Below are 219,369 nucleotides of genomic sequence, written 5' to 3'. Positions count from 1 at the left end.
CATACATAAGCTTTTTAAAATATTTTTTAGTTGTCAATGGATCTTTATTTTATTTATTGATACACAGTGTTGAGAATTGAACCCAGCGCCTCACACATGCTAGGCAAGCACTCTGCCACTGAGCCACAACCCCAGCCCAAGTTTTTTAGCTATTCTTTCACTGTTCTATCAAAGATCCTCTTGAGTGACTGTACAAACCACGTAGGAAGCTCTAAGCAGTACCAAAGCCTGAGCCCATTGCCAGAGACTCTGGATTGAAGGGTCCAGGTGGATGCAAGCACAGTTTTTCCCTGGGGGAATCTTATGGACAGCTAGGGTTAAGAACAGGCCAGAAAGAGAACCACAAAAGCAGGGAAGAAAGAGGTCTCTTGGGAACTGAGGTGCTGGGCTACACAGATACAGGCTTTGGGTGAGGAGGGTCAGGGCTTAGAAAAGGCTTCTGATATAGGTATGCCTCAAGTCCTCTCAGGGCCTGCTCAGCCCAACTCCAAAGCTCAGGCCTCCTCAGGTTCCCAAAGGGCTCAGTGTCCCATCTCCACACCAGGCTGCATGGGCTCCTACTGTGAGCAGACCTTTAGTGCATGCACCATTCCTTTGATCCTAGAGAGGATACAGGTGTGCATACACACAAACAGCTCAACAGGAGTGAGTGCCCACAGCAGCAGCATGGGAGAAACATAAAGATGGATAAAGGACACCAGCAGATGTCCAGCCCATGGGGTACAGATGCAGGTCTGCTCTTACCCATGCTATATGGGCTAGCCTACAAGGGCCCTGTTCAAGGCCCTCTGCCCTCTCCTTGCTGTTCCCAAAGAGCTGGAAGTGGACAAAATGCTCCATTCAGGCCCATCCTAAGCATGCAGACCTTATCAGAGATCATATCCTTTGCGGCCCCAATCCCTCTCTTGGGCAGGTGTGGTCAGGGTCACAGGGAGGCCTGAGAACAGAGGCCTGATCAGGCTATGTCCTGGCCCCACTGAGACAGGCTCTCTGGAGCCCCTCTTCAGCTCCTGCATTAACCACCTCCTGAAGCCCTTCCTCATCCATTTGTATCAAGGTCCCTCCTTTCTTGGGCAGCTGAGTTGAGCCACATTGGATGACCATGGAATGATCAACCATAACAGGACAGAGATGAGGGGCCTCCAGGAAATGAGCTGCTGATGCCCGCTGGATTCGTAAAGCAGAAATGGGAAGCTGGCCTTCTTTTCAACTATAGTGGGGACACGAGAAGCCAGGGGGTGGCTGGGGATGTGGCTCAAGTGGTAGCGCGCTCACCTGGCATGCGTGCGGCCCGGGTTCGATCCTCAGCACCACATACAAAGATGTTGTGTCTGCCAAAATAAATAAATAAATAAATAAATATTCTCTCTCTCTCTCTCTCTCTCTCTCTCTCTTTAAAAAAAAAAAAAGCATTGCCTTGGAAGGCAACTGCTCAGAGAATTAAGACTGCAGCCTACCCTGTTCCTGGAGCCACAGAAACATAGGTCAGGGGAGCAACCTGCAGAGAATGCCACTCCTGTCCTGTCATACTGTGTAGTCCTCTGGCCAAGCCACTGCTATAGCTCTTAGCTTAGTGGGTCCCTGTCCCTGAGCTCCCAGCTGGATGAGTGCTGCCACCCTCTGCTGATAGGAGGTTACCTTAGAGGTGGCAGAACTTGGGGAGACCCAGTGTGCTGTGAGGTGAGGGGTTCCCCTTCCTGGCCCTGATCTGCTCTATAAAGTTGTAAGGTTACAAGTCTTCCTCCTCTCTATACCAGCCCCTTTTCTGTCCAGGTGGCCCTCCCTGCTGCTGTCACTCATCATTAGCAATAACTGTCACTCTTGAAGATAGCCCCTGTCAGGCTGCAGAGCCAGGGGAGGGTACAGGAGGACGTTGAATGACTCACACAGACTCAAAGGAGAGGGATGGACACAGAAATTAAAGCCTAGGTGTGGGAAGTACTTTTTTAGATGCTCTGGCTCCCCCCTTTCTTTCTCCAGAGAAGGAAGTTCAGCTCAGCCGGCTCTACCCTCCCACTATCAGTCTTAGAGAGGGTCTGGTGCAGAGAGGCCAGGTAGGGGAGTGAGCTTGAGGCTGAGCAGGTGACAGGTACATCTGACCCAAAGTCCTCTGAGGAAGGGATTTTTTTTTTTTCTGCCAGAGAGAAGGACTTGAATGGAACCATCCACATTTCTTTGCCTTGTCCAAACAAGTGTCTTTGAGGTTTGGGGAGATTCTGCAGAATTAGCTATCTGGACCAACACTTAATGATCAGAAAAGCCCTACAGAGGGCTGATTAAGGCCTGAGCCTGGTTCCCTGATTGTCTTCCGTAGGTTCCTTTCCCAACCACCTAATGAGCACCTGCTGATTCATGCTAAGCCTTGGGATAGGGGTATGCAGAAGGAGCCAAAAACTGACTTAGGAAAATAAGCAAGATGTGGTTTGGTGAGGAACATGAGGGGGACACAAGTTTGAAAGTTCAGAAAAGGAAAAGGTTACATCCACTGGACATTCAGGTGGCCTTCACCAAGAGGATCAGGTTAAGTTAGACTCTCCAAGGCCACCTGTGGTCAGCTCTGTGGCCCTGTCTCTTCAAGTTATTGGTTAGGAAATAAGAATGAGGAGGTTTTGAGTAAATCTGTGCCTGATTTACATCTGCCTACACAGAATTATGCCATCCATTTGGAGGCAATTTTCAAGTTAAAATGTTGTCAGAGGGTTGTCACAGTTTTGATCTTTCTTTTCTGTTCTTTTTCAACCCACCCACATTTTTTACTTGGATTGGAAAGGGGAGTGAGGAGGGGAGAGCCTGGTATAGATTCAGAGATTTTTTTTTAATTGTTCAAGGTAGATGACAGCTTCAGAAATTGAGTTTTCTCTTAAGAAACTTTAATCCCAGAACCAAATGTCACAACTGTGCTGTTGCTTTCAATGTTTAAGGGACCTGGAGAGACCAGGCCAGGTGTCCTGTTGTTACCTCCCCAGGCCATCTCTTGAGATTTCATCTTGCTTCTCTCTTCTGACTTGTTCAGAAATGCCAAAGAATCCCATTGCCTGCTTCTTCCAACCACTAAGATCTGAATGGAGAATTGAAGAGGGTTCAAACCCTCATCTCACTATTGACTTTTTCTTGACTGTGGGCTAGTCCCTCTGAGCTTCCATGCTTGCTTTTTAGATGAAACAGGATAATAAGTGTGAAAGTTCACTGAAAGGCATATTGTAACAGAAATGTCCAGGATTATTATTATTTATTATAACAACTAATCCATTCTCAATTCAGGAAACACAAGAGAGCAGTGAACCAATACTGCCAGGGTTCTTGACATCAGACGGTGAAGAGGAAACTAGAAGAAAAGAAATATAGGGGAAAGGAAGGCTGCTGACCTACTTTCTATACTCTGCCCACTGAGACTGCCCAGCCACTGCCAGATGAAGGAACATGGCAAGTGTGAGTTGAAGTCAGCACCTGGAAGCCTGTGGTCTCTGGGGGCTGGGAAGTAGCTGTGGAATTGGCAGATGACTTAGGCCAGTGACAGTGATTATGGATCATTTTCCTAGGTTCGACTCTATACTTTTCCATCTGTTAATGAAAGTCTAGAAATTAGAGAAGTTTGGGTTTATGGAAGAAGTGAACAGAGAAGAGATATAGTAAATGTCTAGACTGACAATCAGGATTCTAAATGACCTCAGAACCCCAGCATGAGTCTGAAAAGGCAAATGTGGCGGGGAGGTAGGAGGAAAGAGACCTGGCTACCAGCAGTTCATGTCAAAACAACGTGGCAGACATTTCAGTTACCAAGTTCAGCAATGGCTAATTCCAGGGGACATCCTAGAAAAGAAGCAACTGCAGCTTGAGATCTGCCTTCACGTCCCAGTCCACAAAATTTCACCCAGGCAAAAGGGGCCTGTCAGGTGCCCACTAAGACAGGAGATCTGTGCTCAGTTCTCAACACCTCACGTACCCAATCCATAAACAAACTGAAACACCATATGGGAATGCTATGGTTTGGATATAGTTGAGTTTGTTCCCCAAAGGGTTCATCTGCTTGATCTCCAGTATGTTGGGACATAGTGGGCGATAACTAGGTCATGGAGGCACCACCTTTGGAAATTATTATTGCAGGTCTCAAGTGACTGTATTCGTTCTTATGAGAGTTATAAAGCAAGGCTACCCCACATGCTTGGCTCTCTTGCATGTGGTCATTTCCCCTTTTGCTTTTCTGCCATGTTGTGATACACCCAAGGGTGGTCCTAGTTAGGATGCCAGTGCCATGCTGTTTGGACCTTCCAGCTGCCAGACTTATGAGCCAAATAAACCTCTGTATTTATAAAGTATCCAGTTTCAGGTATTTTCTTATAGCAACACAAAATATACTATTGTCAGAAACATGCCTGCCACAAGATATATTATAACCTCATAATTATAACTAACAAAATTAACAAAGGAAGGTGATCAAGACAGGGAGAGTTTGGAAACTGAAAATGGTTGGAGGAAGAGAGGTTGGAGAAGACTTGGACAGAACTATGGCAGCAGGTGAACACGCCAGAAGATGGATCCACCTTGCCATGGGCCTATTGCATAAGCTTGGTAAGGGCAAATCTGTATGAGTTCTAGGACTCACGGACACTCTGGCTGAATTACTAGTTCCATCAGAGGCCACCAGAATGCAATAATTTGAGCTTCATGGCTGAATCCTTAGTGTGCTCCAAGGGCATTCAAGTGCTCCGTGGCCTAGAAGAGACTCAGCTCCCTTGTGGGCCCCTGAGGAGCCTTCTCTTTACCTTAAGGGCACAAGGTCAGTAAGGATGGCTCATCTTTTAGAGCCAAAATTGTCAGTTTTCTGTTCTTGGAAGCCCAAAGCGGGCATGCGATTATAATAAGACAGGATTAGAAGGAGGGAATGACAAAGAATATTTTTTAAAAGTCATTCCTAAAATCAAGTTTATGAGTATAGGTGGCAGGTGATAAACTGCTGTGGACAGAAAAGAATCGAAAAGGCCCAGAGTCCTATATCAATAGAATATACCCCAAGGCCTGAAACTCTACCTGTGTGTCAGCAGCTCCAGCCCCAAGTGAAGCCCCTTTCTGGCTGGTAGGAGCAGCACAGTGATCTGGCAGAGGAGCCTGCGTCTGGGACACAGGAGGGAGAAGATCTCATGAAGGTCTCATGAAGCACAGAGTTAAACAGATAATTGGATGATCCTCAAAATGCTCTCGCCCAATGAGTGGCAAAAGAAGTACAGCCTCCTCCATCCTGCCCCATGCAGCCCACCCCCATTCCTCATTTCCCGCATCCTGTTGATGGGAACTCTCCTTTCCTTATCACCCCCCAATCCAATTGATTGCATCCTGATAATTGTTCTTTTCAGTCATCTTTGGAATCTCTTCCACCCTCCCTTCTCCTTGGTAACTCCCAAACCCAAAGTCACAGTCTTAGTCAAGGCCTCATCCTCTATATCTTTATCAGCTCCAAACTGACCTCTATTTTACCACCATTTATTCAGCTCCAGCGAGTCAGATGAATTGTCCCAAAAGAACAGCTTTGACTGTGTCCCTCTTTTGCTTTAGAACGTGTAGTGGACCCTAATATGTTTCAGATCGAGTTTACTTTTTTTTTTTTTTTTGGTACAGCCATTCAAGGAGCTACAGCATTGCTTGCAAACTTGTCTTTGATCCTCCCACCTCCATGAGCCTTACTGAAGCATCCATAACCATGGAGGAGCCCTCTGAACCCTTTGCTGAAAGCCTCTTCTCTTAGCACTCATGCCTGAACCTATGCTGGAAGTTTGTTACCTGCTTCCAGAAACATCTCTTCTGCTGCTAAATTACAACTTTCACCACTGTGTGTTTTATTTCCCTACCTAGACTATAAATTCTAGTTTCAACCCCAGAGAGTGGGTTGGGGATTTTATCTTCTTCCTTCCAGGGTTAAATCTAGTGAACACTTGATAAGGCAAGCTGTTTGGGTGTGGTGAGAAAGCCTCACCATAAAGCTGAGAAACTCGGGTTTTAGTTTTTGCTGTCACAAACTTGTTATGTGATTTGGGGTATGGTGGGTGTTTCCTTCTCTGCAAAATAATAAAGTTAATGCATAGACACATAAGTCCCTTCCAGCTCTCCTACTTTCTGAGTGTCTATGACTGAGGACGGACCCACCTCCAGCCTGGCTAGGGAAGGAGCAAGGAAGGTTATGGACAAGCCCTGGAAGGGAAGAGAGAGAGAGAGAGAGAGATCAGGGAGCTAATAGCTCTGGAGGAAGGAAGGACATGCTGGGCTAATGGGATAATTGGATAATCCTCAGAGCTAGGGGCTGCCAGGCTGGGGCCAGCTGTTAGAAGCAGACACAAATAGCACAAGCAAAACAAGAGCACTGGTGCAGGAAGCAGCTTGCTGAGAGATATGGGGGAGGTGTGGAAGAGGCACGAGAGTGGGGGAAGGGTAGAAGAAAACTGGAGCCCCTTTCTGTGGGCATGTTGAGGACAGGTCATTACAGACCTTGCATTTGGACTCTGTTAACAAAAAGATTATAGTTAGGGACCCTGGACCCATTTCTGCACCAGAGAGAGATCATGGACTTATCCTGGCCTTAAGGGTGTACCAGCCACCAGGGACTCTGACATGCCTATGGAAATATTGCTGGACTCATAAAATAACAATTTTGAATCCATGGTTCAAGGGGCTTCTATTTCAGGCTGATATGTGAATCTGTCAGTGAGGTTGGGCAGAGAACAAAATAATTTTTTGGGGGGAGGAGGTGGTCTAGAATTCAAAAACCTGCTTTCTAGTCCTAGCTCTGCTGGGTCACATAATTCAGGACATAAGCTCTCTGGGTCTTAGTTAGGGCATCCATAAAATGAAGGCAATATACAGTACCTTCCTTACTGTATAAGTAAGGTCTGTTTATTAATAGAGATAAAATAAGATCATGAATGGGAAAGTAACTTAAAGTTTCAAAGCGCTTTGCAAAGTACTTTAGCTCAAACTATGCCTAACTTTGTGTGATTTTTAGAAAGGTGAATTTCTTTTGGTGTGTTCCAATTTCTTCCAATGTAAAATGAAGAGATAGACTGGATGCTCTTTAATGTTCTTCTAATTCTAATGACTCTGATTCTTATAAAAATTTTATATTTGCATTTGCATATACTATAAGAAAAAAGGAAAAATAGAAGCCAAGTTTATCCATGAAGATATATATATAAAATACTCAGTATTAGCAAGCTATATGTAGCAAGGTAGAAAAAAAATAATAGAAATATGACCCACTAAGGTTTATTCCAGAAATGCAAGGATGGCTTAGCATTAGATAATTAATCAATGTCATTCATGTTAATAAATTAAATCACACTACAGGAACAGGTCAATGGATATAGAAAGTGCATTTGATAAAAAAATTCAATACCCAGTCAAAATAAAAACTCTTAGCAAATAGAAATGTAAAGGCATTGGGGCTGGGCTTGTGGCACCGTGGTAGAGTGCTTACCTAGCATGCATGAGGCACTGGTTTCAATCCCCAGCACCACATAAAAATAAACAAATAAAAAATAAAGGTGTTGTGTCCATCTATAACTAAAAAAATATTTAAAATAAGAAATGTAAGGATATTTTTTATAACATTTTTTAGTTGTGGGTGGACATAATACATTTATTTTATTTTTATGTGGTGTTGAGTGAGGATCGAACCCAGAGCCTCACATGTGCTAGATGAGCACTCTACCACAGATCCACAACCCTAGCTCCTATATGGGAATTTTCTTAATCCAATAAAGGATATTTTTTTAAAAAACCCATAGCAAACATCACATTCAGTGGTGAAATATTAGAAACCTTCTCTTTCTAGTCCAGATCAAATTCATAATCCTATTCAATACAGTACTAAAGGTCCTAAGATTACAATGAGATGTGAAAAACAAAATATACAAGACTGAAAGGAAATAAAGTGACATTACCTGCAGGTGAATTAAGTGCCTATATAGAAAAATCCAAAATATTGCTTTGAAGTATTAGAACTAAAGAGAGTTCATAAATGCTGTTGAACATTAGATAAACATAAAAAAATCAACAGCATTCCTGCTGATCAGCAAAAACTATTATAAGAAGTAACTTAAAATATATAATTTATAATAGCAATAAAACCAGAAGGGATCTAGAAACAGATCTAATAGACACACACACACACACACACACACCAACAACTGGGGGTGCAGCACAGTGGTAGAGCAGGTGCATGACAGATGATAGGCCCTAGTTTGATCCCCCACCCCAGTTCTACACACACACAGAAGACTCAAATAAATGAAGAGATATGCATGTTCATACATGGAAAGAGCTGATACTGTAAAACCAGCAATTATCTCCAAATCAATCTGGAAATGAAGTGAAATCTTTCATGAAATTTGATAATTTGGATTCTAAAAATCATTTGAAGAGAAAAAAAGGTCAAAAAGAACCATAATATTTTTTGTTTTTTTCCTTTTGAAGAAGGTGAAGATTTGACCTAATGGATCTCTAAAGTATAAAGTCTATTTTATTACAACAGTGCGGTATAGGAATAGGCAAATAGACTAAGTGAGTAAGATAGAAAAGTCAGAAGAAAAACTGTCTGTGTGTGGGAACTTGGTATGTAGTAAAGACCATGTGATAAACCACAGAAAAAAGATGGAGTGTTTATTAAAGGGTTCTGAGATAATGGGGTTTCTATATAGAAAAGCAAAACTGGGAACAAAGTAAAGGTGAAACCAAAAAAAATTAACACTTGAAAAAACAAGTATTAACCAGGCACACTGGTGCATGATTGCGATCCCAATATTTTGGGAGACCAAAGAAGGATTGCAAATTTGTGGCCAGCCTCAGCAATTTAATAAGACCCTCAGCACTTCAGAGACCCTGTCTTAGATGAATTCTTTAAAAAAAAAATCTATATGATCTCTGAACAAGACAGATTTTTTTTCCAACATAAAACTATATAAAGAACATGCAAAAACAAGACATAGACCTGGAGAATCTATCTTCAAGGTACGTAATAAATAAAGGATTAGCATCCATAAGTAGAATTCCCAAGAAAGGAAACAACCTATTAAATAAATAGGTGAAGAGACAATCAGACACTTTAGAAGAAAAAAACTAAAATTATCAATAAAATATGAAAATAAAAGCAATCTCACTTGTAACTAGGGAAATGCAAATTAAAATATATTTCATGGGGGCTGGGTTGTAGCTCAGTAGAGCGCTTGCTTGCCTAGCATATGTGAGGCACTGAGTTTGATTCTCAGTACCACATAAAAATAAACAAAATAAAGGTATTGTGTCCCTCTACAACTAAAAAAAAAAAAATCTAAAAAAAGTAAAATACATTTTACAGCCAGCTAGTTAGCAACAACACTACTAAAGTGAAGACTGATACCTATGACTTGACATTTTCCATTTCTAGGCCTCAAATTTCAATCAAATCATACACATATTTTAAAAACCAGGCACAAGGATTTTCATTGTGTTTACTGAAATTCTAAAAAAGCTAAAGCAACATTTTAGTATTTTAAAAAATATTTTTTAGTTGTTGATGTACACAATATCTTTGTTTTATTTTTATTTATTTATTTTTTTAAAAAAATATTTTTTAGTTTTAGATGAGCACAATATCTTTATATTTTTATGGGTGCTGAGGATTAAACTCAGTGCCTCACACGTGAGGTGTAAGCGCTCTACCACTGAGCTTTAGCCCCAGCCCCTTATTTTTATTTATTTTTATGTGATGCTGAGGATCGAACCCAGTGTCTCACATTACCAGGCAAGGACTTTATCACTGAGCCATAATTCTGGCCTCACTTTTTAATATTTTTTTAGAGTGGTTTGCTCCTTCAGTGAATGAACTTGATATGTCAATACTTGTTCTACAAGTCAAGTTAAATTTTTCTATTTTCAGACTATGCCTTGATTTTCTACCTTTTGTGCTAGTATTCATGTCCTTCCCCTCACTTTTAGCCCAACTATTCTTTTTTGCCAGTACTGGGGATTGAACCCAGAGCCTCATGCATGCTAGGCAAGCACTCTATCATTGGGCCACCTACCCAACCCTTTTTATTTTGAGACAGGGTATTATTAAGTTTCCCAGGATGGCCTTAAACTTGTGATCCTCCTGCCTCAGCCTGCAGAGAAGTGGGGATTATAGGCATGCACCCCCGTCCTCAACTAGCCCAACAATTTTTAATGATATAATTTAAATGTTACTTTCTCCTAAAACATCCCTGGGTCTTTTTTAATTCTGATGTCACAGATGAGGAAAAACAAGACCCAGAAACATTTGAGTCCTGCTAGGTTCACATAGCAAATGTGCAGCAGTAAGAACTAGAGCCCTGGTCTTCTGACTCCCTGGTACCACGCAAGGCCACAGGATGGATCCTACCTCCCGGCCTTGGGATGCTATCCCCCAAACAGACCAAACAGCTCTGGTCTTAGATTTTACAATGACTTCTAGCTTGTGAAGTGCTTATATCTGGCTTTATCACTAAATCTCCGGGTGGCTTGGAATAAGTCAAATCCTCTGTGCCTCAGTTTCCTTATCTGTAAAAATGCCAGTAATTCCTATCTGCCTGGCTACTGCCTGAGCTCATGAACCTAATAAAATAAAGGGTAATAAACTAGTAATATGTTAAATACATGAGAAATTGTTACCTTTTTAGTATTCTGAGGATGGGGAAATGTCTGACCTTTTCCCCAAAGGATCATGAGTTATTCAATTTGTAAATAAATTTGATTTTGAGAGTTTTGCTGTTGAAGATATGGAAGCATGATTGATGATTGGGGGCAGGGGTGCTGAACTCCGAAAGCTCTGATTCTCTTTCCTGCTTGGGTGTCACTGCGTTCTCTGGCATAGGAGGAGAGGACAAGCAAGCAGCCTGGGGTTCCTGGAGGTGGTGTCGACCATCCTTAACAAAATACTAAAGTTAACCAAGTTTGTCAATAAAATCTCTTCCTGATGCCCTTGCCCCTGGTTTATCCTTCACTACATCTTTCCTGCTTTCTGTTCAACCTCCTCTCCCTACTATTAGGTTTCTTGTTATTCAGGACCTACAAAGACTGTGGAGAGCTATACTATGCCAGGCCCATCTTTCCATGAGTGCTGAACTTAGCCAAATGGACTGCCTGTTCATCTTCCTTCTTACCTGGCAGCTCTGTGCCGAGCAGCTCCTCTCGCTCACAAACGTCTGATGGGTCCCTTCCTCCAAACTATTGTGACCCATTTGCCCTCCCCCTCCAGGCTCTCCATTCTCAAACAGGCCCCTGGAGAACAATAGTAAACTAGGGGATGGGTCACATGGGGTAGTGGAGGAACAATGGAAGGGAATGTGTGCATCTGGGGGCTCCTTGCTGCCCTGATTCCTAGATGCAGCCCAGAGGTTTTATACCACCATGTTCCTTGACATGGGTAAGTGGGTGGCCTGAAACCCCCATGGACAGGGCTAAGGCTGAGAAAGGCTTTGAAGTTGAGCGGGTTCTGCTACCTCTCATTTTTAAAACTGAGAAATATTTCCCATTCTCCTGTTTCAAGGTGGTGTTAAGAAGAATAAATGTGAAAATGGGTAAGAAGAGAAATAAGATAGGCCAGGCACCTCTTGAGCCTGCCTCATCTGCTGTGCTCTCCTGCCTGTGGCCCTTGGGTCACAGCCAACTTGAACTTCAGTCCAGTAGCCTGGGACTGCCTCTGAGGGCCCTCCTTTCACCTAGACCAAGGACATAAGGACTAAACACAGGAGGTCCTGCCTTCCTGAGTGAACTTTTATCTACACAGGATTGTTTTCTCTGCCAAATAGACTAAAAGGAAGGAAGGCCAGCAAGTTCTTTTCTTAGCTCTTAAATGGCTGACATTTCAGGAAATCAAAATTCTGAATGGGACCAAAGGGGATTTCAATTCATTCCGCCTGTCTGCAGACAGCGTCAGTCTAACTCTATGATTCAAATTATGCTTCTAGAGGTTCAGGGGGGCCCTTGTCCAAAAGGCTCTTCCAAACTTATCTACTCATGCTTGGAAATCTATAACTGGAACTTTATTTCTTTGACCTGAGCCAAGTGTGGGGTTTTTATCTCTGTAAAACTGCAAAAGTGACACATAAAATCATTATCAGTCACCTCAGTGCAAATACCATAAATTGATCCTTTACTGAGAGGAGGCTCAAATAGGGAGAAGACGAGAAAATTGAAGAAAGAAGATGGGAAGCTGGTGTGGTGATGAACACCTATAATCTCCGCAACTTGAGAGGCTGGGGCAAGAGGATTGCCAGGCTTGAGGCCAGATTCAGTAACTTAGTGAGACCCTGTCTCAAAATAAAAAATAAAAAGGACTAAGGTGGCACTGGGATAGCCTTTCTACTTGGACAGGCAGGTATGGCTTCCAAAGCACCCACAGAAGCTACATGTTAAAAAAAAAAAACAGAGAAAGAGATCATTCTGCCTGATTCTATTTATAGGTAGCAAATGCAAATAAAATCTATAGTGACAGAAAGCAAATTAGTGGTTGCCTGGGCTGGTTTGGTAGGAGGAAGGAAGGTAGAATTATCAAGGGGCACATGAGGGAACTTTGGGGATGATCAAAATCTTGATTAAGATGATGGTTGTAGGGCTGGGGATGTGGCTCAAGTGGTAGCGTGCTCGCCTGGCATGCGTGTGGCCCGGGTTCAATCCTCAGCACCACATACAAACAAAGATGTTGTGTCCGCCGAAAACTAACTAACTAAATAAATATTTAAAAAAAAATAGTTCCATTTAAAAAAAAAAAAGATGATGGTTGTAAAAAGAGTATATATGTGTCAAAACATATGGAGTCACACACTTTAAATATGTGCAGTTTACTATATATCACTGTGTCAGATTTCTACCACAGGGACAAATACCTAAGATAAATCAGGAGGAAAAGTTCATTTTTGCTCCTGGTTTCAGAAGTTTCAGTCCATGGTCACTTGGCCATGCTGCTTTGAGCCTGTGGCAGTACAGTATATCATGAGAGGAGCGAGTAATGGAAGAGGCTGCTCACCTCACGGCAGCTGGGAAATAGAGGAAGGGACCAGGATCCCAATATCCCCTTCAAGGGTAGGTCCCTAACTTCCTTCTACTAGCTTTCTCTCCTAAAAGTTCCACCACCTCCCAGTAGTACCACAGGCTGGTGGCCAACTCTTTAATGTATGCACCTTTGGGGGACATTTAAAATCTCAACTATAACAGTCAGTTATATCTCAATAACACTTTTTAAAAAAAAAAAAAAAAGAGTGAACACTATTACACTACAGGTCTGTCAAATAATCTCACAGGCCTAACCTTTCTGCCAGGTTTTGGCAGAAATAAGTATTTTCTGAGACGGCACTTCACCTTTATGAGAATAAGCTTATCTCTCTGTAAGATAATAGGGTTGAACAAGAAGATCCCAAGATAAATAGGCTATGAGAACCAAATAAATATGTTAACTGATAGGAAATCATTATGAAAACTTAAGGGGTTTGATTTAAAGTCAGTGTGTTAGTCAGATTTCTGTTACTGTAACAAATCATCTGAGATAACCAACCTCTAAAGAGGTCACAGTTTAAAAGGTTTCAAAAAGATGGATTGGCCTCACCGCTTTGGACCTATGGTGCACAGTACACCATGATGAATGTATATAGCAGAAGAAGCCTGTTCACCGCATGGCTCAGAAGCAAAAGAGAAAATGGAAGAAACCAGGATCCCACACTCCCCTTCAAGGGCATGACACCGATGATCACAGTAGGACCCACCTCCTAAAGGCTTGCCATCTCCCAGTAATGCCACAGGCTGGGGACCAAGCCTTTAACAAATAAGCTTCTGGGGGACATTCCAAATCCAAACTGTAGCAATCAAAATTATTAAGTAACTAGTGCATATAGAGATACTGGGTGAACATAGTAGGCTAAACATATGCTTCTAATTTCACTCTATCTAAAACTCCACTAAAAGAATTTTTTTTCCAAGAGCAAAATCTACGGTGGAAACTCTTGGGAAGAAAAAATATGATATCAGAAATAAAATACTTATTGGAAAGATTAGAAGATAAATTGAGGAAAATTTCCAGAAAGTAGAATAAGAAAGGAACGGAGGAGAAATTCATTCCAACTTCTGAATACTGGGAATTTTAGAAATACAGCAAAGGAAATGAAATAATTCAAGAGAACATTCCAGAATCAAAGGACAAGTTTTTAGAATGAAAAAGCCACTCAGTGGCCAGCACAATGCATATGTCATTGTGAAGTTTCTTAATGTTGAAGATAAAGAAATCCTGTAAAGTCCCTTATGGTTAGGAATCCAATTGGCTTTAGGTTCTTCAATAGTACCAGTGGAATCTGGACAACAGAGGACTATACTAACAAAATTCTGAGGCATATAAATGAGTTCTTACCTAGAATTCTACATTGTTTTTTCCTTTTGTAGGGCTGAGAATTGAACCCAGGACCTCACACATGCTAGGCAAGCACTTTACCCACTAAGCTACATCCATAGCCCTGGAGTTTTACTCTTAATCAAGTAGTAGGCATTTTCAGACATGCAAGACTTTTTTTTTTTTCCTGAGATGGGGTCTCACCGTGTTGCCTACGCTGGCCTCAAAATTGTAATCTTCCCACCTCAATCTCCCGAGTAGCTGGGATTACAGGTGTGTGCTACCACATGCAGTTCAGACATGCAAGATGTTGGCAAATTTATCTTCCATGTACTCCTAGGAAACTCCAGGAGGTCTTTTGCCATCAAAAAGAAGGAAGGGGATACAGCACAAAATGGGATGGAGACATGGGATCTGGGAAACAGGCAATTCAACACAGGAAAGAGGCAAGGGAGTCCCCCCTGACCAGTGTAATAGGAGGTTCCAGGACAGCAGCATGCAGCAGGCTCCCAGAGCAGGCTCTAAGGAACCATCCCAAGAACACAGTGAGAGGAGATCTAGATAGCTGGCAGAATTTAGGTGATAAGAGCAATTAGTGATAAGACCTTAGAAACATAAGTGCATGGAAAAACAAGATAATCAAAACAAAAAGATATGTTTAGAAAGGAAAAGCAATCACAGTTGACTATGCAGCCTAGCTGCCACTGGCATTTACGTTGTCATAATAACAAACACTATATTGATCGACCAAAAATTAAACTATAACTCAACTGGGAGTATTGTGACACAAGGAGGGTATATATGTGTAGAGGGGGCTAGTAGAAAAAAAAAAAGAGCTAATTCCTCATCTCCCATAGTGGGAAGTCCACAGATAAATCAGGAAGTAATGCTATAAACATGTCATTTAGAGATAAGTAAATTCCAAAAGAATTAAACAAGTTGAAAGTGGTTCCTCTAGGGAAAGGGAAATGGGGTTGGGGGGTGGGTGGTAGAGAGAGAGAGGCTGAGGACCTCTCTTTGTCTTAACAACCCTGTAGGACTAGTTCACTTTTTAAACCAGCTGCCTGTATAACTTTGGTAAAATTTAAAATTAAAAACATGGGTGTGATGAAGGGCAATGAAACGAATAAGTTAACGCCAGCACACAAACAGGTGCTCCCCATGTGGGTGCCCACCTGCTAGTGCTTGGGTTTTATGAGTGGCCGTGGGTCACGTACAAATACACGCATGAAGGCTCTTCCATTTGGGAAGCAGCACAGGGCTGATTCCACACTGCTGACTACTGTCTCAGGAAGTCACTTAGTTGTCTCAACTCAAGAAACCAGACTCAAGGAGTGAAGGCTTCACAGGCAAGTTGTCAATCAGTAGAAAATCTGAGCAGGCCTAATCTATAGCCGTCGGCTTCAGGTTCTAATCTGAAGAACAGTAAAAGGTAGACTTGTAGTGAGGGGCACAGAAAAGCACAGGGTCCGATAGGGACAACAGACTGTGGCCCCAGCAGCATGAAAAGAATGAGAAGGAGGTCCCACAGGGCAGAGCAGGGCTGCCGATGGGCTGGCTAGTGCCCCAGGTGTCCGACTTTGTACTGTGGTGTGTAAAATCTCAGTGGAGACTGGAGTTCCTGCTTCAGCAAGTTAAAGTGGTAACTCCATGAGGTGGCTTCTGAGAGTGCGTTTTTTTTTTTTTTTTCGTCAGCTAACGCCAGTAGGAGCAGCAACAGAATGCAGTGCCAGATCTCAGATCTCTGCTCTGAGACCAGTCTTATTAGAAAGCGGAGACAAACCACATGCCAGGAGAACTCATGATACAAGGTGTAGTGTGGAAGAAAAACACCTCAAACTAGCAATGAAAGGCACCCCGAAGGGAATAAAAACACCCAGAGTCCCAGATCCCTTCTCTGCCACTTCTAGCTTGTGACTCTGGGTAAGTCACTCATCCTCAAGGCTCACTTTTCACTTTGGTAAAAAGACTTGACTAGATGCTGTGGAAGGTCTTTCCTGTAGTGTGAGAAAGTAAACACCCTGAGGGCAGAGACCTTGTCTGTCTTATTCATTGCTCTGTCACCAATACCTTGCCTAACACATAGCAGGTGTTCAGTATTTCTTAAAAGAATGCATGGGAGGTAACATCAGTTTATTGGACTCTTAATTCTGGAAAATCACCTGAGCCAATGCATCTTTATTTCTTTTGTGATACCAGGGATTGAACTCAGGCACTATACCACTAAGTTACAACCTTAGCCCTTTTTATTTTGAGACAGTCTCTCTAAATTGCTTAGGGTCTGATTAAGTTGCTGAGGCTGGCCCCAAACTTTGCAAACCTCCTTCTCCAGCCTCCCAGGTTGCTGGGATTACAGGTGTGCACCACCATGTCTGGCTTGCCAGTCAATACTTTAATTTCACAGGTGAACAAACAAAAGCATAGTGAGGTAGGGGTAGGGGAATGTGTTTTTAGTCATCAGAGCTAAGCAGGAATGGAACTGAAACTCAAGTTCCAACACTGCGGGAGATCAATTGATGGTAAGTCAAAGACTGGGAAGGAAAGACCCACATCTTTGAATATGTAAAGAACTTCAGGGCATCAAAGAATTCTGAAATAACTAGTGACATTTAGCAGGGGAGCAGGACATAGTAAAAAGTGTACACAGTATCTGGGTTTAGTATCTGCTCCCTACCTGTGTGACCCTGGGCTAGCTACCGAATCTCTACTTTCTTTTCTAGAAAACAGATAGTAATGGCATCTATTTTATATAGTTTTATTAGAATTAAAGTTAGATGTAGTATGGATATCTTGCTCACTACTTAATTAACATAGCTTGTTAATAATAGTTGGTCCAACCAGGTAGTTGTCACTTTGAAAATCAAATGAAATACCTTGAAGAGTGTTAAGTTTTGATAAATTAGGACAGAAGGAAGAAGAATCTAGATGAGCACACTGCCAGGGCCAGTCCTAAGTAGTCAAGGGCAGGTAACACCAAGGCTAAGCATGACAGGGACAGCTTGAGAGCCAGAAGCCAGATTCCACTAGGTGACTGGGAGAACATGGTAACCCTCCTGGTCTGTTTCTTCATCTGTAGAGGAGAGTTAATAACATTCCGTCTGCTAATGTGGAGGCAGTTGTAATGTCATGTGAGACTGTGATATGAAGAATTTTTAAGAATCATTAATCACCATCTCCACAAGTGGGGAATTATCATTCCTTTATAACAGTATAAATGAGGGGACAAGGAGGCACACTTATAAGGTTTATTAGAATAAACCTTGCCCTTTGTTATGGAATGAATTGTGAGTTACCCCTCACCCACCCAAATTCCTATGTTGAAGCCCTAACTCCCAGTGTGACTGTATTTCAAAGATACGACCTTTAAAGAGGTAATTAAGGTTAAATAAGATTAAAAGGGGAGCTGGGGATGTGGCTCAAGTGGTAATGTGCTTGCCTGGCATGCATGGGGCGCTGGGTTCGATCCTCAGCACCACATAAAAAAAATAACGATGTTTTGTCCACAGAAAACTAAAAAATAAGTATTAAAAAATTCTCTCTCTCTCTCTCTCTAAAAAAAAAAAAAAAAAAAAAGATTAAAAGGGTGAGGCCCAGATCCAACAGGACTGTGTCCTTATAAGAAGAGGAAGAGACCCAAGGGATGTACAGAGAAAAGGATATATATTTTTTAATAGTTATTTTTTTAGTTGTAGTTGGACACAACACCTTTATTCCATTCATTTATTTTTATGTGGTGCTGAGGATAGAACCCAGGGCCCGCACATGCTAGGCAAGCGCTCTACCGCTGAGCCATAATCCCAGCCCTGAGAAAAGGATATTTGAGGACATAGTGAGAAGACAGCCACTGGCATACCAAGGAGAGAGAACTCAGAAGAAACCAAACCTGCTTGGACTTCCAGCTTCAGAACTGTGAGAAATACATTTTTGCTATTTAAGCCATCTAGTCTATGGTATTTCATTATGGTGGCCCCAGCAGACTAATACACTTGCCTTACACAGTCCAACCTTTCTAACTTCTATTGCCTACCCAGAATGCTTCCTGTACCTTATTTAAATCCTAACATCCTACACGGTGTGGTAGGCAGCTTCTAAGATGGCACTCAATGATTGCCTCTTGGTATTCACATCATTGTAGATAAACTGAACTTAGTGACTTACTTCTGATGAGAAAGATACAGATGTTCCTCAACTTACAATGAAGATACCGATAAACCTATTGTCAATGGGAAATATCATTAAGATAAAATACATTTAAAACACCTAACTTACCTAACATCGTAGCTTAGCCTAGGCTACCTTAAATGTTTTCCAAATACTTACATTAGCCCACAGTTGGGTAAAATCGTGTAACTACAATAAAATCATGTAACACAATAAAATGTTGAATATCTCCTGTAATATATAGAGTAACTACACTGAAGGTGAAAAACAGAATGGTTGTTTGGATGTGTTTTTGCACCATTGTAAAGCTGAAAAATTTTAAAAAAATTGTAAATCAGGAATGGCATATATAGTGAAACTGATAGGATGTCACTTCTGAGATTAGGTTGCAAAAGGACTGTGTTCCATCTGGGACACTCTTAACTCTTTCTTAAATTTCTCCCACCTGGGAAGGCCATCACTAAGTCTTAAAGAAGCCCGGTGGAGAGTCCTGCAGCAGGCCTGTCAAAGTCCACTTCAGTGAACTTGAAATTGGATTCCCCTCAATCCAGGATGAGCTTTTAGGCTGGCTTTGAACTCATGATCCTCCTGCCTCAGCACCCAAGCTAATGAGATATAGGCGTGCGCCACTGCGCCTGGCTAGGCTAAGAGTTTGACTGCAACCTCATGAGAGACCTTGACCCAGAGGCACCCAGCTAAGCTATACCTGGATTCTTAACCCACATAAACTGTTGGACAATACATGTTTATTCTCTAAGCCACTTAATCCAAGTAATTTATTATGCAATAGACAACCAATACCCAACATGGGGTAATATGTTACACAGCAATATATACCCAATATACAAAACCTAGTTCAAACCACTCCCCTGAATTTTCCTTGACTGAGCCTTGCCCAGAGCAACTTAGGCCTCATTTGAACTTGATAACAGACATTCTTCCCGTTGGTCATTTGGCACGTTGGCAGCATCACTTTCCTTCCATCCTCTGTGTTTCAGTAGCAGCTTAAATTTTTTTGTGTTCCTGTTCAGGGGTAGATATCTGAGCAAGCAGAAAAAGAGGCAGGCTTTGAGAGATCAGAATAGTAGAAAGGGGCTTTTTATTCATATTGGGTAGCTGATGAATGACTTGTAAGTGGGCAACTGAAGTGAGTGATACAAGATCGACAGCTTGGGAAAAGCTGATTTTCAGTCTGCATCAAAACGAGACAGCAGTGGCCAACACTAACAGCAATCCTCTTTGCAAATTCTTTCTGGCGATTTCCTCCTTATTGTGTGAAGGGTTTAGCCTTGGGTTGGCAGTGGTGATAGGCAGCAGAGAGGGCAGCTCTAGGACACGGGGGTCACTTTGGAGGAAGGGAAGCTGATTGTTTTCTCAGGGCCCTTTCTCTCAAGTTTTTTCTTTTCAGGGCCTTGGTCTCGCAGGACTGTGCTGAAGCCGGTTTCCTACACGTAGCACCCTTTATTTAAAACACATACCACATATACACAACAAACCAAATGCAAAGGAAAAAGGAGGAAAAAAAAGTCTGCTGAAGAACAGAGTCACTAAGAGTTCAGGCTAAGAATAGACAAGGAACTCTGAGAGCTGCTCGGCTATGTGACCTCCTGCAGGGGCCTGGCAAGAAGCCCAAGGCAGCTTTGTTTTTTCTTCTCTTTTACAAAGAAAGAGCACTGGCTTGGGAGTCAGAAGACCTAGGTACCAGGCTTGGCTCAGCCAGGGCCTCTTTCTGTGATCTTGGGTTAGTCCTTCTTCCCTCTGGGCCTCAGTTTCTCGTTTATAAAATTAAAGGAGTGAACTAGACTCCAAGGTCTTTCCAACTCCAACACTGAGAGGACACAGAGGCGTAGGATGCTGGCTGGCCAGGGAAGAAGGAGACCTGCCTTCTCACCCCAGCTCTGCCACTAGTGAGCATGATCTCTTTGGGTCTCTGCTTCCTCAGCTATAAAATAAGATGGTTACGGTCATTCATCCAGTCCTTTAACAAATATTTCCTGAGCACTTTGTATGTGTCAGGAATGGTGTTAGAGACTCACTCAATGGTGAGTCAAACCAGATGTGGTCCATGTTCTCATGGAATTTCCAGTTTGTTAGGGGTGGAAGGGAGAAAGAAAGATAAGTTGTGATCAAACAATCACCCAATTGAAGGTGTAATTAATGCCATGGTAAGTTCAATAAGGGAAGGATCACACTTAGTTCTCAGCAAACATGAGATAGCCATAATCTCCATCGATTCCAGTGCTCCGTGAGCCAACAGACAGCTCTACTGGGAGGCACAGAGAAACGCTCTGAAGAGCTCCCATCTATATTCGGGTTTTCTGTTGGGCGCGGTGGTACATGCTTGTAATCCCAGCATATAAGGAGGCTAAGGCAGGAGGATCACAAATTCAAAGCCAGCCTTAGCAACTTATTGAGGACCTAAGCAACTCAGTGAGATGCTATCTCTAAATAAAATTAAAAAATTTAAAAAGGGGCCTGGGGATGTAGAAGTGCCCCTAGGTTAAATTCCTGGTACCAATAAAATAAAATCAGTTTTCTTTTCTTTTCAGATTGGCACAGCTTAATCCAATCCACCCACAATCATCTACTGGGAACCTCCTGCAGAAATCAACCACTTAATTCCTGTCTTCCTGGAGTTTACACCAGTGGGTAGAAGGGACTCACAAATTGATATAGCTATAAAATGTTTCACACCATTCTCTGATTGCTAATTGTATGTTTCAAATAATAATGTTTATGAGTTAAGAATTAAGTGGAGATTTGGATGCAGTAGGGCAATTAAAAATATTTTCTAAGAAACAGAAATTGAGTTAGGTCCTGAAGGTTTGCTGCATAGTTTTAGATAAACCGAAACAATGGGGCAATGGCCCCATTCCCTATTACTAGATAGTATTGGTATTTGGGACATATAGGAGATATCCAAAATGAGAGACCCTAAGTACTCTGTTGGGGCAGTAAGATTTAAGCCCCACTTTCTGTCAAAGAGCAGAAGATCTCTTGTGTGACCTAATTTGAATACTGTCCCTTGGATTAGGAGGCGTGCTCCTAATGGGCTTTGACTTGGGGCAGCCACCTCACCTATGAATCTGTTATCTCATTGTAGAATGAACAAGTGAGATGATATCCAAGGTCTCTTAGAGTACCCAGAAGGATGGCTAAAACTTAATTATTTGAAAGACTTTTTAATATTTTTATCATAAAATTGATGGTTGCTACTATGGAATATGACTGTGGGATATTAAGTTTTCTGAACCTGATATACTTTATTTTATAAGTTAATTTTTAAAATAAAAAAGTAATACATGTGCATAGTTCTTTAAAAAATCAAACACCACAGAAAACCACACTATAATGGTTATAAAAATTTCTGTTTGAGATGGTAAATAGGTTTTAGAAAATTGTGACTGTTGGGGCTGGGGTTGTGGCTCGGCGGTAGAGCACTCGCCTCGCACGTGCGAGACCCTGGGTTCGATCCTCAGCACCACATAAAAAAGTAAACAAGGGAAATAAAGGTGTTGTGTCCAACTACAACTAAAAAGTAAATATTTAAAAAAAGAAAATTATGACTGTTAGCACAATATTATGAATATAATTAATACCATTTAAGTGCACACTTTAAAAGGGTTAAAATAGGAAACTTTATTACATACACATTTTTATCATAATCTTCAAAAGTTAATCTGACATACCAAAAACTATTGAATTGTACATTTTAAAAAGGTCAATTGCAGGGTTGGAGATATAGCTCAGTTGTTAGAGTGCTTGCCTAGCATGCACAATGCTCTGGGTTCAATCCTCAGCACCAAAAAAAAAAAAAAAAAGGTCAATTGCATAGTTTGTGAAATAAATAAATACATATATATACACATTTGTGACTGTTTGCACAATATTGTAAATATAATTAATATAATTAATGCCATTTAAGTATACATTTAAAAAGGGTTAAAATAGAAAACTTTGATTATATATATATATATATATTTGTTTGTTTTGTACCAGGAATTGAACTCAGGGGCACTTAATCACTGAGCCACATCCCCAACCCTATTTTGTATTTTATTTAGAGGCAGCGTCACACTGAGTTGCTTAGCACCTCGTGGTTGCTGAGGCTGACTTTGAACTCGAGATCTTCCTGCCTCAGTCTCCCCAGCTGCTGAGATTACAGGTGTTACACCACAATGCCTGGCTTGTGAAGTATATTTTAATAGGAGTTTATTCACTACCCATGCCTAGATTTTCTGGTCCCCTTCTTCAAGGCAAATTTTTTTTGTCTTCTGGAAATAGTCTAGGCATAAACAAGTATTTCTTAAGATCTCTCCTACCTTTTAATACAAATGGAAGGAAGTAATATACTGTTTTTTTACTCTGCCTTTTTACTTAAAATATTTCTTAGGTTGTTGTGTATCAGTGCATGCAGATTACTTCATCCTTTTCTACCTCTACACAGAATCTACTGTAGGAACTTATCCATTTATTTAATTAGGCTCCCTTATTAATGAACATATTGATTGTTTCTAGTCTTTGTAGGAAACTGTTGCGGTAAACATCCTTGCACTTATGGTCGTAGGCACATTCATGAACATATTATGTATAGAATAAAATAATTCTGGTGTTGTGGGGTCAAAAGGTTAGTGTATGTTAAATGTTATTATTGCTAAACTGACTTCCTTAGAGTCTATGCCAATTTACAATCCTATCAAGAATTCATTTGATGAGTTTTTCGTTCAACCAATATTTGAATGTCTACAGCGTTCCAGGCATAATTCTAGGCCCTGGGGACACAGAAAATGAACAATAATAACAATAACAAAAAGACAAAATCCATTTCCTAATGGAGTTTACAGTCTTATGCGGGTAAGGACAAACAGAAAAATAAACTATGTGGCATTTCAGGTGGTATTAAATGATATAGCTAAAATAAAGCAGAGAAAGAGTGTTGGCCAGGGGTAGGGATTTTTTTTAAGATGTGACCTTCCTATGTTGGCCAGGTTGATCTCAAACTCCTGGGCTCAAGCCATCTTCCTGCCTCAGCTTCCCAAGTATCTGAGAGTATAGGCACAGGCCACTATGCCTAGACACAGTTGGCAATTTAAAAAGGGTGATTAGGGTATGAAAATGCTAAGCCTCAGTTTCCTTATTTGTAAAGTAAGACAATAATAGGACAAATGTCATAGGACTGTTGAAAGAATTCAATGAGATAATGTCTGGAACATAGTGAGCATTTCATAAATGGCAGCTATTCTTATTATAAACAACCTTACAGTGGAGGAAGCTGTGGCCCACAGAGGAACAATTTGGTCCCAAGGAAACAGGGTCCCAGAGAAAATTTGTAGTTGTGTAGCAACCAGAACTCAGGCCTTCTGGCCCTCCAGGCCACGCACTTCCATATACCAAGAGACCTAAAGCAATAAGAAGCCATCTCCCAGGGCTGCTCATGGTCAACATGGTTTTCAGTTGAAGAGTGCTCTCAGAAGTGGGATTTTCAACATGTGCAAGAAGGGAGGGGAAAAGTGGGAGAACACAAGGTCCTTCTTCAAGGAGAAGCAGGCCACTTCACTCAGGCCGAAGGCTGAGCCTGCTGGGGTTTACTCACAAGATGTTCACTTCCAGGATGGTGCTCTCAGCCAAAGGCAACAAGCTTTCTGGCTGCTGCTGGCCCATCTGCTCTGATGAGACTCTCCCAAAGCCTGGACTCCCATTGGTTTCATTCCAAGGAATCTCCTGGAGGAAAGATAAGCAGCACTTAAGTCACAGCTGTAGAAATAATAAGATCCGAAGGGACACTTGTATCTGTTTGGCTGAGTGAGATTTTTCAAGTAAGCCAAGTATGTGGTGGTGGTGGTGTGGTATCTCTTGTCTTTTTCTTACCCCGTGTCACCTCCTTTTCCTGTCCAATGTGAGATACCTACTGTATCTTTGGGTCTTCTGCCTATACAGAGCCCTTTCCTTACCTGGGTTCTACCCTTCTTTTGGTCTTATCCTTCCTTCAATGAGAGTATCACAGCCTCTATTTCTCCTAACCCCTTCTTTGGAAATAGATATTTTTAAAAAGAAGACGCTTTCTGGCTTAATATGGTCAGTATGGAACACATTTGAGGCTTGACCTCTGTTAATAAGTGCCTGTATGAACTGAGGGAAATCAATGACCTTTTCTGGATCTCAATTTAGCTAAAAAAAATGCTGAATATCAAGTACCAGGGAGTAGATTTCAAGTACCATGGAGCAGATTTTTCTGCAAAAAGAAAACCCAACCTAAAGACAAAAAAAAAAAAAAATACACTAATAGCTGGGAGTAGTGGCTCACACCTATAATCCCAACTGCTCAGGATGCTGAGGCAGGAGGATCACAAGTTCAAGGACAGCCTGGGCAACTTAGGGAGACACTGTTTCAAAATAAAAAATAAAAAGGTCTGGGGATGTGGTTCAGTAGAGCACTTACCTAGCATGTGAGAGGCCCTGAGTTTAACCTCCAGTACCACAATAAACAAACAAATAAATATGAAGCCTTCCTCCTTTAAAAATTAAAAGTATTCAGCAAAGTCGTGCCACCAATGGCAGAAATTCAATGGATGCACCAAGACCTAAATGCACTAAAATGCTATTAAGGAAAGGTATTATGTGCATCTATAGCCAAATGATCTTCAACAAAAGTGCTATTCCTCATGTAGATGTTGGATATCTACATGAGGAAGAATGAAACCAGACCCTTAGCTCTCACCACATACAAAAATCAACTCAAAATGAATTAAAGACTTCAGTCTTACAAGTGCTGATGAGGATGTAGAGAAAAGGGAACCTTTACACATACCATCGATGGGAATGTAAATTTGTTCAGTGACTATGAAAACAGTACGGAAGTTCTTTGAAAAATTAAAAATAGAATTACCATATGATCCAGTAAGCCCACTACTAGGTATATAGCCAAAGGAAATAAACTCAGTATGAAGAGACATCTGAACTCCCATGTTTATTGCAGCACTATTCACAATAACCAAAAAATTTAAACAACCTAAGCATCTATCAATGATGAATACAGAAAATATGGTATATATATATGTGTGTGGGGGTAATATTATTCAGCCATAAATAAAATGAAATCCTTTCATTTGTGACAACATGAATTGAACTGGAGGTTATTATGTTAAGTTAAATAAGCCAGGCACAGAAAAGCAAAAATCAGATGCTCTTTACTCATAATTAAAATCTAAATTGATTGATCTCATAGAAGTTGAGAAGAGAATAATGGTTATCAGATATTTTGCTCAACTTTTTTGCTGCTGTGACTAAAAGATCTGACCAGAACCATTTTAAAGGAGGAAAAGTTTATTTTAGGGCTCACGGTTTCAGAGGTCTTAGTCCATAGAAGGCCGGCTTCATTCCTCAGGGCTGGAGGTGAGGCTGAACATCATGGCAGAAGAATGTGGCTCAAGGAAGCAGCTCACATCATGATCAGAAAGCGGAGAGGGAGAGAGGGACTCTACTTGCCAGATACAAAATATATATCCCAAAAGCACACCCCCAGAGACTCACTTCCTCCAGCCACATTCTACCTGTTTTCAGTCACCACCTGGTTAATCCTATCAGGAGAGTAATACACTGATTGGATTAAGGCTTTCACAGACTGATCTTCTCTGAACCTTCTTGCATTGTGAGCTTTTGGGGGACACTTCACAACCAAACTGTAACAACAGAGGGAGGGAAAAATGAGGTTAAGTGGAGTGGGGAAAGGTTATTGAATGGGTCCTAAATTATAGTTAGGAGAAATTAATTTGTCGTTCTATTATACAGTAAAGTGATTTTATATATATATATATATATATATATATATATATATATATATATATATATATAATATACTGTATATTTCAAAAAACTAAAAGAAAGGATTTAAATATTTTCACCACAAAGAAATGATAAATGTTTGATGTGTCACTTAAAAAATATACAAATGTATGTATACGACTTTTTAAAAAGAAAAAATGTGTGTTCTAATGACCAATGTCTGGTGAATGCCATCCAGTATCCAGGTTTTGTAGTGAGCAGACTTCATTGAAAGGGAAAATCCAGACCAGCTTTGGACCATGCCATCTCTACTCTTGACAGGGGAATGTAAGAAGTAGAAGAAGCTTTGGCTCTGATCACCACTTAGATACTTAAACATCAAGGTGTACAGCTAACTGCTTAATTTGTAAGAGGAAAAATTAGGAACAATGAATCAGATTGATAAAAAGGGATCTTGAATTCAAGTTTGAGAAAGTTCCCTAAGAATATCTGGAAAGATGTTATAGCACTTCTGTTTAAACTGGGGACAATTACCACTGACAGATGAAATGCCTGCTGGACTCATTTGAGAAAACTTTAAAATCTTAGTTACTGTCACACACACTATCTGGCAAGGAGCGTCTCTGTTCTTCTCCTCCCACCCCCATCCCCAGTACTAGAAATCAAACTCTAGGCCTCAAGAATGCTAGGTAAAAGCTCTACTATTGAGCCATAACCCCAGTTGGCATCATGTTTTTAACTTCACCCAGAGAGAAAGGCATGGAGCAGCCTATGGGGTTGACACTTGGGATTCTGAATTCTGAAATAACCTACGATCATTACTGCATCATCATTCCTGCCTAAAACCACTATGTCATACTATATGCAAATGCAGACACAGATTTTCCATTCAAAGGTACTTAAGATATCACAGACAATCTGGACTCCAAACTTTTCATCTTTGATGCTTTGCAAGTTTGAGTCTTGCAATATCATTGTATAGCAAAAGCCGTTGTAGACACTTAAGTATTTTGGTTGGAAAAATTTACCAAGCTTGCTTAGATCCCTGTCCCCTGCCAGGACACCAATAAGTCAGACCTCCAGAGTCAGTGGTGCATCCCGGCAGAGAAACACTGAAGGAGGACTGGCACTGTTGTCATGGAGTTTTCAGTGACTTTCCACTGAGCTGTGGGAAAATTTGACAGTTGACTGTAGCTGAATCACAACCCAGAGGTCCTGACCACTCAGATCTTTGAAGATTCCTTTCATTCCTTTCCCAAAATGGGAACCTGGCAAACTCCAATTGGTTAATTCCATTTACCTTCTGTTTCTTTCAATCACGTACAGGTATAGAGTTGCATGTTCTCGATAGTGGCAAACGGCTATCAGAATAATAGCATCTACCATCTGTAATTATAATAGTTTATATTTATCTATTATTTACTGTATCCGGCACTTTTATTTGAACCGACGCAATCACCTAGTGGAGTATTTACATTATTATCCCTAGTTTACAGATGAGGAAATCAAGGGCCAGGGAGACTAATAGAGAGACTATTAACTTGCTCATAGCTTGGGTGTGAGGTGCTGAGATTTAACCTAAGCATTCTAGCTCCAGAGCCTGTGTTCCTAAGCACTATGTCATATGATATGCAAATGTGGACACAGATTTTCCAAACTCAAAGTTACTTTGGATATCACAGGTCACCCCCTAGATTTTGCAGCTGAGAAAACAGACCTAGTGAGACAATGGGAATTACCTAGTGACAGAGCCAGGATTTGAAGAAAGACTCTCACTCCACAGTTCAGTGCTTTCTCTACTGTGTCAGAATGCCTCAGGTTTCTGCATCATCTTGAGAATATGGAGTTGGAGTATTTTTTAAAATACCATATCCCTTATTCTTTAGGGGAGGGAATTCCTATTTATATAAACATAAAATATTTTCATATAGCTTTCCTACAATATATTGATTTTCCAATTCTTCCCCATTTTCTTTTTTGGGGGGTGTGGTTGGCTACCAGGGATTGAAATTAGGGGCACCACTGAGCCACATCCCCAGCCTTATTTTGTATTTTATTTTGAGACAGGGTCTCACTGAGTTGCTTAGCGTCTTGCTTTTTACTAAGGCTGGCTTTGAACTCACGATCCTCCTGCCTCAGCCTCCCAAGCCACTGGGATTACAGACGTGTGCCACCACACCCGGGCACCCCCTCCCCTGACCCCTTTTCTTATTATAGACTTTTAGAGCATTTTAGGTTCACAGAAAAATTGAGTGGACAGCACAGAGACATTCCATATACCCCCTGCCTTCATACATGCACAACCTCCCCCACAACCAACATCCAGCAGAACAGGAATGTTATAATTAATGAACCAATATGGACACTTCATTATCATTCAAAGTGATAATGGGTTCACTCTAGGTATTCTAGGTACATTCTATAAGTTTTGACAAATGTAAAGTGACATGTATCCATCTATTATAGTATCATATGGAATAATTTTATGACCCTAAATATCCTGTCTGCTCCACCTATTTATTCCTCCCTTCTCCTAAGCCTCTGGCAACCTCTGATCTTTTTATTGTCTCCATAACTTTGCATTTTCCAAAATGTCATATAATTGGAACCATTCAACATGTAGCATTTACATTGGGCTTTAAAAAAAAAACAACAAAAAAAACAACCCAGGGCAGTTAACCTCTGAGACACATCTCCAGCCCTTTTTGAATGTTTTATTTTGAAATGGGGTCTCATTAAATTGCTTAGAGCCTCACTAAATTGCTGAGGCTGGCTTTGAACTCGTGATACTCCTGCCTCAGCCTCCTGATTATAGGCGTGCACCACCACACTTGGCTCATGTTGGATTTTTTTTACTTAGTAATAGGGATTTAAGGTTCCTCCACATCTTTTCATGGATGAACAGCTCATTTGTTTCAGCATTGAATAATATGCTATTGTATGGGTGTGCCAGTTTATTCATTTACCTATTGAAAGACATTTTGATGCTTTCAAGATTTGGCACTCGTAAATAATGCTGCCATAAACATCCATGTGCAGGTTTCTGTATAAACGTAAGTTTTCAACTGGGTAAATACCAAGTACCATGACTGTTGGATCACATGGCAAAAGCAGTTTAGTTTTATAAAAAAGTGCCAATTTTTTCCCCAAAGTATCTCCTCTTTGGCCTTCTCTCTAGCAATGAATGGGAATTTCTGTCACTCCGCATCCTTGTCTGCATTAGGTGGTGTCAGGGTGTGGATTTTGGTCATTCTACTAGGCATGTAGTCATTTCTCATTCTAATTTGCAATTCCTTAATGATGTATGATGTTGAAAGTGTTTTCATTTGCCTCTTTGCCATCTCTATATCTTCTTTGGTGAGGTTCTTCTTTGGATCCTTTGCCACTTTTTAAGTGGGTTGCTCTCTACCTCTTGTTAGGGTTTTGGTTTTTTTTTTTTTTTTAACCTGGTTCCTTCTTACCACCACTTTCATAATTTTTTTTTAATCTTTAAGAAGTTAAAGTAGTTTCAGGTAGAATTTTTAAAAACTATTCTTTAACCCAACAATTTTTAAAACTGACATTCAGCTATGATTTCTAATTGTTAATAATCTAATAAGTGTTTCCTGATTTCCTCACAATAACCTGCCCTACCCTCCCTCTTAGGAGATGACTGGCTAAGGCTCTCAGCTCCTGTGTTTCTATCTTTTGCCCTTGTTGTGTGCAGGTTTTTCATATATCCTGCTTGCTATTGTGGGCACATCATCCTTATTCTTCCCAGGTAGTGTTTCCACAGTGAACTTGGATACACTAAACTTCTGGCTCCCTTCTATCATCTGGACCAAAAAATTATCCCCCTTTTTTTTGGTGATGGATTAGGGAAGAGTATGTGCATGCAAATTACTATGTGTGGTGGAAAGAGTTTGCTCTCTGAGATAGCAGGGAGGGCCCTAATTCCCCCACCAAGATTTCCAGTCTAACCCAAGATTAAAAAAAAAAAAAAAGTTTCCACCAACGATCAGGTTCAGGAGCAGCTGACTCCTCACCTACCTACGTCTTCCTGCAACACCCCACCCCACTCCTGTACTTGCAATACGCCTGAACTTGACTAATACATGGCCTTCCTGAGGTGGTTGTAGTGAGTGCCTCCGTCATATTTTGCAAGTCAAGCTCAGACAGACCCAACACACATGAGCAGATGGCCATGTTATGTGAAAACCCTGGTGCCAAAAGCAAAGAACTGACAAGACTTGTGCAGAAATCTTGGGATCATGTACAACAACTGACTGTGTGCCTGTGTGCACCTATGCTTTTCGTCTCAGGGAACAGCATGGAGAACCTATCCCATGTACTCTCTCTCTAATGCTTGATTATAGACCCCAATAAAGCTTTGTTGGGATGGTGTTGCTTTCTTGATTCTTTGTGATTTCTATCTTGAATTGAGCAAAAGAATCCAAGGCTGAGCTGGTGACACTAATTGGTAACACTAAGAGCTGACAAACCTGGTAACATTTGTAAGTCAAACAAATGATCCTCTGGGCAAGTTAACCACACTGAGCTTCATGTCAAGTGTATAGGAGACCCTTGGGGATTGTGACAATTAAGTGTAAAATGTATAAAGAGGTTAGTATATCACGAGACACACAATAGACAATAGCTCTAACACACAAAACACTGCCCCCCTTTATAGAAACCATCAAAAGTTTTTCTGGCTTTTTAAAAAAGCCCTATCTCATGTTCAAACAATGAACTTGTCTTTCTCCTTTCTGATATTTCAATTTTACTGAAAGTTTCTCTCTCTGTTGACCCTTCTTTGTCTCCTATTCAATTAATTTTGACCATTATTTACTGTACTCCTACTAGGGGCCACCTTAGCCCATTTCAGTACTTTCCAAAATGCTGGATTCAATACATAATTACAATTGGTCTCACGGTAGCATTGACTGCTGCCTTGGGTACCTACCTGATCATTCCTGTATCTCTTCTAACTTCTCTGAACATTTCTGTTTCAGGTACTTTCTCTCTTTTCCTATCCTGTCTCTGGGGAATTGCTTCTACACCCATGGCTTAAACAGCCACTAGTTGCTAAAATTTCCAGTTTTCCCTGTATTTCTAGTCCAAATTCCTATCCTTAGACCACAGACCAGAATTTCCAGCTATACATAGCAATCTGTCTTTGGAAGTCCTGTGGCATTTCAATATCCAAATTTGCTTTTTTTTCCCCTCCTCATTGGTCTTACCATTAAGCCAATGCTCAAACAAGAAGCCCAAATCATCTTGAAGGTCTTTGTCTCTTATACTTTATATTCCATGGTTAGAATCCCTTTTATTTTTATTCCCAGTGGCTCTTTCATTCATTCCTCTGTTTCTAAGTATTGTAGTTCAAGCACTCATCACATCTTGTCTTGGCTACTGCTACACGCTAGAAACCCTTACTTTAGGTCATTTGCCCTGATCATCCTCTACTCAGAACTCATATTTATCTAATTAATAAATTTGAGGGCTGGGGTTGTGGCTCAGCAGTAGAGCGCTTGCCTCGCATGTGTGAAACCCTAGGCTAGATCCTCAGCAACACATAAAAATAAATAAGTGCCCTTACTCTTAAATAAGTGCCCTTACATTTAAATAAGTGTCCAACTACAACTAAAAAAACCAAATATTAAAAAAATAAAATAAATTTGAATATTAATCGTTTGCTGTAAAATCTTCCATAGCACTGACTACACAGAATTCTGAATACTTATAGCTTTAGTTCTCCATTAGAATGGACATACCTCAAAATTAGGTGACCTTGTCTTATTAATTATTGTATTTAATTGCCTACTATTAAGCAATAGTTAAATATGCATTAAGAAATATGTATTAGGGGCTGGGATTGTGGCTCAGTGTTAGAGCACTCACCTAGCATGTGTGAGGACCTGGATTCGATCCTCAGCACCACATTAAAATAAAGGTATTGTGTCCAACTACAACTACAAAATAAATATTGTTTTAAAAAAGAAATGCATATTAAAGAATTGAATAAAAACCCATAACTATGCCATATATAGTAGAGAATATGAAAGTAATATAATATGGAAGAAACACAGGATAGTCCGTGTCCTCTGGGAATTTACACTCTTGTTGGAGACAAGATAAACACACACAAAAATGTTACATACCTAAACAGAGACCAGATTAAATGCCAGAGTATCTCGGAAAAGAGAGAGGTAAGCATAAGATGGAACTGTTGTTGAGGACACCATGGAGAAGACCTAATCATGATCCCAAAGCATGGGTGGAATTTGTGAGTGCAGAATATAAAAGGCAGGATGCTCCAGGATGGAAATAGGTAAAAAAATACAGTGTACTTGTATTAGCCTAAGAAGAATGGAAGCCTGACCTGGTGGATATAGGATACTATGTTAGAGAACAAGGGGATTTACCCAGAAGGGTCGAGGTGAGGTCAGATAACAGAGACTCTCAAAAGTCAGAAAAAAAAATAGTTTCCTAAAATAAGAAAGCAGTAACTTTTAGAAATAACTTTTTAAAAAATTTCTTACATACATGATCATCATTATATAAAATACACTTATGAAGATGTGAATTTGGTGTCAACATACCTTATATAGAAATAACTTTTAAACAGTAACTTTTTTAAAGCTAAAATATACAAAATATAATACAAAAACTGTAATATGTAAAACTATAATTATACAAAAACTAACTTAAGATACGCACATGTACTCTCTTAACTCAGTGGTCCTTTGAAATAAACACAGATTGAGTATCCCTTTTCCAACATGCTTGGGACTAGAAGTATTTCAGAGTTTAGATTTCTTTTTTGAATATTTGTAGCCAAAAATATGAAATCCAAAATGCTACAAAATACAAAACTTTTTGAGCATCATTACTATATCATTTTGAATTTCAAAATTCTAGATAAAGAGTATTCAACCTGGATCTGAGGTAGCTCAGTGGTAGATGGCTTGCCTACCATGTTTGAAGCCCTGGGTTCAATTTTCAGTACTGCAAAACAAAACAAAACAAAAAAACAGATGTTCAATCTGTACTATTAACCCCATCCATTCTTACAGATATGAAAATTGTGGCATAGAGTCATTAAATAACTTACTAGAGTCACACAGCTATGTGTAATGCCTTTCACTAAGCACTACCAGCACAGAAAAAAATAACCACTGCTTTTAAATAATTCAAAAGCTGACCAGAGAGACAGGTACACAAATGAATACACAGGTACACAAATTTACTGGTAAGTTTTTATGACAATAAATAAATAAATCAGTACATCGGGAACTGTAACATATATGAGAGTCTTATAGGAGGAAAAGTAATTTGAAAAGTCTCTATTGGAAGACAAAAACACTGAGATAGGATAAATTAGCTTCATAGCAAATACAACAATACAGGCAAGATGCAGTGAGGAAGGTAAGGATGGTGGATGCAGTGAGAAGGGGCAGAATAGAGGCTCACAAGAAGAAGGATAGTGACAAGCTTAAAGTAAGAACTTAGTAGGAGGAAAATAAGTTCATTTTAAGGTATACTGAGTTGAAGATGAACTACTCTATTTCTGGAAAAATAATCCTTAATATAGTAAGATTCAGAAATTAGACTTTTTAAATTTCTAACATCCAAGACTTGAGTTGTATATAAAGAATTTTAAAATACTTTAATTAGGCTCTATGCCATTTTCTATAGTTTTATTCTCTCCTCATTCCCTGCTAGTATCTATTATCAATTCTTATTTGCATCAGACTTTTCATGGAAATGAGATGTGATTATAAAGAAATGAAGCTGAAGTTTAAACATATAAGAATGTATGTATCCACAACTGATTCAAAAAAATGCCTTGTTGCTTTACATTTTTCTGGAACTTATGTTGAGTTGCTTTCAGAGTTGATCTACAGTCCAAATAAGAAAGCCAATCTCAGATGCTCCTTGATCTATAGTGGGGCTGTGCCCTGATAAACCCACTGCAGGCCAGATATATCTTGAATTCATTAAATCAAAACATCATAGCTTAGCAATACAGTAGCACTTTATAGTCAAAATTTGTAAACATCTTCAACCCCATCACACATTAACTTAGCTCTGATTTAACTTTTTGTTTTTTTCAAAAACAAAGTTTTTTCAAAAGTACATCTGTGCTCAAAAAAGAGAAAGGGAGGGCTGGGGATATAGCTCAGCTGATAGAGTGCTTTCCTCATATGCACAAGGCCCTGGGTTCAATGCCCTGCACAAGAGAGAGAGAGAGAGAGAGAGAGAGAGAGAGAGAGAGAGAGAGAGAGAGAGAGAAGAGGAGAGGAGAGGAGAGGAGAGGAGAGGAGGAGGAGGAGGAGGAGGAGGAGGAGGAGGAGAGAAAGGGGCTATAGATGCAGCTTAGTGATAAAGTGCCTGCTCAGCATGCACTAGGCCCTAGGTTCTATCTTCAGTAACACACATGTATGCACACATGCATGCAAATTAAAAAAAAAATAGAATAAAAGGAAGGTCCAGCAGTTAAGTAACTTGATCAGAGTTATAAAGTCAACACATTACAGAATTGAACTTTAAAAACTTACAATTTTCCTACTGTACCATGCTACTTCTGATAAAATAAAAATGCTATTTCCCAATGAATGGAAAAGTTATTAAATAGTAACATTACTATGAAATCCCATACTATATGCCTATAACTTTAATATTCTTTTAATTTTGTTTCCCTGCCATTTTTTGTACTGATTAACTCAGGAAAATATTGAGGGAAATGTGAACAACCTATCATGAAAATCTATCATTTTAAGTTAAACCTACCTTAGAAAAATGGAATATCAGAAAGAGAAATGTCTTTGGATCATCAGGCTTGCCTTCCTTTGATTACAATACCATAATGTGGCTTCAGTATGTTATAATACAGGATAACCAGCAAACAGTATTTCTTTTCCCTTATACAATACCTTTGAATGATGGCTATTGTGATTTGCCACTGGAGACTTTATTCATGCACTATTAGTTGAACACAGTAAGTTTTACTTATTCCTCCTTTTCACTTATTCTACTCATTCACCCCTGAAGCATTTATATATATCAGACTCTTATACTATCTTAAACTGGGTTTGAAGTCTAATGGTTTGAATTATTTAAAAGAAAAACATTTCCACTTGTCCTGCCAAGTACGTTGATCAATGTTCACTTAAGTGATGTGATCATCTCCTCTCATTTTGTAAGCTCTACACTCTCTCTGCAGGTGACTAAGCAGTCTGCAATCTTCCTTCCTTTAATTGAATAACTTTCAGTCTTGTGTCTTATCCTTCCGGTTTTTACAAAATCATGCAATCATTTTCTCCTGTGAATATGATTTCATGGCTAGAGTCTTCCTTTAGCATAGCCCTCTCTAAAACTCTCTAGATCTGCTTCCCATACATTGTTCCATTGTGAGCCTTTACCTACTCTTGTGTTCTAAAAGGCTGGCTACTCCAGAATGGTTGTCTTTTTTTCCTGCTTGCAGTCTTGCTTTTTCCTCTTCCTGGATTGACCTTCTGGTACTGTCCACACATCCCTCTGTTTGTTCTCCCACCTCTAGACCTGCATGGCACTTTTGGTAATGTTACTGCCCAACACAGTAAGCACAGCTAATGTTTATTAAGCACCAGCTATGTGTTGTATCTATAACTTTCCATCCTCAATCCTGCCTGTCACCTATAGGCCTAGGTGACATACCTCTCATTCCCTATAAAGTCTGTCCCCTATAGGCATCACACAGTACCTAACACAGTGCCTGGCATGTGGCAGGTGTTTAAGAATTATAAGCCATTATTATTATGATATGAAAAAAAAGCACCTTATAATTTACTCACCTTTGACCCCATACCTGGCACAAAGGTTGGTTCATTCAGTGTGTGCTTATAAATCTAACCAGTAAGGGCTGGGGTAGTGGCTCAGAGGTAGAGCATTCATCTAGCATGTAGGCCATGGGTTCTATCCTCAGCACCACATAAAACAATAAATAAATGATAAAATAAAGGTATTGTGTCCACTACAACTAAAAAATAAATTTAAAAAAATAACTAACCAGTAAAGAGAACCATTGTTGAAAGGCTATAAGACTCTTAGGAAACTAATTGTGCAGCTTGCTATGAGCTGGTAAAACTAATTCCACAGAATCTGGACAAGAAAAGTTCATAGTTAACAGATATGGAGCTATGTTGCCCAAGAACATGGCCTCCAAATCTAGAAGATTACACAGTACCAGACTGAGGAAGCTCTTTTTGGTTAGTGACTATAGAGGCTGAGTTTAGATTGGATCACTCTGGACACAGGCCAAAATCAGTTTGCTCCTTAGATAAAAGAGCATTCTGGTGATGGAGGGGTGCCCGATTCTCAGAGAATTGAAGCCTACAACTTCAGCACTCATAGAGACCCAAAAGTGAGGCTCTGGGGCTCTGGGATTTAGCAGTGGCAATCTAGGAAGCAGTCTGTGTTACAAAGTCTAGTAAGAGATAGCAGGGTTCAGTATCCAGGGTGAGGCTTTAACAATGCTAAATTTAAAAGGGGCTGGGATATCAGAAAGAGATTTGGATTTAAAGAAACAAAATAGAGTTTCAGTTATTGAACTGTTTTGTTGTTTCAAACATGGTAGACTAGTTATTAGATCTGGAATATTAATTTAGACAGGGTCAGTAACAAGGTTGAGATCTGAAGCAGGACTTAGATTCTGGGACTACGGGCAGGACTAACTGGTTAGTGCTCAAGGTAGGGTTGAACTTGCTGGCATAAGGTCTTTGGTAGGGCATAGAATCTGGCAAGTTATTACGATATGTAAACCATCTATGTGATCATAAGCACATAGTATGGCCTCTCAGAATACAGTGTAAAGGATTTCAGGGTGCCAATTATCCAATGTAAAGTACCAAGTGTAAGTATATTTGGTCTAGTTTTAAAAATATCTCATTCTATCTATATACTTGATTCACCCCTAGGCTATGTACCTTCTTGGCCTCCTGACCTCCGTGCAATGTTTTGGTCTTATAACTGAGCCCCAATATAAGTACTTCTAAGTTGAAATTGTTTTTTTGCAACCATGAAATAGTTGTTTTATACCAATTCTGGAACTGGAACTCTCACCAGCTGGTCCCAGAATCTAGGGTTCACACACTCTTGTAATAAAGTGATCCTTTTCCATTAAACCCAACCAAACCAGACATACTTAAAATAATAATATAAATAAAATTATTAATAATAATCATCTTCCTATTATTTAGTTCTTCAGTAAGATCACCCTTTTGATGTTTCCTCTTCTTCAGATACCAACTGTCTTTTTATTGTTCTATGGTCTGTTTATGACCCTTTGGAATTGATATTCTGTACTTTTCTTGGTTCATGATATAGCAATACACACAAACCACGGCCTCTCTAGTTCAAGTACCCATCTTATAATTAACTTTCTTCTACAATACTCCCACCAAGTGGTCATCTGGACCAGACTTGAATACCCTGAAAAACTAAGAACTCATTGCCTGCAGACTGGCTAATTCATTTTTTTAAAAAAAATATATACTTATTTTAGTTGTAAATGGACCTTTATTTTATTTATATATGGTGTTGAGACTCAAACCCAGGGCCTCACACATGCTAGGCAGGTGATCTATCACTGAGCCACAATCCTAGCCCCTAGTTCATCTTTTGACATCATCTATTAGAAATAACTATATTGAACTGAAATGTGCCTCCTTTAGTTTTTACCATTGACTGGCTCCTCTCCTTCAGGTCATATGGAATAAATAATCTTATATGACCTTCTTCATAAGTGACAATATCCTCCTTAGGATATTCATTTGCTTTGTTTTGCTAGATAAATGGTCTTGATACCTTCAAGTCTTCTTGTTTTGGTAGATGTTCTCTCCAACATCATCTCTCCTTATTTTCATATGCAAGATAATACAGATACATGCATGCTCTGTATCTAATCCAGAGCTAGATAAACTTCAGGTGTGCACTGGTCAAAATAGAGCAGAGTAAAGGCAGTCATCTCCCTAATGTTTTGGATGTTATACTTCTCATAATGCCACTTAAGACAGTATGAGCTTTTTTAGACAGCCACAACACCTGTTGACTTGCATTGAGCTTATGGGCAACAAAATACTTCTAAATGCCACACACATTGCTATTAAGCCCATTGCACACAGATGCAATTGTTTTAGGGGGCAAAGGAGTTAGAAAGAAAGGTCTATTTATCACATTGATACTTTATGAAATTTGGGGCCCAAAAATTTAACCTGGGATTTTGCATGTCTGATGATACATAAGCCTATGTGCAGTTTTGCTAGCCCAAGTAACTACAGACAAATTATTGATAAGTTGTGAACTACATTTCAGCTTAGTTAGCTTTGCTTTATTTCATGGTCTCAAATACATGTTTCAAATACATGCTATTTATCACTTGAAGAACTGGTGGAAAGACTATAAATGATTCAATGCAAAGCCATTATCGCTATGGGAAAAGTAACTCAAAGACAAGCATCCAGTACATTAAGGATGGCATATGTATAATTTTCCATGGAAGAATTATATCCAAATGCCTTTTTCTCAACTAAAAATAATACCGAGAGACTATAAAGATTTTCAGATTTTTCAACTTGTTTGATTCTTTCCAATCAAAAAAAGAGGGGTAGGTATTATTATCCTCATTTTTAGATAAAGAAATTGAGACCCAGAAAAACTGTAATTTGTCTATGGTTATGCAGCTTAAAATGGGTGTAATGAAGGCTAATCCCTAGCCCTTGGATATCCAGCCCAGTCCAGTTCTTACTGTTCCTGTGGCATTCTAATACAAGTCAGTCTTGGCCAGTCCTTGGCCTTTAAATACTAATAGAAAGGTTCTTCTCTAGGTGTTAGGCAACATGGGCTATTCTTGCCCTTACTATCCAGATTTTTTAAAAAGGCCTCACATTCTACCATTCATAAAATCATAGATTTATGAGAAAATTTAATACCTTTAATTTAATGATTAAAAGAGATATCAAATAACTTACTTGAAGATGCAGTTATCTAATAGTAAAACTAGGGTTAGAACCTATATTTATATATCTAGTCCAATGTTCTTTCTCTTAGACTACTATTTCTTAAAATACAAGCAGGTAGTTGTTTCTATAGCAAGAGCATTTCTGAAAACCAAAAATCTCTGTAACTCAGGAATGTCATGGTTAAAGATCCCACCAAACTCCTCATCCAAGACAAGGAAGCTAATCAAAAAGGGTTAAACTATGAGATACTGAATCAGCAACTTCCCGGTAAACACTGTTGTACTACATGAAGCAGCCCAAGCATGTGGACCCCACTCCACAATATCTCTTATTGTTAAAACCACTCATGGACTTAAGATTACTTGTGTTATAGATATCCAGGGTGCAAAGACAGCTGAGAGTCTTGTTGAAAGGAAAGGATTATAAATCTGCCACATCTAAGAGTAGTCTTTTTAAAAGCAGGCTAAATAAACTTCTGAGTTAATATATGTAAAAAGGATCTGGCAAATGACTACATAAACATTTACATATACTGATATGGTATTCAATTGATTCAACTGCCACATATTGAGCACCAGTGAGATGCAAAGCACTGTAGATTCAAAGACGTGCTGTACTTCTATTCTTAAGAAACTCGACAGATTGAATATTAACTGCACAGAGTGCTTTGGCAACACAGAGGTGGAAACCTGAGCATTTCTTACAGAACCAGGAAGGCTTTACTGAAGAAAAGACACTGGAATCTTAAGGTTTGATTAGGAAATATCTAGGTAAAGAAGGAGCTGAGTAAAGATAGAGGTTTGGAGTGTTCATCAACCGGAAGTAATTTGACAATTCTGGAGCCCAAAGTATGGGGTGAGGAAGAGGCACAGCATAAGATGAGCCAAACAAGAGGGCCTTATGCCATGTCATGTTCAACTTTTGCCTAAACTATCAGATCATCATGGGAACTAAGGTCAAGGGTGAATTCGAAGTTGAAAGGCTGGAAGACTGAGTTCATTGAAGTACTCTATGAAATGATGAGAGCCTGTACAAGGACAGTAGCAGCTGGAATGCATAAGATGCATCAGACATACAAAATTCCAGGGAAAAATAGGCTTTGAATGATGTTATCTGTGGGATGAGAGGGTCTCCTGACTTAAATATTTCTCTCAGGGCCGTTTCTCATGCCTGACATTTCAGCATCAGTGGTTCTTCCTGTAAGATCTTTAAGAGTCTCCTACTAAATAAAATGGAGTTGGTCCATGCATTTTAGTGTAGATCATCTAACACTAGGAAAGATTATGGATGTTTATTGATATAGTTAACAATAGTGCATTTCAAAATTCAGAATAACCAAAAGAGAGGATTTTCAATATTCACACCACAAAGAAATGGTAAATATTTGAGATGATGGATATATTCGATCACTACAGAATACATATTATTGAAGCATCTCATTGTACCTCATGAATATATGCTTATTCTTTGTCAATTAAAAATAAAACCTTGGGGCTGGGGTTGTGGCTCAGCGGTAGAGCATTTGCCTAGTGCGTCAGGGTCCTGGGTTCGATCCTTAGCACCACATAAAAATAAATAAATAAATAAGGGTATTGTGTCCAATTACAAAAAACTAAAAAATTTAAAAAATAAAATAAAACCTTAAGAATATTTTTTTAAAGAAAAAGTAAGTTTACTGAGAGTAAAGAAGGTTTTGTGGGGCTTATCATGAGAAAAGAAACAAGAGACCCAACGCAAAAACAGTGAACAAATAGTTCATACTGCTAAAAGGGAGACAAAGAAACTCACATGTCACAGTTATCCCTGGTCTAGCCTGCTCTGCTACAAATGCATTCTCAGTAAGCTTGGGTGCTCTATTCCAAAACATTTTCATGTGAGACACTTAAGTCTACATAAAGACAATAATAACAACAATGAAATAGACCATGGCAGTGAAAGAACAGTGGTTTCTGACCTCAGAAACACCACACAGGAACAAATTAGCCCAGAAATTGGGCCTTAGTTGCTTAGAAATTGGATCACCTCAGATCTTCTTCCCCGTGACTCTAAGTGAAATATTGGCTCTTACATTTTCATTTCCAGTAACTGTCATGTTTAACTAGGAAATCTGACAAATACTAAGAACTCCTGACCCTTCCCTCACAGTATTATTGAGAGGATCAAATAGGACAAGAAGATGCAAAATCTTTGTAAGCTGGCTCACAGGAGAAAAGAGGATAGGTGACATCTCTGTCATGGTGGATTGCTCATCAATAATCATCACAAAATTTTAGTCCTTCAAATGCTAATGAGCAAAACCCACAGAACCTTAAATATCTTTCCCAAGGATTAAAATTAACACATTGTAAATTTAAAAGTAACACCTAAAAGCCAGACAATAATACACTTTTTAACAAATTAGCTTTTTCCATAGAATCAGCCTCTATATTGAAACTCTTTTTGTCACAAATAAACATATAAGTAGAGGAATTTATATATGACTAGATTGTCAGAATTACTTTTTTCTAAGAATTAGGCAAAGCCTTAGATAATCTGTATCTACTGTCTTCCCAGTCCTCTCCCCACCCATGCCTTTCTTACCTGAGGAAAATTGAGGTTACAGTAAAATACAGACTGAACTGCAGGTTTCTGGACTCCTAATACAAAGCTTTTTTTTAATCTATAAAACAATGTTTTAAAATACTTCAAACATAAACAAAAGCATAGGAAAAAGCAAACATGCAGATTTTTAATTTTAATATTGTCATGATTTAGATCTCTTTAAAAATAATTAAAACATTGTATATCAGTTGGGCATAATGGTGTGTGTGTATATATATATATATATATATATAGTCCTTGCTGCTTGGGAGACTGAGGCAGAAAGATCATTTGAGCCTATGAGTTTGAGATCAACCTTGACAACATAACAAGACTCCATCTCAAAAACAAAACAAAACAAAAACACACACAGTATAACATCAGATGATCCTCATACTGCTATCCCATTCCTTTTCCTCCCTCTCCAGATATAACCAGCATGTTGAGATTGGATATGGTCTATCTTTCCTGCACATATTTTTATATTTTTACCAAATTATGGACTACACATATGTATATATATGTATAATTTTACCAAATTATGGACTACACCAATGTTGTCACAAAGTTGTTCTTCAAAGCAAGGAAGAATCCCTCACTGTAGTATAATTGCATACAGTTATAACTTTAGGGTTTTGGCTGAATATATGAGAAAGCAAGTAGGCAGAATCTGAAGTCCTTTTAAATGATTATCATACAGGGATCTAGTGAGGTATTCTGTTATCATTCAGAGTGAAAAACAAAATAGGCAAATAAAATATTTTTAATATAACTTTTTTTATTCTCATGTTTTATATTTGTGAAACACTGGTTTATAATGACCTAATGTGAATGAAATGTCACTGAACAATCTTTGATGGATTAAGCAATTTAGCTGGTAATAATAGTTTCTGTTCCTGCTTGAATATCCTGCTCAAATGTCACCACCTTAATAAATTTGTCCTTTTACAAAATATTAATTTGTACTTTATATGAATTTGTCCTTGATCCCATCAAAATTAATTCCTTCAACAATCAATTATTTAGTGCCAAAGTGCTATAGATACAGAAGTATATCAGACCCAGTTCCAGATAATTACCATACAATAGTGTTTGATTAAATATAATTAATGAAATACAATAGTGTTTTACAAATGTATTAAGAGAGGTTATCTATAAAGGGCCAATTTTTCTGGGTCAGGTAGGGAAGACTTTACACAGGAGGTGATGTTTCACCTGTATCTTGGAAAATGAGTAACAGCTACAAAAATGGAGGATGGAGGTGATTCCAGGTAGGGAGATGCTGAATGAGAGGGTACAAAGGCTGACAAGACATTAGCTTTAGACAATTAAGCACGGAGGTGGAGAGACAAGTTAGAAGACTGGCAATGATCAAAGCAAAAGATGACATAATTGCAGGTATGAGGTAGGAGGAGGAAGGATTTGAACAAAATCCAGGAGATAAATTTAACACAATTTGATTGTATGGGGAAAGAAAGAACATAGAGGAGATTCAGGTGACTCCCAAAGGCTTGGAACTTGAATGGATGAGGAAGCCATTTCTGAAAGAAGGAATACAGTACAAAAGATAAAAGAAGTCTGGAGAAGGGGTTTCAAGTTCAGCTTGAGGCATTTTGATTTGGCAGTGAAGCCTCTTCCATGAGACCTTTCTAGGCTGGAAATGACCCTTCCTTTATGTTCCCATAGTATATTGTATATTTTCTTATATCACATTGTTTAAATCTGCTTTGTTTACAAATACAGTAGGTATCCTCAGAAGACTGATCCTGGAATCAGTATCCGAGGATACCAAAATCTGGGCTGCTCAAGTTCCTTATATAAAATGGTGTAGTATTGGGCTGGGGTTGTGGCTCAATGGTAGGGTGCTTGCCTAGCATGCATGTATGAGGTACTAGGTTCAATCCCCAGTACCACATTAAAAAAAAAAAAAAACTAAATAAACAAAATAAAGTATTGTGTCCATCTACAACTAAAAAAACAGCTAAAACAGCTCCCATATGCTTTAATTTTCAAAAATTTCATGGTGTATTTTATTTAGCTGAATGTACCCCAAATATTATCATTCCAATATGTTGTCAATATAAAAGTCATTATCAAGATTGTTTACATTTTTTCTTTTGTAAGTTCTTTTTACATTCTTTCTTAAGTCTTTGATATGCAGTGTGTATCTTATGGTTACAGCATATGTCAATTTGGACTAGTCCTTAAAATGGACTTAATAGCAATATGTGGTTAGTGGTTACTATATTGGACAAAATAGCTTAAAGCATGCAGCATAAGGGAGTCAACATCTACTTTGCAATATATTTTAAAATATTCTACTTAGGACCACTGGCAAAAATTGAAGTACAATGGGTATGTGCTGGTTTCTCCAGGAAATCCACTGATACAAACAAAAGAACAACAATAACAATAAAAAGGTTAGACAAATTCATGTACAAACAAGGAAATAATTACAACCTCCAAAACTTAGCTTGAAAAGAAGTATGGCTCTCCAGATCTGGAACAAGGTTAGTGAATAGAAAGCATGTTGGCAGTTCCTCAGAGGTTCATTTACTTAGAACAATATCTCCAATACACTTTAAATCATTTCAAGATAACTTGTAATACCTAATCCAATAGAAATGATATATAAATAATTATTATACTCTATTGTTTAGGGAATAACAACAAGAAAAAAATGTACATATTCAGTACAGTTTCTTTTCTTTGTGTGTGTGTGTGTGTGTGTGTGTGTGTGTGTGGTATTGGGGATTGAACCCAGGATTACTTACCCACTGAGCCACATCCCCAACCCTTTTTGTAGTTTATTTTGAGACAGGCTCTTGCTAAGTTGCTTAGGGTCTCGCTAAATTGCTGAAACTGGGTTTGAATTCATGATCCTCTTACCTCCACCTCCTGAGCCACTGGAATTACAGGTATGTGCCATTGCATCCAGGAAGATAGACATAATTAAAAAAAATTTTTTTTGATCCAAGATTGGTTAAATCTGCAGTTGCAGAACCTGCAAATATGGAGGGAAAACTGTATTTACAAGTTTGTCTCTACTTTAAATCTTGAAGAAAAGGTACCTCTTGAATAAGAAGTACTATCTTTATATTACTCTGATGACAATGCCTTACTTGCAGAAAAATCCTCCAAGTTTGCTTTTTTTAAAAAAAAAAATTTTTTAAGTACTGGGGATTTAACCCGGGGGTACCTAACCATTGAGCAACATCCCCAGTCCTATTTATTTATTTAGAGATAGGGTTTCAGTAAATTGTTTAGGGTCTCACTAAGTTGCTGAGACTAGCTTTGAACTTGCGAGCCTCCTGCCTCAGTCCCCCAAGTTGCTGGGATGCCCAGCCTGAGTTTGCATTCTTGAAAAGGCAGCTCCCTTCATCAGACACTGGAAACTGTCAGCTAACATCAAAACAATGATCAAAATTAAACATCTCATTTTTTTACAAGGGTAGAACCAAGGCACGTTGTTTAGGAATTACAACTGTTCCCAAACATTTTTTTGTATCTCAATAGCTCATGGGTATTTCCTTTAAAACTCAGTATATTTCTGTTGATCCTAAATCTCTATCTTATCTCCCCCCATACTTTGCTTCCTTAATCTTAAGACTTGCTGAGTGGCGAAGATCCATCTTCTATGGCTGCTTCAGGCTAACAAGGGGCAATGACCCTGCCTAGTCATCAAGTCTCATCTTGCCTGATGTGGGGGCCTATAATCTCAGCAGCTCAGGAGGCTGAGGCAGGAGGCTTTCAAGTTCAAGGCCAGCCTCACCAGTTTAGTGAGGCTCTAAGCGACTTAGAAAATCCCTGTTGCAAAATAAAAAATAAAAAGGGCTGGGGATGTATCTTGGTGATAAATTGGTAAATTGCCCCTGGGTTATATTCCCCAGGACAATCAAACAAACAAAAAACTTAAGTCTCAAGTTGTGGAGTTGTTTCTTGTGTGTGTGTGTGTGTGTGTTGTGTGTGTGTGTGAGTGTGTGTGTGTGTGTGTGTGTATGTATGGTGTTGAGGATCAAACTCAGAAGAGCTCTAACACTGGGGTACACCCTAACCCTTTTTTCATTAGTTCATTATAGATATATATAATTTTGGGGTTCATTTTAACATAATTATACAAGCATAGAATATAATTTACTCTAGTTCAATCCCCAGTACTTCTTTCCCTCCCCTTCTCCCTCCCTGTTCCCTTTCCTCTACTGATATTTCTTCTATTTATTTATAGTTTCTTTTTTAGCATTAGTACATTATCAATATACATAAAAGTGAAATTCACTGTGATATATTCATATAAGTACATAGGAAAATTTAGTTAGATTCATTCCACAGTTCTTCTCTTTTCCCATCTCTCATCCCTCCCCCTCAATCCATTTTCTCTATTCCACTGACCTCTCTTCTATTTTCATGAGATTCTCCTATTCTCCCCCTTATTTTGGTCTAGCTTCTACATATGAGAGAAAACATTCAATGCCTGACTTTTTGAGTCTGGCTTACTTCACTTGTATAATGTTCTCTAGTTCCATCCATTTACAAGCAAATGACATAATTTCATTCTTCTTTATGGTTGAGTAAAATGCCATTATGTATACTACATTTTTTTCATTTTTAAAAAATATTTTAAATCTACATTTTTTTACCTTACTTATTATTTATTTTTATGTGGTTCTGAGAATCAAACCCAGTGCCTCACACATGAGAGGCAAGTGCTCTACCACTGAGCCACAACACCAGCTCCACATTTTCTTTATTAATTCATCTGTTGTTGAGCACCTAGCCTGGTTCCATAGCTTGGCTACTGGTGAATTATACTGCTATAAACATTGATGTGGCTATATCTCTATAGTATGCAGATTTTAGATCTCTTAGATATATACCAAGGAGTGGGATAGCTGGGTCATGTGGTAGTTTTATTCCAGTTTTTTAAAAATATTTTTTTAGTTGTAGATAGACACAATATCTTTATTTTTATGTATTTATTTAATGTGGTGCTGAGGATTAAACCCAGGGCCTCATGAGTTTGAGGCAAGTGCTCTACTACTGAGCTACAACCCCAGCCCTTATTCCCAGTTTTTTTTTTTTTTTTTTAAGGAATCTCCATACTGCTTTCCAGAGTGGCTGCACTAATTTGCACTCCCACCAACATGTATGAGTGTACCTTTTCCCCTACATCCTCACAAATAATAAATAGTTATTATTTGTATTCTTTCTTAATTTTTTTTTAGTTGTAGTTGGACTCAATACCTTTATTTTTTTATTTTTATGTGGTGCTAAGGATAGAACCCAACACATTGCCTGTGCTAGGCGAGTGCTCTACTGCTGAGCCACAACCCCAGGCCCTTATTTGTATTTTTGATAATCACCATTCTGACTGGAGTGAGATGAAATTTTAATGTAGTTTTGATTTGCATTCCCTGATTGCTAGAAACCCCCAACCCTTATCTTAAACAATTCTGCAAGGTAGTCATTGCTTTCCTATTTTCAGACAAACCAGCAGAAGCCCCAAGTGACTGAAAAACTTTCCTGAGGTCACATGGTTTCCAAGTGGTTAAACCAGGGTTTAAGCAGACTGGTTTCATCACCATGGTGCCTGCCAGAGGGAAGCTGGCTTTGATGTCCTAATTAAAAGAGCTGAGAAGAGGACTATTTCCTGGCTCACGCTTACCATCTTAGCTGAAGTCTAAAGCACCTCACCGGTGCAAAGTACCCACACTTGCACACTACTGCAGAAAGTGGAGCTGAAGGGGAATCCAGCGTCCAGAGAGGGTGTCCTGCCCAGGGACCCCTCATTTTACAGTACTGACTCCACTAAGGTATGTGTGATCGCAGGTTTCTATTGCCCATCACTTGACCTTTGGCGCAAACGAAGTCGCAATGCCCAGTTAGTTACGGCCAGGACTCCCAAGACTCTGGGCCTAGGGAGTTAGAAATCCTCAGACACGAAGGGCTTCATAAGACAGAGTTGCTACCTCCTAACCCTGGGGCACTAAAATTAATCCTGTACCTTTCTCGGCAGTCCGGTGCGGTGGGACCGCCCAGCTTGCTACACCATTCTGCGGAACGAAAACCAAAGTAGAGGCAGGAACAAGCCCCAGCGAAGATCTGAGAGTCGACCTGACCGTTTACTTCAGACCCGCGCCTTAGCCCCCAGGAGACCGCGTCTAGGTCTCGCTCACTGCTTCTCCAGAGCCACTCCCCAACACCGTGGGGCAGGTGAGAGAGGTACCTGAGGGCGAGGAAGGGTAAGAAAGCGAGAGAACCCCCTCCTCTGACCCCGGCACCTGCGAGGGAAGCAGGAAGAAGCAGCCTGTTGCCACTTTGTGCACCCGAGGCGCGAGGGCTCCGGGTGGTGGTCCAGCTGCGGAGGGGTAGTCTAGGCGCGAGTCAAAGAGGCGCGAAGGGCAAGGGGCAACCCCAGTCGCACAGCCGGCCGAGGTAGGCGGAGTGGGCGTGTCCGCATGTAAGCCCGCCCAGTGGGGAGAGGGAGGGCGCCCGAATAGAAGGGAAGGCAAGTGCGCGGATCTGGCGGCTGCTGCCTGCTCCTCCTACTTTTCTTGGGGCCAAAGGGTAGGCCGTTCCTCTCGGAAGTAAACGCTGGAGGACTCTAGCCATGGCGGGAGCTGAGTGGGAGTCGCTGGAGCAGTGCTTGGAGAAGCATCTGCCATCCCAAGACTTGCGGGAGGTGAAGCGAGTTCTTTATGGCAAGGAGACCAGGTCAGGGGCCCAGAGGCAGAGTTGCGAGGTGTGGGGTCTCGGGAACCGAGAGGGCTTCAGGGTCTCAAGCGCTCTGAGGTGACGGTAATGAGGTCCTACATAGGCCGGCAAAACTCATAGAAATCACAGATACGACAGCCCCGGGCCGTGAGGGGTTGCAAGATTCCAGGGAGACCCTCACACATTATGCCTGGAACTAGAAGGGAAAGGAAGGGTTTGAGAGTTTCTTTCCTGGGCTTTCTCTGTGGCCACACCAGCACTCCTCTGCCCTTTGAGCAGTTTCTTTTCCAGAACCCGGCCTGCCCTCCGCGGGGTTTGGCTGAGTAAATGCTTCCAAACAGAGCCTCCTAGTAAGTGCAGTTGATTATCTGGCTCCAGTCTCTCCTGCCTGGAGTGACTGCCTTCTGGACCCTTATTGGTAGAGTTCAGCTGAATCTAATTGGCAAAGGAAACTTTTCCACTGGCAAGCAAAGGTTTAGTTACCATGTTCAGTAAAAAAAAAGTTTTTCCACCCCTAGCTAATCATGTGTGTCACCAGAACTCTCTGAGGGCAATGCACTATTGGATGGACACTAGATATAAAGAGCTGGAAAAGACACTTCGCTTCCATTGTTGTTTCTTTAGTCTAGGCTTCTCTGGAACTACCAGAAAGACCTTTTAAAAATGCAGATCACATCCTGTTGCCTTTTACTTAAAAATATAAGGGATTTTCCTGGTCTCTTAGAATGAACTTCAAACTCTGACCCCAAGAAGCCCTGGCTAAATCTCCTTCCACTTCCTTGTTCATTTGTGGGCTTCTTGCCTCCCCGCAGTCCAGCAGACTACCTGCTCTATGACCTTGTGCAAGTGGCCTTCCAACAAGAACCTAATCTGCTCATCTGCAACTAGAGGGCATTGACTGAATCAATGGTTCTCAATCACTATTGGAGTTCTGGCAGGGAGACCAGACCAAAGATGTTTTCACAGCTAGAGGATATCTAAAGGTAGAATAAAGCTATCTTTGGGGTTTTGTTAAAAAAAAAAAGAGGCTCTTCATACCTTTAGATAAAGGAATTAGATAACCTTTAAGGTCCCTCTCAGTGTGTCCAATGCTGTATTGTACTTCCCAGTGCACCTATAAGGTGTTATCTGAGAAGTATCTTAGCACTAAGGCTCCCAAAGAAGGTGTCTTAAATAAAGCGAGGGTATATCTCAGGCTACAGTTAGTAGGAATGGGAATTAATTTATTTTAAGGGTGAGATGAGCATGTTCACATGTTCTGCTGAAAAAAAAAAAAAAACTAGTGAGCTTATGGGTGTCAAGAGAGGTAAAACTGCAGCATACTAGGAAAAAAGAAATACTTCCCCACATAAGTGGCTGACTGGGACATATTCTGAAATTAGGGCTGAGGTCAGGCCAGAGACAACCATGCTAGAGTTTTTTGTTTTGTTTTGTTTTGTTTTTTAAATCAGTATTTGGAGAACTCCAGAATAGAGAGGGATTATAATGGGTGGGAAAAGTGCTAACCAACATCTATTGACCAGTGTCTGTCAGGCCTTGTGTTGGGACTTGACTTATAATAACTGAGCAAATGGCTCCCCTTTTTCTGCTTTTTCTTCTTGGTTGTGTTCTGTTCAGTCTCTTTTAGCACTTGGGTATAAATCCTCGTACTTGCTCAGTCCTTGTGATTGGGTAGAATTCAGCTATGAGCAGGATTTCCAACTGAAGATAGAAAATTAATTACCTCCTGCTTCATCTATGCACTGCTTAGAGCCTAGCTTGGACATGGTCACCTCTGTGAAGGCCTTGTGGTTCTGGAGTCCTCAGTCCCTACGCTGGACTCCCACTCTGCTCCCTACAAGACCACCTTCTCTCTGATTACTTGTTGTGCCTAATGCAGACAATGCTTAGCTGGGCACAGTGATACTGGGGGAAAAAAAGAAAGAGAGCTAATGCTTGGTAAATGTTTGCTAAGTGAATGAGCTAAATGGCCTTTTGCCTACACCAGACAGATGAAATCCCCAGAGGACATCAACTCTCATTTTAAGATAGTCAGTACTAAGAAGCATTCATTCATTCAACAAACATTTATTTATCATTTGTTTTTGTCTTGGGCACCTGGGATACTAGGATAAGAAACCATTGAGGTTTTTTGTTGTTTGTTTTGTAGTGCTAGGGCTCCAGTTCAGAGTTTTGTGCATGCTAGGTATGTGCTCTGTCACTGAGCTGTACCCACAGCCCCCACTTTCCATCTTTTGATGATTGTTTTACATTGTGAAAGAAGGATAAAGGAGAGCCTAACAGAATTTACCTGTTTGTAGTTCAAGGATGGCAGGAAGGTTTCCCCAGGGCTGTCATACTTACGCTGTATCCTGAAGGAGACAAAGGGGTTCATTTGGAGATAGGAAGGGCTTGTGTCTCCAGACACTGGGGGACATGCCTAGTCATGGACTGCATGTTTGAAAGAGGAGGTCATAGAGTAGATTGAAGAAACCCAACAGGAGAAGGCAGGAGTGGCCAGTGTAGATCCATGCGGGCTCTGTATGCCATGCTATAGCAGTGGACATTCATCCTTATAGTAGTGGAAACACTGGGGCATTTTCCACAGTAGCCATGTCAAGAATGGACTGGAAAAGGACAGGTGAAGGATGAGAGGCCTAGAGGCAAACAGAGTACCTGGAGATGGAGAAGTGTCAGGGGCCCAGTGGACAGTGGATGGGAGGTGTGGCAGAGGTGGTGAGGATCATTCCTGGCTTTTGGCTTCTACCCCACAGGTGACTGGTGGTTTCCTATGATGAGGAGCAGCCTTTGAGAATAATGATGAGTTCAACTTTGGATGAATTGAGTTCGTTGTGTTATGTAGTTCCTAGGGCTGCCAAAATTGTAATAGTGAGCTTAAAACAGCAGTAATCTACATTTTCACAGTGGTAAAGACCAAAAGTACAAGAGCAAGGTGTCTACAGTGCCACACTCCTTCCAGATGCTCTGGGGGAGAATTCTTCTTTGCCTTTTTGTAGTCTCTGGTAGCTTCTGGGGTTCCTTGGCTTGTGGCAACCAATCTCTGCCTTCATCTTCACATGGCCTTCTCCTGTTGTCCCTGTGACTCTCTTCTTGGTGTCTCTTATAAGAATATTTGTCGTTGAGCTGGGGATGTAGCTCAGCAGTAGAGTGCTTGCCTAGCTCTAGCATGCTTGAGGCCCTGAGTTCCATCCCCAGCACTGCCAAAAGCAACAATCAAACAAACAAAAAAAATCTTTTCATTGGATTTAGGGCTTATCTGAATAATCTAGGATGATCTTATCTTGAGATTCTTAACTTAATTACATCTGTGAAGACCCTTTTTTCCAAATAAGGTCACATTCATAGGTTCTAAATATTAAGATGTGGATATAGTTCAACCCCTGATAGGTACTCTTGGGGTCTCCATTTAGAGATGTCCAGTGGCCCTTTGTTGTGTGGAGGAAGGCCTGATGGGGAGAAGCTGTTTTAGAACTGTGCTGGAGATGATCCTCCCAGGTGGAGTGGGAGAGGCCCAGAGGGAATGCTGGAGATTCCAAATATTAGAATAGTCAGAGAAGCAGAGACTCTGAAGGTGAGGATGTATAGATGGGAGGACTCTAGAATGGGAGAGGAAAGAAGCATTAGATAGTATAGGGATGTTTGTTAGTCAAAGACAGTTTGGGCTTAAATGATGAAAATGCACGGGGTGGTTCCTACAGTAGGTAGTAGGGACCTGAGAACAGGGGGCTGAGAAGGGTGTAGGAGGTGAGGGCTGAGCTGAAAGGAAGTGTATGTGGAAGCTTCCTGTGGAGGTGGGAGAGCAAGAAGGATGTGTGGAGTGCTCTCTCTCTCTCTCTCTCTCTCTCTCTCTCTTTTATGGTGGTGCTAGCCTTGTGCATGCTAGGCAAGCACTCAACCAACTGAGCTATATCCCCAGCACCGCTCTGTTTTTTTTTTTTTTTTAAATGGGAGAGAGTCAAACAGCTTTAATTGCTTTAATAGTGAATGTGGTGGGTCTATATGTAGTAACAGGGAGGGATGTCCAAGTTATGTAGTCAGTCATATGTCACCTAATGATGGGGATATGTTCTGAGAAACACATCCTTAGGTGATTTTGTGGTTGAGTGAATATCATAGAGTTCACTTACAGAAACCCAGATGGCATAGGTCAATCAATGTGGCCTTTCAATGTAGCAATGTGACAACTCAGTGTGGTCTCATTTTTTTTTCTCCCAGTGGTGCTGGGGATTGAACCCAGGCCTCACACAGCCTAGGCATATTCTATACTACTGAGCTATACCTCAGCCCTTTGATGTGGTCTCTTGTTATAATCAGCAGGTATAGAAAACATGATCTATATGAGGCTGCTGATGGTATTCTCACATTGTATAAATAGAAAGTACACTCTAAAATAATGATAAAAAGTATAGTAAATGCAAAAGCCAGTAATACTATTGTTGATTATCATTATCAAGTGTTATGTAACCATATATAATTTATGTGCAATATATATGATTGGTAGCACAATCGGTTTGTCTACACCAGTATCACCACAAACATGTGAAATGATACATTATACTACGGTGTTATGATAGCTATAATGATAGGAATTTTTCAGCTCCATTATAATCTTATGGGACCACAGTCGCTTATACATTCCATCTGTGATAGAAATGTTACATAGTACATGACTATGTACTGTCAAGTGAAAAAGGCAAGTTGAAGAATAGAAAATGCAGCCTGATGATTGTATTTGTAATACCTGTACCTACATAGAAAAACTGTGGAAGGAGGCACAAAACATTACTAAGAGGGACCATCTGCAAGGTATGGGCCTAGGGCTTGGGGAGGAACTTATTTTTCTTTTTATATCTTTTCTAAATTTCCCCCCTCCATGGGCATTTTCTCTTGTAACAAATCTCTAGTTTAATAATTTAAAATACTGATGGTAAATAGTCAATAGAGGCAGAAAGATAAAGTGCCTGAAGTGAGAGGCTGCTGAGGAAGCTTGGGGCCCTTAGGCCAGGTCTGCCTTGACCCAGGAAGGAGAGGTGGGGGCCCAAGAGGGTGTGTCGCAGCCAGGACAGGAAGTGACAGCCTCTCTCCTTCTTGAAGATGGAGCTGAGGCCAGGAGAGGGGGTGGTTTCAGTTGCAGGGTGATGGATAGAGGGATTGAAAGTCAACTACAGGGGCCAGGGTTGGGCTGCAGGTAGCCACAGATCCCCCTGGTGAGGCTGTATCTCATTTTCTGGTCCCTGTGCCTTCCTGGACTATGGGTGAACAGGACCTGTCTTAGTCACCATAGACTAGGTGAATTTTCAACCACTGAAATGTATTTTGAAGGCTCAAAAGTTCATTAACAAGGCATTGGCAGATTCAGTGTCTGGTGAGGATCAGTTTCCTGTTCATGATTTATGCCTACTCCTACTTGCTATGTGTACGAATGGTGCAAGGGGCAAGTAACGTCTTTTAGGCCTTTTTGGTTTTATATTCATTTTTTTTTTTTAGTGTATGTGTGTGTGTGTGTGTGTGTGTGTGTGTGGTACAGGGGATTGAACCAGGGGCACACTACCACTTATTTCTTTATCTTGAGACGAGCTGTCACTGAGTTTCCCAGGCTGGCTTCAAATTTGTGATCCTCCTGCCTCAGCCTCTCCAGTCACTGAGATTACAAGTGTGTGCCACCATATCTGGCTAGGCCAATTATTTATATATATATATATATATATGCACTAATTCCATTCTTAGGGTTACATCCCTGTGACCTAATCATCCCAGGGCCCTATTATTTTGGAGGTTGGATTTTGACATGTGATTTTGGGGGGACACAAACATTCAGTCCATTGCAGTACCCCACTGCATCCTCCATCAGATAACCCAAGTTCACCTTGTGAGGTTGTAGTTCATTTCCGGTCCAAACCTTTGAAGGACCTAGCACAGGGTATACCTTGAGTGTAGGTTTTGATCTCTTAGACACTGTGGGGTAAGAGATTTTATAGGTAGTGACCAGAAAATAGAGATGCTAAAGAGAGTGTATCCTCAGAGGTGGCTGAACTGGAGGGTGGAGCAGCCCTGCCCTGCATCGCCTCACCTTGGGCGTAGAAAAATATCCACAGGGATTGTGGAATGAGGGAGTACACAGGCTCAGGGCCAGCAGGCAGCACTTGACATAGCCAATGGGTGGGGAGATGAGGGGATAATAAGACTGATGGTGGCAGAAAGAGAAAACAGCTGTGAGCCATGAACAGAGAGGGATGTCTGCCAGGTTACAGCCAGGCTTCCTCACCAGACAGGAGCCAGGCTCCTCCACCTGACATCTTCCCAGACTAAAACCATAGGATATTTGCACAGGGCAATTTGTCCCCGGGACCCACCAGCCTTTGGAGGGAAATAAAACCTTTCTCCTATTTTCTTCCTGTGGCTGCTCATGCATCCTCAGATAGTAGCTCCTGGAAAGCTGTGTGACTGTGTCCATGGAGGATGACTTGCCCTGAGGCTGAGGCCTGCGAGAGGGGGACGAGAGGGGACTCTTCCGTCCGGGGGTGGGAGGTACAGCGAGGGGAGGCGAGGTGTGGGCACTGCTGCTATTTCTAACCTGCCAGCAGGAAGGGAACCTTGACTATTTGAAAAGCAGGCTGATTGTCAGGGGCGGAACCGAACTCAGAGCTGTCAGGGCCATCACTTGGAAAGCGCCTGGCAGGGGGCGGCAACAGGGGGCTTGGGCTGACAGGGCTGTGATTTTGAAAGAAATGTCTTTAAGAAAGTGATTTAAAGTAGGAGAGAAATATTATTATTAGATAATGGCTGTCAGGTTATTTTTTGATGTGCTCTCTGGGTATTTCATAATCATCTCACCCTTAGATGGTAAGTCCTTCCTGGCCCAGGGCCATGAACTATTCCTCTGGGGTTTTACCCCAGCTCCTGGCATGCAACAGGTTATGAGAAGTTACTTGCTGTTTGAACAGTGGCCACTTTGGTGGATAGTTTTATAAATAATTTTCTAGCCTTTGTTAATAAACCACAAACTTGGATCCAGACCTTCAATCTGGATCCTTGGGCCTTCACCTGGGTCCATCAAACCCCACTCCCAACACCAGGCATGGAACTGGATCCCTAATGGGAACAGCAGAGGACAGGACCTGGAGATGACCCACCCAAGACTCAGCTTTCTTAAGGGCCAATGGCCGCAAGGCCCTCCTCATAGTATCAGTTCTTGGCCTCCATCCAGCCTGTCTCCTGAGCCCTATCCTCTGCAACCCTTTTCTGTTATCACAGCCTGTGCCATTCCCTAAGATCAGCATGGCCCTCTGATTCTAGATCAGAAGCATGTTTTGGAACTACTCCCTCCTTTCTGTGCTGACTGTTGGAACTTTGATCCCTGCCCTGATTTCCATAACTGCAAAACACTAACCTCTTGTCTGGTTGTTCTTTCCCCACTCTGCCAGGCCTAACCATGCCACCTCTGTGCTAAAGTCTATTGACTATTAGGTAGAGTCTGGACTCAGCATAGTGTCTATTCATGGCCTAGCCCTCCTGCTTCCTAGCCCCCTTGGGCCCTGGCACTGGATACCCTTGACCAAGGACACTCCCAAACTCTACTTGATAAACAACTGCAGAGAGTCTGGGTTTTTCCCCTTGCAGCCCTGTGCATGGAACCCAGGCCCTCAAGTGTGCCGAGTCCACCCTGTCCCACTGAACTACACACCTATCCCTGGGAGAGGAACTTTAGATGCAGGAAATGTCATCAAAATCCTCTTCCTTCTTCTGCTCATTTAGGAAGCTTGATCTGCCCAGCAGAGCTTTCGAAGTTGCCTCGGAAGGAAACTTTGAACTACAGGGATATGCCTTTGAGGCAGCCAAAGAGCAGCTGAGACGCCCCCAGATCGTGCGTGTGGGGCTAGTTCAGAACAGAACCCCCCTCCCTGCGGATGCCCCTGTGGCAGAACAGGTACAGCCCCCTCCCCTCTCTCTCTCTAAGAATTCTTTTTTTTTAACCTTTATTTATTTATTTTTAGTTGTAGATAGACACAATATCTTTTTATTTTATTTATTTATGTGGTGCTGAGGATTGAACCCAGTGCATTACACTTGCTAGGCAAGCGCTCTACCACTGAGCCAAAACCCCAGCCCCCAGGTGCAGCCTCTCTTGATCATAAACACAAACAAGGCTCTGGCTCACCCTTTGCTTTGAACACATCACAGTCCTTGGCTGGCCACTCATCTAAATCCACAAGCCCATGTGTCTCAAAGGATAGCTAAAACACTTCTGCCGGACCTCCTCGTTTTCCTCCAGCCTGAATCTTGAACTTTTCTTTCTCTTCTGGTTTTTACCCTTTCTCTTCCTTACTGTTCTTTCCACCTTCCCTTTCACTTCCTGTCCAGCTGTTGATCCTGATTAAGTCCCATTTTCCAATTAGGAGGGTGCCCATTTGGCTAACTAGAGCTCTCTTCATGGGACACTGCCTCTCAGTCACCTGCCAGAAGGCCACTTGTCAGCATACACTGGCAGGACTGTCCCATGCTTTAATCCTAAAGGCAGAGACTCCCTATACCCAGAACTATTGCAGTCGATGGTGCCCACAAGCGGATAGGAATATGATAGATGTTCGTTTATGAGCTTATGGTTAGCAAATAAATGTGGGAGCATTGTGCATTTCCCTAAAGAAACATCACCACAGACAGACACAGGTGGTTAGTTTATATACTTCTTCACAGAATTCCTCCAGCTGCTCAAACTTCGATGGCTTTCTTTGCAGAATTTTCCTCATGATGTAGTACTCTTGGGAATTCTTAGGGATTCTTGAGAAACTTAAGGTCACTTGGATTCCTGGTCAGGTTCTGAATCATCTTTCATGTTGATCCTTCCTTTGCTTTTGAGGGATTGAAAGATATCAGTGGTAGAGTGCTGGCCTGGTGTGCCCAAGTTTGATCCCCAGCATTCCACCACCATCATCGAAAAAAAGATATGTGGTTCTCAGTTTACTTTTTTCTCTGGATTTGTTACTTGTGAATATATCCTCCCTATCATCCCAGATGGTCAATTTGTAGGGCCAGCAATGTTCTTGCGCCCATGGCACCTAGAAGTATTTTTTTGCATGTTGGTAACATGGAGCAAATTTGTGCTGACACTATGTGTGTGTGGAGGCCTGGAGCTAATAGCCTCTTGGGGAAGAGACTGAGAGCATTGGAAAGAGTTTGTGCTCTCTGGGTTTTCAGCCTGGTTCCTTTGGTCTTTCTTTGAGTGAACACTATGGAATGTTTCTTGGAGCCAGGGATTGGGGAGCGTGTGAGATCCCAGGAATGAGACAGTAGAGAAACAGTGGCAGCAAAATGGGAATAGTGCTGCCAAAGGAGCACCCAGAGAAAGCTGGGAGAATCTGCAGAAGGCTCACAGAAGGACAACATGTGACACAGATGTCACATATCTGGGAAAACTGAGAGGTTGGGGGAAGCTCATTCCTGACCAAGGGCACACACCAGTGCATGAAGAGTTAGAAGAATCAGAAAGGTGAGTTGGCAGCTATGATTCACACAGGACAGTGGAAATGGCAGGACAAGCAAGCCCGGCACCTTGAATGCAGGATGGTGCAGAGTAGACTGTCTGGAGCCAAGGGAGCAGCTGGTCCAGGGGGAGATTTTGTGTGTGTGTGTGTGTGTGTGTGTGTACACATGCATGTGCACCTTGTACACAGTACACAGAATCAGATTTATTCATACTTCTCAGCAACCGCATGAATCTGGTGGTTGTTTCCCCATTGCCAGGTGAGGAAATTGAGACAGTGTCCATGGGAACCAGAGCTTCTGTACCTCCGCTTTATATTGCAGATTTTAGTCTGATGATATAACCAGCTATTAGAACCTCCCTAGCCCACTCATCTCCTCACACCTGGTCAGGTGGGAGTTTGTTGTTCTATGTGCATTGGGATAAATTCTTTCAAATTGTCTTCTCAGAAGAACCGAATGGATTCTAATCCTTGCTTTTTAAATCATCAGGTCTCTGCCCTTCATAGACGCATAGAGGCCATTGCCGAGGTGGCTGCAATGTGTGGAGTCAATATCATCTGTTTCCAGGAAGCATGGAGTAAGTCTTTTGTGATGCTTTCTCAGCTACCTTCAAACAATTGTGTCTTCTCTCCATGTTGTCAAGAGTGTCTGCTACCCTATTTAAAAAACAACAACAAAAATAAACAAACAACAACAACAAAACCAAAACTTCTTTCTATAGAAAGACCATTTGTCAACAACACCAGAATCCCAGGAAACCTGGCCTCCCTCTCTCACACAGGCTCTACTTGGTCATTTGATCCTTTCACTTCTGTCTTTCACATCTTTTTGAATCCCTTTAACTCCTCCCTCCCTCTGTACCACTGCCCTGTTCCAAGCTACCAAATCTCTCTCAGTTTTTTTTTTTAAATGATAGGCATTAAACCCAGGACCTTGAGCATGTAGTCAACCACTGAGCTACACCCCCTAGTCTTCTCCTCAGCTTTTATAATCACCTCTCCGGCTGATCTCCTTAAACCCTCTTCCTCTGGCCTCTCTTAACCTTGCTTCACCTTCAGATCTTAAATCCAATTAGCCTGCCTGTCTAAAATCAAGTCCTGTTATATGCATTCCTGGTACCATGTGCTTTTCCTTTATGTTATTTATTTGTTTATTTTTTTTGAAATTATATGTGCTTGTGGTTTAGACTCAAAATAGGTCTGTAAGGTCTGTTACCAAAAAAAAAAAAAAAAAAAAAAAAACAGCTGTTCTCCTACCCCAAGACATCTTCTTTCTACACTTAGCTTGTTATTTGGAATTTACCTTTGTTTCTATAGTTACTTCCTAATTTTTCAGTTTTACGTCATTCGTGGACTTCCCACTATAGAAGTGCTTTGCCTCCTCATGCCCGCCTCTACATACATGTGTCCTTCCTCGTCTATTCCCCGTTCAGTTTCCACTGAGCCATTTTGATTTCTTTTCCTGAATAATTTTTTGTTTTCCCTGCAGCGTGATTTGTTTTCTACATACGTAAACCATAAGTTCAACTTCATACTTTCTCCTAAATTCCTTAACCTGTTTAGACACATCAAGCAGTCTACCAATTTCCTCTCCTTAAAGGAATCTGTCCCAGAACCTTCTAACTGCTCCAGTCTGAATTACTTGCCCCACCTGCTGGTCACACAACTGATCCATTCATCATCCTGAGGAGTCTGTTTTCAGGATCATCATCCTGAGGCGTCTTCTTTCCTTCCTCTTTCTGATTACTCCTTTGGGTGGAATGGCCCCCTGAGAAATCAGAAAGAACACATGGGAGAAAAACGTTTTGGGACCTTGCACATCTTAAAATATGTGTCTTCTACAATTTGCTTGATTGTTTGGATAGGTATCAAATGTGAGGTTAGAAATAATTTTCTTTCAGAAGTTTAAACATATGGCTTCATGACTTCCTAGCTTTGAATGTTGTTGACCAGCCCAAAGCCATTTTAATTTATGACCTATTGTCTGTGACTTATTTTTCTCTGGATGATTATAGGATCTTCTCTTTTTGGCTAATGCTCTGCAATTTCATAATAATGTCCCATTGTGTGTACCTCTCTCCATCATTATTCTAGGCACTCAATGGATTCTTTCAGTCTAGAAACTTGGGTCTTGCAAATCTACATTTTCTTGTATTGTTTTATTAGATCTTTTCTCCTGTCAAAAGACAAAATTACAATAAGCATAGTTTGAAGTTCTTAATTGACTTGGTGAGTCTAGAATCAGGCAACACTGCATTCCAATGAGCTGAGAAGAAAGAGGTTGGCTTTATAAAGGAGAAGGGCTGAATCAAGTAGAAACAAAGAACAAAGAGAGGATTGGTTGCTTCAAAGTTACTTTCCTTGAAAGGCAGGAGATAGGAAGATGAACAATAGAAAAATAACTGAAAATAGTTAACATCACATTACTTCAGATTAGTTTTGTGGTAAAGATTAAAGTAGAGGGAATGACAGTATCATACTGACTGAAACTGGTCTGTTTTGGAGATTTGGCTATCATTTCTCTTTCTTAAGGTTGGATAACAACTTAGGTTTCTGTTTGGTCATGTGGAACTTTAGTATCAGTAATGCCATTTTGATTTTTAGACTGGTTCCTTATTCAACTTCTTCCTTTTATTGGATTGGAACTGCCACTCATGCATTGAGGCCTACCATGGACACCCCCTCCTTGGTGGGGCCCTGGAGATTCTCTCTGGCAGAACCGAGCACTTTGTCCTGCCAGGTTGTGCAGCCATCCCAGGTCACAATCTGTCTCTTCCTCTTTAGGCTGGCAATTTCCAAGGACAGAACCACGTCAGAGTCAGGAGCCTGGCTCATTGAGTGGTCCATCATGTCTTACCCTTTAATTAGAAAACTAGAGTTGGGGCATTATAGCCCCTGACCTCACCCAGCCTCCATTCCTTATCTCCATTCCTCTTGAAGGTTTGTTTATGTTGGAGTATTTGTAAACAGGAAATAAAAGCCATTAAAAGTGGAAATGGAGAGATTTGGAGGCCTTAGTGACTTGAAATGAAATCAGCATGGGAGATTGTATTCTCTAGGGGCACTTGAGTCATTACTAATGCTCTGAAAGCTGAGAATTAATGGTCATTAAAGAGCATTTTTGTTATCAACAGCTTTTTTGTCATCTTCCTTAAAATAGTTCATTTGTCTTCACCTCACCAAAGGGACACAGGGGAGCCGTAAGTCTGGTACCAAGGGTCTTGGGGGTGGTTGTTGGCAGCACTTGCTGCCTGTTTGGGGCACGGAGAGGCTGCTGGTACCATTGGTGGTGTGCTCAGTCTGGTGCAGTCCTAGGACCAGGCATCCTGGGACTAGAGGAATTCGGAAGCTGAGGCTTCTCTTTCTACACAACTGTTTCTGAGGGTGTCAGAGAAGACCTGCCCCTTAGCACAACTGGTGTTGTGGGGGGGAAATATTATCTACCATTGTGGTTTTAAAATAGGCCACAAACCCCCATGCCAAGGCAGTTGAACACCATAAAGTCACATCATGAAGCATCTTACAGATGTTTTTCTAAAGTTGGTTTGTTCGGAACTGGTAGAACAATAGCAGACATTTAGAAATGCATCTAGAAAGTGGTAGAATGCTTGCCTATCGTGTGTAAGGCCCTGAGTTTGGATCTCCAGCACTACAAAACAAAACAAAAACCAGTTAGTTTAATGAAATTTTCTACTGAATTAATTCCCTGGCAGGGTCTAGCCAAAGATCATGGGATGCATTTATGCATTTATGCATTTATCTTTGAACATGCTTATCTTTGAACATGCTAATTCTCATTTCTGAAGAAGCCTCCTTGTCCCTGGGAGAAGGAGGGTCCCAATAGTGATCTCCTGTAGCTGAGCTGAGGAGCATACCCAGAGGCTGTGGGTGATAGAATTCTAACCTTTCTCCCCTTTACAGCTATGCCCTTTGCTTTCTGTACGAGAGAGAAGCTTCCTTGGACAGAATTTGCTGAGTCAGCAGAGGATGGGCCCACCACCAGATTCTGTCAGAAGGTAAGACATTAACTGCTCCTCGAACAAGAGCTACTGAACCTGCATGGGTCACAGAGCTGGCCACAACTGTCAGCTGTGGCTCTTTGCCATGGAAAATGTAACTGTTTGGTTCTTGTTTTACCAGATAAAGTAGATAAGACTGTTTGCCACCTTTTTTTTTTTTAAGTGTATGTTCACTTAAAAATCATAGACCTTCAGAGCTGGAATTGACTTTGTGGCTTTTTCAGGTGAGGAAACTGTACCTCCTATAGAGGTGGTCTATGACTTCCATATAGTAAGTCCAGGGACATTGATTCTTTGTCCAGAGTTTTGCTTACTCCGGTCGCCATTTGCTTGCGTCACGTAGGTTTTGATGCATGATCTGTCTCATTAGGTAGAAATTTGTTTTGATTTTTTTTTATTAAAACATCATAACACATGTGATATGATCCCATTTATATGAACTGCCCAGATAAATCTCTAGAGATGGAAAGCAAATTTGTGGTTGCTAGGGTCTGGTTTAAGGAAAGTAGGGGAGTAGCTACTCATAGGGATAGGGTTTCCATGAAACCCTATCATGGGGTGATGAAAATGTTCTAAAATTAGATCATGGTGATGGTTACCACAATTCTGTGAATCTACTAAAACCCACTGAATTTCATACTTTAAAAGAGTATGTGAATTATGGTATGTGAATTATGTCTTAATAAAGCTGTTATCAGAAAAACCCATAACAGCTGGGTGAGGTGGCTCATGCCTTGTAATCCCAGTGGCTCAGGAGGCTGAGGCAGGAGGATTGCAAGTTCAGATCCAGCCTCAGCAACAGCGAGGTGCTAAGCAACTCAGTGAGACCCTGTCTCTAAATAAAATACAAAATAGGGCTGAGGATGTGGCTCAGTGGTAGAGTGCCCCTGAATTCAACCCCTGGTACCCTGAAAAAAGAAAAAGTGATGGATATTAACTTATCCTTATTCTCATCCATAATGAAGGAACTCCTCTCATTTTTCTGTCTTCTCTTTTAGACTTCATATATCCTTAAAAAGTTCGGGGGCAGAGCTATAATCATAGTGATTTTTATCAATACTAAGTTGTGATTCTAAATATCAGTATTCTCGGACTATAGGGGGAAAACAATCTCTTGTTTATCAGATTGTTGATTCCTTGCTATGGAAAAGAGAAGGGGACTCCTTAGGGGGCTATTGCAGTTCATAAGTCTGAGCTAGGGCTAGAAGAAGGGCGTGAATGAGATCTGATGCCAATCAACATTAAAGGGACCAGAGGTTCAAGGTCACCCCTTAGGAATGTAGCATCTGCTATGGCTAAAATGTGATCCCCAAAGTTGCTGTGTTACAAACTAATCCCCAATGTAAGTGTTGAGAGTGGGGATGAGCCACCGTGCCTGGCCCCTCTTACCCATTTTTATATGTACAGTTCAGTAAAGTATTTTCACATTGTTGTGCAACACATCTCCAGAACTTTTGCATCTTATAGATCTGAGACTCTGAACCCATTAAACAATAGTTTCCCTTTCCCCTGCTTCCAGCCACTATCAACCACCATTCTATTTTTTCTTCATGTGATGTGATTACTCTATCTTATATAAGTAAATCAGAGAATATTTGTCCTTTTTTTGACTTACTGGTTTCTTTTTTATTTTTATTTTTAAATTTTATTTATTTATTTATTTTGTGGTGCTGGGGATCGAACTCGGGCCTTGTGCATACAAGGTGAGCACTCTACCAACTGAGTTATATCCCCAGCCCTCTTTTTATTTTTTTTAACCTCTATTTTATTGATTTATTTTTATGGGTGCTGAGGATTGAGCCCAGTGCCTCAAACATACTAGGCAGATGCTCTACAACCCCAGCCCCTTGACTGGCTGATTTCAATGAACATAATGTCCTTAATGTTTATTCATGTTGTAGCATGTAATAGGCTTTCCTTTTTTTTTGAGGGTGAATAATATTCCATTGTATGGATAGACCACATTTTGTTTACCTATTCATCTATTGATGGATACCTGAGTTGCTTCTATCTCTTGGCTATTGTGAATAATGCTGCTATGAATCTGCATGTAGAATTATCTTTTTGAGTCCTGCTTTCAGTTCCTTTGGGTATATATCCAGAAGTAGGATCATGTAATTCTATATTTAATTGAGGGGTGGGTGTGGGGAACCTCTCTATAGTTTTCCATTTAATGTTCTTACCAGCAGAGCACAAAAATAATTATTATGGGCTGGGGATGTGGCTCCTCAGTGGTAGAGTGCTCACCTAGCATGTGTGAGGCACTGGGTTTAATTCTCAGCACTGCATAAAAATAAATAAGTAAAATAAAGATATTGTGTCCATCTATAGCTAAAAAGATATTTTTCAAAAGAATAGTGATTATTCTTGTTTAGTTAACCACGGGCATCAGGATGACAATGACATTTAGTGTTCCAGACAACTGCTATGAGTGATAGCTCCAAACCAAGCCCAATTATTTAATAGGATCATTCAGTTCTTCTCCAATAAAAGAACTTTAATGGGCTGGGGTTGTGGCTCAACTGTAGAGTGCTAGCATAGCATATGCAAGGCCCTGGGTTCAATCCTAAGCACCACATATAAATAAATAAAATAAAGGTACTGTGTCCAAATACAATTAAAAAATAAATATTTATTTTAAAAAAAGAACTTTAACAATTGATTTGAAAGTAGAACTCTGAATTATTTATATTTCCAGCTAGCAAAGAAGCATAACATGGTGGTGGTGTCCCCCATCCTGGAACGAGACAGAGATCATGGGAATGTTCTGTGGAACACAGCCGTGGTGATCTCCAATTCTGGAGCAGTCTTGGGAAAGACCAGGAAAAACCATATCCCTAGAGTGGGAGATTTCAATGAGGTGAGCTGCATCACTGTGCTTGCTCTTTAGTCTACAAATCTCACTGGGCTTTCTGTGTGAAATAACGTGGTGCCATGTAATGCTGGAATAGTATGGATGTGACGCTCAGAGGGTCTCATGATGTTGCCATGCATCACACAAGCAGATGATATTCAGACATTATCTGGCAGGTGAGCCACAGACACCTGGAGCACAGTGGAATTTTTATACATTTTTAAACTATAACCTGATATGACTTCTTGAAACTATCCTTTGCAATAAGTGGTACTTAAGTTAAAACCAAAGTAGTGCACAAATATGAAATGATTCCTGAAGCCCCTTACAGGATCTGAGCACCTAGCCCACCATAGTCCAATCCTAGTTTTCGGGGTAGCATTGCTCGTCTGTGGCTCCCATGGTGTCTGAGTTGGCCCAAGTCCGTGTATTGGGTGATGGGGGTGAATATGTATATGTGTGTTACATGAGACTTCTCATTCCTGTTGTCAGGGCATAAGTCAGGGACTGTTTTGATTGGTTCATGTCAATTCATAGGTGAGTGAGATGGAGGGAGTGGATATTGGAAGAAGGGAAATGAACTCCACCTAATGCCTAAGATATTAAATCTGAATATGATTTTCAGTAAGTGCAGTTTCAGTTTTTGGTCCTCCCTCTGCAGTCACAGGGCTCTCAGCTACTCTTATGCTGGTTGAGAAGACAAGAAATCATTTACAGGGCTAGATGAGGTTCCCCAGGAGAGAGAAGAACCCAGGTTTCACAGTAACAGCTGGAGGTGGATGTGGGAAGACATGCCCCTCACCTGTTTACCCTCTGATTAATTTTTAGCTCCCACAGATAGCAGAGGGCAGGTCTCAGAACAGGATATGCTCTTGCATCGGCCACGTGTGCATATCCTGGTTGCTTCCTGATCCTCATCAATTTTGAAATGAATGAGAAGAAACAAAGGCTCCGAGGCAGACCTATTTGGAATCCACCTTTCCCCTCTATCTTTGCTTAATGTTGTCCCTGATAATGTTCCACAGCTGGGAGAGCTCCCCTCTGTCTGCCCTGCAGGTTTATCCTTAACCCCTGGCAGGAGGCCTAAGGCGCTTTCTGTGGGCTCCACTCTCAGATTTGGCCTTAATCAGTTAAGCAAGTCTCATGGCTACTCAGGTGACAGTTTTCTCTTCCAAATAGGAAGAGGATTGCTTTGAATGAGTACAAGTTTCTTCAGCTGCAGACTTCTGTATAAGGACATATGGTTGGTGTAGACATCAGTTAACTCTTGTTAGCATGGATCAAACCTCAGCCTTTACTTGAAACCTCACCATAGTTTATCCTTGAAAGTTGCTTCAGAGATTTTTGACATATCACAAAGGAGATTGTGGACAAATATTTAAACCACAGTGATTTTCCTTTGGGGTTGGTTGGTTATTGTATCTGGATTTGTGTGTTTGTATGTGTGTGTATGTATCTGTCTGTGTGTATTTTAACATTGAAATTCTGGAACTTGTAGAGTCTACACCCAAGAGTGTTACTTTTAGACTACTAGTCATATTTTTCTGTTGCGTCTAAGGAAAGTGAAATTCTTGAAGCTCTGAAGCATCAATATGTGGTCCTTTGTTTTTGTTTTTCAGTCAACCTATTACATGGAGGGAAACCTGGGCCATCCTGTGTTCCAGACCCAGTTTGGCAGGATCGCAGTAAACATTTGCTATGGGCGACACCACCCTCTCAACTGGCTCATGTACAGCATCAACGGGGCTGAGATCATCTTCAACCCCTCAGCTACCATTGGAATACTCAGGTCACTCAGCGGGCAGGATCTTGGGGGCTTCTTGGGGCCCAGACACCATCTCCTCCAAAGGCTGGGCTGTGGGACTTAGAGATACATTTGGTAAACTGCAGCAGGCAGGTGCAGCCACCAGGATGTCTAATAGACCTGAGCCCTAGGATTGTATGTTGCTCATTTGACCTGCTTTTCAGTGAAAAGACTTCTCAGGATGACCATTACAAGCGCCATCTCCCCAAAGAGTCACTTGCTCTCCTCTAAGACTTAACTTTTGCTATGATTCTGAACACTGAGATGAAAATAATAATCCCTACCCTCCTCTGCATTCATCAGGATTCAGAAAGCCTCACTTTTAACTCTTGGAGCCCAGTAGGTGCCTGACCAGTGTTAGCTCCTGGACAGGAGGTTACAGATTCCTGATCCTCAAATCTACAGTGTCCACAGGGGAGAATGGAAATCCAGATGAGAAAGGGAACAGGTGAGGGAATTAGAGCCCAGATGATACTCAAGAGATCAGTCCAGGTGGGGGCTGTGATTGTAATTCAGTGCTTGACTAGCATGTGTGAGACATTGGGTTCAATCCTCAGCAGCACATAAAAATAAATAAATAAATAAATGTACAAGAAATACAATAATATTATAAAAAGAAAGAGAGAAAGATCAGTCCAGGAAACTTGTTTTTAACCAGCAAAGTGTTTTCCTTTAATAACATCTAACAGCTAGTATCTGGGTGTCAGCCCTACTCTTTAACAAACAAAACTACTCTGGTTAAGGCAGCACTGGGAGCTGGGATTGGGGAGGCCCAGACAGCCCCTAACGTCATGGGTAGTACCCCTCAGGGCCGCATATTAAATAAGCAAGTGAGATAAAATAGCAGGATGTGGTGACATGCCTGTAATTCCAATGACTAGGGAGGCTGAAACAGGAGGATTGTAAGTGTGAGGTCAGCCTCAGCAACTTAGCAAGATTCTGTCTCAAAAAAAAAAAAAAAAAGAACTGGGGAGTAGCTCAGTGGTGAAGAAACGTTTCTGGCTTCAATCTCCTGTACTGGGGGGAAAAAAAACCCCTACACACTCGTGCCTCTGCCATTTGGCTCTTCCTCTACATCTGAGCATTTGGGTGACTTCCAGGTTTGCATCATTACAAGTAACAGAGCTCTAGGAATTTATGGGCAAATACTTCTCTCCCCAACTCACTTCCTCTAAAGCAGAGTGCCTGCAGCAGGAGATACTGGCATCTACTCTCTGAGGTCCTTGTTGCCTGGGCTTGTCCTTACATGGGGGGACAGGCAGGGGTAGGTCTGATGGGCAACTTTGAGATTTCTGTCAGTCCACACTGTCTCTCTTGCACAGCAGTTCTCTGATCAGGTCATATTGCAACCCCTAATCTCTTACCTCAGGTCTACCACCCTGTTCGTGTAACTGGAGGTCTAGCCCACATCCAGCAGGGGTGCTGTGGAGTAGAAGGAGAAAATCAGGCCTTGAATCTTCCCTTCAGTAAAGGCATATTCTTCAGAGAATATACCAGGGTCCTATGGTGGCTTGAACACCAGTATTAATTAATCACCAGAGCTTTTGAGGTGGTTATTGGTTCCAGTCCCCAGGGCAGAACCTTGAGGCCACCCTCTAGGGTATCAGACCTTCCAAGAGTTAAGTCTCTCCTTCAAGGGTCCCTAGAGGAAACAAGTCAACCCTGGGGTACCTGGTCCCGAATTGACTTCTGAGTCAAGGCAAACAAAGCTGTGGCCGCAGACCCAGACAGCCACCTCAACACGTGTATGCCTCCTGAGGTCCTCCCTGGCCTTACTATCTTGGGCTTTTATTAGCCCTAATTAAGCAAACAGAAATGTCCCAATGTAATAGGCACATAACTGCTTATGTCCTCAGCAGCTAATTAGGCTTATTTAAAATGATTGATTTTCTTTCCTCAGCCAAGAATCCTTCAACCCTTGGCTTGCAAGGGTGTGGTGGGGCCAGCCATAAAAACCCGTAGCAGGTCTTCGGGAAATCGAATGTTTCATGAGCTCCTAAACTATTCACGCCCTTTGGCCAGATAATGACACTCTTGGAACTGTAGCCTGAGGAAGTGATGTAAATTGAGGAGAACAAGGCTGTGCACATGATGTTTATGGCAGTGTTATTTATAATGGAGGGAGGGGGGTGGCAGCAGGAGAAATGTCAGGGTTAAGTAAATTTTAGCTCATCTCTTCCATGGGTTATTACCACTAAAAAGAGTCATTATGAAGATAACGAAGCATCACGACAAAAGCCCATGAGCAATAAAAAGATGTATCCAGGCTGTGGTCAGAACTCTGTAAAAATTTTTGGCCTGTGGACAAGGATAGTTGTAGAGTATGGAAAAATGACAACAGGTGGTTTATTAGGAGGGCAGGGATTCCAGGTGATTTTCTTAAACGATCAATGATTATTTGAAGAACTGGTATTCTTAGTACAATGCCAGGCAACCTCTCACGTTGGATCACAACTTCCAGAATCATCTATCCCCTGTTTGCTCTATCAGAAACAGACAGATACACATGAGTGCCTGAACTGTGGGTCAGCAAGGTGTCCTTGCTCGTTTTTGTGTCCCACGATAGCCTGGAAGTGCTTTTTAATTCACTGAGTCATGCTGGCAATCCCAGGATGTAGGGTTAGTGTTAGGGTTAGGGGTATCCGGCAGAGCCCATGTGACCAAACATTTCTGCTCTGTATGTTCATGCATCAGAAAGTCTGTTTCTCATCCCCTTGCTGCATTTGGCCTTCCCCCCTGGTATTATTTTTAGGGGTTTGTGTATGATACATTGGGAATATATCAAATGTCCTTGTCCCTACACCAGACTCTTCAAGATTCCTGCACACAGTCGACTCTTGTGACCCTCCAGCTTCCTTTCTTTGGTGGTTTTGAGAGCATACATTTCATTGCCAGCTGTGGGTTTGAGTCCTACACAGAACACCTCCCTGGAGAATTATAAGAAAGATACTTTATGGCAATCACCCCACAAGTGTCTTATTTAATTCCTGAAAATGTCATCTATGGGTGTGTTTCTGTAAAAATCTTTTCTTAAAAGTTTTGTCAGCTTGGCTTAGCAGGTGGGGGGGAAAAAGCAAAATGAGTTCCCTCAATCAAGCCAGTGATTTTTTTCGCCCTTTTCCAGATTCATGAATCCTCCTGAGCATTAGGCATATGACAAGCACCCACCCCCTCCACCTACTCCTTGGTTTAAACCAGGTGCACACTGACAGGAAGGAAGATTCTGGGGCATTTTGCTCCCAGGCCCTCAGTGTTTGTAAGTGGGCATCGCTTCTGCCCATCTAGAATTTAAATGATGCTCTTTCTCAGACAGGAGATCACCAGTGAGCAGAAGGCCCACTGAATTCCATGGCACATCTTGGTTGGAGGGCTGGAGAAGGATGGGGTCTGTGGATGGGAAGAGGTCTCTCACTGCACTCTCCCTTTGGTGGGTGCTGGACTGAGGAAGGCTCACAGCTCAGCTGTGCCTGTAGGGTATCCAGTTAGGGAACCAGGAAGTTTCTGCTTAGAGGTGCATGGTTCAGAGTAGGAAAATAGGAAGGCACTGGGAAACAAGGACCAAACTCAGAGGTTATAACTCTGCTACAAAATATGACTCCACATAACAAGACATATCCTAAATTCCTTTCTGGTTACTCTGTCTGAAATCTCCCCCCTTGGAGACTGATTTGCAAGGTAACAGCATGGTAGGAGAGTTAGGGTGGGGCAGAGAAAGCCCATGCTCCGCCCTCACAAGCCAAACACCCAAGATCCCAAGGTTCCAACTCCCTTCTGACATTTATCAGGAGAAGTTCTTCTTAGCCCAGCATAGAAAACAGATTCCCAGAAGGAAGGAAGAATATAGGAAATGAAGGCTATGGAAGAACCACCATGTGGAGCTTCATCTGCATGATCATTTAGTCTTCACAATCTCCTTTTGAGGAAGTTTTGGAGAGGGAAACTGAAGCTCAGGATAAGGATTTGATCCTTCTGATAGTCAACCACAGCCTTGTGGCTTCTGCCTATAGCTGGCCCTCCCCAAAACACTTTGTGGGCTTAAACAAGTTGCTGAGGACAAGTTTGGTTTGCTTTCAGGTTTGAGGTGACCCTTGGGCATAGTAAGTCTCCCTGGCTATCCCCACTCTAGGCCTTGGAAGGCCAGTATCAGGTGTAGCTCCAGGCTGAGCATCCACTGAGTCTGGCTAGAGAGTTGGCAAACTTGTTCCTCCTTTTCCTCTCTTACAGTGAGTCCCTATGGCCAATTGAGGCCAGAAATGCTGCCATTGCCAATCACTGCTTCACTTGTGCCATTAACCGAGTGGGCCAGGTAAGTCTCTGAGGTATAGATGATTAAAGGAGCCACTGTTGGTGGTTGTAGTGGAGACATATCACATGTTTATTTTGCATACATGTCATAAATCTGGAAAGGGACAAAGCAACTTGGTTTGTGATTTCTGTTGTTGCATTTAGCTGAAACAATTCTGAAAGAATCTTTGATCTGACCTCATTCTCTCACTTCTAAGTATCCAGTTTGTTATTTTCCCCACATCAGTGGACCCCACCCACTGAACAGTCTTGACTACCAAACATAATGCATTTATCACCTAATAATCCTTTTCCTCATTCTTATTAATCACATGTCAAACTCTGATACCTTGAATTTTTTTTTGTTCCCCCCTCCTCACTTTTTCCCCCCAGGGCCAAGGACCAAACTCAGTCAGGGCTTTGCGCATGGCAAGCACTCGGCCACTGAGCTAAATACCCAACTTCACAGGTCAAACTCTGCTCAGAACATCTGATCAGTCTGAGATAACGAATTTTTCCACACTAAGTCTCTATGAATTGTCAACATAAACCTGATGGGGCTGGGGGTAGCTCAGTGGTAAAATGCTTGCCTGGCACGAGTTAGGCCCAGTACTGCTAAAAAAAGAAAGGAAGGAAGGAATGGAGGGAGGGAAAAACCCTGATTTTTAAAAAATGTTTTAAAACTGTAGATGGACACAATACATTTTTTTTATTTATTTTTATGTGGTGCTAAGGATCGAACCCAGTGTCTCACACATACTAGGTAAGCTCTCTACCACTGGGTTACAACCCCAGCCCCAAATGCTGATGTTTTGGTTAGCCTGTGTGATTCCATCACAACTTGATGTATAAATTTCATTAAGCTTTAGAGAAAATATTAAAACAGTATATGAGGGCCCTCTCCTCCACCTTTCATGTCTTCACAGACCCCAGGCTGAGGTCTTACTGCTTCAGGAAGGCCAACTTCACATACTTTCCACAGCCCTGAGAATTGATCAGTGCCCAATGTGTTTCTTTTCTCCCAAACTATAAACTCCCCAAAGGCAAAATCCAGGTCTTTACCATGCTTGTCAAATTCTCCACTGGCTGCCTAATCCTGGGTGCTCAGAAGGACATTTAACAAGTATCTGTTGATTGCCCAGAGAGAACAGACCCTGCATCTTACTTTCACTATTTCCAAGCTAACTCCCTGTGGCCCAGCTTGCTATTCATGGTCTGGCTAAGTGTTCTGGAATGAACATTGTGGTGGTGCCACCTATAGGTTTCTCTTATACTCTAATCTTACTTCACAGGAGCACTTCCCCAATGAGTTTACCTCTGGAGATGGGAAGAAAGGTATGTTCCGTGTACTTTCATGGTGATGGGTCTCATCCCCCACTTCTCTGTTTGCTTCCTCTGGGCAAGGTCTGTCCCATAGCCTGTATCTGCATGCCTGGCGACTAGGAGGAGGTGCTGACTTCTCTGTTTTGTTGCCCTCTGTGGGGGAATCTGACTGTGGCCAGGATGACTGTGGCCAGGTCCTGGACATGTGACCACTTTGTTCCCCAGATAAGGAGCAAATGGGAATTATATTAGACTCCATTCCTTCACTGGGATTGGTGTAAAGATGGACTGAGGAGATGTAGGGGAGCTCTTTGTGAGCTCCTGAAAAAGCTGAAGGGCTCTCTTGCAGCTTTCAGACCTCCCTCTCTCCATTCCTTTGTCCACCCCTCAGCTGTACAAATGCCCCTCAAGTCAGCATGGATTGCCTGCGTTTCTAGGATCTACGGCTTGTTTTGATCTAAGGGAAGGTAACACCTCACCTCTGCTAGGACTACTACACCCTTAAGTCCCACTTTCTAGGCACTGATGTGAGGGAAAAGCTGTCCCCTCAGCAAGGAGGTGTCTGGAGGGGCCTGAGCAGATATGTTTCCCAAGAAAACACATACTGGAGGGGTCTTAAAGCCTTCCACATGAGGTCTTGGACTGTAACCCAGATCCACACTCCAGTCTCAGCTTCCTGCTGACAAAAGAGCAAAAGAGGCAGGGAAATAAGAGTTGGGGCCATGCTAGGTAGGCCCTGCCCTGCAGCCCACTACTCTTCAGTGGCTCTTAGCCCCCCCCCGTGACTCATGAGGGGACCAAGATGTGAAGTGGGGATGAAGTGACCTAGCTGTCATGACAAGTAGGGCTAGAGTCTCCAGTTTACTGAGTGGGCCACCACAGGAAACAGGCCTCACAGGAAGCCCCTAGAGCCCCCGAGGCTTGTATTGTGGGTAGCTGATGGGAGTCAATACGTCTAAAGGGTGACCTTTAGAAGTTTTCTCAGTGACTGTGGGAAGTGACACAGGAGTGACCTTTACAGCCACCTACTGGGCCTTCAGGTCTGAGAAGGGAGACAGGCCCTTTGAATTTCTGCATTTGGAAGATGCTGGGGAAAGACGTATGAACATCTTGTCTTGAGCGTCCCTTAATGCACCTGCCTCTCTACAGACCTTACATTGTGTCTGTACAAACTCATGGCCTCTTCCATTTGCTTCTTAAAGCTCACCATGACTTTGGCTACTTTTATGGCTCAAGCTATGTGGCAGCCCCTGATGGCAGCCGGACTCCTGGGCTCTCCCGTAGCCAGGACGGGCTGCTGGTGGCTGAGCTCAACCTCAATCTCTGCCAGCAGATGAGTGATGTCTGGAACTTCAAGGTGGGTCCTCAAGTTCCTTCCTGTTACCCTGCTCCTCTTTTTTGGCCCTCATCCTGCTCACAGAGCTGTGAACCGCAGTTAATGGTGTTTTCCCTCAGAGACAGCTTACAGAAGGTGCCTCCTTTAGACCAGGAGCTCCGTGTTGGGCCTGGTCTCTGCCTGCCTGCGGGCTGTGGGGAGGAACTATTGGATCAAACAGTGCACAAGCAGCAGGCCTCCATAAATTCTCTCATCTGATTTAGATTTTAGGTGCCTTCAAACAAATTAATCTCAATTTAATTTGTCCAGAGAATAGAGTGGATTGGCTTGTCTAATCCTTTTTCCTTTCCAGGCATTTGCACTTATCACAAGATAAGTGTGCATGTCTGGTTCTGCCTGCAGCCAGGCTCCACAGTCTGGCCTTGACAATAGTGGGAAATGGGTCACACAGAGAAATGGGATCTGGGCCTGGCTCTGCCTTCTGTCAGTCACCCTAAGCAAGCACCTTCTGCTCCCAGGCCTTAGGACTCCCAGATGTAAAATGAGAGGCTTAACTCAAAGGCTGCCTGCTGCCTTTGAGACTGATACTCTGTGTCATCAAGGGTTTGAGAGGAATGTAGGTACCTGTCATCCCAGGATGGAACAGTGGTAGACAAGGACAGGACCAAGGCAGGGTTTATTGTACTCATGTCCAGTAGTATTTCCACCAACTCAGTCCCCATTGATGAGCAAACCACCCAGCAAATGAACGTCACATTGTTATGACTGAATGGCATTACCTATGTGACTGGGAGGAGCCCAAGGGTTCTTGTCCAGACAGTTATGGGCTCTAGGCCTTACTCCCCTGCTTTCTTAAATATTGGTCCTTGAACACAATCCCCAGTCTCAGATCTTTGCCAGACAAACAAGGTGTTACCCATGACCATCTCTTGACATGCCACTCCTCTTGGATAGCTCAGATTAATGCAGAATTCTACCTAAATCAGAAGTCAGAGCTGAGAATTCCATCCCTCCCTCCCTCCCTTCTGTCCTTTCTTTTTCCCTCCTTCCCTCCCTCCTGTACTAGGGATTGAATCCAGGAATGTTCTACCACTGAGCTACATCCACATCCTTTTTTATTTTTTGTTATGTTGTTTTATGGGGTTGGGAATAGAACCCAGGGCCTCATGCATACTAGGCAGCCCCAGCCCCATCCCAGCCCTTTTAATTTTTTATCTTGAGATAAGGTCTCACTAAGTTGCTAGGGCTGGCCTCAAATTTACAATCCTCCTGTCCCAGCCTCCCAAACTTCTGGGATTATAGGCATGCCAGCCAGCTCTTTAACAAGTATCACCAGGAGCAGTAAACAGAATGTTTTCTCATGAGCTACTTTCTTGAAGCAGAAACATTCCCAGCTGTGCTGAGGCTTTTTGAAGGAGCTGACTTGAGATGGAAGAATGGAAGGCATGCCAGAGACTAGTCTCTGTGTCCATAATGAGATGCCACATGGAACAAACAGACCAAAAACTCAGCCAAGATATCTGGGTTCAAATCCTCAGCCTTTTCCACTCCTGGCTAGTGACCAGGAGTAGATCACTCCCCTCTCTGGACTGTAGGCTGCTCTTCTGAGTTGCTGCAGGACCACAGGACACCCCTCCTCCCTCCTCCCTGGGGGCAGACCACATCTCCTGAACAGGCAGGTCACAGAAGTCACCACAGGCTGGAATAGGCTGTATGAATCACCGGAATCAGTGCTAAGAGGTCACAGTGGGGTTGCTTCTGTACGTTGGTATGAAATTGTCCTGTCAACCAGTATTTCTATCTCACGGCTGCCCCCCAGTGGCAAGAAATGGTGGTGAGTAAGTGATAAGTGTTTATAAACAGGAACCTCGAGAAAGTATGTCTGTGTTTTGTTTTCAGATGACAGGCAGATATGAGATGTACGCGCGAGAGCTTGCGGAAGCTGTCAAACCCGACTATGTCCCCACCATCGTGAAGGAGTAGATGTCTTCTGTCCCCATTAGATGAGCAAGTGGGGCAGGCTTCACACATCCAAGTTCTCCCTAATTATGTTACTGTCCAAATGGATTTTTAAATGCCACAGCAGGAGTAAGGTGGAATTGGAATGACTGCTAAATGGGAACAAGGTTTCCTTCTGGGGTGATGGAAATGTTTGGGGACTAGATAAAGGTTATGATTGTGAATATATTAAATACAACTGGATTGCATACTTTAAATGTTTCATTTTATGTTATATTAATTCTACCTAAATTTTTTTAAATGCTTTTTTTTTCCTTTTGGTATTAGGGATTGAACCCAAGGGTGCTTAACCACTGAGATACATCCCTAGCTTTTAAAAAAATTTTTGTTTTATTTTGTATTTTTGAGACAGGGCCTCACTAAATTGCTTAGGGCCTCATTAAATTGCTGAGACTGGCTTTGAACCTGCAATCCTCCTGCCTGAGCTTTCTGAGTCCCTGGGATTATAAACATGTGTCACCATGCCTGGCACTATCAGCTTCTTAAGGGTCAGCATAAGAATCTGTGTGCTGGTGGAAAGAAGTTGAGAGCAGATACAGAGTTGTGGAGCCTACAGTGTGGATGTGGGCAGGTGGTCTTTGGGCATTCCAGGTTATTCCCCAGTCATACACTAGCCTAGGTATGTGTAAAGGATTGTTTTTTGAGAAAGCATCTCACTGTATTTCCCCAGCTGGCCTCCAGGTCCTGGACTCAGGCAAACCTTTTGACTCAGTCTCTCGAGCTGCTACAGGGATGCACTACCAAGCCAAACTTTCTGTGAAGTATTTTGTAGATTCAATTAGAGACCATAACCAATTGACTAAGTAAGTGAGATTATTCCACATCACTTAGGTGGGCCTGAATCAACCCATTAAAAGGTCTAAAGAACATGGCTCAGGCTTCTCTAAGGAAGAGGAATTCTGTATGCCAACCACAGCTCTGGGCCTTGGCAGGAATTCCAACCTGCTTCCCTGACAGCCTGCCCTGTAGCTATTGGACTTGCCTAGCCAGGCCCTACAATCATGAAGTCAAGTCCTTGCAATGAATCTCTTAATGCATATCCTACTGGTTCTGCCTCTCTGGGTCTGACTAATACAGATTTTGGTACCAGAAGTGGTTCCTAAGAAATACAATCTAAAGGATGATTAAGATTAATTTCTGCAATTGATTCTGGGTTATCTGGAATTATTCTCTCATTTGATTATATTTAAAGGCATTAGTGCTTCAGGTATAGTCCCCCTCCTTGTGCCTTGCTGTTTCATTAAATCCAGCCCTAGAGACATGATGAGCTTTTTCTGTCTGGCCCTGCCATATCCAAAGCCTTTGTGCCTATGGTTTCTAGAAGAAGCATGTAGTCAGCCTAACATAGAGGTTTAGGTGACAAGTTGGTACATTTATGAAATAGACATTAATGTACCAGACACTATTTGATTATCTACACCACTCATTGCCGGGAAGCAGAATCGTCAGGCCCATCTGAGAGCAGGAAGGCCCTACACAGATAGAGTCACTTTGGGGTTTGCCTTATGCCTGGAATGTTTTAGATGTTCAGTAAACATTTGTTGAATGGACTTTGGGTGGAGATTTTATATGGTTATTGCTGATGACATGGCAGGCTCTTAGGCAAGAACCCAGAGTAACCTTACCCCTGAGCTACATCCCCAGCCCTCCACCCTTTTTTATTTTGAGACAGGGTCTTGCTAAGTTGCTGAGGCTGGCCCCAAACTTACAGTATTCCTGCCTCAGCCTCCCAAGTTACTGGGTTTATGGGCATCTGCTAGCATACCCTGCCAGTGACTCTATTTTCAATGGCAAAGAAGAAAGTGGTAATTGGTGGTATGATGTGACCGTAGAAACTCATCTGTAGGGTAGATCTATATTTGAATTTTGCAACCTGTGTTCAGGAGTTCCAACCTGATAGCCTGCCTGCACTGTGGATTTCAGGCTTGCCTAACCAGCCCCCATCGTCATGTAAGGTAATCCCTTACACTAAATCTCTTGATATCTTTTACCTAGATCTGTCCCCTTGTGGTTCTGCTTCTGTGGTTGACCACTGACCCCTGACTTGCACATCAGATTACTCATTTCTCTGCACCTGGGTTTCAGCATTTGTAAAATAGGGCCATATGCCCTGTCCTGCTTTATGTCACAGAATGATGATGGGTGACAAACTTGATGGGTCAGGGAGCTCCTTGGCAGCTGTCAGAACAATACTTCTGTAGGCACTGTCCCTTGCACCAACCACATGGCAAGAATCCAACCTGCTGAACCTCAAATAGAAGTTGACCAGAGTGTCCAGGGTGGAGGTGATATCTTACTCTTCCCAGTCACAGAAAGCAACCTCATGCTTTCACTGGCCCAGCAGCTGAATTTTGCATGAATAACCCCATGTCAGGGCTGGGGTGCTCCTAGATAGCCCCTTTGGGTGAAAAAGCCAGATAGAGCTGTCCGGCCACAACTATGCTAATCTCCTCAGCCTCTGCCTGCTTCAGGTATAGTCCCCCTCCTTGTGCCTTGCTGTTTCATTGAATCCAGCCCTAGAGACATGATGAGCTTTTTCTGTCTGGCCCTGCCATATCCAAAGCCTTTGTGCCTATGGTTTCTAGAAGAAGCATGTAGTCAGCCTAACATAGAGGTTTAGGTGACAAGTTGGTACATTTATGAAATAGACATTAATGTACCAGACACTATTTGATTATCTACACCACTCATTGCCGGGAAGCAGAATCGTCAGGCCCATCTGAGAGCAGGAAGGCCCTACACAGATAGAGTCACTTTGGGGTTTGCCTTATGCCTGGAATGTTTTAGATGTTCAGTAAACATTTGTTGAATGGACTTTGGGTGGAGATTTTATATGGTTATTGCTGATGACATGGCAGGCTCTCAGGCAAGAACTTGAATTGGTTCAATGTCCATGACCTGCAAGCCACCAGGCCCTAGTACAATCTTAGATGAAACCTTCTGACCAAATGAAACCGAATGCCAGCAGAAAAAAGAAAATGATTTTCTCACCTGTAAGATGGCAGGTGGCTGGACTCAAAGTTCTGAAGAACCCTGCAGCTCTAGCAGGTAGCCTTTCTGTCAGGCCACAGATTTATTTTATTTTAGTGGTGCTGGGGATTAAGCCCATGCTCACACATGCTAAACACAAACTACCACTGAGCTACATCTCCTGCCCAATAGCTTTATTGCTGGCATCTGGGATGAGGTTTGGGCATATAAACCATAGTGTGCGCAAAATAAAAAAAGAACTTATGCATTCTTAAGGATAGACCATATGTTAAACCATAAAAGAAGTCAATGAATTTTTAAAAAATGAAATTATGTAAGTCATATTTTCCAATTGTAATGGAATGAATTAGTAGCAAAGGGAAAATTGAAAAATAGGTGAGAATTAAACAACATTTTTAAATTTTTTATTTTATATATTTATTTAGCCATACTGAAGATTGAATCCATGGCTTCTCATATGCTAGGCAAGTGCTCTACCACTGAGTATACCCATAACCCAACATTTTCATTAAACAACCAATGAATGAGAAACGAAATCAAGGGAAGTTAGAAAATAATCTTAAGACATGAAAACAAAAAGAAAGCATACCAAAACTTAAGGAATGCAATAAAAACAGTGCTAAGAAAGAAATTTATAGCTGTAAATGCTTACAATTAAAAAAGTTTTCAAACCAACAACAAAAATTTATACACTGAAAAACTAAAAAAAAAAAAAAAAGAAAAGAAAAGAAAAAAGACTAAATGAAACCAAATGCCAGCAGAAAAAAGAAAATGATTAGAGCAGAGATAAGAGAACAGAAAATGATAGAGGAAATCAATGAAACCAAAAGTTTGCATTTCTTTCTTTCTTTTCTTTCTTTCCTTTTGATACTTGGATTGAACCCAGAGGGTGCTTTACCACTGAGCCATATCTCCAGCCCTTTTTATGTTTTAAGACAGGGTCTCACTAAATTGCTTAGGGTCTTTAAATTGCTGAAGTTGGGTTCAAACTTGCATTCCTGGAGGATCGTGAGTTCAAAGCCAACCTCAGCAACTTATAGAGGCCCTAAGCAACTCAGTGAGACCCTGTCTCTAAATAAAATATAAAAAGGTTGGGGATGTGGCTTGAGGTTAAGCATCCCTGGGTTCAATCCCTGGTGCCCAAACAAAACAAAACAAAACCTTGCATTCCTCCTGCCTCAGCCTCCCAAGCCACTGGGATTATAGGTATGCACCACTGTACCCAGCAAAAGTTTGCATTTTTTAATAAAATTGCCAACGGTTAGCTAGATTGACTAAGAAAGACTCAAACTACTAAAAATCAGAGAAGAAAGTGGGAACATTACTACTGATTCTTTAAAAATAAAAAGAATCATGAGAGAATACTATGGATAAATTGTATGCCCACAAACTGGAGAGCCTAGACAACCCAAATGAAATGGACAAATTCCTGGAAACACAAAGTCTATCAAGATTAAATCATTAAGCAACAGAAAATCTGAATAGACTTATAACTAGTAAGGATGTTGAATTGGTTGAATTCTACCAAACATTCAAAGTGTACCAGTCCTTCTCAAACTCTTCCCAAAAATCGAAGGGTAGGGAACACTTTCTAACTCACTCCATGGAGTAAGCATTACCCTGATACCAAAGTCAGAGACACTACTAGAAAACTATAGACAAATATCCCTTATAAATATTATTTGGTTTTTTTTGGGGAGGGACAGGGTTTTGCTATGTGGCACGGCCTGGTCTCCAATTTCTGGGTTCCAATGCTCCTCCCCGTCAGCATCCTGAGGGAAGCGCTTAGCTGGTACTGCAGGCATTACATCGCCACACCTGGCTCCCTTATACATATTGATGCAAACTGTGTGTCCCTCTGGAGATAGCTCACATTCTCCCTTGAATGGCTCAACATCCTTGATAAGAAAATCAATCAGTATAATATATCTCATTAATAAAATGAAGGGGAAAAATCCCATCTGATCATCACAAATGAGGCAGAAAAGGCATTTGGAAAAATTCAAAACCCATTTGTGATTTTAAAAAAGTTCAAAAAACTAGGATTAGGATTAGAATAAAACAGCTATCTCAATATAATAAAGGTCACAAATAAAAACCCACTGCTAATACTTTGTGATGAAAAAGAATCAACTTTCACCACTTCTATTCAAAATAGTTTTTCAAGTTCTAGCTAGAGCAATTAAGCAAGAAAAAGAAATAAAAAGGAACATAAGGAAGAAGTAAATTGATGTCTTTTTGCAGGTACATAATCTTATATAATCTTATTTATATAAAACCCACAAAAAGCTATTAGAACTAATGAATTAATTCTGTGAAGTTACAAGACACAAAATTCATACACAGAAACACACACACACACACACACACAAATGGGTTTCTATACATTAACAATAAAAAATCTGAAAAGGAAATTAAGAAAACAATTCCATGACAATAGCATCACAAAGAATAAAATATTTAGGAATTAGCCCTGAAAGTTACTGAACATTGCTGATGAAAATTAAAGAAGGCCAAACTAAATAGAGTCCATTATCATGGACTGGAAAACTTAATTTGGAGAGTCGGGGTACCAGGGATTGAACTCAGACTTGACCACTGGGCCATATCCCTAGCCCTATTTTATATTTTGTTAGAGACAGGGTCTCACTGAGTTGCTTAGCACCTTGCTAAATTGTTGAGGCTGGCTTTGAACTTGCCGTCCTCCTGCCTCCTCCTCCTGAGCCGCTGGGATTACAGGCATGCGTACCGTGCCCGGCCAAACTAAATATTTATGAATGTCAGCACTACAAAAAGCAATCTATGGATTCAATGCAATCTCTATTAAAAATGTCAACAATTTTTTCAGAAATAAAAAAATCTATCTCAGAATTTATATGGAATCTCAAAGGACTCCAAGTAGCCAAAACATCTTGAAAAAGAACAAAGCTGATGAACTCAGGCTTCCTGATTTTAAAACTTCCTACAAAGCTGCAGTAGTATGGTGGGCTTGGGTTGTGGCTCAGAGGAAGAGGGCTTACCTAGCATGTGTGAGGCACTGGGTTTGATCCTCAGCACCACATTAAAATGAAATAAAGGTATTGTGTGCACCTACAACTAAAAAATGCTTAAAAAACAGTGTGGTAATGACATAAAAACAAGGCATATATATTCAGACATATATGGAATAGAATAGAGATCCTAGAAATAAACCCTGACATATATAGTCAATTATTTTTGACAAGGTGCCAAAAATCATTCAATGAGGAAAGGCAGTTTCTTTCCATTAATGGTGCTGGGAAAATAGATAATCACATGCAAAATAATGAAATTGGTCCCTTACTATATCCATATACAAAAGTTAACTCAAAATGTATCAAAGATCTAAATGTAAGCCAGGCACAGTGATGCACACCTGTAATGCCAGTGACTTGGGAGGATGAGGCAGGAGGTTTGCAAGGCAGCAGATGGCCTCAGCAACTTAGCTGGACCCTAAGTAACTTCGTGAGACCCTGTCTCAAAAATAAAATAAAATAAAAAGGGCTGGGGATATAGCTCAGTGATAAAGAGTCTCTGGTCTCTGGGTTCAATCCTCAGTGAAAGAAAGAAAGACGAAGGAAGGAAGGAAGGAAGGAAGGAAGGAAGGAAGGAAGGAAGGAAGGAAGGAAGGAGGGAGGGAGGGAGGGAAAGAAAGAAAGAAGGAGGGAAAGAAGGAGGGAAAGAAGGAAGGAAAGAAGGAAGGAAGGGAAGACAAAGATCTAAATGTAAGAACGTAAACTATAAAACTTTTTAAAATGGTGAAAGTGTTGTGATATTGGATTTGGCAATAATTTCTTGAATGTAACACCAAAACCACAAGGCAACAAAAGAAAAACTAGATAAGTTGAACTTCATCAAAATTAAAAACTTGTGTGCATCAAAGGGCGCTATCACAGTAAAAGGGCAATCTGTAGAATGGGAGAAAATATTTTCAAGTCGTATATATTTTAGTATGTAGAATATATAAAAAAACTTCTTAAACTCAACAATCAAAAATGAGCCAAAGGGCTGGGGATGAAACTCTGAGGTCGAGCACTTACCTAGGAGGCATTAGGACCTCGGTTCAATCCCTAGTACCTCCAGAAAAAAAAAAAAAAAAAGAAACAAAATCAACCAACCAACCAACAAAAACAGAACAAAATGGACAGCAACTGAAATACACATTTCTGTAAAGAAAATAGATGGTATGAAAGCATATGAAAAGATGCTCACCATCATTACCATTAGGAAAATGCAAATCAAAACCACAATGAGAGCCCAGTACAGTGGTGCACGCCTGGAATCCCAGCACCAGGCAGGAGGATCACAAGATCAAAACCAGCCTCAGCAAAGGTGAGGCACTAAGCAACTCAGTGAGACCCTGTCTCTAAATAAAATACAAAATAGGCTGGGCTGGGGATGTGGCTCAGTGGTTGAGTGCCCCTGAGTTCAATCCCTGGTACTAAAATAAAACAAACAAACAAAAACCCACAATGAGATAAGACCTTATATGCATTAGGATAGCTATTATAAACAAAATAAAACCAGAAAATAACAAGTGTTGGCAAGAATGTGAGGAAAGTAGAACCCTCAGGTATTGCTAGTAAGAATGTAAAATGGTGTACATGCTATGGAAAACAGTATGGTAATTCCTCAAAAATAATTAAACACAGAATTATAATATGACCCAGCAATTCCACTGATAAGTATATACTCCACAAAATCAAAATAGGATCTAATAGTGTTAGCTGTATACCCATGTCCATAGCATTGTTATTCACAACAGCCAAAAGATGGAACCTAAGTGGATAAGCATACATATATGCCATTCAAAGGATATTATTCAGCCTTTAAAAAAAGGAAACCATGACACATGCTCCAATAAGAATGAAACTTTAAGACATTATACTCAGTGAAATAAGCCAATGACAAAAGGACAAATGCCTTTTTTTTAAATGAGTCCAAAATCTTGGGAAAAATATTTTAAGAGAGAGTTAATGTAATAGTTTTCATCCTTATATACAAGCATGCCTTCATTTTAACTTGAAAAATATACAATCATAGAAAGACATTTAGATTAACACAGACAAATGCCTTTTTAATAGTTGATCTAAATGAATAATAGTCATTAGTAGTGGCTCAGAAGAATAGGAGGTTGGGGAAATGGAGGATAGATAATGAGTACCAAAACATGGAAGTAATAACTTCTAATGTTCTACAGCACAGAAGGGTGACCGTAGTTCATAATAACCTATATAAATGTTATGAAAAACTAGAAGAGAGGAATTCTAAAGTTCCAGACGTGAAGTAATAATAATGAGATGGGAACATTAATTACCCTGATGTGATTAGTAAATATTGTATACACATATTGTTATTTCAGTAACAATTGTTATTTCAATACATGTATACAATTATTATGCATGACCAAAAATATTATTAAGAGTCAAGGCTAGGGTTTTAACTTGGTAATAGAGTATGTACTTAACCTATGCAAGGCCCTGGGTTTAATCCCCAGATTACCAGCACCCCATACACATAAAAAGAGTTTAAGGAGATGGAAATGTTAACTGTCATGATTTGATCATTACACATGGTATATATATATATATATATATAAAATTATCACCCTATACCCCATAAGTTTGTACAATTAAAGTAATTAATAAAAAAGGACAAATACTGTATGATTCCAATTACATGAGGTATTTAGAATAGTTGAATTTATAAACACAGAAAATAGAGTGTTAGTTGCCAGGAGCTGGGGGGAGAGGAGAAAGGGGGACAATTTTTTGATGGCTCCAGAGTTTCAATTTAGAATGGAAAAAGTTCTAAAATGATAGTGGTGATGGCTGCATAACAATGTGAATGTCTTTTTTTTTTTAATGATAGATAGACCTGGTAACTTTGTTTCTTTTTTTTAATGTGGTGCTGAAGATCAAACCCAGTGCCTTATATGTACTAAGCAAGTGCTCTGCCACTGAGCCATAACCCCAGCCTGTGAATGTCTTTAATATCACTAAATTGTTCACTTAAGAATGGTACAATGTTGGGGGTGGGTTGTGGCTCAGTGGTAGAGCGCTTGCCTAGTATGCATGAGGCACTGGGTTCGATCCCGGGCACCACATAAAATAAATAAATAAATAAAATAAAGGTATTGTGTCCATCTACAACTAAAAAAAATATTAAAAGAAGAAGAAGAAGAAGAATGGTAAAATGGCTGGGCATGGTGGCACACACATACCTGTAATCCCAGTGGTTCGGGAGGCTCAGGCAGGAGAATCATAAGTTAAAAGCCATGCTCAGCAGTTTAGCAAGGCTGTAAGTAACGTAGTGTCCCAAAATAAAATGAGCTGAGGTTGTGGCTCAGTGGTAGAGCACTTGCCTTGCATGCATGAGGCATTGGGTTCGATCCTCAGCACCACATAAAAATAAAAAAATAAATATATTGTGTCTATCTACAACTAAAAACATATATTAAAAAAAAAAACATTAAAAGAGTTGGGGATGTGGCTCAGTGTTAAGCATCCCTGGGTTCAATCCCTAGTACCGCACCAAAAAAAAAAAAAAAAAAAAAAAAAGACTTATAATGGTAAATTATATGTTTTATATTGTTAAAAGAAAAAATTGTTACCAATAAGTTTAACAGAATTTACTTAAGCAAGAAAAAGAGTTCTAGAACCAGTCACCACTTCTGACTGAAATTGGTTCAGAATTCCCCACCCTACAATATATCCAGATCATTTTTATATTCAGAGAAAAGGAAATCACATACTTTCCTAAGAAACAACCTGATTGGCTGCAATCAGCATTTACTAGCTATAGTCAGTGGTGTGGTGAGGCATTTGCAGCTGAATGAGCCCAACTTATATTAACCTCATTCCTGACCCCAGAGCTCTCCTCCAACAGGCTGAGCAAATCCATAAATTATTAAAGTCTACCCTAGAAAGTTAGGTGTTTTTCTCAAATACTGACCTTTCCACTCTGGCCCAAGTCATGAAACCATATTAGATATTGCATAGTCTCCATTGTGGCCTGGCCTTATAAGAAAGTCTATTTTTTATAAATAAATTCTGGCCAGTCATTTGATGCTGATCTGAATATCTTCCAGGGCCATGGTGGTACCATTGATCAGATCAACTAAAGTCAGGGACAAAAGTTGCATTGCCTTTTTAATCAGATGAGTTACATAATAGGAATAATTGTTCCCATTGTGTATATTAACAGCAAGTCAGTTATCAGTTCAAAAAGGTTCTGTGAGTAACCAGGGATAGCCTCATTTTAGAAATATCTCCATTATTATCTGTGGGTTGCACGATCTGTGCTCCATGATGTTTACTAAAACACAAAATTCTCTTATGATCATCATGAAAATACAGTACACCCTTTTGGAGAGGTTGATCCAACTAGTTTTCACATAAGAAATATAGTCATAAGGGCACATATGGCACTCTGAGAAAGTGTTGTTTACAAGGGTCAGTGTCCCCCAAGGTCCTGGCCAGTTGGTAGACCTTTGGGTTTCCAGTTTACTTTGAATAATTAAGTCTAATCCTCATGTGTTATTTTCTTTCAATGAAAAAAATACCTGATATAATCGATTTATAAAGAGGAAAGTTTTATTTATTTTGGCTCATAAGTCCATGGTTACTTGTGCCTCATTGCCTTTAGGCCTGTGGCAAGTACACCATGGTGGGGAGCACACTGCAGAGGAAATTCTTGCCTGTGACAGCCAGGAAGCAAAGATGAGAAAAGGTAGGTTCCCAATATCCCCTTCAAGGGCACATCTCCAGTGACCTAATTCCTACCACTAAGCTTGATATTTGTGTGTGTGTGTGTGCGCTAGGTATTGAACCCAGGGCCTGTGCACACTAGGCAAAGCAAGTGCTCTACCACTTGTAGCTCTACATCCCCAGTCCCTATGCATCACCTTTTAAAGGTTCTGCTACTTCCCAATAATGCTACAGGTTGGGGACCAAGCCTTTAACACATGGACCTTTCAGGGACATTTCAGGGACAAACTATAGCACCTTATATTTGGAAGGACTGCCTGAGGGTAATTAGTCCAGTCTATCCTGGTTGTTCATGCCATCAGTTGAGTGGCATTAGTCTTTTCCACAGATTGGCTGAGGGGTCTGTGGGAATGACAGCAAGAAAAACATCTGAAACATTGGTATTGATACATTGTAGGTATTTTTTGTGGGAAGTACAGAAGCCAGGGATATCCCCTGCTGTTTATAGTAAACGTTTGGCAAAGGTAATAAGGAATAGTGACTAAACTAGTCAAAGTCATCTGAGGAGTGAAGGCAGAAGTTGGAGTCAGTTAAATTTAAAGTACTAACAAAAGTTTGGGAGGTAAGCCAGGTTATTTTTGTTCATAAAGAATGTTTCAAGAGCAATTGTGAAAGATAAAATCATTAATGTCCCTCCATTCTTACCTACTGGGTTATAAGGTATTTTCTACCTAGATGCCAGAGTTTCTGCTTTACCTTCAAGATGGGTGTGTTCCACTCCAGTCCTCAAAATGTCATCTTTTCCCAATTATCCTTTTCTTGCACCCAGACCTTTTTTTTTTTTTTTTTTTTTTTTTGAGGAAGAACTTTTTTTATAAAATGCACAGAGACCCATTATGTTTCCCAGTTTTTCTCATGTGGGCCACTGTAAGGGGTCTCAGTAAGCATAGTGCTTACCCAAGTGGTCATTATCCTTATGATCTAAGATCATGTAAGTCCCACAAGAGAATCCAAGTGACTGAATCAGAATCATATTTGAACTCTGAAGCCCCCTTTAAGCAGGGCTGCCTTCTAGAAGGTGTGTACCAACCAGGCTTGCCTAAAGTTACTGTTTAGGAAAGCAAGCAAGCAACATACCCAAAAGAGTCATTGTGCTATGGTTTGAATGTGTCTTCAAAAGTTCATGTGTTGCACCAGTCAGAATGACGGTCATTAAGAACACGAACAATAATAAACCAGGCATGATGGCACAGGCCTATAATTCCAATGATTTGGGAGGCTGAGGTGGGAGGATTGCAAGTTCTGGGACAGCCTCAGCAACTTAGGCTTTTTTTAAAAAAAATATTTATTTATTTATTTTTTAAGTTGTAGATGGACACACTACCTCCATTTTATTTATTTATTTTTATGTGGTGCTGAGGTTCGAACCAAGGGCCTCGCACGTGCGAGGCGAGCATTCTACCACTGAGCCACAACCCTAGCAGCAACTTAGGCTTTAAGCAACCCTGTCTCAAAATAAAAAGGGCTGGGGATGTGGCTCAGTGGTTAAGTGTCCCTGAGTTCAATCCCCAATACCAAATAATAATAATAATAATAATAATTGCTAGAGAGGATATGGAGAAAAAGGAACACTTTTACACTGTTGGTGGGATTGTAACAGTACAACTGTAACAGTGGTTCACTTTATGCTTTGAATATAGCTCTTACTGCTCTGCCACTGAAAGTTATTTTTAAAATAGACATGTTTCTTTCTCTTTTTCTCTCCCTGCTCTTCCCTAATCTCTCTACCTCCCTAATCTCAGGGAAACAGGATTATCTTTCATCTCCATTTTAGGCAGATTTACTTGTCCTTGAGTACATACCCAACATAAGAATGAAATAAGCCAGACTTTGGGGATGGTACCAGAAGATCTCAGAAATGACTATCTCCAAAATTAAAAAGTGAATTAAAACTCCAACAGAGAACACTGGAATGTAGCTTTTGAATCATCTCTTTAAAAGCCCCCAGTTCCTGCTAATGGGGAGAATCACACCCTGTGAGACAGGAGTCCCCTGTGTTTCTCCTTTGCTAGCAAAGCAATAAAACTGCTTTTTCCTTTTTCTCAAAACCATGTTTTCGTTACTGGTTTGGCATTGATCTCATCAGAAAACAGGCTCTTCTGGTAGGCATCTATGTATGTGACCCAGACAGGTTGTCATAGCCGAATTTATTTCCACCATTCATGGCCCCAAAGAGGAGTGTCTTTAATCTGCCCATTGAGATTTTCTAAGTGACAGATCAAACAACTAGGCTATTGACAATAGCCCAAGAGTCAGAACAAATATAATATGGCCTATCAATTGGAGTACTGGTCTGAGGCTATGAGAATGGTTCCTACTTACTGAGCAGAGTAACACACATCCATGTTTTTTTTTATCCTTCAGTCCATACCCAACATAGGAATGAAGTAAGCCAGACTTTGGGGCTGTATCTGAGAGTGGAAAACCAAAGAAAACCAGAAGACATCATCAGGCTTCAGCTTAGCTAAACCATCTGTGAACTTGGGAAACCTCTGTAATTTACAAGGTCCCCTGGGCCAATGACTTTGCTCTGCTTAATTGTGGGTATGTTTCCCCCAAAGGGTTTACTGCCAGTTTTTTTCATATAAGTCTGAGATGACACCATGGCCAGGCTAGCTGTGTTCATGAATAGACCCATTTCCATTTTATAAGCAAAGCTTTCAGAGCCCAGTTGTCCTATTTATTTATGTGGTACTGGGCCTCACACATGCCAGACAAGCATTTACCACTGAGTCATATCCCTTGCCCCAAATTGTCCCATTTTAACAAGAGCCCAGATAGTAAGGCTTTCAAAAGGGATGTACTTGGTCACTGTCAGTAATGCATTAACCCCCAAATCCCCAGAGATTCTTATGGATGCAGTCTGCTTCCCTCTGCCAGGGGTTTCATTTAGCAAAATTATCAGTCACTGAGGCTTAATAGCTTTTTTAGAAGGGTCATTAGAGTTGTGGGGCCCCAAAGTAGCAAATGGGCTGCAGCTAACCAGACAACTTCCAATGCAGCCTGTTGGTCTGGGGCCTGCTTAAAGGATGCTGATTTGTAGATTAGCTGATATAAAGAACCAAGTAGTATGTCCATCTGAGGTATGTGCTAGTCCAAATACCCAAAGAATTCAAGAAGGTGCTGGGCCTCCTTTTTTTGGCTGTGGTAGAATAGAAGAGACAGAAGATTTTTCCTTGACTGCTGGAAGGATTAGATATTGTGAATCTGCCCACCCAGTCCCAAGAAATTGAATTTTGTCAGGAATTATCAGCCATCTCTGTGGAGAGGTGTCAATGCTATAGTCAGGACCACTAAGACTGAGCCTTGACTTGCCACTCAATCGGACATCCTCTAGGTTGTGAAAGTTTTGGACATCAAGAAAGTAAAGGGACTCACCTAAATCCTGACTTGCCCACTACAGGCAAATTGCAGGGGAGTTTATTTCACACTTCTTTGTGTACAGATCTTCTATTTGGGAGACTCCTCCACTCAAGGGACAAAAGAATAACATCAATTCTTACCATACTTTCAAAAGTAGATGCAACCCAATACATGGAATTGGACCAGAGGGCCTAGGTACTTAGTCTTTTCTTTCTCCACCCTACTATGGAACTTGCCCAGCCTCCATTTGGAAACCTTTTTATCCCTTAACACCAGGTAAGGATGGTGACTTCGGCACCCATAATCAACAGAGCAGTTAAAAGTTTGAGTCCCTCCTGTCCCCAAAGTTCCCCAACATTTTCAGACAGGTACATATGGTCTTTGGTCCACCTTGAAGACGGGAGTACGTCAGCCCCGTCACTAATATTTCTCCTGAAAGTAGCTGAGGTTGGGACAGAGAGGGAATAAAGGATCAGAATTAGGGAAGGAGAAAGTAACTAAGGGCCATTAAAGATGGGAATGCTTACTTTCATTTTGAAGGGTATAGCAGCAATTCATGCCTCAACTGAATGAACTCCGAAGTTTTTTGCTTACCCAGCCCTATATCAAGTGGCAAGGTCATCACTACCAACACTGTTTCGGCCTTGACTCCACAGCTCCTTGCTTTCTGTCTGGGGCCACAGTGTATTTTTTCTTTGGCTTACTCTAGACATGAGCCATGATACTTCTTTTAAATCCAACTTAATCCAAGCCATTTGTTGCCCAGTTATCATAATAACGCTTGTTTCTGCCCTTTTGTTTTATTTTTCTTTGAAACAGGATCTTGTGGAGGCTGGCCCAAACTTGAGATTCTCCTGCCTCAGTCTCCTGAGGAGCTGGGATTACAGGTGCATGCTACTGTGCCCAGCTTAGCTTTAACAGGAGGACTAGAAACTTTCCTGGGTGATGAAGTTGACTACAAGATTCTATCTAGAATTATTTTGGTTCACTTCTCATTCTCTAATGAGCTGCCTTTATGAGCATTGCAAACCCAATCCAAGGTGGTAAGAGCCCAAATACCAGTCAATGCTACATCTGTGGTCTTTTATAGGAGTTATTCTTAGGGGAATCTCCCTGAGAGGGCTCAAGATCATTTTTAGCTTTTAGGACCCACTGTAAAAATAAAAACTCTGGGATCTTTTACCATTGTCTCCTAATGGATTTAAGGTTGTCATAAGAGGCTTGAGGTATAGCTTAGTGGTAGAGCATATATTTAGTGTGATCGAGGGCCTAGATTTAATCCCTTAAAAAAAAATGTTGGCATAATAGATTGCAGGAAGGACCAAGCCAAAAGACAGCCCAGCTAAGACATTCCTCCTTCACAAGCATTACATGCCTCACCTCCTGGGTAAATCAGTAAATTAAATCAGCCAACATTCCAATTTGCCTGCTTTCTTTCCATTGTGGTTATGAATTCCTCATATTCATGCTCAGTGTAAGTGTATATCTCAGTAACTGTTGTCTCAAAGGGGTTGGAAATATCTGCACCCAAGGCAAATTTTAGTACTGGTTGTTAACAATATGAAGACATAAGGTGCCCACCAGATTGCTGCCAGATACACCATGCCCAAAGAGAATTAGCGACAACCAGGGCACCATCCAGGCAGCTGTCTTTGAACCCTCTTCCAGGGACTGGGCCTACAACCCCACCTCATAATTTTTTCATTAACAGACAATAAAATAAGGGACCATTTATTGCCCAAGTATCATACAAGTTGGTCAACAAGTTTGTAATTGATTCCCATGGACTTCCTCTTCATCAGGCTGCAAGGCTCTCACTGTTCTCCCCCAAAGCCATGTTTCAGTCAGTATCCCATCTTTGTTGCCAATACTGTCAAGAATCATCAAAGGGGCTGGGGATAAGCTCAAGTGGTAGAGTGCTTACCTTGCATGCACAAGGTCCTGGGTTCAATCCCTAGTACCACACACACAAATCATCATCAGAGGTGTTTTTTTTGCAAATTTGCCTGCAATAGTTTCATGGATGCTGGTAGATACAACACTCCTGGGTCAAAGACAAAGGACAGTTTATTATGACAATAAAAGTATTCCAGTGATTCCAGATGTTGAGGCAGGAGGACTGCAAGTTTGACACTAATCTCGGCAACTTAATGAGGCCCTATATAAAACTAAAACATAAAAGGAATCTGGGGATGTGGAACAATGGTTAAGTGCCCCTGAGCTCAATCCCTGGTACCAAAAGAAAAAGGAAAAAAAAAAAAAAGGTAGCCCGAGGACCAGCATTTTCTTGCATTGATTCAAGTCCTATTTATAATACTTCCTACAATGTAACTGCTATGTAAATAGTTGCTATATTATATTGTTAAGGGAATAATGACAAGAAAAGTCTATTTGCTTAGGATAGACAAATTTTTAAAAATATTTTCTATCCACTGTTCATTGAATCTGTGGATGCAGAACCCACGGATATGGAAGGCTGACTGTATTAACCAAGTTATCCTGTTTTAAAAGCCATCATCAGTTTACTCTTCCACCATTCTTTGTAGGAGTGAATGTCTGCTGGATTCTACATGACAAAGAAAGCTCAAATGTATCCTCCCCTTTAATGATGATCTCTGAAAAATACAGGAAAGCTGAGAAATAGGTTTTGTTAAAGATCTAGTGCACACTATCCATTCACTTACACTTATCAAGCAATTATTAGGTGTCAGATACTAGGGCTCCAGCAATGGAGGAGTCATGTAGACATCACAACCTGGTAGAGGAAGGGCAGAAAGGTGGGAGTGTTGTTTTAGAAAGTGAGAGAGCTCTGAGGGAAGTGGTGGTGATGGGGGCACAATAGGTGCACAATAGGTGCAAAGGCCCTGAGGCATGAAAGGACTTTGGCAGGTGAAAGGTACGAAGAGGCGGCCTTGTATTGCGAAGATAAAGTAAGATGTAGACCTCAAGCCCTGGTAAACTAAGAGGCTTTAAACAGCTTGGGAAGGCTACTTCACCAGATCTCCCAGGGCTGTAAAAGGCAAAAGATTTCTTGGGGTAGAGCCTGGAATAGTAGTATATAGGCAGCCAAGGAGATGCAGAGGAAGTCAAGAGGCAGACAGGAGGGGAGGAGTAACCGCCCACCGGGAAGGGCCTTTGGTCTGGAACCGTGGGAGTTTCAACTTGCATTTCCGGGCGTTGAGGTTTTTCCATGAACACTCAATTCCATGCTGGTCCCATCACTTGGCCCCTGGGGACCAGCAGCTCAGCAGGATGACATCTCAGTATTTCCCTAGTTTCCTCAATTCTGTTCTGAAGCTGGAGGGTAGGGACAAGTCCATGATATGTGTCCTTGGATCCCAAGGCTGAGGCAGGTTGGATAGAAACATCACAAGAAACTCTGAGTCAGAGGCATCACCAGGAAGACAGCTGAAGGTTCTACCTCCTTCCAACCATCAATCCAAGTGCCATTCTTTCTACCTGGGAGAAGTCCCCAAGAGCCAATAGCCCAGCCAGTCTCTGGCTTCGAAACTCGGAGCTCATTTCCTGGCTTTTCTGGAATTGGCTCACCCCTACAGGGTCACTAGGGTTGTTGCTTCTGATCATGGCCTGGTCTGAGGATTGGGAAAACAGCAAATGACAGGTTTGGGTCTTGCTCTGTCTCTAGCTAATTGAGTCATGACCTTAGCCAGTCACTGCCCCTCTCTGGGCCCCAGTCTCCTCCTTGGACTAGACAAGTGACTTCCCAACTTTCAACATATTTCATGGAATACCAATGTTACATCAAAACACTCTGTGGCCAAATAATGATGAATGGGGTCCCCCATCAAAAAATGATGAATGTAGAGCCTCATTTTTACATCCTAAATCTCCCAGAGGGTACTGTAGCCTGCTGTGGTTGGTTGTCAAGCTGGTCTAATCGGGGCACCCTGTTTTATAACTTCTCACCATTGGCACTATGAAGAAGATACCCCAGGATGAGCTAGACAAGAGTCTTTGTAGGGGCATACTTAGTTCTCTCCTGAAATTTAATCTGTAGAAATAACCATTGACCGTGACATCCAATGACCCTTGCCTCCTGGTATTTGTGCCCTTTGTCATCTCCAGTGCATGCTAGATTCATTTCTTTTTCTTTCTTTCAACTGTATTCTCTGTTTAATACCTTGTGGATCTCAGCAGATACTCTGCTGGGTGAGTCCATGAATATAAAAGATTTCTGATAAGGTAGAGCTAATTGAATTCTGGCCTCTCCATCCAACAAGCCACTTGGGAACCCTCTGGTAGCCACTGACTCTGTGCCAGAGTCATTTCATTTCATAAAAAGACAAGGACACACAGGTGCTTAGAGTCAAGGCCAATGACCTCTGTTATGTTGGAGATAATCTAGGGACCAATGATTCATTTATAATAAGTAGAATTCTACAGAAGTGAGGATGTCGTCTCCCAAGATTAGGTTAAAGACTATGGCTTCTATCCTTCCAGCATTCTTGGGCTCACCTTCCCATGTCACCCGCTGCTATGCTATGAGGACACTCAGGAAGCCTATGGCTGGCATCCCTATGAGTGAGCTCCAGCCCCACTCTAGCCTTGAGAGCACTGTATTCCCAGCCACCAGTTTGATTGAAACATCAAAAGAAACCCTGAGCCAGAGGTGCCACCTCAGCTGTACCCAGATTCCTGACCCACGGAAATTGAGAAAAATTTTTTCCCCTTTTTGTCCCAGGGATTGAACCCAGGGGGCACTTAACCATCGAGCTATGTTCCCAGCCCTTTCTTTTTATTTTATTTAAAGACAAGGTCTAGCAGAGTTGCTTAGGGCCTTACCAAGTTGCTGAGGCTGGCTTTGAACTCCTCCTGCCTCAGCTTCCTGAGCCCCTGGGATCACAGGCCTTCTTCACCATGCCTGGCTGTTTGTTGTTTTAAACTGCTAAGTTTGGGAGATAATTTGTCATACAGCAATGGAAAGCTAATAAAATTGTACAGTACCTTCTACAACCAGTGTGTGATGGATTCTATTAAAACTGATCATTGTATGTGTAATGTTGAAACCTACTTGTTTTGTGACACGCTTCCCTCTCCCTGGCACTGAATGTCCAGTGTCCACTGGTGGCATCGTCCACTGGTCGATCCCCAATGTCCTCCTAGGGGTACTGGGTATAAGAGGGAGGTAGCCTCAAAAGACAGTGAATAGACAGGAAGTTCACATAGCAACTGGGCAAGGAGGTGCCACGCTCTACCAAAAACCAGTCTGAACAATAGAGTAGCAAGGTGGGGTGGTGTGTCCTCTCATCTCTGGGTACTGACCCCTGGTTTTACAGCTTGGGCTCAGATTCTGCCCTGGACCAGCCCATTAGTTCCCAATGGAACCTCATATTAGAATCCTTGGTTTTTGTTCTCACTGCCCACCCCCACACCCCATATGCTCTGTGCAGCCAACTACACCCAGGCTGTACCATCCTATCTTCTTTTGCCATTTCTGCCCCAATACCTCCCACATTCTGTTAACTGAATTTGGTGGCCACTCAGAGCCCATAAACCAACAAATACCCATTCAGGATGGGGCCTCTTCCTCTAGAGTGAGCTGAGGATTCATGCTCAAGTGCAGAAAAGAGCAAGCTCACTACCATTGTCTACCTGGTATGCTGCCTGGCATATTCTAGTTAGGTACCCCATAGATGATAGCTCATACTGCTTCCTTAAATGGTCAGCTCAAATGAAAGTGTGAGTACAGGGCTGCTCTGCGGTTTGAAACAAAGAGCCCAAGATCTTGGTCAGGATGTCTATTAATATATCTTTTCAATGTGAGGGGTGGGAGGGACAAATAGCAGTCAGGAAAGGCATTAGGTAGGAGACCTGGGCATATTGAAAAAGCTGGCTATGGCTCCATCAGCCCCTTCAAGGGCCTAGGACAGCTCTGAGGATGCCAGATTTACCAAACACTTCCCTTTTCAGAAGTGGAATTTTAAAATGAAATTATTAAATGAATCCTAGAAGAACCCACTATCTGGCCAATAAGTGGAGGCTGGAAATGGAGGGTACAGGGAGGGTTGGAGACAGGAATTCTGCAGATTAACACAGCTTCTCAGAAAGGCCAGCCAAGGGCTGTCACCACTGTGCAGTGAGAATAGTGTTTATTGAGAATGGCTCATTACAAACAAAATATATTTATGTATAAAAATCTCTGCAATGCAAAAGATCCCTTTCGTCCCCCTGCAGCTAGAGTGAACAAAGCTGCCTACTGTTCCATTGGCTTCAGAAGCTGCATTGGGCTGAAGCATGAGAACAGGCTGGGCAATTGTGGGTGCCACGTGCTGTGGGCAACGTCCCTGATGTCCAGGCTCTTTTCTCAGCCCCAATGTCATGACTTGTGCAAGAATGCAACACAGTGTAGCTGATGTCCTGCCTCCGTGACCTTCCTCAGAGAGACTGGTCTTGGGGACAAACAACTTGTTAATCTTACAGACAGGTGACCTCTAACATGTGACTTACCCTGAGAAGCCATTGTCTGAGCCCAGAGACTGAGCATGTCCCGGATGGATGAGGTGCTGTGATCACTTTCTGTGAAGGCTAATCCCCATAACAGCTCACCACCATGTGTGCTATTCCTCATTCATATGCAGTCATCATGAAAACTTAACTTCTTCCCATCGGTTTCCTTCATTCAGCTATTCTCACCACAATTTTACCTAAACCTCTCCTGAGGACACCCATACCCCACAGCTGCTGTGTATGGTACTCCTGAGCTTGGAGCCAGAGTTCCCTAGGACCTTGGGACACCCAGCATTAAGGCAATAGAAATGAGACCAGACTAAAGCCAACACCAGTCTCTGAAACCCAGGATGGCTGCCTTGCCAATAGTGCTACCCTCTCGGCCCAAAGCTGTCTGGTGTTAAGGAGCAAGGTGGCTGGGTGGTCTCACAGAACTGGTAAGCAGACTCTTCCTCCACCCCTCAGAACTACCATGGTGAGGGAGGGGCCAGCTAGAGTCGGTGTGGGAGAAGCAGCTGCCACCATGTCACACCTGAGAAGCAGCTGCCACCACGTCACACCTTGGGCACTGGAAGACCAAGCCCTAGGAGTGCAGGGATGGTGGGGCTGTCAGGGTATCCCTGTCTTTTTGCCAGAGGCAGCCATGAAGGGCTCTTGAGTTCAAGACCCAGCTCTACTACTGTCCTGGGCCAACTTCCTCCTCAAGTGAGGCAAGGGGCCTGGTGCTCAGACTTTAAAAAAGAAATCTGGCTGGCTTACCTGCCCTCTGAAAAAAAGAGGTGTTAGTGGTTCCAAAGTACCTGCAATCTCACTATTATTCTTACTTAAAGGTGATAATCACCCAGCAAAAGTAAAAACTTAAATTTCAATTAAAAAAACACCTCTGCTCCCAACAACAACAAAAATTTAAAAAGGGGTGAGGGGAGGAAAGAAGGAAATAATGAAGGAAGAAACCAGCTCCAGTCAATGCTACTTGCTGTGCTGTGTGATCCTGGGCAGTCATCACCATTCTCTGTCAAGACAGAAGAGATCCAACATTCTGTGCAAAAGGTCCTGGCATGAAAACCAGTGTGGGTTGGAGACTACAGACTGTCCCCTGCCCGTTGCTTCACAAGTAGAGGCTCTACCACCTAGCTCCGACAGACCTGGGGTTGCCCACACCCAGAGGACAAATGGTCCCTCCTTTTGGGATTTAGGCTGGTGTCAGGAGGCCTCATGGGTGAGGAGGGCTCTTTGGGATCCAGGTAGCTGTTTATTCCTGGGGTACACTCTCTGCTGGTGCCCAGCACACTCCCTAGGGCCTTCCTCCCTACAGAGCCAAATGGCTATGAGGTGTCTACACTGCATGATAGGGGCCAGTGGCCTCATAACCAGTCAGATACTTGGGCCCACTGGAAGGCAGGAGGTGGTAGTAATGGCATCTACCATGGGTTACAGGGGGCTCTGTAGCACTTCCAGAAGATTGGGTTTGGAGTGCTCCAGCTCTAGGGACTTGAATTCAGCTACACCTTCCAAACATGCAGATGCTGTCCTGATGAGTAGCATCAGATCAAGTGACTTCTCTCTCCAAGACTCAGTCCTAAGGTCTATGGGAAGACTGCCTCAGGCCTCTCCCCTCACCTTGGGTCTGGCTAGAAGGCAACAAGGGCATCCTTGAAGCTAGACTTCCAATGGGCATTGTTGGAGTTAGGCTTGTCATCCTGGGGAAGACTCCCCTCAGAACTCTGGAGAAGCCTTCAGGAGCCCCCAGATGCTTGGGGTAAATGACAACATATAGCACTAGCTGACAAAGCAGCTACGCCAGTTCCCAGAGTTCCCCAGAGCCTTGTCAGACAGGTTGAAGCTGCAGTGTTGCATTCCAGCCCCAGCAGCCCCCAACTTGGGCATACTGATAAGGTCTGGCTAAAGTTGGGGGTTGGGGTCCAAGGATCTGGGCACAACAGGCTCCTGCTGTCAGCTGTCCAGGTAGACAAAGAGGATGTCCTCATCTGTGCCGTAGCTGGTTCTGGCCTCCTCAAAGTTACTGACACTGGTGCTGCACATTCCTGCTGGGAGTGGGGAGAGCAGAGTGGGATCAGTAGGTGGGGAGAGAGCAACCAACCTACCAGTGCCCAGGGAAGTTGGGTGAGGTCTACATCCCATCTGCCGGGCCACACCTCTTGGCTCAAGTCCTCCACCCCCAGGAAGCCTTCCTTGCCTATACTGGCCCTCATGAACTCTTTCTCTGACCCTTCCTCAGTATAGCAAATGGAGAAAGCAAAGCCCAGAGAAAGGAAAAAACATGCTCCAGGACACATGGACAGGTCAGGAAAGTCTGTCCCTGTACCCTGAGGGTAGTAGGTAGCATGGAACAAGGGTGAGGTTGGACAGACTTTCTAATAAGTGTACTGGTTGTCCTGGAAGGATGGAGTGGAGACTGCAGCCTGCGCAACATAAGTTATTGAGGCAGGGACCTGAGCAGTGGAGTGGAAAAGTGGGGTGGCCAGAGGCCAGCACTGGTGCAAGTTTGTGGCTAGTTTGCTTACATGGTAAAAGGGGTAGCCCCGATGACAAGAGCCCAGGAGTAGTAGAGGCCTTGGGGAAAAGGCAGCAAGGGAGATTGTGGTCATACCAGGCTGGATAGGAGGAAGTTGTGGGAGCCGGGCATAGGGGACAGAGAATGCATACCGCCTTGGCCCACCCTGACCCCAGCACTCACGGTCAGCATAGGCTGGGTTGTTGTAGAAAATACAGCCGGTGGCCCTGTTGTAACCACGCAGAACAATGAAGTGGCCCTGGTATTCAGGGGTACGGCAGAAGCAGCGATGGCCACTGGGTGCAAAGCAGCAGTACTTGACGGGGCTAGAGCACAGGTCGCAGTGTAGCACCCCTGAGTTCACGAGCACGATGGCTACATGGCCCTGTGCCAGATGCGCCTGGATGTCCTGCACACTCACTGTGCTGTGGGCAGAAGGGAATCAGTTGGTGCCAATGGGCTCTATTCCCCATCTCAACTGGATAGATCCCTGCTTACATCCCCGTTACCCTATGTTACGAAACTTGGGGACCTGACTTGTCTTCCCTCTGCCCTGAATTTCTTGTACATGGAACATCCTTGCTTATCATATTGGCCCAGGTTAGGCACAGGGCCTACACAGGACCAGTGTGTGTATGTTGTTAGCAGAGTTCTGAGAGAATACAAGGACCAGCTGGCCCTTCAGGAAGGGAAGTCAGAAGGTCAATTCCAGATGGGCACAACTGAGGGCCACTAAACAGTTTATGGAACCTCACTCCTGGTATGGTAGATATTTTGCCAAGTCCCCATTTCTACTTTCCCACAAATCCTATGTGGTTTACATGGGAAATTACTAGCCCAATTTAATTCCCCAAATCCGAGCAGAGCCTGGCTTGGCCACATTCAAAACCAATTGTTTTTCTAAAAGGGCTATTTTCCCCTTTTTCCAAGGCTTCTGTGGCAGAAGGAATCACTCAGAAAGCACTTATAGGGGAATGCTATAAGTTAACTCTGTAAGCACAATGTCTGGAGCTGTGCCATAGGCAGACTCATAGAAGTGGCCCCATTCTGTGTCTTCCAGCAGACAGCAAATCTAAACAAAAACCCAGAAGGGACAGAAGGGGCTTGGGGCCCTTAAGCCAAGGGCTCCCAGAAATTTTCTGAAGGGGCTGCTCACCACTCGGGGCCCTCCTTCATTAATCAGCTCCTCAGGAGTGGCAGCATCAGCACCACGAGGTCTGGCCCAACTCTAGCCTCAGCTGAGTCACGTGGCAGTTTGGTTTGCTGCCTTGGCCGGTGAAACATGCCATTTTTCCATTTAGTCTCTGAAACAAAATAGCTGGCAGAGTTCCTACTGGTGTGTACAAGAGGAGGGGAATTTCAGCTATGGGAGAAAAGCAGGAACATGCTAGATCGAAAAGTTGCAGCTCTGTAGAATTATGAGTGTAGAAATGCTGGGTTCAGATCACAGCATAGCCAAAATGCTGGGGGAACCGTGCACTGGTAGGTCTCTCCCAGCCTCATTTTCCTCCTGAGAAATGGGGCGGCAACAGCTTCCCCGCTCAATAAAACAGTGCCTATCAAGTGCCCTAAAAAACGTTTGCTGCCTTTACTTCCATCAGGCAGTCATGTGGCCAGAGGATAAGTAGAGATTTATCTTCCCATTTTCCAAATTATCAGGTGGTTAATAATAAAAACATAATTTTATAAAGAAAGAGTAAACCTGAGAAGAATGGAAGTATAGCCTCTAAGCAAGTCTGGAGAATGCTACCCACATCTGGGCAAGTTGCCCCCAGGGTCTGCTTGAATCCAGCCCACCCCCACACATGGATGAGAAGGGAGAGGTCCATGTAAGGTCACAGCAGGGGAACAAGCTTCCTAGACAGTCTATACATGTGGCCTTCCCTGCTCCTGTCCCTGTCCACTGTCAATCGCCCTGCCACCACATTACTCAGCGGTCCTTCCTTTTTTAGGGCTTCTATGTTTTGTTTCATGCCATTATCCTATGAACAGTCCAAGAGCTGATCACAGCCTGTATCACTCACTTTTCCCTCCAGTACCTGCTCAGGATCCACTCCAGACCAGAGTCTAGGATATATAGCTCCACTGACCCCCATTTTAAGGATGGAAAAAACAAAGCACAGAGGGGAAAATTACTGCCCAGGTAGGAGATACTAGTTCTGCCTAACTCTAGAACCCCAGCCTTTCCCAAACACTATCCTGAGATCTCCCTCACTACCAACCTCACCAGAGGTAACTGGCCATGGTGGAGTGAGAAGGACTCACCATTTTTCCACAAGCACCTTGCAGGCCTTAGCTTCTGCAAACAGCTGGTTCACCCGGGTTTCCTCTGTATCAAAGTGCTTCCTGTAAAAGGACTAAAGAGAGAAGGGCAGTCCACTTGGCTACTCTCACTCCATATGGTTAAAGCAAAGAGCGTGTTATAGAAGGAGGGGATGTGGGAGGGCAGAGAAGCTCCGTTGTGGGGCAGGCTGCACATGCAGCACACCCAGTCTGTCCCAGGCCAGGGAGTACACAGGACCAGAGGCATTATCAAGATGGGTGGGCAGCTGGGCTCAGCCAGCTCCCTGGGGAAGAATGGTCACCCTATGGCAGGCATAAGCAAGAGCTCAAAGCAAAAGGGTAAGGTGGGGTCTGAGGCTGAGCCATAGCTCAGCTTATCCAGGCATGGTTCATGGAGCAGCCTTTGTTTGGTGCAAGTACCTTAAGGTAACCAGAGCCTCCATGGGGGAGGCTAAAAAGACCCTGTTCTTAAGCCTCTTTCTCTGCCTCAACCAGACTAGATTCATTAGCCTTCTTCCTTTGACCAAGAAGGTTCAAAGGAAAGTTAAGTTGATTGGCAACTGCCACCATGTCACAGCCCTTTTGCTAACTAGCCAGCACTGACTTCGCTCTGCCATGTTTTGGAGTCTGGGCCACGAACTTTTGTAAGAAAGGCTTTAACTTTGCAGGGAAACAGAATACACTGACGTGTGGGCTCAGCTGTCAATGTTGGCATTACTTTCAATAGGAAAAAAGGAAAGACAATATTCGTTTTTCTTCAAGAATACCAATTACTCAGCTTAGAACTGGCTGCCCTGGTGAGAAGGAAGAAAATGGGCAAATGAGGGTTACATGAAATCAGAGTGATGTTCTTGGAGGCCCTGGGCAGGCCTTGTGCTGGAGGACAGTAGGGAAGAATGAAGGAAGGTAAATGCTCCTCTGCACATCCTCTGAGTGTCATAGAAGGTAGGCAGGAGCCAGGACTCAGTGATTAGGTACTCCACGCAGGCTGGACCTCATGGTCACCTGCTCAATGTGGCTGGTAAATCCTTTCTATAGCCCATCTGCCACTGTCCCTGGTCTCTGCACACCTATGTCCCACCAGATATCCAGGCCTTGACAGCTCTCTCTTCTAACTACTACAACTGGGTGGCCTATGCCTCTATGTGGCCTCAAATGAGAAGGCCCATCCAGATGTGGTGGCTTACCTGGTTTTTATAACCCTTGTCGACGCCCAGGGTCTGGGTACAGAAGCGGTGCCTCACACCAAAGTGGCGCATCAAGTAGGCCAGATCAATGGTCCAGATACTTCTGGTTAGGCGCAGCTCCTGCAGGGCACTCTCAAACTCTCCATCGTCCAGCTGGCCCAGGTATCTACAAGCAGAGAGGCCAAGAAGCTCAGCTTCAAGGTGGAACTAGGTCACAGGTCATACTCCATTACTGGGTCTATAGCAACTGTTGTTTCTGCTCCCCAGAAGGCTCTGTCCTTTATCATGAAACCCTATACCTGCCCACATGCTGCCTGAACACAACCTGAAGACTATCAGGGCTAAGGCTACCTGGGGCACTGTTCTGGCTCTGGAGTCAAGGACCTAGATTTTGCTTCTTGTGTCTCTTGCAGGCTGTGTGATCTTGGGCAAGTTACTATCCTCTATGGCTATATTGATTCTAGGCCTTTGTATCACATTAGTGCTTTGTTTTGTAAAGGTTATTTTTGGTGGTACTGGCCATCAAACCAAAGGCCTCACTCATGCTAGGCAAGTGCTCTACATCTGAGCTATACCCACAGCCTGCAAATCAGTGGTTTTCAAAGTGTTAGGCACTGAACCTTTTGTTGAATCCTATCTTTCCCACAATTTCAGAATGTAAAACTGAAACAGATAAGGGAGAGGCAGATCTAGGGTTCCAGGCAGCTGACTGAAAACTCTTGTACAAGAAGATGGCTATAGATTGTCTCTTCTGGTTCTGATTGTCAAGGGTCCTATAATATTCATTCAGCCTCAGCTCAGCAGACTCCCAGAAGCCTGAGGTTAGGAGCATAGAGGGTTCCCTATACCAGTTATGGGCTGCTCTGTGGGCTAGGCGAAGGCCCCTGGAACATCTCTGGCCATCCCAAATTCCTAGGCATTACCAGAGTAGAGATCTGGGTGACCTGATCCACCCTTTGCTCACTTTTGTAAACAGGACAGGGACCAAATGGAAGATAGGCTTCTTACAACCTCAGCCAAAGGTGGTCACAGAGAAGATGAATCCCACCCAGGTGTCTTCCCATGTCTCCCTCAAACCATAGTAGTTGGTGAATAGGGAGGGCGTAGGCCCCTCCACTCACCGAAGCACCATCCTAGAGCAGGCTAGGCCGCAGTCCCAGTGGTAGAGCTGCTGGATGATGGGCACAGGCAGCTGCACAAAGTCCCCTGCATGGAACAGAGGAAGGTTTTAACTCTACTACCATTCCCTGTGGAGACACAGTCATCACCTCCTACCTAGATCCTGTGGGGGCTCAGAAGATTTCCCACAGTCCTTCATTCTTACAATACCAGTGATCTCCCCCAAACACCAGCCACAGCAGGTTAGCCCTACTCAAAATCTTCCAGTGAATTGGTTCCCATGTCTCTTAGGATAATTTCTCTGTGGCTATTATCCTAGCACCTTCAGCTTCTTCCCCATCATAAAGCTGTCCTTCAGGCAGAACCTGTAACTGTCATAATCCCTCTTACCTGGGGTCCTTGGCACACGCGGTTCTTCTGCCTAGATGCTCCTGGCTTCTGAAGAGCTAACTTCTGCCCCTGAACCTCTCTTTTCTAAGGTACTGCCCCTTTAAGACCTGGCCCCCACCATGTATACTCACATCATCCCATGTCTCTCCCTCACAGCCCTTCTTTGGGGAGGATCTCTGAGGCAGGAGTAGGGCTGTTTTACTTCCTGCTTTCAGACCAGATGGCAAATGGGAGGTACCTAGCAGATACAAATTCGTGGGACACCAGGAGGCTTACCTGATTCCAAAGGCACTAGGACAACCAACACATGAAAGTCAGTAAGAAGGGGACTGCTGAATAAGCTGTATATGTGGACTGCTTCTGAAAGCTTCTCTAACACTGTCACTGAGCAACCTCACAGTTTGTCCTTGCCAGGTTGTGAGATGAAGCAAAAAAAAGGCCTGACCTAGGCATTCTAGTCCTGACTCTACCACTGGCTGGCTGTGAGCTAGACAATGGACTTCCTCTTACTAAACTGAGTTTGGCCAACCCTAAAGTGGGGACTTTGGTCTGATTTGGTCATTCAGTTGACAAATATTTTCCAAGAACCTGATTAAGTGCTTGGCATCTGTACTATAGTAAAGTGGTGAGTGACATAGGCAAGGTCCCTGTCTTGGCAGACAGCAATAACAAATAAAAAAGACAATCAGCAGACTAATCTAGGAAAATGGTGTGCCTCAAAGATGTGACAATCAGGGAGCACAGGCAGACAGGGAACATCATGTGCTGAGGCCCTGAGGTGAGGGCAAGCTGGCACACATGGCATTTAGGACCTTCCCACTTGGCTAGCCCATGAATCTGGATGAAGTTCAGAGTCTAAAGAACTGGGGGTGGGGGGTGGGGGCTGGGGATATAGCTCAGTGATAGAACACTAGCATGCATAAGGCCCTTTGTTCAATTCCAGCACTACACTACCACCCCCCAAAAAATCCTAAAAAGAAAGTTCTCTATCCTGGTCACTGCTCAGTACTCTCTCATGATATCTATTCAGTATATGGAAATCCAGCCCATCTACTTCGCCATTTTGAAGGGGTTTCTGGAGCCTCCTGGGTCACATGACTGGTTCTGTGCAGAGCCTGCCAGACATGCCAGCCCCACTTCCTGTTCCTCTGCATGTGCCACTCAGGAAGGCCACCCACCAGCAGTGGAGTTTGTCATGACCCTTCCAAGCTCCTACACTCTTATGACTAACATTCTCTAGCTTCTAGGGCTTGGCTCAGAGGCCACTGCTTCTAGGGCCTTTTCCAATCTTAGGCTGTCTGTGTCCTATCCCTTATGTTTACTCCTGAGTTCATGCTTTAAGATGCAACTCTTGAATGATGCTTTGTCTGTGTCTGGGTCCTGGTAGACTGTTTGTATGTTCCCAGGAGAAGGAGACCTGTGATTGCTACTGGCCACGCTTTACCTTGAAGGGTGTGCAATAAGGCCAGTAAAGGCAGGATGGCATAGGTGAGGAAGACAACCTGCTTGTTGAGCCACCTGACTTCTCTGTGCCTGCTTATTCCTCTATGAAATGAATCATTGCAGATGTAGCCTACAGGGTACCACTCAAGGCAACAGTATGCATAGAACCCTGCCTCTCAGCCAGGGACTGGTACACTGAACCCAGGCATGACTGAGGCTTTGTCCTCTTCCCCAGGTGCCTCGTAAAAGAACCAAGGCCTTCATTCAAGGCCCTCACATATTTGTCTTGTACCACTGCCATGGATTCAGTCCTACCTGTCCTTTGACCCAAATTCTACTCACATTCTGTCTCTGCATACAGCAGACTAATGAATCTCATCCAACTTTCCATTGCTCTTAGAATAAAATTCTCACCTCTTAGCAGGACCCAATCTTGGCCCACTAGACTTACCTCAACCCTGACCTGTACACTGTTTGATCTGTAAACTCAGCAGATTTCATTCTACCCCAGGGCCTCTGTATGTCTGGTACCCTGTCTGGAAATCTCTTCCCCCGGTGCTGTTGTCATTTAAGTCCCAGCTCAGAATCTCCTAAGAGGTTTTTCCTGATTATACCTTTGAGGGGTAAGGGGCCCCATTAATGACATCCTGTTTCTTTGAGTGCTTAGTAACAACAAAAGAAGCTACTGTTGCCCCACTGGACTATAAGCTTCTTAAGGCAGATACTATGGTCTGAATGTGTCCCCCCCAAAAAACACTGTGATGGTATCAAGAGGCGAGGACTTTGGGTACACAATGAGTGGATTAGTGCCTTATAAAAGGGTCAGAGGGAACTAGCTTATATCTCCCTCAACCCTTCTGACCTGTTATGTGAGGACACAGCATTCGTCCCCTTTTCTTCCCTTCCTGCCATGTGAGGACACCAAGACAGAGCTATTTATGAGGAATGGGCCTATCAGACACTGAGCCTGCTAGCACCTTCATCATGGACTTCCCAGTCTCAAGAACTATAAGAAAATAAATTTCTATTGTTTATAAACTACTCAGTCTCAATATTTTGTTATAGCAACACAAATGGACTAAGATAGCAAGGAACCTGCTCTTCTTGTTTGCTGTTTTCCCAGTACCTGGTATCTGATGCTTAATAACAACTCTAAGTTAGTACTTACTGGGAAAAAAAAAAAAAAAAAACGGATTTATTAAGCATTTGCTGTGTACAAGGCTCTTGGCACAAAAATGTGACTAAAAAGACCCAAATCCTTGGGGCTGGGGATGTGGCTCAAGCCGTAGCGCGCTCGCCTGGCATGCGTGCGGCCCGGGTTCGATCCTCAGTACCACATACAAACAAAGATGTTGTGTCTGCCGAGAACTAAAAAATAAATATTAAAAAAAAAAAAAGACCCAAATCCTGATCTCCAGAGACTTATATTCTAAAACAGTTCCACACAACAGACTGGCTAGAGAGGGAGTTCTCTGCAGGATGTGGTGTTATAATGATATACCAGTATCTTCCCTTTTCAGAACCCCTGTGACTATAACAGCCTTTCTGTTTTTGTTTATTCAGGCTGATTATTCTCCAGCCTCTGCTCTGGTATAACCTTTAGTCTGAAAGTCCAAATTTCTGTTTCCTGTACCCCCCAAGGTCTGTCAATGTGGAGTCCTTGAGATGGCATCTATTTTCCCCCTGGACAGAGAATTCTGTGGTGTCAGGTAAGAACAGAGTTGAATTGCTTTCTCCCAGCCCTCAAACATGTTTGGTGAATACAAGTTTTCCAAAAAGGCCTTACTCTTTGAGACGCCCAAGCCTACTTGTTATTGTAGTGCCCCTGCCCCAGGTTTCCAGACTACAGTCCTTTGTTGAAGACTCGCTTCTTACTCTGTGGCCTGAGCTCTGGCATTGACTAGCTGGGCCATCTTGTGCCCAGCTATAAAATGTGGTACAGGATACTTGCTTTCTTGGACCCTGGGAGACTCAGTTGCTCTTCCTCTTCTTGCCCTGAGCCCTGGAACCCCTTGATCCTGGAGCCCCATGGAGCAAAACATCTCCAAATGGCCATCCTAGTCTTGGCACAGGCAGGTCAGCCCATATGAAGATGTTCCTGTAGGGGGTGATAAGGGTAAGGCAAGGCCTTGACATTTGTCCTGATAACAGCTTTAGCTTTCAGAAACCAAAGCAGCTGCCAGATATTGATGCCTGGAGTCAAGAGACAACCCCACCTGAGACCTAGAGTCTGCCTGGAAGGCCCTGGTCTGGCTTTAAGTTGTTGGCTGTCACTAAGAAATAAAGGCTGTCTACTGTCCTTGGTCACTTAACCCCTCTGGACCTCAGTCTGTGCCTTTACAAAAGGGCAAACAACAGTGGTGGCCTATTTTACCCAGTTGCTATGAGGAGTAATGAGGCACCACATATAAACAATTTAGCAAAATGCCTGCGGCAAGAAAGCTCCCTATGAATGTGAGCCATTACCCCACTAAGACTCAGGAAAGAAAGTATCTCAGTAAAGACCACAAAGTTAGATAATTGGAAGACTAGAGATGTAAACTCCAGTGTAATGTTCAGATTCTATTCCATGCTGCAATCACAAAAAAAAGACCAGTCCCTGGGTGTGATGTGCCAACGTTCCCTAACATCTTAGGCTCTGGGTCCCCCATACTCTTGACCTCTCTCCTAAGTTGGCATCTCACTTGTTTACTAACATCAGCCTTGTCTGTATCTTAAGCAAAGCAGGAATCATGGCTACCTCCTTACTCCCATTCTTGGACAATCAAAGGGATTCTAGCTTCCTCAAAGCAGAATGAACCACAGTGAAAAAGACAGGTCGTTGAGTCTGGGAGCCAGGGAAAAGGGCCTTCCCATTGCTGGACAGACACTCTCTCGGGCAGCTGCCTCCCCTTATTGGTCTCAGTTCCGACAGTTCCCCCGTGGAGAAGGGACCTCCCAAGGCAGCTCCAATAGGACCTTTCGCTTCTGACCGCTATCAGAAGTAACTGGGGTCCTAGCCCTGGGAGTATCAGTAAAACACAAATGAACACAAGTGTGGGGGAGGGAGGCGAGGCGCGAGAGTCCACCTGGCCAGGTTTCGCTCCAAGCTCCACACAGCCTGGGCTGGGACGACAGTCGGCCCAAGGTCGCGCGGCCAGACCCTGCGCTGCGCTAGGGCGGTGTCCCCCTTGGTCCCCAGGGTGAGGGCTTGGCCCTCACAGAGGCACTGACCGGGCTCGAGCTGCGACCCCGCCGCCTCCGCCTCCGTCCTCATGACCCCGGCGGCGCGGGGCGCCCATGGCCCCGGCCCGGCGCGGGCTGTAGCTTCGGCTTCTGCTGGGCCAGGAGCGCGACCGGTGCGTGTCGAGTTCCTCGGTCGCCGCCGTGGTAGGGAGAAGGGGAGGCGGCGGCCCGACCGCCTCAAACCCCGCCCTAGCTGTCTCAGGTCTGGAATCCCGAGGCCCCGCCCTTCCCTTCCCTTTCCCAGACTTGGGTTCCTAGAGGCCCCAGCCACCAGATTTAAGCCCGCCCCCGCCATTCGCAGTCCGGGTTTCCGATGGTCCCTCCCCCTTGTCCAATCCTTATGCTAACGTGACGCGTTTTCCGGAAGCTCCGCCCCTTTCCCTGAGCCCCGCCCGGAAGCCCCGGCGTACTGCGAACAGTGGCTTTTCAGAGGCTCTTCCCCTTAAGAAATTCCGCCAGCCTTCAGGGCCTGTCCTTTGCAGCTTCAGGTGTTAGCCCTAGTCCCGCCTTACACTTGGCGGAGGCTCCAGGCATCCTTTCTCCGGCTCCCTTTAGGGATTTTCCCAGGGCGGCCCCCCTACACTTCATTTCTCTGTACAGTGACATACCTCGCCTTGCTCAGACGCCCTCACCAGGCGGTGACGTGATCCAAAGGTTAAATTGTGAGGCGAGATCCTGGCCCTCGGCACCACTTCCTGTCGCCCCCGATCCGAGGGCCCAGGCCCCAGATACCCGCCTTGCTGTCCAGCTTGCCCTTTGTGTGAAGTGCTTGGAAGTGAGAGCATTCCTGTCCCCTTGCCGGCTCCAGGGTCGGTGTTTCCCTCAACCCCTGGGCCTGTCATCAACTCACTCTCTTCCGGCGCCGGAACTGTGGTACCTTAGTCCACGTTTTCCAGCCGGCGGGGTGAAGAGGAAGCGGAGACTAGACCGCGCCCATCAATAAGCAAAGGAAAGGGCGGGTCATGCGCGCGGCATTTTGGGAACCCGTGGTATTCTGGGAACGTGGTTGCCGCCATTCGCTTTCCTCACGCCTTTGCAGTCGCTTCAATTTTAGCCACATCTTAGAGAAGAAGGAGTAGGCCGCCGCCGGTGAGGAGAGACCGAGGATGGGTGAGGGGAGGCCGAGGCACTTGTGAGGGCTGGACGTCGGAGAAGGATACGCTGCCCCGGAGCTCAGCCGGAATAAGGGAGGGAGGGAGGAGAGCGGGAAGCGGGGCCCCGCTCCATCATATTATTAGCACTTGGAATAGTTAATCACTAACTCTTCCCCAAAGTAGGTGATTTTCACTTCCTATGCTTCTACAGGTCATTGTTTTCCGACATATCCAGTAAATCTTGGAATCACTTCTGCCTAATCATTTTCTTCCCCGAAGTCCTGTTTGGGTCATCCTTTTCAAAGGTCTTTGCATTTCTGCCTCTTTCTTGCAGTGCTTTCCAGACTGCTCTAGAAGGTGTAACAAGTTTTTCTGCTTTTATAAGTGCTGTTGTTTTTTCGTTATGTATTTTCTTATGTATAAACCTGTAGCTTCCTGTTGTTATAATACAAATTCCTAAAGCTGAAAGCCATGAGTTCTCACCAAGGCATTCTCTTTACCCATCTACCTTCTTTGTCTCTTGAACACATGGTATGTGTTCCACATTTGAGTCATTGAGTCATCTCACTAAAATGTTCGCCGCTTATTTCTTTTTAATTAGTGTAAATCAAACGTTTATCCTGATTATTTTTCCTTCACAGTAACATTGCTTGCTTACAGCACGTTATCACTCTGAACATTTTGATACTTTTTTTCCTTAGCCTTGGTAGTGCAATAAATGGAGAGTCGAAAGACCTGAGTTGAAAAGCACAACCTCCACTCTTAGATTTGTCTGGGTCCTTTGGTCTGTGTCTGCACTACCTAGTATTGTGGTCTCTGGCCACACATGGTTGTTGAGCACTTGCAATATGCCTAGAGTGACTGACTGAATTTTCTGTTTTATTTAAGTTTAATTAGGTGCATGTAGACAGTGACTACCATTCTAAACAACTCAGGTCTATAACATTCTCAAAATTGAGTCACTAGCAATTGTAGGTTGACAAATATATTATTCTGAACGTGCATGCCAGTCCTCTCTCCCCCAGCATGCACACTGTATTGATTATTAATTATTTTGATAAAGATTAAGGGACACATAGTAGGGTGGGAGAAGGGAGGGGTTCTTTTCATTCCTATTAGCTTTCCCTTTGTCCATCCTATGACTCCTGTCCATCTCACATCTTGCATGAGTTTGCTGTGGTTCTTCCAAGCCAAGAACTAAGCTTCCTTTCTTTTTGTTAATTTTTTTAGATGTTGATGAACATTTATTTATATGTGGTGCTGAGAATCGAACCCAGTGCCTCACACATTCCAGACAAGTGCTCTACCACTGAGCCACAACCCCAGCCCGCTCCCTTTCTTTTATTGAAATTGTAGCTTTGGCATCTTGGAGTACCAGCCCTTCTTGGACTCTGAAAATTAACTGAATGTTATTTCTCTCACTGTAGAACTCTGTTCCGGCCAAGATGTCTATTGGTGTGCCGATTAAAGTTCTGCATGAGGCCGAGGGCCACATTGTGACATGTGAGACAAACACGGGTGAGGTATACCGAGGAAAGCTCATTGAAGCAGAAGACAATATGAACTGCCAGGTACCCTGCTTTACATGAGGTTGTGAGGGAGGTGTGTTCCAGTATCTCAGAGGACAAAAGGGTGGTGGGTGATTAGAGGTTTTTATGAGGCTCTTCTCATTCATCAGTTATTTACTGAATGCCTAATGTGTGCTAGGCACTCATAGGCTCTCAGACTATATGCATGAACAGGAAACTCAGGGTTTGAGGCAGAAAAGCCATATATAAATTTGGAATTTTGGGCTGGGGATGTGGCTCAAGCGGTAGCGCGCTCGCCTGGCATGTGTGTGGCCCGGGTTCGATCCTCAGCACCACATACAAAACAAAGATGTTGTGTCCGCCGATAACTAAAAAATAAATATTAAAATTCTCTCTCTCTCTCTCTCTCCCCCCCCCCTTAAAAAAGATATAATAAATTTGGAATTTTGTCCTTTGTTTTCTCTATCCTGTAATCATTTTCTCCCATATTTTAAAGGGCTATTTTAGAGAAATGTTGCTGTTCCCTTTGGTAAACTCCTTCAGAGTCAGGGCTGTTATTCATTTTCCCCACATGCTTTGCAGTTGGCAAAATCTTCAGTACAGTGTGTTCTTACTTTTTTCTTGGAGGAAGAAACTCATTTGATTATTGTAACTACCTTGTGAGGAAGCAAGTTTGATGATAATCTTGATATCCATAAAGTAGAGAGAATGAGATTAAAGAATTAAGCTACTAGACATCATTCTGCTACTATATGACGGAAAAGCTTCCTGATGTGGAACCCTTCTCATAGCACTACTTTGTTTTTTGCATAGTCACATGAATTTTTTTTTTTTTAAATATTAGTTGTTGATGGACCTTTACTCATTTAGTTATATACAGTACAGAGAATCAACCCCAGTGCCTCATACACGCTAGGCAAGTGCTCTACCACTGAGCCACAACCCCAGACCATAGTCACGTGAATTTTTATAGCATTACTTGATATGATCTTTGTTCTTTAAATCTGTGGTTAAGAGTTTGAGCTTTGGAATAAAAAATGTGAATTTTAATTCTAACTAGCTGACCTTAGGCATATGAATTGTCTGTTTCCTTTTCTGTAAAATAGAGATGGTGTTATTTGGGGACTCTCATAGTTGGATGTATAAAAGTTTTATTCAGGAAATGTCATTAAAGGATAATAGAGCTAGGTATGGTGCCACACACCTATAATCCTTGCAATTTGGGAATCTGAGGCAAGGCAACTGCAAATTTGAGGCAATTTAGTGTTTCAAATAAAAAATAAGATGTAAAGATGTAGTTCTGTGGTAAAACAACTGAGTTCAATTCCTAAGAACACAAATAAAAACACAAAAGGATAATGGAACAAATAAGCATGAGTAGGCAAGAGAGTTTTCAGTCTGAGGTGTTAGTTTGACCAGGGAAAGGAGGATTGAGCAGAAAGAGCCTCATACTGCAGCATAGCTCTGAAGAAGTCTCAGCCAAACGGATTGCTTCTATGAGAAGTTTAGAATAGAACAGAAATGGTCTGATTCTAGTACTCCTGCCATGGTTAGTATTTGGCCAAGAGTTTGTGGAGAGAGAGACCACAGGGTGAATGCTGTAGTGAATCCCACAGGTGGCAGCTTGAGGCTGTCAGGTCCCTGTACTATTCAAAGTCTGTTGTCTCTTGAGGGAGATATGAGCAGCACACTTCCAAGACTGTTACAAGGATAATACCTAAATCTCATGGTTGTTATATATATATATCAGATGAGTTATGTGTGTGCAGCAGGTAGCTCAGTGCCTCACATGTTGTTATTGTTCAACGTAAGGTACCTATTACTGTTCTCTAGGTTGGAGAGGTAAAGAACCTTATCCTGGATTAAAATGGGGGTCAGGGGTTCAGACTGTCTATTGCTTTGCAGTATTCATTCATTTATTTGTGATTTTTTTTTCTGTACCTTTGAGTCTATAATCTTTCTGCCAGGTTGAACACCTCAGGCATTTCCTTTGAATGCAAGGAGATTGACATCAGTAACTGAGGTTAATCTCCTCAGTGTTATTGTGAGAGTTCAGGCTCCTATGCTATCTGTTCTTCAACAGGAGGGTCTGAAAATTTGCACCTTTCTTTGTGCTATAAAGGGCCTGGCCTCTGTTACTCTTTTACTTTCATAAGTGCAGTCTTTTAGCTTAAGAGATCCTCATCTGTTTCAAGGCACTTTAGTTTGGAGAGTAGAATGCAAGACTTAGGGTAGTGACTCTTAATGTGCTTATTGAAATACTTGGGTTTTTTTAGTTAATTAATTTGGGCAATGTACTGAATCTTCAGGGCCTCAGACTTACAGACCGTTGGTATTAGACCTGAAATCACCTTGCAGTCTGCCATCTAGTATGACTTGGGATAAACTTTGGACCTCTTTCACACACTATTTCATTCTCCACATCAGGGATAAGAACCATAGTACAGAGGAAAGGAGAGATGTGTGTCAAATGTTGGATGGGGGGCCAGTTACCTGCTTCCCTGCCTGTATTAGTTTTCTAGATCTACCATAATAAAGTTATACAGACTGGATGGTGTAAACAACTGAAATCTGTTTTCTCACCTTTCTAGAGGCTAAAAGTATGAGATCAGTGTATTGATGGATTGGTTTCTTGATAGGGCCATGAGGGAAGGATCTGTTCCAGGCTCTCTTCAGCTGTGGAAGGCATCTTCTCCCACGTGGTCTTTCCTCTATAGCATCTCTGTCCAAGTTCCCCTCCCCCCCTTTTAAACTATTTTTATGTGGTGCTGAGGATCGAACCCAGGGCCTCACACTTGCTAGGCAAGCTCTCTACTGCTGAGGCACAACCCCAGCCCCAAATCCCCTCTTAATAAGGACACCAGTGTATGTGTTAAGGTCCACCCTAATGACCTCATTTTTTAACTTAATTGTAAACATGATCACATTCTGAGTTACTGGGGATTAGGGCTTCAATGTGTGGATTTTTGCAGGGACACAAGTCTCTAACCCTATCCATGTCAAAATGATGAGGCTTCATTGGGTCTACCAGAACTTAAGCTCACTGAATGTAGCAATCTGTGTGGCATTCAACTTGGCAGCAAGTAAACACTGAGCACTGTACTCAGGGAATACCCGGCCATATGTTCCTTCCTAGCTGGTCAGTCTGCCCTTTGGAAATGATGTCATACTCCCAATACTCTCCCTGCTTATTCTTTGCCAGAGGGTAGTGTTAATAACATTTTCTATTATAAAAATGGGATGGGTTAGCACTTTGCAAAGATTTGGAAAACAGTTGCAAGAATCTCAGTTGATGGACTTCTTTCCCAACATGTATTTTGGGGTTTAGTGTTTGCCTTATAAAAACTTTCAAAAAGAATTAGAGCTACTATATAGCTCGGTGTTAGATCCCTTGAATGCATGCACAAGGCCCTGGGTTTGATCCACAGCACCATAAAATCATAATAAAAAAACCCACCTTCCAATTTAAGGGTTTATTGTGGGAACCTAACGTGGCTGTCAAAGCAGTGATCTTGAATTTCTGCTTCATGAGAGTATAGTTAAATGTTATAAGCTGGGCATGGGGGTGTGTGCCTAAGGCCCTAGCTGCTTGGGAGACTAAGGCAGAAGAATTGGTAGTTCAAGCAACATTTAAAAAACAAAAAAAAAGGAATAAGCCCAGCACAGTGGTGCACGCCTATAATCCCAGCAGCTCAGTGGCACTCAGGAGGCTGAGGCAGGAGAATCGTGTGTTCAAAGCCAATTTCAGCAAATAGTGAGGCCCTAAGCAACTAAGCAAGACCCTGTCTCAAGATAAAATGTAAAAAAGGGTTCAGGATATGGCTCAGTGGTTAAGCACTCCTTGGTTCAATCCTCGATACAAAAAATAAAATTAAAAATTAAAAACCCCAATGTCCTACTTTATCTTCTCTAACAACAACTTCTTCCTCCCTTCCTCAATGTGTGTGTGTGTATGCATGTACATGTGTGTACATGTTAGCAATCAAACCTAGGGCCTTATGCATGCTAGACAAACATTACCACTGAGCTACACCCTCAGCCCCTTATATGGTAGGATAAAAATTGAGGAATGTGTCTTGATTCAGGTAAGCTAGGCTAGAAAGTAAAATGAAACTATAAGCAGTCAGTTCCCAGCAATATAACCCCAAATCCCTGTACATTAAATAAAGGTATATTCAGGTACCTTTATATCATTACTAAGATATGTAGTGTTCATAAGTTGTACAGATTGTCCTGGCATGCTAGGGAAATATATTAGATGATATCCTCAATAGTATTCCTAGTATTTTTAGAAGTAAAATATGGCTTCTTTTAGGGTCCCTTGGATATTTCTAAGATAACCTATTATAATACTTTTTTTGATATTTGGAAATGTAATGAAAGCATGCATTAAACCTGTGATGAGATCCCCTGAAGTAGCATTTAGTGGGTCAGAGGCTGCTAGCGGTTCTGTGCATCTGTGGTTTAGAAGGTAGCGGCCTTTACTTTCCTCTATAACCTCACAACTGCAAGGCAAGTATTGTCTGGTGACCAATTCTGAAGATTATGACATCTGCTATGGGTGATATTGTACTACTACTTTTGCTGTGGGCATCCTCTTAAGAGTGTGGATGGGGTTGAGCAAGGGCCCTTGTGACATGCCGCATGATTCTTATTAGCCATTTTTTTGTTTGTAGCAGAGATGTGACATCCCTCATCTCTTGTCCAACGTGGGGATGTAAGACTTAGAACTAAAGGCCCCTAATGGTGCAAGTTTCTGTTCTTCGTCTCTCTGTACCCAACAAAGACTTAAACCATCCTGTCTTTATTAAACATCAAAGGAAGAACCAATCTTAAAGTAAGAATGCAAGTGTGATGTAGTGGTACACTCTTTTAATTCCATTTATTCAAGAGGCTGAGGCAAGAGAATTGAAAGTTCCAGGCCAGCCTGGACAACTTAGCAATACCCTGTTCAAAATAAATTAAACAGGGGTGGGGATGTAACTTGAGTGTAGAGCACTTGCCTAGCATGTATGGTTTAATCCCCAGTTCCACAAAAAGAAAGAGCCCGGTATTTAGTAAAATATTAAAAAACCATGAAGACTTGAAGGTGAGGGATAATGAGAAAGAATAAGCATGTAATTTTAGCACAAGACCATATGCAGATAGCCTTTTGAGGGAGATCTTTATGACTGTAGGTTTTATTAGGAGTCCAGTGTGCAAGGTTCCAGAGTGTCTTCATAGATTCTTAGGGAATGCTGGGTGTCTTCTGGCTCAGCTGGTCAGTATTCAAACACTTAGGTCATCATATAATTTTTTAATGATGAAAAGCTATTATATAAATGTTTTTTACAAGTCAAGAATGTTATTCCAATTAAAAGTGAACATAACACATAAAATGGGTGACTCACAAAAGAAAAAATATATAAATGGAATATAACATGTAAAAAAGGCCTTAAGAGTCAAATATGTAAATTAGCAAATAATAAGAATATTCAAAGTTGAAAATAAAATTAATAATGCTACCAAGGATTCCTTGATAAACTATCAGTAGAGGTGGAAATTCTACTGCATAAAATTCTACTGTGTATCCTTTCTGTTAAGTGTGTTTACCATATGTCGGTGTGGAAAGAGTTTTAAGAACCAGTTTAATATTGTAGACAAAAATATATGTGCCAATGGTATCCATTGCTGTGGTATTTTTAGTAAAGAAAACATGAAAACCAACATTTCTGTTAATAGAGCTAAATAAATTGAGGTTAAACTACAGTTACGTAGAATATTCACCCTGTAAAAATGGATGACTATTTAAATGTTTGGAAGCATGGTTGATGTAAGTTGGGGGGATGGTTCAAAACTCCAAAATGTTTCCAATTTTGCAGAAATAAAACTAAATTATAAATGATACATATAAATACATACAGAAAACAAGTGTTTGAATAGTTATTTTGACTGAAATCATGCAGTTACATTTTTCATCTGGGTTCTGTAATCCCTACTTTGGGAGGCAAAGCAAGAGGTTCACTTGAACCAATGAGTTTGAGGCCAGCCTGGGCAACATAATGAGGCCCTATCTCAAAGAAAAAGATAAAAATTTTTGTTCCCCCTTGCCCCCCAAAATAATGAGTGAAATAAGAAGAAAAACAAAATGATAAGCATGTGTTAATAAATGTGTGTTCATAAAGTCTTAAGTAGAATCTGAGAGTAAGGATCAGATCCATTTCATCATAAACAAAGTGGCAAAATTTTTACAAGTTTTGGTGAAAGAAAATGATAGAATTGTGAGTTCTGTCAAAGCTGAGGTGGTGCTTTTGGAGCTTTGACATGACCATAGAGTGGATTGCATTCATCATACTCCCTTACCCCTAAATATTTTGTATTTTGTGTTTTCTAAGAATAAAGATAGGTAAGTTCATAAGTTGATATTCCCATTACAACAGTGGCAACTAAGTGACTATATCTTTCTTGTGTATGTGTGTAATTGTCCTAAAAATGTACATTTCTAGCATGTTGATAGTCCTGAGGCACCCCCTAAAGATACAGAAAGAAAAATCAACTCAAACTCCTTGGTTTTTCCTAACGTACTCTCGCAACCTGAAACACTTCTGACACCAAATATGTAAGAATTTTTCCTAATACTTAGCAAGCAGTCACTTTTGTAGTGTTTACCAGTCAAATTAGTTTCTCCTAATTTAGTTCAGTCCTAACATTTATGTGGAGATAGCATCAGATATCATAGGTTGAGGGCTCGGTCTTCGAGACTGCCACCATCCTTAAGATGCCAATTGCAAGCCCTAGGTTGTTTTATCTGTGCTTCTGACCAACTTATTATAAATTAGGGGTCCACTACCCCCTTCAGTGGTACCCCTAATTTATACCAAGTTGGTCATGGTTTGATCAGTTTGCTCAACCAGCTCCCAGAATTCAGGAAAACACTTATGTTTATTGGTTTACTATGAAGGATATTAAAGAATATAGATAATCAGGACAAGGCATTGGAGAAGGGACATTGGAATCCTCATGCCCTTTCCAGGTGCATCACCTTCCTGAAAACCTGTGTCTCGTGGCACTCTTGTCTTTGGGGGTTTTTATGGAGATTTTATTGCATAGACATGATGGAAATATGGACAGACAAGTAGAAAGGCAATTGGGCAAAAAAGCTATGGTCTAATGCTAATAGACTAAGTGAGGAAACCCAGCAAGACCTTTCTTTATGGATTCTTCTTGGCCTTTCTGTCCCGTATTCCTTCCTCCCAGATACAGGACAGGACCCCTCATAGTCTGCTATCAGACAATGTAGGTCAGAATTTCTTTATGACCAGCTCTAAGATAGAAAGGCAGAGAAAGATAATTTTTATGGCCTGCCTTTGGGAAGGAGATGTTCTAGTTTCTATGGCCTGCCTTGGTGGTAGTCGAGGAGTTGTGAGTTAGGAACCATGGATGGACACTCCCTCAAAAAAAAAAAATGTGAATATATATATTTACACATACACACACATACAGATATAAATGTATATATATATAATTTGTTTGTTTATTTATTTTTTCATATCACCACACAACACAACCCAGCATTACTTCACAATCTTGGAGCTAGAGCTAGCTGTTTACATCTCAGTGTCGAGTGTCATTTCAGTTGTGTACCTGGCTTTCACCATTTGTGTTTCATTGTGGCTGTTTAGGTAGTTGATCAAACTCAGTGTTCCATCCTAACTTTCATGAAAACAGTCCACTCAAAAGTTGGTGTCTTTGGCCATGTTAGTGCACACCTGTAATCCCAGTTACTCGGGAAACAGGAGGATAGCAACCTGGGCAACTTGGTGAAACCCTGTCTCAAAAAAGTTTGAGGGATGTAGCTCAGTGTTAACATGCCCCCTGGGTTCAGTTCCCAGTACTGCAAAAAGAGTTTCTACTTTTCCTTTGGCTTTATGGGGGACAACTAGTAGTACTGTGAGGCTGTGCAGCCATTTCCCCTCTGGTGTTGCAAAGAAAGCATGAGGACAGTAGTGAGCCTGAATCTTAGTGTTGAAGTACATGTCTTTTGGCATTAGAATCTCTTGTTCAGCCAGGACCTGAGCTATTTGTGAAAGCACACAAGGTCTTATTGGACCTGTGTGATAGCTTCCTTTGGAGAGTTTCAAAGCAGGGTGGGATTCTGACAGGGAAAGAGGGAGATGTGTCAGTGTGTGCTAGAGATGTGGCTTAGCAGTAGCACGGCCGCTAAAATAGATATTTTTAATTATCATTCAGATTTGACTTTTTCTGAGTTTCTGTTATGTGTTAGGTAATTGAGAGCTTAGACATACTTTGTTTTGTTTAATTGGCTCTTTGACAATTTCAGGAAGGAAGTCTGTTGCCGTGGCTAAGTGTATGGGTTTAGAGTTAGATGGACCTGGGTTCAAATCCCAGCCAAACTACATAGGGGCAACGTGATCCTGGGTACAATAGAATGGTTAAGGGCACAGGGCTCCAGAGATAGATCTGCCTGACAGGCTATGCTACTTCATCTCTCCAGTGGGGCTGGGAATGGTGTCTGTCCCATCTCTCTGGTAGGGTCTTGAGGTATAAAATTAATTACTATGGCAAATCAGTCACCTGTGATAGCTCCCGGTGTCTAGTCAGTACTCAGGAAGTATTGGCTTTGTTACATTTTTTTCCCTCACTATAGAAAGGAACTGGGACTCAGAGAATTCTTCAGAGTACCCAGGGTTAAACTCCTGGGTACAGATGACAATGCTAGGTCTCATTCACTTAGAGGGCCTCAGCCATTTTTGTCTTCCAGAGAGTTATGGGTATATCTGGTATTGGGGAGCCTGGTGGAATGCAGGTTTTTGTCTTGAGTAATAAACCATAATTGTGTTCTTTTGTGGCACCAGAGGTTATGATAGTCTTCAAGGGAAGAATAGGAGTTGTGTGAAAATTAACAAACTGGGGGTATGGAACCTATAGCAGAAGGCTTGATAGGAAACCAGAACCCTGTTGCCCCTGAAGGTAAAACAGAAACAGTGAATTGAAGCTCTAGAAATCATTCTAGCTGAGTGCACAGTTAGAGTGGGGAAAGCCCAGAGCATTGTTGGTCTTTTTTTATTCTGTGTTTTCAAGCAGAGACTACCTAACCAGGTATCATTTGAAGAGCAAGTAAGCATAAGATAGCAACAAGCAAGACAGAAATCTGGAGAAAACAACACACTGTTGTTGGGCTTGGCCTATTCTGAATAAATTACAGTCCTCTTGCCCATATGAGCAGAGGCGACAACCAAAACCTGATGCCTTCTGCATATCCCCTGGGTCTCTTTCGCCGCTTCCTTTCCTCCTCCACATCTACTTACGTATGCAAAGGAAGTTGGTAGTATCATCAGAAGAGAGAATTGGTTAAGATGTTCAAGGAAAGGGTTATCCTGAGAAAATTATTACTTTAGCCATATATATATTCTTTTTAATATTTATTTTTTAGTTTTTGGCGGACACAACATCTTGGTTGTGTATATGGTGATGAGGATCGAACCCGGGCCGCACGCATGCCAGGCGAGCGTGCTACCGCTTGAGCCACATCCCCAGCCCCATACTTTAGCCATATTTGCTATAGACATTGGCATAACTGAAAGAGGACATCAGTAGCTCAGCTGTCCATAGACTCCCAGTTATCCTTGCTAGTCAGTGTGGCTCTCTCATTGGAAAAGTTGGTTGTAAGATGGCGGGGGATGTGCACCCCAATTCAAGTGAGTGGGCCATCGCTGTTGCTGGCAATTTCCCCAGAGGGTATGACCATCACTACCACCCAAGCCCAAGTTCTCCAGTCATCCTTTTTTTTTTTTTAATTAAGCTGGTGTATATATATATATATATTTAGTTTTAGATGGAACACAGTATCTTTTTCTGTTTGTTTATTTTTATGTGGTACTGAAGATTGAACCCAGAGCCTCACAGTTGCTAGGCTCTACCACTGAGCCTCAACCCAGATCTCTCCATCATCTTTGCAGATTATCAGGACAAGTATCTCACAGGCAGCAACAGTGAACTTGCCTCACACTACCCCTTTCGTGTGTCTTAACCCTGACTTAGAGGGACTACCTCTAGAGGCTTATATCATTCAAGGACAGTTTGCCATTTGACAGCCAGATTTATCCAAGCTCCACCAGTTGACAGTACATCAGTCTCGCTTTCCCATGATGACACATCGCAATGCTGGATGCAGTGCAGATTTGGATGCGTCTGCTCAGACTGCTTTTCTTTCCAGATACTTTTTTTTCTTGATTGGCTGTTACAGTTGGGCATTGAGGCACCAAATGGCTGGCATACAGATCAAAATTTTGAATCCAGTGGAAGGATCTACTGATAGGCAGATTTACTACCAGTATTAGTATAGCTCAAAATCTAATTAGTCAATGTCAGGCCTTCCCTTGGACACAGATGGCATGAGGAGAAGCTAAACAATGCAGATTCATCTATAATTCCTTTGCTGTTCACCCATGATACATCTGTGTAGTTTCTGAAAAGTGATCCCATTTTAAATAGTTTACAAAAAAGATGTACTGGAACTTTATGAATAGAAATTGGACACACACACAAAGATAATTCTCTCCTCTATTCAGAAGACTACTTTTTTAAATGTGGCATCTATTGAATTTGATACTGGCAGATCTGTATTCCTTCCCACACCCAGCATGTCTGCTGGCTGCTCTCACCTAGAGGTTCCCTCCCTCCAGCCCACAACTGCGCATGTTGGCACATTCCACTTCCTAAAGTGTTGCCTTAATCCTGTTAGCCCTTTCTCTGTCCACAAACTTGAGTGATTCATCTCTAAAGTGATGACCCTATCCTCAGTCATGATTCTGACTCAAGGACCCAGTCCTTGCATTCTAAAAGTTCCTGCCTGAGTGCCCTCCTTCTTGTTTAAGCTTTTGCCTCATGCCTCTTTAGTATTGCAAACCCTGGGAGTGGTACTGCCATCTCCACTTCTTGGGCCCTGTACTATAGGAGAGTCAGAACTAGATCTGGCCTATGCTTGTAACTTTCATGGTACCTTTGTAATCTGAGTTCCAGGAAGGTGCAGGAGAGGACATGGTTTGGATAAGCAGTTAAAAACCATTTGAGGGCTGGGGATGTGGCTCAAGCGGTAGCGTGCTCACCTGGCATGCGTGCGCCCTGGGTTCGATCCTCAGCACCACATACAAACAAAGATACTGTGTCCGCTGATAACTAAAAAGTAAATATTAAAATTCTCTCTCTTTCTCTCTTTAAAAAACAAAACAAAACGTTTGAATTAGGGTTTATCATCATCAAGAACTTTTCATATACTGGCCCAGGAGACAGTATAGTCAGCAGAGGTGGGGCTCTGGAACCAGGCCATCTGTTTCCAAACTGTTGCCCCCTGCATTCCAGCTCTTTGACCTTGTACACATTCATGGTTTTTTTGTTTTGTTTTGTTCTGGTTTTTAATCTGTGAAAGTTGAAGAGCTTATACCTACCCTGCTTAATGCAGTCCCTGGCGCATACAGTAGTACCAACTATTATTGTGATAGTTCACCAGCATTGCCTAGTTCCTTTATCGCACAATGTCAGTTTTTGCAATTCTAGACTCCCCTATCCCACCAGTCAAAACATCTGTTCTCTATTAGTGCTATTAATCGATTCTCTTTGTTTGTTTGGTTTTTTTTTTTTTTTTTTTTGGTTTGGGTGTGTATGTGCACCAGGGATTGAACCCAGAGGCACTTAACCACTCAGCTACATCTCCAACCCTTTTTATTTTTTACTTTAAGACAAGGTCCCTCTAAGCTTCTTAGGGCCTCACTAAGTTGATGAGGCTGGCCTCAATCTTGTGGTCTTCCTACCTCAGCCTCCTGAGTTGCTGGGATTACAGGTATGCACCACCACAATTGGCATGCTGTTGACCCTTATTGATAAGCTGGTAATTTTTTTTCCAGATGTCCAACATCACAGTCACATACAGAGATGGCAGAGTAGCACAACTGGAACAGGTGTACATCCGTGGCAGCAAGATCCGCTTCCTGATTTTGCCTGACATGCTGAAAAATGCACCCATGTTAAAGAGCATGAAAAATAAAAATCAAGGTTCAGGGGCTGGCAGGGGGAAAGCTGCTATTCTGAAGGCCCAAGGTAGGTGCTCCTCCTGCATGGGTTTTTAAATTAGAGTTTATCTTCTGTATTTTAGGAAAAGGTCCAGTTACTGCTTATGGGCAGGGGTGGACTTGACCTCAGCTGTCTTCACACCCAGTACCACCCTTTTTCCCTGCACCCATTTCCCCTCTGAAATGGTGGGGTCTTGCCTGATCTGATCCCAGTTATAGGGCTTATGCAAAATCCAAAGTGGCTCTTTAGAAATTAGGCAGAACTTCCTATCATTTAAGATAATAAATCTTCTATTATACCTTTATTAAAGGGCCTTCCTTTTCAGAAGTTCTATCTAAGAGGCCTAAGGATAGTTTGCTCTTACCTAGTTTGCAGAGCAGAGATATACCAGGATGTGAATGAACTGATTTTTGAAGCAGTCGGGGGCAGCATTCCTAGAAAGACTTGTTGATATGTGTTGATATCCAGCATGTACTTGGTGAGATGCTAACAGTGGGAATCCATTTCCAGACAAGGAATACGTGTTTGAGCCATCTTTACCCAATAATGGGCTAGACTTCCAGTTTCTTTGTTTTGCAGTGCTGAGGATTGAGCCTTCTGCTAAAAAAGTGCTCTACCACTGAGCTAATTCCTCAGTCCCAGGATTTGTAGCTTCAAAGCTGTTTATATTTGACAATAAATCCCTCTTTTAGCACATTCTAGAAGTGTACCAGCCTTTATCTAGTGACAGCCAGGCTGCTTTTCTTAAGGTTAGCCTAGTCAGGTTTTATACTTGGGCCCCTTTAGAGTTCTGCTACATTGTTAGGTAAGAAAGCAAGTGTTATCTCTTAGAAACTGCCTAGTGTGGAGCAAAGATTTACAGTCAAGGAAGGCCTTGGATCCTTCGTTTGTATCTTTAGCTGCATATTTTACATATTTGATAGTGATATAGCTTTGAGTTTAAAGATACAATAATGTAATCTTTTATAATGCCCTCAAAAAAACAACAGTTAAGCCAGGCAAGGTGGCGCACGCCTGTAATCCCAGCAGTTGGGGAGGCTGAGGCAGTAGGATTATGAGTTCAAAGCCAGTCTCAGCGATGGCGAGGCGCTAAGCATCTCGGTGCGATGCTGTCTCTAAATAATATACAAAATAGGGCTAGGGATATGGCTCAGTGGTTGAGTGTCTCTGAGTTCAATCTCTAGTACAAAAAAAAAAATAAATAAATCTTTTGCCCTTTGGTTGCCATGATTGACCTAGTGGAGCTGCACCATTTCTCCAGCCACAGGGGCACTGGCTGGCTATGGACTAAAAGGCACTTGGCAGTGAGTTTGCCTACACTTCTGACTTCTGCCTGAACCACCTGTGCCTCTCTCAGACCCTGGCGCTAGTCCTGTCATCAGGTGGATGGGTTCTCATGGAACTCTCCTCCCTCTTCAGGACAGCTCCAGGCTCTGGAAGAGCAGAGAAGGGTGAGACTCCAGTTCGTAGCCATCAGAATATTTTCATTTGTTTTTCAAATCCTCTGATGCCCTCCTAGACTTCTTGTGTTACAGAGGTCCAAATTATTTGTTTCAGATTTTTAAAGTGAATTAAATGCATCTGTAACGTTTTATTTGCTTGGCCTAGCCCAGCCTTGTGAATTCATCTTTTTTTCTGTGTCCTCAAGACCACCTTTTCTCTCTGTACTGCCTCTCACCTCTTGTATCACTGGACTAGAAGGCAGGAATCTAAGTGCTGGCTCCTGCTCTAATGGCAGTAATCACCCCCTCCCCCCCAGCCCTCTCTGGGTCTTCATCCCCTTATTATAAAGTGCTATGGGTCAGGGAAATGTTCAGTCAGGTAGCCTTTCAGGTCCCTTCCAGAGCTGATGTCCCAGGATTTAAGCTGCTCCATGTTGTGAACATGCACTGACTACACTGACCTGTTCTCATCATTCTATTCCTTTCAGTGGCTGCAAGAGGAAGAGGACGTGGAATGGGACGTGGAAACATCTTCCAAAAACGAAGATAATTTTCTCTGTTGAACAGAACTTTACTCTTCTTCTTTTAGATTATCTGAATTCATGGGGATAGGTGCCTGTATGTATGTCCTAGGTTTTGTTTGGGGATTTTTGTTTTGTTTATTGACATTTTTCTCTTTAGATCAGAGGAAATGTCAAACTAAATAAATTTGGTTATTTTGTTTTTTGAGAAAATACGGACTTTGTGTTCATTTTAGAGTTTGCTTTGGCAGCAGATTAAATTTTGACACCCTGGGAGGTATCTTGGAAGAATGCCAATACTTTGAAATAACACACCTATGGGTAAGAGTTTAAGCTGTTTTTCCAGGCTAGTTGGTTGAGCCCAGAAAAGCCCACCTCAAGAAGCTCCAAGAACACAGATTGTCTCTTTTGTCTTCGGATGCAGGTGCTTAATGTGGTGCCTTGTTCAGTTGCCTTTTGTGGAAATGTCATCAGCTCAGCTTTAGCAACACATGGCCAATATGACTTGTGAAAAAGTCCAGTACTGTGACCTCTGGTAGTCTGGTAATCCTTGTGGTTCAGGATTTGGGAAAAGTAATGTAAATCTACAAAGTAATTCAGAAGATATTTGTGGCTCCTATCCTGGCTACATAAGCAGTGTTGTGGTGGTTTTGCGGAACAAATCCTTAGGAATTTATCAGAGCATCTCAGCATTGATTGGCACATTAATCATTAATGTACAAAAGATAAATTAGAGAGGATAAGATATGCAAAGCAAATAATTGTGACAAAAATCCAGAGATTGAGAACAACTCAAAGAAGTCAAATACTGAAAAGAAGTCTGGCCAGGGTTTAGTACAGGATGAGCTACAACATAAATCTTCAAGAGAAAAGGGGATCAGTTTTTTATCCTTAGAATTTGCTTATTAAATAAGGTTGTTCAAGTAATGGAAAAGGAAGAAGAAAGTTGAACGTCAGTTAATCTGGCATCAAGTAGTAATTTTCCAACAAGCTTTGTCTTGTAATCATAACATTACCAAGAAGTATCAGTTTCCAGGATTCTTACAAAGTACTTCTAAAGAACAAGCATCAGCAAGTTGATCAAATAAAACAGGCACATTTAAATAAAGTTTCAAAGACTATCTCCTCCTATCAGCCCGTGTCCCTTCTGGTGCTTCAGCTGCTCCAAACAGATTTGGATAACATGTGTCTGATGTCCTCTCTAGGCAGAACTCTTCCCCAGAGGGGCTGTGGGGTTGGTGGCCATCTCAGATGAACTTGTTCACTGTGAATGGAATTGAAAGAGTTCATTTGTTTGAGATTTGACCAGGAGTTAATTTGTTACTAATATTTTTGGTGAGAAAAGGGTACTTACCCAGCCCTTTTAATTTTACTGGGTCTCCCTAATTGCCTGGGGCTTTCCTAAATTGCTGAGGCTGGCCTTGAACTTGAGATCCCCACTGAGATTATAGGCATACATTACCACACCCTGCTAGTTTTTGTTTTTTTTTTGAGATGGACTCTCCCTATGTTGTTCAGGCTGATCTCTAACTCAAGTAGTCAGTTTCAGCCTCCTAAAGAGCTGCAACTACAGGTGTGCACCACCACACCCAGCTTAGATAAGACTTTAATTAGTGGTACATTATATTTAATAGTAATGAATTACATCCTGAATGTGAAAAGCTAACTTTAGACCCTAGAATCATGCAATAATACCAGTCTTGCATCATTCTGCACACACAGAAACTACCTCCCTTCCTAGATACTAAAAAGTGAAGAGGGTTCTCATGTATGGTTGTTTCTAATTAAATATTTATACTATCAGTTTCAAAGTTGTATAAGTCATAAACAAGAGTAATCTAAAAGGGCTTTTTAACTAGTTTGGGGGGGTGTCCCCCACCCCCGTTTGTTCTTTGTTTATTTATAGACAAGGTCTTGCTAAGTGGCTCAGGGCCTCACTAAGTTGCTGAGGCTGGCTTTGAACTCTTGATCCTCCTGCCTCAGCCTTCAAATCCGCTGAGATTGTAGGCATGCGCAACTGCATCCAGCTTTTAAGCAGTTTTATATCCTACATTTCAGGGGGAAAGAGTCATTACCACATAATTGAAAACATGGTTCTGTAGGTTTAATTATATTTAACAGCTCTCCTGCCCTGTCTGCCTCGTTCTCTCATTTTTCCTGCTTTAAGACAGTCTTTTTCAAGTCTTGGTTGATTTGTCTCAACATAAACTCATTCGCGTGGCTACTTTCTGTTTCTTTTTTAGGCATTATATTTTGAATTATCTCTCTGCCTCCTACACATACCTTGTATGTACTACCCATCTCCCTGATTGTAATTCTGAGTCAGTCATATTCAGTTTAATTATGATTGGGTAAATTATTAATTCTGATCCATGTATTAGACTAAACTACAGAACTTTCTCCTAGAAGTAATAGTCCTCTTGCATTTTGTTTATTTATTTTTAATTTTTATTTTTTAAAGAGAGAGAATTTTTAATATTTATTTTTTAGTTTTCGGCGGACACAACATCTTTGTATGTGGTGTTGAGGATCGAACCCGGGGCGCACGTATGCCAGGCGAGCACGATACCACTTGAGCCACATTTTATTTGCTTAGTTTTCTATATATCACAAATAGAACTCCGGTCAACACTCTAGTCTTATCTGAAGACCTTGATGCCTCCTCTATTTATATATTATTCTTGATCCGCCCACTATCATCTTGTTTCAACTGGTATCATTAACTTGAGTCTCCTGTGACCTTTTTCCTCTGTTTATTCCCTTGGGGGGGGGGGGGGATAAAAGGGATATGTGGGAAGTAGTTTTTTTGAGAGACTATGTGTATGAAAATGTTCTTTCACATTTTTTATTAGATATGAAATTCTGAGTTGGGATGTTTAGTTTTTTAATATTTTATTTTTTATTTGTAGTTGGGCACAATACCTTTATTTTATTTATTTATTTTATGTGGTGCTGAGGATCGAACCCAGGGCCTTGCATGTGCTAGACAAGTGCTCTACTGCTGAGCCACAATCCCAGCCCGAATTAGTTTAGTTTTGCTTCAGAGTTTTGAAGGCATTGCTACTTTGTCATCTAGTAGCTAGCCTTGCTGTAGAGGAGTCTAAAGCCATTCTGAGTCAAAAGCCATTCTGATCCTTTGTATATGACCTTTTTTCCCCCTACCTTCTGTTGTAGCATCATGAAATTGCATGGTGTTCATACCTTGATGATCATCTATTTTCTTGCTTTGTGACAGGCCCATGATGAACTCTTTCAAGATGTACTCTTGTCCTTTGTTTCTGGGAAATGTTCTTAAATTATTTGCTAATGATTTTCTTCCTTTTTTTTTGTCTGTCTTTTTTTTTCTGAAATTTCTGTTATTCAGACTTACCTCTGTTCTTATCTTTACTGCCTCTACCATGCACCCCCTTGCCATTTTCTTATCTTTTGATCTTCTTTATGTAATATTAACTTCAAGTTGATTCTAGAAAGGTCCCTTTGTCCACAAATCTGTTCCTGCTAGAGAATAAGGTACCAGCTTTTTGCCCAGTTGGGGAAGAGCAGTTAAGAACAAGTTTAAATAGGAACATTTAAGCATGTTCTCTCTAAAGAAAACATTTTCTTTGAAAACATATTATTTTAAAATTTTTATTTTTGTGGTGTTGGGAATCAAACCCGGGGCCTTGTGCCCTACCACTAGGCAAGTGCTCTACCACTGAGCTATACCCCCAGCCCTATGTTACTTTAAATGAAAAATACCTAGGTGAGATTAAAGAAGATATAGAATAAAGGATGAGAGCTGGATGCATGGTGCACACCTATAATCCCTTGGCTACTTTAAAAGGCTGAGGTAGGAGGGTCACAATTTTGAGGTGAGCCTGGACAACTTAGCAAGACTCTCAAAATTAAACCAAAGCTGTCATGGTGGTGCATGCCTGTAATCCTAGCAACTCAAGACAGGAGGGTCATGAGTTCAAAGTCAGCCTCACAACTTAGCAAGGCCCTAAGCAACTTAGCATGGCCCTGTCTCAAAATAAAACATAAAAGGTCTGGGGATGTGGCTCAGTGGTTAAATGCCCCTGGGTTCAATTCCCAGGACCAAAAATAAATAAATAAACCAAAAAAGGACTGGGGGATATAATGTTGTAGAGGACTTGCCTAGCATGCATGTGCAAGGCCTTGGGTTTGATCCCTAGTACTGTAGGCAGTAGGGGGAGAATAAAAGATGATCTGATGGAAAGATAACTAGACCAAGATTTAACAGATTTTGATTCTAACTACTACTACTATCATTTCTCTCCAGACCTCTGGTTTCTTATAAGGGAAGGTTTAGAGTCACTTGATTCCCTGTTACTGACTACCCCCCTTCTAAACTCCCCTGCTGGACATTCCATAATCTTTTTAAACAAGAGAAAAAAAAGAAAAGCATACAGGATTTTCTCTTTTTCCCTGCTAGTGGCCAAGAGGAAGGTAATTGCCTAGATTTATATGTGCCTGGAAAACAGGAGCAGAGTAGTCCCTCTAAGAATTGGGAAATTTATTTATAAGGGAAATTCTACAATTGCTGCAACTTAAAGCCCTGTAAGAGTTTCCAGATTATGGCATCAGGGGAAGAGGACTGAAGTGGACCTTACAGACTGCCTAGGTCGAGGATTCAGAGAGGCCTGAGCAGCTAGTGTTCACAGGTCAAAATACCAAAGAAGAAAGCTGTTTAGAGAACCCAGGAGAGCTGCAGAAGGTCCCTCTTGAATATCTAGCAGAGTACAGATTAGCACATGACTGCGGGAACAAACTTGAGACTAGGGAAAGGATCATGAAAACGGATTAGATGAGTGCTTGGCATTACTCAGGGCTGGGAATAGTGCCTATTCATACCAGCCAGACAAAAAACTCAATTCACATGATATTGGATAGAGTTTTGTTTACAAATGTACCCAGGATTTTGATTTAATCAAATACAGTAAGGCAACAGACGTGGAGACAACTGCCTTCAAAGAATTATTGCAGTTCCTAAGAGAAGGGAACATGCCATATGCAGAGCCATATGGGGAAGCACCAGGGTGAGTCAGGAGGCAAAAAGAGCAAATGGAGAACATGGCTCAGAGGCTTTATTGTGGTTTCAGCATGGAAGAATGAGTGGGTAGGCACATTTGAATAATTTCTTTAGGCTGTGAGTAACAAGGTGGTCTTTAATTGTTAATTTTCTGGCCCTGGGGTGATTTGGAGTAAGGCAAATACTGGCTTAGTGTGTGAGTTAGATAAGGATGTGCTTGTGGGTGTGGACTTTGATTTGATTGGTTTATATGTGAAAGATGCTAGCAGATTGTTTGCAATCTCTCAGAATTAACTAATTCTAGGAGGGGCAGTTTCTTTAGGATTAAGAAGGCCCCAAAATGTCAGAACATCATAAAATACATAAAGTAAAAAACATGATTAATACAAGAATCCAGGAAGATCTTACTTCATAAATGAGGAACAATTAGCCATAGACTGGACACTGCCTTGAACCTGCCTAACAAGTCATAAAAACAAGACTTGAAAGAGAAAACTTACTTTTCCAGAACAACAGGACTCAAAAAGATTTTATAGGAATATAAAAATATGCAACATCCAGGTAAAACAAATAATGTCTGGTATCATAAAGAGGAAAGTACAATCGATAATGATAATAATCAAAAGAAATGCAAAGCTGATACAGATGTTAGATTAGCAGAGAAGAACATTTAAAAAGCTATAACTATATATGTCCAAAAGTTAAGTAGAGGAGAAACCCAAATTAAGTTTCTGTAGCTGGATGGGATTAACAATAGATTTGACATTGCAGAAGAAAAGTTTAATGAATTTGAAAGAAAATCTGGAAAAAAAAAAGTGAACTGTGGGACAATTTTAAATGGCCCAATATATGGGCAATTGAAGTCCCCAAAGTAATATAAGACAAAAATTATTTAATAATGGCCAAAACCTTTACAAACTTGATAAAAACTATAAATCTATAGATCCAAGAAGCTAAATGAACTCCAAATACAACTCAAAACTAGTGGTGAAGAGAAAAAAATCTTAAGAAGTAGCCAGAGAAAAAATAAATGGCAAAATCTAAGAAATAAAGATAAGGAAGGTAGATTTCTAATTGGGAACAATACATGCCAGAAGATGGTAGAACAGCATTTTTATACTGAAAAAAAATGTTAATTTTGAAAATTTAGGAAAAACTTATCTTTCAAAAATGATGTTAAACTAGATGGATGGCACCTGCCTGTAAGCTCAGTGGCTCAGGAACCTGACACAAGAGGATCATAGGTTCAAGGCCAGCTTTAGCAACTTGATGAGTCTCTAAGCAATTTACTGAGACCCTGCCTCAAAATAAAAATAAAAAGGGCTGGGGATATGGCTTAGTAGTTAAGTACTACTACTCGGGTTCAATCCCTGGCACCAAAAAAAAAAAAAAAAAAATGTTGAAGACCTTTTCAGAAATACAAAGTCTTAAAAAAATTATCTCCAAGATAATTACCATACAGAAAACACTGAAGGACATCCTTCAGGCAGAAGAGAATTTAAATCAGGTGGAAATCTTGATTTACACAAAAGAATTAAGATTACTATTAGAGTTTATAGCATATGTAAAAGTAAAATGTGTGAGAATATTATAGAGACCAGGAGGGGAGCAAGGAGTGTACACTACTATAAGATTCAATATCACTTGAAGATAAACTATAGTAAGCTAAAGTATATAGGTTGGGCATGTGGAAGTGCATGCCTGTGAAACAGGAGGTCACAAGTTTGAGGTCAGTCTCAGCAATTTTAGCAAGACCCTGTGCAAAATGAAAAAGATAGAGATGTAGTTCAGTGGTAAAGTGCTCCTGGGTTATTTCCTCAGAACCAAAAGAAAAATAAATAAATAAAAGTACATAATATAAACTCTAAAATGACAGGAGTTAAGCCAATGGTCATATATCCATCAACTCATGAATGGTAAATAAAAGATGTAAAATACAACATAGATGACCTTTGAAAATATGTTTAGTGGAAGCAGCCAAACACAAAAGGCAAGATGTTATATGATTCCATTTACTTAAAGTATTCAGAATAGACAAATTTTAATAAAGATAGCAGATAAATGGTTGCCGGAGAATGAAGGGAAGGGAAAATAGGGTTTGCCTGCATGATGAATATAGTAGGGTTTCCTTTTTTTTTTTTTTTTTTTAAAGATAGAGTGAGAGAGGGAGAGAGAGAGAGAGAGAGAGAGAGAGAGAGAGAATTTTAATATTTTTATTTTTTAGTTTTCGGCGGACACAACATCTTTGTTTGTATGTGGTGCTGAGGATCGAACCCGGGCCGCACGCATGCCAGGCGAGCGCGCTACCGCTTGAGCCACATCCCCAGCCCCGTAGGGTTTCCTTTGAGGTAATGAAAATATTTAGTAATAGTTCAGTGATAAGGGTTGCACACATTGTGAATACATAAAAACCACTGAACTGTACATTTCAAAATGGTTAAAATGTGGCCCGGGTTCAATCCTCAGCACCACAAACAAAGATGTTGTGTCCACCGAAAAACTAAAAAATAAATATTAAAAAAAAGAGTAATTATAAAAAAAAAGAACCATATGATCAAATGCATATGATATATGCAGAAAAAATATTTGACAAATTCTAATATCAATTCCTGATTTCAAAAATGAATAAAACACCTAGACATGATGGTACATGCCTGTAGTCCCTGCTACTTACTTGAAGGCCAAGGTGGAATAATCACATGGACTCATGAGTTCAAGATCAGCCATGGCAGCATAGCAAACCCCATCTCAAAACGACAATGACAAAGCAAATTAGGAATAAATGAGAAAATCCTCAACCTGATAAAAGGCATCTATGGAAAATCTACAGCTAATAGCATATTTAATGATGAAAGACTGAATGCTTTCCCCCGCGAAATATCAGAACAGGAAAGGGCTGTCTACCCTCAGTACTTCCATTTGACATTGTGTTAGAGACTAGTCAGTGCAACTGGGCATGGAAAAGAAAAGATATCCAAATTGGAAATGAAAAGTAATTATCTGCAGTGGCACACTCCAGTAAACCCAGTGGCTTGGGAGGCTGAAACAGGAGAATCATGAGTTCAAAGCCAGCCTCAGCAACAGTGGAGCACTAAGCAACTCAGTGAGACCTGTCTCTAAATAAAATACAAAATAGGGCTGGGGATGTGGTTCAGTGGTTGAGTGCCCCTGAGTTCAATCCCTGGTACCCCACCCCCAGAAAAAAGGAAATATCTGTCTCTTTCTCTATGACATAATCATCTAAGCTGAAAATCTGATGAGATCGACAAAAAAGTTAGAACATTTAATAAGTTGACTTAGTAAGACTGAAGGATACAATCTAATATACAAAATACACAAATATAAAAATATCAATTGTGATGGTTGTACCTTTCTATGAAAATACTAAAAACCACTGTATACTTCAAATGGGTAAACTACTTGTGAATTAGAACTCAATAAGACTATTAAAAATGAGTTGTATTTATATATGCTAGCAACAAACAATTTAAAATTCAAATAAAAATACCATTTACGATAGCACCAAATATATGAAAACTTGGAGACAAATCTGATAAAAAATTGAAGAGGTCTGTGCACTGAAAATGACAACATTCTGCTGAGAAAAGTAAATTTTAAGTAAATGGAGATGTATACCTTGTTTGTGTGCCACAAGACAGCATTGATAAAATGTCAATTCTCTCCAAACTGATATATAATTATGATGTAATCACAATCAAAATCTCCCTACACTTTTTTTGGTAGAAATTAACAAAATGAATCTAAAATTTATATGGTAATGCAAAGCATCTGTGGTAACAAAACAACTCATGAGAAGAATTATAAAGTTAGATAATACTTCATGATTTCAAGAGTTCTAAAGCTAGCCATGTGTGGTGACACGTGCCTGTAATCCCAGTGATTTGGGAAGCAGAGGCAGGAAGATCACTAGTTCAAGGCCAACCTGGGCAATTTATCAAGACCCTATCTCAAAATACTACTGAGTGGAGCTCAGTAGTAGAGGGCCTCTGGGTTCAATTCCCAGTAAAAGCTATAGTAATCAAAACAACATGATAGAAAAATAGATCAAAGGAACAATAAAGTCTGAAAGCAAACTTTTCAAAAGCACTGAGCTAATGCATTGAAGAATGAAAGCGTTTTCAACAAAATGTGCTAGAGCAGGGGCTGGGGTTGTGGCTCAGAGGCAGAGCACTCGCCTACCATACCGGGTTCGATCCTCAGCACTATATAAAAATAAAGACATTGTGTCCAGCTATAACTGAAAAGTAAATATTTTAAAAAAACAAATGTGCTAGAGCAAATACACATCCATGTGCAATAAACAAACCAAAACTTGAATCTATGCCTCATACTATATAAAAAACAATTCAGAATAGATCATAGATCTTAACATAAAACCTAAAACTGTAAAACTTGTAGAAGAAATAGGAAAAAGTCTTTGGGATCTTAGGTTAGGCAAAGAATTAGACATGACACGAAAAGTACCATCTATAGAATACCAAACTGATACACTGAACTTTACCAAAATTAAAAACTGTTTTGTTCTTTTGCTGAGCATGGTGGCACATGCTTGGAATCCCAGCTACTCGGGAAGCTGAGGCAGGAGGACTGCAAGTTTGCGCCTAATTTAGACCCTGTCTCAAAATTTAAAAAGGGCTAGAGATAGAGCTCAGTGGTGGAGAACTTGCTTAGCATGTGCATGAGGCCCTGGGTTTGATCCTCAACACTGAAGAAAAAAAAAAAATAGTACATTTCCTATCTCTACTCTTCTTCCTGCGTCCACTGGCCTCTTTGGAAGGCACTCAGTTTAGATGACTCCTGAGGTGACCATCCTTGGCAATGGCCTCTAAGCTATCTGCAGGAGAAGCAGGCTTGTGCAGGGATTAACAGACTAAAACCAGGTTACCTGGACTCATGTGTTGGCTCCTCCAGTTGCTAGTTCTGTGAACTTGCACAAGTCATTTAACTTATTCTTGCCTCAGCAAACTCACCCGCCTCCCACCCCCACCCAAACTAAACAAAACAGAAATGATAATTGAAAGGAAAGTGACCACAACACTCAGAGCGACCAAGAGATTTTTATTGCAGCAGTGCAACAGAGGAGAAAAGAGAGAAAGAGGAGAGAGAGAAAGAGAGAGAGAGAGAGAGAGAGAGAGAGAGAGAGAGAGCAAGAGATAGAGGGGCCCGGCAGGAGGGAGTTTTTATAGCCCAAATCTAATGAGGTCTCTGGGTCTGCAAGCTCCCTTGTTGGCACAAGGTGGGGTTAAGTGTTCAGCCTTGAGCAGGGGGTTGAGTGTTCAGCCTTGAGTGGGGGCTTGGGCGTTTGGGCTTGAAGCAAACAGGTGATAAAGAACCAGACAGAGGGTTTGAGTGGTTAGGTCATCCTCCAGCTAACTTTGTTTGGCATGCCCTGCAGACAACTTATTCAGCCTGTCCTGCACCTAACAGTAATAGCACCTACTTCCTTAAAGTGCAAGAAAAACTATAGGAGTGTAAAGCAATCAGAACTATTAACAGGCTCATAAAAAGGCTATGAAGATGCTTGTTAAATAAGTAAGCGGGGAGCTGGAGATGTATCTCAGTGGAGAGCACTCGCCTGGCATGCATATAAGGGCCTGGGTTCAATTCCCAGCACCAATAAATAAATAGATCCAATTCTGCTTAGTGCCAAAGGTTTGGGCTCCTGCCATTGCCACCCATAGAGCCTGGGAGGAAGCCCTGACGATGTTGCAGCATACCTTCCCACACCCCCAACTTGGTAGATGCTTTCCATACCTCATGTCACCCTGACCCCAGGAGACAAGGAAAGATTTTTATACCTAGTTCCCACAATGAGGGAACAGACTCTGAAAGTACCATACTGCTAGGGAGTGATAGGAATGGGACAAAGCCTAGGCCTGTTTGCCTCCAAAATGGCCTGAGTAAGGCACACTGTCTTCCTCTGTCTGGAGCTCAGGCTTCAGCTGTCCTGGCCAGTGCTTTGTGCTTCATCAAGCTGTGTGAGGCACACTGTGGTTTAACTGTGTCCTCCAAAGTCCACTCAATTCCCAATGTAGCAGTGTTTAGTGGTGAGAATTTTAAAAGACAATTAGGTCATAAGGACCTTCATAAATGAATTAATGTCATTATTGCCATAGTGGGTTGTTATAAAGGTGACTTTGGACCCCTTTGTGCTCGCAAGTGCTCTCTTGCCATATGATACCTTCTGTTGTGTTATGACACAGCAGGAAAGCCCTCACCAGATGCAGCTCTTCGATCTTCAACTTTTCAGGCTCCAGAACCATGAATCAAATAAACTATTGTTTATAAATTATCCAGGCTGTGGTATTCAGTTATCAGAACAAAATGGACTAAAACAAGGCACAAGCCCTTGCTTCCCAGATCTCTGTGTCCCTGCCTGTGGAGTGTCCTTGCTGGTGGTCATAAGGAGCCTGTGAAGGACTGTGAACACTTTCACAGGGGAGGCCACCCTTGTCCATGTCTCCAGAGCTGTCTCAGAATCTGGCTCAGCTTCTGCATTGAGTTTCTCCAACCAAAAGGCGAAGAGATTGAGACCATCTGCTGCCACCCAGATTCTCCAGGAGCTTGTTGAGGACACCTGGCTCTGGTCCTCTCCCACCTTGGCAGGAATCTCTCTGAGCAGTGACATCCAAAGGTTCGTGGGCTGGCTTTGGACCAGTAGTGGGCAGGGAGCGAGGACGACAGGAGGAATGTAGAAAGCCTGGCCTTTCCCCAACAAGGAATTTTCAGAGAGCTCAGATGCATGTGCATGTGATGGGTTCCTCAGCCTGCTGGGCCTAAGACTGGCCTTCCCTTCCTTCTTTCCACTGGTCTACCTTCTTCTCCACTTTGCCTGGTTCTAGGGAGCCTGAACACCCTTCTCCTGAGTGGATGCACAGAGAAACATTTCCGTGGCTCTGAGCCCTGGGCAGGCCCATGTCTAAAACAAGAAGGGCATCGGGACCTTGGGATGGAGGGTTGAGAGCTGGGAAAGGTGAGGGGCAGTAAGCCCTATTTAACAGAGGGGAAAAAGTCGAAACCAGAGGCCCAGAGAGGGGAAGGGCCTGGCCAGCAGCTACAAAAAATAAACAAAATAATGAGGAATAAATTTAATTAAGCAAACAAAAGGCCTATACACTGAAAGCTATTAAAATTAGTAACAGAGTGAGGCTGGACCTTGTGCCCTTCCCACAGCCTTCCAATAAAGGAGTTACTTGAAAGTATTGAGACCAGTGGGGCTTTAGGGGAAATTTCATTCCTTGCTCTCTCTCCCAGCCCTGGGACCTGACATGACCCTGTCCTCCCCACCAGTGTGGCCTAGAGGCAGTTATGCATCCAGATGGCTTGGGGATGTGCTGGAATCCATGTTCCACTAGGGATGGATGTGCCATTCACAGTCCCCTGGGGATGGGGGTCAGAGATGTGAGGGGAAGGTCAGAGATGATAGACAAAAATGACAGGTCCAAGGGGTTCCCTCCCTTATCATTTTTCCTGGGGCTTCTCTTTGTCCCAGGATCTCTCCTCATCCAGCAGGATCACACTGTGCATAGACCTTATATCCTGGCTCAGGACAGGGGCCTTACACCATGGACTTCTCCACTTGGGTCCTCAGTTTCCCCTGGACATCTCACCTGACTTGCCTGTCTGCTGACCTGAATTCCCACAATGATGGCGACCATGGCATTAGGCTCCTGGTTGGGAGCCTGCCCCCATGGTTCTTGAGGAAGAAGATAAATAGTCTCTTTATAGGGGCAGCCTTAGGGTTGCTCTGTCCCCAAATCCCTTGCTAGTGGCTGTGTCCACCTCCACCCACTGTATACACTCTGTGGGATGCCCCTAAAGCCTGGAGGGAACACACAACTCTTCATCTCTGGCCAGATACGTCTCCTAATTCTGGTGAGTTGACCACTCAACAAACACAGGAGGCCTGGGGGTGGGGGAGATGAGCATGAAGCCCTCCCTTCTCAAGTCTGCTGTGGCCCCTGCCTCTGGTCAGTGCATTCTTGTCCCCAGTTCAAGAGTCCCTGATGGTAGTCTGGACTCAGGAATGAGCTTGGTGTGGGGCTCCATTCAGAACTCTGTCCCTCCTGGGTTCCAACCTGCTTCTCTGATCCCTTATTTACATAGTCCAAACCTTACCCAGATGTGAGGGTCTCCTTTAACTCCCCATCCCACCCTGTTGGAATTATGACCTGCCCGCACCTTGGTATCCATGGGGCCCAGCCAGATAGATAGGAGTTACCCCAGCAGCACAGCAGCAGGGCTGGTGCCCCGTGACCCTGAGGTCCATGATGCAGAAAAGCAGAGGAGAGGAAGAGCATGACCTTTTATTGTGGAGTCTGGGTGGTGGGTGCCAGGGCCCCTCATACTGACAGAATCTTGAGACTCCAGCCTGGGATAACCATCTGGTGTCTTATAAGAATATTCTCCATCTATCCCATTAATCCCATGTTGAGCATTTTCACTGTCTCTCTGGGAATTTATGGGACCTCCTAGGCTTCCACCACTTGCTATCCCATGTGCTTGAAAGCATCCTCAGCCTGGTGGATGGTGAATCACCTAGTACAGCAGCTCTGGGGTTCAGACCCTGGTTCAGCAGCTGCAGAGCCCCAGGTAGAGGTAGTGGCAATGGTCCCAGCCACACTGTCCCCAGGATCAAGGTCCATGCCCTCATAAATTGTGGGCAGTGAGGTGCGCTGGCTCAGCCGTCGGCGCAGGCCAACTAACAGGGGCTGGGGCATGGAGGCCACATCCACGTTGTTGCCCAGGTCCACCCAGGCCAATGCAGGGAATTTGGTGGTATCCTTGATGGCTTCAGTGAGTTCCCGGGCAGCAGCCCGTGTCAGCCGGTTGCCATTAAGCAGGAGCTGGGTGAGGCAGGGCAGTGTCCACAGGCTGGGCAGCAGCAGGTGCAGAAGCTCATCACTCAGCTCCGTGAAGCTCAGGTCCAGCACTGACAACCCAGCCCCGTGGCTGCCCAGGTAGCGTGTTATGTGCTGCACATCTCGCACTGAGAGCGGGATGCCTGATAGGTCCACCGTCTCCCCTGCCAGCAGAGTCTTCTGGAGGCCACTCTTGAGGCTATGGGAGAGTTGTAGGTGAGATAGACTTAGTATGAGCCCTGGCCCAGGGCCAGGCAGAACAAAGTGTGAAAAGATTTGCTGTGAGGATTAAATACAAAGGCAATAAAGCTCCATGTGTAAACTATTATTATAAACCCTTTTCACATGCCCAGCATCACCACACCTGTTATATCTCTTATCTCGTTTATTTTTACAATCCCCAAGGGGCTAAGAATGATGACCCACTTTTTTCAAAGGTTTAAGTAACTTTCCTATGGCCATGGGGATCAGGTCTCCAAATTAAGACACTCTGATTCCTGAGCTCAATTTTTTTTTTCTGGGCTCCCTCTGAATTGGGTCCTTTGGGATAGCAAAAACTTTCTTATAAGGGGATGAGATAATCATTTCTTGGAGATTACACAGGAGACAGGCCCCAGGTAGCAAGAGGGGAGGTACTGGGGGGTTGTGGTGTGAGAACTTGCCCTAGTCTTCCCAGACTCACTGTATTTTAAGCTGAAAGGGGTATTTAGAGACTAAGGAAGGCACTTCTCTGTCCCCTTACACACTCCTTGGTCTCTCTTCTGTCATGTGTACCCACCTAGCCCACTAGGCAGATGGGCCCGACAAGGGGGCTGAGAGCAGTGAGCGCTTCTAGGGCTCCTACGTACCATGGCAGGGAATGGGTTCAGCTTGGGCCACCAGGCCTGAGGTGGGACAAGGCTGAAAAACAAATACTACACATGTGCCAGGGTCAGCTCCTAGCTATGGTTCTGGGTCCCTAGGACTGAGTGCTTGCAGCCAGTTCCAGGTTGAGTCTGTACCACAAGGCTGTGATGGAGTGACCAAGGCGGGGACCCCACAGCAGAGTAGAGGCCTCAGCTTTGGGCACCCCAGCATTGGTAAAGAATTCCCAAGAGTTACAGAGTAATGAGAGAGGGTATAGCCTAGGACAAGCTGCTTTGCCTCTACCAGCCCCAGTTTCTTTCCCTGTTAAATGGGAATTGTGACACAGAATCTGCCTACCTGTTGTGAAGATCTACCTAATGCCTGATGAGATCACCTTGGGTGGAGGGGAACCTAAAGAGCCCCAGGACCTGTACCAGGCCAGGGATTAAGGGATAAGCGAATGGCAAGAGGTGGTCGTCCTGGGGGGCATGGGAGGCATTTCCATGGAGAGTGAATCTTCAATTGGTTTTTTTTTTTTTTTTGCCACGGGCCAGATTGACTTTCAGAGTTGAGGCCTTAATACAGGAACCCACAGAATGGGATTGCAAGCACCAGGCTATCAGTGATAGAAGACTAGGTGTCAACCTGGGAAGGGACCCTGAAAGGACAAGAGGAGGGGCTGTGGCTGAGCTCCCCTTACCAGTTCTGTGTCTTCTTCCGGGGCACGCTGGGCCCTCTCTGCCTCTTGGAGTGAGGGGTGAGGTGGTAAATGAGCTGCCGGCATATCTTGTCCGAGGACTTCCAGAGCTCATAATCCTGTTGGGGGACAGCATCATCAGGGTGAGACTGAGCCCCTCCCACCCCCACCCTGACTTTGGCCTGGCACAGAGCCAGGGGAGGCTGCCCGCTGGGAGCTGGACAGGCTGGTCCGAGGCCCGTAGTGCGCGGCGGGAGGAAGCCCAGACAATGGGCCCTTGTTCCCTGTCCTCAGGCCCAGGGCCAGCAGTTCAGGCTATCAGCCGGCAGCCTGACTACCCTCAGAACCCCCAGGGGACTTGCCACAGGGGGAGGCCAGGCCAGGCCCCTCAAGAGAGCCCTGTTCCACTGACGCCAATCCCAGGGGATGGGAACAAGCCAGGTCAGCATGTTCTTCTTCCTCTCATTATCCAAGCTACACTGCGCCCGTGGGGCCTGGGTCTGGGCTAACAGGGCTGGGGGTTTAATGTTTTACAGCACCATGTCCTGGCTCTCTCTCAGTCCTAACTGGGCCCCCGCAAAGGCCTAGCTCAGGGCAGAATACACGGTGTGCTTTCCACAAAGCTGGTACTGAGCCTGCTCCACTACCTACCCGAAACGTTCTTTTATGCAATCCCTCTGTTAACAGCCTCAGGAGCATATGGCAGACTCAGTGACAGCAAGCCCTGGTAGTTACTGTGATGACTATGGGCTAGCCAATTGCATACAGATTTGGGAGTTCAGGTTGGCAGAGCCTATAGTGGACACATTTGTTTCATATGGCAGATTCACTGTGACCAGGGCCCAGGGGCTGGTGGCTGGCTGCAGCCATACAGTTTGGGGCTGTGTCCATGATCATGGCAGACCATCTGCAAGGTGTTGTCAGATTAGGGCCCAGAGTGTGAAGGTTGCAGGTGGTTGAATCCAAGTTAGAATGAAAAGGGACTTGCTGCTATGGGAGGGACACCGAACATTTATCCCCAAGAGTGTCCAAGTAGGATGGATACCAATGAATAGGCTCCAGCCGAGGGTGGCCTCTTCTGGCCCAGGAATTAAAGGTTGGGAATCCAGTTCTCTTAATGAGTTTGTCAGAACATTTTGTGTTCTGCAGGGTCTCCATTTAACTTCTGTTCAACTAGGGTTCCCAGGCCTGAATCACAGGTGCTGTCACTTGGGAAAAAGCATGATCTTCAGGTTGGGTAAAGCACATTTGCCCCTGAAGCTGGCATCAGTTCTGAGAGAGAGAGAGTGACCTACCTAAGGCCACAGAGCAAGCCACATGAGGACCCAGGCTCCTAGCCTCTGTCAGCCACACTGCCAGTCCATGGCCCATGCATGCTGACCTCACCTTCTTGGGGCACTGTAGGTCCCGGGCCAGGTTCACAAGCAGGTCATGGGAGATGGGATCCACCAGGTTGAGGAAAGCCACATTCCTATAGAGGATGTCTGTGAGAAGGGTCCCCTCAAGGCCCAGGTCCTGAGGGTGGTGAAGAGGTAGTTGAATGAGCCAGGAACCAGGGCCTCCTTTCTCCAGGTCAGACAGCCAGATGCCCCTCATGTTAATTTCCATGTCTCCCCACCTCCAGGGAGCAAAAGCCAAGTGTCTGGTGACAGGTGGACCCTTTAGATGAGGAGAGGGGTGGCACATGGGGTGCCCCAGGGAGGTAATGAGCAGATTACTCAGACCAGTTGCTGCAGGCAAAGTGTCTTGCTGTGAACACCTTGCCTTCTCTGGGGTTAGGGCCTGTCAGGGGGATTCTATTCCTCTGATGACCTGTGAATGGAAATGTCCCCCATCATTTCCTTCTGGCTCTTTGCCTTTCCTTCTGTCTCTGAGATCTCCCAAGCTGCAGCTACCTGTTGAGGTTGGCCTTTTCCCCTTCTCAGTTGTGACAGGCATCTCAGACTTGATGTGTACATTGGCCTCACATCCTGTGCCTTAGCTTAGTATGAAGGGTAACCATGCCCTCCTTTCCAGGAATCACTCATCACTCTTTCCTTGCCCTCTCTTCTCCAGCTCACCTAGTGGGTCTGCTTCTTCCCCACTGCTCCCATCAGGTTCAGGTCTACCTCTCAGAAATCTCCTCCCAGGGTTCTCAATCTTCCACATCCCTCCAGCTGGCAGGGCCAATCTATGAAACATACATCTGAGCTTGATCCATAAGCCCTTTGGAGATGATCAAACCTTTTAGAAGTCACATGACATCAGACTTACAGTTTGCAGAGTCTCAAAACTCTCAGTGCCTGGCCATCACACCTTCTCTGGCCTACCAGCTTCCTCTTCTATCTTTTGATCACATCCCATGGTCAGGGCCCTCGCCTGGCCTTCCTGCCTTCATTTCTTGGTCTTTTCCTGTCTATTCCCATAGACCTGATATGGGGCTGAACACCATTCCAGAGGGTCCGTTTACAGGATGCTGATGGGGCAGGCACAGCTAGGAAGGACCTTCAGTCTCTGCATGGGCCTTCCCCAAGCCAGAGAGTAACATACCCTGTGCATTAAGTCCCTAGCCCAGGAAGAAAGGCTAGGCAGGAGCCCCCATGTGCTGTAGTACCATGGGGGGAACAGTTCCTGCAGATTTGGGGGCAGGATAGACCCCTTGGTTGGCCTCAAATTCCAACCTCTGGGAGACAAGGGGGTGACCTAGCTGATCTCTGAGAACCAATCCTTCCCTCCTTGATGTTTTTAAGGGAAAATGCCCAGCTGATGCCTAAAGACATCCCCGACAGTGATCTCTGCCTCTGGCCAGTCTGGCTGACTAGGTGCTGCTCTGCTTTTTGTATTTTCAACATGGTTCAAACCACAGATGCCAGCTAGGGAGGATTTTGATGGAGGAAAGGGTGACTGTTAAGTCTGGGCAGACCCAGACAGGGCCCCAGACCGCAGTCTGCCTTCTGCTGGTCTGGACAGCTCTTCTTAAAGGGCCAGTTCCACTATTCCAGACTGCTGAGTCTGGAGAAAGGAAACTTTGGTGGGAGGAGGAACAGGCCTAATAGCCTGGGCTGTGGCTCTGGCTCCCCCTCTCCTTTGGGTCACCACTTATTTCCATGCATCCGTTTCCCCTTCTTTACTTATCTACCTTCTGTCAGCCAAACACCTTCATGACTGATTTCAGCTCATTTATTGGGCAGGTGGTGGTGGAAGCTGCTATAGGGGGTGGAAACAAGGTAGACTGGGAAGTAGTAAGTAGCATGCCCAGGGCTGGTGCTAGGACCAGCATCCATGTTCCTAGGACAACAGTAGGGCTCCAAATCTTGGGCTAGAGAACCAGCGCTCCCATCCCCCACCCCCACCTACCGGGATATGTTACTGTTGTATACAGATGTCAGATGTGTGTACTCAGTGGGCACAAACTGCCTGTTAGATGGACGGGTGATGCATGCCTTGTGGCTTTGTCTGCACTGCCATGGTGTCTCCTGGTGCACCCGCAGATCAGCTGGGCTGTACCTCCCAGGTCCTGCCTCCCAGGTCCAGTTCTTACCCTCATCCTGCCCTCTTCCCACTGTCCTTCAATAGAAGACCCCCATCCAGCCCTTCTCCTTTCCTGCCAAGGCATGAATGTGGGCTCTTAGTTCCAGGCTCGGGGCAATCTTCAACATATACACAACAGACTTCAAAACCCAGAGCTCCAGACACACTGGCCCCCGCCTCTGCACAGCCCTCCGGCCTCACCCAGCCCTCACTCTAGCCGGCGCGCTCTGGCTCAGAGAAGAACCTCAGCCTCAGCACTCCATCATACTCTCGAAACCATCCCGCAGCCCACAGCCCGCAGCCCCGGCCCCTTCCCGGCCCCCAGACCCGCCCTTGCCACCGGCCCCGGGTTGGCCGGCTCCTTCTCTCGCCTGGCGCAGGAGGCGCAGCAGCTGCCGGGCGCGCTCCGGACGCCGCTCGCGGAGTGTGGACTGGATCTCGCGGAGCCAGCGCACCCTGCGCTCGTAGGGCGCGGGCCCGCCGCCCGCCGCTGCCTCGGCCTCGGAGCCCGCCTCGGGCCCTGCCCGCCGGCCTAGCCGCGCCCCCATGGCCGCCGCGCGGCGGGCGCCTGGCTAGCCGGAGGCCGGGCAGTCTGCGTACCGCCCTCGCCCCGCCCTCGTCCCGCCCCGGCCGGATTGGGATGCTCTGGGTGGGGAGCTCCGATCCAAGGCTGCGTGCCCGGGCCCTGGCCTCCCGGCCTGGGGACGAGGGGTGGGACTCCTGCATTTGGCAGAGATCTAGCAGGAGGGCTCCGCCGGCGTCGGACCTGGCGCTTGGAGCTCTTCCCCCGGGCCGCCAGGGAAGACACTGAGCCTAGCCAGGACGAGGTGGCGTTTGGCATCTCTCAACCCTCTGGCCCGAGTACTGACTAGGGGAATAAAAGCGTTGACCGCGCAAAGAACGCTCCAAGCGGGGTGGGGGTGCCTTTTGCCGGCATTAGACAATGTCAGCACCTGCTTTCAGGAATCTCTTCTGCAGCATGGCAGTTGTATCTGACCTTCCACTCTGCATCCATACAAAATTTAATGCCAGTCCCTGCATGCTGGCGATGGTGGGCACGCCTGGGCATACTGGGAGGAGCCCTCCCCTGCCTGGGAGATGAATGGGCTGAGGTGTGCTGGTTAACTGGTAAGCTCAATTATGGGCAGGTTGGCAGCAGGCCGGCTGCATCTGCCCCTGGCTTCAGCATTCCTATTAGACAAGGGGGAGGGGGCAGGGCTCAAGTGTGAGGAGGGGGCACTGGCTCCTCCTAGGATTAGGTTTGAGCTACAGGGGGATTCCCACCTCCAAGGTCTCCCTCAGTAGTCCCTATTGGAGGCCTAGTGCCCCCCCCCACCACCACCAGGCATCCTCCTCGGCTCTCCCACACTCCCCACCACCAGCTCTGGGATCCTCACGTTACCTGAGGGGGAGGCATTTGTGGCCCTGGGCTCCAGCCTCCATTCTCACAGGCAAGGGATATGTGTCCAGCTTGTAAGGCTGGGGTGCCTAGCTGGGCTAGTGAGTAGGAGGCATTTGAGGACATATAGTGAGGGCCCACCATCAGGATTCTTCCTTTAGGTCAAACATTGCCTGCCTAGAGATTGGGGTGGGGGGTAGGGTACCAGGCTTTGTGGACACACCCCCAGGGGTGTGTCCCTTAGACAAGGCAGAGGACAGCAGAATGTTGTAGTCTCTTGACCACTCTCTGATTCCTCCAACCCCTGTTGGGTCAATTCTTGGGCCCCCTTCTCCCTGGGCATCTGTCAGCTGGACCCAGAGGCCTCCCTTCCCCCCCTCCTCTGCAGCCAGTATTGTCCTAGGGCTACCTTGGCACAGCAGGTTTCCTCCTTGGCAAACCTGCATGACTGCCCAGTCTGCCCTCCCTCAGGGCCAAGACACTTTTGCTGAATTGACACTGTGACGGGGCCAGAGCTTTAAGCAGCAGCCCCAGTGCCCCAGCGACTTCTCAGACCCCCTGCCAGAAGCTGGCAGCCAGGTAAGCCCTCCTTCTCCTCCCTGTCACCCTCAGGGCTGGAGCCAGAACTGGATGGCTCCCAGATCCTGATCATATGGTTCCAGAGACTGAGCCAGGCCTGGACATTGTCCCCTTGAGTGTGAGAAGACTGAGGTGGGGGTGAGGGGTGAGGACAGGGAGGGCTGAGTATGGGTGTCAGGATGGGGGCAACATAGGCAGGGGGCATAGTGAGGATGCCCAGAGCTGAGAGTCTTGGGAAAAGCACAGAACCACCCCTAGCCCCACATCTATGTTCCTGACTGAGCGATTCCTGGAAGACATTTTTCCAAGAAAGGAGGGAGGCTGGTGTCTGGGCCCAGATCCCTGGATGGGCCTCTCTTACACTGCTGTGGGGGATACCTTGGGTAAGTTGTCTCTTGGGGACTATTTCTGGCTTAGCCTGACTTGTACAAGAGCCCCCAGAGACAGGGCTGTCCCCACAGTAATGGGGACATCATCTACCTCGCCAGCCTCCATGTGTACTTAACTGAAGGATACTGGCCCCTCTCCCTGGAGTTTTCCTGTTAAGCAGGATTTGTGGAGACCTGTGAGATGGAGGGGGGACTTCAATGTTGCCCTCTCAGCCCCTAGGGCTAATGTAGAGTTGAGGGGATTAACCTGGGCTCTTTGGAGCAACCCTATCACCCCTAGGAAGCCAGTGAGATACAAGTTGGGGACCCAGAGTCAGATAGGAAGGACATAGCCAGATCCTAGTCCCTGATGGAGCATATGAAGCACCATGTGGGACCTACCAGGAGACAGGTATTGGTGATAGTCACACCTTGGGTGTCCCCAGCCCTTGACTACCCTTATGGTGACTCAGTCGAAGTGGTGGGAGACCAAGATCTGGGTGACCCGGCAGGTGGAGTGGAGGGCTGCAGCTGGGTCTGGAACTCGACGTGCCCCACCTTTTGACCCCTTCTCCACTAACCTGATGGGATAGTCCAAACCAAGAAGGAGGAAGGCCAACTGAGGCCTGATGTTACCTCAGCAAGTAGCCAGATGACATAGAACTTCCTGGAAGCTGTGACAAGGAAGATGCAAGAGTGGTTTTGGAACCTTCACTTGGAATAAGGAGGCATCTAGATACTCTATGGAGACAAAGTGTCCACTGAGCTTGCCCTGCAGGGGTGGGTTCTCAGTCTTCTGCAGGGCAAGGAATTGCCATGGGGCTGAAGGACACAGCAGAACATGGGCGGGGGATGTTCAAGGTATAGGTTCAAGACCTGAATTCAAATCCCTTGAGCCATTGTCCTTTGTTTAGTGTGTAACCACAGACATGGTAGGGAGTTGTGTTAGTTTCCTGTGGCTGCCATAACAAATTAGCACAAACTTGGTTGCTTAAAACAACAAAAATGTATCCTTTCACTGTTCTGGAGTGTAGAAGCCTAAAATCAGGCAGAACCAAGTTTCCACTAAAGGCCCTGGTGGTAAATCTTTCCTTACCTCCCCCAGCTTCTGATGGTCTCTGCCAATTTTTGTTATTCCTTGTGTAATGCATCACCCCAAATCATTCCAATCCCAGCCTCTATCATCACATGGCTGTCTTCCCTGACTTCACATGGCCTTCTTCTAAGGACACTTGTTACTGAATTTAGCAATACTACCCTAATCCAGTATTACCTCATTTTAGGTAATGACATCTGCAAAGACTGTTTTTTTTTTTTTTGTACCAGGGATTGAACCCAGGGGAGCTTAACTAGCTTAACTACTGAGCCACATCCCCCAGGCCTTTTTATGTTATTTTGAGAGAGAATCTTGCTAACTTGTCCATGCTGGCCTTCCTACCTCAGCCTCCCAAGTCTCTGGGGTAATAGTCGTGCACCACTGCGCCCGGCTGCAAAGGTTATTTTTATTTATTTATTTATTTTTAAAATTTTTTGGTTGTAGATGGACACAATACCTTTGTTTTATTTCTTTCTTTTTGTGTGGTTCGGAGGATTGAACCCAATGCTTCACACATGCTAGGCAAGCACTCTACCACTGAGCCACAACCACAGCCCCAAAGATTATTTTTAAATAAGGTCATATTTTGGGGGCTGGGGATGTGGCTCAAGCGGTAGCACGCTCATCTGGCATGCGTGCGGCCCGGGTTCGATCCTCAGCACCACATACAAACAAAGATGTTGTGTCCGCCGAAAACTAAAAAATAAATATTAAAAAATTCTCTCTATTTAAAAAAAAAAAGATCAGATTTTTGGGCCTGGGATTGTGGCTCAGTGGTAGAACGCTCGCCTAACACGGGCAGGACCTGGGTTCGATCCTTAGCACCACATAGAAAAAAAAAAATAAAGGCATTGTGTTTTATCCATCTACACCTAAAAAATAAATATTTTTTAAAAAATAAGGTCATATTTTGAGCTTCTAAGTAGACATGAACTTGGGTTGAGGGTGGTTGGAGCCACTATTCAATTCACTTACAGTAGTCTTTGAACCTTCAGTTTCCCCATAGAGGTGTCATAGGATTAGAGAAGCAATGAAGAAAGAGCTGGCACACAGCAGAGCTGCATGTGTGAGCTTTTTTACTAATAAATCTTCTACGGTGTGTATATGTGTGTGCGTGCGCATAGGGTTTGAATCCAGGACTTTTGTACATGTTAGGCAAGCTACACCTATAGTCCCTCTTCTTCAACTTTATATGGAATCCACCCAGCTTCTCCCCAGCCCAAATCCATCCATTCAGTGTGTACTGCAGATACTCTAGAGACTAAAGGCAGACAAAGTAGGTGGCAGTAACAACTAATTTAAAGAGTGGTGAAGCTGGGATGGGGCAAAGGAGGGCTTCCAGAGGGCTAAGGTCAGAGTCTAAAGGAAGAGTGCCATTTCAGTAGCCTGCAAAAAGTCCTGGCGGGAGCACTGAGTGCAGAGGAATGGGCAGGCACCAGCAAGGCAAGAATTTATCTGCAGGGCAAAGGGGGCCTTTGAAGGGTTCTCCAATGGGGGAGGGACATGCTCAGATTTGCATGCTGAGCACTGGTGCTACATTAGGGAAATAGCATCAGGGTTGTGACCTGTGAATGAGAGTCACCAGGTGATTGCGGGGAGCCTGGGAGGGTCTAGGGGGTCAGGAGTGACTGGGAGGGGATGTATAGAGAGGAGCAACTGAAAGGGACCAGTGAGGATGCAGGAGCAGCTGCAAGGCTAGACTCTGGCTCATGTGGCCAGTAGAGGTCTGGGGAAGGCAATTGTTTAGCTCAGGTTGGGGCATGTCGACTTGGGGCGTCTGAAACATCAGCCAGAGGGGCTCAGTCTTGGATCAGCATCCAAGAGGTGAGGGAGGCAGAGGAAGCTCCGTGGAAAAGGTGGGGAGCTCTGGAAGTCCTGGTGAGCCAAACAGGGTGTTTGTGGAAAGTGTTGGGCAGTTTGGGCATCAGTGAGGTCATGGGGAGTGGTTGGTGGACAGGCAGGCTTGGCCTGTGACCCAGAAGGCCATGAGACAGGAGTAGCTTGGCTTTTCTGGAGACTGGGCCATGTGAATGGGTGGGGGTTGGGTCATGGACAAGATTCTGCCTTTCCTCTCCAGCCTTCTGGAGCTCTCAGACACCGCAGATAATTACCAGGTGATGTGATAAATGCCACCTGGAGAGAGTTCAATGTCCCTGGATGGCCAGGAAGGAGGCACTTTAGGTCTCTGTTCTAAGCCGCTCATCAGCCAGGGACAGACCTGGTGTTGGAGCTGGGCCAGCCTCTGTGAGGCTTTGGAGGTAGCACATACCTCTTATAGTCTGAGCCCATCCTTCTCAGCCAATCTGCCCAGTGCTCTTCTACTTACTCCTTTCCTGAGGCCAGAAAGGGGAAGGGAGCCCAGATCATGTGCCATAGGTATCTGGGGTCAGGTTTGAACCTGGGAACTCTGGAGCCCACTCCCCTGTCATCTTGCCTCTGTGTTTTGGAAGTTGGATTTGTTCTACCAGGTGCCAGGCCGGCACTGCTGCTGGATGCTTGCAGGCATTAACTAGCTGACAATTCTGGAGGCCCATGCAGTTGACTGAGCTCATCTCTGTCCTCACATCAAAGGTGGGTACTATAATAGGGAATGCTGTAAATGGTGCCTCAGGGCACAAGAGTTCTACCATGCTACAGTTAGCGAGTGCTTACCTTCCCCCTGCCCCGCTGAGTATTGCCCTTTATTGAGCTAGAACCTTCCTTCCATCTCTTTAATGTTATCTGTCTGGCTCTGAGATGCTATGGTCAGGTAGCCATAGAGTTCATTGGCCTCTGCTTCTCTGCTTTGTGGCTTCAGATGGTAGACAGGATCTGAGGCCAGGCCCAACAGAAGCAGGCTGACTCTTGCAGTCTACAAAAGGCATTACAAAGGGACAGGCCACCGTTCACGCCTGTAATCCCAGTGGCTTGGGGGGCTGAGGCAGGAGGATCGTGAGTTCAAAGCCAGCCTCAGCAAAAGTGAGGCACTAAGCAACTCAGTCAGAATCTGTCTCTAAATAAAATACAAAATAGGGCTGGGGATATGTTTTAGTGGTCGAATGCCCGAGTTCAATCCCTGGTACCTTAAAGAGAGAGAGAGAGAGAGAGAGAGAGAGAGAGAGAGAGAGAGAGAGAGAAATTGGGGCTTGATGGTAGGAAGAATTGCTGTCTTTAGAGGTGGTGAGCTCCCCATTAGAACAGGTATGAGATTCTGTGATTCTTAAGCTATTATGATATGTGAATTTAGAATCAGTTTTATTCCACCAGTTTACTAAGTATAAACATAAAATATTCATGAGATCGTGTCCCAGCAGTTGTGGAGCATGGGCAGGGGCAGCTTGCATCTGGATCCACCTGCTTTGCTCACTTACAGTGAGGCTGTAGTTCAGTTATCATGGCCCTATCAGTTCTACCAGCCTTGGCCCCTGTGGTGGCCCACCTGGGGCTCAAGCCTTGCCCTGCACTTCCTGGCACTCAGGTGCAGTCAGCTTCCTGGACCTGACAGTGAGATGGGGCATGGTGGAGGCTTCGATGAGATACCAGTTTCAGGAAGTGGTTTGTATAACCCTCCCATGTCATGGGTCACCGTGTCCTGCTGTGGCTTTGGGCAGGTCTCTCCCCCTCTTAGTCTTTGGTTTCCTGTGCTCACAGCATACTCCTTGCCCTTCCTAATACCTTATTTTTCTAGATACAAAGGTGGGACAATCCCAAAGTTGTTGGGACAGAAAGGTCCTTGGAAGCCACTGGGAGCCCATTTCTCTGCAGGGGAACTGAGTTGGCTACTGAGCCTCCCCCTGGACTGACTCTTTGAGCCTCTGTCTAGCCAAAGCCCTGGAAGTACTATGGGCTGCTGGTGCCAGTACAGAAGGAATGATTAGGAGATGAAAGGCACTGGGACAGTGGTTGAACTCTTCCCCCTCCCTGCCCCCAGGCCAGACTGGCACAGGAAGACTCCTCCAGGAACAAGGACACAGAGAGCCTAGCTCCACCAGACCCCGCTCAGTGTCCTATCAACACTCCCTTCTTCCCAAGGCCTCTGTCTTCTGCCTGACTTCCAGAGCTGGCTGAGGAGCTAATGGGAACCTACCAGAGTCTTAATGAGTGAACCAGGGTTAATGGGTTACCCAGCATGGTGACATATTCACCAGCCTCCCAGGGCTCTCAAAGTCCAGACTGGCCTGGCCTTCAAGGTCTAAGGCTCCACCACCTCTTTTTCCAGCCTTGACGCCTCAGGGCTCAGGAAAGGACCAAAGAGGTCAAGAGGGCCTCCTGAGCACTCCCTGCTTCTCTAGAAATCTCTAGTTTTTGGCTTCAGGTTCAAGTGGGTCCTTTTGGTTCATATTTTCTCCCTTACCCACCCTCTGCTCTGAACGGGTTCCCAAGGACCCTGTTTTAGTGTCTGCCCCTCTCCCACAGCCCTCGGCTCCTCCTCCTTGTCTGATAACACTATCTTATTTCCAGTAAGGATAGGGGTCCTTAGGAGAAGAATCTGGATGGGCCAGGATTAGATGGGGGAATGAATGAATGAATGAATGAATGAATGAGTTTAAGCCAGAGCTGTGCTAATAATGGCAGTTCTGGCAGGCAACAGACCCTATGTGTGGACTTTTATCTGAGGGCCTAGAGGCTTGGGTTTGCCAGCTGTGGGGACACTCACCGCATCTCACTCAATGGGCCAGGGCAGGTAAGGGCATGAGGGGAGGATCCCATCCTGTCCCTAGCCTCCTCCTTACTACTTTACTGCCCAGCACTATCCATCAGTATGCCTGCCCATACCTCAGGAGGTTAGGGGATTAGGAGCCAGGTGATAATCCCAGGCTTTAAGGAGGCCCAGGCAGGAGGATCCCAAGTTCAAGGACAACCTCAGCAACTTAGTGAGACTCCCATTCAAAATAAAAAATAAAAAGGACTGGGGATGTAGCTCAGTGGTAAAGCATCCCTGGGTTCAATCCCCAGTACCCCTCTACCCATACACAATAAACACATACAAAAAAAGGGGGGCAATTTAAGGGATTAGGAAAGACTCCCCTGGGTCATGTGACTACCTTTAGTCCAGGTGATCAGGATCCTTGGAGTGACAGCCCCTGTACTCTTCATCTGTAACCCAGAGAGTCAAGGAGAGGGCATGGTGTTTGGTGGGTCATCCTCTACCCATGAGCTGTGGAGGGCAATTTAGTCTCCTTAGATCTTGTGGGGTCTTGGATGCTTATATCGCAACCACCACTGGCTGCATTCTAGCTCTATGTGTCCCCATTTTGATTGGGGGAAGCTCACCTCCTTCCAGGGACCCACTGGCCTGAGCTTCCTCTTACTGCTGAAACCTAGCTTCATTCAGCCTCACTCTTATTGAGGGTTTGGGACTCCACCAGGCTCTGAGAGATCTGCAGCTGTCCCAGGTTACAAGGCCCCAACAATAAGATCAGGTACCAGCCCTCTTCCCACCTGGAATAGTTTCTGTACCTTTAAAGCCTCCTCCTACCCTAGACTGACAGGGGGAGGGAGGGGAGGAGCTGGGCCACAGCTGGGACTCGGGATGTAGCTTAGTGCTAGTGTGGGACTGAGAGTCAGGTGAGCTGGGCATGTGTCTGGCTATGTCCCAGTGCTGTGTGACCCCAAAGCACGGCTCACCCTCTCTGAGCTGCTGGACATTGTAAGTGGGGGAGTTCAGGGAATGTGTGGAGGCTTGGGTTCTATCCCTCAGCTCTGCTATATGCTGGTCATGCTCTAGAGGAGATTTCATGGGAGACTCGGTTTATGCACCTGGTCAACAGGAGTGAACTGCGCTTCTGGGTGAAGGTGGCCAGGCTGCTGTGGACGGTCCCTCTGGGAAATGTACAGGTAGGCAGAGCCTTGGGTTCTTTGTTTCGCTTGGTCTGGGCTGGGGGCTTCTGTTTCTTGTCTGATAAGTATGTTCCAGACAGCCTGCTCAGGCTTTCTGGCTTGCTTTTCTGCAAATGTCTGGTAGATGTCACCTGATTCCTTGGAAGATGGCCTTAAGGAATCTGGCTCCCAGAAGGTGGACCTGGAATTTAAGAGGGAGGGCTGCAGTGTGGAGAAACAATCCCTAAGAGTTCTGACAGCTCCTGTGAGGGTGGTGAGCAGCTCTTGAGTGCAGCTGGAGCCCTGATGAAGGCTGGGAGGTGCTGTGTGCGGGGGGCCATGCTTGCCCCACTCTGGGTTTTGGTTGTGGCTGAGAGTGGGGGTTGGGCAGGGCTCATTGTGCAACCAGCATTACCCAACACCTGGGGGCTCCTACCCACCTTTAGGTCACCCTAGGCACATATAGCTCTTTGAATAGGTTTCCAGCAGGTAGTGGTTATCAAGTCTTGAGATGAGTTTTGTTTTTCCAATTTGCAACTCTATTGGGCGGCAAGGAAGAAGATTCCAACTTTCCCAATAGCATCCTGACCAGGGGTGTAGCAGGGCCAGGGAAGCCACACAGGTCTGGTCTCATACCCAGGGGAGGTGACTCCTGCAGTGGGGGAGGGGATGGGTCTTGAGCCCACCTGCTGGGCCACGTGCCTCCCAGGGCCAGCTGACCTTGGGCAAATTGCTTCTGCCTAAGCTTCAGTTTCCTGTCTGTGAATGGGGTTAGGGCTGTGTCCTGTTTCACTCTTCTGGCTTTAGGATTGCATGACACAGCCTTTGAGCTAGGGATTAGCAGAGAAACTCCAGGTTGGCCATTCTGTCTGTTTTCTGTGCTCCCCTCTCTGCTGCATCTTTGGAATCTGCTCTGTTCAGCCTGGATTCAGTGAGTGTGAGTGGTGCCCGTGTGTGTTAGAGTCAGCATCTCTGGGTAAGTGGAGCCTGCAGATTCCTGGGGACAAGAAGCTCAACACCTTATATGCACAGCTGTCTGGGGAGGGGCATAAGGAACTATAACTCAGAGATCTGCTGCTCTTGGTTGAGGGCCCAGAGAGAATGGGGTGTATTGCCCAAGGCCTCTTGGGCTGGACCCACAGCTGCTGTGGTTGAGACTTCCTTGGTGAACTGGTCACAGACATGCAGCAACTTGGGGCAGGTATGGGGTGGCAGGCTTACATTGCTGGGCTGCATGACCTTGGGTCAACTCTGGTTCTCTCTGGGCCTTGCCTTTGTAGGCTGACCTGGTGGTTCCTTGTGCCTGGGGTGTTAATGTTCCTGGATTGGTGGTGGAACCGGTCTGGACCTTGGCACCTCTAGGCCATGTTCCAGGGACGCTACTTTGGTATCCAGCAGCAGGGTGTGGTCTCTTGGTTACAGGCTCTTGTCTGGTGCCGGGAGTCAACCCCTATTTCACTGCCTCAGGAACCATCTCTGGGACACCCTGTCTGGCTCTGAGTTTGCATACAGGGAACAGGGACAGGGTAAGCCAATGGACACTACCCTCTGGAGGAAATTGAATCTAAGAGAAGGGAGCCCCTTTTCCAGGTTCAGAGCACCTCCCACCTCCTGCCCAGGGCCCTCCCAGGGCTGCATGAACTTTAGTCACCTGGTGACAAGCCGAGTCACTGTGACTTTTTGCTGCCATCCCACCATCCTTCGGGCCTGGCTGGACCTCTAGCAGAGGATTGCCTGTTCTAGACCCTATTCAGATGTCTCCAACTGCCTCCACTGGGATGCTAGTTGCCCCCAGCTGATCTCTTGCCCCCTCTGGGATGAGGTAAGGACATGGATCCTCAGTCCCTACTCCCTCTTTCCTGCCTCTGTGTCTTGGAGATGCCCACCCCCAGATCCTAATCCCCATCCAGAGGCCCCCTGAGGAGCTCTGCAGGGGTTGAAGGCGTGGCCCCACTGCTTGGGGGCAGCCATTCTGTCGCCAGAACTTTCCCAGGCAGACAAATTGGCTTTTTCCTCCCTGCGCGCGCACCCATGTCCAAAACTATCTTCTGAGGAAGAGGGGGGCTCTCTCCTGGGCCCTTGCTGCTGCCCTGGGTCTCAGGTAAACCTACCAGGGTTATAAGGAGGGGGGGTCTGGGTTTGAGGCCCAGTGCTGTATCTGACCCACTCTCTAGCCTCGGTTTCCCCTCCTGAGACTGATTTGGGTGAGAGCCAAGATTCTGGGCTTGAACGTTCTTTCAGAGAGTCTTTGAGAAAACTTGGGGGTGGAGGGGTGGGAAATGGAAGCCTGGCTCCCCAGCAGGGTGTCTTCCGCTGAGCTGGGGACATCTGCCTGTAGGGGGTTGGGCCAGCCCTCCTTGTCACACTGTCCTGGAAGAAGGAAGAGGGCTCAGTACCACCTATTCCCCTCTCCAGGCTCCCTGAGACTTGCTGAGTGCCCTAACTTGGCCACTGGGTGCCCAGACAGATGGACAGGGAAGGCTGGAACATGTATGCCAGGGGATCACAGCTGGTCTACCCCAGGACCCTGAGGGCAGTCTCAGCTCACAGCCTCAAGCCCAGAAGAAATAAAGCCCAAGATGCTCAGAGAGAACCAAGGCTGTGTGGGCTCAGGGATGGGGCTGCTGCTGACCAGGTTCAGCCCCTGCCCCGCCCCCACCACGATGGGAATGCTCTTTATCTGCCATAGGTGATAATCTATTGCTAACCCTACTCCCAAAGCCCCTTGGAACTCCCAGCATGACTTTTTCATCAGGTTCCTGACTAGGGTCTAGGGTACCTGTGTGCCTAGCAGGCCATCAGTCCTGGTGAATGGTTAGCCTGTCTCTTGGACTGTGAGGCTTTGTTGGTTGGCACTTTGGACAGACTGAACTCTCTGGATGCTTTTTGCAGGTTGAGTTGGTAGGAGGCATAGGGAGGAGGCTGGGTGGAGTTCAGGTCAGGAAGAGCTGTGCCTGGGTTCAGGCCATGCTGTGCAATGTGGAGAGAAAGGCTACTGTGACTCCTAAGGGTACAGGGGGTAGGAATCTGCATGACTGCCTACTGGGCCCCCTGCTCAGGGGCTCAGTTTCCCCCTCTGCATTGAGGACTTGTAGGCTCTTTCCCAGACCAGATGTGGGGGCACATGCTATTTATTATGCCATCATTGCCCTTCCTGCCAAGCCTGGGAAGGGAGAGCCCTTTCATGCTAATATCAGAATGCTTCCCTCAGGTGTGAGGAGGGAGCAGGAACTCCAACCTTAGGTTATCTCTGGACACTCTGTCTGGCTTTGAGTTCAGATACTCTGAATAGAGGCAGGGGGAAGCAGGATGGGGGGTCAGCCTGGGGCTCCCTGGAGGGGCTCCCTGGTAGATGCCGCCCTCTGGAGGGAAAGTCTGGAAGAGGGGAGCCCTCTGCCTCTGTTACCGCACCACTTCCTTCTTGTTGGCATCACACGCCTCGCTTGCTGCCAAAGTCACAGGGACTCTCAGGCTGTTGTTGTCCTTCCCAGTATAGCCTAGAAGGAAATCATAGGGGAAGTGTGTAGCCAGTAAGAGGCCCACCAATGTCCCCTGTGCCATGTACTCCTCTTGGGGACGTCCCTCAGTGCAACCATGATAATAATTATAGTCAGCAATTACTTAGCACTTCATACATTCTAATCCACTTAATTCACAACACCACCCCTGGCAAGTAAGGCCAGCAGTGGACAGAGAAATGACTTGCCCAACCCCTGGGCAGGTGAGTGGCCAGTCCAAACACAGAGGGGGACAGTGCCATTTGTCCCTTGGCCCCATTTGTCACGCTACATTCTCACCACCTAATACTAGGCTTGGGCCCTGTTCCCTCCTTACCCTGCAAATTCTCTGGGCTGCGCCTGGGAGAATTCATGCAGACCTCAGCTGGAGTCAGAGAACTAGCCTGAGGTGGAGCTCCGCCCTGAAAGGGCAGGGCCTGTTTCAGGTCCGCCCTAGTGATTTTCAGGAGCTGGAGGAGACTGCCTGGTTGAGGAGTCTCTAGAGAAGATTCTGTGACCATAGGCTCCTGTAGAGCCTAGATTTTGCTTTCAGTCAAAATCTCCCATCTTTGGAGGCCACCTCCCCAGGCAAGGCTTGGGGCTCCCACCCTCTGTTGGACGGTAAGTCCTGACCCTGTGGTGGTTGGTCTGCTGATTTCAGGAGGAAACTGGGATGTCCTCTTGGAAGGCACAATGGATACTGAGCCCTGTGCTCTGTGGTTAGCCATTTGGGGGACCCATGGATAGTATCAGGTCTGAGTTAGGATGGGGGACATAGAGGAAATGAAGCCAGGCCCATCTTTCTTGGAACTCCCCCTTAGGCAGTGGAGACTCAGTAGCTGTAAGGAGGTAGACAGAGCATGTGAGGTCTGAAGGCGTCCATATTGGAGATGAGGTCTTCACTTGAATGATCAGGCAGGACTTGGGAGGACAGAGATGGCATCCAGAGCTCCTGGCAGAGGGAATGGCCTGGTCAAAGGTCTGGGGGCTGGACAGCCTGCATACATTCTTGAAGGCTGGAAGGAGACACAAGGCTGTTTCTGAAGCTTGACTTTAGACTGTGCCCTGTCGGGGAGGAGTCTGGAAGTGTCCAGGGCTGGGCCTGACCCTGCTCTTCCCCCTACCTACCCTGTATGGCAGAGCCATGAAGAAGCGGTTCGTGGTGCTGGGCCTGTTTGTCGTGGTTCTGGTACTTGTCATCATTGGTGTCTGCCTCTGGCTGCCCTCCAGTTCCAGGCAGCCCGAACATGTGTACTCCAGGGCAGCTGTGGCGACGGATGCTAAGCGCTGCTCAGAGATTGGGAGGTGAGCAGGACCATGTGACCTGGAGCATGGCATGGGGTGGTGTGGGCACACACAGAAGACACCCATACAGGTGAACCTGGGAGAGACCCTTGCCCCTCCAAGACTCAGTTTCCCCATCTATAATCAGGCTGCCTGAATGAGGAGCTGCCTGTCCTTTTTTGGATCCTCTCAGTAGCCTCTGGTCAGGGGAGAAGGAGACAGTGACCACGAAAGCAGGGTGTTGATCTCCCTGGGTTCCCTCTTGGAGTGGGTCCCTTTTCCCAGTTCTAAGAGGATCTATCTTTATGGATAAACCCTGCCAAAAGACTTGAACTAAAAAAAAAATGTTATTAATAAAAAATAACGGTTTTCTTTTCTTTTCAAGTAAGTTATGCACATTTGTTTGCTTGGAAAGGAGGAAACTATAGGTCTTTAAAATTTCTATGCATGTGGTGGCATAGAATGTAATCCCAGCTACTCAGGATGCTGAGGCAGGAGGATTGCCAGCCTTGGCAATTTAGGGACACCCTATCTCAAAATAAAAAAGGATTGGGATTATAGCTCAGTGACTTGGGTTCAATCCCAGAACCAAACCAAAAAGCAAATAAAAAACTCCTATGAACTCCTCTTCCATTTTTCTTTGGGTAGGGTGACCAGGTGAAGATGGGCAGGAGGGTGGCAGAGTAAGCACAGGGGCTAGGGAACCCTGGGTATCTCACCCTCCTACATGCTGCTGGCAGGGATGTTCTACAGGAAGGAGGCTCAGCAGTGGATGCAGCCATTGCGAGTCTGCTGTGTGTGGGGCTCATGAATGCTCATAGTATGGGCATCGGGGGTGGCCTGTTCTTCACCATCTATAACAGCACTACACGTGAGTACCTGGGATTGGGGGGGAAAGTGAGTGGCAGGAGTTGTCCATCTCGGGGTGGACTTGGGATGGGAGTTGCATAGCTGAGTGGTCCCTGAGTTCCCTCTTGGAGAGGGATTGGGGTTGGTCTGGCCTGCCTACCAGCTTCTATTTTCAGGAAAAGCTGAGATCATCAATGCCCGTGAGGTGGCCCCAAGGCTGGCCTATGCCAGCATGTTCAACAACTCCAAGCAGTCTGAGGAAGGTAAGCTGTCTCGTGGGCTTAGGGTGTGGGTATAGAGCCAGGATGGGCCACTGGGAAGTTGCCTCACCTACATGAGCATGCCCTTGTTCAGGGCCTGGGGACAGCTCTGGCACCTCTCCCATCCTTTCCTGGCCCCATGACACCCTCTCATAATGACTGGTTAAACGATCATCATGACGTAGGGGAAGGACAGGTTCTTCTGTTATTTCTGCTCGGGCCCTATAGGGCCAGGTCGTGGTTATATGTGGAAAAAATCATCACAATTTGTGCTCTACTGGTGGGTTCCACATCCAGGAATTCAACCAACTGTGGATAATGGAAAATATTTGAAAAAAAGAATTGGGTCTGTACTGAACATGTTTTGACTTTTTCTCCTTGTCATTATTCCCTAAACAATACAGTATAACAACTATTTACATAGCATTTACATTTCATTAAGTACTATAATCAAGAGATTATTTAAATTATACAGGAAGATATACGTAGATTATATGCAAATACAACATCATTTTATATAAGGAACTTGAGCATTCATGGATTTTGGTATCCTTTCGGGGGGTCCTAAACTGATCCCCCATGGATACCAAGAGGTGATTTCATTATTATAACAGCTCACATATTCAGGGTTCACTTAGGCCAGTACCCTGCTCAATGATTTTCACTGATGAGCCCCTTGTCTCGTCCCTGTATAATTGGGAATGGGGTGAGGATGCTGGATCAATTATTGTTTTATAGGTAGGAATGCTGAGACCCAGAGAGGTCATATAAACTACTGAGATCACACAGCTGGGAGATTTAACCCAGGCTGTCTAATCCTATGTTTTTAATAGGCATTCCATTCATTTCATGCATTCATTTATTAATTTGTGGGGATATGGGGCAGAATCTCTCTTTTCTAACTTGGCCATAAGTGGAGAGGAAACTCCAAGACTCCACAGGTAGTTAAGGGGAAGCCCGTGCCCACCCCCAGGGGCACCATTCAAAGAAGGTAGAATGGATAGTGACATAAGAAATTGGATTTAAAAAGCCAATCCAAAAAAACCAAAGGGTAAATGTTTTCTCTGATATGTGGAAGCTAACCCACAATAAGGTGGGTGGGGAGGGGGAAAAACAGAGGTTCAGAGGATTAGACAAAGAGAAATGAAAGGAAGGGAGATGGGAGAGGAATCGGAAAGACAGTGGAAAGAATCTGACATAATTTTCTAATGTCCATATGTGAATATACCACAGTGAATCCCACAAATGTATACATCCATAAAACTGGGGCCCTAATCAGAATAAGATATATTGCATGCTTGTATAATTATATAAAATGGACTATTCTGTCATATATAACTAAAAATTATGAATTTAAAAAAAAAAGGAGTTGGAAGGGTGGAGGAGTGAGGCACCCTGACCACAGCAAGATCTGATGCCTTCGGGGAGTCCTATATGATATTCTTTGAGCAGCCTCTTTGGATTCCTCCATGACATGGGTAGTCTTTGATTTTTTTCTTAATTTTCACTATATTTTTATTTCACTATAAGAAACTCGGAATGTGTAGAAATGACATTACTCAGCATATGGGAATGCTTGAATCTTATAGATTTGGTATCTTGCAGATACTTAAAATTCACTTACTTAACAGGGATTCCTTGAGCCCCTCTTACAGTGTCAGGCAGTGTCCCAAAGCTGGGGTAAAACGCAAAGACAAAATGCACTATAGCCTGGGAAGACTGAGTGATCCAGGTGGAAGGAGAAGGCGTAGAGCCCTGTAGGGAGCCAGGGAGGCTGCCAAGAGACCCGGGAGGAGGAGGAGGACAGGGATCCAAGAGAATGGCCTAGGTTGTGTGGGACTTCACAGGTCACTGTAAAGCCCCTCTCTTTTGTCTAAGTAAGCGGGGAGGCCCTTGAGTATCTGCGTGCAGGAGAACAGATCTGGTTAATGGTTAATGGGACTGCTTGACTGCTGTATAAGGAGAAGGAGGCCAGCAGGGACCTGTCAATAATCCAGGGAGGCTGGAGGATGGTTGGTCATGGGTGGTGCCAAGTACTCCTGGAAGATGAGGGTCTGTGATTTGCTGACAGTTTGAGTGGAATGTACATGCAGGGAGTCCTGGATGACCCCAGTGTCTTTGGTCTGCACCTGGATGGACAGGGTGGCCTTCACAGAGACAAGCAGGGCTGTTGGGGAGTAGATTTGAGTAGATGCTCAGCAGCTCCGTGTGTTAAATTTGAGATACCGGTTTTGAATGGGCAGGTGGATACTTGGGACTGACCATCAGGGGAGCAGTACAAGCCAGAGGAGGGTAAATTTGGGAGTTGTCAAAACAAGTGGAACCTGAAGCCCAGAGCTGGGAGGACATCATCAAGAGAGAGAGGAGAGGTGGCAGGAGACAGGGCAACAGACGAGGGGACCAGGGGAGCCAGGAAGGTGTCTGATACAGGGGTGGCTGGGGAGGAAAGGGTGATGATCCCAAGTAAGAGTGATAGGCCGGGTCTGGCAGCATGAGGGCCACCTATGAGCTTGGCAAGCAGGGTGACATAAAAACCCTGATTGGCCTGAGGTCAAGAGAAGACTTTCTTTTTAAAGGTGGGAAGAAGTGTATGCTGGGTGTCAGATCTTCTGAGACGTGATGATGATCTTCTAGATCATAGCAACCTGGCTTTCAGAGACTTTGGGGCAAGAGAGGCAGCTCTAGAGCTGCAGCTGCCAAGCCTGGGCATAACTAAAAGGACTTCCATCACCTCAGTGGTAAAATTTGGGGGGTTCCTGGAAGCGAGCAGGAGGCCATAGCTGTGCCTTTCTGGGCAAAGCTGTCTGGATTTGGGCATAGCACGTAGGTAGGCATTGGGCTTGTGGGGAATGAAGCTCAGGAGTTTGTTTCTAATTGACTCGTGGGTTCCTTGAAGGTCATAACTGGAAGGCAAGGCCCCTTATAGTTAGTTAGATGGGGAAACTGAGGCCCAGAGAAGGGACTAGGCAGAGATTAGGACTCAGGAGAGTAGAAAAAAGGAAAGAGAGCCCTTTTCTTGGGACTAAATCAGCCTTGAGGGTTACCTGGGCTTGAGCTGAGTGCAAGTAATACCTGATTTTACTTTGGCACGTTCTAGTGGATCCCAGGAGTCTTAAGGAACAAGAAGTCTTGTGGCTGGGGGTAGTTTGGACTGAGAGATAGGAAGGGGTCTGGCTTCTCCCCAGTTTCACTGAGCAACTATAAGCTTGGCACAGGATTTTAGACATGGAGACACTGTGGAGACAGACATCTAACGTTGGGACAGCAAAACACGCCACATGTGCTACCAGCTCCCTATCCTGTGCCCTGCAGGACTCCATGGGCAGGACTCCATCCCTATTTGATCTGTACTCTTCTTTGTAGATCCCATCTATGATCCTAAATATCCCTTTCCTTGGGCTGGGGGTATAACTCAGTGCTAGAGCACTTGCCTAGCATGTGTGAGGCTCTGGGTTTGATATTTGATACCTAGCAACACACACACACACACACACACACACACACACACCACCTTTCCTTCTAAATCTCGCTAGCTCTATCTGTAAAATGGGTCGAGGAAGATACTTGGGATGCTGCCTTTCAGAGATCCCAGTGTCCTCTCCTTGGGGGTCACTAACCATGTCTCTCTCTCTCTCTTTCTTCTCAGGAGGGCTGTCAGTGGCAGTTCCTGGTGAGATCAGGGGCTATGAGCTGGCACACCAACGGCATGGTCGGCTGCCCTGGGATCGCCTCTTTCAGCCCAGCATCCAACTGGCCCGCTATGGCTTCCCTGTGGGCAAGGGCTTGGCAGCAGCCCTGGAGAAAAAACGGGATATCATTGAGCAGACTCCTGCTCTGTGGTATGTCTGCAGGTTTGGGCCTGCCTGGGGCAGAGGCAGGGCAGGCAGGGCCCAAGGATCCTGCAGACTGGGAGAGGCTGATGGAGCTGTGCTCTGCTCTAAGGACTTGTGACTAGGAGGCGGGCACGAGGGCTGAGAAGATGCAAACCCTTCCCACTGGGTGTGGGGACACATTCCAGTCTCGGTTTGAGGACCCTAGTGAAAACTATGGTTGACCATATGACCTGAATGGTGTGGGATACTAGGAGCTCTGAGCCACAGGGCCAGCTGCCCACCTGTGGACAGGTGCTGCTCATTCTTTGTTCTCCTTTCCCTGAGAACAAAGAGAACCAGGCAGGTGGAGGAGTGGGTCTAGCTGAATCTGCCACACTGGCTGCCTCACTTGAGCTCCCCCTGCTCCAGCAAGATTTTCTGCCGGGATGGGAAAGTACTTCAGGAGGGAGAGAAAGTGACCATGCCACAGTTGGCCGACACGTACCAGACGCTGGCCCGAGAAGGTGCCCAAGCTTTCTATAATGGGAGCCTCACAGCCCAAATCGTGAAGGACATCCGGGCGGCTGGTAAGTAGGCAACCTTGGAGGCCTGAGTGGAGAACCCCACAGTAGGAACCTTGACCTGAGTCCCACATCCTGAGGCTTCCTCAAGGCACCAGATTCTCAGGGAGTCCTTGGCAGGGTAGGGTCAGCAACAGTCCATGTAGGTCCACAGTTCTTTGTTTGGTCAGAGAGACCATGCAGACAGAAGAGAAAGCCCTTCATGGGCTTGATGCAGGTGTAGGCAGGAGCTGGGGATACACAAGAGGACACAGGAGGACTTCTTGTAAGAGGTGGCAGCTGACCTGCAGATGGCTTTGTCAGCCAGAAAGAGGAAGGGATTCCTGCAAAGGGCATAGTATGTGCTAAGTCCTAGAGAGAGGCAATTTTGATTCACCAGGAAAGGTCATAAAGGCTAAGGGTAGGCTTATGAGAGAAGTGTTGGAGGGATTTTGTGGGACAGGCTGTGAGTGCTCAGTTATGGCCTTTTTCATGTTACTTTTGTCTGTTTCGTGGAGGAGATTGATTAACATGTTCCTTTACTACTAATGCCAGAAATTAGGCTGTAAATTCTCTCTTTGGAGCCAGTTCCCTGTAGAATTAGGAGCCTCCATCTACCCATTCATCAAGGGAGGAGAGGTCCAACATGGGGAACGTTGGGAACAGACATTCTCCATTTGGAAAAGACCCTTTGTAGAAATGGATAAAGGTGGGCCAGGAGGCCAGTGAGTCGTGCAGATTGAGGGCAATGGGTCTAGACTGGATGTGGGTGGGTGGTGAGTACCATTATGAAGAATAGAGGACCTGGGCCCTTAAAGAATAGACAGGACTCCTAGTTTGATGGTCCTGTGGCTCCTCCCCACACCATGGTACAACTCTATCCTGCCCAATGGTGCCACCCAATACCCCCATATGCAGCCCTGCTCCCCCATCCCCGCTACGGTGCAGCCCCATCCCTGTGTCTACCCCTTTGCAGGGGGCATTATGACAGTTGAGGACTTGAACAACTACCATGCGGAACTGATTGAATACCCGCTGAACATCAACCTTGGGAACTCAATATTGTATGCGCCTAGTGCCCCGCTCAGTGGGCCTGTGCTGGTTCTCATCCTCAACATCCTCAAAGGTAAGCAGTCCCACCACAGCTTCGCTGAAGGGCTCCACAACACTGCCTCTCCTTCCCTGAACTTCATCCCTGCTGCATCCTCTGCCAAGGCCTCCCCGGCCTGCTATTAAGTGCATGGCTCACCCTCTCCTGCAGGAGGCAGTGTGGGGTGACCAGGGCTATCCATGATGGGCAAAGCTCAAGGGCTGGAGGAGAAGGGAAGAAAGGAATTTGGGGAAGGGGAGCCTCGCCCAGAGGGTTCAGCTGGTAAATCTAAGTGATCATCTGTGACTTTGTAGATCTTGAGCCTCTGGCTGGATGTGTGAGGCCCAGGCTGGGCAGTGGGGCGGGGAGCTTGCCTTATAACAGCTTTCTGAAGTGGCCACTGATGTTGACTATTTAGTGTTCCCTTCGTAGAGTTGGGAAACGTGGCTTAGGGAGACATTAATCCTTTGAACATCTCCATACCCCTGGGGCCTACCAACGTGCACCTGGTTCTGACCAACTAGGGTATAACTTCTCTCGGGCAAGTGTGGAGACCCCCGAACAGAAGAGCCTGACATACCACCGCATTGTGGAGGCCTTCCGGTTTGCCTATGCCAAGAGGACCCTGCTTGGAGACCCCAAGTTTGTTGATATGACTAAGGTAAGGGGCTGACCTATAATGGGCAGGGTCTTGCCATAGAGGAATCAGGTGATCTCCCTGGGGCACCCCAGCCTTGTGCACGTTTTCTGAATCCACTCCTCCCACAGACTTTGATTGTGGGTCTATTGTGTCCTGGAATTGGTTATTCCAAGCCCCGCAATTTCTGCTCCATGGAGTGCATAGTATGGGGAGGGCTGGGAAATAGACTTGACAAGTTGGCAGCCCCTCTCTAGCTAAACTCTAACTCAAGGGCTTTTGCACATGCTGTGCCCTTGGCTTGGAAGATTCTGGAGTGGTCAATGTTGAGGTAAGGAACATAAGGGGATGTTGTAGCCCTCAGGAATAAGAAGGATGTGCAAGAGAGGTCAGGAACTAATGTAATGTTTTTCTGATCTCCATGCCAGGCCTGACCTCACCTGGCCCCCTCATTTGCCAGATGCTTCCGTTCCACGCTGGGCCTCTCCTGGAATCCCTGTCATGACCCTTCCTGCCAAAGGCCCTCACGTTCCTCCTTACCCCTGCATTTGGGCTGGCCTTGCAGATCCCCTCACACTGACCAGGAGGGGACTCAGTTTTCTCTGGTGTCTTCTCTTTTCCAGTGAACATTCTGTACTACACGCCCTGCAATTGCCACTGCCACCACAGCCATTGACCTGGCATCTTATCTCTCTGAGAGGACAGAAGTCACCCTATTCTTCCTCCCTCTGCCTTCCCTCCTGCTGGCCCTTCTGTAGGGCCCATCTTCTCCTCCTTCATTTTAATTTATTTTTTATATGTTTACTTTATGATTCTGGGGATTCAACCCAGGGCCTTGCATGTGGTAGGCAAGCACTGTACAATAGACACACACCATGGAGCCATATCCCCAGTCTGTCTCCTCTCCCTTTAGGCCCTGTTCTTCCCCGTTCCACTCCTACACTCCTAGGTCTCCAGATTTCGCCTCATTTTCTTCTTTCGCTTTTCATGGCAGCATCTCACATAGTTCACCTCTTTCTTTCACTTTTCAAATTCACACCTATACAATGAAAAAAAAAAAAAAACGGAATTGGGAGTCAGTGGTAACATGTGTGAGGCTCTGGGTTCAATCCCCAGCACCACCACAAAAACAAAACAACAAACAAAAAAACCCCAGATGTGACTGTACACCTGTTTTCTTTCCCTTGATCCCCCGATGTAGATATTCTGCTCTCTTTCTGTCTTCTCTTGTCCCCTGCCCCCCACTCTCCATATCCATGTTTTTGAGTGATTAAACATGGGTTGCCTGTGTCATATTTTAGATTATCTCCTAAGAGTGAGGATTTGTACATACTGTGGCAGCCAGAAACCTGACATGGAAGCCACGTAACCTATTAGCAGCCCATGTCAGAACTTCCCTGAGGGTCTCAATTGCACATGAATTGATGGTCCAAATTCCATCAATTCATGTGCAATTTGGCCATGATGTCTCTCCAGTCTCTCAACCTACAAGAGACCCCCTGGATTGGTTTGTTCATAAAGCCTAGGGCAATTATCTCAAAGTATGTCCCACATCCCAAATTTGTCTGTTTCCACAGGAATAGATTTGGGCTGAACATCCTTCCCTTGCATTGGTCAATTAATGCGCAAGGGTTGCCCAAACCCTCTTGAGGCATTTTTCTTGCTCCGCTTCCAGGGGCCCTTCCTCTCTGCTTCCCCCTCAATTTCCTCTTCTCTGTCTACCTTTAATCCTGCTTTGGGGACGTTGGCCAGGCTTTCATGGCTTTGAACAGCTTCCTGGTGCCAACATTATGTTTATCTCTCAGTCTGACCTTGCCCATGAACTCTACATACCCATGCTCATGGGTCCACCCACCTGAGTCATGCTCTTCAGTGTTTTGATGGACATGTGTCCAAACTCAAGCCCTGATTGTCCCAGACCTGTCCCTTCTGCAGTGTTTATCTCCCCAGTTAATGGCCACTCTGGGCCAAAGACCTCAAGGTCATCCTCTCTTCTTTCTCATGGTGGGGTGGGGAGTGAGTCACCATATCTCTCTCCTAGTTATTTACAGCCTCTCCTTATCTCCCACATGGACAGCAGAGGGACCGTGTGAAAATGCCCCCCAGCAAGCTCACTCCTCTGCCCCAGTCCTGAGTGACTCAGACCAAAAAGCCAGTCCGTTCTTTTTGAACCTATGAGGCCCTGTGGAATGGGCCTCAGCCTGTATCTTTAACCTCTTCACCCCTCATGTCAATTACTCTCTGCCTATCACTTGCCTCAGGGACTTTGCCTCATTCTGGGCTCTGTTCAGATGTCACTCCCTTTAAGAAGCCCTCTCTGACCACTCTTTCCATACCTCACCCTTATCCATCCCTCTTATCTGGCTTCTCATTTCTAGCACTTTCCACGCCTGCTATTGTTTTTGAACTGCAGGGACCTTTGTTGTCTGTTCCTTGCTGATTCCTCAGCTCTGGGCATATAGTACAACTCCATAAATACTTGCATTAATGATTGAATGTGGCAAGAATCTGGAGTCTTGGGGGATGGACAGGCAGTCAGACATCCAGAATTGTTGTTATGCAACAAAGACAGGCTATAGAGTCAATGAGATGGGGTCACGTGGGATGCTGGGCCTATTGCCTGGGCCCTGGGAAGCCCCAGAGGTTTTAGGGTGCAGATTACTTAGGTTAGACCCGTGCTTGGGCTTCCTAAGATCTGCTAGGACAACCCTATGTCCTGCACCCTGCCCTCCCTTCCCACTCTCTCAGGTCAGCTCTGGGTCTCTGACAGGTGATCCACAACATGACCTCTGAGTTCTTCGCTAACCAGCTCCGAGCCCGTATCTCTGATGACACCACTCATCCAGCCTCCTACTATGAACCTGAATTCTACACTCCTGATGATGGAGGCACTGCTCACCTGTCTGTGGTTTCAGAGGACGGCAGTGCTGTGTCTGCCACTAGCACCATCAACCTCTAGTAGGGGCTGTGGGGCTATAAGGAGGGGCAGAGCTGGGGGTGGGGATTGAGCCAGGGGCTGCCTGTATATCCCATAACTGGGGCTCCCACTTTTATATTGGGAAATAGAGACCCCACTTGGTGGCATGCCCTAGCTGGGCCTCATAGGAAGCAAGCCTGGGCTGGGGTGGGTGGACAGGAATCTGGCAGGGCCTGGCCAGGCTGGGCATAGCTCTCTGACCTGGCCCATTGGCAGCTTTGGCTCCAAGATCCTTTCTCCAGTTAGCGGCATCCTGTTCAACAATGAGATGGATGACTTCAGTTCCCCCAACTTCATCAACCAGTTTGGGGTGCCTCCCTCACCAGCCAACTTCATCAAGCCAGGTACAGCGAGGAGATCCTGAGGCAGGGGATTTAGGTTGGGAGAGAGTTGGTATCCCGGACACCAGCTGACCACTATATCTGTCCCCTCCTGTGGGCCACAGGGAAGCAGCCACTCTCATCTATGTGTCCGTCGATCATCGTGGGTCAGGATGGCAAGGTCCAGATGGTGGTGGGAGCCTCTGGGGGCACGCAGATTACCACGTCCACTGCATTGGTATGTGCTACCTACTCACCCTCCCTAACCCTGTGCCTGGACCAAGCTCACACTTTACCAATTCCCTCACCCCCAGGCCATCATCCACAGCCTCTGGTTTGGCTATGATGTGAAGCGGGCCGTGGAGGAGCCCCGATTGCACAATCAGCTTCTGCCCAACACCACAACGCTGGAGAAAGACTTTGATCAGGTGGGCTGGGGGTTGGGGAAACTGAGTCACTGTGTGGAATCACAGGGCATTCTGGGCTGGAGGCCTGCATCTTCTGAGTGGACAGTGGTGGGTGTCCGCTGCCCAGGGCAGATGGTCCTCACACCTGCTACCTGGGTCGTCCTGAGCCCTTATGTAATGAGAGCTAAGCCACCCGTTCTAACAAGACCTCATGGGCTGAGGTATCCCCCCATAACTTGCTCTTCTTGGTCACTTGGCTGGAAATGGCACCATCTGGCCCTGTGAGGCCCATGACCACACAGGAGTGGTTCAGATTACATCTGGGACCCTGATGAGGTCTCCCTTTCCCCTCTTCTCTGCAGGCGGTGGCTGCAGGGTTGAAAACCCGGCACCACCAAACCGAAGTCGCTTCCACCTTCATCGCTGTGATCCAGGCCATTGTCCGCACAACCAGTGGCTGGGCAGCTGCTTCAGACTCCAGAAAAGGCGGGGAGCCAGCTGGCTACTGAGTGCTTGAGATGGGCAAGACTGACCAGCAACCCAGGAACAAGATATTCACCAGAGCCAAGAGTGAGACTTTGGAGGGGACGTACTCTCCCTAGGAGTGACAGAGCAATGCAATAAATGGGGGCTCTGTGCCAGGCTGTGGGCAGGCAGCCTTGCTGGCCGGGCTCCCCACTGCCTGGGTCTCGGTGTCTTTTGTGTGAAAATGGAGCCATCTAGCTGGAGGAGAATGAACAGACAGGATCTGGAGGTCTTTGCACTGCAGGTTGTGGAATGAACCTCAGCTGTTTTTTGTTTGTTTTTCTTCAGTGCTGGGAATTGGACTCAGGGCTGTTCTACTGCTGAGCTACCATCTCAGCCTTTTAAAATTAATTTTTTTGAAGTACTGGGAATTGAACACAAAGTGGCACTCTGCCATTATATGTTATATCCCCAGTCTGTTTCTAGTTTTGTTTTGAGATAGGGTATAATTTGCCCAGGCTGGCCAGGGAGCTAAGCCACCTGTTCTAACAAGACCTCATGGGCTGAGGTATCCCCGCAACTTGCTCTTCCCTGGTCACTTGGCTGGAAATGGCACCATCTGGCCCTGTGAGGCCCATGACCACACAGGAGTGGTTCAGATTACATCTGGGACCCTGATGAGGTCCTCCCTTTCCCCTCTTCTCTGCAAGGCGGTGGCTGCAGGGTTGAATACCTGGCACCGCCAAACCGAAGTCACTTCCACCTTCATCGCTGTGGATCCTCCTGCCTCAGCCTCAGCCTCTGAGTAGCTGGGATTACAGCTGTGCCACTGTGCCTAGTAGCCTTTTTTTTTTTTTTTAATGGACACAACACCTTTAATTAATTAATTAATTTGTTTTTATGTGCTGCTGAGGTTCGAACCCAGTGCCTCATACATGCTAGGCAAGCGCTCTACCACTGAGCCCCAGCCCCAGCCCTCAGCCTGTTTTTTAGTAGGAGGAGAACCTGATGGGTGGGTAAGTGGAAGAGCAAGAGGCAGTCCCTTATCAAACACGGTCTTTTCCCATCTTGAGTCCCCAGGATTAGAGGCCATTCGTCCCCTTCCTTGGGGCGGGGCAGTGGGGAGCAACACTTCCTAGTGTTGACCACAGTGGGGAGCCCTGGTTCTGACATCAACTTGGGCAAAGGGCCCCTGCAGGCGACAGGAGTGTGGGTTCTTTCTCTTCCAACTCTAACGTGTCTGGGCTCACCCTGCCCAGGACACTGGGAGGTGAAACTCTGACCTGAGGAACAGGGACTGGGCAAGAAACTGAAACAAAACATCTTGGTCAGGGCCATGCCCAGGGTCACTTTTCAAGTACAACCCAGAGTCAAACCCAAGCTTGTGATCAGCTCCAGAAAAAGACTCAGTTCTCTGGGAATGGAAAGCTGGAGGAGACCCCCAGGTCTCTGAAGGGAAGGTGGCCCAGAGAAGGTGGGTTGTGAATGGCTATTGCTGGGCACAGCTTCCCTCCCCAGGGTCCAGCCCCTCTAGCCCTCCCTCAAGGTCTTTTGATTTGTCCTTCATACAGTTGTAGGTGAGGAGCTGATGAAGGCTCCTGGAGATGGGCTGGGAAGGGAGTCACAGCCTGACAACCAGATGTAACCCCAATCTGTGAGCCCAAGTAGGGGGGGCCCTGAGGGCAGGAGCACAGGGGCTAGAAGAGGGACCAGGGTAAGTAAGCTACATCTGGGCTCTTCTTTAGGGCTGGAAAACTTAGTGCTTCCAAAGTGCCCACCTGGAAAGGGGTTTTGTGCTTGCAGGCTACATTCTAGGTCTGTGACTGAGCCTTAGAGGTTTCTATCTCTGGGGTTCCCTGGGAAAGAGATGGAGGTGGGTAATCAGGTGTGGCAGTCATTCCTCAATCCTGATTTTAGTTTGAGAGGAAAGGCCATGACCTCATTTTCAGAGGAAAAGATTGAGGCCTGAGGGGTGGGCCTTGCTCAAGGTTGCACAGCCAAGAGGGAGCAGGAGGCTGTCATGAAACTCCCTGAGCCATAACATGCTGGAGGCATATCCAGGTTCTCCAAGGCTATGGGCTTATCCCAGGGCTACTTTGGGTCTGATTCACCTCTCTTCCCTACCATCCCATCCCCTGTCATTTCCTGGATAAGGACATTCAGGGACCATCCCAGCTGAGCCTCCCCAGCTGAGTCCCTGGCCAGGCCCAGCATGACAACAGACCCTTTCCCTAGGTCTCTTCTCTGGCTGTCTCTGCACTCTGGCCTCTGCCTAACCAGGATGGCTGGGGAGAGAAGCGGGGATGCCTCGCCCCTTGACCCTGCTGTCCTTGTTGTTCCCTATGTGGCGGGTGGGTGGGCTGGCTCCCATTCAGGAATGTACTTTGGTTCCCAGTTGAGCAATGTCACTGCAGAGTGGAGGTCATCTGGGGGTCGGAAGAGGCTCCCACAGCCCACCCCTCCTTGAGGCAACTGTGGGAACAGACCTACAGGAAACAGCCACTCTGGCCCAGGCTGACCAGGGGCTCTGGACACAGTGGGGCTGATAGGCTGTGACCTGTGCTGACATTGTCCTCTGGGCCTCATTTCTTGGCTATACTGGAAGGTGGGCTCTGACTCCATGTAGTCAGATGGAAAAGGAGAAGGGAGCCATGGGGACTGTTGGGTGGAAGTCCAGCTCATGACCTTTGGGCCCTGATCTCCTATTAAGCCTGGTCAAATATGGACCTCAGTGAGGGCTCACTCCCCCCCCCCCCACACTGCTTCCCAGTTGGACACCCTGGGGTCTGGGGAGAACAGGAGCCAGGCCAACGTCCCCAAGGAAGAGGAACTGTCAGTATAGGAATAGACTTGAGCACCCATAGACTCAGGGAGGCAGACATGCGACCACAGAGGGGCTGAGCTGCAGAGGAAGTGCAGGGGTCCAGGGAGGGCAGCCTCACTCCCTGGAGGCCTAAGGCTGCATTTCTAGGACAGCTGTTCCCAGGGATAGGTGGTCTAGTGGCACTGGGTGCTATAGTTGGACACATGGCCTGTCTACATCCCCTGCCCTGTGGGTGACACCCTGGGCCAAGCTGTGGCTGAGCTATACAAAGTGACACTGTTTTGGGTCCCCTTTCCCTCTTCAGCCCCACTCCTGTGCCAAGTGGATGCTGCTGTATAGGTGGGGCCGGCAGAGGGGGCGGGATTGGGGAGTGGAGCTCCACTGTGATGGGAAGACCTGATCTCTCTGAGTCTGATTCAGGCAAGGGAGCTGGACGGTCCATACTCTGATTTCCCTGCATTGCTGAGACTTGGGAAATGACATAGGAACCTTATACCCTGGCCCCCCCAGGTGCAGCAGGCATCAAGTCCTCAAGCACATTGAGATGAGAAAACCCCGGGTACTGTCAGGGTTGGCAGGAGGGGCCATGAGACCAACTGGCAGTGAAGGAGTTAACCACAACAGCTGGCTCTTCTCTGCAAGGAAAAACTCCCCCTAGATGTCTGGCCTCCTGCCAGCACTGAGCACTGAGCTGAAAACTGGAAGTTCACCCTTGTGGCCAGATCTGCTTCTGTAGAGAGCGCTTGAAGAGGGTAGCCGTCCTGCCACTGCCGTCTGTCCAGGTCTTCATAAACCCATCTGTCTGCTTGGCTGACCACTGTTCATCTGTAAACCTGTTTGTCTGCCTATCTGTAAGTCCATCTCTTTCCAAATGTCTCTCTGACCATCCTCTCTGTCGAGCTATCTAACCTGTATGTCAATCCATCTGTCTGTATCAAGCCCCACAATTTTTCTCTCTGTCCAATCATCTGTGAGTCTACTTTTTATCCACCTGTCCTTTTTTGTCTGACCATTGGCTTATCTACCATCTGTCTCCCCTGTCTCCCTGGACCACTGAAACATGGCCCAGGGCCACAGGGCCACAGTCGGCTTGGTCCTGCTGGGACTGGGGCTGGCACTGACGATCATCGTTCTAGCTGTGGTCCTCTCTCGCCGCCATGCCCATTGTGGCCCCAAGGCCTTTGCCCATGCTGCTGTCGCTGCTGACTCTAAGGTCTGCTCAGACATTGGACGGTGAGTGAGAGGTGGGTAGGAACTGGGTGGCCTTGGGCATCTGATCCTTCCTGGAGACTTTGGTGGTAAAGTTGTGGAGAACGCACGTGTATGTACATGCTAGCTGGTGGAGTAAGAGCTGTGTGGTTTTGGGTTCTAGCACTGACCAGGCCTGGGTACAAGGAGGTAGCCCCAGGACTCTTGAACAGAATAGGTGGCAGATATGCCCCCATGGCAGATGGTGATCCACAGGGCAGTGCCAGTGGGGGCAGAGGTCATGTGTGAGTCCATTCTTGGTTCTAGGGCTCAAGAGGTCCATCTATAATAATGCACAGGTTAGAAATAGAGACTAGGGGCTGGGGTTTGTGGCTCAGTGGTAGAGCACTTGCCTAGCATGTGTGAGGCACTGGGTTCAATCCTCAGCACCACATACACACACACAAAAATAAATAAATAAAATAAAGGTATTGTGTCCATCTACAACTAAAAAAAAAATAAATAAATAAAAAAGAAAGAAATAGAGACCCTAACAAGGTTTTCCTGCGTCACCCCTGGTATGGCCCAGCCTGACTCTGATGGTCTATATTGGCTCCTTCAGCAAAGCTGTGCCAGTTGCCCAAGGGCTGGGGGATTTTACCAGGAACATAGGCGAGAGGGTACAGAGGCTCCATTGTGGGTACTGCCCAGGGCTAGTCTCCCTGGTGGCTCAGGCTTCATCTCCAAGTTCAGACTTAGAAAATGCCCCCTGCAAGTGCCACGTCCCTCATGGCATCCCTCTGCGTGTCTGAGCCTAGCTAGGTGGGCAGAGTGACTGATATTTGGCAGGCCAGGACCAGGGTGGTGGTGGAGAGGGGCCACAGCTGGCTCTTCCTGATCTTCTTCCAGGAAACCCAGCCCACGGGAAGCTTCTGCTGCCTGCCACACCACCGTCACTGGGGCGGGACATGGCAGGAAACTCCTCCCGGCCCCCTGCCTCCCACTGAGCCCCTAGAAGCCTGGGCAAGCATTCCTTTCCCTCCGGCCAAAGGCCAACGTGTCTGCTTCCCAGAATATCTGCCTCACAGGCCATTGTGAGGATTCAAAGTGCTTTGCCAACCCGTGGGCCAGTCCTGCTGTACGGGGGGCCGGTGACAGGGCCCTGGCCCAGTCCCCTGGTTCCTGGCTTCTCCTCTGCCGTGCTTTCTTCTATTATTCATTCATCCACCTTTTCATTCAGTCCATCTTCTCTTCATCTGTCCATCTATCCATCCTTCCTAGCTCTAATCGCCTTACCTTACCAGTCCCTACTGGCTCCTGACTGGGTCCTCTGGGTCTCCTTACGCTTTCTGTTTCCTCCCACATCTGCTCCTAGGACAGCAGTGGCTGAGAGTGGCAGTTCAAGGACAAGTCAGGACAGGCAGCCACTTTGTCTCCCCAGGGTGTTCCCATGAGATACAAGGGATGAGGCCACTTGCCACCTCTAACAATGCCCCTGTCACATCAGGACAAGAAGAGATGTGGTACCTGCTTAAACCCAAAGTCACAAAGATATTAATGAGACTATGGACCTCAGACCCCAGAGATGACCATGTGGGCATGTTCCTGGAGTGGGCGGTGGGCGCTGCTGTCACATATCTCAGAGTGGATTCTGGGCCCTTTGTGTTGGGAGTCGCCCCAGCTCCAAAGACTAACCTCCCCATCCCCGAGAAGAGCCGTCCAATGGTGAGTCCTGCTGACTCACATGTTCCTTACCCACCAATCAGAAAGCACCCCATGCCAGCTGCCAAAACCCTTAAACTGTTAAACTGTTTCAACCGTCAGACCATCCCCGGCTCTATAAATATGCAGAGCTGCCTCAATAAACGGGCATTTTCTCTGACGACAGCAAACCTTGATCGTTCTTTCACTTTGTATCTCCCAGTCTCTGCCTCCACACTCCACACTTTGGGGTCTCTTCTCTGAGCCTGCTTCCTTGCGGTCCCATCTCTCTCAGGCTTCCCCTTGGTGGAAAGGGCGGATGTGGTTTCTCCCCATTGTTTTGTTAACCAACTCTCTCTGCTTCCTGTTCTTGTTTTAAGAAGTTAGGAGTGGGAGGGAGCCTGGGGCTGGTTTTAGCTTGTGCTTCAGAACAGGGATCCGGTGACCCCAGCTAGGCTGGAGCCCTAGGTCTGTTTCTCAGGACCCCTGGCTGGGGCAAGTGCTTTGGTTCCTGTGAGTGTCCTCTAGTTGCTCACTTGAGTATGGTAAAGCTGGGGGCCTTGGAAAGGTAGGTACCTGCCCAAGATCTCTTCCTGTGTGGCACCTGGTCACTGTCATAGCATCTTCTAGTGACTACCCTTAGCCCATGCTACTTCCTTCTTGTTCCCATTTCTCCCCACCATCTGCAGGAACTTGAGCTCCTGAGTGAAGGTTCTTAAGGTTTAGGTGAGGAGCTGGCCTCAAGCCCAGTAAACAACAATAGGAGCATGGTGACAGATCCCTTCCCCTCTAGGCTGTAGTCTCCCAGTGTTTCATCCCAATGTGTTAAGATTGCAAACTGAGTGTTGTGATGATCAGAATGTTTGTCTTCTTTTTATTTATTTTTAAAATTTTATTTTATTTTGTTGTAGTTGGACACAACACTTTTATTTATTTTTATGTGATGCCAAGGATGGAACCCAGAGCCTCGCACATGCTAGGCGAGCTCTCTACCGATGTGCCCCAGTCCTAGTCCCAGCCCAAGTGTTTGTCTTCTAAGGAGACTTCCTGAATTTTAGGGCTAGGGATATCTTTCAGGTTTTGTGACTTCTGCCTGAGGTAGCTTCTCAGACATTCTTGCACTCCTGTGGGATCCTCAGTGGGAGGACTTGCTTTTCTATTTGACTTAGGAGAAAATTAGGCCTGCCCAGGAGAAAGAACCTGCCTGGCACCAATAGTGAGCATGCCTAGCTGGAGCTGATATTGTTTTTTCTCTGCTATTGCCACTGCTGCTCCTGCAGGGGTAGAAACTTTCCAGGGCTGTGGAAGGGGTGAGGTCTTCCTAGAGTCCCCCACTCCCCACTTCCTAGAGTCCCTTGGACTCCCCTAGACTTGACTCATTGAGGCCAGAGCTGTACCATATTCAAGTGAGCAATTAGAGGGTACTCATAGCACCCCAGGGCACTTGCCCTTAGGACACAGAAGAGCCAGCTTCTGGGAGATTGGAATCTGGGCTGGCACTGGGGTGAGGGGGTGGGGCGTGACTGAGCCCAAGGGGTGGTTTTTGTCAACTGTTACATGGTGTCTGTGTGTCACCCTTGGTACAGGGGAGAGCAGGGACATTGGAAAAGCTGCTGAACCTTGTGAGCCTCTCTTTCCTCATCTGTAAAATGGGGCTTAGATTGGCGCCTCCTCCATGGGGTGGTCTAAGCCCCCAGAGAATGAGGCCTGGGGCTCATCCACACATTGGAAGTGTCCCCTCCATGGCCACCACTCTAATAATCTTCACCATGGCTTGATCTGGACATGGGTCACCTTCTCAGAACCTGAGGGGGGATTAGGGTGTGGCCTCTACTCCCTTTCCCTCAGGACCATGGCCTTTTACCCTACCCGTTCCCCTCTTCCCAGCTCCAACCTGGGCCTGTGCCCCTCATGGTTCTCTGTACCCTGGGCCAGCTCACCAGGAAATTACTGAATTTCCTCCACTCTGGGACTCTGCAGGAAATACCCTTTGTGCCCAAGGACTATGCACATGTGTGCAAATGTGTGAGTGAGAACACACGCATCTGAATGGATGTATCATAGCAGTTATGATGACAGTGGACTCCTAGCTCTGTAGAAACATGTAATTCTTCTATTGGGCAGAACTGCCCACATTTCACAGCTGAGGAAACCTTGGCTAAGAGAATGAGTTACCTATCCAGGCTCATGCAGCTGATGAATTAGGAACAGCAGCTCCCTGGGCACCCTGAGCCTGCAAGTGTGTTTGCTGTGATGCTGTGGACACATGAAAGTGTGTGCATCCCTCTCCACCTGCAATATGTAATATCCTCTTTTTTCCTCTATCAAGTATGTGAGGAATACCTACTTTCTGCCAGTCATGGCTTAGGAATGCAGTAGTAACCACAATGTACAAAGTCCCTGGCTTCATGGTTTGGAAGACACGCAATACACCAATCCATAACCAATGTCAGGGGATTGGAAATGATCATTGGTCATCTGGAGGTCCTCTTCCTTGAAGTTTCTGTCATAATCTTTTGTCCATTTTTTTTTTACCAGTTTGTACATCAAATGTATTTTCTGCATTATCTGGTTTTCTCTCTTTTAAAAAATGCAGTGTGCCATGGCACACACCTGTAATCCCAGCAGCTCAGGAGCCTAAGACAGGAGGATCACAAGTTCAAAGCCAGCCTCAGTAATGGCGAGGTGCTAAGCAACTCAGTGAGATCCTGTCTCTAAATAAAAAATGTAAAATAGGGTTGGGGATGTATGTGGCCCAGTGGTCAAGTGCCCCTGAGTTTAAACAAGAGCTAGGGAACTGGAGTTGAAGCTTAGTGGTAGAGTGCTTGCCTGGCATGTGTGAAGCATTGGATTCAATTCTCAGCACCACACATAAATAAATAAATAAAATAAGGTCCATCAACATCTTAAAAAAAAAAGGGTGGGGGAACTGGGGATATGGCACAGTAGTTAAGTACCCCTGGGTTCAATTCACAATACAAAAAAATGCTAAGTATATTAAATCACACTTTTTTTATTAAAGCAAACTCTACTTAGTGATTTAATATCGTTTTTACGTAACACAAAGTATAAAATGTGATTTGCTAATTTTTTAGGAGTTTTGTCTCTATGTTCATGAGGGGTATTGGTCTGTAATTTTCCTTTCTTATATATATCAGTCAGCCTTTTGTTATGACACATACCTGAGAAAGACAACGTTGAGGAGGAAAGATGTATTTATGCTCATAGTTATTGAGGTTTCAGCCCATGGTTGACTATCTCATTGTTTGGGGCCTGAGGTGAAGCAGAACATCATGGTGGCGGGAGAGTGTGACCAAGGCAGCTGCTCAGTTCATGAAAGCCAAGAAGTGGAGGTGGGGGTGAGATGGGTAAAGAGAAAAGACAAACCCTTCTAAGGTGTGCTCCCAGTGACCCGCTCTCTCTAACTAACTTCCTCTTCCCAATAGTCCATGCAGCCATCAATGGCTTAATCCATTGATTAATCATCAGAGCTATCATGATCCAGACAATTTTCCAAAACACATGATGAAGGACACTTGCAAAGTCCAAGGAATACCCCACACACCAGAATCCCAGTTGAGAGAGTTATTGTCAGAGCATGGAGTAAACTGACAAGGCTGTCCCTGCAAGGAGAGCAGTATCATGTGGATACTTACAGAGCAGCTTTATAGCCTGCAAGAAAAATTTTACAAGCACGCTTAGGGGTTATGTCAGGGGATGGGGTGGGGTCAACCCTTTATCAGGCACATGTTCTTATGGGAGACTAAGCAGTGTTGCCTCGGGATCTCTGGATCAAATGGCTCCTAAATTGAAACCTAGGAGTCCCTAGATAAAATGGCTCCTGACCTAAATTGGTGTATCTAATGCCAATATTGATCTGATGCCAATATTCTTCCCTTTTTTGTTTTTATAGATACCGAGGGTGGGGACAATTGTCTTTTCTTCTGTAGCTCCTTCCTGCTAGTTAGGGGCAAAAAATCTCATTCCTGTAAAGGGATCTGGAAGGTTTTTAGGTAGGGGTAGAGTCTCTGGAGTCGGAGGAGTTGGTCAAGAGTCATAGGTCTCAGTCTTGGGCATAAAAGGGGTTGGTAGTCTTGAAGGAGAAGTAGTTAATTGACCAACTGATTGGTGAATTTGTGTATCTGATCTTGCAGGAATGTCTGTAGGCAATTTAACAGGCATGGTCCTATTAGAAGAAACATAAAGAGGACAAATAGGGGTCCTGCGAGGGGGAGGAGCCAAGGCCATATTTGATGAACATTCCTCATGGGAATTGTTGGTCTAGTTGCTGTCTCCTTTTTTCCTAGCTGCTCTTGTAGTTGTTTGATCTTGTCTTTCACTACCCCTGACTGGTTGATATAAAAACAACATTCCTCCTGTAGGTATAGGCAGAGGCGTCTTTTCTCTGATGTTAATGAGTCCAGTCCATAGCAGTTTTGTAGGACCACAGAGGCTAAGGAGTCCAGTTGTTTCTGGAAGGTTAGTATAGACTCGGCTACCTGTTGTATATCCCCTATCAGCTGATTGGAGAACTGATGAAAATAGGTAATGGGTGTGGTTATTCCTGCTGTTCCTGTGGCTAGGCCTGCTGTAACCCCAGGGCAGCCAGTAGGGAAACAAATTGCATATCCTGTTTTTTTGTGGAGGGCTCCTATGAGTAGAAACTTCCCAATGAGCTGATGAGCTGTTTAGGCCTAGAAGACCTGCTGTTAAATGAGAGAATAATCTCTCGCCAGGAGGTGTGAAGGCTGAAAAGTTGTCCCCATAACAAGGTAGGAGAGGACAAGAACTTTATTTGGGAATATAAATCTTTAACATAGCCAGAGTTATCAGGAATGTAAACACAATATTTTAACTTTTTTTTTTTTTTAAGGACAGGACTTCCTCATCCCAGGATTCTGCCTGTGGGTCCCCTTCTTCCACCTGGGGGAAGTCTGGTTTACTATCCTTTAATAAAGCTTCTTTTTTTTTTAATATTTATTTTTTAGTTTTCGGCGGACACAACATCTTTGTATGTGGTGCTGAGGATCGAACCCGGGCCGCACGCATGCCAGGCAAGCGCACTACTGCTTGAGCCACATCCCCAGCCCAACATTTTAACTTTTAATGTCACAGATGTCCATCCTCTCAAGATGTAGTTAAGTTATTTAATGTCATCTGATTTTATAAAATATCTATTTTTGTTACTTGGGGCTGGATAATCATACTAGCGGACATCAAGCCTACTTGTGTAGGTTAGGAATATCTGTAGTCCTTAAACTAACGAAAAACTTCTGGCTCTGGCAGTTTCTCTTGATTCTTATCAGGCATTCTTGTCTAAGAATCTCTCTTATGTAGCCTCCAGACTTACATATTCTTGGGGGCTAACACAAGTATATATCTTAGGTTACATTTAACTATTATTTTCTTTTTTAAAATGCCCAGGAATGACTGTATTTTGGTTTAACTGTTTTTTTGCTAGGTGTTTAAGATCAAGCTGGTCAAAATTGACTTTGTTTCTGCTGTTAAGAGTTCACTGAGTTCCCACAGGGGTCACTTGTGGGGGAACTTGAGAGCAGTTTCTTAGCTCTGCTAGTGCCATTTGTGCTAGGATGGGTCCAGGTCTTACTGACCATGTGGCTTCCCTTGGAAGCATCAGGGATGTCTCTTTTCTCCAATGACCCTCCTATTCACAGCAAGTGCACTGACTAGCTTTTCATTCTCCAGTGGTCTCATTAATCTCCCTGATCAGGGGTTATGTGGCTCAGAGTTGCAAAGCTTCTAGAGAAGTTCTCTGTTCCCTAGATTCAGACTGACTCAGAGGGCAAGAGCCAAATATTGGTTTTCTTGTCCCTTTTAATTTAATTTTTAAGTTTTGATCTTCCAGCAAGTCATTCTCACCAGTCATAAATTAACAGTATTGGGCTTTAACTTTAATGTCTATAACCTTACAGTCATTTACAAAACTGGGATTTGTAGTATCCTACCTGTCCTATAGGTGATGGCTTATTATCTTAAATTAACTCAGGTTGTGTGTTCTTCAAGCAATACCTCTGCAAAACATTACCAGGCAACATTTAGACAGTTTATAAGGAAAATACAAAGTAAAATTAACAAGAGTAAAAATATATTTAATTTGTGTATTTTGAATTTTGGCTGAGTTATGTTATATCTCCTGTTTGAGATCCTAGTAATCTTTTTTTTTTTTTTTTAAAGAGAGAGTGGGGGAGAGAGAGAGAGAGAGAATTTTTAAATATTTATTTTTTAGTTCTCGGCTGACACAACATCTTTGTTTGTACGTGGTGCTGAGGATCGAACCAGGGCCGCACTCATGCCAGGCGAGCGCGCTACCGCTTGAGCCACATCCCCAGCCCCCCTAGTAATCTTTTAAAAAATATTTATTTTTTAGTTGTAGTTGGACAGAATACCTTTATTTTATTTATTTATTTTTATGTGATGCTGAGGATCAAACCCCGGGCTTCACACGGCTCTATAGGTGAGCCACAATCCCAGCCCAATCCTAGTAACCTTTTTTTTTTTTAAATTTATTTTTTAGTTTTAGGTGGGTACAATATCTTTATTTTATTTTTATGTGGTGCTGAGACTCGAACCCAGTGCCTCACCGGTGCTAAGCAAGCACTCTACCATTTGAGCCACAACCCCAGCTCCCCAATCCTAGTAACCTTAACAACAAAAATCAATTGTTTGAAAACAACTTTGAATGAATTGAATTCTGGCCTACTTTGGAGTCACTCTGAATGTAATAAGGTGGGAGGCAGAGCCTTATCTCAGGTAAGGTGGGGTTCTTCATAAATCTTTATAAAGCTTAAGCAAAGTGTTCTAGTTCTAAAGCTGATCTTTGCTTCTTAAATATCATTTTACAAAGATTACATATATTGTTGCTCGAATTCACATGAATATTAGCTAACACAATATAATATTACATTTAAAACATGAATTAAGAAAGGCTGAGAGCTTTTAACCTTTTGTGGAAAAGTAGCAAAGTGCTTTTGTGTTTTAAGTTGTACCCCAGTGTAAAAAGTAACATAAAACTTTATATATCTTATTGATAACAGATCCAGGTGTAGAACATTAAATGATATAAATAAATCCCCAATAAAATTTATTATCCTTATGATTCTAAAATTACCATACAACTTTAGTTTGGAAAACACCAGCTTGATATAATGTCCTTTTAAATCTTCTACCTTAAAGACTTGTACACCTGGAAGATATGAACACATTTAGTATACTAAGAAGAGTAATAGCACCATAATCACACTGATGTTTTTATATTAACCAAGTTTAGCATTTAAAGAAAATTTAGACTATGTAACAGTTGTTTAACAGTTTTATAAGCTTTAATTCCTTCAAGATTATTTGTTCTAAAAAGCAAAACTTAACACAATGTTATGGGTAAATTAATATTTTAAGAAATCCTTGTGACACATATATACTTGTCATTTTAAAACATAGATTAAACTTTGATTTATATCAGTACATTAATATTTGACCTTAGGAAAAAACCTTAAATAGCTTTGACTGATTGTTTCACATAGTTGTATTTGGACACAATACCTTTATTTTAATGTGGTTTTTTATTATATATATATATATATATATATATATATATATATATATATAAACCAACTTACACAGACCTTCTTTATCACTTACTTAAGCCCTCTTATTAAAGACTTTCTTATCCAGAAACACTTTCTTTTCCTTCTATTAAATATGATTTCCATACCTAGAACCTTCTAATTTATCTTTCCCATCTGTTAATCCCATTTTTCTTCACATTTTGAAACAATCCTTGTAAAGTTTCTGAATTCAGGCAAATTATTCAATTTTAATAAGAAATATTGTTATTTACAGTACACAGTTAATCACATCTGTTTACCACTGCATAAAACAATGTTTAAGTATATAGAATTATATCTGTTGGGACTTTAAACCCTTAGTAACCTTGTTTTCAGTGATGACAAAGCAATTTAAACCTTTTTTTTTTCATTTACCAATTTATAAAAACATCAATGTTACCCTATGGAATTCAATGAGTTAAGAGTATTTGATGGTATATTTAACAGTTAGACATCTGATTAGTTTACAAGGTTAAAATCCTAACAAACACATTTATGGGTAATCCCATGTCGAATCTACTTTATTTATTTTTCCCCAAGTGTATTGAACAGTATTAGCCATTTCTTCTTTGTTGAAGAAAAGTCCTAGAACCAAGAGATATTAGACATTTTATAGACATCAACATTTTATTAGTTCCTTGATCACCTAGAGACTTGTGAGTTAAATAAGAAATCTTTACTTTCATTTGTTTATCCAATCTACATGGAACCATTTAAATCACGTGAATTAAAGGTATTTGGATCCATTTTTAATTTATGAGCGCTCATTATCTGCCAATCTTGATATCCTGTACATGACATATGGACACACATACATATGGACAGACGACACCTAACACCAGTGTGCACACATAACACAATAGTAAAGGCCTTGTAGCTTTTTTTAGGTGAATCTCCATTGCAAAGTTACAGATGTTTTAAAAAACTCCACAGTTGAATAAAAATTTGGGGAGAGGTAGAGGGGGCCGTGCCAGAGTGAAAGTAAGTAGTGGGTGAACTGAAAGTCCTGACATAGGTCTGGAAGGAGCTGGGGAAAACTGCTGTTCCCTAACCCTGCTCCCGAACGCACCTGCATTCCTCAGGTAGGAGAGTGTTGGATAAGATCATGGAAAGTTAAAGCCTATGATTGGGTTAGGTATGGAATTCCTTAATGTACCCTGAAAGATGGAAGGTGAAGGACCTCCTTTCGATTTGGGAGAGGTCACTAAGGGAAAAAGGGACATGTACCTGGACAATTCCCTCCAACCCTGCTACTTCAGGAAAGGAAAGCAGAGGTGCAGGCTGGGTAGTAGGGGCCGTGGAAGAACTAAAGCAAGTAACGGGTGGACTGAAAGTAGGTGAGGGAGGTCCTAGAAGAGTCCAGAAGGTGGAGAACAATAGGGAGGGGGTTCATCTGCAGGGCCAAAGTCTGGAGTTTTGGGAGGGTCCTAAGGTTGAGAAAAGAGGGTATAAGAGCCAGCAGAACCTGGGCCAAGAACAGGAAGAGCAGAGGGACGGTTTGGATGGAAGAAAAGGCCTGAGGATAGAGGGATCTCTTTCCATTTCCCTGAGCGCTCACAAAAGTTAAGAAAATTCCCTAAAAAATGTTGGGATCTAGAGTGCCATTAAGCTGCCATTTGGAATCATTGTCTAAGGTATGGAGGAGCCAAATTTGGTTGTAGAGATGAATTAATTTCTGTGCCTTTAAGTCAGGAGTAAGGTGAAGTGAGTCTGAATTTGCTAAAAGGCACTCCAAGGGCTGTCTGAGGGGGTGGCAGAGGTGGCTGCACCCATGGCAAGAGAGAGTCGGTAGGGAGAGGCAGAGGTATCCCTCTGTGTCTTCTTTTATTTTATTTTATTTATTTGTTTTAATTAGTTATACATGATAGTAGAATGTACTTATATACTTTGATGTATTATACATAGATGGGATATAATTTCTCATTTTTCTGAGTATACATATTGTAGAATCACATTGGTCATACAGTCATATCCATACATACAGTAATAATTAATATCTGTTTTATTTAACTATCTTTCTTATCCCCACATCCCTTGCCTTCCCCTCCTTTCACTTCCCTCTACCTAATCTAAGGTAACGTTTTTTGTTTTTTTTTTTTGCATTACAATTCTTAATACACATAAATACATGCTTTTTGTATTTGTTTGTATATAAAGTATGTTGATATCCAGTTCAAGTCTTCATACATGTACTTTGTCTAATGATGACCAGAGGTGATTACTCTGTCTTCTTAAACCTAATGAGGAAGAGCTAACCGCTCTGGGAGTTGTCACTACCTCAGGGCAGCAGCTGGGGCTAAGGCCCGTAGGGGTTCCTGGCAGCTGGCACCAGGGCTGTGAGCCTAAAGAGTAACTGAGATCCAGAGAGAGATCTTTTGCCAGCGGTGAGACCTTCTGAGATTGTGGACTCGGCCGATCGAAGGCACCAACTATAGTTCTGAAAGCTGTGGTTGGGGTACCCCGACCAAACAGGAACCCTGGGAGTATTGGATGTTTGAGGGTCCCTTCTTGGGACCTGTAGGTCTTCTGAGTCGACCAAAGGCAGGGGAACTTACTTGAATCAGCCAGTGGTGGATGTGAAACAGAAGGTGGGTTCGCGGTGAGGGCGGCCTAGGACTGAGTATAGGATCTCAAAGCAACTCATGTGCCCAAAGGGAGAGCAAGGTCAATGGGAGAGCCTAATCCGAGCCATGGCACCAGTGAAAGGTCACTCACAGAGTCCACGCAAAGTCCAAGGAGCACACCACACACCGGAATCCCACTGGAGAGATTTATTGTCAGAGCATGGAGCAAACTGACAAGGCTGTCCCTCTGAGGAGAGTAGCAGCATGTGGGCACATCCAGAGCAGCTTTACAGCATGCAAGAAGAATTTCACAAGCACACTTAGGGGTTATGTCATGGGCTGGGGTGGGGTCGACCCTTTATCAGGCACATGTTCTTATGGGAGACTAAGCAGTGTTGCCTCAGGATTTCTGGATCAAATGGCTCCTAAATTGAAACCTAGGAGTCCCTAGATAAAATGGCTCCTGACCTAAATTGGTGGATCTAATGCCAATATTGATCTGATGCCAATACATGAGACTTTGGGCGACATTTCAGATCCAAACCATAACAATATCCTTGTCAAGCGTTAGTAACAAGGTTATACTGACTTCATAAAGAACTCGAAAGTAAGCCAGGCATGGTGGTGCACGCCTGAAATCTCAGTGGTTTGGGAGGCTGAGGCAGGAGGATTATGAGTTCAAAGCCAGCCTCAGCAAAAGTGAAGGGCTAAGCAACTCAGTGAGACCCTGTCTCTAAATAAAATAAAATACAAATAGGGCTGGAGATATGGCTTTAGTGGTTGAGTGCCCCTAAGTTAAAAAAAAAAAAAAAAAAGGACCTGAAAGTATTTTCTCTTTGGAATGTCTCAAAGAGAGGAGTTTTTTTTTTTTTTTTTTAAGATTGGTGGCATTTCATCTTTGACTATTTGGAAGAATTTGCTGATTAAGCCTTATGCCATACTTTAGATCTTAAATGTCCCATGTGTTACAGGCTTAGTTCCTGATTTGGTGTTATTGGGAGGTGATGGAAACTCTAAGAGGTGGGGCCTAGTGGGAGGTCTTCCAGTCACTGGGGGCAGGCCCTCAAAGAGAGTTGCTAGAACCCGGTCTCTTCCCCTCTCTCTCTTTTTCATGTCTTGGCCATGAGGTAAGCTGTTTTGCTGTGCCCTGTGCTCCTTCCTTGTGTCATCACAGGCCCAAGACAATGGGGCCAACTGATTATGAACTACAACCTTAAAAATTGTGAGCCAAAATAAGCCTTTCTCTTTATAAGTTGATTATCTTGGTTGGTTGTTATAGTAATGGAAAGCTAACACACTTTCTAAGCCTGAGTTGTGTTGGGGTTTGTGTGTATGTGAATAATGAGTTCTATTTCTTTAATAGGTATAAGACTACCACATTTCTATTTCTTCTTATGTCAGCTTTCCAAATTCTTTCCAAGGAATTTGTCTAGTTTATGCAAATTGTCAAACTTATCAGCATAATGTTATTTATAAAATCCCTTTAATATATATCATTTATAGGGTCTATAATGAATCATATTTAGTGTCTTATCTCATTGCTCTTTACCAATCTTATTAGGATTTTTTAAACAATTCATTATCTTTTTGAAGAATCAACTTTTGACTTTATTGATTTTATTTATTGCACATTTATTTTTTCTTTCATTAGTTTTGGCTTTCTTCATGATTCTTTTCTCCTATTTCCCTTGATTTAAGGTTTCTTTTTTTTTTTTTAAGGTATTCACCTGGAGGTATATCTTAAGAAACACAAATTATAAGGTGATTACATAGATTATTGATCTTTAAACTATATTCTAATATGTGCATTTAAAGCTATAAATATCCTTAATGTTGGTATCAGTTGCATTCCATAATTTTTTGTTGATGTTATTGTTTCCCCTTAATTTTTAAAAAAATTTATATTTAACTTTTGTGGTGGTGTGAATTGAACCTAGGGCCTTGCACACACCAGGCAAGTGCTCTACCACTGAGCTATGCCCCTAGCTCTAAATGTTTATATTTTTGTTTTGAAATAGTTTAAAACATACAGAAAAATGGAAAGAATGCCCGTATATCCTTCACTTAGATTCATCACTTGTTAATATTTTGCCTTATCATCTTTCCCTTTGTATATCTATCAACCCACATTTTTGAAGAGAAAGTTGCATTTGCTATAATACTTTATCCCTAAATACTTAAGCATGTTTTACTAAGAATAACAACATTCTTCCGCATAATCTTACTACCATTGTCACACTCAATAAATTTAGCCTTTATATAATAATATTGTCCAATACCTGTTCAATTAATTTTTATGGATGATCCAAATTTTCCCCAATGATCCAATTATTCTATCATCTGTTTATCCATAATCTCTACATCCATCCACCCATCCATCCATCTAGTCTCTTTCTTTTGTCTATTCAGATTCAGTATCAGTGTATGTCATGTTTTAGTCTAGACAATCTTCTGCCTTAAAAAAAAAAAAAATTTTTTTTTTTGGGGGGCTCAGGCTGTAGTTCTGCTGTAGAACACTTGCCTAATATGCACATCATCCTGGTTCAAGCCAATATACTGCAAACAAAAGCAAAAACACAACAACAATAAATCTTCTATGACATTAACTTTTGATCTTCTATGACACTAACTTTATTTTTTATGTTAGCCTTATTAAGGAAGTTAGGCCGGTTGTATTACAATCTTCCTTCACTATCTTGGCTTATCTGATTGTTTATTACTGAATTCAGATTAAGCATGAATATAATGTGGGTGATATTTTGCTTTTCATCTTATATAAGAAGGAAAGACATCTAGGGGATTCCATCATTGCTGATGTTAATGGAGTACTTAGTAAAGATGGTATTTTCCAGATCTCTCTATTGCAAGAGGTATTATTTTCCTTATTAAATTAGTAACATATAATTTGATAGTTTGAGATCATGTGAATATCCTTTCCTCAGACTTAATTTTTTTTTTTTAAAAAGGACAGCATACCTTTATTTGTTTAGTTTTTATGTGGTGCTAAGGATTGAACCCAGTGCCTCACACATGCTAGGCAAGTGCTCTGTCACTGAACTACAGCCCCAGCATGCCCCCCGCCCCTTTTAATACCAGGGGTTGAACTCAGGGGTGCTGAACCACTGAGCCACATCCCCAGTACTTTTTATTTTCACTTTGATACAGGCTCTTGCTAAGTTGCCCAGGCTACTTCAAATTTGAGATCCTCCTACCTCAACCTCAAGAGTCCCTGAGATTATAAGTATGTTCCACTGCACCTAGCTTCCAGGATCAAGTAGTATATTTCCTCAAACAGACCTGAAATCAGGAATTTTAAAGAATGGTACTTTAGAAACTAAGATTTGTAAGCTAGGAATGATTGTTACCACTGGGGTGCCATTGCTTCCAGGTTGTTTCTATGCATAGAGCCAGAAAGAAACATCTAGAAAATATCATGGCTCCATTCTGATAGCTCCAGGTCAAACCCACCACAACAGGGTTCTTCCCCATCTTTCTCCATCCCATATTTGTTTATCTTTCTTACCATAGAGACAGTCAATATATTGCCTATGATGTCAGTATATTTACTTTCTTTCTTTTTTTTCTTTTTTTTTTTTTGTGTGTGTGTGGTGCTGGGAACTGAACTAAGGGCCTTGTGCATGCAAGGCAAGCACTCTACCAATTGAGCTATATCCCTAGCCCTTTTACTTTCTTGATCTATACCAAAACACTCACAAAATAGTTTCATAATTACTTTAATAATGCTGCTGCAAACAACAAATCCACTAAGTAAAATTCATGTCTTTGTGGGATTTTTTTTTTCTTAGCATGTTTCCCACAAAAATGTATAGTTTTAATTTATTTTTTTTTCAGTGTACATTCAATTTTAGGGTCTTATTTATTTATTCTTTTAACAAAAAGTCAAGAGTATATTAATATAGTTATATTGTGTATTGTGTGTATGTATGAGTATTTAACAATAAATCCTGTCAGTACATACAACTATAATGCACCAATAAAAAAAATGTGGGGGGAAAAAGTATATTTAAAAGTATGCTCAAGGGGCTGGGGATGTGGCTCAAGCAGTAGCGTGCTCGCCTGGCATGCGTGCGTCCCGGGTTCGATCCTCAGCACCACGTACAAACAAAGATGTTGTGTCTGCCGAAAACTAAAAAATAAATATTAAAAAAAATTCTCTAAAAATAAATAAATAAATAAATAAAAGTATGCTCAAGCTAGGCATGATGGTGCATGCCTGTAATCTCAGCAACTTGGGAGGCTGAGGCAGGAGGATTGCAAGTCCTAGGCTAGCCTCAGCAACTTATCGAGGCCCTAAGCAACTTAGCAAGACTCTGTTGATCCCCTTCATTTCTGTCTCAAAATAGAAAATAAAAACAAAACAAAAAAAGGGCTAGGGGTGTAGCTCAGTGGTACAATGCTCCTGGATCTCATCCCTAGTACCAGTAAAATAAAATAAAATAAATTATACACTCAAGAATCTTATTCCCATTCATATAACATTTACCCTGTTCTTATATACCCGCTTAGAAGGAATCATTTACATTTGTTTCTGATTGATGCCATCCATCCAAGTTACTTTCTTTTTATTTCTTCTTTTTTTAGTCTAGGGATTGAACCCAGGGGCACTCTATAGCTGAGCTATATCCCCACCCTTCTTCCCCTGTTTTTTGATTTCTAAGTATTTTTTTTTTTGTCATTTGGATTTTAGTTTCACATGTATTTGCAAAAAATAATTTAAAATTGTTTCTAATGATTACCTGCTCAGAATTGCATGCTAGTCCAGTTGATCCCCTTCATTCTGTTTCTGCAATCAGCCTCATACTGTTGTAGCACCAAGAAGAAAACAGTTGGTCACTTTCCTCACAGTGACGTGAGCTTTGTTTGTTCATAGAACACATTGGGCAGGCTCTCCTTAAACTGTGGTTTGTATGACAAGGAAAAGGTAAAAAGAAATAGAAGGAGAGTCTCACTATAAAAGAAACATGAATATATTTTGATGCACTAGGTTGCTTAGGCTGGCTAAGTTAGTAACTGTGTATTATCTGCTTTATCACTGCTAAACGTGAACATTTATAATTGGAGTTTGGGAAGAAAGCTCAAATACAAGTAATTGACTCCCTGCCATCTTAAAGCCAAGGAAAGGGGTTCAGGGAACTTAGGTGAAGGGCAGACTGGGACAAAAACACAGACTTCAGGCCTCGGTTCCTCTATACACAATATTCATAGATCTCCTTAGATATACTCACTTTCTGGTTATATAAATAAACATTGGTATATGAACCACATATTTGATTTCAGTCTGAGGCATGTCAAAAAACTATTCAATTTTTATGGGTTTTTTTTGGGGGGGGGGGTTGGGGGGAGTCTTTGTTGTAATGATGATGACCTACTTGAGCTTAACAAAATTACCTTCAAGTTTGCAGGTTACCATGTAAGCAGAATGTCACCAATGATCTTTTATCTTTTACCCACAACTTTATATAATTACCTGTTTTCAAATCTAAGGATTATATCAGTGATTCTGGATTTACTCTTAAAAGACAATGTCAAAGTCAGTAATAAAACCAGAGTGAAATGGTGTAGTTCTAACACACCAATCTGGAGGAGGAATTTCTTTTTGCAGGTAAAATGTCATACGTACCATAGAGAGAAATTCAATATTAGAAGATACTCAGAGGTCCAGGCATGGTGGCACATCCCTAGTAATCCCAGAGGTTTGGAAGACTGAGACAGGAGGATTGCAGGTTCAAAGCCAGCCTCAGCAAACATAATGAGGCTATCAGCAATGTAGTGAGACTCTGTCTCAAAAAATAAAAAGTGCTGGAGATGTGGCTCACTAATTAAGCATCCCTGGGTTTAGTCCCTAGTACCGCCCCCTGCAAAAGATACTCAGAGGTAGTTTCATTGTCAGAAATCTAAGAATGTGCTGGACACCCAGCGAAATCTCAATGGTGTTTTTTTTTTTCTGCTAAAATGGAAAGATTAACTAAGTAAAACAACCAGTGCTGAATTTTATAATGCAATGATTTATATTGGCTTTCCAGCTGCATGTAATAAAGCTTATTTACTTTCATAACACATATTTTTTTCCTTCACTGTAAAATTGAGATCTATTGATGGCCATGGTGGCACATGCCTGTAATGCCAACGACTAGGGAGACTGAGGCAGGAAGATAGCAAGTTCAAAGCCAGCTTCAGCAATTTAGTGAGGCCCTAAGCAACTTAGTGAACACTGTCTCAAAATATAAAATAAAAAATATTAAAGGGCTGGAGATGTGGCTCAGTGGTTAAGTGAAACTGGATTCAATCCTAGGTACGAAAGAAAGGGAGGAGGGAGGAAGAAAGAAAGAAAAGAAAAAGAGGGACAGTACTTCCCAATGGATTTGACTAACATGCATGAGGCCCTGAGTTCAATCCACAGTACCACCAAAAATAAAAAAAAGAAAGAAATACCGACTAGAACATATTATTTGTGAGGTTCCACTTTGGGCTGATTGCACTGCTGTCCAGCGGGAATAAGGCCACACCATCTGCCTTCCTCCCCAGTATCTAGGTGCAATCTGTGCTTTCCTGGCTGGAGAAGATAGATGAGAGATTTGTCTTGGGTTATTACAATTGGCAAAGAAGTGGTAGGAGTGGCTTTCAACAGGGTATTTACAGAGACCATAATCTGATCAAAATTACCAGCAAGGGCATTGTTACAAACACTTCCAACAGTTTCAGAGGTTCAGTCCACGCTAAGCCGACTCCGTTGCTCTGGGTCTGAGGTGAGGCAGAACATTATGGTGGAAGGAGGTGGTGGAGGAAGATGCCCAGCTCATGGCCAGGAAGCAGAGAAAGCCTAGCCCTTTTTTATTATTTGAGATAGGATCTTGCTAAATTGCCCACTCTGGTCTTGAACTTACCATCCTCTTACCTTAGCCTCCTGAATTGCTGAGATTACAGGTGTGCTCCACCCACTGCACCTGGCTCCCCCTCCCTTCCTTCCTTCCTTCCTTCCTTCCTTCCTTCCTTCCTTCCTCCCTTCCTCCCTCCCTCCTTCCTTTCTTTCATGTACCAGGGATTGAATTCAGGGGCACTCAACCACTGAGCCACATTTTGTATTTTATTTAGAGACAGGGTCTCACTGAGTTGCTTAGCACCTTGTCATTGCTGAGGCTGGCTTTGAACTTGTGATCCTCCTGTCTCAGCCTCCCCCACAATGTGCCCAGCTTCTTTCTTTTTAAAATTTGTATTTCTATTTTTTCCTTTCTTTTTTTTTGATTTCTAGTCCCTTACTTCTGTTACTATTTGCAAATATATCACTTACTTTCTCTTTTTGGTATAGATTTAGATTTCTAGGAAGATTTCTATTTTTTGTTGTAAAGAATATTATGTAAATCAGGTGCAGTGGTGCATGTTTGTAATCCCAGTAACTTGGGAGGCAGAGGCGGGAGGATCACAAGTTCAAAGTCAACCTCAGCAATTTAGCAAGACTAAGCAACTTAGTGAAACCTTGTCTCAAAATAAAATAGAAAAGAGGGCTGGAAGTGTGGCTCAATGATTAGGTGCCCCCCCCCCCAGGTTCAATTCCCAGTACTAAAAAGATTATATATATACATACATACATACATATTATGTTACGTATGTTCTACTGTATTATATTTATAATATATATTTTAAATATTTATTTTTAGTTGTAATTGGACACAATACCTTTATTTTATTTTATTTATTTTTATGTGGTGCTGAGGACCGAACCCAGGGCCTCAAACATTCGAGGTGAGCACTCTACCACTGAGCCACAATCCCAGCCCTATAATATATATTTTTAAATTAAAATTTTTTTCAGTGTTAGAATCAAACCCAGGGTCTTATGCATGTTGGGAAAGTGCTTTACCACTGAAATACACCTTGAGTTTATGTTATAGATGTTACATACTACATAGAATTATAATATTAGAGCTATAAAATAGAGTGCCCTTAGTTCTTTCTTTTTTGGGGTGTTCACTCTCGGCTCTTTGGTGGTTACCTTTATGATCAACGTGGTGTGGCTATGGTGCCTAGTTGCTTGGTCAAATATAGATTTTCCTCAATTTATGAAGTGGTTACACCCTGATAAACCCATAATTAGCCAAAAATATCTTTAATTAAACATGCATTTAGGCTCAGGCCTGTAATTCCAGCAGCTGGGGAGGCTGAGGCAGGAGGATCTCGAGTTCAAAGCCAGCCTCAGCAACAGTGAGGCGCTAAGCAACTCAGTGAGACCCTGTCTCTAAAAAAAATACAAAAAAGGGCTGGGGATGTGCCTGAGTGGTTGAGTGCCCAATTTGAGTTCAATCCCTAGTATCCCCCCCAACAACAAAAAAATGCATTTAGCTGGACAAGGTGGCACAAGTCAACCTCACTGTAATCCCAGTGACTTGGGAGGTTGAGGTAGGAGGATCAAAATTTCAAAGCCAACCCAAGCAATTTAGGTAGATAGTGTCTCAAAATAAAAAATAAAAAGGGCTGAGAATGGGGCTCAGTAGTTAAGCATCTCTGGGTTCAATCCCTGGTAACAAAAAAACAAACAAAAATGCATTAACCTACCAAACGACCTAGCACATCGCACTGCTGGGCATTGGTTATTTTCCACTCATGACAGGGTGACTGACTGGGAGCTGCAAGTGCCCAGTGCCATAAGAGGGCATCATACCAATACTGTTAGCCCTGAAGCACATTCCAAATTCAAAATTTGAATTACAGTTTCTACTGAATGTGTGTTGCTTTTATACACATAAAGTAAAAAAATTATAAGTTCTGCCATTGTAAGTTGGGGACCACCTGTACTAGTCTAGATATTGCTGTGAAGCTATCCCACAGATGTGATTAACACTTTTTTCTTTCAAGAAAGTTAAATCGTTTATTGTTTACACATGATAATAGATGATACACAAGCTTCATTCCCATCTATTATTTATCTGATACCATTATTCAATTTAGATATTGCATAGGATATGCCAATAATCATTTTTATAACCAAATAATTCCATGACGGCTTGGGTGACCCTTTCAATGGTGAACTTTAGAAGGTCACAACAACTACACCCAGGTTTCTGAACCTGGCATCATCCTGAATGAATTCTAACTTCACACTGTTGGGGAAGTTTTACCAAGATGGCTTCAGAGTAGACTAACTTTATACCGCACATTTAAAAAAAAAAAAAACACATTTATTTGGCATCATGATCAGACTATTACATTTAGCAATCAACAGCATGGGTGCAAAAAAAAAAAAGTCTACATTAAAACCCTTTGTTGGAATGCTTTACACTTTCCACAGAACAGAAACTAAAATAACCTGTTATACAATTAGTTACAAATACAGTCCTCGAGTTTTTTTGCCCATACACATGAGTATTGTCTACACAGTGCCTTCTTTGTAGCAGAGAGGCCCTGCCACCACGGTGCTTGGCTGAGTTCACCAATCTGTTGTAACCTGAAGCTCCCCTGACACGTCTTTGGCCTTCTCTCCTGCTCAGCTTCGTTCCCTGGCAGTATGAAAACCTTCTGCAAGTGCCAGAGCTACTGCCGCTGCTAGAACCGCCATAGCCACCTTGGTTTCGTGGTTTGGCAAAATATTGGCCTCCACCACCGTAAGGTCCAGAGCTTCTGCCTCCATCCTTCAATGGTCCAAAATTTGAAGACTGATTGGTGTAGCTGCCCAAATCATTGTAGCTTCCACCACCTCCAGAGTTGCTTCCATCATTACCAAATCCATTGTAGCCATCCCTGCTGCCACCATATCCACCACCACCACGACTGCCACCAAAGCCACCAAGACCACTGAAGTTCCCTCCACCACCGAAATTGTCATTTCCACCAAAACCACCTCCACGGCCACCACCAAAGTTTCCAGAACCACTTCGACCTCTTTGGCTAGATGAGGCACTAGCCATTTCTTGCTTGGACAGGGCTTTCCCCACTTCACAGTTGTGGCCGTTCACAGTAGGGTATTTCTGAATGACAGTCTTCTCCACGGAGTCAAGGTCATCAAGAGTTACAAAAGCAAAGTCCCTTTTCTTTCCACTGCCTCGATCAGTCATGATTTCAATAACTTCAATTTTCCCATACTGTTCAAAATAATCTCGTAGGTGATGTTCCTCAGTGTCTTCTTTAAGGCCACCAACAGAGATCTTTTTCACAGTTAAGTGGCCCCTGGTCTTTGAGAATCTTCTCTTGAGACAGTTCTCTTTGGTTCCACAACTCTTCCCTCCACCTTGGGTGGGTCTTGTACTCATGGCTGCATCCACTTCCTCCTCAGTGGTATAAGTGACAAACCCAAAGCCTCTGGAGCGCTTGGTGTTTGGGTCTCTCATTACCACACAGTCCGTGAGTGTTCCCCATTGCTCAAAAATGGCTTCTCAGACTCTCATCAGTTGTTACAAAGCTTAGCCCTCCAATGAATAGCTTCTGCAGCTGTTTGGGCTCTTTAGGGGACTCTGATGTAGACATGATGGCAGCAGGAAGAGAGACTTTAATGATGCTTTCTCGGCAGCGGTGTCCACGGGCAGAAAGGGGGTGATTAACACTTTAATCGGTGACTTTGAGTAGAACAGATGACCATCAATGGTGTATGTGGGCCTCGTCCAATCAGTTGAAGGCATGAAGAGCAATATCTGAGATTTCCTGGCAAGAAAAGGATTCTTCCTCAAGACTGTAACATAGAAATCCTGCTTCAGTTTCTGGGCTGCTGGCCTGACCTACAAATTTTGAACTTAAGACTACAACATTACCTCTTACCTGAATTTATAGTAATTTATCTTCCGGATGCTAAAAGCCTGCCAGCTCCCATGAGCCAATTTTGTTAAAATAAATCTCTCTGTCTGTGTATATCCTATTGGTTTGGCTTCTTAAAATAAATAAGATCCAGTTTTGTACTATGAGTGATTTGCCAGAAACTTCTACTTCCTCCTGTGATGTATCTTTAAGTATTATTATTATTGCAAATAATACTGTAAGTCTCCTTTATTTGGAATTCAAGTGGTGGTGGTTGTTATTATTATTGTGCTGGGGATCAAACCAAAGGCCTTGCACATGCTAGAACCCTCGCCCTGAAATTAATCTTATGATACAGCTTTCTTTTTAGTATTTGCATGACATATTTTTTTCATTATTTTACTTTTTACCTTTCTGAACCCTTCTATAGAAGGCATTAGTTGGATTTAACTTTTTATCTACTGTCTTTTTGTATGTAATGTAATTGATGATTCATTTGGGGTTTTTTTTTGTGTATGTGTGTGTGAGGTGCTGGGGATTAGAATCCAGGGCCTTGTGCATGCAAGGCAAGCACTCTACCAACTGAGCTATATCCCCAGCCCCCTCATTTGGGTTTATTTTATTTTTTTAAATTTTCTTAGTGGATCTGGGGATGTGGCTCAAGTGGTAGCGCGCTCGCCTAGCATGCGTGAGGCACTGGGTTGGATTCTCAGCACCACGTAAAAATAAAATAAAGATATTGTGTCCACCTAAAACTAAAAAAATAAATACAAAAAAATTTATTAGTGCTTTATTGTTACACATAATATTGGGGGTTCATTTTTGACATAATTATACAAGCATGGAATTTAATTTGCTCTGATTCAGTTCCCAGTACTTCCCCTTTCTTTCCCTCCTGCTTCCCCCTTCGTCTGGGTTTAAAATCTACTATCTAACCATTGGTTTTCTATTTTCCATAACTGTTCTCTTTTTTCTTATCTCCTGCCACACCTCGTTTGGTACTTATTTTACTACATTTTATTTTTTTATTATTCAGTCTCCTCCCTCCATTAGTTTGGTAAGTGTGCAGTCTTCAAAGTTGTTTTTTTTTTTTTTTTCCTAAAAGATCACAGTATATTATTGTGTCAGTCAACTTTCGTTACTGTAACAAATCCTGAGATAATCAACTTATAAAGAGAAAAGGCTTACCTTGGCTCTCAGTCTGGGAGATCCAATCCATGATTCGTTGGCTCCATTGCTTTGAGGCCTATGGTGAGGCAACACATGGTGGGGAGTGTGTGGTGGGGCAAAGACACTCACCTCATGTAGGAATGCAGAAAACGAAACGAGAAGGTGGAGACAGGGCTCCACAATCCCCTTTGAAGGCATGCCACTGGGACCTAGAACCTCCCGCTAGGTCCCACCTCTTAAAGTTTCTATCATCTCCCAAGAGTTCCACTCTGGAAAACAAGCCTTTAACAAAGGGGTCTTTGGATCTACTTCACTCCAAAAGCAATTATTTTGGAGATGACAACATGCTTTATTCCCTTATGAAAGTCTAGTACTTTTGTCCTCTTTCTGGTTAATGCAAGAACCTTGAAACAATAACTAAATTTACTCCTTCATGACTATATGCTATTTTTTTTTGTACCAAGAATTAATAGGAGTGCTTAACTACTAGGTCACATCCCCAGTCCTTGTTATTTCTTATTCTGAGATAGGGTCTCATTATATTGCTTAGGGCCTCGCTAAATTGCTAAGGCTGGACTCAAACTTGCAATCCTCCAGCTTCAGCCTCCTGAACTGCTGGGATTACAGGCATGTGCCATCCTGCCTGGCATCCAGTCCTTTTTATAAATACACCCTAGCTATCCTGCCTCGTCCTCTTCAAGTTGCTGGGATTATAGGCATGCACCACTTTGCCTGGCCTTATTTCTGTGTATTTTAAGTGTGTGGGTGGTATATACACAAATACATCTGTGTGTTTTTGGTGTTTTTCGATTTACTTATGTTAGTAACACAGAGCTATATAAAAGTAAAGAGAATTGGATAATGAAGCCCCGCACATCCTTCATCCAACTTCAACCCCAATTTTATGGGCAAGTTGATTTCAGGTATATTCTCCTTGTATTGTTTCAGTATAAATCCCAGATGTGATTTGACCCTTAAATATTTCATTATTCCTTATTACTTTTAAATCTCATAATTTTCTATACTATTATAACTTTGAACAAATAACATCTCTTTAGATTTACCCACTTATTTATCTCTTCTGCTGCTCTTCATTCTCCCCAGCACCTTGAGCTTCCATCTGGAATCTTGTTCTGTCTGAACAACAACACTGAAGAATACTCTCTAATTTGCAGGCTGGGATCGTGGCTCAGTGGTAGAGCTCTTGCCTTGCACGGGTGGGACCCAGGTTCAGTCCTCAGCACCACATAAAAATAAAGGCATTGTGTTGTGCCTAAAAAATAAGTATTTTTTTAAAAAAATATTCTTTTCAGCATAGATCCGTTGCCGATGTAGCTTCAGTTTCCATTTGTCTGAAAATGTCTTATTCCACTTTCCTTTGTGGAGGATATTGTTCACAGAGAATTCTAGGTTGGCAGATATTTTTTCTTTCCTCACTTTGAAAACATTATACTCTTGCCTCTGGTTTTCCTATTGAGAAGCCAAAGCTCAGTCTAATTTCATGCTTTAAAGTAAATCAGTCTTTTTTCCTCTGGTTTAAAAGTTTTGTCTTTGGCTATGAGCAGTTGTACATTGAGGCTTTTAGGTGGTTCTTCAATCTTTGGCTTCAATCCTTCAATCTATGACTTGAATTTTTTAAAATCAGTTTTAGCAATTGCTCAGCTTTATTTGTTTGCTTCTTCCCCATTCACTCTTTTCCTTATGGAACTCCAATTTCAGATGACCTAAACTTTCTTGTTTTTGTTGTTGTTGTTTGTTTGTTTGTTCTTTTTCTGGGGGCAGGGGTATTGGAGATTGAACTCAGGGGCACTCAACCCCTGAGCCACATCCCCAGCCCTATTTTGTATTTTATTTAGAGACGGGTCTCACTGAGTGCTTAGCGCCTCATCATTGCTGAGGCTGGCTTTGAACTTGTGATCCTCCTGTAAATGGCCTAAACTTTCTTAATGTATCCTTGATGGTCTCTTAGTCTGTGTTCTGCTGATTCTGTCTTCTCTCTCTCCCTCCCTCCCTCCCCTTCTCTCTTTCTTCTTTTCTTTTCTATTTTTATTTATTTATTTTTGGAAGGGTCTTGCTATGTTGCTCAGGCTGGCCTTGAATTCCTACACTCAAGCGATCCTCCCGCCTCAGTCTTCCAAGTAGCTGGAACTACATATAGGTACTATTTCTGCTACAAAATATTTAAACTGAAATATAGAGAAATCCAGGCAGTAGCAGTACATAGCTGCAGTTCCAGTTACTTGGGAGACTGAGGCAAGAGGATCACTCAAGCCCAGGAGTTCAAAGACAGCCTGGGCAACATATCAAGACTCTGTCAAACAAACAAAAAACAGGAAAGCAGGGCTAGGTACAGTGGTGCATGCCTATAATCCCAGTGACTCAGGAGGCTAAGGCAGGAGGATCACAAGTTTGAGGCTAGCCTCAACAATTTAGTAAGGCCCTAAGTAACATAGTGATACTTTGTCTCAAAACAAAAAATAAAAAGAGCTGGGGATGTAGGTCAGGGATAAATTACCTCTGGGGATTCAACCCCTAGTACCAAAAAGAAAGAAAGAAAAAAGAAATAGAGATCCTAATTCCATTTTTTTTTGAAATAGTTGCCATCTCTCGAATGAAATTCTAAATTTTGTCTTTTACATCTTGAAATATAGTTATTTGAAAGTCCATGGTTTGGCTGGGTGAGGTGGCACATGCCTTTAATCCCGGAGGCTGAGGCAGGAGGATTGCAAGTTCAAGTTCAGCCTCAGCAATTTAGCAAGGTCCTAGGCAACTTAGCAAGACCCTGCCTCATAATGAATGAATACATAAAAAGGGCTGCGGATGTGGCTCAGTGGTTAAGTACCCCTGGGTTCAATCACCATATTAAAAAAAAAAAGTCTGTGGTCTGACAGTTTCATGATCTGGGTATCCTATGAGTCTTTTGAAAAGATTGTCTGCTCTCCCTTGAACTTTGTTCCTTCTGTCACATTCCCTTGTTTGCTCAGCTATTTTAATTAGGGATTGGGGGCATATGTGAAAATTGTTCAAAATAGCTGGGGACCATGTCAGTTTGGAGTTTGAAGAATCAGAGGAAAGCATGATCTTGCAGGCAGCAGATTCAAGTGGAACTGTGAAGGGGTCTGAGGCAGATCTGCTCTGTGGTTCTCCTCAGCTTCTCTAAACAATTAAACCATTGTTTCTCCTCTGAGGAATGAGAAGGAGGCACAGACAGATGTCAACTGTTTCTCCAGGGATCATCCTTCTATATGGAGCAACTGAGAAGTAGGACATGAACTTCCCTTCTTCATTTAATGATGGCAGATTCAAGGTCTAGATTTAGGGGTCCAGCCTCCTTTCTGGAATAGCTGTTAGGTTTCATGGATGGGATCATGATGGAATAACTAGATTTCTCATAAAGGCAGGAAATTCCAGAAGGCTAAGCATATATGATTAAAATAGGACCATAGTGTTGTGTTCAGGGTATATGCCACTATATGTGGAGGTGGAGCGAGTACTTCAGCCAGGTGGTGGGTGTTCCTGAGCAGATGTGAATAGTCACAGCTGTCGGGAAGAGGGAGGGCTTATCATGCCAGGGTGGACCAGATATCTCAGGCTTTGCCTTATCCCCAGATGTTTGCAAGTTAACAAGTGCCATAACTTAGAGATCTCTTCCTCTCAGTTTTCTACCACCTCTCTTGTTACCTCTAGATCCACATTCCACTAGTTTGCATTCTGGTTTTAAAACTGTTTATCTATAAAACCATTCAAGAGCTGTCTTGCATTTTGTATTTGTGGAAAGCAGTGTGTACCTAATCTTCAGATTTATACAAAGTTTACTCTGGCCTGCTTGTAGACAGTAGCACACCACAGCCTTGCTCCTGGCCTGCAGTGTTTTGTGTCTACTTGACAAATTTTAAAGTGAGTTGTAACGTAGTTGTTTGGGCTGATACCAACATTTAATCTCTTGGCAAAGTTAGTTAGCCTTGTAAAGTGAGCATCTGCCCATAGGACCATGATTAATAAAGGTCATTACTAAAAAATAAATAAATAAATAAATTTAAAAATAACTGGACCCAGTGGCACATGCCTGTAATTCCAGTGTCTTGGGAAGCTGAGGTTGGAGGAACTCAAGTTCAAAGCCAGATTCAGCAATCCAGCAAGGCCCTACACAACTTAGTGAGACCTTGTCTCAAAATTAAAAAAAATAATAATAAAAGGGGCTAGGGATGTAGCTCATTGATTCAGAGCCCCTGGATTCAATCCCTAGTACAAAAATAAATAAATAAATAAATAAATAAATATTAAATATTAAAAATAAATTTTGGAAATAATTTGAAGCTGAGGATTCGAAAATTCTTGGATCTTCTTCATTCAATTCAAGTGACTGAGATCATTTGCTCTGAGGGCTAATCTCATTCTGAATGACTGATAAACCTAGAATAAAGACCCATCCCCAAGTGTGAGGAGTTTGCAGCATCTCTTCCCCCAGCTACTCGAGGAGGTCAAAAGCACTGCTTTGCTTCTCAGCCATCTCTTCCAGGACTGGCAATTGTCTTGAGGGGAAAGTAGCTCCAAATGCCAGACTTGCCTTATTCTCCAGCCCTGAACTTCTTCCCTGCTTCTGATATCTTTTTAGCAGATGTTTTCTTTTTAAATATTTTTACTTGTATGTGGACACAATACCTTTAATTAATTAATTAATCAATTAATTTTTTTTGTGGTGCTGAGGATGGAACCCAGTGCCTCCTACGAGCCAGGCAAGCACCCTACAACTGATCTACTAGCCCAGCCCAGCAGATGTTTTCTATTTGCCTTGCTTTTCTAGTTCTCTGTGGAAAGTTTGGCCTGAATTACTTAGTCTCCCAAAACAGGGATATCTGATTTTCACTTAACAAATTATTTTGTTGAAATATAAGGGAGCCAGGAGGGGGTGGCACATGCTTGTAATCCCAGCAGCTCAGGAGGCTGAGGCAGAAGGATTTCAAGTTCAAAGCCAGCCTCAGCAAAAGTGAGGTGCTAAGTAACTCAGTGAGATCCTGTCTCTAAATAAAATACAAAATAGGGCTGGGGATGTGGCTCAGTGGTTAAGTGCCCCTGAGTTCAATCCCTAGTACCAAAAAAAAAAAAAGAGGCAGATGTGGGGGGCTAGGTAGGAAGCCATTATAATAACCCAGATGACAGAGGTTGGTGGCTTGGACCAGTATGGTGGTGATGAAGGTATATCCCATAGGAATCACTGGCAAATTGAATATGGGGATGGAAGAAAATGACCATCAAGAATGATTCCAGGGGCTGGGGATATAGCTCAGTTGATTGAGTGCTTGCCTTGCATGTACAAGGCCCTCATTTTAATCACCAGCATCACACACACACACACACACACACACACACACAAGCCCTCTAGGATTTATAGAATGAATATAAGGGTGAATGGTTATGTCATTTTCTCAGATTTTGAAGACAAGGATAGGAACTATGTTGGAGGCAGGCATGGGAGGGGAAAAAAGTGCAATTTAGGTCATGGTAAGCATGCAACGCTGCATCAATGCCCAGGGGAGGTATCTCATGGATGGCTGGGCATATGTGTCTAGAGTTTAGTGAGAGGGATGGACTAAAAATAAAATTTAGAAGTTGTCAGCAGAGAATTTGCATTTTATAGCATGAGTCTGGATGAGTTCATCCACAGACAAACTGAGCCTGGGGCCCCCAACATCAGGGGGTCAGAGAGGTGGAAGAAAAATCTGAAATAGGGTGGATGGCAGAGGGTCCTGGAAGCTAAGTGCAGAAAGGGCTTCCAGGGCTGTGCATGGTGGTCCATACCATAATCTCAGTGATTCTGGAGGCCGAGGCAGGAGGATTCAAGTTCGAGGTCTGAGGTCTGCATTAGCAACTTAGCAAGGTCCTAAAAAAAAAAAAAAAAAACCACTTCCAGGGGGACGGACAACTGACAAACTGGCAAGCTTGAAACAGATTGGGTAGGGAAAATGAAGGCTGCTCCCTTTAGTGAAGAGATAAGAGACAGGGGATTTGTGGTGGGAATTTAGTGTTCCCCATCCTCAATTTATCATTTGATTTTATTGATGGTCTTTATTCTTGTTAAAAATTTGTAATCACGCTTACATGTAGCAGACTTGTTTCTTTGATGCTTTTGGCTTCCTTCCCTCTTTCCCATTTTGGGATTATGTGTATCCATGTGGCATCCATGTGTGAACATTTGGGCCTGCGGCAGGGACACTTGGCTCAGGAGCTGGGGAGGGTTGGAGGCCAGGATAGACTTTGCTGGTCAAGCTTCAGGTAACAACAGATCCAAGGGAAAGTGCTGGGGTCAGAGGTCCTAAGAGGTGGGACAAAGGACCCAATTCTATTCCCTCTTTGAGTCTTGATTTCCTTGTTGGGAACTGGGGTTTAATTTCTGGCTTTTGAGGTGCTGGGGAGGTTCCTGAGTATGGAGGGGAAGAAGCAGCCTTGGTGAAATGTTCAGGGCTGTGCCTCAGGGACAGGGGTCATCACAACACAGGCTACTCCAATCACACTTTGAAGGTAAAGGGCTCGTTCCTTGGACAATTGGGGATGCTGAGGCCAGAGAACATTCTCACAAACTTTGGGCCCCAGGAGAAGCTGAGAGGCCCGTCAGCCCTACAGGGTTCTGGTGGCATGTCAGGATCCTGGGCTCGCCTACCAGAGTCCAGCCTTGAAGGGATTGGGGCCAGGGTGTCCACAGTGAGATGGGGAGTAGAGTCCTAAAGTAGGTTTTAGGGGTGGCCCAGGCCTGCTTCTGCCTGATGCAATGAGCCAGTACTACAGGGAGCAACTAGGGAACCCAGGAAGCAGAAGCACTTTGCAAACTGAGAAGTGCCTTGTATAGGACAAAGGGAAATTTAAATGACATCATACTTTTCAATCTGTCAAGTGCCGTGGATAAGCTAACTGCTGGATTTGAGTGGACAACTCCGTGTGTTTTCTGACCTAACCTGGGGTTTGGTGGCTGGAGATGGGCCCCTAATCTGTTACTGTTCCCCAGTAAGTGTCGACTGAGCAAGTCCAGCAGGAAATGGGAAGTCTGGGGGTGGCAAACCAGGCAACTGATTCTGTGGCCGTGTCCCCCAGAGCCATCCTCCAGCAGCAGGGCTCACCTATGGATGCCACCATTGCAGCCCTGATCTGTTCCGGCGTTGTCAACCCTCAGAGCATGGGCCTGGGTGGAGGCGTCATCTTTACCATCTACAATGCAACAACAGGTGGGCCCCCATGTGACCCTCCCATGGCGAAAACAGACTTATCCACAATCACAGGGTAACCAGTTCCCATGCCCCTTTCTGGGTGATCTCAGGCTCCCCTGCTCTGCCTTCTTCGTTTCCACTGGAAAGCCTTTGTGGGCAGGTTCTATTCCGAGTGTTAGCACCAAGAGGGCAACTGAGACCTAGAATAGGCTGGGGCCATCTGGGGGACTATAACCATTCACCTACTCTGCCTGCCCCAACTCCAGGAAAGGTGGAGGTCATCAATGCCCGGGAGACGGTGCCGGCCAACTATGACCACAATCTGCTGGACCAATGTGAAAAGGCTCTGCCACTGGGCACAGGTGAGGTCCTAGGAGGAATCCCCCACTTCCACCCCACTAAGCTGCTGGGGCTGACCAGAATGCACCCTGAAGGAACAGTGTCCCTCATGGACAGGTGACACCCTAGGTGGAGCATGAGAGCTGGGGTAGGAGGAGCCCATGCAGAGTCCCTAATCTACTGGGATTGGGGGCATCTTCCTGGAAGAGGGGTTCTCTGGATGGGGAGGGGTGATTCAAGGTTAGAACCAGGCTGGTGGAGATGGGATAGAGGGACAGGGCTTCTGGAGCCAGTCTGTGTAGGACTTTATGAACCTAAAGGTGGACGTGCACAGAAGGCAATGGGGAGCCACCGAGGTCTGTGCGGGGAGGAATATGGTCAGAAATGGACTCCAGAAGCTCACCCTGGCTGCTGTAGCTGGGGTGGGGGTGGGAGCTGTGTGGGAGGAAGAAGGAAGCCCTGGATGGACCTGGAAAACACAGGGCTGAGGGCAGGGGTATGTCACACAGGGGCCCAGTGGATTGGGGTGCCTGGGGAGCTCCGTGGCTACGCAGAGGCCCACCACCGCCACGGCCGTCTGCCCTGGGCACAGCTGTTCCAGCCCACTATTGAGCTTCTCCGAGGGGGATACCGCATGCCCTCTGTCCTGAGCCAGTTCCTGAGCAGCAGGTTCCTGCAGCCTTCCTTACAGGCATCAACCCTGAGGTGAGCACACACAGCGGCCCTGGGCTTAAGGCCACCCCCTACTGACCCCAGCCAAACCCCTGCTCTACCTTGGTCCCTCCTCACACTGGAGGGTTGACCCTAACATAGTGCCAGGGGTCTTAAGGCCAGGATGGCCAGTACTTCTCTTTCTGGGTCAGAACCTGGCTCAGAGAAGCTAAGCCAGGAAGAATTTGATGCCTAGTTCATGGGAATCCAAGGGTGTGGATTTGGGCTCTGCCATCTGCCTTCAGGCCCTAGGCTTCCTTTTCACTCTCTTTGAGGTGGTAGGAGGGCTTTGGCTGTTCCCTGCCCCACCTGCTATCCCACTGACAGGTTTTCCCAGGGTCATGGGAAGGGCGGGCCATGGTGAGCTTAGACTCACTGGGGAAGGTGCCCTCTCTGGGCCAGGGCCGTAAGTGAGGAGGTTGGTATTCAGCCCCACCTGCTTCTAAAGAATCTGTCCCCCCATTATCTACCCCAGTGCCTCAGGACCCCTGGACAGAACTGTCTTCCCCATACAGTCCCTAGGATCACACTAGAACCCTGGCAGGAGTGTGACTGCCCTCTGGGACCTAGCCTCACCCTGAGGTTGCCCCCCACTCCCTAGGCAGCTCTTCTTCAAAGGGACGGAACCCCTGAGGCCTCAGGACCCATTTCCATGGCCTGCGCTGGCCACCACCCTGGAGACTGTGGCCACGGAGGGCGCAGAGGTCTTCTACACAGGGAGGCTGGGCCGGATGCTGGTGGAGGATATTGCCAAGGAAGGTCAGCTGCACTGACATTCCAACGCCTCATCCCTGCCAGAGAAAGAGTCAAGGGGGTTGAAGGCAGACCCTGCTAGAGTGCTGGCTGCTCCCAGGTCTCAGAGCATCAAGGCACCCAGCCTAGCCACTGCTGGCCTCAGGGGCCTCTGTGGTAAAGGAATTCAAGGAGCAGAGCCCTTGTGAATTACGGCTGATGGAGGGGATTACAGACCGCCACAGCAGGCCTGGGCAGCTGGGTGGACCCACCCTCCCAATTCCCCTCTCCTCTTCCTCTTCCTCTCCCCACACCCGCCTTCCTCGGGTCTCTGTCTACCCACCCCACACCACTGCACATACACCCACCATCACCGTTTCATGTCGACATGGCTAGGGTGCAAGAGGACCCCTGTGAGTATCCTGGTGCCCTTAGCAATCCTTTGCCTCACTTTCCCATCTGTACCTGGAGTCCTCTCCACCTCATCCCAGGGAGCCAGCTGGGTATGCAGGACCTGGTAACCTTCCAGCCTGAGGTGGTGGATGCCCTGGAGATGCCCCTCGGAAACTACACCCTGTACTCACCGCCACCACCTGCGGGGGGTGCCATTCTGAGCTTCATCCTCAATGTGCTGAGAGGTAAGACCTCGCTGGGCCTCTTGACCAGAGCCCTGATGGGAACCGGAGCTCCTAGCCCAGTCTTGGTGTTGGGTGGTGTATCAGTTAGGTTTTCATCATGGCAATGAAATGAAAATTGTAAAGAAAAGGAGTTTCAGGGCTGGAGGGATCTAGCTCAGTGGTAGAATACTTGCTTCGCAAGCATGAGGTCTTAGGCTAATCCCTTCCACTGCAAAATAAAATAAAGTAAGTAAAATGAAATAAAATATTAGAGAGGATAAAAAAAGAAGATGAGCTTGGTGGTACATATCTGTAATCCCAGGTACCTGGAAGGTTGAGACAGGTTCAAAGCCATCATGGGCAACATAGTAAGACTATCTCAAATAAAAAATAAGAATGGCAGAGATATAGCTCAGTGGCAAAGTGCCCCTGCAGTTCAATCTCCAGTACCGCAAAAAGGAAAGAGAAAGAAAAGGTTTACTTAGTTCACAGTTTCAGAGGTTCAAGGACATGGTGCCTGCACTGGCTTCATGGTGGGTGATGGATGGCAGACAGCAACGGTACGGCAAGCAGCTACATCTCAAACCAGGAAGCAGAGAGAGGTGGGTGGGGCCAGGCTTGCTCCTTTCATAACAACCCTCTTGTGAGAACTACCGGGGGGTTGCACACAAAACACCCTCCAACAGCACACCAGTGTCCTAAGGATCTCCCACTAGGCCTCACCTTTTAAAGGTTCTACCACCTCCCAATACCACTACCCTGGGAACTAAGCTTCCAATCACAATAGGCCCTTGAATAGAATGCACCCAAATTATATTCCAACCATAGCAGGTAGCCATTGCCCTTTTCTGCCCAGCTCTCTCCTCCATAAACTGTGTTAGCAGATGCACAATGTCCAAGACAGGGCTATAGACACTGGGCAGGAAGGTGTGTTTTAGAGTTGGTCCTTCTCTAGGGGATTGGCCCATATTTGAGGTTTTGCTAAAGGGACTGACATCTTTTCCCTAGTAGGTGACTCAGTCCCACAGTAACTCTGCAGGTAGTGAGCTTCTCATCAGAGGTATGCACTCAGGTTGAGGTACAACCAGGATATTACAACCTGCAGGGGGCAGGGTCTTGGCAGTGCCCAGGTCTGAGCCTGCCTGAAGTTGATCTGTATTAGTGTTCTGTTGAGTCTTTTTAAGGGACCAGCACTCAATTCACTATGCAGAGTAACCCCCACCTGCATCCTGCCCCCTCCCAGGGTTCAACTTCTCTGCAGAGTCAGTGGCTAGACCTGAAGGGAGAGTGAGCATGTACCATCACCTTGTGGAAACACTCAAGTTTGCCAGAGGACAAAGGTGGCGGCTGTGGGACCCTCTCAGCCACCCAGAGGTCAAGGTGAGGTTGCCTGGGATTCATGGTGAGTCCTCTTCCTTGCTTCAGGACTCATCATGAAAGGAGGGTCAAGCCTGGCTGGTGAGGCTAGAAGGATTATAGTGGGTCTAGGCCAGGATAGCCTGGGAGGGCTCAGGGAAGGAAGAGTGTAGTGGTCCTAGGCACTGGAAGGGATCCCAGTGTGGGGAGCAGGTTCTGGGTATAGTCTGTCCTTCAGGTAAAGGATCAACCGAAGGAGCTGAGCTTGTTCTACCCTATGCTCTGAGGATGCTACCTGGCCCCTTACTGACCCTGGCACTTGCTTACTTGCCCCAGAATGCCTCTCAGGACCTGCTAGGGGAGGCTCTGGCCCAGCACATCCGCCAGCAGATTGATGAACGTGGTGACCACCAGCTCAGCCACTACAACCTGGTCAGGACCTGGGACCACAGGATGGGCACCTCTCATGTGTCTGTGCTGGGAGAAGATGGGAGTGCTGTGTCTGCCACCAGCACCATCAACACACCGTGCGTGAGGCTGGGGGCAGGTGGGCAGGCCTCTCTCCTTTGCTCCTAAGACCTAAACTCCCTCCTGATCTTTACCTGCCAACCTCCCCTTGCTAGTCCCCATGGGGCGATCCCTTGGCTTTTGCTCTTCCCTTCCTCCTGTGTCTCAAAAGGAGTCATACCCAGGACATCTGTGGTTGAAAAGGTTACTGCTGGGTGGCTCTGAGCCAGGACCTGCCTGGAATGGGCCTTATTCAGAAGGGTATCCTGATGGGAAAAGGAACAAGGGAATATTTGGGGTCCTGAGTGGATCCAGGCTCCAGAATGCTGGTGGAGAGCCATATCATAAGGGATACTGAGAGGTTGGTGCTCTATGTTGATGGGAGCCCAAGCCTAGGCTCCGTCTCCCCTGCCTGCAGCTTTGGAGCGATGGTGTACTCGCCGAGCACAGGCATCCTCCTCAACAATGAGCTACTGGACTTATGCTGGAGATATTCACAAGGTTCCAATGTCACCCCGCCACCAGGTGAGAGCCAAGCCTCCAGTCCAACTTCCACAGGTACCCACTGGGGAGAGGAGGGAAGGTGGGCAGCTACGTGCCAATCCTTGGATGGGTCACCCCTCTCGCTGAGCTGGAGGGTGTGGGTGATGCCTATCCCCAGTTCCAGGTGAGCGGCCTCCATCATCCATGGTACCCTCCATCTTGGTCAACAAAAACCAAGGGTCAAAGCTAGTGATTGGTGGAGCTGGTGGGGAACTCATCATCTCTGCTGTGGTCCAGGTGAGTCTGGGGGTTGCTGGCTAGTGTAGCCTATTGTCTGACTCTCTAGAGTCGGGGTAAGAGGGTTGGTATGGGGTGGCTGGTGACTTCTCCTCCCTCCATCCTTCTGTTCTCTCCCAGACAATCATGAACAAGCTGTGGCTTGGCTTTGACCTGACAAAAGCCATTGCGGCCCCCATCCTGCACGTCAACAACAACGGCCATGTGGAGTATGAGCCCAAATTCAGCCAGGTGAGGCTGAGTTCTGAGCCAGCACCCCAACCACCCAAGTCCATGCTGCTCAGTGACCTCTGGGAGGAACTCAGCTTCTGTGTGTCTCAGGCCAGACACTGTTCACCTTTGGGGGCCTTTGGCTACTGAGTTGAGAACCTCAATGGGTAAGGTACTTGTCCTATCTTGTGACCTCCAAGACAGAGAGCAGGGTGTTGCCTATGTTTCTCCCAAGCTGACAGTCTCAACCTCTTGGTTCCTGATCTTTTATACCATTTTTTGGAAGCTAGTTTTCCTGGCTATGACCTCTCACACTTTCCCTCTTGGTGATTTTTTTCTTGTGTAGTTTGAAATGCTTATTAGGGAGTTTATTCATGAGAAGAAGTTATTTTTTTCTCTACAGAGTGATTTTTTTTTTTCTAGAACACTGGGGGTTGTGTTGGTGTTAGTTCTTACAAACATTTTTTGATTACTCCAGCAAAGAACATGGTAGAGGTCCAGGGGCTGAATTCTCTAGGCTGGCTAGCCCTTCCCTCCCCAGATGGACAGTTAGCTTCCTTGGAGCATCTCAGGGCTGCTGGATGCCCTTTGCTGGGACCCGTTTAAAAGGCTAGCAGCTTTTTGAACCTGCAAAATTTAGGTATAGGGTCAGTTCAACTGGCTGGCATTTGAGGTTCTCAAAGCAGCCTCTTTGTCTCAAGGCTGCCTTGCAAGGCCCTTAGAATTATGAGGATTGTATACTGGGGCCATTAGTTCAAAGTGGGTATATACAAAAGATCCTCGACTCATGATGGTTTGGGTTAAGGATTGTTCAACTTTCTAATTGTTCAAATGTCATATGCATTCAGTAGAAATCTTACTTCAAGGTGCCCTAATTGTACGTTAGTGGTAAGTTCCTATACAACTTTTCTATTTTTCAATGTAGCATTCAATAAATTATATGAGAGAGTCAACACTTTATGAGGAAATAAGCTTTGTGCTAGATGATTTAGCCCAACTGTAGGCTGAAGTAAGTGTTCTGAGCATGTTAAGTATGGCTAGGATAAGGTATGATGGCTGGAAGATTAGGTGTATAAAATACATTTCCCACTTGGGATATTTTCAACTTGCAATAGATATAACCCTAACTTGTGGAGAAGCATCTATAGTGTCAGAGAACCTTGGTGTTCCAGACCGTGAGATTAAGGACCTCAGCCTATTGGGCTGAAACTCTTGGAGTTTGAGGCTTCCCTTCCCTGTGTAGGGTCCTCCAATGACCTTGAGTACTCTCTTGGAGCACCAGGGTCTAGAAAACTTAAGTCTGAAAGATCCAGTAACCAGGGCATATCCTCTTAATTTCTTCCTCCTTGATCTTGACTAAAGGCCCTTACTCTGTGAACATCATTTTTTAGGCACTCTGAAAATGTCAGAGACTGGGAACTGGGATTAATGGAATTCAGTGGCCCATGAAGCCAAGATCCTCAGCTCCCTCGGGAAGTCAGAGTGCCAGACATGCAGATTAAACCCTGGGGTGGAGACTGTGAGTGGCCAAGGACTTTCATGGCCAAAGTCCAAAGACAAAGGCAAAAAGGGCCTTGAAGTTTGGCCACTAGATTCTGAGAAATGGGGCCTCTAAGGACTGAAAATCTAGCAGTGAGGGTCTTGGCCTATAAGTCAAAGGACATTGGCAATTCATATGTCAGGCACAGAGAAACTTAGAACTAAGAGTCCAGGACTCCAAAGACTCTTCCATGCCAGTGGCTCAGGTAGCGCAGCATCACCCAGTGACCTCATATTGGAAGTCCTCATTCTGAGAACTGCAGACATCTTTGTACCTGGATGTCTCTGGAATCATGGGCCCTGATGGGCAAGGTTCTTAGTCCAAAATGGTGCCTGGAAACATGAGGCCAAAGAGGCTCAGGTTTAGGATTTATGAACTGATAAATATGGGTAGGTGCTACTCTAGGGTATAGTACTTAGTATCTTAGAAAACAGTACCTCAGGGTTAAGGGCCTGTCTTGGTCTCTAACAGCCTGAAAGTCCACAGATTCAGGGTCCTGAGGGTGAGTTCTTGGGGCCCAGGCCCTGAGTATCTCCCACTATTAGATCACTCGTGCTTTTACCTGGGGCGCTACCTCCTCCATCAAGAACCTCCAGAACTCCTCAGATTTGCATTCTGAGGCCCTGGTACCAAAATGCATCTCAAGGTCCATTTGGCCTGAGTAATGTCCCCATTGCACAGTCCCCAGAGGCAGACCTGCCCCTCTAAGTCCTTCTGATCTCTTCAGGCTATTGAGTAAAGCCACAGACTCTCTGGCCTGTGACCAGCACCCGCCCCCTCCACTGTTTTCCCCCTTTCCTGTCCCTCCTTCTTGGTCTGTTTTCCTCTTTCCTGTCCAGCCTCTCCCCTCTGGAGGTGGATTCAGCCAACCTCCTGTGAACCTGTCTTCTTTCTTCTCCAGGAGGTGCAGAAAGGGCTACAAGACCGTGGCCAGAACAAGACCCAGAGGCTGTTTTTCCTGAATGTGGTCCAGGCTGTGTCTCAGGAGGGGACCTGTGTGTATGCTGTTTCTGACCAGAGGAAAAGTGGAGAGGCAGCAGGCTACTGAGGAGACAGCTTAGCTCGGAGCCAGACTTCTGCCTTGGCTGGACAAGTCCATGGGACAAAGCATTTTGGCAGGATCTAGACCCCTGACGGAAAGGTCAAACTGGAACTGAAAGAGGCAAAGCTGCCAGGGTGGGCTGCCTGCCCTAGATGGACCTGGGTGTCTTGCACCACACTGATTCCTGGCAGATGGATGACTGTGGGGGCTGAGCCTTGTTCTAACCCTTCCCCCACAGCCCCTGGCTAGAGAATGCTACAGAATGCTTCTCTAGCATTCCCCTGGCCTCTTGCCCACCTTCCCAATCTGTGTATCCACCAGTCCAAGATTAAAGAGGAACCGGATGATAGCCCAATTCAGTGGTTCTGAGCAGGGGAGGGGACCCTCAGATAACACCCAGTGGGGTGCATGCACACAGCAAGCTTCTGTGGTCCTCCATAATGCACCACCACAGAGGTGAGGAACCAAGACTCAGACATGGGCTGGGCCTCACCCAGGCCACCCCTGGACAGAGGCACCCCTACTCTGCTCCAGTCACAGCATTTTGGGGCACTCAGATGTTCGGCTAGTCCCAGTCCTCCTATTGGTGGGAAGGCAAGGACATGGCCTGGAGCCCCTGCTCCAGCCAACTCCTAAAGAGCCTTGGCCCTTCTCTGGATCTTGTCCTCCATGTCAAGAAAAGGATGTGCAAAGCAAGACCTGAGACCCCCAGCAACCCCAGTACCCATATTCTTGACACCAGGTTTTCTCATCTTTGGCAACACTGACATGTGGGATAGAGTGATTCTTTGTGTTGGGGGGGGGGGGCAGCATTCCTAGCCTCTGCCTGCCTAATACAATAACACCCACCACCACATACACCAAGAGATGACAACTCAAACTTGAAACAGTGCCACGTCACCCCGGTTGAGAACTGCCTGTGTAAACCAGTGAATCCCCAACTGCTATGAGTGGCTTTGCCAGCTGCCAGGGTGGGCTGCCTACCCCGGGGGCCACCCTAGATGGACCTGGGTGTCTCGCACCACACTGGTTCCTGGGAACATTGGTGGGTGTTTGTCACTCCAAAAGTGCTGCTGTGGTTGGTTTTAATCCATTCAGGTTGCTATGAAAAAATACCATAAAGTGGGTGGCTTCTGGTATTTTATAGAACTTATCACTCATGATTCTGGAGGCTGGGAAATCTGAGATGAAGGTGCCAGCAGGTTTGGTGTCTGGTGAAGATCCACCCCTTCATAGATGGCACCTTCTAGTTGTCTCCTCACATGGTAGAAGAGGATAGATAGCTCTCTTTTATAAGGCACTGGAGTCATCCTTCATTATCTGTGGAGGATTGGTTCCAAGCCCTTCCAAGGATACCAAAATCCATGACTGCTCAAGTTCCTTTTATAAAATAGCATAGTCTTTGCGCATAACCTATGCACATCCACCCAAACACTATAAATCATCTCCAGATTACTTATAATACCTAATAATAAGTTGTGTGAAGCACCTATAATCCTAATACTCAGGAGGCTGAGGCAGGAGGATCACAAATTCAAGGCCTGTCTAGACAATTTAGTGAGACCAGGGTGGGGGGTCAGGGGGGTGCTTGGGTGTAGTTCAATGGTAGAGTGCGTTCTTAGCATGTGTGAGGGCCTGGGTTTAATCCTAGTACCACAAAACAACAACCAACCCATGCAGTGTCAATGCTATGTAAGTAGTTGATATACTGTGTTGTTTAGGAAATAATGTAAAAAAAAGAAAAGAAAAGAAAAGAAAAAAAGTCTACATGTGCATTTTTTAAAAATTTATTTTCAATGCCGAAACTCAAAAACAGGGATTTTGTCTGCATTAGACAAACCATCTACTACTGAGATATGTGCCCATGCCCCTTTGTGAATATTTTTGATCTGTGGTTAATTGAGTCCATAGTTGATTGAATCTGCAGGTGCAAAATCCACTGGGCACAGAGGGATGACCATAATCCCATTTATGAGGTTCCATCCTCATGACATAATCAATCACTTCTCAAGGTATCTTTTAATATCATCACACTGGTGATTAAATTTCAACATACTAATTTCGGGGAGGACATAAACATTCAGACCATTGAAGGGGTGTACCTCTACTTGTCAGAGCCAAGGAACATGCTATACCACATGGTAGAACCTCCCATTCCCCGCTACAGTTCAGTCAAGCAGGAAAAAGGTAGTCTTTTAGTTTCTCACAGTGGCTATAAAAAATACCACAAATTCCTGGCTTAAAACAATAAAATTAAGTAGTCAGGTGTGGCATGACCTGCCTGTAATTCCAGCAACTTTGAGAGGCAGAGGCAGGAAGATCACAAGTTCAAGACCAGCCTGGGCAACTTAGCTAGACCCTGTATCAATCAATCAATCAATCAATGGATAGATAAAAATAAATAAAAATGATAAATTTAAAAACTGGGTTGGGGGGGCTGGGATTGTGGCTCAGTGGTAGAGCGCTCGCCAAGCATGGGCGGGACCCTAGTTCGATCTTCAGCACCACATAAAAAATAAAGGTATTGTGTCGTGTCCATCTACACCTAAAAAATAAATGTTAAAAAAAAATGGGTTGGGAATGTGGCTCAGCAGTAGAACATCCCAAGGTTCAGTTCACAGTACTGCAACACATATATACATATGATACAATTTATTCTCTTACAGGCCAGGAGTCCAAAATCAGTATCATTGGACTTAAAATCAAGGTGTGGGCAGGTTGCACTCTCTCTAGAGGCTCTGGGGAAGAATCTGTTTCTTGCCATTTCTTTGCTTTTCCCTAGAGGCCATATCATTGCAGTCTCTTCTTCTGTGGCCACATGGCCTTCTCTGTATGTGTATGTCAAATCTCTCTCTGATGAGGGAGGGTCTGGGTGGAGAATGAGCCTCAGAAAGCTATTAAGGACTCTGGTGGGAATAGATGGCCTATTCTTATAATCTTCCCATTCCAAAATCCTTAATTTAATCACATCTACAAAATAATTTTTATAAAAGATATCATTCATGGGCCAGGTATGGTGGCATATTTCTATAATCCCAGTAACCCAGGAGGCAGAGGCAGGAGGATTGCAAGTTAGAGGCCAGGCTGAGCAACTTAGCAAAACCCTGTCTCAAAACAAAATTTTCAAAGAAGTGGGATACAGTGGCACATGCCTATAATCCCAGCAATTTAGGAGGCTGAGACAGAAGGATCACAAGTTTGAGGCCAGGCTTGGCAGTTTTAGTGAGACCCTAAGCAACTTCATGAGACCCTGTTTCAAAATTAGAACATAAAAAGGGCTGGGGATGCAGCTCAGTGGGAAAGCTCCCCTGGGTTAAAACCCCAATATCCCCACTCAAAAAACAAAAAAATTAAAGAGTTAAGGATTTCTCTTAGAGGTAGAGCCCCAAGTTCAATTCCCAGTACTGCAATAAATAAATAAACAAACAAACAAATAAACAAAACCCATTCATGGGTTTTGAGGCTCAGAACATGGCCTTATCTGAGGGCTACATATGTGAGAGAGACCTAGATGGGACAGACTCCTCATCTGGGCTTGACTGGGTGGCTAGAGGTAGGGGTGTCTTACAGATTAGGGGAAAGGCCTGGGGGCAAAGAATGTCTTAGTTTGAGATGACCATGGGGGCAGTCCTGCCACTGTCACTATGACTGTTGGGGGAATGGTATCTGCTGTCAGAGTCTTGCTTTGGGAAGAGTGGGTAGGTGTCCTTTGGAAAAGGCAGGTCTAGTTCAGGGGTCCAAAGTTTAGATAGAAGAGGAAAGTCCTTGAAGTGCTTCAGAAGTGGCAGGATCTGAGTCTGACCCCAGACCCTCAAGACTCTCATGTGGTGGCCTCACTATGGATGGGCTCCCCAGCCACTGTCTCAGGGGCTTTAGCACATAAGTAGACGGGTTAGTCAGCTCTCCAGCACTGTGACAAAATTCCTGAGATATTCAATTGATAAGGATGAAAGGTTAATTTCAGCTGATGGTTTCAGAGGTTTCCTGGTCACCTAACTCTGTTGCCTTTGGGCCTTTGGTGAGGTAGAACATCATGATGGCAGCATGTGGTAGAGCAAAGCTGCACACTTCATGGCACCCAGGAAACGAGAGAGAGAGGAAGGAGCCAAGGTCCTAATATCACTTTCAAGGGCACACCTCTCAATGACTAACTTCTTTCCACTAAGATCTGCCTACTAAAGTTTCCGCCCCCTCCCAGTAGTGCCATAGGTCAGCCCCCAAGTCTTCAGCACACGTCCTTTGGGAGACATTTAAGACCCAAACCATAACACATAACCATTCCCTTGATGGTTCAGTAAAGCCATTGACCTAAAATAACAAACCCAGAGAGTTTTCCAAGATAATGAGTTTATTTGGGGAGAAGCAGAGTACAGTGAAGGGAACGTGCTTTGGTATATTTAAGGAGGTAGAGGTGTGGGGGAGTTTTGAAAGGCAAATTAGGAGGGTTGCATAACTTGTTTTGAAATAATCATCCTTGGCTACAAGGATCAAAAATGAGGGTGGTGTCAGCCCAAGTTGGGGTTGACGGTTGTTGAGCAGAAATATTTCTGTATAAGGTTGTGGTGGCCTTTGTGCAAGCTGTGGTTGTGGCAGAGACTTTTGTGACAGTTCTTCTTATCAGGCATGCATGTGTAAAATCCCCTCCCTCGTCACCACCCTACTGTATTTATTGTTAGGGTTTGACAGAAGTAACTCTGTTTGGGTTCTGATGATTTTCACATGGTTTAATAAAAGTCTCGGGGCCAATTCTCATCAGCCTAAACAGAGTCCCCTTCCTGGACAATCTTTACAGTCAGGGGAGGGGCAGGGATGGGAAGTAGCCATTGGCTTAGGTCTAAGTGGTGTCCCTTGAGAACTGCTGGTAGCATCCATCTGTTCCAAATCCAGCAGGCCCAAGAAAACCAGGGAGGCTGCTGGGCACAACCCTCAGCCATTGCATGGTAGGAGCTTGGCTTTGCACTCCTAGATCTGCACCTGGCCCCAGAGTCCAAGGAGGCTGCCAGAACTGGCCTTGGAAGGCCTTGGAAGGCCTTGGAAGGCCTTGCAAGTCCCTCTAATCAGTGCTTCCCAGTGGTGTCCACAGAACATGGTAACTTACCCCCGCATGTCTAGAGTGGAGAGGGGGGTCCTTTAGTGTGCAACCCAAGTCCCTGGTGCCTTTCCTAACTCACCTACAGGGCAGTGGAGGGTACACTCCCTGGACTCTTGGCCATCCCCTAGGATTGTCACCCAGGCAGAAGCAGCTCAGTCACTATTTACGAGCTGATGGATTCCTGCCCCAGATCTGGCCCAGTTTTCTGAAGCACTGAATCTACATCCAACTGAGCACCCGCCTATTTCCAGAACGTCGGGGACCCACAGACCCCTCTGACTCAACACAGCAGACCAGAAGTCATCCCTGGGGCAGCTGGAAGCTCTCTCATGGCCCCCCTCTCCGTCCTCCTCCATTTTCTCAATGAGTCTTTCTTCTCCCTTCTATCGGTGTGGCTTGGCCCTGGCTCCATCTCCTGACCCCTGTTTGCCAGTTCTTCCTGTAATGACATTAATCCCCTTTGTGAAACATTAAGAGGTGGAAACAATCTGGCTATATTTAGAGGTGAGACCTTTAGGAAGTGATCATAGCATAAGATAAATTTATTAGGATGGAGCCTCCATAATTGAATCCTGCTTCTTTTATAAGAAGAGGGAGATTGGACGGCTGGGGTATAGCTCAGTGGTAGACTAACTTGCCTAGCATGTGCAAGGCCTAAAATTCAACCTGCAGCACAGAAGAAAGAGAGAGAGAGAGAAAAAAAAAAGAGGCGTGGGGGAGAGAGTACAGATACACAGAGACACTCATGCCCCCTGACTCTCATCATGTAATGCCCTGTGTCACCCTGGAACTCTGCCAGCAAAAAGGTCAATCATCTTGAACCTTCAGAACTGTAAGGCAAATAAATATCTTTCCTTTATAACTCACCCAGTCTGTGGTATTGTATTATTGGCAACAGAAAATAGACTAATGGATGGGTACAGTGGTGTGCCCTTGTCCCAGCTACTTGGAAGGCTGAGGAGGAGGATTGCTTAAGAAAAACCCAAAAAAAGGCTGGGGATGTAACTTGGTGGTTAAGTACCCCTGGGCACTTAATCCCTGATTCTCTGAAGTTCTAGACGAGATTGGGCAACATAGAGAAACCCAATCTAAAAGCAAAAACAAAGTGGCTGGGTGCATTGATGCATGCCTGTAATCCCAGTGGCTCGGGAGGCTGAGGCAGGAGGATCGCAGATTCAAAGCCAGCCTCAGCAATTTAGCAAGGCCCTAAGCAACTCAGGGAGACTCTGTCTCTAAATAAAATATAAAAACGGCTTGGGATGTGCCTCAGTGGTTAAATGCCCATGGGTTCAATCCCCAGTACCCCCCCACCAAAAGCAAAAGGATACAAGAGGAAGAAAGAAAAAGAAACTGGACTCATTCACCCTGACCAGAGGTAGTCTGTTGCCCTCCTTGGCTCCTGAGGCCCCTGGAGAAAGCCCACTTTCTTCCTCCCTGCTCAGCCTGCCCTGAGAGACTTGCCCAACATCTGCTCACAGCCTACTTGGACCACTAGCAGTGCTGGCTAGTGTGCATTCCCAGCCCAGCCAGGGACTCTTCCAGCTGGCTCTTCCTTTGTCACACAAAGGAAGTCAACACCAAAATGGCAGTATCTCCAAATATTGTCACGATTGCATAGATACAGCTTGACACGACTGCAGCTGTTTTGACTCTCAGCCACCACAACTACCCCTGAATAACCTTAGCTGGGTTTTTCTGTGTAGCTTCCAAGTAAAACCTAATCCCTCCCATGCCGCTGGGATTACAGGGGTGCACCACTGCACCTGGCTAGATACACCCCTTTAAACAGCAGTTTCTAGCAGTGTGCCAGACCCTATTATAGGTGAAACCACTGACCAAGATTCTACCAGTCATAATGCAAACGAGCCTATTCAGAAAACACTTGGTGGAGGCTGAGGCAGGAGGATCCAAGTTCACGGTGAGAGCCTCAGCAACTTAGCAAGGCCCTGAAC

At 44.2% G+C, this 219,369-nt stretch overlaps 6 protein-coding genes, 3 long non-coding RNA genes and 1 pseudogene across 22 annotated transcripts; 5 read left to right on the top strand and 5 right to left on the bottom strand.

Annotated features, from left to right (window-relative positions):
* Positions 1 to 19,262: 19,262 nt before the first annotated feature.
* Positions 19,263 to 47,997, bottom strand: LOC131423278 (uncharacterized). Of its 2 annotated transcripts, XR_009224626.1 has the most exons (4): positions 47,861 to 47,997; positions 44,749 to 44,863; positions 24,111 to 24,238; positions 19,263 to 19,558 (listed from the first exon to the last, which is right to left on the bottom strand). It is a non-coding gene; the product is annotated as an uncharacterized LOC131423278 (long non-coding RNA). The 2 variants fall into 2 exon arrangements; XR_009224625.1 differs by lacking the exon at positions 19,263 to 19,558 and having other exon boundaries at positions 19,600 to 24,238.
* Positions 47,998 to 48,409: 412 nt separating this feature from the next.
* Upb1 (beta-ureidopropionase 1) lies at positions 48,410 to 75,888 on the top strand. Of its 3 annotated transcripts, XM_046421157.2 has the most exons (11): positions 48,413 to 48,570; positions 56,326 to 56,497; positions 58,543 to 58,630; positions 61,974 to 62,068; positions 64,770 to 64,931; positions 66,545 to 66,714; positions 70,954 to 71,035; positions 71,748 to 71,776; positions 72,306 to 72,348; positions 73,539 to 73,693; positions 75,572 to 75,888. In XM_046421157.2, the coding sequence occupies exons 1-10, from the start codon at positions 48,467 to 48,469 to the stop codon at positions 73,671 to 73,673; spliced, it is 1,080 nt and encodes a 359-aa protein (XP_046277113.1). In that variant the 5' UTR covers positions 48,413 to 48,466; the 3' UTR covers positions 73,674 to 73,693; positions 75,572 to 75,888. The 3 variants fall into 3 exon arrangements, with proteins under 3 accessions (XP_046277115.1, XP_046277113.1, XP_046277112.1); XM_046421156.2 differs by lacking the exon at positions 71,748 to 71,776; XM_046421159.2 differs by lacking the exons at positions 56,326 to 56,497; positions 71,748 to 71,776 and having other exon boundaries at positions 48,410 to 48,538.
* LOC124077004 (uncharacterized) lies at positions 56,572 to 61,928 on the bottom strand. The gene is made up of 2 exons (XR_006846504.2): positions 59,704 to 61,928; positions 56,572 to 58,709 (listed from the first exon to the last, which is right to left on the bottom strand). It is a non-coding gene; the product is annotated as an uncharacterized LOC124077004 (long non-coding RNA).
* Positions 75,889 to 85,262: 9,374 nt separating the features above from the next.
* Positions 85,263 to 94,806, top strand: LOC124077002 (uncharacterized). Its single transcript, XR_006846503.2, has 2 exons — positions 85,263 to 86,431; positions 88,834 to 94,806. It is a non-coding gene; the product is annotated as an uncharacterized LOC124077002 (long non-coding RNA).
* A 1,119-nt stretch (positions 94,807 to 95,925) lies between these two features.
* Gucd1 (guanylyl cyclase domain containing 1) lies at positions 95,926 to 109,359 on the bottom strand. 5 transcript variants are annotated; one of them, XM_058571788.1, is made up of 7 exons: positions 109,071 to 109,359; positions 107,189 to 107,335; positions 103,407 to 103,491; positions 102,286 to 102,451; positions 101,081 to 101,172; positions 98,999 to 99,240; positions 95,926 to 98,345 (listed from the first exon to the last, which is right to left on the bottom strand). In XM_058571788.1, exons 2-7 carry the CDS (start codon positions 107,277 to 107,279, stop codon positions 98,254 to 98,256), a joined length of 768 nt encoding a protein of 255 aa, XP_058427771.1. In that variant the 5' UTR covers positions 107,280 to 107,335; positions 109,071 to 109,359; the 3' UTR covers positions 95,926 to 98,253. The 5 variants fall into 5 exon arrangements, with proteins under 5 accessions (XP_058427771.1, XP_046277107.1, XP_058427772.1 ...); XM_046421151.2 differs by lacking the exon at positions 109,071 to 109,359 and adding an exon at positions 108,451 to 108,564; XM_058571789.1 differs by lacking the exon at positions 107,189 to 107,335 and having other exon boundaries at positions 109,071 to 109,355.
* Positions 109,360 to 109,394: 35 nt separating this feature from the next.
* On the top strand, positions 109,395 to 125,330 carry Snrpd3 (small nuclear ribonucleoprotein D3 polypeptide). 2 transcript variants are annotated; one of them, XM_046421155.2, is made up of 4 exons: positions 109,395 to 109,551; positions 110,984 to 111,127; positions 122,989 to 123,181; positions 125,085 to 125,330. In XM_046421155.2, the coding sequence occupies exons 2-4, from the start codon at positions 111,002 to 111,004 to the stop codon at positions 125,144 to 125,146; spliced, it is 381 nt and encodes a 126-aa protein (XP_046277111.1). In that variant the 5' UTR covers positions 109,395 to 109,551; positions 110,984 to 111,001; the 3' UTR covers positions 125,147 to 125,330. The 2 variants fall into 2 exon arrangements, with proteins under 2 accessions (XP_046277111.1, XP_058427774.1); XM_058571791.1 differs by having other exon boundaries at positions 109,548 to 109,572.
* A 13,131-nt stretch (positions 125,331 to 138,461) lies between these two features.
* On the bottom strand, positions 138,462 to 144,632 carry Lrrc75b (leucine rich repeat containing 75B). 2 transcript variants are annotated; one of them, XM_046421136.1, is made up of 4 exons: positions 144,456 to 144,632; positions 141,961 to 142,089; positions 140,578 to 140,693; positions 138,462 to 139,230 (listed from the first exon to the last, which is right to left on the bottom strand). In XM_046421136.1, exons 1-4 carry the CDS (start codon positions 144,630 to 144,632, stop codon positions 138,705 to 138,707), a joined length of 948 nt encoding a protein of 315 aa, XP_046277092.1. In that variant the 3' UTR covers positions 138,462 to 138,704. The 2 variants fall into 2 exon arrangements, with proteins under 2 accessions (XP_046277092.1, XP_058427770.1); XM_058571787.1 differs by lacking the exon at positions 141,961 to 142,089.
* Positions 144,633 to 155,989: 11,357 nt separating this feature from the next.
* Ggt1 (gamma-glutamyltransferase 1) lies at positions 155,990 to 169,705 on the top strand. Its single transcript, XM_046421135.2, has 13 exons — positions 155,990 to 156,014; positions 157,963 to 158,127; positions 158,847 to 158,977; positions 159,132 to 159,218; positions 162,862 to 163,054; positions 163,457 to 163,614; positions 164,564 to 164,713; positions 165,202 to 165,338; positions 168,085 to 168,272; positions 168,508 to 168,635; positions 168,737 to 168,849; positions 168,926 to 169,039; positions 169,381 to 169,705. Exons 1-13 carry the CDS (start codon positions 155,995 to 155,997, stop codon positions 169,525 to 169,527), a joined length of 1,731 nt encoding a protein of 576 aa, XP_046277091.2. The 5' UTR covers positions 155,990 to 155,994; the 3' UTR covers positions 169,528 to 169,705.
* A 3,027-nt stretch (positions 169,706 to 172,732) lies between these two features.
* On the top strand, positions 172,733 to 212,674 carry Ggt5 (gamma-glutamyltransferase 5). Of its 5 annotated transcripts, none has more exons than XM_046421207.2 (12): positions 172,754 to 173,540; positions 204,379 to 204,509; positions 204,758 to 204,853; positions 205,340 to 205,535; positions 206,143 to 206,300; positions 206,765 to 206,911; positions 208,134 to 208,270; positions 208,583 to 208,773; positions 209,172 to 209,311; positions 209,415 to 209,533; positions 209,654 to 209,764; positions 212,185 to 212,674. In XM_046421207.2, the coding sequence occupies exons 1-12, from the start codon at positions 173,368 to 173,370 to the stop codon at positions 212,329 to 212,331; spliced, it is 1,746 nt and encodes a 581-aa protein (XP_046277163.1). In that variant the 5' UTR covers positions 172,754 to 173,367; the 3' UTR covers positions 212,332 to 212,674. The 5 variants fall into 5 exon arrangements, with proteins under 5 accessions (XP_046277168.1, XP_046277170.1, XP_046277163.1 ...); XM_046421211.2 differs by having other exon boundaries at positions 172,758 to 173,158; XM_046421208.2 differs by having other exon boundaries at positions 172,761 to 173,540; positions 209,172 to 209,278.
* LOC124077025 (heterogeneous nuclear ribonucleoprotein A1-like) lies at positions 194,274 to 196,190 on the bottom strand (annotated as a pseudogene).
* Positions 212,675 to 219,369: the final 6,695 nt, after the last annotated feature.

Source organism: Marmota monax, unplaced genomic scaffold, assembly GCF_021218885.2.
Source record: "Marmota monax isolate L192 unplaced genomic scaffold, Marmota_monax_Labrador192_F-V1.1 WCK01_AAM20220418_F8-fsc00157, whole genome shotgun sequence".
NCBI lineage: Eukaryota > Metazoa > Chordata > Mammalia > Rodentia > Sciuridae > Marmota > Marmota monax.
The sequence above is the reverse complement of the archived record's forward strand: the minus strand, read 5'-3'. Positions and strand labels throughout refer to the sequence as shown.

Bases quoted from the DNA above. Each gene is read 5' to 3' on its own strand.
- Upb1 (XM_046421156.2), top strand. From the start codon at position 48,467: ATGGCGGGAGCTGAGTGGGAGTCGCTGGAGCAGTGCTTGGAGAAGCAT. The intron at 48,571-56,325 runs GTCAGGGGCCCA...CTGCTCATTTAG, and splicing joins CTTTATGGCAAGGAGACCAG to GAAGCTTGATCTGCCCAGCA. The intron at 56,498-58,542 runs GTACAGCCCCCT...TTAAATCATCAG, and splicing joins ATGCCCCTGTGGCAGAACAG to GTCTCTGCCCTTCATAGACG.
- Gucd1 (XM_058571788.1), bottom strand. From the start codon at position 107,279: ATGTTTTGCTCCATGGGGCTCCAGGATCAAGGGGTTCCAGGGCTCAGG. The intron at 103,492-107,188 runs GCAAGTATCCTG...TGTTCCATGCAG, and splicing joins GTCTCCCAGGGTCCAAGAAA to GGGACTTTGTGCAGCTGCCT. The intron at 101,173-102,285 runs GTAAGCCACCAC...TTCTCTCTTTAG, and splicing joins ACAAGGGTTATAAAAACCAG to TCCTTTTACAGGAAGCACTT.
- Snrpd3 (XM_046421155.2), top strand. From the start codon at position 111,002: ATGTCTATTGGTGTGCCGATTAAAGTTCTGCATGAGGCCGAGGGCCAC. The intron at 111,128-122,988 runs GTACCCTGCTTT...TTTTTTTTCCAG, and splicing joins AAGACAATATGAACTGCCAG to ATGTCCAACATCACAGTCAC. The intron at 123,182-125,084 runs GTAGGTGCTCCT...TATTCCTTTCAG, and splicing joins TGCTATTCTGAAGGCCCAAG to TGGCTGCAAGAGGAAGAGGA.
- Lrrc75b (XM_046421136.1), bottom strand. From the start codon at position 144,632: ATGGGGGCGCGGCTAGGCCGGCGGGCAGGGCCCGAGGCGGGCTCCGAG. The intron at 140,694-141,960 runs GTGAGGTCAGCA...GTCCCCCAACAG, and splicing joins ACCTACAGTGCCCCAAGAAG to GATTATGAGCTCTGGAAGTC. The intron at 139,231-140,577 runs GTAAGGGGAGCT...ACTCTCCCATAG, and splicing joins CGGAAGAAGACACAGAACTG to CCTCAAGAGTGGCCTCCAGA.
- Ggt1 (XM_046421135.2), top strand. From the start codon at position 155,995: ATGCTCTTTATCTGCCATAG. The intron at 163,055-163,456 runs GTATGTCTGCAG...CCCCTGCTCCAG, and splicing joins GAGCAGACTCCTGCTCTGTG to CAAGATTTTCTGCCGGGATG. The intron at 168,636-168,736 runs GTACAGCGAGGA...TGTGGGCCACAG, and splicing joins AGCCAACTTCATCAAGCCAG to GGAAGCAGCCACTCTCATCT.
- Ggt5 (XM_046421207.2), top strand. From the start codon at position 173,368: ATGGCCCAGGGCCACAGGGCCACAGTCGGCTTGGTCCTGCTGGGACTG. The intron at 204,854-205,339 runs GTGAGGTCCTAG...TATGTCACACAG, and splicing joins GGCTCTGCCACTGGGCACAG to GGGCCCAGTGGATTGGGGTG. The intron at 208,774-209,171 runs GTGCGTGAGGCT...CCCTGCCTGCAG, and splicing joins ACCAGCACCATCAACACACC to CTTTGGAGCGATGGTGTACT.